Raw genomic sequence first — 231,172 nt, 5'->3', positions numbered from 1 at the left:
GCATGGCAGGAGGGAGTGGGTTTGAGCATTACTTGGGAAAATTGAAAACTTCCACAGAACTTTTAAGTACGATGAAACCGGCCTGCTTGGAGCTGGTCCGAATTCTTCACACATCCTTGCACCTTAGTCCAAACAGTTGGTCTTCCCTTCTCGCTGCTGGATGCAGGAGGCACTGTGACACTCATGTCTCAGCAATGGCCACATTGCCCATCCTACCCACCTCCAGTTACAGGTCCATCTCTTTGAGCATAGTCAAATCTGGCTGGAATTAACTAAAAGTCTAAATTCCAGGAGTTATTCATGTTAATGAGATTTGCCAAGTGTTTGAAGATGATGCATACCTATGCATCTCTGTTTCTGCATAGATGATCAAGATCCGAACTGAATTATGGCAGTCCGAGTCCACATTTATCCAAAATGATTTGCTGCCCATCTCAATTTGACTCTAAGCCTTCTACCCACTGCTCTGAATTTGACCCAAATTGGTTCGCCCTATTGGTAAGTGCAACTGTAGAGGACGCGGCAGAGATCAGGGGGCTGTGGGTAGGGGTGGCAGAGGTCTCGGTTGTCTCATTCTCTCCTCTTCCATTTGGCTCTCGCTTTGCTCTCATTTTTCCTTTCATTTGCACCGGTTTATAAATGGCAGTTCCTGTATTCCATCTGTGATAGACCATGAAATGAAAACAGGCCTCACCACAAGAGGCAGCAGAAGAGAAGACACTGAACCTGGAAGGCCTCACCACAAGAGGCAGCAGAAGAGAAGACACTGAACCTGGAACTTTAATGCCAATAAAACTGTAGCTTCAGAAAAGGATGAAAAAGGAATGTCATAGTGCCACCTAGTGGTCTTTGAAAGGAACGAACCAGGCAGAGAAGCCTGGGAAAAGATACCCAGAGCCATGGCCAGCAACTGTGGAAAGACCAAAGTAGTGGAATTATTGGGAAACCCAAGAAAGCACATGCACCTATCCCCTCCCAGTAACAGTACCAGCCTGGCATGCAAGGATAAGCTAGAGTGGTCAGAAACACATATCCACAAAGGGCCAGATTCTCAAAAGTCGCCAGTAAAATCCGGTGAGTAGATGTAGTGGTCGTAGTGGGAGCGGCTTTTATTGTATGGGCAATTCAGAGCACAACAGCATGCAAAACTATATGCACACTATTTGTGTGGAGAATTGCTGGTAAAGAGCGGGAGGAACTGTACCTGGCACTTGATTAGAAGAGCAATCGCTGAGCACAGATCCTCCCTTCTGTCAAAGCTACTCTCCCTGCCCGATAAACTGAGTTGCAGTTCTCCATGAGTCCTGCCGGCTCAGCTGATTGATGTCCACTCCCTCCTGCTGCCGGGGTCCCCATACCCCCCCCCCAACACACACCCTGACAATCCACCAACTCCGCACCCCCTGATAACCCTTGGACTCCCTCCCCCTGCACCTTTAATTTCAAGGAAGGCAGGAGGGATGCCCACTCCCTCCCACTGCAGGGATGCACGAGGAAGGAGCCCAAGGCCCCTCCTTAGAATAAAGTTTCACCAGCTGAATTAAAGAATGTAACTCCAGAGCAGTTGCTGGACAATACAGCATTCCAGGCCAAGCCTGTTTTCAGGACACACACATATCGCCCCTGTTAGGCTGACATACCCACAAGACTCACAGACTTGCAATGGCCCCTAATTTTTTGGATTAAGCTTCCTGTTGCCCATCCATTCTTATGCTGTTGATGTTGCATTTTTTTTCAGCAGGGAGGAAAACTCAGGATAAAGTAAGAGCAGTATGAAGGTGTACAGCAATCCAATTAGCGAACCTCCGAAATTTCTGGAGTTTAAGGCTTGTGTTCACTTACAGAGGGAGATTAGGCCTAAGGGCCTTCTCTTCATTGCCAGTTATGAAGCTTTTCAATTATGTCTCCAATTTATAGACTAAATATCTATGCAGTTTACATAAATTATACAAGCCCTAGTGTTTAAGCCCGTTACATTAACGGGTGCTAGAATAGATGTGTAAAGTTTTAGCACCATGGGGTGCTGAGGCCAGTCTTTCTTTCTTTGCTTCCTGGTCCCCCTGTCCAGCAGTAGCCCTTCTCCCTTCCTTTTACCTCCCCACTGTGCAACAGCAGAATTTCTCTTCCCCCCCCCCCCCTTCCCTAGTCTTCCTTCTCCCTCTTTCCCTCTCTCCCTCCAAAAGGATACTGCAGCAACATTCCCCCCTCCCCTCCCCCGCTGTCTCACACAGCCAGCGGCAGCATTTCTCATTCTCTCCTCCCCCTCCCGGGTCTCACGCAGCCGTCGCTATCCGCTATAATAATACCCTTAGCGCGCACTTCAAACTTGGAGGCTCCGTGATCCGTGGTGCCGTGCCCGCGCATGCGCAGTGCCTGCCTCAGGTGATTTCCTGTTCTCCGATGCCGGCTGACTTCTGACTACGCTGTGCTTGCCTGCTTCGCTTCTCCTCCCTCCCCCCCTCATGACTTAACTTTCGGTTTCAGAGGAACAGGGTCAGGAAGCCGGCATGCACAGCGTAGTCAGAAGTCAGCCGGTATCGGAGAATAGGAAATCACCTGAGGCAGGCACTGCACATGCGCGGGCTCGGCACCACGGATCACGGAGCCACCAAATTTGAAGTGCGCATGCACGCTAAGGGTATTATTATAGCGGATAAGTATCTACAGAACAAACATCAACAAGCCAATGATAAAAGCTGGTCAACAACACAAAAAAATAAAAATAAATACTGACATGTTATGTCAGGTTAAATTTCCAAGTTTAATTCGTTTTTTACTATTCCCACACCTAGGGCAGACCTTCTGGGGTGGCTTACAATCTAAAAATCACAAAGGGAAAAGGGTTAAGTGACACAAAGCGACGCGAGAGTGAGGTTAATGGGGGGGGGGGCAACTACAATTCTTGAAAGGAAATGGGAGGGTTAATACATTCGGTGGTACTCTGCATTTTAGCAGGACTCGCTCAGCGGAGTTAGGAAATAGTGTAAGTATCCATGAAAATCAGTTTCAGTACACGAGGGTTGTTCAGAAAGTATCAGACCTGCATTTTTCTTGCGTAAACAAATAAAGCTAGGGAGGAGTGGTTTGGTGCGCATATGTAGGCGACCCTAATGCACATGCTTGAATTTTTTTCCCACCTACAGAAGCTGTCAGTCACCGGCAGACCGCCGATGAGCGAGGAAGTGTATGTGAGCGCCGTCAAGATTTTCTTTTTTGAGAAAATGACAGAAAAAGTTGAACAACGCCTACTGCATTAAATTTTGTGTAAAGCTTGGTGATTTCCCCAAGTGGAAACGATCCGCAAGATTCAACAGGCCTCCGGGGACGAAGCAGTGGGCACCACACAGGTAAAGGAGTGGTAGAACCGCTTGAGAGATGACCGCACATCAGTGGAGAGTGAAGCACATTCTGGTAGGCCCTCAACATCCAGAAATGAGATCATCATGGACCAAGTGAGGACCCTGGTGATGCAGGAGCGTCGAATCACAATCAGAGAACTTGCAGACGAGGCGAGCATCAGCGTTGGATCCATTCATTCGGATTTGGGCTTCAGAAGAATTTCAGCGAAGTTCGTGCCAAAGCTGCTAATGCACCTGCCCGTTCTTCACATTTGATACGGAGTTTCCTGGCCAAACACAACACCCCTGTGATTCCTCAGGCTCCCGACTCTCCCGACATGGCTCTGTGTGACTTCTGGCTTTTCCCCAAGCTGAAAATGCCCCTGAAAGGGCTCAGATTTCAGTCAAGAGAAGACATCATACAGAATGTGACGGACCAGTTGCACACAATCTCATGCATTTAAATTTTACATGCAAGTCAAAAAAGGGGGGTGCAATCAGGGGTGGATTAGGGGCATTACTTTCAGGTACGGACATCCGCACCTAAATTTATATTTATTAAAATCTGATATACTGCCAAATCTTAGAGTTCTCAGCGGTTTACATAAACATCAAATGTGTAAATTAAAATTTAAAAAAAGAACGCCATTTAAAATAGAAAAGCACACAGAGGACAAACAAATCACATAACTCAAAATTAAATTCATTGTAAATTTTAAGAGAAATCTGTTGAAATCTTCAATAGATGTGATCTAATGTTAGCCCGTAGAAAAAATGTTTTTTTGAGAAGTGTTTTGAAAGTTTTCATATTCGTCTCCGCCATTTAATGTCGGAAGAACAAGTCTATTATCCTGTACTAGTCTTTAAGCCCGTTACATTAACGGGTGCTAGAATAGATGTGTGTGTCTGTCTTTCTTTCTTTCTCTCTCTCCCCTTGGCCGCTGTCTGTCTGTCTATGTTTATTTGTTTCTCTCTCCTTGGACACTGGCTGTCTCTCCTTGGATGCTGGCTGTTTGTCTTCTTTTCTGTCTGTCTCTCTGGCCTCTTGTGTGTCATTCTTCGTGTCTGTGTCCTTGTGTCATTCCCCCGCCCCCCCCCCCCCCCAGAGCAAAGCTGTCTGCCCCCAGCATACCCCTTCCCCTCTCCCTGTCTCTCCATGGCCCCCTTCTGTCTTCCCCCCCCCAGATAAAGCTGTCTGCCCCCCAGCACACCCCTCCCTCCAAAGCAGCTCCCTTTCCTTCTCCCTGTCTCTCCAAGGCCCCCTTCTGTCTTCCCCCACAGAGCAAAGCTGTCTGCCCTCCAGCACATCTCTCCGCCCAAAGTAGCTCCCTTTCCCTCTCTCTGACTGTCTTTCCATGGCCCCCTTCTGTCTTCCCCCCCCCTCCTCCGAGCAAAGCTGTCTGCCCCCCAGCACACCTCTCCAACAAAAGCAGCCCCCTGTATCTGCAGCACCTGCACGACACCCTTCAGCCAATCGTGAGTGCTCAGAGCGCGAGAGGGAGCAGGGCCTAGGTGTATTTGCCGCGGCGGGGGAGGCTTCGACTGCCCCAGCTGCAGCTTCTTCGGCGTCGGTGAGGAAGGAGAGGTTGGCCCGACTCTCCGCAGGGGCTTTGGGGACAGTCTTCTGCGGCTCAAAGCTCTCCTCCCGGCAGCCACTGCCAGCAGCGCTCCGCACTGCCTTCCTCCTGCCAGCCAGAGTAGATGTCTGTATGTCTGTTTTTTTTTATTTGTCTCTCTCTTCTTGGACGCTGTCTTCTGTCATTCTTTGTGTCTGTGTCTCTCCCTGGTCCCCTGTCTGTCCGTCTTTCTGTCTCCCTGTCCCCCCTGCTTGCCAAAGCAGCCCCCTTTCCCTCTCCCCCTGTTCTGCAATGCCTACCTGCTCCATGACCCCCTTCTGTTCCTCCCCAACCTGATTGCTGTCTGCCCCCAGCACACCTCTCCCCCCCAAAGCAGCCCCCTTTCCCTCTCCCCCTGTTCTGCAATGGCTACCTGCTCCATGGCCCCTTTCTGTCTGCACTCAGCACAACCCTCCCACCAAAACAGCCCCCTTTCCTGCCTGCTCCATGGCCCTTCTTTTTCCTCTTCCCCTCCCTCCATCCATGGTTCCTGCCACCGCTGCCGCTCCTGTTCAAAGCGGCCTGCTGAGGTTCGCGGCTGGCTGTAGCGAACTCGCAGGCCGCTATCCACCTCAGTAGCTTGTTCCCTCTGATGCGATTGCGTCAGAGGGAACGTGCTACCATGTGGAGAGGGGCCTGCGAGGTTCATTACGGCCGGCCGCGAACCTCAGCAGGCCGCTTTGAACAGGAGCAGTAGTGGTTGTTGCGGGAAGGGGGGGGGAGTCGGCGACATGCAGGCTGCTGTGAACAGGAGCGGCAGCGGGACCATGAGCCCTCCTCCCGCCATCCGCCGCCAGCGCTGCTCCTGTCGCCCGATGCACCTAACTGGCGCATACGCCTCAAGCCGCGGCCACAGACGGACACAGCACACATCAGGTCCCCACAGGAGATGAGGCGCCGCTGCTGACAGCCAAGGTAGGTGCTGGGAAGAAGGCTGGGGACTCACGCATGCGCACTCATGCGGCCACGGAACTACAGATCATGGAAGCACACAAATAGGAGTGCGCATGCGCGAGTTAGCCTTTTATTATATAGGATTGATCTCAATAAATGTCCTGGAGCATAGGGAATGTAGAGAGCTAAGATAATCAGGAACTAAAGAATGAAACGACTTGTATTAGTATTTTAAATTTGATGCCATATATAATTGGAAGCCAATGATATATAATTGAAAGCTAATGATTTAGGCGCAGGCATTTGCGCCATGTTTTTCTTATTGCAAATGGCCGTGTCAAAATTCACTCACGGTTCCCGGGTGTGCTATTCTATGATTGGCTACTAAGATCTAATGGTAAAAAATGCAGGCTGCAAAAATCCAGAACAGTATAGGATAAGAGGCAAAGTATGTACTTCTGTGTGCAAAAGAAGAGAGGGACTCGGGGAGTGATTGTGTTTGATGAAATTGCTTATTTTGGGATGCCATTTTTATGCTGTGTACAGCGCCGAATACGAACAGAGAAACCCAAAGTCTGGCAGTGCAACTGGCTCCATTTTCACTCCGATTTTTAGCAATAGTTTAAATGTTCCATATCGTCAACATCATCAACCTTTTGAAAAGCATTCATTATATCAGAATGCACTCAGTTAGGAGAATTTTACACACGACACATATAGGCCCATGTCACGTTTACCAGACTTCTCACCCACTTTCTATATGTTTAAAATGGCTGCATTGAGGTTAAGAGATTGTATTGCATCCAAAGCACCCGCATTTTTAGATAAATTTCTCATATCGCCCTCTTCATCTCGACCACTCAGATCAAATGAACAGCATCTTTATTCCGTCCCATCTTTGAAAGTGATTAATACTCGAGGAAATAGTATTTTTTCAGTTACAGCCCCTCAACTCTGGAACACCTTACAAGCTTATCTAAGGGAGAGATTTAAAGGATCTCTGAAAAAAAGCTCTCTCTTTAAAGACGCTTTTGAAATTTAAGGAATTTGGTGTAGGATTGGGCTGGGGAGGGCATCAATGAGAACTCCACTAACTTGGAACATGAGGATGTTACCGGCCAGACTTTACGGTAGATATCCTGCAAACAGGATGGCTGGATAGGCTGGAGAGAGCTTAGACGGCAACTTGACAATACCAGGTGGACTTTACAGTCTACGACCCAGAAATATCAAAGAAGAGACAACATCATTTAATCATGTATTTTGAATGGGTCTAACTAATGGGCAGACTGGATGGACCGTTCAGGTCTTTATCTGCCGTCATTTACTATGTTACCTGCCAGAAAGCCAAAGAGTAGCAACATTCCAGAGCTGAGATTGTGATGTCATAATGCCTCATTCTACCAATGCTTAAGAGCCAACCTTAGCAGTGATGTCACAAGGCTTGATTAGATGGCAACTTCCGCAGTTGGAACCTTGGACAATCCCAGGTGGACTTTACAGTTCATGACCGAGATATATCAGACAAGCTAATTTAATCGTATATTTTTAATGAGAATAATTAATGGCCAGACTGGATGGACCGTTCAGGTCTTTATCTGCCTTCATTTACTATGTTACTGACTGAAACTTCTCATCATACCTAAGACTATCTTTTCTTCTAGTCTCACAGTTCCAGTTTCAATCAATGCCCTTCCCTATTTGTTCTTCTTCCCTTAAATGGCTTCTGTACTTGTGAGCCCATCGGGACAGGGAAAAAATGCTTTTGAGTACCTGAATAAATTCATGTGAAAGTGTTTTGAGCTACCCTGGGAGAATGGTATAGAAAATTGAATAAATAAATAAATACTATATTTTATTCTAGTTCTTTCCCGATTGTGAAGTAAGTATAATATAGGCCTGATTGAATTTGTTCATGATTGTTAATTCCCCATTTTTAAAAATATTGTATATCACTTAGATAACCGATAAACGTTTATATTAAATTTTAATAAAACTTGGATTTGAGAAATTGGAATTTGTGAGAGATTTTAATGAGTTACACACACACACACACACGATTTGCTTTATAGCAAGTTCCTTTCCACTATTGGTTTTTGTTTGCTATCATTTTAGGGTGAGACATTCTAATCGTGCAAAGTTAAACAGACAGTACCAAACGCACGATGTAGAAAACAAATTCTTACCTTCAAAAAACTGCTGCAGAGCCTCGTTTTCCCCAACAACATCCATGGCGAGCCCGTTTAAGGCTTTACGCTTTTCTGTTCAACTACGCAGGCGGGCCAAGCACTCGAGGGGAACAATCTTGCTCAGATCATGCTTTCGAGAATTCATCCTGCCACACCATCCACGATCTCAGATAATAGCTTTCGGCCAAACTGCACTGTACAAACGATGGTTCACGGCAACTGTAGACATGAAGCTAACATGGTTTCCTGATTTTTTTTTTTTTTAGACCAAGGATAAATAACCTGAGAAGATGATCAGTTCAAAGAGCAAGTCCCTGACATTTCAGGACAGTGTAGATGTAAAATGGAGTTTTTCCGATCACACAGTACGCATGTCTTGTTTCTTCCTGGTTTAAAAGGACCTTTGTGCCCAATGATTTAATCAAAGCATGCACAGGCAATATAATCTCTTATTTTATCTCCAGTTTGTCCTTCTAAGACACTTAAGCAATGGTAGTATAATAGAATACAGTAAATTACTTTTTTTGTATTCATATACCTCTTATAGCCTAAGTCAGGGGTGTCCAATGTCGGTCCTCAAGGGCCACAATCCAGTCGGGTTTTCAGGATTTCCCCAATGAATCTGCATGAGATCTATGTGCATGCACTGCTTTCAATGCATATTCATTGGGGAAATCCTGAAAACCCGACTGGATTGCGGCCCTCGAGGACCGACATTGGACACCCCTGGCCTAAGTGGTTTACATTCAGTTACTCAAACATTTTCCCCTCTGTCCCAGTGGGCTAATACTCTACTTGTGGCAATGGGGGATTAAGTGACTTGTCCAGGGTCACAAGGAGCAGTGTGGGATTTGAACCCACAACCTCAGGGTACTGAGGCTATAGCTCTAACCACTGTGCCACACTCTCCTCCAATAGAAGCGAGCCAATACAGAACAATGAAGTCATTGTGACATCACTGATGAGGTTGGCTCTTAGGGATTGGTGGAATAAGGCATTATGATGTCACAGTACCAGCTCTGCTTATCAGAGGCTGAACCTTTTCACACTATTTATTTATTCAATTTTTCTCTACCATTCTCCCAGGGGAAGCTCAGAATGGTTTAGATGAATTTATTCAGGTACTCAAGCATTTTCCCCCATCTCTCCCAGCAGGCTCCCAATCTATCTAATGTACCTGGAGCAATGGGAGATTAAGTGACTTGTCCAGGGTCACAAGGAGCAGCGTGGGATTTGAACCCACAACCTGAAGGTGCTGAGGCTATAGCTCTACCTACTGTACCACATTCCTCCTCTTTCACTGCGAGACGGCCTGGCCATTAGAGTACCTGCTACTTTTGGTATTGTGAGCTGTTGCACTAATGCACTTCCCTGCTACTGTAGCTCTGGCCAAGTCTCCTCTGTCAGCTGCAGTGTATCGAAGTGGATGATGGCAAATAAAGACCTAGAAAGGCAGCTTGGGCTGCCTCACACCGGGTGCGCCTTTGAATTCTGTGTTCAATACTTGCAACACTGTAAGGTCAGCATTACAAGCTGCTGTGCTTCTTTAGAAAAATGGTTGCTTGCACTGGGAGAAAAAGTTACTTTTCATAGCAGCTCAGTCAGGATGACCCAGGATCTGCAAAGCTGTACTGCGATCCCCTCCCATCAGTTTCCTCAACTGGAGTGAAATGCTAATGGTAATTATAGAAACATGATGGCAGATAAAGGCCAAATGGTCCATCCGCAGCGTCCACTACCGCCCTCTCCCTATTGGCTAAGGCTCTTAACGTTTGCATCTCCTCTCCCTATACATAGAAACATAGAAATAGACGGCAGATAAGGGCCCAAGGCCCATCTAGTCTGCCCACCTTAATGTCCCTCCCCTACCTTTGCCCTGTGAATAGATCCCATGTGCCGATCCCATTTGGCCTTAAAATCAGGCACGCTGCTGGCCTCAATCACCTGTAGTGGAAGACTATTCCAGCGATCAACCACTCTTTCAGTGAGGCTAAGGCTCTTTACGCCTGCATTGTGAGGTCATAGAGCTTTATGCAATTGTAAGCAGGCTTTGAGATGAAATGCTGAGAAAAGATATTTTAAAAACCAATTCATCCCATCAGATCTTGCTATTCAAGGATCACCATTTATAAATTAGCATTCCCTTCTTTGAAAGGAGTTATATGTACTGATAAGCTTAATAAATCTATCATATTTAAATTGGTGGGAATTTGGAATGGACTTCCAGACTCCCTAAGGCTGTTAGGCCAATTAAATAAATTCTAAAAAAAGTTTAAAAGCCTTGTTTTCACAATAGTCAGCCAAGATTTTCAGCTGATAAACAGTAATGTTAAGTAATTTAGTACACTTCTTCCTCCGTATTCGCGGTTTCAGCAATTGTGCTTTTGATTATTCACAGTTTTTTAGCTTGCTGGCTCCTCCCCCCCAAATTATGTCATCTTGCATAGAGAAATCGCCGATTCCCAGCATTTACAGAGAAAATCACCAATTCCCAGCACTTTCTTCACCGTGTTTTGCCTCTCCTTCAGGAACAGACCAGGTCTCCTACCATGTTATTCACAGTTTCACCATATTCACAATGGTTTTTAATAGAAAACAGCAAATAACATGTGAAAAAGTTATTTGCGGCTTTTTTGTATTTGCGGTTCTGTTAATCCCCTATCACAGCAAATACAGAGGGAGAGATATACTCTTTCCTCTTAACCTGTGTACCATCCATCTAATCTTAACTAATAGCATTTTTATTTCATACTCTTAGTTTGTTTACTCTTCTTTTTAATGAATTGTAAACCGAGTCGAGCTCCTTAGGGAGATGATCCGGTATATAAATTGAAGATTAGATTACATCCTAACATGGGTTTTTTTGCCCCCTGCCAGCACCTTTTAAGATTTTTACCAAATCAACCTGTCAGGAACCAGTTCCATCCATCCAAATGACTTTCCTACTTATTCCACTCCCCGACTGCTGCATTTAAACATTTTTCTGTATAGTAAGTATAAAAATAGCCCTCTCACCCTAGACTCAAGTACACTGTACCTAAAGGTCACAACACAACATGGGAAAGAGGGAGATTTACAAGAAATGTGAAGAATAAGCAAATTTAGAAAAAGGTGCTACTTGTATGGTTATATCCGTGGCACAAAGAGATTAAGGTGTGTTCTGGGCAATCCTTCAAAGTAAATATGTATTTTTAAGAGTTTCCATATTGGATCAAGCCAAAAATCTATCTAGCCCAGTATCCTATTTTCAAAAGAAACCAATCCAGGTCACAAGTACCTGGCAGGATCCCAAGAAGCAGCAAGATTTTAATCCCAGGGAGAAGCAGCAGCTTCTCCTGGGATTACCATAATGGGTTATAGACTTTTCCTCTAGGAATCTGTCCAGACCTTTTTTTTTGAAAACACAGTGAGCTAAACACAGTGAACTGCTTATACTACAACTTCCTAAAATGATTTCTAAAGCTTAACTATGCATTGAATGAAAAAAAATATTTTCTCAGATTTATTTTACACATACTATTTTTAGTAACTCCATGGCACATCCCCTGTACTTTTAAAACAAAAGCCCGATGACATCAATCAATTTACATTTCCCTATTCCACTCTACTCAGGCAACAAACACATACCTCAGAAAATTTCCACAGAGGCATTCACATCTTTGAGTCATGCACAGCTGTCAGCTTCTGGATGGGCCACACTTGAAGGAGGAAGTGGAACTCTGCTTCAGCTCAGGGGTTCTAAAAACACCTCAAAATGCAAGAAGTTTGAGCTTCAGAGCTTTGCTCCTTAGCTCAAAAACCCCAAAGGCACATCAGCTTTACGAGATCCATTGCAAGCTTGCATATGTTTTAGATCTGATCCTTCGTGGCATGCAGGACTTGTGCGAAAGGTAACAGGTTTGGGGCTATTTGGTAGTGCTGCCCAATTCACGATTCGATTTGATTCACCAATTCAAAATCAGGTGAATCGATTCAAATCGATTCAATTAAAAAAAAAATAAAAATAATAATAATAATCGGCCTCCCGATTCAATGGCTGACTAGTGTGAGTTAACCGGAACTCTACCCTAGCATGGAGAAATTTAGCGCTGCCCCATTAATTACTTACTCTAAACTCACCACGGCTGGCTGGCTGGCTGGAGCGGAGAGCTTCTCCATGTAGCATTTCTGTTGCGAGCCCACATGTTCCGACACGGCCGAGAGGAGAGCAAAGGCAGAGAGCTGGTTGGAGTGTTGGGGGCTGCACCCGCTGTGAGTGCACGGACGGCAGATGAGAGTATCGCTCTGCTGGAGAATCCTTCCTCGGCGATTGCGAGGGGAGTGGCGTGGACTGAGCTTCGGGAGCCTTTCAGATGTGGCAGAACTTTGAGAAGATGGTGTGCCTCCTAGGAATCAATAGTCCGGTGGGAGCCAGCAGTAGCCCCGTGGAGTGGCAGGAGCTTTTTTGCTGATCCTGTTTTGCCGTGGAGATTGTTTGGCTGTGCCTCTGCTTCCTGACGAATCCTGCAAGAGCGGCTAATACAGTAGCCTGCAGGATCGCAGATGCTATAGCAATCCCTGCAGCTGCCCATCGTCCTCAGCGGCACGTTCTGCTGCGATCCTGCCCCTGACGTCAAAGGCAGGATCGCGACAGAGAGAACAGGCCACTGAGGACGACGGGCAGCTGAAGGGATCGCTATAGCATCTGCGATCCTGCAGGATACTGTATTAGCTTTAAGGTAAGAGCGGGGAAGCTGGGGGAAGATGCAGGTCTTTGCAGTGGGGAGTCAGGTCTGTGTAGAGGAAGCAGGAGGAAGAGTGCCTTCACGGTGGGGAGGCAGGCCTGTACAGAGGGAGGAGGAGGAAGGAGTAAGAGAGGGGAGGAGAGATGCCAGACCTGGGGTGAAGTGAAGAGAGAGACCAAACCAAAAAGAGGGGGAGGAAAGGAGAGGAGAGGTGCTAGACTGAGATAGGGAGAGGGAGAGAGAAATGTAAGACCACAAGGGGAAGGGTACAAGAGGGACAGATACTGCTCCAAAGTAGACGGGCAGGATGCAGGAGAGATAGTAGGAGAAAGCCTGTACCTGGGGAAGGGGATATAGGAGGTAAGGGAGAAAGAAGAAGCTGGATATGGAGAGAGATAAGATGCTGGGCATGGAGGGAGCATTGGAACAGGGACACAAGGGGGACAGTACTGGAGAGAAGAATAGGGACAGGGACACCGAAGAGAGATGCTGGATGAAAGAGTAGTTGAGAAAAAGAGAGATGGTGGATCTGGGGACGTTGGGGTCCATTGCTGCAGCTGTGGGGGGATGAAGATGAACAAAAGGAAAGATGCCAGACCTCCGGGGGAGGAAAGGGAAACAGAAGGGGAGGACAGAGATGGAAGATGGATGGCTAGAACAGAGAAAGAAGAAAGAAGGAGAGCCTGATCCAAAGACAACCAGTCCAACATGGGACCAACATGATTGGAAAAATGACCAGACAACAAAAGGTAGGAAAAATAATTTTATTTTCTGTTTTGTGATTACAATATGTCAGATTTTAAATGTGTATCTTTCTAGAGCTGGTGTTGGACCGCAAATGTGAGCTAGGATTTAACAGAGAGAGGAAAAGTATTTTTTGTTTATTTTGTTTACACCATAGGACCAGTGTGGGTAGGAGAGGGCAAAGGGGAAGAGGCTATAAAATAAACCCACCAGGATGTTTGGGAAAAAACCACCCAATTGGGCAGGAAAATTGAATCGAAAAATTGATTCAATAGGCTGAATCGAATCAAAATTTTTTTTCCTGAATCGGGCAGCACTACTATTTAGCAATAATGATCAAAATAGAGAAAATGGCCTCTAGTCTAGGGAACACGCCATGACGTCACATGGCACATTTAAAATGAATAGGAGCAAATATTTTCCCCATAGTTAAGCTCTGGAACTCATTGCTGGAGCAGTTAAAAGGATTGAGCAAATTCCTAGAGGAAAAGTCCATAAACCGTTAAGCTAGACCTGATGAAAGCCACATGGAATCCTTCTTTTTTTCTGACTCTTTCAGATACTTATCCATTACTTAGACAAGCTGCTTTTATCTGTACCCTTCTCCTCCACTGCCAATTCCAGACTTTGTTCCTTTCATCTAGCTGCCCCCTCTATGCCTGAAATACGAGGGTCATTTCATAAATAATGCACACTATTTTTTTATTTTTTTTAATTTACATGTTTTATTTTTTTTCAAGTATTTCTTTACAATCCTTCAATTTAGTCTCCCTGCTTTGCAATGACCAAATCCCAAAGTCCAGGAAGTTTCATTATTCTATCCAAGACATCATTTTTGTTCAGTTGCCGAATGGCTCGGGTACCAGCGGAAGAAAGCTCTTCCAGAGATGCAAAACGATGTCCACGCTTAGGTTGTTTCAACTTTGGAAAAGGTTAAAGTCTGGTGGACTCATGTCTGGACTGTAGGGAGCATGAGGGTAACACCTCCCAGCCATATTCGCGTAGTTTTTCAATGATGAGTGGAGAGCTCCATTTTCCCCACGACCAAAAATATTTCGACTAGAGAATGACACGGGAAAAAAATCTGTCCCCGTCACCAGACCACCGTCCCCTTCACCTCCCCGTCCCCACTGTCCCCTTCACTGAATCCGCCATCCCCTTCACCACCCCGTCCCCGCAGCATCTACCCTTCCCTCTCGCCACCTCATCATCCTTCAGCGGCCTAAGAATCTCCCTCCCTCCCCCTTACCTTCGCGGCGTAAAGAAACTTAAGGGAGGGAAGGAGTGCGGTCACCGACCGCGCGTGCGGCCCCTTCCCTTCTTCCGGCCAAATCCATCTCCCTCCCTGCCTCCTCCTTACCTTCGCAGCACTTTAGAAAAGAAACTGATGCTGGCGAAGCCTGCCTGTGCCGCCCTGCAGTCGCATGTGTGTGTGGGCGGAAGCTTCTCCTCTGACAATTGTCATTTTATAAACACAAATAAAACAGACAAAGGTTCAACAAAACCCATCTCCCCTCCCTTTCACAAATATCCCCTTCACTACTGTGAAAACTGAACAAACCAAATTACTACAGAATGCTACATAGAAAAATCAAGCTAACAGAATACTTCAGTCTCACATGGCAAGAATAGTATTAGGGGAGTGCAACTAGGGCAACTGCCCCCTGATCAGAGAGAGAGCCCTAAGCCAGCTGGAAGCCAAAGAAGCACAGCCTGGACTTTGCGGTTCCCAGTTATGTATAATTCCAGTTCTAGCAGGATACATATTTCAAATCTGAAATATTATAATCACAAAATATAAAATAATTTTTTTTTTTTTCTTTTTGTTGTCTAGTAATTTTATTCTTCAAATCACATTGGTCTCAGGCTTTGGTTTTAGGTTCCTCTGTCTTCATCGTGGCATGGCTGGCTCCTGAAGGTAAAATAGGTGCAAGAGGAGCTGGGGAGAAGATGCTGAGTCTGACACAGACGCAATTTTTTTTACCACAGAAGTAAGAATTTTCACCACTCCCACGGGGCAGTAAAAAATCTTGTCCCCATTCCCGTGGGGCAGTGAAAGGTCTTGTCCCCATTCCTGCGGTAAACCAGTTGCAAATGTCTCCATTCCTACGGATTTCTGCGGTGACCCGCAGTTTACTGCGGTAAACGGTCCCAGTGTCATTCTCTAATTTCGACAAGCTCAATCAAAAGTCAAAAAAATGATGATTTTTGCTTATGATCATGAAGGCATCATCATCACAAAGTTCCATGTGGAAGAAGTGTCACAGTAGTGTATTATCTTGATTCTTTTGCAAAAAAATGAACAAAACTCAACCTCAGTTGCTCTTGGCTGTGCCACTCATTTGTCACGACAACGCTCGTCTGCACATAGGAAATGCCACTGAAAAACTACATGAATATGGCTGGGAGATGTTGCCTCATGCTCCCTACAGTCCAGACATGAGTCCACCAGACTTCGACCTTTTTCCAAAGTTGAAACAACCTATGCGTGGACATCATTTTGTATCTCTGGAAGAGCTTTCTTCCGCCGGTATCCGAGCCATTGGGTAACTGAACTAAAATGGTGTCTTGGATGGAATAATGAAGCTTCCCGGATGTTGGGACTTGGTCATTGCAAAGCAGGGAGGCTATATTGAAGGATTGTAAAGAAATACTTGAAAATAAAAAAACGTAAATTAAAAAAATTAGTATGCATTATTATTATTTTTTTTTTTTAATTATAATTTTGAATACATTACAATATCCAATAATTCAAAAGGAAAAATCTCACAAAACAATACATAATCAATTCATACATACATAATTCCTTTTAAGCCCACATTATGGGGAAACATGTTACTATTTCTAATCAAATCAAAAAAAAAATTTACAAGGAAAGTTAAAGGGTAATAATTCTCCTCCATTCGTTCTAAACGGCCTTGAATCATTCCTTACTGATTGGGATACTAATTTCTCCTCTTTTTTCTCAGCAAGTGAAACAAACTTATTTCTGTTCTCTCGCAACTAAAAATTATTGTAATTGTATGGGGTCCCAAAAGACATACTCAATATCTTTCAACTTAACTAAACATTTACAAGGAAATTTTAGGTAAAAAGATGCCTCTAGGGCCAAAACTCTAACCTTCAACTTCAGAAATTTGTGCATTATTTATGAAATGACCCTCTTAAATTATCCGAGTTTGTCCACCAAGCCCCTTCCCTTCCCTTGTTTAAAAGCAGACTGAAAACCCACCTTTTTGAAATAGTTTTCAATCCATAACCCTACTCCTCGCTACTCAGCACCTTAGCCAGCAGATTAACCCCCCCCACTCTAACTTTATCCCCCCCACCGACATCCTGTTTGTCTGTCCGCTTTGTCTGCTTAGATTGTAAGCTCTTTCGAGCAGGGACCGTCTCCTTCATGACTCTGTACAGCGCTGTGTACATCTGGTGGCACTCTACAAATAATCGCAGTAGCAGTAGTTATGGCCTGGACTGGCTACGGTCGGAAATAGGACACTGGGCTAGAAGGACCCTTGTATCTGGCCCAGTTTAGCAACTCTTTATGTTAAGAAGTTTTAAGAAGTGTTAATCGCTCATGTTAAGATCGGGGCCAACAATGCTGTCTCTGTGGCTGGCGCCAAGCTCTGGAATGCGCTGCCTGGGACTTCGCGATTCCGTGATGGGAGAGTGAACGTTAAGAAAATGCTGAAAACGCAATTCTTTGTTAATGCCTTTTTGTGCCTGTTCATGTCTTTTTTCGGATTTTGCGATTCTACCCTGTAGGATGAATTTAAAGAATTTTGGAAAATGATACTGTCTGTTAATGTGTTCCTGCGTTTGTCCTGTTGAAATATGTATAGCAATTCGTTTAAGATCTATGTATGTAATTTTGTAAGCCGCATCGTTATTTTGCGGTCCATAAATTTTTAAATCAATCAATCTTTGTCCACGTTTGTAAGCAAGGCCCCGATACCATTCCTTATATCAAATGTTTTTGTATGAAAAATGGTTCCTTTTGATGTGAACCTTCTGTAGCAGCACTATAAGACTTTTTTTTAATACCAAGGGCTTTCTAAACATATGGACCCAAGGTCTATTTTACTACAGAAATGTTCCATACAAAGTTCTCCTCTATGTGTTGCTGAGACCCTGAAAATGACTGGCTGTTTCTCTTGTAAATGGATCAACCCCAACGAACAAATACAATTTTATTATAAGCAAAAATAAACATAAAATCAAATCATATATGTAAAACCTGTGGATTTAATGGACCAACACGGTCCGTGTTTCAGCTTCTGTAGAAATGTATCAATGTTTTATTTGCTTCACACGGTTTGTATATGTTTTTCAAACCACAGGCCGATCCCTGAGGAAGGCTTTATATTTATTCCTTGGGTTGATGTGTTCAGTCCCTTCCCTACTCCTTCTTTAGTTTGTCTTCTCTGTTCGTGGGGTGTTTTTTTTTTCTTTCCTTTTGGGTTGTTCTCTCTTATAAATGCCCAAAAAACATCCGTTTACCGAGACTGTACATTCCTATCAGAACTGAAAAATTACAGCTTATGGTTCGGCAAGTAAACAACAAAATGAATTACAGTCAAACCTCGGTTTGCGAGTAACGCGGTTTGCGAGTGTTTTGCAAGATGAGCAAAACACTCCAGCAGATTTTTAACTCTGAAAACAAGCGTTGTCTCGATAAACGAGCGCATCACTCCCCAAACTGAGCTGCTACCACCCCACCCCGGGAACCGACTTCTCTTCCCCCGTAGTTCACCTTCAAACCTTTACCTCTAGCGGACGCCGGCAAACAGCACCCACTAACCCACGCTGGCACCACCGCTTTTGCCTATACCGCATCCAGCTCCGCCGGAAACAGGAAATGGAATTGAAAGGGGGGCGGAGCTTGGCCGAGGGAATGCTGCGATGCTGGCGGGAGGTAGTTGTATGACTGCGGCTGTTCAGCTGATGGAAGGCTTGAAGGTGAACCATGGAGGAGAGATAGAAATAGGGAAGGGATGGTCTGTCGGGATGGAAAGAGAGGGGAGTATAAATGTTGGATCTAGTTGGAGAGGGGAGGGGAGAAGAGGAAGAAATGCCGAAACAGGGAGTGGGAGAACTGTTGGACCACAAGAAGACAGAGAGAAGAAGGGATAAGGGACGGGGGGGGGGGGGGAGAGGAAGAACGAATCGTCCAAGTTTCCATTACTTCCTATGGGGAAATTTGCTTTGAAATATGAGTGCTTTGGATTACGAGCATGCTTCTGGAACGAATTATGCTCGCAAACCAATGTATCACTGTATTTTGAAAAGGTAAATCTCTTTTTCAGCACTGAGCAGGAAGTGGACAGACCAGAAAGAGATGAAATGACTGCCGTGTCTCTGTTCAACATGCATGTCAGACTGAAACAAAAACTACCGCATATGATCATATTTACTAAATATATATATACCCTCCCAGAGAGTAAACTCAATCCATCATTTAACCAGATTTATTTCTTTATTTTGCAAACATAATGGACAATCGGCGCTTACATGTCTTGCTCAACTAAAGCTTTATGTCAGCACACAGCGAAGGTCAGTTTAAAAGAATCACAGTACTTGTTAGTGCAATTTGTCTAAAGGAGGAAATTAAAAATAAAATTTAAAAAAAGGAAGATTTTGGACCCAACTCCTTTGAAATAAATAATTAACAATAAAACCATTTGCCATTTCAGAATTATATATATTCTTCAATGAGAAGTCACACGTGCTCCAGCCAACAGAACTATTTAAATCTCTTCCTTGTAATATCCCAGCTTAGCAAACGACATTTCTTTCCTCAGCTGCATAATTTCCCAGAACATCTGATCAACTGTCAAAAAGAGAAGAAAACACACACATGCACATAAGTGAAATCATGCTTGTTTCAAAGTTAATACAGCATTTGATACTAATAAAGATCTGTGCCGAGATCGTTCATTTTGCATTTTTCAATCTGTGTAAGTACATTTCTAGCCAACAACCCCTGAAAAAACTGAATCAATGCCACAAATCTAATCCCTTCACTTAGTGTAAATTTGATCCTCTATTAAAATCCTGCTCTACCGAAGAGTTCATGCAGAAACGCTGAACGCATGGTTATAGATACAGACATGGGGCCGGGTGCTATGTGCTGCACATGGCCACAGAGATCATCCCTGGCTCCATCCTCCATCTGGCATTACATTCCCTAGGTTGGTTGGAGCTGGAGACGCTGCAGAGGCAGTGTTCGTAGCTCAGGCGTGGAAGGCCAACCAATTAAATATAAACAGCAAATCAATTACTAGCATCTGAGAACAATTATTTCATAACAGGGTTGTCATGGTTGTAAAGGAGAAATTAGGTTCTTACCTGCTAATTTACTTTCTTTTAGCTTCTCCAGACCAGTAGAGGTTAACTTTACGAATGGGTATATATCTAATCATGACCAGCAGGTGGAGACTGAAAACAAAACTTTGGGACAGTATATACTATCCTCCCTTCTCTATTTCCCTCAGTCTGCCGAATAGCCAAGCAGAACCAAGAACTGGAAAACAGGAAGAAAACAATACTCCGAACAGGAGTAACAAATAACATACCCAAATGCTGTTGGAAAATGCAGAGGAGAAATACCCGAAGGAAAATGTCCCCACAGCTCGCCAGCTAAGCCAGCCGAGCCACAGCCGCTGTTCTTTAATTCTCCCCGGCCCTAGAAAAATACTAGAACCCGCAGCAAAAAACAAAAACTGCCCGCGAAAACAGCCCCAACAACAACAACAACAACAGACAGGGTGGGGACCTCTACTGGTCTGGAGAAGCTAAAAGAAAGTAAATTAGCAGGTAAGAACCTAATTTCTCCTTCTTTAGCACTCTCCAGACCAGTAGAGGTTAACTTTACGAATGGGACGTACCAAAGCAGTCCCTCTCACGGGCGGGACCCCCGAAGGGCCGATACCAGAACACGCTCACCGAACACCGCGTCCCGACGCGCCTGAACATCTACCCGATAATGTCTAACAAAAGAATACAAGGAGGACCAAACCGCAGCCTTACAAATATCCACCGGAGGCACGAGCGACGACTCAGCCCAAGAAGCCGCCTGACCCCGAGTGGAATGAGCCTTGAGAAACTCCGGAACAGGCTGCTGTTTCAGAAGATAAGCGGAAGCAATCGTCTCCTTGATCCAGCGCGCAATAGTAGCCTTAGAAGCGCCAGCTCCCCGACGAGGACCAGCCAGGAGGACAAAGAGATGATCGGACTTCCGGAATTCCTGGGTCCGCTGCACATCAGAGCGAAGGACCCGACCGACATCCAACTTGCGCAGCTGCCGTTGCTCAGAAGAGCCCTCCCGACCACCCAAGACCGGGAGAACCACCGATTGATTGACATGAAAAGAGAAACAACCTTCGGCAGAAAGGAAGGAACAGGCCGCAAGACGACCCGCTCCCTAGACAACTCCAAGAAGGGAGCCCTACAAGAGAAAGCCTGCAGCTCAGAAATACTCCTAGCAGAAGTAATGGCCACCAAAAAGACCGCCTTCAAAGTAAGGTCCTTCAAAGAACAGTCGTCCAAGGGCTCGAAAGGCGGGCGCACCAAAACAGAGAGAACCAGATTAAGATCCCAAGAGGGAACCGAGGGCCGAAGGGGAGGCCTAAGCAACTTGGCCGCCCGCAGAAACCGAATCACATCAGGAAGAGCCGATAAACGCTGACCTGACACCAACCCTCGAAAGGTCGACAGGGCCGCAAGATGAACCCGGAGAGAAGACCAAGCCAGGCCTCTATCCAGGCCATCCTGCAAGAACTCTAGAATGTTAGGCAGAGAAGCGCGAAAAGAGGTCACTCCCCGCGCCCGACACCATTCCTCAAAGAGACGCCAAACCCGCACATAAGCCCGAGAGGTAGAAAGCCTCCGGGACCCCAACAGTGTAGCGATCACCTTGTCTGAATATCCCTTCTTGCTAAGGCGACCCCTTTCAAGAGCCACGCCGTAAGACAGAAGAGAGACGGGTCGAACAAGGGAATGGGACCCTGCATCAGAAGGTCGTCCGAGAGAGGCAGAGGAAGAGGAACCGCCACCAGGTGTCTCACCAGATCCGCATACCACGGACGTCGAGACCAATCCGGAGCCACCAGCACCACCAAACCAGGATGGTGAACAATGCGAAGAAGCACTCTGCCCACCAGCGGCTAAGGAGGGAACACATACAACAGCCCCTCCGTTGGCCACGGCTGGACCAGAGCATCCAGACCCTCGGCCAGCCCTTCCCTGCGACGACTGAAGAAGCGGGGCACTTTGGCGTTGCCACTCGTGGCCATCAGGTCCATCAGGGGCTGCCCCCAATCTTGCACTATCAACCGAAACGCTCCGGCGCCGAGAAACCACTCTCCTGGATCCAGGAAGTGACGACTGAGGAAGTCTGCCTGAACATTTTCTACCCCGGCTATATGAGAAGCCGAGAGGTCCAGAAGATGGGACTCCGCCCAAACCATGAGCCGAGCCGCCTCCTGCGCCACAGGAGTGCTCTTGGTGCCCCCCTGACGATTGACATAAGCCACCGCCGTGGCATTGTCCGACAGGACTCTGACCGACTTGCCCAGCAAAAGGGAGTGGAAAGCTAACAGCGCCAGCCTGACCGCTCTGGTCTCCAACTCGTTGATCGACCAGGAGGCCTCCTCCGCGGACCAGGTGCCCCGAGCTGAGTGGCCCATAAACTGAGCCCCCCAACCGAGGAGACTCGCATCCGTAAGGAGCACCGTCCACTGCGGGAGATCCAGACCCACCCCCTGAACCAGGTGAGGGGTCCGGAGCCACCAGCGCAGACTGCAGCGCGCCAAGCCTCGCAGGGGAACCGGAACATCCAAATCTTGCCTCCGGGGAGACCACCTCCGGAGCAGAGCCTACTGAAGAGGACGCATGTGGGCCCGCGCCCACCTCACCACGTCCAGGGACGCCGCCATTGACACCAGGACTTGGAGGAAATCTCGCGCCCGAGGACCCCGGGACGCCAAAAGCAGGCGAATCTGAGATTGCAATTTGCTCACCCGGGCCTCTGGAAGGAAGACCTTCCCCAAGGAGATGTCGAACATAACCCCAAGGCACTCCAGACGCTGAGCCGGGACCAACCGACTCTTGGAAAGGTTGACCACCCAGCCCAGCGACCGGAGAAACTCCACCACCCGAGCCGTAACCCGGGAGCTCTCCTGCAACGACTTTGCCCGAATCAACCAGTCGTCCAGGTAGGGGAGAACCAGGATGCCCACCGACCGCAAGGCTGCCGCGACGACCACCATTACCGTGGTGAACGTCCGAGGAGCCGTGGCCAGACCAAAGGGAAGCGCACAGAACTGAAAGTGCCGCCCCAAGATCGCAAAGCGAAGGAAGTGCTGATGAGAGGCCCGAATTGGAACCTGCAAGTAGGCCTCCGTCAGATCGAGAGACATCCAGGATGGGCCGAAAGGTCCCCTCCTTTATGGCCACCACAAAGTAAATGGAGTACCTGCCGGTGCCCCACTCCGTAGGGGACACCGGCACCACTGCCTCGAGATCTAGCAAACGCTGAAGGGTCTGACGAAAAGCCTGCGTCTTCCATGGAGTCTGACATGGAGAAGCGAGGAAAAGGTCCGGCAGAGAGCGGGTAAACTCCAGAGCGTAACCGTCCCGCACCACCTCAAGGACCCACTGATCGGACGCGATCTCGGCCCATTTGGGGAAAAATTTGCGCAGCCGGGCCCCCACCGGAACCAAAGGGGGCGCCGGCAAGGAGTCATTGCGCAGGACGGGAAGCGGGGGAACCGGCGGAGGGATTCCCTGCCCCCCGACGGGCCCCCCGAAAGGGCTGCATGCGCTGGAAGAACCGACCCCGGGAAAAACCCTGAGCCGGGAAAGAAGCAGCCCCACGCCCCGGGCGATACTTGCGAAATTCCCGCAAACGCCCCCGGGCAGCCCCACACCTAGACGCAGGGCGGGCACGGTCCTCAGGCAGACGGGGCACCTTCGAGTCCGTCAGAGTCTGAATCAACTCATCTAATTCCTCTCCAAACAAAAAGACCCCCTAAAGGGAACTTTAGTAAACTTAGCTTTGGACGCAGAATCCGCCGCCCAAGCGCGCAGCCACAAAATACGCCGCGCGGCCATGCCATAGACTTAGCCGAAATCCGCACCAAGTCATAAAGAGCATCTGAGAGGAACGAGGCAGCCATCGCAATCTTCGCTACCTCCTGATCCACTAGAGACCAGTCATCAGACTCCCGATCCAGGACACGCTCAGCCCACCGAAACACGGCGCGAGCGACTAGCTCCCCACAAACAGCCGCCTGGACCCCAAAGGCAGAGACATCAAAATCATACTTAAGAAGAGTCTCTAACGCACGCGCCTCCGAGACCCTAAGAGCAGAACCGTCCATAACAGGCACGGTATGCCGCTTAGGAAGTGCCGAGACCACCGCGTTCCCCATTGGCGAAATTAAGGTAGCCCTACCTCCCTCCGGGACGGGATACCCAAGAGCCAAGGCGCACACCAAACGAAACTGCGCCCATAGGCCACTGCGCCAACACAAAATCCCGCAAATCCTGACGCACAGGAAAAGAGCGGGAACCAGGACAGACCCCCTGAAGCAGAGGGGCCCCCATACGCGGGGTCTCCGGCGGCGCCACTGCAAAAATGCAGCACCAAGGAGACCTGCTACACAGGTCTAAAAGCTCATCCCTCTGAATAAAAAAGCGCACCACGGACGCATCTGCTCTGGAAGACGGGAAACCCGCCGCCCCGCTGCCAACAGGCGTCCCCTCTAGAGGATCCTGGAAGCCCGCCAAAGCAGCCAGGTCCTCAACCAGGCCAACACGCTCCTCCGCCCACCAATTCGCAATCCAAGCCCCCCCGCGGGCGCTTGGATGAGGGAGGAGGAAGAGGGGACGCCAAACGAAAAGAGGGAGGCAAAGCCATAGGGGGCGCGGAGGGAAACCCCCCCCGAAACCCCCCAGGCGCACGTGGGACCCCCAAAAGTCCGCACAAAGAAAGAAAATAAATTGGGGGCAAAAAACCCCTGGGGGTCCCCAGGGACTCCCTGCCCCAGCAGGGGTCCAAGCTGAAACCTGCCCCTGTGTTCGCCATACAGGGGGAAGGTCACCTGAGGTTGCAGACAAAATGGAGGGGCCAGACAAAGAAAATGGCGAAGTTCCCGCCAAAAATGCTCCCTCCATGGCCTGTAGCGGCTGAGAAGACTGAACAGTCCCAGCCGCTAAGACAGGCAAGTCGGCATCAGCTGTCAAAAAATCAGCTGAGAGGGAATCCTTCGGGGAATCCCTCCGTGGGCGGTTGTGGAAGACCGGGCTTCCCCACTGCTCCAAGCCGACTCGCGAGGCACCATCGGCGGGGAGCTCTGGGCGCCTGCAGCCGCTGCCGACGGAGCTCCACCACCTCACCGACCCAAACCGCCGAGTTCAGGCCGGCCGCGAGTGCCTCGCGGCTGGACTAAAATTGTGGCCTACTCCCCCGGAGAAGGGCACAATTGCTCCAGACGCGACCTAGCTATAAAAAAGTGCTGGTTACATGAAAAAATACAGTAAAATACAGTTTTCTTAAAGGGAAACAACCCTTCAGACCAGCACTACCTCAGGATTTTTTTTTTTTTTTTTTTTTTTTACAGAACAGACTCCACAGGCTCTCGAAGCAATATGCCTTGCTTGACTTAGGGGGCAAGGCTTACTGCTGAGGCTCCTCTAAAAAAATGTGGGGAGGTGGAGGAAGTGGGGGGAGGGACCCCGCTCGTGACCCGCCGGGTTTGACACCCCCGAGGTCGGACGGACCCCCAAACAGGGCCCGACCAAGCTCCGTCCGGCCAAAAACAGGGACAATAAACCCCTAAACAAATTCCAACAGCCCTACCAAGAGAGATGGGTACAGATCACTCAACACCTGCTGGAGACTGAAAGAAGACTGAGGGAAATAGAGAAGGGAGGATAGTATATACTGTCCCAAAGTTTTGTTTTCAGTCTCCACCTGCTGGTCATGATTAGATATATACCCATTCGTAAAGTTAACCTCTACTGGTCTGGAGAGTGCTAAAGAAGTCTTGCTTTCTCTGCTGACATGCACCCAGGGCTGTGGAGTCGGAGTCGGAGGAAATTTCGGGTACCTGGAGTCGGAGTCAGAAGTACAAAAAACTGAGGAGTCGGAGTCGGAACATTTATCTACCGACTCCATTTTTGAACTTGGAATACCAATCACAAGCGATTCTTTCAGCTATAGCACTCACTATATACACAGCACAAATGTTGCGTGCAGCTTCTGCGGCCTTAGAACCTTGATTAAAAGCAAAAAGAAGGTGGTGTCGAAAATGCTCATTTCTCTCAACTTGACATTCCATTTTAACGATCTGAAAATTAACCAGTGCTGTGGAGTCGGAGTCGAGGAGTTGGAGTCGGAGGAAATTTCGAGTACCTGGAGTCGGAGTCTGAAGTACAAAAAACTGAGGAGTCAGAGTCGGAACATTTATCTACCGACTCCACAGCCCTGCATTCACCAGAGAAAATCAAGTCCAAAGGCATTTCAAAATGTTAGTTATTTAATGCATGAAAAAAAAATCTTTTAAATAAAAAAAAAGAAGTTTAACACATACCATCCTGCTGCTTCACAAGCCCTTGTTGGATATACCGAACATATGTAAAGAAGTTACATACAGAAGTAATCTAAACACAAGGAAAATAATGCAATGTGAGTGACTTGTTACAAATTAAAGGTCAACATGGCTCTCCAACCTCCACATACAATATTACAATAAAGACATAAGAATGGCTCTCACCCTGTATCTGCAGAAAGGAGAAATGTAATAGTAGTTACTTGAGTCTCCCAGTTTGATTCGGTGTTTACATGCCTTGGTTTGACCAGTCAATGCACATTTCCTGTAAATGAAAGAAAAGAGTTCAGGTGCACCTTTGCAATTCTTCTGTGCACAGATGTGCTACTAGAATTAATATGTTTCCTGCATGTAAAGGCCCTTTTCATCCTCAAGTCATCAAAGCTAGACAATCTGGTCTTGTAGCACACATTTTGAACAAAGCAATTGCCGTAAAAGGTTACATATGTCTATGCCCAGCAGTGGCCTACCCAGATTTTATGCTGCTTATCCTAGGAATGAGCAGTGGATTTCCATCTTAATAACGGCTTAAGGACTTTTGTTTTAGGAAATTATTCAAACCTTTTTTAAACTCTAAGCTAACGGCTTTCATCACATTCTTTGGCAACAAATTCCAGAGTTTGTTTACATGATGAGTGAAGAAATATTTTCCAAATCTTCATCGCATGCCTCCTAGTATTAGTATTTTTGGAAAGAGTTTAAAAAAGCCTCATCTGCACTTCCCCCTTCACTCCGACAGCTTCGTTGTGATTTCAAGTCAAATTCTCATCTGGCTGTCCTGCAAAAACAGATCTCACCCAACGTGGTCCAACTTTGCAATTCTATAACCAAGCCAAATGTATCCACATAAACGCTAATTAACTCAAGTCTACAAACTTATTTTGTTTGCTCTTTCAGAATTAAGTCATTTGAAAACTTCTTTACGCAGGGTTTTTTGTTGTTTTTTTTCAATTTGCCTAAGGTGGTGAAGCTGGATCTGGATCTGCTTGGATTGCAAGTGAATCTGCACAGGCTGGATAGCACCATCCAAATAACGTAACATAAGAATTTATTTCTAGACCGCAATTACCGTAGAGCTCAATGCGGTTTACAAAAGACTAGCTACAATACAAATTCAGGTAGACAGATAAATTAGTCTTTAAGAACTGAAAAACTTCAAACACAAAAAAGTCTTAAGCTGTTTTCTATCATGAAATTAAGAAATAGATTTCGATAGCAGACACTTAAACTCTTTGTCCCATAGTGCCACCCTTTCAGTGTAGGTAATTTATCCCACAAATGAGAACTGAAACACCCCCAGCCAGTAGGCAGATGCCTACTGAGGCTAGTTGGCGGCAGCGATGGGAAAGACCTTCTTTCATGGAGGTTCTTGGATCTACAATTTTAAGCAGTAACGTTCAGTAGCGCAAAAGATTTGGAAGTAGGACAACAGGAAGCAAATACGTAAAACCCTTCCCAGGCTCTCAAGGGAGAGGAGAAGACCACCTTCTCAGCAGATTGCCCCCTGTCCATTCTGCAAGATAAATGTCTCCTCCAAAAGAACAGTAAGCATTGTTCACCAATATACATGGACATTACTGGCCACTGAAAAACCTGTAGTTTCTCACTGATAGCTGCAAATTCATCACCACCTGTGTAACACCTGCAGAAGTGGTGTAAGCGAGGGTAGGAGGACCTCCTCTCCTCCTCCCCCCAATGCCACACTAGCGCCCTCCCTTCCCCCATATCTCTTTATTTATTTATTTATGTTCAAATAATTTGTATTGAGCTCAACACAACATAGGTACAAAAAACACTTACAGATAAATGGAAGCTCAAATTTCAAAAAGAAAACAGAGCTCATCTCCAATAGAAAGTCCCACCCCACCCCTTTTATTCTCTATCCAGCAAATAAACCAACAGTAATGAATCTAATACAAGTCACCAGAAGGATTCGGAAAGCATCAAGAATTCAAAAGTCGACTCCGTGCCAAAGGAGTCATGTCAGTCCAGAAGGGCTCCCACACCTGTTGAAAGAACCTCCCCCGAGGCGAGGAGAAGTCCTCAATGTCTCTGCGCTCCCACATCAGGAAACTTATTTATTTAAAAAATGTTTTCCCTGCTTATTACCTAAGTGGGTTACAGTAGAAAACATACGCAACCAAAACATACTCAACATATTATAAAATACACATTCTATCCTATTCTTCCAGCTATATTCACTAAAACTAGCATAGCGCTAATAAAAAGTTCACACTATACAAACTATAAAGTACATTTGTCTTCAAAACTAATAAAAAATCTTTAGCAAATAAATATGTTTTCAGCTGCTTCTTTAAATCTTTGCCAGCGCGAGCAGCTTTCCCTCCGACGTCACTTCCTGGCCCTGCGACCTGGAAGTGATTTCAGAGGGGAGCCAGGCCGGCACAAGCAGCAGGCTGAAAAAGTTGCTCGTGCTGGCGAAGATTCAAAGAGGTGAGTATGGGGGTTGGGGAAGGGAAGACGAAAGTAAGGTGGGGGGAGCGGAGAGGTGTCGGCGCCCCCACCAAGACGGCACCTGGAGCAGACCACTGACCTGCAGATACCACCATCAGATGTCTCTCAGAGATGTTTACAGGGAAAGGGAAGGAAGGTACCAAGCCTCGAAGCAAAGCAGAACCAACAAAAAAGAGGCACTGAAGATGTCAAGTCCAACCTGTGGTCACAAATCCTTTATTTGCAGTTTGCATCAAAGTTTTACGAGTCTTTAAAAATCACTAAAACAGACAAAGTTCCAAATGACAAAGTCCCGACTAGGATCCAAGTTTCGGCAATACCATCACCTTCCTCAGGGGAGTTATGAACTTGCAACATACTGCTAACAGTGTGTGGTTCACAAATAAAGGATTTGTTACTAGAGAATGACACAGTGGCAGTTACCTGCGGCTAGCCACGGGTAACCCACCGAAATGGTATGGGGGGGAAGTGCTCACTGCGGGCACGGGGACAAGGCCATCCACCGCCCAGTGGAGCGGTGAATGGCCTTATCCTCGCAGTTAAGGGAGGGAAGGCACGCGGTCACTGATCGCACGTGGCTCCCTCCCTCCCTACCTACCTACCTATAGCCAAATCTATCTCCTTCCCCCCTTACCTTCACGGTGCTTTTGTAAAAAACTTACAAAAGCAGGTGAAGCCAGCCTGCCTGCCTACAGTCGTGTGTGTGGGCGGAAGCTTCTCCTCTGACGCAACCGGTGACGCGCGCCTTCCCTCCCTTAAGTTTCTTTACTAATGCGCCGCAAAGGTAAGGGGGAGGGAGGGAGATTCTCGGGCCGCTGAAGGGCGGTGAGGTGGTGAGAGGGAAGGGTGGATGCTGCAGAGAAGGGGACGGGGCGGTGAAGGGGATGGCAGGGACAGGGTTGGGGCAGTGAAGGGGACTGTGGTCCGGTGACGGGGACCGATTTTTTCCCCGTGTCATTCTCTATTTGTGACATCTCCAGTGCCTCTTTTTGTTTCTTCTTCTCAGAGATGTTCCACACGCACAAACAGGCAGCACCACACCAAGACATTAGAGATCAGAATGGTTCTATCATGGCATGGTACATTTAAGAAATCTGACCAATAGATTCTGGATGAAATAAACGTAGTCTTACAGCAGGTTAACCATCTTCTCCCAAACAGTAACCTATCCCCAACTTCTGTCTAGCACAGGCTTCTCACACGTGTAAGGATATAAAAGAACTCAGACCTTGGCAAATAATGTTCCTCCAAGGTAAGAATCCACTTTCTCTCATTTTATTGATGTGTTAGTTTTTGGTAACATTTTTTTTTTAAAATCTCGATCTCATGGATGTATCTCGGCTTACTTTGGTCCTCCACACTCTACTGCAGATGCCTTCACAAACCGAACAGGCTGCAAGCCGACAGGTTCAATGCACAAGGTGTTGTTTTCCACTGCTTCAAGGACTGCTGAAGCCAACTTGAAAATAAAGAAAAAGAAAGGGAGGGGTTTTAATGCCTAGTGGGAAAGGTGCTGGCCTTTGCAGTTGTCAGATCTGTTCCTCATCACTTTGAATACAACCACATAAACAGCACACTTACCATCCTGAGCAAGAGACAAGTAATGTCAGCACCACCTTGATGCATTCAACATAAAAAGGGTCACAATTTCTTTACTGCACTGGCTATGTATAGAAGGGTGAATGCTTTATAACTTCTATTGTATACTATTTAAAATACGTTTTGGAGAAACTCCAGAATATATGCTTCAACTCTTTTATTTTTCCAATAATCCATCTTTGAATCTGAGAAATAAGGTTCTTACCTGCTAATTTTCTTTCTTTTAGACTCTCCAGACCGGTATAGGCTTAGAATCATTTTAGTCTTTTCTCAGTCTCCACCTGTTGATCATGATGAGATATTACCCATCTGTAAAGATCTAGGCCTATACCGGTCTGGAGAATTTGCTAAAGAATGACTTTAAAAATATAAGATACAACAGATCTTTTAACTCCACATGGGCTTATATCAAGCAAACAACTTTGGAAAACTTTACTGACTAATATTAACAAGCAATCTAATTTTAAGATTTTCAAAAAAGACCTAAAGACCTATTTATTTCAAGAATTTGTTATTAATAATTCCTAAATATTTTAATACTATTTAATAATTTATCTTTATAATTATTTATGTAAACCGCTGTGAACTTCATGGAGGTATTGGCGGTATATAAATAAAAATGGTATTGTCCTGCTTCAGATGTCCATCAGTGAAAGCCAAAGTAGAGATTGCTCAGAGAAACGGACCAGGGCTCCGGTCCTCCGGCCATGCTGGAATTGTAGAGACAGCAGAGACAGAGGAAGCAGCTCATTGCACTGAAGTGGACACTGGAGGGTCCCTACTTGGCTGACACTGAAGATACTTAGATGGAATACTTAGAACAAGGTAATGGGCCCTCGTTTCCTTTTTAGCTTCAGCACAAAGGGAGGTCGTAGCAATTGTATTTCTAGTGCTACAAACTTAGAGCCGAGGGGTGGGACACTTGTTTTATTTTTCCTTTTTTTTTTGCCAGCAACGGGAGGTAGAACAGTTTGGGGCAGTTTGGAAACAGGTTTTAAAGCCACAAAAAGTGTGCATTAGTGGTATCAGTAGCTATCATAGCTACTGAGGAACTGTACGGGAGAACATCTGCAAGCTGATTAATCCAGATGAATATAGGTGCCTGAAAGGTCAAAATGACTACAACGCTAAAGGGAAAGCTCTGCTGGAGAGTGACAAGAGACATTTTAAAATTACAGTACCAAAGGGTCAGTTTGACTGAGCTGCATGTCAAACTCGTATCATTTTAAATAAAACTCTGTTATTTTTATTTATTCGTTCAATTTTCTTTACCGTTCTCCCAGGGGAGCTCAGAAAGATTTACATGAATTTATTCAGGTACTCAAAGCATTTTTTCCTGGGGCAATGGGGGGATTAAGTGACTTGGGGGATTAAGTGACTTGTCTATGGTCACAAGGAGCAGAGTGGGATTCGAACCCACAACCTTAGGGTGCTGAGGCTGTAGCTTTAACCACTGCACCACTCTAGAATCAAAATGAATTAGAAGTGAGCCAAGTAAAGGACAGTCAAGCCATTGTGACATCACTGATGAGGTTGGCTCTTATTGGTGGAATGAGGCATTGTGATATCACAGTATCAGCTCTGGTTACCAGGAGCTTTTCAGACTATTCAATTTCTATACCGTTCTCCCAGGGGAGCTCAGAACGGTTTACATGCATTTATTCAGGTACTCAAAGCATTTTTCTCTGTCTGTCCTGGTGGGCTCACAATCTATCTAATGTACCTGGGGCAATAGGGGGATTAAGTGACTTGCCCATGGTCAAAGTATGGGTTTGAACCTACAACCTCAGGGTGCTGAGGCTGTAGCTTTAACCACTGTACCACACTCTCCCCTGTTAAGAGTTTTTTTTGGTGTTTTTTTTTTGGGGGGGGTCATTTAGAGGGGCCAGCTTGTTGTTGGCAGACAGCAAATCACCATCAAGAGTGGAAGAAAGAGGAACAGAAGGGTGATTCTACACAAGCTCTCCTGGATGTTTGATGGCCCTTCTGTGGCAGTGAATAGCCCTTTAAACAATCACAAGCAGGGTTAATGAGTGCATGATGAGATTAAAAGGAGAGACATACTTTACCTCACATTTTAGGAAGGTCAAACATGGAAAAATATCTTCTTGATAAATTCGGTCTAAGAAAGGACATGTTCTCTCCATAGAGGGCTCATCTCTCCAGGATCTGAATTCATTATACAGAGATAAATCAGCCTAACAAACAAACCCAGAAAGACACTTTTTAAACAAACCCAAATCTACACATTTTGCAAGTAGATGATGGTCAGATTACAGTAACCATATTTCCAGAATATGACATAAACCAAACAATACGGTTACGGAATGGGCACGCGTTGAGAAAGCCGTGCAGTAAATACAGAATCTGTTTTATAATCAAAATTAAAAAATTTGTCTTCCAGTACATGTGATTCACAAATAATTAAAGCAGTCATTTTTTTTCTGCAAAAAGAACAACAAAAAAAAAATCATTTTATAGTTTCAAAACAACAAAAAGACTTGAGGTGCTTTAAAGACAGGATCTGAGAGCTTCTCTTAGCCATTCCCAAACAGTAATAATGATAACAGTGATAAAGAGTGATATAATTTGTTATTTATATGAAAGATTGATGTCCTGTAATGTAAATTTATTTTCTTATATTTGTAGTTTGTAAACCACTTAATACATCTGTACAAGCGATATATTAAGGGAATTAAATCCAATCCAATCCAATGCAATCACAACAATGTCATTTTATATACGGTTGCAAACTAGAAGTCAGGACGGTTTACAATCAATCAATCAAACACACACAACCATGGCAAGTTTCACGTTAATCAGTACAGTTCATGATAAGAATTAAAGGTATAACCATATCAAGTGACAAAAGTCAAAATAGCTGGCTTCATATAAATCACCAGATTTCAGATTCCTAAAATTGTTCAACACAGATACAGAAACAAGGATTTCACCAATGGCAGATACAAGGTTATGCGTGTACACAATGACTAATTCCCTTTCTTCATGATTTATTACCAAGAACATTCTCATCCAAAAAAAGCATTTCTGTTACTTTGGAGTCAGCTCTTCACAAGTATCTCAAGTTTTACCTAGGGATACAGACAAAAGAAATCTGTGGCTTTCATTGATGCACTAATTAAATACCAGCGGCACAAGGACGCACTGCTTACAAAACTCAGCTCAGTTACACTAAATAAACTGAAAAAAAAAAAAAAGGTTTATATTTATTTATATTTGTTCTACTGCAAATTCTGTGCTGGACAGGTCTAAATGGTTTTACAATCTAAGAAATAAATTCAACCGAGCAGGAAAAGAATCCCAGTTTATGTCCAGAAAAGTAGCACAGGAAAAGAACACCATTAGGTAGGTAGGAAAGAGGCATATCACTCACTCAGCATGAGATTTGGAGGACAGTCTAAAAAGGCGCTATGTAAAGCAGAATATCATTTGCTCAGCACATAAAGGGGATGAAAGGGGGCTCAATTTTGTGGAAGATGACTCTGCATGGGTGGGAAGGCTTGTGTGAACAGCCATGTCTCGAGGGCAACTTTATATTCCTTTAAGAGAAGGGACATTATGATAATATTTTATTCTTTTTTCTTTTAACCTATTGTAAACTGTCTACACACTTGGAATAGATGATATTAACAAGAAATACTGTAAATAAACTTGGAATAGAGAAGGGGAGCAAATTCCAAGCAGAAGGGCCTGTGAATTAAAATGCTCATGGACTCAAGTTATGCCTAACAAGGACCTGGGTAGGATTAGGCGAAAATCATTCTGGGAGCCTAAGAGACGGCCTGAACCACCAAAAGCACTGGCGAGTAGCTCATTAAAACAAAGCCCATCCCAAATTCAGCCCTTTCCTTTCTTACTTCCTTGCAGTCCTTTACTATGGGCTGTATGACACTGAGATCCTGCTGACTGCCGCTCATAGCACTGCTGGTACTTTTATTCCTTGCATGACCCTTTTTGAAAGGAGTCTTCCCGCCAGGCTGAAGCTCATTGGTTGGTGAGGTGGGGGAGGTGGAGAGCACCAGCGTCTTCAAAGCTGCTACTTCGGCTTGCAGGACGTCAATCTTGAAAACAGAGAATCAACAAAAGCAAACCATAGTTCAGTTTCTTGCAGATCATTTGCACATATATATACATACAGTATATAAAGTTCTTTAGTGTACAATAATCTACAATTTCACCAAAAACAAAAGAAAGAGAGGGAGCACTCTTTCAGAAACTGTTCTCTCGTAGAACCCTGAGCAGGATACAACTACATCTCCCAACCACAAAAAATCTCAAGTACAGGCGTATATTTCACTCCATGTTAACCTTCCTGGGAGTGAAAACTTGGAATGACCTGGCAGAAACAATCAGAAGAGAGCCTAGCTACACCTTGTTCCAGAAGAAACTGAAAACCCTTCTCTCTGACACCTGAATTTAAATGAATCTCTATCTATACCCTTCCTGCTAATTAGACTCTAGTAAAAGCGGATAGCGTAGCTCAGTGGTCTCAAACTCAAACCCTTTGCAGGGCCACATTTTGGATTTGTAAGTACTTGGAGGGCTGCAGAAAAAAATAGTTAATGTCTTATTAAAGAAATGACAATTTTGCATGAGGTAAAACTCTTTATAGTTTATAAAGCTTTCCTTATAGCTAAGTCTTATTAATAATATTGTAATTTATAGCTAAAGAGACATAAGATCAAGAAACTGTTTTATTTTACTTTTCTGATTATGATAAACATACTGAGGGCCTCAAAATAGTACTTGGCGGGCCACATGTGGCCCCTGGGCTACAAGTTTGAGACCACTGGCATAGCTGGAATTAAGAAAGTTTTGGACAAGTTCCTGGAAGAAAAAGTCCATAGTCTGTTATTGAGAAAGACATGGGGGAAGCCACTGCTTGCCCTGGATCGGTAGAATGGAATGTTGCTACTCTGGGGATTCTAGAATCTTGTTACTCTCTGGGATTCCAGAATCTTGCTATTCCTTGGGATTCTGTATGGAATGTTGCTACTCCTTGGGTTTTGGCCAGGTACTAGTGACCTGGATTGGCCACTGTGAGAACAGGCTACTGGGCTTGATGAACCCAGTAAGGCTATTCTTATGTTCTTACTCCTCCCTTTCCCCTGCTCTGCCCTCTTTCTACCTTCTTCTCTCTGTAAGTCGCCTTGGGCCTGAATAAGTATGCACAACGCACAAATAGAAGATTAGATTATGGTCAAATATATCTCTACCCTTCCAAGAGGACAGAGCAGGAGAGAATTCTACCTGAAATGTACCACAAAACCAAAAGCATAATCACCACAAATGATTTAAAGAAAAAAAAATAAAGCATTCAGAAAACGTTTGCACTTAAAATCTCAGAAGCCCAACAACATAATACAGAAGAAAGACCATATGACCCATCCACATCACCTGCACAACTCTATAATCCCTTCCCTTCCCTCTGAGCTTATCCCCCAGGCTTTCTTGAATACAGCCATTGTCTCTTTTCAGCAACTCCAAGGTGAGCCTGTTCCACATATCCACTACCCTTTCTGTAAAGAAACACAGAGCCCACAGCGGTCACTCAAGTAGAGAATGACACAGGGACAAATTTGTACCCGTCCCCGTGAGTTTTGTTGCTCTCCCTGTCCCTGCCCCATTCCTGTAAGCTTTGCCTTAACTGCACAAGCCTCGAATGCTTACAATTTTAAAGTGTTTGAGGCTTGTGCAGATGAGGACTGAGTTTGCAGGGATGGGACAGGGATAGGAAAAGAACTCGATGGGATGGGAAAATGAGTTCCCGGGGGTGGGGGACAGGGAAAAACTTGTCCCCGTGTCATGCTCTATTATAAAGCCAACAAACACTGCAAACATAAAACATAAACAAACATATTCAATGCTGGACCTAACTCAGGCCTTTGGCAGCCACTGTAAATTACCTGAGTGCCTGTCGATATTCAGACCACCGCTATCATAAACTTTATCCAGCAACTTACCTGGCTAGTAAACTGAAAATCACTGCTAACCTGGCTCTGCCTCGACACCAACCAGATAGCGTCAAAGCAACCTGTACAGAAATCCAGCAAAAGTTAACTGGATGGTGTTACTGAATATCAAGAGAAGCTGGGCAGGAGACTTCCTAACTGGTTAAATCCCACTGAATATCTCCCCTTTAAACTCCTTACCTTACCCGTTTTGGGTTAAGTCTTATTTTCAATCCTGTGACGCTCTCTCTACTATCATTTCTCTCAAAATTAATGTAGGCTAAAAGTGCTCCTAACATCTGGGACTTTTTACTTTTCCAAGCTCAAGAAAGATTATTTTGGGGAGGTGGGAGGGAGAAAAGACCTATGGGATAAAAACTTCTGTAAGATGTTTAACTGTTCTTCACGACGGCAATAATGCTAGGAAAATACTGACTAAATGTCTGTTCAAGAATAATTTGAGCAGTACAGTAGACTCTCAGTTAACCTGCACCCATGGGGATTGAAAAGATGCCGGATAGATGTGGTTTAACTAATATTACAGGTATACCATATCATCAACTATTTCAGACAAACTACTGGGCATTTGGTAGGCAAAACATGGGCAAACTCAGGTGTGGTGTGCCAAGTTTACACTTAAATTTACACCAGAAATTGATTTTATTTTCATTCTTAAAGTTATTACAGTATTTCTTTGATTTTTTTCTTATTTTTGCTGGTTGCTTGAGTTCCAGTTAACAAAGTCTACTGTATTTATATATATGATTCAAGAGAAGAGAGCAAGTTGGACAGAGTTTACCAGGGACTACAGTACTTGCCATCTATCTGACCATGAATACTGAAAACTCCTAATAAACATCCCCCCCCCCCCAAATACTCCATTTTAATTTAGAATTCAGTGGGGCAGAACAGCCACATGCATCTTCCTAATCAGATGACTCCTAGTACAAAGTGAAGCAGTCCTGGGTTTGCCCCCCATTCAATCTATGGGCTTACAGACTCTTTTTTTTTTTTTTTTTTTTTTAGAAAAGCAGAATTAGAAATCCATAGACACACTTGGAACAAAACCAGGACTGCCTTGGCCTATCCCCGCTGACCCAGAGTCAGTTTGAGTTACACAGTTAACAATTCCCAAGGACTCTCCTGCTTGGCTGGAGTGCTAACATTCGACACAGCTCCACAGTTACACTCAAAGCATTCAGGCCCTGGTCGTATAAAAGATACCTACAATTAGGTGCCTAGATGGGTGCGCATAATCGATCTTGCCCTCCCCCTTTTACAAAATTATAGCGCAGTTTTTAGCGCTGGCTGCGGCGGTTAACAGCTCTGACACTCATAAAATTCCTATGAGTGTCGGAGCTGTTATCACCGTGGCTGGGGCTAAAAACCATGCTACGGTTTTGTAAAAGTGTGGGGAGTTAATAACTCAAGTAGGTTTGCTCAGCGCCGTTAATGGAAAATTGCAATTAAAAAACAATTAACCAGACAGTAGTCACCTAATCTGGAAGGAGCCTAGACCGAGGTGCCTGCCAGAAAGTAGGCATGGTTCGTTGCGGATTGTGGGCAGATCTTGGGCATCTTTTGCGCGTAGGTGCCTAAATTAGACTTGGGCGCCAGTATTTAGGTCAAGAAAACCCTGGCAAAAATAGGGGGTGTCTAAGGTTTTGACGTCTACTGGCGACCAAGTCTAATTCTATACACATCCCCCTCCATATTTGCGGGTTTGGAACTTGCGACTTCGGTTATCTGCGGCTTGCGGCTTTCGTCTGGGTGACCCACCCCCAACTCCCTCTACTTACTTACTTTTTAAAACCTGGTGGTCTAGTGGTGAAACAGAGCAGGAGTGATCTTCCTACGCTCCTGCCCTGTGCAGAATTGGCAAGAAAAATGGCTGCCGTGGTCTTGCGGGAACTCACAGCAGCCATTTTTGTTCCTAGATCTGCACAGGGGCAGGAGCGTAGGAAGATCACTGCTGCCCTGCTTCACCGTTAAGAGCACCAGGCTTTAAAAGGTAAGTAAGGTGGAGAAGTCTGGGAGGCGAGAGGAAGGCGGAGGTGGGTCAGAGTCGACCCTAAAGTTATTCATGATTTTTTTTATATTTGCAGGCCGGCTTTGCCCCTAACCCCCGCGAATATGGAGGGGATGTGTAAACTGTACCTAATGCAAGATTCACAGCCACTATGCGCCCGCGCAAGTTTATAGAATCGGGGCCACAGTATTCATTGCAAAAGGAGTCTGGGACATGAACCCTGCACTCGAGAATTGGCAGATGATCCATAGATAGAGGAATGCCAGGTTGCAACACAATGTTGAGTTACACTTCTGACTTAAGGCTTTTTAGCCAACTAACTCTAATGGCACCTCCACCTGTAAAACCTGACGCCAGATACCAAGAAAGCATCGTTTTAAACACGCAAAACAAAAAAATAGTTACCGACCTTTCCTTGTGCTTCCTTCAACTGCTTTTCTGCAGTGGCTTGTTTCACATTTGCTTCCCGCACCATTTTGTGTGCTTCCTACAACATAAAGAATTAGCTGAGAACGTACACTTGAGTTTAAAGCACTGCACAGTTAAATTACCACAACTACTATTAATTATTTCTATAGCGCTGCCAGAAGTACACAGCACTGTACAATAAACATGTAAGAGACAATCCCTGCTTGATAGAGCTTACACTCCAATCAAAACAAAGGAAAAATAGAGGTTAGGGAACTTCTCACAGAGGGAATGATAAAATAGACATTGGTAAGAGGAGTTAAAAGTGGGCAAGAGCACATCAACCTTCACTGATTTAGGTAACTAAAAATGAGAATATATTTCCTTGTAATTGGTATATTGTTCATGAAGGCAAACAATTTAAATTCTTTGACCCGAAGCAGCTTGAGGAGTTCTCTTTTTGCAAGGCAATGCACCTGCTCACAAGGCTAGCAAAACGATGAATGTTTTGACGCATTTGAGGTTTCAGTGCAGAGACCATCCATCCTACTCACCAGACCTTGCCAAATCTGACTATTTTCCATTTCCAAACCTTAAAAAGAGTTTCAAAGGTGCAACAATTTTCAAGTGATTTGGAGACGATTGCAGCAGCGGACCAGACATCAGAGTTTATTTTGGAAGGGTTACAGAAACTTCAGTGTCTTGAACTAAGGAGTGACTATGTGAAATAACTTTGAGTTTCATAGCTGTACGTCATTCCCTTCTTGGTTGGGCTGAGAACCTTTCAGCACCCCCTCATATATACTCTAAAACTATACTTCCCTTATGTTTATTTGATTAATCTTTCGTGAACTGCATAGAACTTTTTGGTTATGTGGTCTATAAATCGATTTGTTTACATTTATTTAATCTTATCTAAATCAGCTGCAGCCATCTTCCTTCAAGTTCTTAGAAAATAACTGAGATCTTTTTTCCTGAAGTCACTCCCTTCCCGAAACTATTAATTGTACAATCATATCTGCATGAGAAAAGGAAGCTTAGCCAGATTGCCAGAAGCCGAGACATCGATTATACTACACAACATGCTTTCATAAACAGATTTTTATTTTAAAGTCATCAGCAGACCCTTAGCATGTACTGTTCAACAACAGAATTACAATAAATTATAATGCACTGTTTACCATGTACGTATATTGAGGGGATTTAGAAAATATATTTTAACAGATGACATGAGCAGATATGGCCTGTAAATCCCAGATCATCATTGCACCTATACACACCACAGCACTCACTTTTGTTTTTACGAAGTGAGTTACCATCAGAGCTTCCAGAAAACTGAACTTTTTGGCATCTCTATTAGTATTATTATTAAAAGTATTTCTTTCTTCTCAAAATCGGGGATTTGGGGGTGGGGGGAGAAGACAACTAACCTCAAACAGACTGGCTGTGAGCTCTTCTAGTTCCTGTCCAAGCTGGTCTCGCACCTTTGAAAGTCTTTCACACTCTTCATCTTTCAGCTTCAGTTCCTAAGGATCATCATTGTGTCAGCATAAGGAAAAGGTTTATTCTTAAATTCAACAACCTTTATAGAGAGAAGCACAACAACCTTGCCTGCTGGTTCTAAACTGAATCGGACCTATAAGTTCCTGCATACAATGGGGTAAAGCCAAAACCGAACCAATCTATAGCAGTGGTCTCAAACTCGCAGCTCGGGGGCCACATGCGGCCCGCCAGGTACTATTTTGAGGCCCTCGGTATGTTTATCATAATCACAAAAGTAAAATAAAACAGTTTCTTGATCATATGTTGCTTTAGCTATAAAATTACATTATTATTAAGACTTAGCCAAAAGGAAAGATTTATGAACTATAAAGAGTTTTACCTCATGCAAAATTGTCATTTCTTTAATAAGACATTAATTATTTTTTCTGAGTACCTAAAAATCCAAAATGTGGCCCTGCAACGGGTTTGAGTTTGAGACCACTGATCTACAGGGGAAGCTGGCAAAACCTGGAGATCAATGCTGAGATGGGAAGGAAACTAGAGAATGACATGGGGACACATTTGTCCCCGTCCCTGCCCCATTCCTGTAAGCTCTACCTTAACTACACAAGCCTCGAACACTCATTTTCCTGTCCCAGCAAGTTCTTTTCCTGATCGTTCCCCGTTCCTGCAAGCTCCGTCCTCATCTGCACAAGCCTCAAACACTTTAAAATCATAAGTGTTCAAGGCTTGCGTGGTTAAGGCAGAGCTTACAGGAATGGGACAGTAGCAGGAACAGCGACAAAAATCATGGGGATGGAATGGGGAAATCGAGTTCCTGCAGGAACGGGGACAAATTTGTCCCCGTGCCATTCTCTATTCCCAAGTTTAATTTTTTCCCAGATAATTTAGCCGTTAACAGAAAAAAAGGAGTGGGTGTGTGGGGATGAGGGTGGGGAAAGCGAGCCAACACTGTCTGCAGAGGTCTGTCCATTTCCTGTGTTCTGTCCTCCAGTCCACAGGTGCCGTTGAGCACAGTTGTCAATCATCCGCTAGGCACCATTTACACCATTAAAACCTTTAGGCACACTGCCATTTAGGCCAGGGTATTCTTGGCTTAAATAAGTGCACCTAAGGAGAACTCATCTAGCAATGCTCCTTTCCTACAGGTTCAACCTCTGCCGGTCTACCCCTAGAGCCAGAATAACAGAGAATCCTGTTTGTATTGTAATGTATCCATAGTATGACCTGGGGGTGGGGAGGCGCAATGCTCTTGTTTGCCTAGGTTCCACCAAAAGGTTAATATTGCCCTGGATGATGGACAAGCAAGCTCAGGATAAAATACCTGCCTCTGTTTTCAGATGTGTCCAGCTGTTACACAGAAATGAAAACTGTCCTGGGGTCTACAGAGGCAGTAAACGTATAGGGGCCTTCCACAAGACAGAAACCTGGGAAGTGCTGATGTGCCATTTTCACATCAGATAACTTACAAATTCTGCCACAGCTTCCTTACCATCTGAGCTTTGGCAAGTTCTTCCTTTAGCCGCTCATATCCCTTCTCTCGGACTTCCAGGACAGACGGGCTGCGCAGATGAGACAGACTGTCTGTACTCAGCTTAAGAAAATCATCCGAGCAGTCCAAGGCATCTGTCAACGTCGCACCCTGTAGGAACTCTCTCTCAGCACGATTACCGTTTCTTCTGCAGCTGGGTTTGGGTGAGCACTGTTGGGCTCCCGAGGTAGAACAAGGTACTGATTCTGTAGCATTGCTGCCAGAAAAAAACCAAAAATTAATTAAGCAGCAGCTTTTTTATCCTTATTTTAAATCTTTTTCTATAGGGAAGAAGCAAAACAACATAGGCTGAAGAAACAATTCACTAACATGGCCAACCAGTAACGAACATACGCCTAATGCATGTTGCAGATTTTTGGGTCTCGCTGCAAAGTCCAAAAGGGAAAAAGCACTTTGTAACTATGCAGGAAATATGAAAATTACACCCTTTGAGCTCCAGAATAACCTAGCAGAGAACTGCTCCAACATGATATGCTGATGACAGATTATTATCGGGACAGGGTTCTGAAAATTTCTGGGTGGCTTTGCATCTGCCTGTCTCTAAAAAAGCTGGCCTTTCAGCTCTACAGGTATGAAAGAGAAAGTAGCGATAAAAGAAAAAATACCTCCTTATTCTTAAGGCTTTGGTTAATAATCAGAACAATAACTTTAGAGATTATATATTTATATATATTCTGAAACCATTTAACTGGAAATTAGACTTTTCAGTGTTTACAAGACTGGCCTCTTCCGGAGCATACCTGATCCCTGAAGTTTCTCTACAGCGTAGGTGCCTGGGAGATGAATAAACAGGCTGCGTGGGAAGGTCAGATGCATTTAATGTGTTCGGCTGTATGGAACCGATAGGGGGATGAGTCCAGTAAATGACACCAGGTGAGGTAGGTAGCTCGTGGGTTTCTGACTCGCACACACCGAGCAGGTCTGGCGTAGAGGGCGAAGCTAGGTTCACTTCATGGAAGCCTTCCAAGGGGTCACTGGCCATATCAACAGCCTCATCATATGAAAGCCTGCACAAAAAAAAGCCATACAGTTATCATACAAGGATTGTGGTCCTAGTAACCTCTGCCCTAAGGCAGCTGTCATATCAGGTATTCAAAGTCTTACAAGAGGATTGAATTCTAATGCAGTTAATTCACATTACTACTCAGCCGCATATATGAAAACAATGCAACAGTGTCCCATTATAAAAGCACTCTAGTTTGGCTCAATTTCTTTTTACCAAGGTACAGGAGTGAAGGTCAGACATTGTTGTCAAGCTAGAACCTCAGATTTGAGATCCAAGCCCAGCTACAGACCAGACTGTACTATAATTGCTCACAGTATTTTTTATTGGGGGGGGGGAGAAGGAGGCCCACATGCTAGAAGCAGATTATTGGATTTAGACTTTAACTCTGTCATCCAGACAAGAAAAAAAAGATTAACTGCATTTCAGACTAGGAGCTTTCATGCTGGCTGCATCAGCTCTTCATAATGAGTTTTGAGAGCCAGACACTTAAAATCTGCTTTTGCCAAAGCCATTTCTGATCATAACTGGCATCATGAAAACTTCATTTGCGACTACTTAGTTCCCCTATTTTTCCCCTTCCATCACAGCTCCCTTGGCAATGCAGCTCACCCTTCCTGATACATTATTTCAAGATTCACCAAGGTTTCTGCGCTGCCCGTCATGTTATACCCACAAACACAGAAACCAAAGACAAGAAAACACATTCAGAGGAGCTGCCAGGAGAGGAATTAGGATCTTGAGCTCAGCAAGGGCAAAACTCCCAGCTGTATTCATCTTTCATCAAGTGAGCTGCCAACATTTTCGATCTGATTAGCGAATAACCAGCAAACGAAACTAGTATCACAGTAGCAGACGATTCTTTGCTGAACATTGCTCACTTGGGAACATCATTGGACTAGAGAATGACATGGGGTGAAATTTATCCCTGTCCCCACAGGAACTCAATTTCCCCGTCCTGTCCCCGTGAGTTTTGTCGCTGTCCTTGTCCCTGCCCCATTCCTGTAAGCTCTGCATTAACCACACAAGCCTTGAACACTTATGATTTTGTAGTGTTTGAGGCTTGTGCAGATGAGGAGCTTGTAGGAATGGGGCAGAGACAGAAAAAGAACTCACTGGGATGGGAAGGTGAATTCCCGTAAGGATGGGGAAAAATTTGTCTCCGTGTCATTCTCTACATTGGACCTTAATACTGTCCTTACATCTCTCATCAAACTGTCGTTTGAGTCTATGGAAACACTCTAGGGAATTTTTTTTTCCCCCCAACAAACTATTGAGAACCTGGCCTCAGTGTACCTGCAGGGATACCGCCATGCCTTCGGGGGGGAGGGGGGGCTAACTCTCTGCAAGGGCATCAGAATCCCAATTGCTTGTATCACAACAATGTTAGAATCAATTTCAAATACCAGGTTAAAGTTTTTTTTATAAGTGCCAGTCCCAAAATCCCAGTCTCTTGGTATTTGATTACAGTTTGCAGTAACATTGTTAAAATACATAGCTGTCACTCTTTAAAACTCTGTTAACAAACAAACTGTCATAACCTTAGTAAATATTCTCTTGTGAATTTAAAGAAGTAGAGGCTGATTCTGTAAACAGACGTCCCGATTGTAGGCAGTGGCAAGTGTCCTACCACCATTGGGCACCAATTGGAACGCATGTTAAAAAAAATAATAAACTGAAGATAAGTTGAAAGTTTCTTTCTTCTATCACCTTGCATAGACAGCCCTGCTTAAGTTTTTTACATTTTGGGAGTGCAATGGAGGTTTTTTGCCAGTGAGGTTATCACCCAACCACCTTGGACCACCATTGTGGTGGTGGGAGGGCTCCAGTCTGAGGCTTTTCCTCCATTTTTTTGAAATACTTCCTATTTAAACCAAAGCAGCACTGTTCACTGTTCACTTTGCATATGACATTTCTTGCATCTTTTTTGTGAAAGTGTATTTTGGAACTGAAAAAAAATAATAAAACCACCCAGAAGCGAGCCACCTACACTGTAGATGTTTGTCACGGGAGCAAAGCTCACCCAAGAGCTGAAACAGACACCTGAAATGTAGGCCCAGACACCCTGACAAAAATCAAGACACCCCCCCAAATATCCAGACACCCACCCTGCACCCTCCCACCCCCTGTACCTTTGACAAAGGAAGGCCAGCTGAAGGATGTCCAGTTTCCGAATAGCAGGCACGCATCTTCAAAATGGTGGGCCTTCCCCTTCTCGGTGCACCCTGGGATGCACTGGGGAGGAGCCCCATAGGAGGGGCCTTAGGCACATGGGTCAATCAGGGCCTTAGGCCTTCTTCCCAGTGAACCTTGGGAAGAAATGGGCATGGCTTAAGATTCAATTGGTCCCTCATGTGGAAGGGGCCTTAGGCATCTGCGCCAATCAAGGCCTTAGGCCTCTCCTTGGTGCATCCCAGGATGCACTGGGAAGGGGAAGGCCTGACATTTTGAAGATATGGGCCTGCTGGCCGGAGGGAATAGAGCATCCCTCTGGCCGGCTTTCCTTTGTCAAAGGCATGGGGGTGGGAGTGTCTGGATGTTTGGAGGAGTGTTGCCATTGGGGAGTGTCTGGGGGACCTCTGCCGCAGCCATTCAGCTGATCGCAGCAGGGGTATCTTCTGGCTCAGCTAATTGGGGATTTCCTTGCCCCAATCACCTGATGGCAAGGAATCCCTCGATCAGGCAGGCATGATTCTGTAGCCGGCACCTGTGACATGGGTGCCAGTTAGAGTAGCAGGGGGGGTGGCTAGGCGCCTGTCCGTTTGGACAGACACTATTCTGTATAGGACACCGGTTTGTGAAACAAGCTAGAAAGGAAAGAAAAAGGTAACAATCTCTTTTGGTTCTTTGGCCAAATATGATTTATATATATATGGCAATATTACGCTAAAGCACGCTGTGTATATGACAAATCCATCCCTCACATCTTTGTGCTGCTGAATTGCAATTTAGGAATTCTGACATCAAACAAACTGAAGAAGGTTTTGTATGCCTACAAGCACTGCAATCAACTTACAGACACAGCTAGGCCACTGGAGGTCTTTTCATAGACAAAGATAACAATCTGGTGATTTTTTTTTTTTTTTAATATATAATTAGCTTAGTTTTGGCAATAACTGTTTTGTCAGTGACTTATTGCTGTGGCTCTGCTCAAGGTGGGGGAGGGGAATAATCTGCAGCGAATTGTTTCCTTCTTGCAAAGTTAGGCGGTTAGATAAGAGCAGAGAGAGAGTAGGAAGTCCATGCCTAGTTCAATCAGGAGGAGAGAAAAAGAGAGCGAGAGCTAGCATCACTGCCTGACAAATGCTTTACGGGTATCAGCTAATTACGCATATATTTCTCTAAGTTATTTCGAGACAGACAGGCCTCTAATATTTAGATCATTTGAGGTGTTTCTGCCCAAGAAGGTGATGGTCATTTATAACATTTTGTGTTCTATGGCAAAGACTCACACAAATCTTTAATAAAAAATAAAAATTGTGCAAACCTTTTTTTTCAGTATTTTTATGTTATTTACTGATTGTTCTTCAGATGCTGCTGTTCTTTGTTCAAAAGTCAGACATCTGTGCAGGGAGAGAATAATAAAAGATCCAGAGCAGGTCAGTGTTTTCACATAGTTCCAAGGAATTCAGGAAGAATCACAGAGCTTCACTTCTTACCTTGCAATTGCTTTCTCTGACTTGATCCCACCATCACAGACCAACGAGTCGTTCTCTTTTTCTGTAAGTCAGCAGAGAAAACTCAACAGGCGGTACAATCCTCTGACTGGTCGATGCATCGGGGGTACCAATTCTTTTCCAGTGAACACTTCCACGGTTTCTACGAGACAACAAACACACCCCACTCATAAGGCAGGAGAACAGGAACTTTCATGGGTGATGCAAGAGGAATCGATGATGAGATTAAAATGTAGCACAAACAAATTACCAAGTAAGACATTATCATCAACCACAGGCAATGGGTTAAAAAAAAAACAAAAACCCAAAAAACCACAACAAAACAAAAACCAGCCACCCAACGGAAAGGAAGGGCAGGCACCAGAACTTTTAAGCACTAATATGGGGCTGCACCGTCATACCGTTGAAACTTTTTGTTGAATTAAGTTCCACCCATGCAACGTACAAGTATGTTATTCCCAACAGAATTTGTTGGTTATGTCATCTAAACTAAACTAAAACTTAAATTTATAGACCAGGTTATCTCCATAAAAAATGGAGCTCGACTCGGTTAACAATCATGCATTGACTTTTTATATTTTATGTATGTAAACCGTTTTAGAAACAATTGTATAAAACATTTTAAAAATAAATAAATAAAATGAACTAAGCCAACAGTAATAAAATTAAAAATTAAAATAAGAGAGGAAAAAAGCCACTTTAGCCATTCCTCGTAAAGAAGTTGCCCAGCCCCCTTTATCATTTTGCTCATCCTTCTCAGTACCTTTTCTAATTCCAGGTGCAGTCGCACCATGGAGCAATACAAAGGCATTATAATATTCTCGGTTTTGCTTTCCAATCCTAATAATTCATAGGATTCTATTTGCTTTTGTAGCCATCGTTGCACACTGAGCACAGGGTTTCAACGTTATCATCGACGGGATACCTAGATCCTTTTCCTGGGCGGTGACTGCTAATGTGGAACCTTGAATCACCTAGCTATAATTTGGGTTCCTCTTCCGTGTGATTTTTGCTTTCGTTACTTATATACTGTACCTAATTGCCTAATTATAAGGCTTACACCTGTTATAACTCTTCAGTGTAATAACTGCAAAAGTACGTTGCATTGAAGTGATAAATATTAATGCAACATTTTATTTGCATTAGTAAGAAACTATGTTTACATTGTTACAAAGGAGCTTCTGCCAATATCTTTTCTTGTACTAAATACATTTTGCTGCTCAAAATAAAAGCCCTCCCCAATACAGTACCGCAACCGACAAATACTGAGTTTTGCACAAAGAACAAAAGAGGTACTGGAACAGGTAGTCTCATGCTTGGAAACTCAAGATCTTTAAAATGATATATAAAGCCCCTGACCCCCGGGAATTATCAGTTTACCATCCAGGGCTGTGTATGTGTCTAGAAAGAAATTCTGCTGAACACCACAACATATGATGTTCCCAAGGGCAAGATTTTTCCTAAAGCAGCAGCCATTACCCCAAGAAAAGAGCACATTGCAAAGTCCATCTACTGATGTATTTTAGAAGATAAAATCATGTAAACCATGCTTAGAGGACTCCAGTTTGCAATACTTATGTAGAGGTTATTTTAAAAAAAAAAAATAAATAGCAAATCACGCTGAACCATGCAAATCTTTTCTGAAGATAATCTCCAGCTCAGCACACTATGAATCTATCAGGTAAACACCTTTCTAAAAATGTATCGGTATTCCCCTGCCTATTAACAGGACACATCTATATTATGAGTGCTGCGCTACCATCTGGATTAAAAGTATGACGGGTGAAATAAATTATTCATTCTTCCTTTGCTTACAGATAATGGATTAGTTAACAGCAGTACAAATTGAAACTGGGCTCAAAACCATATGAAAGCAGTGCTTTAAAATTCAGCCTCATCCAAAACACAAAGTATGCAGCAGTAAGATTGTGAATAAAACCTCTGTTAATATGTCACTGAATAGCATGAGTTATCTGTGTGAATGCACCATAGCCATCATTTGTATTCTTTAAAAACCATTAGACCAGGACATACCCAGCCAGTCAGGCTATCTACCATGAATATGCATGAGATCATGCACTACCTCAACTGTATGCAAATTTCTTTCATGTGTATTCATTGTAGATATCCACTGCACTACACCTGCGGTTCTTAAACCTAGTCCTGCCAGTTGGGTTTTCAAAATACCCCTAATGAATATGCATGAGGTAGATTCGCATGTCTATCATCTCTATTATATGCAAATCTGCCTCATGCATACTCATTAGGAATACCTTGAAAACCCGACTGGCTGGGGGTCCCCCAGAACAAGTTTAAGAACATAAGAAATGCCATACTGGGACAGACCAAAGGTCTATCAATGGCCAACCCAGGTCCCAAATATCTAGCTAGATCCACCTACACTAGACCACTAGACCAAAGAAAATGCAGAGGTATGAAAAAAAAACCTGGATGTGCATGCTTACAGCTCATAACTCCTTCCTCAATCCATATACATCTGTGTTTGAGGCTCAGCACTGAGTTGCATGGTTAAGAATGGCATGATGATGGGGGAATATGGAGTGTATACCTATATCTGAAAGGATATTTACGTCTGAGTGAGTATCACTTAATCCCACCCCCCTCACACACACACCCTCTACCTTAGCTCCCTTTCTGCCACAAATTCCTATATTCCATTTTCCCTTTATTCTCACTCCCACCCTCTTTATTTTCCTTCTGCAAGCAAGAAAGGTCACCCTAGTCTTCTCTCCATGGGTCACTTCCGTCTGCTGGCAGGGACTAGAAACATCAACAGCATCTTGGCTTTCTCCACACCAGTCATTTCCATCTATCAGAGAGTTTGAGGACTGTGCTGGCAATCTGACTTTGCACATCAGATTGGCACTGGGACCTCCATGGACAAGGTACATAGCTACTTCATTAATAAATCTGTGCCCACACAGACAGAACCTTAACAGCAGGAATAAATCTTTGAAGGATACAGCTGACCAGTATATCTAAAAAAAAGTTGGAGACCGAAGAATCACCTGACACTTGCCACTGACAGGGCTCAAGAGGTTTATGCAATATAGGCCAACAGGCCTGAACCAAACTCAGGTGCCAGTGTCAGGGCTTTATCTGCCAGGGTGGGCCCAACCTAACTGGTTATGACTCTTTCATTTATAAAGAACTTTTAACAATATATATTAAATCAACATGCTTTACAATAATAAATCTCAAAAATGGTGCAATACCTGTGAAAAAAAAGCCATTTGCAAAGGAGTTAGTGCGAGAGGGCATGGGTTACAACAAATATCTAAAATGAAGCTCAACCATATAAAAATACATGTGACACATTCCTTGCGAGTCCAGTTTCCAAAACATCAGCTCATTTTTGTTTGAACCAAGGACCTTCCCACAGGTACAGACTGTGATGAAGTGCAACTTAAAATGCAAATGGAATCAATCTGTCAGCTAATTACTAGTTTCAGTTCCTTAAAATGTCCCAACCTCTTTTCTGCAAATAGCAAGTAGGTATCCTGGCTCCTGTGATACTATGTTATTGTAATTAAGACGTTCTATTTCACAATGCATACTATTATATGTATAAACAAGCACATTTCAAAACTACTCTAAATCTCTTCCCAGGTCATTTTCAATGTGGTTCTAACAGCCCGTAGACACAGGATGGAAGAAGAGAACTTGCAGTAAGGTTAGCAGCTGTCTGGGAAAACCTGGGCATGTCCTCTTTTTAGAGGACTGTCCGGGGGTCCAGACGGATTTCCAAAACCCGGCCGTCTGTCCGGGTTCTGGAGGGCCTCCGATCACGCATGGATGTAATTTGATGACATCACATGCATGCGTACATGCATGCTCAGAGGCCAGGACTCAAGGAAGAAGAGGCGAAGCTTGCGTATTGGTGGGACTGGGAGCAGAATGAGGCGAGGCTGCAACAGGGCAGGGCACATTCCCTTTTTTTTCATTAAGAAATCTGGTAACCCTAACCTGTAGTAAATATGCTTGTAAAGACAGAGCGTTCCAAATTGTGGGCCGAGATCCCAAATGAGGTCACAATCTGGGCGGGCTCTCCATAGGTGCATCATTATTTTGCACTAGAGAATGACACATAGTAACATAGTAGATGATGGCAGATAAAGACCCGAATGGTCCAGCCAGTCTGCCCAACCTGATTCAATTTAAATTTTTAAATTTTTTCTTCTTATCTATTTCTGGGCAAGAATCCAAAGCTTTACCCGGTACTGTGCTTGGGTTCCAACTGCCGAAATCTCTGTTAAGACTTACCCCAGCCCATCTATACCCTCCCAGCCATTGAAGCCCTCCCCAGCCCATCCTCCACCAAACGGCCATATACAGACACAGACCGTGCAAGTCTGCCCAGTACTGGCCTTAGTTCAATATTTAATATTATTTTCTGATTCTAGATCCTCTGTGTTCATCCCACACTTCTTTGAACTCAGTCACAGTTTTACTCTCCACCACCTCTCTTGGGAGCACATTCCAGGCATCCACTCCCTGATCCCACAGGAACTCATTTTCCCCGTCCCGGCAAGTTATTTTGCTGCCCATGCCCCACTGCTGCAAGCTCTGTCCTCATCTGCACAGGCCTCAAACACTTTAAAATACCCCTTGCTGGTATAAAGCATGAATTGAACAATAGATGCCAAGAATGCAGGACATGGAGGCATCACAAACCTTTAATGCCCAAAAAACGCATAAATAAAATTCGAGAGAAAATTTACTTTTAGCACAAGAATATAATCTTATTTGCAGGAAAAAACAAACAAACAAATAAAAGGCAGCTTGGAACCAAACCAGAGAAAGAAGCAATAAAGGCTGAAGGATCTGTTACTTTAAAGCATTGGTCAAGGGGGGGTATAGAAAGGAATGGATTAGGTATATAGAAATATATTTTGGAGGAATGATAAAATATGTATGGAAATATTATTATTGTGAATTTAATTGTAATGAATATCTCGTTGTATCTCATTATTGTATATTTATTTGATTCCTTCAATAAAATGCTGTAAATTAAAGCAGTGGTCTCAAACTCGCAGCCCACCAGGTACTATTTTGAGACCCTCGGTATGTTTATCCTAATCACAAAAGTAAAATAAAACAGTTTCTTGATCATATGTCTCTTTAGCTATAAATGACAACATTATTATTAAGACTTAGCCAAAAGGAAAGATTTATAAACCATAAAGAGTTTTACCTCATGCAAAATTGACATTTATTTAATAATATATAATCAAATTCAATAGAAAACAAAAATTATTTTTCATTAAAAACTGAATTAAGGTTTTGGAGGTTCATAAATTTCCTAGAAGAAGACGTTTATTTTTAAACATCTGGGACCCTTATATACAAAAATTATCCTCGAAAGCAAGAAGTATGATTCTTAATACTTTATATTAAATTTAATTTATACCATTTTATTGAAGGAATCAAATAAATATACAATAATATTAAGGGGATTAAAAAAAGAGATTGGACAAGTTCCTGAAGGATATGGGGATTGAGGGATATAGACAGAGATAGAGATAGGATCATGAAAGGGTATAGATAGAAGAAAAATGGTGATTAAAGGGTTACAGACAAAATATCACTTACAGGTCATGGACCTGATGGGCCGCCGCGGGAGCGGACTGCTGGACGCGATGGACCCCTGGTCTGACCCGGCAGAGGCAACTTCTTATGTTCTTATGTTCATTACAATTAAATTCATAATAAAACATTTGCATACATATTTTTTCATTCCTCCAAAATATATTTCTATATACCTAATATATTTTTTCCTATATCCCCCCTTAACTCCTTCCCCCTTACCCTTCTCCTCCCCCTTCATTCTATTTATTTCATTTATATTAAATTTAAGTAAATGTTTTTTGTATCTTTATTTATTTGGTATTTCATGTCACCTTTCATTCTAGGGTAGGGGGGAAATACGAATGATGATTTTAATATATGTTAAATTACTTGAAATGTATTTCTGTTTAATTCATCTAATATAATAAAACGCTAGGCCGTGCATGCGCACTTCCTATGTGTGCGCCAGTTTTCCGTGAGCTGTAGCGACACATAGCAAGTGCGCATGCGCGGCTTACAGTGCTCCATTACAGTAATTTTGCCGTTGCCGCCTCTCCGCTCTCTCTCTTCCTCCCCCCCCCCCGAGACGGATGTCGACTGCGGCGACCCGAGTCAGATGTCGGCTGTGGCGGCACAAGAATGCAGGGTGGCAGAGGCGCTTGCGCTGGATAGAAGAGGTGCTCGCGCCAGCGGAGCGGCGGCTGGGTCGCCGCCTCTCCGCAAACCCGGAAAACATTTTAAGGCCCAAGCAACTGTGCCGCTCACATCAAAAGCCAACCCTTCCGGCTTTTAAGTTGGGCACTGCTTCTCCTGCGGCGCGGCGGCCCAAGTCGGATGTTGGCCGCCTCCTTCCCTCCCCCTCAACCCGGGCAGAGGCGCAGCCGACAAACCTACCCGGAGCGGAAACAAAATGCCGTGGTCATCTTGCTGTGGGAGGGGCGGATGGGAGGGTCAATGGGGTCAGATGCACGGTGGCGGGGGTGGAAACAGGCTGATCATCGGTTCTACTGCACAGGGGGGATGGGAGGGGGGTACAAATTTAAAGATGCTGCTCATTGGGTCTACTACACAGGGGGATGGGAGGGATGCAGGCAGGCTGGCTTCGGGGGTGGGGTTGGGTCAAAGTCTGGAAGGCAGTGAGGGGGACATAGGAAGGAGGCACTGGGGCCACTAAGGACATAGGAAGGGGCACTGAGGGCACTAAGGACACAGGACAGAGGCACTGGGGGCACTAAGGACACGGGAAGGAGGCACTGGGGGGCACTAAGGACATGGGAAGGAAGAACTGGGGTACTAAGGACATAGGAGGCACTGAGGGCACTAAGAACATAGGATGGGACAGTATGGACATAGGAAGGGGGCCACTGAGAGACAGGCAGGCATGGCACAACAGAGAAATACAGAGACAGAAAGAAAGATAGACAGGGGGCTAGGGAGAGACACAGACAGAAAGAATGACAGACAGACAGCATCCAAGGAGAAAGAGACAAAGAAAAAAAAACAACCCCAAAATAGATGTCTACTCTAGCACCTGTTAATGTAACGGGCTAAAATACTAGTTTATTATAATATAATAATATTAAAATATATTTTGGAGGAATGATAAAACGTTTATGCAAATGTTTTATTGTGAATTTGATTGTAAAGAATGTCTTTTTGTATCATATTATTGTATATTTGTTTGATTCCTTCAATAAAATGTTATAACATAAAAAAACAATCTAAAGTAATTGTTATAAATGAAATAAATAGAATGAAGGGGGAGAAGGGTAAGGGGAAAAGGAAGGGGTTAAGGGGGGATATAGGAAAAAATAGATTAGGTATATAGAAATATATTTTGGAGGAATGAAAAAATATGTATGCAAATGTTTTATTATGAATTAGAGAATTTCCAAGTACCTATCTTATTTATCTATTGTATCTTTTAATGCATTCATTTTTGTAAACCGCTTAGAAACCTCACGGTTATTAGCGGTATATAAGAATTAAATTAAATAAAAATTTATTGTAATGAATAGCTCTTTGTATCATATTATTGTATATTTATTTGATTCCTTCAATAAAATGTTATAAATTAAAAACTAAATTAATTTAGGGCTCCTTTTACAAAGGTGCGCTAGCGTTTTTAGTGCACGCACCGGATTACCACACACTATAGTGCGTGCTAGTCAAAAAACTACCATCTGCTCAAGAGGAGGCGGTAGCGGCTAGCGCGTGCGGCATTTTAGCGTGCGCTATTCCACGCATTAAGGCCCTAATGCACCTTCGTAAAAGGAGCCCTTCGTTTTTAATGAAAAATAACTTTTGTTTTTTAATGAATTTGACTATATATTATTAGTTTTCTGTGAATTCAATATAATATTTGTACTTTCTCCCAATATTTTTCTTTTCTGTTTTTCTTTAATAAGACATTAACTATTTTTTCTGAGGCCCTCCGAGTACCTCCAAATCCGAAATGTGGCCCTGCAAAGGGTGTGAGTTGGAGACCACCGCTTTGAAGCGAGCGTGCAGAGAAAAAGCTGACTGGCCGGATGAAGCGTTCTCCCCGGTTTTCGCGAGACCTCTCCAGGCATTTGAGTTGCACCTGGAAGCTTCCTCGCCCCCGCCCTACACTGCAAAGCGCCAAAGAGCTCCACACGGGCACCTGGTGAAGGGCGCGCCCGCTGCAGCGCGAGCAAAGGCGAGAGCAGCGCGAGCGCACAGCCCCATTACCTGCAGGAACGTCAACACCACCAGCACGGCCGCACCTGTACGCACGCGCCGACCCCGCCCCCCCTCACTCTCCGGAGCGCCAAATGCGCGCGTGCGCGCGCAGATTACAGGAGCTCCGGCCAGGCGCGCGAGCTGCACAGACTAACGCGCGCCCCGCCCCATCTCCTTGGAGGGAGGCGAGCGCGCGCGCGCGCTCTGTCCTAAGTCGATCCCGTCACCTCGCAACAAGGACGCTGCGCTCGCGCCACAGCTGACGGTCACCTGATAACCGCCGCGGAGGAACAGGGAAGCGCTGCCCGCGAGGATTCCTTCTTAGCTGCGCCTTGCAGCCGGCATCGCCTGTCAGGAATGTCAGGAATCCACTTCACACGTCAGCGGCTACCGGGGCCCGGGCTAAGCGACGCAGCCAATCAGCCTGCGCCATACGCGCATGCGCTCGGTGCTGTGCGGGCGTTGTCTCCGACTGAGGGAGGTGGTCGGGCGCCGGGTTACCATTGGCTGCCATGAAACCTGAACTCTTGTCCTCCGAACGCAAGAGGACGCTAAGAAGCAAACGTTAAAAGAAAAGAAGTCCATCCCGGAAGAGTGAGAGCAATGGAGTGTGTTTGTGGAAGTATGCAATAGTTTCTGTTATTGGGACTATTATTAATATTTACTCGTTGCTTTATAACCTTTATTAGGAATGAAAATTTCAATAAACTTATAGTTTAAAAAAAAAAAAAAAAACGTTTTGCCGGTCTGACATCCACCCCCGAAACATCACGGTCTGTAAAGCGCATGTCCGGAAGTGCGACAGTAAAGGAGCTTTTTTTCCTGCGTGATGCGCATGTCCGGAAGTGCGAACGGAGAGCGGGAGTTGGATGTTTGTGTGAGAGACTGGGCGAGCGGGACGTGTTTTGTGTGATTCGGTGCGAGCAAGACGTGTTTTGCGTGATTATGTGCGTGACGTTTATTGTGTGCATGGGAGAGCGAGCGGGCCGTGTTTTGCGTGATTGTGTGCGTGACGTGTTTTGCGTGCGTGGTTCGCCTCTTCTTGGCCTTTCTTTACTACAAGTTGATCTTATTTGATCGGGCGCGGCCTGCAGCCGCCGCCGCCCGGCGTGAGAAGACTTCCTCCCGCTAGCTGGGTCGCTCCTGGCCGTGTGCGCGGAGCCTTCGGTGCCGCCGGCTGCTCCCCCTCCCTCCCGCAGGGGCTTTCGGGCGTGATGAAACGATCAGATAGACGAGGCCGGGGCGCGGGCGAGCGGACTCTCGGGTCTGCCGCCGAGGCCCCGGCGCTGAGTTATCCAGAATACTCTGATCCGAAGCCCCGCGGCGAGGTGGGGGAGACGCGCCGGGGCCCAGCAGGAAGAGAAGCGACGCTGCATTGTGGGACCTCGCAAAAGGGGAGGGGGAGGGGGGTCTGGAAATGTTGGCAAACTTATTTAAATGATCAAGAGGTGGAATTTTTATGTTTGCTATTTCATGTCATCTTTCATTCTAGGGTAGGGGAGGAAATAGGAGGGTTGATATTAATATATGTAAAATTACTAGAAATGTATTTATGTTTAATTCATTTATTATAATGTAACAAAAATAAAATAATGGGGGGGAGAGGTTAAAGGGGGTTGGGAATTGAGAGATTTAATAGGTATTTGAAAATTTATTTTGAAGGAATGATAGATATATATTAGAAGTTAATATGGTAAATTTAAATGTTATGACTATTTTAATATATCATTTTTGGTAATTCTTTAAAAATATTATAAATGAAATAAAAAGAAGGGGGAAAGGGAAGGGATCGGGGGGTATAGAAAGGAATGGATTAGGTAAATAGAAATATATTTTGGAGGAATGATAAAATATGTATGGAAATATTATTGTGAATTTAATTGTAATGAACATCTCTTTGGATATTTTTTGATTCCTTCAATAAAATGTTTATAAATTAAAGACAAAAAAAGGTGGAATCGCTTCCATCTGTACTTTCAAAATGGCTTCATACCTAATGAATTTAGGTAATATTTTAAAAAAGAATCATATTAATAAAATGAGCCAAATTACTAATTTTGTTAGCATATACAGTAAAACCTTGGTTTGCGAGCATAATTCGTTCCAGAAGCATGCTTGTAATCCGAAGCACTTGTATATCAAAGCAAATTTCCCCATAGGAAATATTGGAAACTCAGACGATTCATTCCACAACCCAAAAACTTTAATGTACTCGTATTGCAAGACCTCGCTCATTTAGAACAGTCACTACACTTGCAGCATCAAAAAGAGAAGAACCATCGGCTCAGTTGTGATGTGTGTATACTGTATGTACTTGTATTGCAAAACATTGCTTATATATCAAGTTAAAATTTAATCAAATGTTTTGCCTGTCTTGCAAAACACTTGCAAATCAAGTTACTTGCAATCCAAGGTTTTACTGTATATAAAAATGTACACTAAAGTTATTTTCAAAATTCCATTTACATAGTTTCTAGGGTATATGATTTGGTGTAACTTAACAAGGGGCCACCAAGCTTTATATAGCTTAGGGCAGGGGTCCTCAAACTTCTTAAACAAGAGGTCAGTTTACCTCAGACTGTTTTGGAGGCTGGACTATAGTTTGGAAAAAAAAAAAAATTTCCCATGCACACTGCTCATATCTTTGTAGTGCAACAAACAAAAAAAAAAACCAAACATAAACAATACAATATTTAAAATGAAGAACAATTTTTACCTCGGCCCCAGCACGTCATGTCACTGTGTCTCTCCAACTGACGCTAATGACACTGGAGCAGCAAAAAAATAACAGATGGTCATGGAGGATTACAACAAAGAACTCTAAAACACCTGCAGATCGAAGTAGATGGTAACGCTAGAATGAGTCTTGGAACGCACAGAGAGAAGAAATTGGAGCACCAGCATGAGGCTTGAAATATAGTATACTGAGTAAAGCTATTGGAATACCAGAATGAGGTTTGGAATTCACAATAAGAGCTAAAACAGCATTGTGAAGTATTACCAAGCCCCTGCAATAAAGTAACCCAAATATCCAGCAACTCACTAATGTCAAAAGTTTCCCACCAGCCATACTGAACTTCCAAGAAACTCAGCGGTAGCAAGGCTATGCGCACCAGCCCATGCGCTCAGTGGATGGGTCACACAGTATGGAAGCATGACTTCAGCGCTGGACGTCTGGCTGTCCAGCTCACATGAGGGGGTTACTGGTGGCGCGCAGTGAGGAGCGGTGAGAATTGCAGAGCAATATTAGGAGACTCCAGGACTTGAGGAGAGCCGCTAGTTTATCAGCTGGGCTAAAACTGAAACAAATGCAGATAGATTGTAGAAAATATACTGGAAGTTGTTTTTTGGGTTTTTTTTTTTTTCAAAAATGTTCTGACGGTTAAAGGAGATTGTGGAAGGGATGACCTGATAATCTACTTCCACCAAAATATAAATTCTGAACCTTAGTAACATTTTTTTCTGTACCGCATTTGGAACTAATTATTCAAATGAGAGCAGATAAAAATGATGGAGTGCTGGACAGAAACAGCTCCTGGTTGGTTAAATAGCTTGTTTGGAGCTAACTAGTCGTGTTCAGTGACTCTTAATGGAATAATGCTGCTGAAAATGTCCATCTAGGCCCGGATTCCTTAAACGGTGCTATTGTCAGCAGCCACCTATCATGTGAAGGCACCATTTAGAGAACTATGCCTCCAGCAAAGGGTTTTCAAGGCCTACATTTCTGGCACCTAGCTTTGACGTGAAACACGCTTCTGGGGGCGCTTACCAGTGCTTAATGTCATTTCCAGTGTTATTTCAGCATTTATTTATAAACCACGCTTACTGTGGCAGGCACAATTCTGGCACTATTTTTTAGGCGCTTGTGCCTAGAAGTCTCTTTTTTTAAAAAAAACCTTGATGTTTCCTTCTTAATTTAGGCACTGGTAGGGCATTCGCCAGCGCCTAAATTAAGGTGCTGTTTATAGAATATGGGCCTTAGCATCCAATGCAAAATGGCTATTTTGTTGGCATTCTGGGAGCAGAGTCAAGACTTGACTGGTTAGGCGCCAACGTGCAGCATTTAACGGGCCAAGGTAACTGCATAAATAGGACTGACTTATGTGGTCAGTTAAGTGCTAAATCTTGCACTTAGGCTAGGTTTTTGCTGGTTCTGTATAGCTGGAAATTCAATGCTGGAGCCCAAACATGGCATGACATTGAATTTCCAGGGTTAGTTACCAATGGTGGTCAGCAAAATGCTGATTGCCACTGGCTGAATATCAGTCCCCATAAGGCTTATCTAGTATGCCCATCCATACCGTCGCTTATCCCTTCCTCTTAGAAATCCTATGTTCTTGACCCATGTTTTCTTGAATTCTGATATAGTCTCCCCCAGATTCTGTAAAAGGTTGCCTAAATTTGGATGTGGATTCTAGATTGGTGCCCAAAATAATTAATGGGCTTCAGCGATTTAATTATTGCAGCTAGCAAGTCCTTAATTGGTACTAATGATTTGGTCACTGATGTGGGCACCTGAATTGGATCATGCACAGCTCAGTGGGGCGTGTGACCATGAGAGGGGAGAGGAATGGACGAGTTAGGGGCATTCTTAAAAGATATACATTGGGCTCCTTTTATCAAGGTGCGCTAAGGGGGTTAGTGCGTCGGACATTTCATCACGCGCTAACCCCTGCGGCAAACCAAAAAACTAACACCTCGTCAATGGAGGCGTTAGCAACTAGCGCGGCAGGCAGTTGAACGTGCAGTATTCTGCGCATTAACCGCCTACCGCAGCTTGATAAAAGGAGCCCATAGTGTTACAGTATAGTGGGAATATGCTCTTAATTTGAATTCTAGAATTTACACCAGGTTTCATGTGGTATGAACATTCGCACCCAAAGTTGAGCACCAAATTTGGCACTGAGCACTATTCTATAAAGCATTGTCTCAAACAGTGTGCTCTGAAGAGATTACAAGTGTGCCATGAGAGATTCCAGAATTTTACTTTATTTTTAAAGATTCCTTTCATAAGTATACACTAGAATAGATGACGTATGTCGTGTACACAAGAGTGTGTCAATGTTATGAGCATCTGTGTGCGTAAGGATACAACTGGCCAGCCAAGCATCATTCTTTGATGTGATTGCTTTGTTTCTCAATAAAAATAAAATTGCTTGCCTTTAGTTTTCAAGGACCCATAAAGGCTTTGTTACTGTTTGGATCTTCTTATCTTTACGAACCTGGATTTTCAGCTTTGACAGAAATTAAATTGAAAAAAGAGAATAACTAGATGGTGGATGATAAAATGCGTGTTTGCTTGTCAACTATCGAGCTGTGTTTTGAGTTAATTTCCATTAAAAAAACAAGTGCATCCATCACATTGGTTAGCAGTCTATCTCATTTCACCGTTGTTACAATTGCCTATACATAGCTTAATGAACTGTAAATAAATAACTCAGATTTAATTTTTTATTTTTTTGCGCTTTTATAGTTTCAATTATAATGTGCTGCGAAAAACATTTCCTCTTTTTAGTGTGCTGGAGCTAAAAAAGTTTGTGAAACACTGCTATAAAGAGTATTCATCATGAAGTGCCCTTTATAAAATAGTGTTGTGCCGAATTTTATCAACACTGGATTTTCAGTACTATTTATAGATAATGGAGCTCCTGGAAAAAAAAAAAAAAGAAGACATTAAAAAAACCCAGCATAAAGTGGCACTTGGATGTTTTTCTACCCTAGAGATCCAAGTGCCAATTGTCTTGCAGTGATAATCGAACATGTCCCAAGATGTCCAGGACAGAACTTAGACGGCTGGAGCTAGACCTGTTTTAAAAGTGTCTTAAATGCCAAAGTGGTACACAAACTGAACAGATGACTACTGGAGGGATTAATGACACTCCTCATACTTCCCCAGTGGTCACTGATCTCTTCCCACTCCACAAAGATCTGAATGAAAACTTGTATACTTGTCTCTAACACAGCAGCACACAGGTGTCAAGTAGCTTGGTGGGTGGACTAGTGAACCATAGTGAGATGAACCCAGGCCCATAAGCCAGTCTGAACACTTAGGTGCCACCATCAGCCATAAGGGCTGTTGGGGTAATAGTTGGGTATATGGTAGGTTTTGGAGGGATCACCATAAACAATGGAGGTTATGGTAAAATGTATATCTGGCACCCTTTATGTGAAGTTGAGAACTGTGCCCTAAGGTACCCCACTGCTCTATTGGAATGTCTATGTGACCAGTCCATTACAATGCTGGTTCTTCCTGTGTCCAAATGGTCTAGATTTGGATGTTTTTGTTGTAAAAAATGGCGAACAAAGACCAAGTCATTTTAAAAAAAAAAAAAATTGGACTTCTAGCAGTTTTGAAAATGGACATTTCAACACCCCCCCCCCCCCCCAACTTTTGGACATCTTGCACTAACCATCCAAAGTTGAACTTAGGCATCCTATCGAAAATGCCCCTCCGCAGCTCTAATGTCTCCATCACTTCCAGTGATTTATATTGTTATTTGAACAAACGGGGGGGAAATGAACATTTTTTAAGTCTTTCTATTTTTATTGAGATTTTTTTTATTTTACAAAAACAGTGTAATCATCAAAATTTGCATAGCAAGTATAAGATATAAGATTGATCAATTTGTAACCATCTTTGTGAAGATACGGAATTTGTGGATGTTAACCATACTGTTCCATGACATAATAAGCTTTATAATACAGAAGATCAGGAAAGTTACGTCTCCCCTTGGATTTTTTTTTTGTTTTTATAAGGATACGTGCAGAATTATATAATCTTTAGAATTCACAAAATGCAACATAATGTAAATGTCATCAGTTTAAAATTGGTTTCTAAGTAACTTATTATCCCAAATTTACAGACTTAAATACACTCAAAACTGTTGTATCAAATGCATTTGTTTGGAACACTTAATTACCATATAAACTACTCTGTAAGAATATCTGATATGGATTCTTCACAATGTGTGCATTTACAGACTTTGGAACCGTTTTGGTAATCTTAGTGACCTATGGTACTTTATGTATCTAAATGATTTGAAAATGAGTCCCTTTGTCTCATGGCCAGAAGTTATTTGTTAAATCTGTAAAATATGTCTTTAGAAGTCTATATCACAGAATGTATATCCCCTCCCGTTTTTATTTTGAGGGAGGGATGGGAGGTAAAATTCAAATACTGTAGTTACAGTAAGTGGAAGTTATGGAGCTTTTCACTGTATTTGTGTACTTTGTTAGTATGACTGACAATTCTATCTTGAATCAATAAAACATATTTTGAATAAAATAATCTGTAAGATAATAACCACATCTAGCAATCACATTACACATGAAAATGTTCAGATACCAATACTGCCTCACACACATTCTCTGTCGTCTCTGGTACTGATGCATCGGGGGAGGGGTGGATCTCATTAGAAAGAAAAGAACACACATGCAGTTGTATGGCCAAAGAAATGTCCCCTTTATTCAGAATACTGACATATTTATAGCATTTCACATGGGTCTGTTTTTTCAGCATATGACTGTAGGAAAGACCATATTTGGTAACAGGATACATAAAAGCAACTAGAAAGAGGTAGCAAACATAAGGGGGGGGAATAGTGGGAAGTTTCCATTATAGCAGGGGTGCCCACACTTTTTGGGCTTGCGAGCTACTTTTAAAATGACCAAGTCAAAATGATCTACCAACAATAAAATTTAAAAAAAAAAAAAACAACAACAAAGCACACTGTACGCTGAGAAAATGTTAATTATCATTCCTATTCCGGGGTTTTTTCAAAGAAGTCAAGGCAGATGACTCTATGCACTGTCACCTCAGTACCAACCATACAAAAATAGACAAATATACCCCCCTTCCCTTTTTACTAAACCACAATAGCAGTTTTTAGCACAGGGAGCTGCGCTGAATGCCCAGCGCTGCTCTCGACGCTCATTGACTCCCTGCGCTAAAATCCGCTATTGTGGTTTAGTAAAAGGGGGGCCATAGTGCAAAATATAGACAGCAGATATAAATTCAGACACATTTTGATCACTAAATTTAAAAATCATTTTTCCTACCTTGTCTGGTGATTTCATGAGTCTCTGGTTACACTTTCTTCTTCTGACTGCATCCAATATTTCTTCCCTTCTTTCAGCCTGTATGTTTCCTCTCCTCCAGACCTCATTTCCTCCCTAAACTTTTTCTTGCTCTCTCCCTGCCCTTTCTTTCTCTTTCTCTTCATGCCTCCTTTCCTTCCTACTCAACCCCATGGCCTGGCATCTCTCTTCTTTCCTTCTATCTCTTCCTCCCCTGCCATGCTCTGGCATCTCCTCTCCTTCCTTTCTCTCTGGTCTGGCATCTGTCTTCTTAATTTCCCTTCCCTCCCCCCATGCCCTGGCATCTTTCTCCTCTCCTTCTATCTCTCTCTCCCCCTCCATTATCTGGCATTTTCTCTCCTTCCTTGCCTCTGGTCTGGCATCTGTCTCCTTCCCTTCTCTCTCCTTCCATGGTCTGGTTTCTCTTTTCCTTCCCTTCTCTTGGAAGCCTGTGGCATTTACTGTGCGTCTGCTGCCGCCTCCGTGTTTGGTAGACAGGCTGGAGGTAAAGGGCGGCATCACCCCACACGTTATAATGTCCGGTTTGGGCCTCTCAGATTTGCCGGCTAGTGGCTAAGCAATATAGATGCATTATAATATTTTTTGTTTTATTTTTAATCCCTACTTGCCCTGCCTTCTGGAGAAGCCCCAGTAAAGGAACGGACGCAGCCACTTGCCTTCTCTGGCTCTGGGAATGCTGGAGCGGGAGAGGGTGACAGAAAAATATGTGAGGAGAACGGCACTCACCCATTTATGTTCGGCGGTGCTCTCCTCAGGGGCGGACACGAACAGAAACGTTCCACGGGGAGGGAAGGCGATGCTCAGAGCATGGCTGCCGCATCCTGTCTCTTCAGCAGTCCAAATACTTGCCGCTGTGGCCGTGCGGGATGCGTCTGTGGCTGCAGCCAGCTACCAAGAGTGTTGCACCCCAAGGCCGGAGTTTGCAGGGTGTGTCATTCCTGTTTTGGAGCACGCATTGTTAGAGGAACTGAGCCCAGGCAGGGAGGGCGGGCTCTAACACTGCGCGCGCCGGCTTCCCTTCTGAAACAGGAATGACATAACTTCCTGTTTCGAATAAGGGAAGCCAGCGCACGCAGTGTTAAAGCCCCGCAGCCTGAGTTCAATTCGCTTGTGGGCAAGAAGGCAGTGAGTGAGTGGAAGGGAGGGAAGCTGTCTTCCCCAGGCAATCGGGGAGAGGAAGGCTGATCGGCCGGTAGATTTTGAAGGCAACGCGAGTCTATCACGGAGCCCGGGATGGGCTCTGCAATCGACTCACGTTGCCTTCCTGAGCTACCGGTCGATCGCGATCGACGTATTGGGCACCCCTGCATTATAGCATATAATACTGTCTTGTCTAAGGTCTAGCAATGGTTTTTTTTTTAACAAATGTTTCTTATCAAAACAAGTCAACTACAGAACAAAATGGGGACACAGAGCTCAGAACACAAAAAGAAAAGACCTTGTGGTTTCTTGGCAAAATGAAAACTGTTTCAGCAGTTCCTTTTACACAAGAAGGAATAGAAAAACTTACAAAGAATATATATGCCCCTTCAACACACATACACAAAAACAGAGTAGCCCTCCCACTCCCACAGAACTGTTGCAGTAGCCTTTTGGTCAAAACCAGGCAGAAAACATTTTTGGCTTGTTTTCGCACCGTAATCCAAAACGAAAATTTAAATTTGGTCAACCTCTAAGGCAGAGGAGAGCTATGGCTGGGCAGAGAGCGAGGAGGGACACAGTTGGGGAAGGAAAGAGGCAGGTTGCTGCTGGAGGAAGAGAATGCAAGGCAAGCAGGGGAGAGAGCAGAATGCAAGGTAAGATGTTTGAGAGGAGGAAGAGGGGGCCACAGTGTAAGGAATAGGGGAAAAGAAAGAAAGAATCTGGGGCAAGGAGCAGAGTGGATGAGAAAGGGGGTTGCTGAGCAGAAGGGAAGAGAGAGTGCTGGAACCACTGCCTCCAGAGAGAGCTATGCCTCTTCCACCCAAAGAGGTTATGCTGTGCTAGGGTGGCCTCTGATAACATCAAAGAGGGAGGAAATATCTAGCCCCAGTACAGAAAAGGCTGCCCCTGTCACACCATGATTAACCAACCTCACAAATGTTTTAAGGCAACAATATAATCCCATGAAATTGTGGAACAGCACTCTTGCTGCATGAAATATGGGAAGGGAGGGGGGAGACGCAGGCTTTGCTCATCACCTGTTGCAAATCATCAGGACACCTAAACCTTCAGCTCCCATTAATCTCTGTAACCCTTTTAGGAGAGAAGGGAGCAAAACTTAAAGAGCTCAAATCTGACTGCTCGCGACTCCAACAGGGACGGTTTGTCTGATCAGCAGGTGGATTTATAATTATAGACTATATAAGTCTGATGGGCAGCTGCTGTTTGTTTTTGCCCTCTGTGGGACTAACAGGATATCTTAGCACAAACAGCCGACTGATAGTGGAGCCATTTTTAACCACAGCTTTTGCCAGTCCATTCAGCAGGGGGCTTCTGTACTATACAAAAGAGCCCTGAGGTGAACCCCAGAGCAGAACAAGTCCTAGATCTTCCTACCTGGGCTGGGAAGTTGGCAAGAAAGAGAATAAAGAAACTAACATTTTCTTTTTTGGATCTATAAATAAGACCAACAGGTTAGTAAACAGAGAAATAGTGATAGTACATTTTTGGATGTGTGTAAAGTTTGAAAAGAAATATGCAGTGCTACCTGTTTAAGGCTGAATTTGACTGATGTAACCAACATAAGTATTACCATATTTGGATACTGTGGTTTGGAAATAATGTTCAGGGCAGCAACTGTAACAGGAGTAATAAACATTCAGGAAATGTGTAGATAGTAGTAGTGTAGGTGAATATTTTCTCCGACTTGTTTAATAATTGCCTAGAGAAGCATTTTAATAATTAAAGCCCTTTTAAATTTAAACAAAAATGGGGAAAAAAAACATTGGATAAGACAGCTTTTATACCACTAGGTCAGCATTTTCCAAATGCATGGTGGCTATGTCATCATTCCAGAGTTTTGTTCTCTCCTAGTTTTCATCTGGTCTCTCCCATTGCAATTTCAGTGTATGCAATGGGGGATCTCAGGTTTCAGACTTGGGACCTCTCCTTTTTCCCATATATAACTGCTCCCTTTGTGCACTGATCTCCTATGACTTACAATATTACCTGTATGCTCATGACTCCCAGATCTACCCCTCCATACCAGATATCTCTATAAGAATCCAGGCCCAAGTCTCAGCCTGCCTATCCGACATTGCTACCTGGATATCTCACTGCCATCTAAAACTGAATATGGCAAAGACCGAGCTTATCTTTCCACGTAATCCCACTTCCCTCCTCCCAATTCGCTGTTTCTGTGGACAACACTCTCCCTGTCTCAGCTTGCAACCTCAGGGTCATCTTTGACTCCTCCAGTTAGATCCAACAAACTTCTAAAGCTGTTGCTTCTTCCTCTATATTACCAAATCTGACCAAAACCCTTATTCAAACTCTTGTCATCTGTCACTTAGATTACTGCAACTCAGGTCTTCCGCTAAACCAGCTCTCTCCAATCTGTGCAAAATTCTGCTGCACCCCTTTTATTCCGCAAGAGCCACCATATATTATCCCTCATCTAAAGTCACTTCACTGGCTCCCTATCCATTTCCAAATAAAGTTCAGACTCTTCTTACTGACCTACAAGTTCACTCACTCTCTACAGCCACTCAGTATCTAGCCACACTTATACATAGTAACATAGTAGATGACGGCAGATAAAGACCCGAATGGTCCATCCAGTCTGCCCAACCTGATTCAATTTAAATTTTTAAATTTTTTCTTCTTAGCTATTTCTGGGCAAGAATCCAAAGCTTTACCCGGTACTGTGCTTGGGTTCCAACTGCCGAAATCTCTGTTAAGACTTACTCCAGCCCATCTACACCCTCCCAGCCATTGAAGCCCTCCCCAGCCCATCCTCCACCAAACGGCCATATACAGATACAGACCGTGCCTATGTTCCCCCCTGTGCTTAATAGGTAAGTCGCTCCTATCGGTACCTGTTTCCTCTGTTGTCACTCTACAGCCCCTCAATATCTCTCCACACTTATTCCCCCATATGCTCCTCCCTGTGAACTCTGTGAGCCAATAGATACATCAGAGGAGGGGTTATGGGTTGCTATTCTCCTTTACCCTAACTACAATTTTTGTAGGGCTCCTTTTATTAAAGTGTACTAATGGATTTAGCGCATGGTAATTGCTAAGTAGCCCGTTTTATTCCTATGGGTTTCTTAGCAATTATTTATTTAAAACATTTATAGACCACTTAATATCTAAGCGTTTTCCAGCAACAAACATACATAAAATTTCTAATAAAACATATTAGTGTGCTCTAAATTAGTAAAAAGAGCCCGCAGTCAACATATCAGTCGTACAACTTAACCCTTCTATCTTCAGGCTCCGGTCTGTTAAATATCCTTCTGATTGTCCTTTCCCACCATTGCAGACGAAGCAGTCCAGGAGATGACGGTCACTTACTCCAGTAAAGTTGCAAATGCCACTTTTTTTGGATTTCACAGACTGCTCCTTAAGTGGAAAGGTAGCATCTATAAACTGCTGTACCGTGAGTTCCTTCTCTTCGGTACTCTATACACTCTGTTAAGCGTGATGTACAGGTACTGTGTTTTTCCATTGCAAGCATCAGACTTCTATCACTAAAGCAACGGTAATGCATTTTAGTTTCAGGCTTTTTGGGGTGGCTGTTGACTTTGTAACAGCCTGATCTGATGATCATGTGTTCTCATTGTCAGCGCTGAGGATATTTTACCCTTGATACAATGAAGACCCTGTGGAGCACTTATATCATCAGTAGTGCTGATCCTGAAGACACATCATCACATGATCACACCTGAAGTGCCCTGTGTGTTGTGCTATTGGATTAGTTTGTCATCAGTAATCGCCCCAGGGATTACAGTATTATTATCTGCATTCTCCCTGGCCTGTTTGCTTTGAATTCACTACTTGACTTTCACGCTGCAAACGTCATATGCCAATAACCAAGCTGACAGCATCCACGTCATCTGTTAATTGTTAAGAGGGCAAAGAGTTGTAGGGGACACTCGACGAAGTTACAGGCAAATACTTTTAAAACCAATAGGAGGAAATATTTTTTTGCTCACAGAATAGTTAAGCTCTGGAACGCATTGCCGGAAGTTGTGGTAAGAGTGCATAGCGTAGTTGGTTTTAAGACAGGTTTGGACAAGTTCCTGGAGGAAAAGTCCATAGTCTGCTATTGAGACAGACAGGGGGGAAGCCACTGCTTGCCCTAGATTGGTAGAATGGAATGTTGCTACTCCTTGGATTTTGGCCAGGTACTAGGGACCTGGATTGGCCACCATGAGAACGGGCTACTGGGCTTGATGGACCATTGGTCTGACCCAGTAAGACTATTCTTTTGTTCTCCATAGATGCAGCTTCCTAAAAGAAAGGTTTTATGGTGAGTCCTGAGACCAGTTTATGGGAAATTCCATTGGCTGAACCTGTTCCTCTTATCAGGTCATTACTGGTATACTTTGAGCTTTTTGAAAATAGGATGATTCACACATTTAACTATGAAACTGTAATTACAGCATGCTTACAAGACCAGCCCTATTAATGGGCCAGAGATATTTGAATTGACCCCACTTTGTGGTTCTGCTTTTCAACCTTCTGGATTTCTGCAAATGAAAACCCTTAGTGGCGCTCTACATTTCTTTCAGGCCGTCCTTGCAGGTTTAGGTTTGTGGCAGCGTGGTTTGTGGCTGTCTGCAGGACTTCACACAAATGTGGCAGACTCGCAGGTTTTAGGAAATAGTCAAAAGTGCTTAATTGCATACACAAAGGAAGTTATAGTCAGCTCTGTTCACTTCACAGCCAGACAGAACAATGAGACTATGGTTAAAAAAAAAAAAAAAGTCTATGTGCCCCCTGCCCCCCCCAGTCACATCAATAAAAATAAATGCAAATCACAGAAATATATTGAATTAACTTGGAGGATTTAGTGCAATGTATCTCTGCAACTACTTTGTCTTATTTCTGGGTCTCAGGTCAGTAATATTTATTTTATTTTTTTTTATTGACATCATTCATAAGCCGTTTGAACCAAAGCGACTTGCAAATTAATATGACATGCAAAATAAGAATTAACATACCCTCGGATCTATCTCCCATAATATTGTTTATTGAAAGTTTCTGTACTGCTACTAATGACTGCTGAGTCGATTCTGAGCAATTTACATGAGCTTCTGTAATGGTGTTACAATACAGTTAGCGTTTTCTGAAATGCTTTTCAATACAGACACATTTCTACCATAGTAATCATCCTATGTATATACATATATAATACTAGTATCATGTACTATATTCATACTAAATCCTACGTATTTGTACACATAAGACCTGTATCGTGTTCTATATTGTGTTCCTAATGGGGACTAGCCAGCTCTTTCCTCTGCGTTGCATTTTAAAGTAGTTGGTGAAGAGGATGGTCTTTATCCCTTTCTTGAACTTTCCGATGTCCTTTTCTAGTTGTAATTCCTTCGGAAGGGAGTTCCACCACCTTGAATCCATCACTGAGAACATTCTTATAAAATATACTGATAAAGCCTACCAAACTCACATACTTGAGAAGGTTTCAATAAACAACTAAATCCGAGGCCTTCTTGAATTGTTGTAAAGTGGTACAAAACCGAGTGTTTCTTGGTAAGCTATTCCACAATCGTGGACTTGCAGAAGAGAAGGCACAGAAAATGGATACTGAGGTCCGGAACTGCTAACTGTCTGATTGTTGCAGATCTTAACGGCCAAACTGGCTCATGCCATTGAGAAGGAATGTAATGGACTTCCTTCAGCAGTATGGTTCAAGGGTGTTACACCATCAGCATTTGGTTCCAATTGCATACAAGACTATTGATATTATAGGGAAGGGGATTCGATATGGACAGGCTTGACAAATACGAAAAACGGCTTGACAAATTACAGCTATACTCGCTCGAGGAGCGCAGAGAGAGGGGGGACATGATCGAGACGTTCAAGTATCTTACGGGCCGCATCGAGGCGGAGGAAGATATCTTCTTTTTCAAGGGTCCCACGACAACAAGAGGGCATCCGTTGAAAATCAGGGGCGGGAAACTACGAGGTGACACCAGGAAATTCTTTTTCACTGAAAGAGTGGTTGATCGCTGGAATAGTCTTCCACTACAGGTGATTGAGGCCAGCAGCGTGCCTGATTTTAAGGCCAAATGGGATCGGCACATGGGATCTCTTCACAGGGCAAAGGTAGGGGAGGGACATTAAGGTGGGCAGACTAGATGGGCCGTGGGCCCTTATCTGCCGTCGATTTCTATGTTTCTATGTGGGTGGAAGAGTGTAAAGTATTTGCTTCAGTCTGACTCTTATTGAGAAATCTAGTGTACGAAGAGACTGAGAAGTATCAGGAAATTGAGATATCCAGCAACTGTAGCTCGTTGTGAACACTGAAGGCTTGACAAGTTTTGATCATTTTGATGTCCCTTAAGAACAGCCTTAGTGGGTCAGACCAATGGTCGATCATGCCGTTCTCACGGTGGCCAATCCAGGTCCCTAGTACCTGGCTAAAACCCAAGGAGTAGCAATAATCCATACAGAATCCCAAGGAATAGCAAGATTATGGAATCCCAAAGAGTATCAACATTCCATACAGAATCTCAAAGAAAAGCAAAATTCCAGAATCCCAAAGAGTAACAAGATTCTAGAATCTCAAGGAGTAGCAACATTCCATTCAGAATCCCAAAGAGTAGCAACATTCCATGCTACCGATCCAGGGCAAGTAGCGGCTTCCCCCATGTCTTTCTCAATAACAGACTATGGACTTTTCCTCCAGGAAATTGCCCAAACCTTTCTTAAAACCAGCTACGCTATCCGCTCTTACCACAACCTCTGGCAACACGTTCCAGAGCTTAACTATTCTCTGAGTGAAAAAAAAAATTTCCTCCTATTGGTTTTAAAAGTATTTCCCTGTAACTTCATTGAGTGTCCCCTAGTTTTTGTCATTTCTGACGGCGTGAAAACTTAATCCACTTGTACCTGTTCTACTCCACTCAGGGATTTTGTAGACATCACTGGCTGCTTCTTGTAATATCATTAAATCAATGCTTGTTTTGACAATTCTTCTCGCACTGGTGACACCCTGCGTGGAGTAATGTTTTTGTACCTTCTGTTATTCATAAAAGAGTTTCACGGGGGGAAAAATGACAATAGGCTGTGCCTTTTATTTCTCTGCTGCAGATTCTTTCTTACAGAAAGCCAAAAACGTTACTTTGAAAAATTATCACTTTACTGTGACAAATACGCTGAGCAAATCCCAGTAACCTTTGTGCTTGGTGAGTACTGAACTGGGTGGAATGAATCCATGCAGCTATTTCAACCTTGATGGAGAAGTTCCCTTTGCATGGAGTTGCTTCAGCGCTAAGAGATGCCGAACCGGGAAATGAGGGTCGGGAGATAAGTCAAACCCCAGGCCCAATCTAGATCCCAAGTCATATAACTGGTAACTGGAACAGTGCTGGAATGCAGAACTCCCATCCACTAACAGCCCACCTGCTGAGAATATGACAAGCATGATGTGAGATCAACAAAGTCATTTCTTGTTTTGTCAATCAAATTTTTATGGGGGTTTGGTTTTCTTTAATCAAAAAGCACATGAGCAGGAAAGAATTAAATCACTGCATCTTCTCGTTTCAAGGAGAATATCACAAAGCATACATTGCTAGAGAATTGCCTCAGTGTCCACAGGGAAATGATAGATACGTGTGTTAGCTTCTCCATGGGACTGAAGCCAATGAAAGGGATTATCCAGCTTTGGCCACTGTGGGTGAATTTCCCTGTTAATTGAGATTGCCAAATCCAAACCTACTTGTGTCTTTTCCAAAGGTTTATAGGAGTGCATATTGCCACTCTGCAGCTGTCCGTCAGCTGCCTCTCCTGTGTGTCCATCGCTCTGCTGGTAAAGGCTTCCCAGGTTCAGGATCACACAGAGTGAAAACACTGGGAATTCCTGAGGTATTACGTGGAAATTATACGTTCTGAGTGCTTGTATTTTATCCACTACTTGTGGAACTTTTACTTAAGAGACTTGATACCATATTCCTCATCATGTCGTCTTTGATCCCATGATCAAAATCTATTAGCAATCCTATCCCTGAACTATATAAATACTAGAAGAAATGCAATCTTTTCTGTAGTCACCCCAACCCTTTGGAACTTGGCACCAAACGCAGTAAGAGAGATAACGAACCTCGAGAAATTCAAGTCATCTCTTAAGACATTTCTTTTGAAAGACGCTTTCCAAGTTTGAGTGTCCTTTTAAGGAATTTAAAACTTTTTTTTAGTCCATTTGCATTGGACTAAAAAAGTCTCATTGTTCTGTCTCATTGTCATAACCCCGCCCTCTCGTTCTTTAACATTATTGGAGTTACTCCCTCTTTTCCATTTGTACCTGTTTGTCCAGTTGTATTGTTTTTTGTTTGTTTATGTTAATGGGTTTTTATGATGTATTATCTGTATTACCCTTATATCAAATCAATAATAAACTTGGAAACTAGAAAGGACGTGGAGAGGGGAATTCACTTCAATCCGACTTCAAACGTCAATTGGCAAATTTAAAACAGATTTTTAAAACTTTTCTCTTTCAGGACATCTACCAAACCTGAACTAATAGATATTTAACTTCTAAATACACTGGATGAGTCATGCTAAAAATGCAGTTATTTCACGATTTGTTCACTCTACCCTCTTTTCTCTCATAAATTGCAGTTTGCCCTCTTGCCCTCACTTTCTTGTCGTCATTTGTGTCTTTCACATACCCCAGTTCCTTGAATATTGCAGACTATAAACCGCCCGGAAGGTACGCCCTTGGGGGCAGGATAGGAAAAAATGAAATAAACTTGGAATTCAGACGTCAGGTCAGTATTGTACAAGTGGAAAACCAATCACAGAGCCACCTGTTCAGTAGGAACAGCAATTTCAAGAAACTCTACATGGAAAAAGCAAGCATGTAAAACTGTATGTTGCCCTGCTTCTACAGCCCCTGTGTCCTCTGATGTCTTCCCCTTGTAAGGCATCACACTTTGCATTGCCTCATTCTCCCCTTACCAAGTAGACCTCCCAGCTGACCCATTTTGGCACTTCCAACCCCCTCCTAGCAGGACCTCCACTCCCCCTGATCCCCATCCCTGGCCTTACTGGAGAGTATCCAGTATCTGTCAGAAACAGGATCGATCACCTGCTGTTATGGTCCCAGGTGTAAGAATGGCCACTGTGACTCCCTAGTAGTAATCTCACAGTTTGACCACTAGGGGTCAAACTGCCAAATAAGCCAACACTTCTGGCTACAATTGTCCCAGCCTTTTGAGTGTGCTGAGCTCTCATGTGCTAATTGTTTTATTTTCTGCACAAAAACACTTTATTGGGGGGGGGGGGGGAAGAGAAGTAGTGAGCTCCATGACATCATTGCTATCTGACCAAGCATTTAAGCCAACATTTCTGCAGCAAGCTGCTGCCAACGCACTCACAAAGGGACATGTCCTTTTGTGCACTCCTCCTGTACCCTAAGGCAGTGGTTCCCAACCCTGTCCTGGAGGAACACCAGGCCAATTGGGTTTTCAGGCTAGCCCTAATGAATATGCATGGAGCAGATTTGCAAGCCTGTCACTTCCATTATATGCAAATCTCTCTCATGCAAATCTCTTTCATTCATTATGGCTAGCCTGAAAACCTGATTGGCCTGGTGGACCTCCAGGACAGGGTTGGGAACCACTGCCCTAAGGGCATTGTGGCATTGTTGTCTGCTTTGTCCTGTTGGCTGGGGAATTTGTAGTCGCTGCCTTGTTTCTTTTTAAGGTGTGTAAATCAACAGGGATGAGGGTTGGGTTGTTGAACAGAGATATGTTTTTGGTACGGGGTGGGAATTGTTTCATATTTGTTTCTGTTGTTTAGTTATGTGGGTGGTGAATAGGGAGGGGGATGTCAATAACTGGTTGAGGAAATACAATATATACAAGAGAGAAGAAATGTAATGGACTTTCTTCAACAGTATGGTTCAAGGGTGCTACACCATTGGCATTTAGTTCCAGTTGCATGCAACAAACTATTGATATTATAGGGAAGGGGATTCGATATGGACGGGGGGTGGGAAGAGTATAAAATATTTGCTTCAGTCTAGAAACATGACGGTAGATAAAGGCTAAATGGCCCATCTAGTCTGCCCATCTGCAGTAACCATTATCTCTTTCTCCGAGAGATCCCACGTGCCTATCCCAGGCCCTCTTGAAATCAGACACAATCTCTGGTTCAACCACCTCTTCCGGGAGACTGTTCCACGCATTTACCACCCTTTCTGTGTACAGAGAGATTGGGAAGCATCAGGAAATTGAGAGATCCAGCACCTGTAGCTCGTTGTGAACTTTCAGCATGGTTGATTGAAAGCTTGGCAAGTTTTCATCATTTTGATGTCCCTTTACTGGCTGCTTCTTCCATTTCAGACCTTTCATAAGGTCCTGATGTTGCGTTTTAAGGTTTGGATGTGTAGTGCTTCAGTCTATCTTCAGACACAGTCCAGGACAGTGTTCCATCACAAAGGTTTGTGGTCATAGGGGGAACAATTGTTATCCATTCCATGCATCAAGGAGGTGAGATTTGGCAAGGCATCTTGATGAGGCATTTGCAGTGAAGGGTTCACAGCTATGGAAACTGGGGTGGTAATGTGTAAGGAAGTGTTAAAAATTTATTTTGTTTCTGTGTGAGTGCTAAGGGTGGAGACTGTGGTGCCCTGAACCAAGCTTTTCATTGGCACCCCTACCACATGTTATCTGGTATCTCCTGCTCTCTCTCTCAAGTCTCTCCTTCCTGCTGGACCAGTCGAGGCACCAGCTCAGGACATTTAAGATAAAGAGTGCCAAAATCTTAGTCCAGCATCTATCCCTCTAGTTTGAAGGTAGACTGGGATTTATCACTAGCACCCCAGGCCAGAACCTCACCTGGTCCAAAGGTTGAGCCGGCCCTGAGTGGAGACAGAGAATTAGGTTGGTAGAGTGTATTTGATCCTCTTGTCAAACTTTATTTTTTGTATTTTTCCCTTACTTCTGCACCACAGGAAGCCGCTCTCAAAAACTGTGATATAAATAAATCCACCTTAATATCTCCCCCTTTTACAAAAACAGAATAGCGGTTTTTAGCACAGGCAGGTGCGCTGAATGCTCTGCGCTGCTCCCGACGTTCATAGGAACTCTATGAGTGTCGGGAGCAGCGCATTCAGCGTACTGGCCTGCGCTAAAAACCACTAGCACGGTTTTGTAAAAGGGGGAGGTGGTATGTTAGGCTTGCCCAAACCACTCTCTCTCTGTGCTCCTACCACACCTCCTGGCACTATAAACATGGCAAGCATAACCACGTGTACATGGCCCCTTTCCAAAATGGCTGATAGATATGGATGACACCACAAAGAAAGGGATCAACAAGTGCACAACAAGTGTGCAAATCCAATAAACAGTATACATGCCTGCAGAACTGGGACGCCCGACACTGCTAGGGTCTTGAACAAAACAGTGGCAGTGTCGAGTCGACAAGCTGGAGTGGGCTGTTTTCAAGGTAAATAGCTATTTACACAACAAATTTTGAAATTCACCCTCCAGTTAGAGGATGTAAACTCAAAAGACATCATCAACACCCTTTCTCACATCAGGCAGGATTATGGGGTAAAGATCTAGAACAATTGCTTACACCCACTACTTATGGGGAATTCAGGAAACAAAGATTTGTAACTTTTCCCTCCTACCCGCCCGACTCATGTCTGTTCTAGATTCGTAAGTCTGAAGTCACTTTGTTAGTCTTCGCATCTGTTTTTTGAAGTTGTACATCGCTTAGCAAACTGAATAAGCGATTCATCAAATATTAATAAAAACTTGAAACTTGATATCTGTTCCTGAAGTATCTAGACAGCTGACCCGTACAACTCTTTCTCCACAATAACTGATCCCTAGAGCTGTAAATCACTAGCTTTTAACTCTGCTAAGCTCACTCAATTTGTACCATCTTTTAATCATTGTAAACCGCATAGAACCTAATGGTCCTGCGGTTTATAAACTGTTATTATTATTATTAAATATACTTAAGGACAATGAACTTGAAACAGGAAGTGAAGAGATGTGTGACACGAGTTGTGTTGGAGTGAGTTTTCCAGAATGAATCAACAAATGATAACGTCCTTGAATCTAAAAGGACCCATTCGATCTCCAAAGCCCAGACGCCACGCCGAAACATAAATGTTGACAGCAGAAAAGAATCCAAAAGGTTCATCTACTTTCTGTTGTAATTCCAGAGATCCCAGTCAATTTCTAGCATTTCTTTGTAATATCATATTTGAATTATTCTTCCACTTGCAATTATTATCACCTTCTTTTCCTAAATTAATGAAATGATTTTGTTGATCCCGGTGATCTAATGTTTTGCCGTACTGTGTGACGTACATTTTCCAGCACCTAAATTTTGGCATTTAGGTTAAAGCTTATAACCTGGATAACAATTTCCAAACTAAGGACTGATGACGTGATGTTACAAATGCCTTTGACCTCGTAGGACAAACGTCAATGTACTGTGCTTTTTCCTAGGGTTTTATGTAACTTTAGTAGTAAATCGATGGTGGAACCAATTTGTGAACCTCCCGTGGCCGGACCGGCTCATGATATTGATCTCCAGCAGCGTTCATGGAAGAGATGAATATGGACGCTTACTCCGAAGGACATTAATGCGCTATGTGAACCTCACCGCCCTGCTCATCTTCCGCTCTGTTAGTGTAGCGGTCTACAAAAGATTTCCAACCATGGACCATGTGGTAGAAGCAGGTATTACCATCACCTGAAAAATATTACCCCTTGTATGGATCTCTTTTAATTTGATACACGGCTGAAAACGGGAAATCTGGTATCACTTATCTTGTAGAACCTCCCAAGCATCACTTGTGACAAAGGACTTTATGCCTTTCTTTCTCTCTTCCTCTGCCCCCCCACCCCACTTTCTTTCTCTCTCCCCCTGGCCCCCCTCTTTATTTCTGCCTTTCTTTCTCTCTCCCCCTGCCCCGTCAAGCCATCGTGCTGATTTCTCCACTTCCCGATTCTTTCCCTACCCCCCACCAACAAGCCACCAATGCAATTTCTCCCTGCTGCTTCCCCAAGCCAGGCCTGGCGCGTACAAGCGCCAGACTCACAAAACTTCACCTCCTGCATAAATTCTAACTTCCTCTCCGACGTCAGAATTGGCGTCGGAGGTGAAGTTTTATGAGTCCGGCGCTTGTATGCATCAGGCCTGGCTTGGGGAAGCAGCAGGGAGAAAAAGATCGCAAAGGCAACATGATCGACTCGCATTGCCTTTGCGATCGACCATTTGGGCACCCCTGTACTAGAGAATGACACGGGGACAAATTTTCCCCGCCCCCACGGGAACATATTTTCCCATCCCCACAAATTATTTTCCTGTCCCTACCCCATTCCTGCAAGCTCCATCCTCGTCCACACAAGCCTCACCACTTTAAAATCCTAAGTAGCAACATTCTAGAGCTCAGATTGTGATGTCATAATGCCTCATTCCACCAATGCCTAAGCTCCGTCCTCATCTGCACAAGCCTCAAACACTTTAAAATCCTAAGTAGCAACATTCTAGAGCTCAGATTGTGATGTCATAATACCTCATTCCACCAATGCCTAAGCTCCATCCTCATCCGCACAAGCCTCAAACAATTTAAAATCCTAAGTAGCAACATTCTAGAGCTCAGATTGTGATGTCATAATGCCTCTTTCCACCAATACCTAAGCTCCGTCCTCATCCGCACAAGCCTCAAACACTTTAAAATCCTAAGTAGCAACATTCTAGAGCTCAGATTGTGATGTCATAATGCCTCATTCCACCAATACCTAAGCTCTGTCCTCATCCACACAAGCCTCAAACACTTTAAAATCCTAAGTAGCAACATTCTAGAGCTCAGATTGTGATGTCATAATACCTCATTCCACCAATGCCTAAGCTCCATCCTCATCCGCACAAGCCTCAAACAATTTAAAATCCTAAGTAGCAACATTCTAGAGCTCAGATTGTGATGTCATAATGCCTCATTCCACCAATACCTAAGCTCCATCCTCATCCGCACAAGCCTCAAACACTTTAAAATCCTAAGTAGCAACATTCTAGAGCTCAGATTGTGATGTCATAATGCCTCATTCCACCAATACCTAAGCTCCATCCTCATCCGCACAAGCCTCAAACACTTTAAAATCCTAAGTAGCAACATTCTAGAGCTCAGATTGTGATGTCATAATGCCTCATTCCACCAATACCTAAGCTCTGTCCTCATCCGCACAAGCCTCAAACACTTTAAAATCCTAAGTAGCAACATTCTAGAGCTCAGATTGTGATGTCATAATACCTCATTCCACCAATGCCTAAGCTCCATCCTCATCCACACAAGCCTCAAACAATTTAAAATCCTAAGTAGCAACATTCTAGAGCTCAGATTGTGATGTCATAATGCCTCATTCCACCAATACCTAAGCTCCGTCCTCATCCGCACAAGCCTCAAACACTTTAAAATCCTAAGTAGCAACATTCTAGAGCTCAGATTGTGATGTCATAATGCCTCATTCCACCAATACCTAAGCTCTGTCCTCATCCGCACAAGCCTCAAACCCTTTAAAATCCTAAGTAGCAACATTCTAGAGCTCAGATTGTGATGTCATAATGCCTCATTCCACCAATGCCTAAGCTCCGTCCTCATCCACACAAGCCTCAAACACTTTAAAATCATAAGTGTTCGAGGCTTGTGTGGTTAAGGCAGAGCTCACAGGAATGGGGACAGGGACAGCGACAAAACTCACGTAAACAGAACGGGGAAATTGAGTTCCTGCAGGGACGGGGACAAATTTGTCCCCGTGTCATTCTCTAATATGTACTGTGCAATGAGAATACATATAGGAGCCATAGACCTTTTAAAATGTTACATAAAAAAAGATCACTGGCTTAGAGACCAACACAAAAATATCCCGATATGATGGTGATGTGATAAACAATATGGGGGACATACCTTTGTCTGTTGACAAATTAGAACGATAGCTTGGTAACACTGGAGCATTATTGGTTGGGTAGCATGACCTCTATGGACAAGAATTTTAGGAGGTGGGGTGTTATCACAGTCATCAGTCAATATTAGGAGAATATATTTTGGGTTCAGGCAGAAACTTTGCCAGGCACTTCTTGTGCCAGAAAAGAACAAATGGACCAATCAGATGACCCGGTCATTATTTCTCCTCCTCCAAAGTTCAGATGAAATTCCACTACTAACAGATGTCTTCCATGTAGCTCTCGATGAACTGTCTGCAAACTGAGTTAATTCAGCTTCATCTATAGAGCACGGCCTGTGCAAATCCACTGCCCTGAGTCATCCTAAGCACCGCATCTTTTTACCCACAGGATTCATGACAGCGGAGGAGAGGAAGCTCTTTGACAGCCTGAAATCTCCACATCTTAAATACTGGGTCCCCTTTGTCTGGTTTGGAAATTTAGCATCTAAAGCCCGAAAAGAAGGCCGAATCCGGGACAGCATTGACCTTCAGATCATAATGAAGGTAAATATAAGAAGCAATAAGGAAGGACAAACGGGGGAAGGGAAACTGATACCGGGCTGGGGAGGGTGGCGGGGACAAGCAACAGAAGGGGAGATTAAGAGTAGAGGCAAATAGCAGAAGGTGCTGTGGGCTAGCAGGAAAAGAGGACCTTTTGGGAATGGAAGCAAGCAAGCAGTGGGAGTTGATGGGGGAATGGCCAGCAGTGGGAAAGAAGCAAAAGGGAGAACCTTGGTGGGGGGGGGGGGGGGGAGAGCTGGTATAAATGTCTGCACTAATATAGTAGATTATAGGGATAGATATCCATGGATATTCAATGCCAGGTCATGTCCAGGCACTTACATTGAGTATCTCTGGACATCAGTTAACACATATGGGGTTAAGTGCAATATTCAGCATAAAGTGAACCTAGGGTTACCAGATTTTCTAGTTACAAAAAGAGGCACACACTCAAAATACAGAAAGGGTGGTAGATGCATGGAGAAGGGGAGAGTGTGGCGCAGTGGTTAATGCTACAGCCTCTGCACCCTGAGGTTGTGGGTGACCCTGGACAAGTCACTTAATCCCCCCTATTGCCCCAGGTACATTAGATAGATTGTAAGACCACCAGGACAGACAGGGAAAAATGATTGAGTTCCTGAATAAATTCATGTGTAAACCACTCTGAGCTCCCCTGGGAGAACAGTATAGAAAATTGAATAAATAAATAAATAGTCTCCCAGTAGAGGTGTGGAGACAAAGACTGAGTCTGAATTCAAGAAAGCAGGGGACAGGCACCTGAGATTTCATAGGGAGAGGAAGAGGTAGTGGATGCTGCGGAAGGGCAGACTGGGTGGGCCATTTGGCCTTTTATCTGCCGTCATGTTTCTATGTTTCTATAACCATAAAGCTCTATGATCTCACAATGCAAGTGTTAAGAGCCTTAACCAATAGGGAGAGGAGATGCAAATGTGAAAAGCCTTAGCCAATAGGGAGAGGAGGAGATAGTGGATGCTGTGGATGGGCCATTTGGCTTTTATCTGCCATCATGTTTCTATAACCATAAAGCTCTATGACCTCACAATGCAGGTGTAAAGAGCCTTAGTCAATAGAAAGAGAAGATGCAAATGTTAAGAGCCTTAGCCAATAGGGAGAGGAGGATGTACTGGATGCTCAGGATGGGCCATTTGGCCTTTATCTGCCATCATGTTTCTATAACCATAAAGCTCAATGAGATCATAATGCAGGTGTTAAGAGCCTTAGCCTATAGGAAGAGGAGATGCAAATGTTAAGAGCCTTAGCCAATAGGGAAAGGAGGAGAGTGGATGCTGTGGGTGGGCAGACTGGATGGGCCATTTGGCCTTTATCTGCTGTCATGTTTCTATAACCACAAAGCTCTATGACCTCACAATGCAGCTGTAAAGAGCTTTAGCCAATAGGGAAAGGAGGAGAGAGTGGTTGCTGTGGATGGGCAGACTAGATGGGCCATTTGGCCTTTATTTGCTGTCATGTTTCTATAATCACAAAGCAGGTGTAAAGAGCCTTAGCCTATAGGAAGAAGAGATGCAAATGTTAAGAGCCTTAGCCAATAGGGAGAGGAGGAGATAGTGGATGCTGCGGATGGGCAGACTGGATGGGCCATTTTCCCTTTATCTACCGTCATGTTTCTATAGTTTTGCAAATGATATATGTAAGTTGAAAAGGCACAGAAATGAAAGTTGGAAAATGCATGAAACATTCTCTAATGCCCCTTGTAAAGGACCTGAAAAGCTGCAAATGTCCATATTTTCCCTGTGATCCTATACATGTGAAGATAAGCAATACTACTACTACTTATCTCTATAGCGCTACCAGAAGCACACAGCGCTGTACAGAGTCACAAAGAAGAAGAAGACAGTCCCTGCTCAGAAGAGCTTACAATCTAAACAGCCAAGACAGACAAACAGGATGCCATGGATTCAGTTAAGGGGAACGGTTAATCTTCTGGCTGGGTTGGTGGGCTGTGGGGAGCAGGGTTATGGATTGAAGGCTATATCAAAAAGGTGGGTTTTCAGTCTGCTTTTAAACAAGGGAAGGGGCTTGGCGGACAAACTCGGGTAATTTATTTCAGGTATAGGGGGAAGCTAGATGAAAGGAGCGAAGTCTGGAATTGGCAGTGGAGGAGAAGGGTAAAGCTAAGAGCGACTTATACACCATAAGGAGAGAGAAGTGAGGAGAGATATTGAGATTCACAAGACTTGACAGATGCAATAGAATCCGCAGTCTTCCAAAGGTCAAGACCCACTGCATGAGATAAACAAGATAGGAAGAATAGGGAATCTGTGAAAGCACTTGGCCTCCGTAGGTGTCAATTCCTGGTTGTCTCAGCCATGTCCCGGGCTTCTGTTTCATCTCTGTATTAAAGCCAGACTCCCTGTACAAAGCTACTGTAAAAAAAAAAAAAAAAAAAATCCTCTCAAAAAACATGTTGTGCCAAACTAAACCTTAAGTTTATATACCGCATTCTCTCCATAATTATAGAGCTCGGCACGGTTTACAAGATCTTACTGTAAGGAAGGAACAGCAAAATGGGGTTGGAGGTTGAGTATAGGGGAAAGAGAGCATTACATTTTTATGAATAGCCTAGTTTTCAGATGCTTTCGGAATAGTTGGAAGGAGCCTAGATTCCGTAGTAGGGCAATAAGGTTATTCCAAAGCTCAGTGATTCTGAAGAAGAGAGATTTCCCTAATTTTCCCACATAGAGGATACCTTTTAGCGAGGGGAAGGATAGTTTAAGTTTATGGGTGGATCTGGTGGTATCAGGACTCAAGGAATTCCAAGATGGTGGAATTAGGGGAGGGAGGATGCCGTGTAGGATCTTAAAAGCTAGGCAGGCGCATTTAAAATGGACCCTGGAAATTACTGGAAGCCAGTGAAGTTTGGACAGAAGCGGGGAAACATGATCAAATTTGCTTTTTGCGAAGATCAGCTTGGCCGCAGTGTTCTGAATCCGCTGAAGTCTTTGAAGACTCTTTTTGGTTAGACTTAAATAGATGGAGTTACAATAGTCTAGTCTGGAGAGGATGCTCGATTGTACAAGGAAGGCAAAATGTTGTTGGTGGAAGCAGGATTGTACCGAATTGGATTTCCTTACAAGACAAACGATGATGTAATCAAAACATAACAGAAAGCACCATTATTTTTTGTTTGTGAAAATGGGTTATTTCTTTGGTTTTGGTAATAAATAAAAAAAAAAATTAAAAGAAAAAATGATATCTTCTTTATTGGACTAAATACATTTTAAATTAGTTTTTGAAGGCAATACCTTCTTCTTCAGATAATTTTTAAAATTATAAACATGTTTTTCAGCCCGATGGTACGATAGGTAGTTAGTAGTACATTAGAAGAAGTACTTACAGAAAGAGAGAAAAATGCAGGCAGATAAAGACCATATGGCCTAGACCAGTGGTTTTCAACTCAATCCTCAGGGACCACCTAGGCCAGGGGTAGATAATTCCAGTCCTCGAGAGCCGCAGCCAGGTCAGGTTTTCAGGATATCAACAATGAATATATATGAGATGGATTTGCATGCACTGCCTCTTTGAGATCTATCTCATGCATATTTATTGTAGATATCCTGAAAACCTGAACTGACCTATGGTTCTTGAGGACCGGAATTGCCTACCCCTGGCCTATCCAGTCTGGCCATCCGTACTGTTCATCTACATCTGTCATGTATACCTGTATGTTGACAGTTAATGACTTTTGACTCTATTCTATATAAAATAGGGTTACCAGACATCTGGATTTCCCCAGACAGGTTCTCCTTTTCGAGGACATGGGGTCCGGATGGCTTTTCAAAACCCAGCACTTTGTCCGCGTTTTGAAAAGCTTCCAGCTCGCAGCGACATCCAGACGGCATCTGTGATGCAACGCAGTGATGTCACGTGCATCATCGCATCACACCAGCGTAAGCGCAGATGCCCTCCTGACAAGCGAACAGATTGAGGGGGCAGAGCTGTGGGTGGGGGTGGGGCAGGACGGGCCAAACTGGATGGGCCTGGGGGCAGGGCCATGGGTCCGAATTTTTGTTCCGGAAATCTGGTAACCCTAATATAAAATATACCATCAACATTCTGTATTAGTACATTTCATTAACACAGGGTTCCCACCCCACCCAGCTCAACCCCCAAGGTGTTGATTCAGTCCAGTTCTTCACTGTGCTTGCACAGCTGTTTTTCCTAGGAAATTAGAGAATGACACAGTGACAAAATTCATCACCGTTCCCGTCCCCGTGGATAACTGTGGGAAACCATCTTCATGTCATTTTTTAAGGAGAGAGGGAAGAATCAGAGTATGAATGGCCCCAACCACTGACCCGCAAGCTTTGCTTTGAAGAATGCTGGTGTAGAAGGACTGAGGTTGAAACAGACACTACAGAATGACAGTCTCTGGTATCCAGAGCAGATATTGTGATGTCATAATGCCTCATTCCACCAGTGCCTAAGAGCCAATCACATCAGTGATGTCACAATGGCTTCATTATCCTTGGCTCACATAAGAATCAGAGTATGAATGGCCAAAACCACTGACCCAAAGGCTTTGCTTTGAAGAATGCTGGTGTAGAAGGACCGAGGTTGAAACAGACACTAGAAAATGACATGGGATTATTTCCCGCGGTTATCCGCGGGCACAGGGACGGTGATGAATTTTGTCACCATGTCATTCTCTAAACTTCATCACTGTGCTGGAAATGGGGTAAAAATCAGGATGAATCAGCTCTTTAGACTGATTGGGGGAAGATGGCAAAAACCTAGTGATAAATCTGATCTATTCATCTGGTTTTACTTTCTCTCCAGGAAATGAATCGATTCCGCTCATGGTGCAGCCTGCTCTTTGGCTATGATTGGGTTGGCATCCCTCTTGTGTACACGCAGGTAAAATAAATACGCCTTCCACTTTAAGAATACAAGTCTGTTCCTTCCTCTCCCTTTGAGATCCTATGAGTTTGTCCCATGCTTCCTTGAATTCAGATACTGTCTTGGTCTCCACCACTTCCACTGAGAGGCCATTCAATGAATTAATCACCCTTTCCTTAATTGACTCCTGAGTCACCCTTATCCTATGCTACTCATTTGAGAGCTTTTTTTTTCATTTGAAAGAGACCCACCTCTTCTGTATTTATGCCACAGAGATATTTTTCTATCATAAGAGCATAACATCAGAATTGCCATAGTGGGTCAGACCAAAGGACCATCAAGCCCTGTATCTTGTTTCCAACAGTGGCCAACCCAGGTCCCAAGTACCTGGTAGAAACCCAAAGAGCAGCAACATTCCAGAGCTGAGATTGTGATGTCATAATGCCTCATTTCACCAATGCCTAAGAGCCAACCTCATCAGTGATGTCACAATGGCTTGACTGTCTTATACTCAGCTCATATAAGAACATAAGAATTGCTATACTGGGACAGACCAAAGGTCCATCAAGCCCAGTATCCTGTTTCCAACAGTGGCCAACCCAGGTCCCAAGTACCTGGCAGAAACCCAAAGAGCAGCAACATTCCAGAGCTGAGATTGTGATGCCATAACGCCTCATTCCACCAATGCCTAAGAGCCAACCTCATCAGTGATGTCACAATGGCTTGACTGTCCTAGACTTGGCTCACATAAGAACTGCCATACTGGGACAGACTGAAGGTCCATCAAGCCCAGTATCCTGTTTCCAATAGTGGCCAACCCAGGTCATAAGCAATGTTCCCTCTAAGGATTGATGAGGTGTGTGCAAAAAAAAAATACGCATGAGCAACAAGTTACATACTCCTCAAATTTATGAGCAGGCGCGGAGGACGAGTGCCCGTGAGATTGTGGGAGGGTTAAATACTCAAAACGTAGAAGAATAACAATTTACTTAAAGTTTTTGCTTCGCCAGCTTTCTGGTATCTTTACATACAGTGGCGTACCAAGCATATGTAACACCCGGGGCCCATCATTTTTTGGCACCCCCCCTATCTGTACGAAAAACATGACTTTTAGTAACAAGCCACACGTCACACATGAGTATCTAGGAAAAGGCAGCATCTTACATATTGCATTGAGCAGTACATCAATACACCCATTGTAAAACTAAACAAGCCAGACCAGCATAGATCAATCCTACACCATCAATCCTAACAGAAAACCATGTCTTTCGAACACACAGAAAACACCTTCGCCTAGTATGGAATATGTCATCACAAACTAACCCCTCCCCCTTTTACAAAACTGTAGTGTGGATTTTAGCCACGGTGGTAACAGCTCTGACGTTCATAGAATTCTGAGCATCAGAGCTGCTACCACCACGGCTGGCACTAAAAAACGCTCCACAGTTTTGTAAAAGGGGGGATAAAATAGAAATACACAGCTTCAACGCTCTAGATCAGGGGTGCCCAAACTTTTTGGGCTTGCGAGCTACTTTAAAATGACCAACTCAAAATGATCTACCAACAATAAAATTAAAAAACACAAAGCACACTATACTCTGAGAAAATGTTAATTGTCATTCCTATTCTGGGTTTTTTTCAAAGAGGTCAAGGCAGATGACTCTATGCATTGTCACCTCAGAAACAACCATACAAAAATAGACAAATATACCCCCCTTCCTTTTTATTAAAACACAATAGCACTTTTTAGCGCAGGGAACTGCGCTAAATGCCCAGCGCTGCTCTCGACGCTCATAGGCTCCCTGCGCTAAAAAACACTATTGCGGTTTAGTAAAAGGGGGCCATAGTGCAAAATATAGATAGCATATATAAATTCAGACACATTTTGATCACTAAATTTAAAATAAAATCATTTTTCCTACCTTGTCTGGTGATTTCATGAGTCTCTGGTTGTACTTTCATCTTCTGACTGTGCATCCAATCTTTCTTCCCTTCTTTCAGCCTGTATGCTTCCTCTCCTCCAGACCTCATTCCCTCCCCTAACTTTTTCTTCCTCTCTCCCTGCTCTTTCTTTCTTTTTTTTCTCTCTTGATGCCCCCTTTTTTATGTTTCCCTTCTGTCTCCCTGCTTGTCCCCTTTCTTTCTTTCTTTCTCCCTACCCTCCACAAAGCCACTGCTGCCACCATCGGGGGAAACAGGCCCCAAAGCCACTGCTGCAGCTGCCCCAAGCTCTCTCTGCTTCCCACCGTCAGCCGACCAGCATTCCCCCGACGTCAATTCTGCCGTCGGAGAGGAAGTTCCGCCCAGCCAGGCAGTGATTGACTGGCCCGAACTTCCTCTCCGACAGCAGCCTTAGGGGGGGTGCACAGCCGGCCAGATCCGGACCTGGCTGGCTGTGCACCCCCCTAAGGCTGCACCCGGGGCAGACTTCCCCCCCCTTGGTACACCACTGAAGACGTGGCAGCGGCTCCTCTCACGAATCCCCACCTGCGTCGGAAGTCCGATGCAGTCGGGATCTTGAGAGGAGCCGCTGCATCTTTCAAATTAAAATATACTAAGGCAAGCAGGGCAGACCGCCGCTGCCGTTTCCTATCACCTCCGTCCGCCCTCGATTGAGCGACACGAGAAAACGTATGAGCGACGCCACTGAAAATAGTGAGCAATCGCTCATGCGCTCAGCTTAGAGGGAACATTGGAAGTACCTGGCAGAAACCCAGTACCTGTCTTTCTTCCAAAGTATGTATATGGAGATCTTTAAGTTTATGACGAAGACCATTAAATATTTTAGTAGCTGCTCTCTGAACAGACTCCATCCTGTTTATTTCTTTTTGAATGTGCCGTCTCTGGTCCAGACTTACACAGAAGCATCATTGTCTCAGTTTTCTCTGTGCTTCCTATGTATATTAGACAGCTTAACTTCATCTACCATAACTTCCAAGCTTGATTGCAAATTGAGTGAAAAAGTAATTTATTCAATTCAAGTTTCAAGTTTATTAGGTTTTTATATACCGCCTATCAAGGTTATCTAAGCGGTTTAACAATCAGGTACTCAAGCATTTTCCCTTAAAATCTTCTTTCTGTTTCTTGGATTGTCCTGAAGTAGTCAACCTTCTCAGTGGGTACATTTGTTTCAACACTAGGCTCGGGATCAGACTATAAACATTGGTTTAAGAGTTCAGTCAATGGCGTTTGACAGTGAGCCGTTTCTTTTTGCTATTCTTATTTTCAGGTTGTCACCCTTGCCGTTTACACCTTTTTCTTTGCATGTCTAATCGGCCGGCAGTTCTTGGACCCTGCGCAGGCGTACGCCGGACACGATTTGGATCTGTACATTCCCATCTTCACGCTCCTGCAGTTCTTCTTCTACGCAGGCTGGCTCAAGGTGAGCAGGTGTGAGGCTTGATTTTAGGTTATCAGAACCTTTATTACTGCAAGAAGAGTGGGTGACAGCCACCCTCCACCACATGGGCATAACCCCGAGGTATTAGCGTCAGCGGTAGAAGCTTGCGCCAGAAACATTTCCATTTGGTTTCAACGCATTTTGTTTCATTTTATTGTTTGCAAACAAAAGAAAACCAACATTTTAAAAAAATATGAAAATTAAAACTGTCAGGCTGCATTACACTGTACCGGGCTTCCTTCCAAGGACTGCGTTACACCACACCTAGGGTTACCGGATTTTCCCTCTAGTAAAAGAGGACGTATGACTCTTCCCTGTTCCACCCCCAGACAAAGTGCTGGGTTTTGAAAAGCCATCCGGACACCTGGACATGTCCGTGGAAGTCCTAACCATACCAGGCTTGCTTCTTTACATTGCATTATACAGAACCAGACTTGCTTTCATAGATTGCAATGCACAGTACCAGGCAAGAGTAAGTGAGGATAGATGAACCAAGTCCTACCTGGGTTAGGGAATCCCTTAAAGCTGCCAGATTTTACTTATGTAAAATCTGGACCCCCTAGACCTGCCCCTAGGCTCGCCTAGTTCCACACATCTCCAACCTGTTATGCCCACACCACACCACGCCCCTGCCTCCCCCCTCCCCCCCACCACACACATACACACTTAGCCTGCTCATCAGGAGGGAGGGCATCTGTGCAATCTGCTTTTCAAAACCCGGACAAAGTGCCGGATTTTGAAAAGCTGTCTGGACATGGGGGAAATCCGGATGTCTGGTAACCCTATAACTCAATTCCCCTATAAAATTATACATTTGATATTCCTCCTAGTGCTCCTGCCACATAAGGGTACACAGCGTCCTGACAGCTAGAGAAAAACTGTACTCTTATCCAGGTAGGGCGGATTGAGACATCCAGGTTTTTCTTCCATTACTTTCTTTTTTGGTAATCATTTTTATTAGAAAGGGTACAACCAGATAACAGGAACAACAAGAATATCAAAAGCACAGATACAAAGAGGCATCATATACACAAGAAAATGCACTCTCCACAAGTGGACACATAAATGGCACAGGTATAACATGGCAAACAAAGAGAAACCCAAAGGGAAGCCAACCCCACCCAGCAAACAGAAACATAGAAATAGAAGTAAACCCCGGATGTCTCAATCCGTCCTCCTTTTTCTGGAGCCATATGGTAACCCTAACCACTATTTTATTTGTGGCAGACAGAAATCAGAAAAAGCATAGCTCTACTTATTTTGAATAAAACATTTTTTTTTTGACCCTCTGCTGATTTGTTCTAGCTCTGATTTAAGGGGAAATAAAGGCTTTCTTATTGCAACTAAGTGCCTCAGATCCATGATCAGATCCGGTGAATGCATGTCAACTTTTGGCTAAGAGACAACAGGTTCTCAGCTATGAGCCAAGCAGGGTCTCTTCTTGGTTGGGACTGAAAACAGATAGAATTCAGGGAAAAGGGACTAATACCCTGCTACCTGACCCCCAAAGGGCATTGGATCCCATTACTAAAAAGCAGGAAAATTCAAACTGAAATATTTTTGTGATCGGATAATTAATAACGACCAATGAACATGTATGATCACTTCTAAATGTATATACAATGTGTAAACAAAGGTAAACCTTTATAATGCTCAGAAAGTAAAGAGTCTGGGCCCTGCCATATGTTAGTGGTTGATATATAGGACCTGAAGTGCATCCAGTATAGGGAACACCTGTGTGAAGGAAGGAAGGTGGGAGAGGTGTCGATTTAGAGTGAGTTACTTGGTTAACTCTTGTGTAATGTTTTGTGTTGGGTGCTGTGACCGCCAGGTGGCAGAGCAGCTCATCAATCCCTTTGGGGAAGACGACGATGATTTTGAAACCAACTGGTGCATCGATAGAAACCTGCAGGTTAGTGCAGCTATCCAGTAATTACAACCAGTAAAAGTGCAAGCACAATGTAAAGTACAATGCGATCAGCTCTGTTCTGGATCGATACATGTTTATAGGAAGTGCAGGCTGAAAAAGAGGTATCCAAGTTAGGACATGCCAAACTTCTAACCTATCATACAAAATGCTCAGTGAACACAGAGCCTTTTGTAAAATACATATAAGCCAGATGGAAAAATGCATTTGGCAACATGGACAATGAGAACTGCTATTGTACAACAAAACACAGAGAAATAAGAGCCGCATCACTCATGCAAGTGATACTAGTGCAAGTTAAGTGGTGGATTTTACAAAATAGCACATATAAGGGGAACCAATTAAAATCATCATTTTTTTGAGCAATCACATTGGCACGCAATAGCAGATAAATGGGCACAGTTCACCCCCTCAAGCTCTTTTCCCAAGTCCCAACCCAACAGAGGCCATCGTTTCACATAATTACAAGCCGGTGCAAATGCAGATGGGAAAATATTTTGGATATATATGTATTGCTGTAGGTAACTGGGACCTGGGTTGGCCACTTTTAGAAGCAGGATGCTGGACTTGATGGACCTTCGGTCTGTCCCAGTACGGCAATTCTTATGTTCTTATGTGAATCTAGTATAGGACAATCAAGCCATTGTGACATCACTGATGAAGTTAGCTCTTAGGCATTGGTGGAATGAGGCATTATGACATCACAATCTCAGCTCTGGAATGTTGCTGCTCTTTGGGTTTCTGTCTGGTACTTGGCAGCTGGGTTGGCCACTGTTGGAAACAGGATACTGGGCTTGATGGACCTTTGAACTGTCCCACTATATCAGTTTTTATGTGAGCCAAGTATAGGAGTTGGCTCTTAGGCATTGGTGGAATGAGGCATCACAATGTCAACTCTGGAATGTTGCTACTATTTGAGTTTTCACCAGGTACTTGGGACCTGGGTTGGCACTGTTGGAAACAGGATACTGGGCTTAATGGATCTTCAGTTTGTCCCAATATGGCAATTCTTATGATCTTATCCTCAAGGACTGCTTCAGTTCCTCCTCCTCTAGGTTGGCATCACTTGCATGTTAAAAAAGCAGTCATGGGCACATGCTAGTTTATGTGTGGTGAGATTGGCATCATGTAGAAGCAGGTCCTATGACCATGTATGTTGAACATACTCACTATGCTGGCCTTAAGGAGAACGAAAACAAAGGGAAAGGATTTAACTCACAACTTTTCAGTAGAAGCCCAAGTGTCATGCTCCTTGCACCGCCTACCGGAAGGGTTAGGCCAAGTGTTAGCTCATTGCCTATCAGGAAATAGTGTCTGTTCCACTGAAGCTCTTATGCTCACGAGGGTTTTGGGCTTACTGAGGGTTAGGCATTAGGCCTGCATTCATCCCCTCAAGGGTCACCCAGGAGCTCTTGTTTCCAAAAACTCCCCCTATGCTACTTCCTGCTGGGTGACCATTAGGGTGAGGTCCCTCTTGACCCCCCCCCTCAAAATTTCTCCCCAAGGATTAAGGGGTCCAACCCAGCGCTCCTCTCCCCATTAGGAGTCCAGTTTAAGGTTCTAGGAATCTCTTTTCTTTAACGATCACCACTTTCAGTCTGCTACTTGGTTCTGATGCAAATTAGTTATTCAAGTCCAATGGCAAGGTCATTCAGTCTTTACTATTGGACAGCAGTGTACTCTGGAGTAATAGGGGTAGTTGGTTCCTAACACCATACACCTAGTCTTCCACTATGAGTAGTACTACCCCAATTAGGAACTAGCTGTACCCTCTTTACCCCCAGGTTGTCTCTTGCCCCTGGCCACTCTGGGTAGGGGTCTTTCTGAGGTAGGCCTGCCCTCGGGACGGTACTCTCGCACATGATGGGACATACACCCCATCACACCCAGGCATGTTACATTCCACTACAGTAGATATTTTCCTGTGCCCAGAAGACCTACAGTCTAAGTTTGCAGCTCAGGCAATAGAGGATTAAGTGATTGCTCAAAATCACAAAGAGTTGTAGTGGGATCTGACTTGGGCTTCCCTGTCTCGTAGGCTACTCCTACACCGTGGAGCCATGGTCTGTGGTTTTGTTTTAAGACTTCATATTTATTAACATTGTATTCCACTTTGTCATTTCATTCTGATTGGAAAGGCAGATTATAAATGCTGGAACTAAATTCAGTTAAATTAAATTGATAGAATGGCAGGGTGGTTAATTCAGTGTACCAGGGAATTGTTCAAAAGAATCTCTTGTAATAATCCCAATATCAGTGTTACACTGTCTGATTGCCACTAGAGAATGACACGGTGGCGGTTTACCCGCGGCCACCGCATTTTAGCCGCGGGTCACCCGCCGAAAACGGGGAAGAAAACTAGCAGTCGCTGTGGCGACGGGGACAAGGCCATTCACCGCCCGCGGGGCGGTGAATGGTCTTGTCCCCCGCAGTGAGGCATGAAGGATCGCGCGGTCCCCGCAGCTCACACCCGCCCGCCCAATCGATTCCAGTGTCCAGCCAGCTCTCTCCCCTCTCCTCACCCCAGTCCGCAGATCCTCCTCCTCGGCGACCCGCACGCTACCAGAGAGCCGCGCACACCCGCCGCTGCTCAGCCTCGATCTTCTGCTCTGACGCAACCGGAAACAGGAAGTTGCAGCAGAGCAGAAGATCGAACACTGAGCAGCCGCGCGTGTGTGGCTCCCTGGGAAAGCGCGCAGGTTGCCGAAAAAGAAAACCCACAAACCAAGGTGAGGAGAAGGGAGAGAGCCGGCCAAACACCAGGATCGACCGGGCAGGCAGGTAGTGGCCGCGGGGACCGTGCGATCGCTAGTGTTCCCGGCTCAAATTGGAAGGAGGGAGTGAAAGGAAAAAGGCTTATATGGATGAGCGGGGACGGTGACGGGGCGTGACGGGGCGGTGAAAGGGATGGCGGTGACGGTGACGGGGCGGTGAAGAGATCGGCGGTGACGGGGCGGTGCAGAGGATGGTGGGCCGGTGACGGGGCGGTGACGGGGACAGATTTTTTCCCCGTGTCATTCTCTAATTGCCACTACTTCTATTCCCAGGTCTCCCTGTTGGCTGTGGATGAAATGCACATGAATTTGCCAAAACTGAATAAAGACATCTATTGGAATGATTCTGACGTCCGACCACCCTACACATTGGCCGCAGCTGACTACTGTATTCCTTCCTTCCTGGGATCCACTGTGGACATGGGGTAAATATTGTCTATCTGAAAAAGCTTTGCTAGTGATTTAGAGGCCTGTTGTTAACACACGGTAGCTGTTATGGACCCGCACAAATGGCTCTGAATGCTAAAACTAGCCGGGGTGGTAAGAATACTGTGCTAGTTGCTTAGAGAGGGTAGGAGTGGAGTCCGGGCAGAGAAGGGGCATGGTCAAGACACTACCTCAGCTTAACTGTCCAGGTTGTCAGTACCACTTGAGGTGGCATTAACTGCAAGTGTGGTACCAAATGCATGTACCATGACACCATACGGAAGAAAAATCTCACCTGATTCCCAGACACTACCCCTTTCTTTTCCTCTATACTTTTCCTGAAGCACTGTATCCGTAACCCCACTTCTCAACAGCCGAAACCCTTCATTGGGATCTCCTGATACCTATTGGGGGGTGGGAGTTCCCTGGTGTCCACTATCTTAAGGGCAGAAACAATCCCCACTCATTCCTTCCCTCTCGAGCACTAGGTTCAAAATGGCAGCTTCTTATTTGGCAGGGTTTTCCCTAGCAATAATAACATGAGACTACCACTAGGGGTTATAGCTGCAAAAGTTCAAGGTGGATAAGGCTGAAGGTTCACCTAGGGCACCCATCACTCATGCACCAGCTCTGACCATGTGGGAGTACTACCAGGGAGTTTCATCATTTGGGAAAAGGACAAGGGATGCTAGTGTTAACATTTTTCCAGCCCCTTGATAAGAGAGCAGGCTCAAGCTGGGTCTGCTGTTGAGGATTGATATGAGCAGAATTGTTCCCAGCTACAGACATGCAAAACTATTTACCACAGGATTCATTTTTCCATGGATGAGTTAGTGAATTTCATAGTAATTGTGGTCAAATAGGAAACAAACAGAATATTTATCACTTTAGTAAAGATAATGCCTTAGGAGTTGGAATGAGTATGAGAACTTATGAGACAATAGAAAGGTTCAAAGATTATTAATTGTGGTAGTGGATATCTTTTGCCCATGTAGAACTGAGCCGAGACCACCAATTCACTTTATGTAAGCCACCAACTGACCTTTAGATGTTAATGATGGTCATTTTCTGCTATCTTGGGACTTGCACTTCTCCAGCCCAACAGAGTTGATGATGGGTCCAACTTTGATCACTTGTGCCAGGGTCCCCTGCATTCAGCTTCTTCTTGCTTCCATCTCCACTATCCTTGGACCTCCGCCTTCTGCATAAGGTCTTCTCTCTAGCAATCAGATAGTACAAGGGTGCAGTGAAAATCTGTGTTAAATTTTAGCAGCGGATAATTTCTTATTTATTTTTGTTCTATTGGTTTTATATACCGCCTTCCTAAAAACCACAAGGCAAACCTTGCCATAAGTCAGACTGCAGAAATGAATAATAATAAATAATAATAATAATTTATTGTTTATATACCGCCAAAGCCAAGGTAGTTCGAGGCGGTTTACAATAAAGAAGAGCTGGACATACAGCGAAAAAGAAATAATGAAGTCTTTGAGTACATGGCTGTTTGTATAAAGTAAGGTAACCTTGTAGGGACGGGTTTACAATAAGAGTAAGTCAAAGGGGAGCAGGTCGTTCAGAGGGGTAAGCAGTGAAGGTTTTGGGAGAACTTGGTCAATGGGAAGTAGATCAAGGTGATTTACAAAGAAGGATAGGTCATACAGTGAGGGGAAGTAGTGAAGACTTTAGGAAACCCAAATGTGGGAAACACTCCAGAATCATTTTTTAAATGGCTTGAATTAGAAATATATACTGTAGCTGCCAAAACATCTCTGTTAAAGCTAACTCATATGGTGATCGAGTGACATGATGGGAACTTCTTCTCTTACAGACTGGCACATTCGGTCTTTCTGCGAGATGAAAACTTGTTCTGGGATGAGGTTCATGACAGACCCAGGCGCCAGCACTCGGTGCTAAGGAGAGTAAAGCGCTTCCTGAGTGTTCATGAACACCCTGAACTTCCTCGAAGGACAACCAGCAGACATGACAGCGACACCTCCGAAGTCTTTTTCCCAACTAGTGACACAAGTGGTATCGGTACCTTTCACAACACGCCTCCGAGAGGTAGGCCACTAGTTATAAATGCCAAAAGGCATCAACAAGCTGAGAGGAATGCAAAAATGCCTTCCGCTACGGGAGAGCTGTCAACTATTCGAGAGGCCAGCCAATCTGAAAGGCCGCCTAGTCCACCATCCGATATGAATGACGCACCGGTCAGCCAGTCTTTGCAAGTCCCTCAGGTAAGGATCACTGCAGCGGACAGAACAGGGTCCATCACCCACATCGATGAAACCTCACAAACAGATGCCCCTGAGGTTTCGCAGATAGTGACTGGCGCATCTCAGAGCCAATCTGATTCAAGCGTGGATGCTTCCGACCCACAGCCACTTCTCCCTACTCAAGTGATGTCTGGGCAAGAGCATATGGAAGAAACGACATCTGACGTAGACAAAGGCAATATAAAAGTCAGTAAGGAAGGCCAGCGCAGGAGTCCTCAGTGGATTAGGACCCCCGTTTTATGCAGACACAGTAAGAGATCAACTTCAAGACCAAACCAAAGCTCTACAGACACTGCACCACTTTTAAGTACTTCAGAAAGAAATTCTTCCAGCAGCGTGAAAGATGTGTCCTTCACTCCTGCTCCTAAAGATACGGAAGGCTCGCGCCACTTAGTCGAACACCTGGACGCTAAGGAAACAGACATTGTAGAATTTAGCGAAGAGAAGAAGGAAGGAAATAAATCAGTAGATTACTAAAAATTTGGCACTTAAGATTGTGGAACTAAACCAATGTCAGAGTCCAAGTGAATGACAATCAGCATTTCCTGCATAAGTAGGATTTCGTTTGAACAGATTCTGTAGCAATAATTCTATAATTAGTAGTAATAACGGGGTTGACATGCGGCTGATGATGCTCAGTGTTGGACTGACTGCCGCCAGCGTTATGGCTGGAAATTTAATGCCAGGCCATGCCCAGGCAACAGCATTGAATTTCCAGGTTTATGGAGCCAGCTAAAGGGTGACTGGACTAAATCGCGCGAGACAATGGCGCGCCGACAACTGAGCGCAGACAACTGAGCGCAAGGTTGACGGCGCGCCGAAGAAAAGCACTATTTTAAAGGGCTCCGACGGGGGGTGTGGGGGGGTACCCCCCACTTTACTTAACAGACATTGCGCTGCCATTGTGGGGGGTTAGGGGGTTTTGCCTAAAAAACAGGCAAAAAGTTCGGTTTCAAGTATAATGAGGGGGGTTACAACCCCCCAAAACCCCTACAACGCCAGCGCGATGTCTGTTAAGTAAAGTAGGGGGGTTCCTCACCAACACCCCCTGTCGGAACCCTTTAAAATAGTGCTTTTCTTCGGCGCGTCGTCAACCTTGCGCTCAGTTGTCTGTGCGCCGTTGTCTCGCGCGATTTTGTCTATGAACCCAGCTAAAGCATAGCCTATTAAGTTTGACATTCAGCACTTAACCGTCTATGGGTTACCGCATAAACCCCCTCTTTTACTAAAACTGGCAGCGGCTTTGGACTGATTTTTGTGCTGTCCAATGTAAGTGGTTGCCTTGACCAGTTAAGTGCTGACTCCGCCTCTGGTACCCCCTCAAACTAGCTGTTTTTTTTGTTAGGCGCTAATCAGGCATTTTTAACAGCATTAACCAGTTAAGTGTCGCTGAAAATGACCAGTTAGCCCCATGCAGGCGATTTAACTGGCCAGGAGTCATTGCTTTGAATATTAATCTGAACGTTCCCTGAGTATTCATGAATATAATTTTTTAAGAGCACTGGGTAGAGCCAAGGGTTACGAGGGCAGGCTGGGAATAGGCCTCCTTCTATTACAGACCTCCCTCTTCAGTCCTGAGATTCTAACACTGGGTTGTACTAAACCATGAAAGAGCTAGAATGACATGGCAACAAATCTCCACAGGAGCTAATTATCTCGTCCCGTTCCCGATGGTTCTTCTGTCTCTGCCCCTGCCCCATTCCTGCAAGCTCCGTCCCTCATCTGCACAAGCCTCAAACGCTTTAAAATCCTAAGTAGCAACATTCTAGAGCTCAGATTGTTATGTCATAATGCCTCATTCCACCAATGCCTAAGCTCCGTCCTCATCTGCGCAAGCCTCAAACCCTTGAAAATCCTAAGCAGCAACATTCTAGAGCTCAGATTGTGATGTCATAATGCCTCATTCCACCAATGCCTAAGCTCCGTCCTCATCTGCACAAGCCTCAAACGCTTTAAAATCATAAGTGTTTGAGGCTCGTGCGGTTAAGGCAGAGCAAACAGAAATGGGACGGGATGGAGAAAATTTGTCTGTGCCATTCTCTAGAGCTTCTTATCATGGACCGGCGAGGTGAATGCTCTGACGCTTATTGGAATTCCACAATTTAGTAAAAGGAGCCCAAAATAAAGATGACAGGACAAGTAGTATTGTGGGGTGGGAAAAGATTTGCTTGTTTGGACTTCTTTTATTTTTTTATGATATCTAAAGGGACTAGATCAAATTATTGACCCCCTCCCTCTAGTAAGAGTAGTGAAGTCAGGAGAAACCAAGGCAGCAGCAGAGGAAATATAACATTTTAGTTTTTAGGTCAGTTTTGTTTGTTTTTAATCATCTTTCCTTGTGGACAGCAAAGCAGTTTATAATAGTGATAATAACATGCAGCAAAAGAGGGACAATTCATAAACTGAACCCGAAATAAGCCACGGGCAATTACAGGACTATATAGGAAATGCTTTGCTGTGCCTTGACTGTTGGATTTTTTTGATGTGTGATTCCTAAGGAAAGCAGGATCCCCAGGGACAGTTCTCAGAAAGCCCCTGGATCTTCAAAGTCTGTATGAACTGAAACATAGAAACATAGAATATGACGGCAGAAAAGGGCTGTCGACCCAACAAGTCTGCCCACTCAAGACCCCTCCCTCAGCTAATTTGCCTACTCTAGAGTCCCCTCTCCCATGAGTCCGTCCTTTGAGCATGACTGTCCTTTGAGCATGAGTCCGTCCTTTGAGCATACTGAGAGAAGTATCCAGGAAATAAGTACAGAAACCCGACCAGGTCATGCATATGCAAGACCGGAGGGTTAGGACTTCGATGGGAAGAGAGGACTTCAATGGGAAAGGTGCACCAAGGTGGCAAGGGGGCCCCTTCTGATGATTCAGACAGGTTTGGGCCGCCGCGGGAGCGGACTGCTGGGCATGATGGACCTATGGTCTGACCCGGCGGAGGCACTGCTTATGTTCTTATGTTCTTATGACTCTGTAGCGACCCCACTTGTCTGTCCCAACGTCTTTTGAAGTCGAGCACGCCGCTGGCCTCGACCACTTGGCATGGAAGGCCATTCCATCGATTAATCACCCTTTCGGTGAAGAAGTATTTCGTGGTGTCCCCATGAAATCTTCCCCCTTTAAGTTTTAGTGGATGCCTTCTTGTCGCTGTGGGACCCTCAAGAAAAAAGATAGAAGCAGAAGTAGGTTATAGAAGTAGAGGTAGATTATAAAGGTTGAAAATATACAGATAGAAGCAGAAGTAGGTTATAGAAGTAGAGGTAGATTGTGAAGGTCAAAAATTCACTCCACAGGTCAAGGACCTGGTGGGCCGCCGCGGGAGCGGGCCGCTGGGCGAGATGGACCTACGGTCTGACCCAGTGGAGGCAACTTCTTATGTTCTTATGTTCCACATCGATGCGGCCTGTGATGTATTTAAATGTTTCAATCATGTCCCCCCTTTCTCTGCGCTCCTCGAGAGAGTATAGGCACAGTCTGGTCAGACGTTCCTCATAAGGGAGATCCCTAAGTCCCGAGACCATCCTAGTGGCCATTCTCTGGATCGACTCCAGTCTCTTCACATCTTTCCGATAATGTGGCCTCCAGAACTGGACACAGTACTCCAGGTGAGGTCTCACCATGGATCTGTACAATGGTAGTATGACTTCAGGCTTTCGGCTGATAAAGCTCCTTCTGTGTGCCATTGGACCTTGTTGTAGCTCATTTCAAAGGGATACAATGTGCAGGCCTGGATTTTATATTTCTGTGCCCATGGACAGGACCCTTAGAAATGCCCTCTGTGTAGGATTACCAGACGGCCAGATTTCCCCGGACGGCTTTTCAAAGCCTGGCACTTTTGTCTGGGTTTTGAAAAGCTTCTATCAAATCGTCGTTGGGCAGGAGGGCATCTGCGACAGAACTGGGCAAAACATCATATACAGCAGTGTCTCTCAAACTTTCTTGAGCCGGGGCACACTAAAGGTCGACGTCCGTGCATGTGCAGAGACCCTCCAGATGGGCCCTGAGACGCCAGTAGGGAAGAGGGCCGGAGAGAAGGAGAAGCACTGGTACCAGCTGATTGCCTACAGCAGTGTTTCTCAACTACTTCAAGCTAAGTACCTCCTAAGTCTAACAAATATCAACTGAATACCCCAACCACAGACCTTCCATTCATTTTTCATATACATCACAATATACACAGCAGATATAAATTTTCAAACCTGACACATTTCAGTCATTTTACCTATCGGCGATCCTCTGCAGGCTGCTGTAATTAGCTTTAAAGGTGAGATCGGGAGGCCAGGGGGGAAGCCGGAGGACGCTAAAGAGAAGGAGGAAACATGCAGGCTTTTGGTGAATCGGGCAGCGCTGGCGCCGTACCGCGTAGGGAAGTCAGCTGGCAGGCACCTCTCTTCCTCCTCGGTGTGCCGTGGCACACTTGGAATCTCAGGAGGCCTGTATACACTGATATACAGGCTTGAAACACATGTTCTTGTTCTCTCCTTTTTGAGGACATATCTGGGGTCCGGATGGCTTTTCAAAACCTGGCACTTTGTCCGTGTTTTGAAAAGCTTCCTCGAAATTGCATCGGGCAGGAGGGCATCTGCGCATGCCCTGACGAGAGCATGCAGCGAGGGGCGGGGCTGGGCTAGTGTGGGATTGGGGATGGAACTGGGAAATAATGGGGCGGGGATGGGTGGAACTGGGCAGGCCTGGGGGCGGGTCTAGTTAAGAACGATGCATTGTGAAAGCCGATGAACTCTTCTACCCAGACTGTGAAGGGCAAACTTCGCTGCTGTTATTTGTAGAAGCAAAATTGAAATGACTTCCAAAGTATCTTGGCGGCAAACGCAACTGTTCACTGTGTATTTTGGACCAAAGATCATTATACAGAAAGAAAAGGTGTTCTCTAATCTCTGTGTACTACCCGAAAATTCAAGGCAACCTACTTGCCAAGATGTACTGGACACCAGGGCAGGGATATTTGCCCGACATATTTATTGGTGGTTTCAGAGTTCGTTGTCCATTTTTCCTACAGTCCATAGGGGCCCCTTTTACTAAGCTGTGTTAGGTGCTGATAACCGCCTGCGCAGGAAAAATGGCCTAACACAGGACATGGTACAGCATTTGGAATCAGTTCCATGCCAAATGCGCAGTATGGGTTTTCTTTTTCAGAGGAGACTCGTCAGAGGCAGAGAATGCATTAACTGATTAGCAAGTCCATAACGCGGGAGCCCGTAGCACAGGGGTGTCAAAGTCCCTCCGCGAGGGCCACCATCCAGTCGGGTTTTCAGGATTTCCCCAATGAACATGCATGAGATCTATTAACATACAATGAAAGCAGTGCATGCACATAGATCTCATGCATATTCATTGGGGAAATCCTGAGGCTCCTGAGGAGGGACTTTGACACTCCTGCCACTCTTCCTCTGCTGCCTCCCACGCAGTCTTGTACTCTGCTGCCCCCTACAGTTCTGTTGCACTTTTACAGTTGTTGCATTTGTGACGGACATGGGGGAGGCTGCTGCTTACCCTGGATCGGTAGCATGGAATGTTGCTACTCCTTGGGTTTTGGCCAGATACTAGTGACCTGGATTGGCCACCGTGAGAACAGGCTACTGGGCTTGATGGACCTTTGGTCTGACCCAGTAAAACTGTTCTTATGTGTAATGTAATGCAACCTAGCAGTAACTTCCTTGTAATCTCTCATGTGACCCATTTCCTCCAATGAAAAATGTGCTGGATTCAGACTTCAATCCAAAGTTCATGCTCTGACACACACACAACTAGGGTTACCAGATTTTGCCTCGGGGGGGGGGGGGGGGATAAAAGTGTGGCCCTGCCCCATTCTGCCCACAGCCCTGTCTTGTTCCATCCCCCAACCCTGGTCCCACATAAACCTCATCTCTTCAAGGCCGCATCTGGAGGGCATGAGCAAAATTCTTCATTTTGGGCTGCAGAGCAAGCTGTCACATCGGGAGGGCATCCACGTGTGCCCGACTGAGATGAGCAGGCTGAGGAGGCGGGGCGGGGGTGTGGTGTGGGTGGAACTGGACTGGCCTGGGGGCGGGTCTAGGGGGGTCTGGATTTTACATACATAAAATCTAGTAACCCTACTCCAAATGATCTGGGCCACTGCCCAAGTCCCAGTTTGGGCCATGAGGAGCAGTTGCCTTATAAGTTCTCTGACTGAGCCCAACACAGTATCGCAGTCCAATAATGTGGGCAGCAGGTGTCAGCTCAGTTTATCTTTTCTTTACCACCCCCTAATGGCAGCTGATTGCATTAGAGAAAACCAAAAAAAACTCTGTGGAGTGATGATGTTCCTAAATGGACTTTATTTGAAAGTGTCAAAGTTCCAAAGGTACACCGAAATCATCCACATAAAAGTAAATCATCCACATAAGAGCCTTAAAGGACCTAGTCCGCTAGGGATACAGGACCCAACACGGTCCGTGTTTCGACAAAAAGTCTTCTTCAGGGGTCCCTGGGTTGAGTACATGGGAAACAATTGTGTGGTGAGCCGGAAGTGAGACACTGCTTGCATTTGCTCACCACACAATTGTTTCCCACGTACTCACCTTTATAGGACCCCCAGGGACCCCTGAAGAAGACTTTTTGTTGAAACGCGGACCATGTTGGGTCCTGTATCCCTAGCGGATTAGGTCCTTTAAGGCTCTTATGTGGATGGAATTATTTTATGTGGATGATTTCGGTGTTCCTTTGGAACTTTGACACTTTCAAATAAAGTCCATTTAGGAACATCATCACTCCACAGTTTTTTTGGTTTTCTCTGGATTTTCTTCTTTGTGGATATTTTGGGGTCAATTCCTTTTGTTTTTAGCTGGTTGCATTACACAGTAGGGTTATTTTAATTGTATTTCTGAGTTATTGTATTAATTTTGATATTCAAAACAAAATTTAAATCCCCACGGTCAGCAATTAAAAAAAAAATACATTGCATATATTAAACGCCACCATTCATATACAGTAGAATCTCAGATAACCAGTATTCAACTAACCGGCACTGTCTCCCAACCAGAAAAAATTAAAATCACTGGGAAAAGAAATATCCCCCAAAACACCAGCAGCAGCGGTCCTGAGCCACGAATCCCCCTCTCTCCCTCAAGCCCTGAAGCAGCATAGGTGGCGGCAGCAGCAGTGGTCCTGAGCCATGTCCCCCCCCTCCCTCCAGCCCCGAAGAAGTGGCAGTCCTGAACCATGAACCACTCTCTCCCTCAAGCCCTGAAGCAGTAGAAGCAGCAGCAGTCCTGAGCGGCAAACCACCACCCCCCCTGCCCTGAAGCACTAATGCAGCAGCTGTCCTGAGCCACAAACCCCCCTCCCTCAAGCCCTGAACCAGCAGAGGTGGCGGTGGCAGCAGCGGTCCTGAGCCTTGACCCCCCCCCTCCAGTCCTGAAGCAGTGGCAGTCCTGAGCGGCAAACCACCACCCCAGCCCTGAACCAGCAGAGGTGGCGGTGGCAGCAGCGGTCCTGAGCCTTGACCCCCCCTCCCTCCAGCCCCGAAGAAGTGGCAGTCCTGAACCATGAACCACTCTCTCCCTCAAGCCCTGAAGCACTAGAAGCAGCAGCAGTCCTGAGCGGCAAACCACCACCCCCCCCTGCTCTGAAGCACTAATGCAGCAGCTGTCCTGAGCCACAAACCCCCCTCCCTCAAGCCCTGAACCAGCAGAGGTGGCGGTGGCAGCAGCGGTCGTGAGCCTTGACCCCCCCCCCTCCAGTCCTGAAGCAGTGGCAGTCCTGAGCGGCAAACCACCACCCCAGCCCTGAACCAGCAGAGGTGGCGGTGGCAGCAGCGGTCCTGAGCCTTGACCCCCCCTCCCTCCAGCCCTGAAGCAGTGGCAGTCCTGAGCCACGAACCACTCCCCCCACCTGTCCCGAAATACCAGCATGGCAGTGGTCCCAAGCCGCAACCCCCACTCCTCCCCTCCCTCAAGCCCCAGAGCAGCAGAAGCAATATCAGTCCTGAGCCACGAACCCCCTTTCCCACCCTTACCCAAAGCAGCAGCAGCTGGGCAGCAGGAGGCAGTGCTCAAAACAGGCTGCTCCCAGCTAGGCCCGGTAGGGCCTTTCCTCTGATGCATCATGCATGTTTCTCAAGCAACCAGAAAAACAGTTATCCAGCATCCACAAATCCCCATGGATGCCAGATAACTGAGGCCCTCTTTCACTAAGGTGCGCTAAGTGTTTTAACATGCGCTAATCGCTAATGCATCCATAGGATAACATGCACGTGTTAGCTTTTAGCGCATGTTTAGCATATGCTAATATTTACTGCGGGCTAAAAACCATAGCGCACCTTGGTAAAAGAGGGGGGTAAGATTCCACTGTAGCAAGCAAAGTATGATATAGGAGGTGAGGAGGGGCTTAGTGGTAGAGCTGTTGCCTCAGCACTCTAAGGTTGTGGGATCAAATCCTATCACTGCTCATTGTGACCCTGGGCAAATCACTTCATCCTCTATTTTCCCAAGTACAAAATAAGTACCTGTATATATGTAAACACCTTTTTTTTCCCAAAAACTGCATTGGTTACCGTTGGAGGTGCGGGTGAGGTTTAAGTTCGGTTGTTTGGTCTTGCCCCTGAATATTTAATCCATCTCTTCCCTTTTGCAACTAATAAACATACAAGACGTTTGCATTTGAATTTTGTCTTTCTGCCCGTAAAAGGTTGTAAACGTGAAAAAAATCATCAACATCTTTTATCGTAGAAGGCGGCTTCATGGGGCAAGGATTTGGAACATTTGATTATGTCCTCCAATTCTTATTTGGAATTTAGGAAGCATTTAAAAACGTGATATTTGTTCTCTAACTATCTGAGTAATTTTCCAAACTCTTTGTACTTCTTACTTTTATAAACCGCATAGAACTTCACGGTCCTGCGGTATATAAGTTGATTGTTATCTTATGTAAACCACTTTGAATGTAGAAAAAGTGGTATACAAGTCCCCCTTTCCCTAGTCACTTCTGATGGGCACCAACTCCACAGATTGGAGCAGCAAAATTCAGCCTTTTCTCCTAAAGTAACATGTGTAGCTCTGTGCCGCTATCTGTAGAGTTAGGCAGAATGTCCGCACACGGCCCTCGCTCTGTCCTAACACTCTCTGGATAGTGGATGACAGACTCTACAAATTTTCAGTGGAGCTGGAAATTTGTGAATAGAATATTTATCTGTATACACTCATAAGAACATAAGCAGTGCCTCCGCCGGGTCAGACCATAGGTCCATCCTGCCCGGCAGTCCGCTCCCGCGGCGGCCCAAACAGGTCACGACCTGTCTGAATCACCAGAAGGGGCCCCCTTGCCACCTTGGTTTCTCATTGAAGTCCTATCTTCCCATCAAAGTCCTAACCCTCCGGTCTTGCACATGCACGACCTGGTTGGGTTTCTATACTTATTACCTGGTTAGCTTTCTATACTTGTGTTACATCCCAGCTCCTCCCTCAGTATCCCACGATCCCTTTATCCCTCAGGAATCCGTCCAATCCCTGTTTGAATCCCTGTACCGTACTCTGCCTGATCACTTCCTCCGGTAGCGCATTCCTCCGGTAGCGCATTCCTCCCTCGGTATTCGCGGGGGTTAGGTGCAGAGCCGGACCGCGAAGTGTGAAAAATCGCAAATAACTTCTTGGCCGGCTCTGACCCACCCTGCGTCCCCAGAACCTTACCTTCGGATGACGGCTCTGCATGGGGAAGGAGCATAGGAAGATTGCTCCTGCCCCCTTCACCACTAGACACCAGGTAAGGTTCCGGGGAGGCTTGGACGGCTTAAAAATAGTCAAAAAACTGAAATGGTTTTTTTGTTAAAAAATCGCGAATAACCATAAGAACATAAGAAATGCCTTCACCGGATCAGACCGAGGTCCATCAAGTCCGGAGCTCTGCTCACGCGGCGGCCCATTTAGGTTCTCTATTATGAAAACCTGAAATTACCGTATCTCTCAATATGATTTGCAAGAAGGTGTATATCCAACTTGTGCTTGAAACCCCGAAGAGTTGTCACCGCCACAACATCTTCTGGTAGAGAATTCCAGGCGCCCACCACTCGTTGTGAGAAACAGAACTTCCTGGATACTGAAACCACGGATTTGGAGGGAGAAGTGTACCATATAAGTGCATTTGAACCTTAGGTCTACTGTATTTGTTTCACTGTAAACCACTTTGGAACTCTAAATGTTAGGTATGGAAGGTCATTTGATTTTACATCTGAACACGGACCAACATGGCCTCAGCTTCATGTCTAGTAAAATTCTTCTGTTGGTATGATAAAAGGCCTCAGTCGACAGGGACTCCACAGGAGTTCAGATGGAATCAAATACAGGAAAAACAGATGGCTCCAACATTATACGTTTAAGAGACAGGATGTATTTTCACCAGAACAAGGTAAACACATGATTGAAATGGTGGCAAGTCAAATGCGTGCAAGACAAAAGCGCACGGACAATTGCGCAAAGACAACTGAGCGCAAGACAATTGAGCGCAGGACATTAAAGTTATAACAAGACAAGAAAGGGTTAAACTGGGCACAGAAAGGAGCAATTTGCTTGCCTCTACTATTACTGCTTATCACTTTTACAGCGCTGAAAGGTGTACATTTTGACATTTATATATGGTCCCTGCTCGGAAGAGCTTACAAGCTAACTTGGACAGACAGACATGATATATATAGGGTTGGGGATGCAGAACCCAAGTTGAAAGGAGTCAAAAGCACTCTCAAAGTTCCACATGAAAGACTTCTCAGGAAACTACAAAGCCATGGAATAGAGGGAGATATACAAAGGTGGATAGGCAAATGGCTGGAAAACAGAAAGCAGAGAGTGGGCATAAATGGGAAGTTCTCAGACTGGGAGAAAGTGACTAGTGGTGTGCCCCAGGGCTCGGTACTTGGGCCGATCCTATTTAATATTTATATCAATGACCTGGAAGACGGAATATCCAGTGAGATCATTAAGTTTGCAGACGACACAAAGCTATGCCGGGCAATCAGATCGCAGGAGGATAGCGAGGAACTCCAGAGCGACTTGTATCAGTTAGAGAAATGGGCAGAGCAATGGCAGATGAAGTTCAACGTGGCCTTGAACACTGCTAGAGATGGAGCCCGCCATAGGGATTCAGGCAACTTGTTCCAAGCATATGGTGCAGCAAGGCAGAAAGGACAGAGCCTGCAGTTGGCAGTTGAAGAGAAGGGAACAGATAGGAGGGACTTAGCAGTTGAGTGGAGCTTATGGGAGGGGGGGATCATAGTGAAGAGAGATAGTGAGGGGCAGCTGAGTGAGGCCATTTGTAGGTCCGTAAGAGGAGTTTGAATTATAGTCTGAAACAGATGGGAAGCCAATGAAGTGACTTTAGGAGAGGGGTAACATGAGTATAGTGGCTCTCCCAGAATCTGAGTCGTGCAGCTGAATTTTGGATGGCTTGGAGGGGAGCGAGATGGCTAAGTGGAAGGCCTGAGAGTAGCGAGTTGCAGTAATCTAAGTGTGAGGTGATGGCGGCATGGATAAGTGTTTTGGTAGTGTGCTCAGAGAGGAAGGGTCAGATTTTGGTAATATTATAGAGGAAGAAGTGGCAGGTTTTAGTGATATGTTGTATCTGGGCGGTGAAGGAGAAAGAGTCAGATGACCCCCAAGATTCCGAGCACACAAAACAGAAAGGATGAGAATGTTGTCCACAGAGACGGAGAATGAGGGAAGCAGAGAGGTGGGTGTGTTTAGGCAAGAAGATGAGCAGCTCTGTTTTAGCCATATTCAATTTTAGATGACAGCAAGACACCCAATGTCATCCAGGTGACAATGTTGGACAGGCAGGCTGAGACTCTGGTCTGGGTTTCAGTAGAGATATTTGGTGCAGACAGGTAGATCTGGGAGTCATCAAAATAGATGTGATACTGGAAGCCATAGGATATCAGCACTCCAAGTGAGCAAGTGTAAATTGAGAAAAGAAGTGGTCCCAGGACAGAGCCTTGAGATATACTAATCAATAGTGGGAAGGCTGTGGAAGAGGAACCACCATTGCATACACTGTAGGTGTGATGGGAGAGAGAGGAAGTAAACCAGGAGAGGGCAGAACTCTGGAATCCCAACAAGGATAGCGTATCAAGGAGTAGGCGATGATCAACAGTATCAAAGGTGGCAGACAGATCGAGAAGGATGAGGACAGAGTAGAGGCCTTTGGATCTGGCCAAGAACAGGTCATTGGAAACCTTAGTACACTTATGCTAGTCTTCCCCCCACGCTACCACCCCTGCAGAGGAAAGAACTGCGGCAGTAACCACATCTATGAAGTAATAGCAGTAGCAGGAAGGAAGAAAAGCAGCTGCCACTGTAGAAACCCTGGAACCATGTGGACGTGGCAGTTGCACCAAGCTGAGAAAAAAAATAAACCGCCACCGCATTCCATCACATCCACTGCTGGAGGTGGGACTGTGCTCCAACAGCCCCCCCCCCCCCCCCCCCCCCCCCGCATCCATAGGAGGACAGAAGCAACATAGAACTGCAGGCCACGGCCTCCCCTCTTTACTTACTGATCCAGGGTATTCCACACAATTCAATGTGTTGCACTGTCTTTAGGAAGCAAAGGCAGTGGATGCAACTTAAGGCCACCTTCTCATTTTGCTCCATATCCTAACATAGGAACACTGGAATGAAGGAAAGGATCTAAAGGGTTTTGGAAGAGGAAGAGGTGATAAGAACTTTTGTGGGGAGGGGGAGATGAGCAAAAGCTCCAAACCATGTCTTTGGCCCTCCTCGCTCCTCTCTGCCCAAGAATAAGCTCTTGCTCTGTCTCTTCCCAGCTTGGTGGCAGCTATTAAGGGCTTATTTTGTAAGACATTTTGATTGTAATGCCACAGTGCGATGGGTTCCCCCTCCCCCATCAGGGTCATATCATAGCTATAGCAGGTCCTTGAGCCTAAAAAAGTACAGGAACACTCCTTAGACCACATTTTACATGTTGTGAATGAATCTAAGGACTCTGCTGAATAAGTGATTTTGTCCGAAACACAAATGAAAGGAAACAATAACTGAACTAGCGATAACTTAGAAGGCACATGTGAGGGCCACAGGAGTGGGGAACAAGAAACAGAGAAAATATTTCACAAAAATAGGAATCTGTGGATTTTCATCTCTTAAATTACAGTCGTACGCCCCCTATCTTCTCTCTTATGACTTATACCCTTGCTTGGACACCTCCAAGAGGCTTTCCTTGGTGTAATTTCGCTATTCCAATGCGATCATTCCCACGATCAAAAATGCTGTAGTATTTGGACATGAAAATGTCTCCTAAGATCCACATTGGTCTTACGTGGTTTGTTAAGTCCATTGATTGGAAGCCACTGATGCACACTGTCGCGTCTCCTATTCTTTCCTGGAATTAAACATGACATGATTATGTATCATTATATACTTTTCCATCTAGGGTTACCAGATTTTCTCTATAAAAAAAAAAAAGAGAACACATGGCCCCCCCACCCGTTCTGCCTCAGCCCCGCCCCGACATAAATCTTCCCTCTTCTTCCCCGGGCTCGGGGCCGCGTGATGAAGTCATGTCACATCCAGATATGCTCAGAGGCCCTCCAGACACAACCCAGAACTCGGGGCCTTCCAAAACCCAGACAAACTGCCAGGTTCTAGAAATCCCTCCGGGCACTCAGACAGTCCTCTAAAATGAGGATATGTCTGGGTTTTCACCCCTATTTCCATCACATATAGATTTTTTAATCATAGAACAAGATGGCACGCAGCCTACCCGCTCTGCCTAGTTACATCAACTATAATTCCCCTTCCTCTCCTTCAGAGATCCTCTGTGCTTGTCCCGTACGCTTTTGAATTGAGATACTATTCTTGCCTCTGCCACCTGCACTCGAGGCTAATCAGTGCATCCATTAAATTTTCTATAAAGAAATATTCCCTTAAAATGTCTCCCAAGTCTCTCCCCATTCCACTCTCATCCCATGACTCCTTATTCCTGATCCTCCTTCCCGTTGAAAGAGGCCCATCTCCTGTGCATTTCTACCACTGAGGTATTTAAATGTTACTATCATATTTCCCTTTCCCAGGGGTAGGCAATTCTGGTCCTCGAGAGCCGGAGCCAGGTCAGGTTTTCAGGATCTCCACCATGAATATGTATGAGATGGATTTGCATGCACTGCCTCCCTGAGATGCAAATCTATCTCATGCATATTTATTGTGGATATTCTGAAAACCTGACCTGGCTCTGGCTCTCGAGGACCAGAATTGCCTACCCCTGCCCTATCCCATCTCTCTTCCAAACCATGAATATTGAGATCCTTAAGTGTAGTCTCCAGAACTTCGTGCAGTTCTCCAAACCAGGTCTTACCAGAGACTTTTACTGAGACACTATCATACCCCTCCCCCTCTTCCTGTTGGCCATTTCTCTCATTATGCACCCAGATATCTTACCTTAACTATCTATTTGACCTCTGTAAGATCATTAGATACAATCAAACCCGAGACCCACTCTTTTAGTGTGCACAGAATGCAGTCCAAATACATGATTCTGCATATTTTAGCTTTAATGCTTAACTGCCAAACTCAGTATCATTCATTGAGCTTCATTAAATCCCTACACTTTTCAGGCTATCTACTCTACTGCAGAAAAAAAATAAAATATATATATAAGGGTAAATCAAAAATGTAAAGGCAAAATACATTTAACGGCTTTAATAGAAGTAATTGTGAGCAATTGAGCATATCACTTTTCCATGTAGTCTCCATGCAAGACAATGCAATTGTTGTATCGTTCAACTAGCTTCTGCATTCCTGCAGAGAAATTTTTTGGCTGCTCCCAAAGCCAGGTGAGCACCGCTTCCTTTACTTCATCATGCTTTGACTTTTGCTCTCTGGGTCACAGTGGGGCACCCATGTCTTATCACCCTTGACGGTTCTTTCCAGAATACTCAGATCTTCTTCATACCGTCTCAGGAACTGGGTCACTGTTGCTATTTGGGAACTCATCATGAGCAGACTTTCCTGTATCCCAAGTCATCAAGCTTCATGGCAAATACAGATCCATAGCTGATATCCAAATCTGCAGCCAACTGAGACACTGTTATCCATCGGCCTTCTCTAATCAAGGCATCTGCCCTGTCAATGTGCTCTTGTGTGCGCAGTGTTGATGGGCAACCAGAATGACCTTCATCTGTTATACCTGTTATTCCCGCTTTAAACCTTTTAATAACTTTATTTTTATATACCGCAATACCACAAACAGTTCAGAGCTGTTCACAGAGGAAGAGACTGTATACAGACAGCGATATTACATAAAACTTTCAAAATTACATTAGCATGTTAAGAGTGATCAAATCTATCTGGCAGTGTTTAAAAAATATATCAAGGCAGAAGTGGAGTCAGAGAAATTTATCAAAGAGGTAAGTTTTGATTGACTTCCTAAAAGTTTGATAGAAAAGTGCGTTTGAAATAAAGTTGGTTAAGCATTTACAGTACTCCCCTGATATTCGCTGGGGTTCCGTTCCAGGAACCCCCACGAGTATCGAAAAACCGCAAATATGGTTTTTCGCCTGGGGAGGCAGGAGAGGGCAGCTGGTGCCCCCTTCCCTTTCCCCGTACCTTTTTAACTTTTCCGGCGTGAGCAGCATACCCATGTTGGTGTCAGCTAGCCCTTTCATGTCGCTTTCTAGGCGCGGGTCCTGGAAGTGACATCAGAGAGCGCCGATGCGGGCCGCAACCTCGCGCCAGGGAAGTTAAAAAGGTTCAGGGAAGGCAAGGGGCACTTGGCAAGGAGAGGAGCAGGTGGGCAGAGAGGAGGAAAGGTGTCACGCCCTTAGGAAGACCACCCCCTCCTCTCGTGGACTCGTGTTTGGGAGCATGAGGTAACCCAGCTATATTTGCGTAGTTTTTCAATGACGACATACCCTATGTGCGGACGAGCGTTGTCGTGAAGAATGAGTGGCCCAGCCAAGAGCAACTGAGGTCGGGTTTTGTGCCTTTTTTTGCAAAGAAATATCATGATAATACACTGCTGTGACACTTCTTCCACATGGCACTTTGTCTGTGATGATATTGCCTTCATGATCATAAGCAAAAATCATCATTTCTTTGACTTTTTTTTTTGTTCAAAGTGTTTTATTGATTTTATAAGTAGAGTAAAAATACAAAGCCAACAATGTGAGTGCTCCAACAAGGAGCACATTATAACAATATCATTAACAAGTGTGAAGTGCATCCACAAAGGAATAATGATCACAGATTATTAAATGCATAACAAAATAAAGATGTGATGACATTAGTTCAAGAAAGGGGTATTAAAGAAAAGAAAAACAAAAACAGTAGGTGAAATGCTCAAATAATGTACCAGAAAAATCAGAAGGACATGTCCAATCTAAAATAAAAGAATATGATATATATAAAATGTATTAGAACATGGTTAATTCTGATAAGTGCCTGAATTCAGAAGACTAAGGGTGAGGCAAAAACATATAATAGAAAAATGAATATTAAAGTCAAGAATCTGAGTAACAATATTCAGTATTCATGAGACTGATTTGCAATATTCAAGCAGAGGGGACCAAGTTTTTGTATAAGAGATCATGGAGTTATTGCGTTCAGCAAAATGACATTCATATTTCACAAGGAGACATATCGAGTTCCACCATATATTGACATGTAGTTTAGTGGTATCCTTCCAATTGTGCAGGATGGTGGAGAGAGCAGTGAATAAAAGTATAATTAACAGGCGTTCATGAGTGATGGATAAAGGGGAGGATAGGATCGAAGAGCCATTAAACAATAAGTCAAAGGAAAAAGTATCGGTGATATGAAAGATGCGGGCAATTGTAGACCACACATTAGACCAAAAAGATGAGACATGTGTACATGTGTAAAGCATATGGAGTAAAGAGCTATCAGGGGATTTACAGGTCCAGCAACAACCATCATAAGACCGATTTATTTTGGCTGACTTATCCGGGGTCCAAAAGGCCCTGTGGTATAAGAATATCGCTGTTTGTATGTGTGAGGCTGAACGAAGTGACTTCAGAAGTTTGGGCCACATGAGTAGCCACGAATGTTCAGTGAATGGAGTGTGTAATGAAACATTCCATTTCGCTATGGTATCATGGGGAGGTGTGGTGGTGTGAGATTGGATATATTTATACCATTTAGATGTCTGACCTTTCATGGTAGGATAGGAAAGAAATAAGTTAGGTAAGTCAGGAGGAACAGCAAGGGAGATAGGAGATGGAAAGGCAGATTTGAGACTATGATGAAGTTGTATCCAGAGAAAGTATTGAGATTGAGGAATGTGGAATTTGACCATAAGATCGGAAAAGGAAAGCCAGTGGTCATTCTGGAGGAGATGATGAACATACCAAATCCCCTGTTGTTGCCACCTCTTCCACGCCACCATCTCCTTATTGATTGTGATACGAGGATTATTCCAGACGGGAGCTAACGAAGATTCTGCCCATTTATGAGAAGAGATGGAGTCCACATAACAAATCGCTGACCATGTACTCTTGATAATGGGGTTAGCTTTAATAGAAGCAGTGAGAGACATACAAGGGGCATGCTTAAGAGAAGATGGATCCGTCAAAGTCATTTCGAGTTGCAACCAATTAGGATTGACTGAGATCGGATTAGAATCTTGCCAAAGAGAGCCCTGAGTCATCAAGAAGGCCATGTGATAACCTCTAAAGCAGGGAAAATTAACACCTCCCCATTCACGGGGAGATTTCAATTTTTTAAGCGCAATTCTAGGTTGTTTTCCCTGCCAGAGAAAGTCCACAAGGAGTTTCTCAATGCGGGCGTAAACAGCATGAGGAAGGAGTATGTGGAGCATGCTGAGAACATAATTGATTTTAGGAACGATCATCATCTTAATAGTAGAAAGACGACCAAACCATGTCAGATTGAGCGGAGACCACTTGCGAGTACAGGTGAGGGTGGTTGAAATAAGATGTTCGGTATTAAATTGTATAGTGGAGTCTAGGGAAGGACCAAAGAAGATTCCGAGATATTTTATTTTTTGGGGAGACCAAAGAAATCCCTGTCCTGTGACCACTGTCTGCACGTCAATACAGTTTAGTGGCATAATTTCAGACTTAGAAATATTTAGCTTGTAACCGGAGATAGCGGAGTAGCGGTGGATTTGGGATAGGACCGAGGGCAAAGATTCCGGCGTGACATAGAGTAGGATATCATCTGCATAAGCAGAAAGTTTAACAGAGAAAGAGTCATGATGGAATCCCTTAATAGAAGAATCATTCCGGATGGCAATAAGAAGAGGTTCAAGTACGAGATTAAAAAGGAGAGGTGAAAGTGGGCATCCCTGTCTGGTACCCCTCGAAGGCGAAAAGGAAGAAGTTAAATGTCCATTAATCAAAATTTTGGTTTGAGGGTGGGAGTATAGGGTTTTGATCATGCGAATGAATGTTTCGGGAAAGCCGAACCATGAAAGCGTGTGAAAAAGGAAGGGCCATTCAACACGGTCGAAGGCTTTTTCAGCATCTAATGCCATAATCAGAAGTCTATCTGGATTGGAGTCTGTATGGTGAAGAATATGAGAAAATAAACGAGTGTTATTAGATGAGTAGCGATTGTGTAAGAATCCGGATTGGTCCGGACTAATTAAATAGGAAAGAACAGATTGCATACGAGAGGCCAGGATTTTGGCAAAAATCTTGGCATCGACATTGATGAGGGAGATAGGACGGTAGTTCTTAACGTCCTGTGGGTCCTTTCCCGGTTTCGGGAAAACAATCAGCGTGGCTTCAGTGAAGGAGCCCGTAGCAGTCCCTTGAGCACAGAGATGGTGAAAGAAAGCAAGCATGTGGGGTAATAATGTCTGATGAAAAGCTTTATAGAATTCGGCAGTCAGTCCATCCGGTCCTGGGGATTTCTTGGGAGCTAGAGAAGTAATTGCTTCCAAGAGTTCCTGTGCTGTGAATGTTTTATCAAGAAGAGGTAAGTCAGATAAGGAGACCGTCGGATGTTGCAATGCTAGAAAAGAGTCCGTAGAGGTAGCCGAATAAGAGGAGTCAGAAGAATATAGTGTTTGGTAAAATGAGAGAAACTGAGACGATACAGCAGATGTCCCAGTAAGAAGAGCACCGGAGGGGTCTTTGATCGAAGGGATAGAAGTTTGGTTAGAAGATTTATTTAGAAGATTCGCAAGCAAATGGCCGGTCTTGTTATTTTCCGCATGATATGTAGATGCTTGAACAAATACTGATCTAGCTGCTGCAGTACTGAGTAAGGAATTATATTCGAAATGAAGTTTTCGGAGATCCGTTAGGGCAGTGATATTAGATAAATCAGATGTATATGTAGATTCTGCAACGTGAATACGTTGTTCCAGATCTTTGATTCGTTTTTTCCTGACAGAATGGAGATGAGAGGAATATTGGATGATGACTCCCCGTATGTAAGCCTTAAAGGTGTCCCATGTATTAGGCCAAGAGGTTTGGTCAGGTGAATTGAAGACAAAGAATTCATTTATGGCATCATTGACAGTGGTGACAAAGTCAGGTTCCATAAGTAGAGAGGAATTGAATCTCCATTGTCTGGATTTGGGCGAGAGAGAAAAATGATTGCAAGTCAAGGAGATGGCAGCGTGGTCCGAAATGGCAATATCTCCAATGGTAGAGGAGGAGAGATGGTCAACCAGGGAGGAACTAGCAAGAAAGTAGTCAATGCGAGAATAGGTGGAGTGGGGAGCAGAGAAAAAGGTATAACGGTCAGCATCAGGATGGTGGAGTCTCCACGGATCAATGAGTTGTAACTGTGAAATGATATCATGTAGAGTGAACCAGGATCGGGTCTTTTTATATGTTGCATGGGACTTCCTATCCTTATCTACATCTAGGATGAGATTAAAGTCCCCCCCTAAAATAATAGGAGTATTAGGGCTTTGAAGGATGTGGGTAGCCAAATTGGTAAAGAAATCTGGTTGGTCCGTGTTAGGAGCATATATATTAATGATGCGAACTGGTTGTTGCGAGATGGTAAGCAGAGTACTAACCCAACGACCATTCATGTCATGAGAGCTAAAATCAATGGAAATGGCTGGGTTTTGACGTATGAAAGTTATGACTCCATTTTTCCCATTGAGTGCAGGTGAGCATAATGGTGGTGAATAACCTTTCAGGGTAAGTTTGTGGGAATCAGATTCTGAAAGATGCGTTTCCTGTAAAAAAACAATGTCCGAATTAACGTCCTGTAAATAAGAAATAATTTTGCGTTTTTTAATGCAATTGTTTAGACCCTTGACATTGAGAGAAGTAAAGGTTAAAGGCATGGATAAATATGAGCTGGATTCATGACATATTCAGTCAGGCAACAATAATCAGATAGTGAGGGATGTAAGGCATTATACACTGAGAAGGTACACCTTGATAAAAGAAAAAAGGACAAAAACCAATCAGGTGAATAGTGCATTCACAGCAAACAGGTAAAATGGAGGCACTTAAAACAAATGTCAATGAGATAGGCTACAAACGCAGCCAACAAGTTGGGGTAACTAGAAAGTCAAGCCAGGCGGCCGAGGTCAGATAGCAAACACAGCAGCCTAATTCAGAACTGTTAGCAACCATCATCTGAGAACAGGAAAAAGAGTAATGAATCAAATTAGCATTGTAAGAGTATGAATAAGCATATGTAAAAAAAAAAAAAAAAAATTCTCAGCAGAAAAAGAGAAGGGAGAGATATTATATGGGTAGTCATAATAAAATTCCATTAGCCAAGAAAAGGACTAGAAAGAGGCAATTGGAAATAAGAATTTAAAAGAGAGAGGGCTATGAGTCATGGAGGTTAATTGATACTGAAGAGGCAATCAGTAAAGGAAACATGAGAGCCTAATTGAAGCTCGGTGGACCGTGAAGGGAGAGATAAGCTGAGTAAACACAGCAGTTAAAGGCCAGTAGCAAGGAAAGATCAGTTATATAAAGCAGTGAGTCATCTAGCAAGGAGAGGAAAGCAGCGGTAATGCGTCTGAAAGAAAAGTCAGAGGAACCGGGTAGGAAACAAGTTGTGCAGCTGGTTCCACGTGTGCAGAAAGAAAGAGGAGCACAGAAGGCAAAATGGTGGCGAGGAAGAAAGATAAAGGGGGTGGGAGAAGAGAGAGAAAGGCATTAAAGTAGAAAGACAGATCGGGTGTATCGGAGAGAACAGAGAACAGAATTATATGAGTCACAACAAACATTTCATGCAGGCAAGCAAGTAAGCAGGAAGTACAGGCTGAAATGTCCAACGGAAGGAAAATGGAGTCCTGGGAGCCCACGAGGGATGAGCAGGCAAGGCTGGTAAGTCAGTGCATGAATGATTTAGAGCAGTCACAGTCACACTGCATCTATTGAGGTTGGAGATTTTTCTTCAATGAAAGACGCCAGTAGTTCCGGATCGGTGAAGTCGCGTGTTTGATTAAGGTATGTGACTCTCATTCTGGCAGGGTAGTAAATTCCAAAACGAGCACCCATCTTCTTTAGTTGAGGACGAAGAGCCAGAAGTTGTTGTCTTGATTTCACTGTGTTCTTGTGAAGGTCTGGCAGGAAAAGTATCTTGTGTCCCTCGAAGGTAATAGGAGCGAGTGTGTGGGCTTTTTGCATGATTTCCAGCACCTGCTGGTACCGGAGAATTTTGAGTATAATCGGTCGAGGGCGCTGATCACGCTGCTGCCGAGTTGAAGGTGTGCGGTGGGCTCTCTCGATCTCAAAGTCTTTGGTAAAATTAATGTTTAGGAGAGAAGGGATGAATGTTTCAAGGAAAGCCAGTATATTAGTGCCCTCCCGATTTTCCGGCACTCCAAGCAGCCGCACATTGTTCCGGCGCGAGCGGTTGCTCGCGTCTTCAAGTTCCCGCTCGATGAGGAGAGAGCGCTTTACATGTGTCTGCAGGGCCTTGATATTGGCATCGGCAGTGGCAGACTTGATTTCCAAATCAGCAAGCTTAGTTTTGAAGCCTGAAATATCAGAGTGTATAGTGCTGAGTTCGTCTTTCATCTCAGTTAAGGCATCTTTCGTGTCAGTCATAATATCTTGTAGTGAGCGAATTGCCTCCCATAAGTCAAGCATGGAGGGAGCCTCTGCCTTGTCAGATTTGTCCTGGGTAGATTTGGCAGGTGACAAGGGCTCAGGCTTGTGACGTTTTCCAACCTTTGCTGAAGCCATCATATAAAGAATAAATTCTGCTGAAAATAATAATTGAAAAAGCAGTAATATAGCTCAGAAGAGGAAAATAGTAGGTAGGGCTGCTGGAGCTGATCTAACCCACGACCATCCTAGTCGGGCTCCACAGCGCCCCCGCATTTCTTTGACTTTTAATTGAGCTCGTCAAAAATTTTTTGGTCGTGGGGAAAATGGAGCTCTCCACTCATCACTGAAAAGCTAAGCGAATACGGCTGGGAGGTGTTACCTCCTGCTCCCTACAGTTCAGAGAAGAGTCCACCAGACTTTGACATTTTTCCAAAGTTGAAACAACCTAAGCGTGGACATCGTTTTGCATCTCTGGAAGAGCTTTCTTCCGCCGGTATCTGAGCCATTCGGCAACTGAACAAAAACGGTGTCTTGGATGGAATAATGAAGCTTCCTGGACATTGGAACTCAGTCATTGCAAAGCAGGGAGACTATATTGAAGGATTGTAAAGAAATACTTGAAAAAAAAAAAATAAATAAAACATGTAAATTTAAAAAAAAAAAAAAAAAAAATAGTGTGCATTATTTATGAAATGACCCTCGTATATATATTTTTACTATTTTACCTACAAAAAGGCAAAGCTTTCACAGTAACCCTTCCCCAAAGACCGATCCATGCAGTACACCACCCTTATTCTCACTATCCTTTCCCACCTCCCACTCAACCAGTTTCTAACACAATCAGTCCTTTTAGAGCCCAAACCAAATGAAAATGCCCCACATCGTACCTTTCTTACAAACTGTTTGGCGGTTAATGTATAGTCTTTAGATCCAATGGTGAAGGTGATACTGGGTATACTGGACAGTCTTCTGCAGTCTAAAATATACTGTACAAGATACACCGTTATGTTTTATTACCACCAAAGTGAGTTCTATAAACAGCTTATATAACCTGGCTGTACCTTCTTCCAAAATCAAGAAAAATAACTCCCCCACTATGCATAGAGTGCTGAGGGGGGGGGGCAAATTGCTCCACAATAACCAGACGATAAAACACCTCCTCTATAAAACCAAAAATGTATATATAGAAGGTATCAGTGAAACTTTCTTCCTCCTTTACAAAGGTGTGCTAGCTTTTTTTAGCGCCAGCTGCCGCGGTAACATCGACACTCGTAAAATCCCTGTGAGCGTCCGGGCTGTTACCACTGCAGCTGGCTCTAAAAGCCATTTAAGAAGAAACATATTAAATGAACCAGCGTTTTTCAATCTTTATGTGACTTCACCTCCAGCTTTAAATCTAGCTGTATTTGTCGGTTCCCTGACGCAGCAACGAAACGTGGCACGTCGGAACCAGTCACTATTTTCAAAGCTAAGTTATATTTTTCAAATACTAAATTATTGAAGTAATGACGGTGTCAGCATAGCTTTTTGCTAGCACTTAATCTATGGAAATTTACATCTTCAGAGCCAATTCAATTTCTAGACACTGCGATGATTGGGTGGTGAGGCGGAGTAATCAGTCTTCATGTCTCTGAGCAGAGTTCTAAGAATAAGAATTGTGAATGAGTAAAGTTTGGAATTTTGTGTGATAACACTGTAGTGACTTTTTCAGGTCTCATTGATATCCCTTCAGTCACTCCACAAATATCTATGGTATTTGAGTTATTTACCCCTGATATATTTTTGGCTCTAAAAGCCTGGCTTTGTAAAGGAGAGGGTTTGTGTCATGCTTGTATTCTATGTCTGTTAACCTGTCATGACTACATTCTGTGTACGTTAATCTGTAACCCGCTCTGGGCTTGGTGGGGAGAACGTGATATAAAACGAAATCAATCAATCAGGCACTATAAACACTGCCAAATTTGAGTCGAGAACGGCCCCACTGTCAGTGTTTCTTCACATCACTTCGCTCCTCAGCCATAACGTGAAATAAATAGGAATAAATAATAATGTGGGGAAAATTGTCTCCCTCGTGTAAAAAAAAAAAAGGGGCAAATGAGATGTCACGTTTGTCATCAAATAGTCTTTTGTTTTTATCAGAATCAGTCTTTAGAGTGTAAATCCTGTACTGGTCCCAAGTTTCCAAGTTTATTATATAATTTGATTAATCGCCTATTGCAATTTCTAGGCGATGTACAATTTCTTAAATAATCAAATACGGGTAACAAATCAAGCAAACAAAAGTCATGTCAAATTAAAATAACAAATACAAACATTCCTATACAAAGTTTAACCTATACATATAATATCAAAACAAAAGGGAAAATTATTAATGGATTACAATCAATATTTAGTTTAAATATGTTTAAGGAAAAAACAGTAGGAGGGGAAACAAATATAGTTTGTAATAAAATATAAGATAAAAGGAGACAAAATCTTTAAATTTATTCATTAAAAGCATCTATAAAAAGGAAACTCTTAAGTTTGGTCTTGAATTTGTCCAAATTCTTTTCCTCTCTAATAAATAATGGGAGGTCATTCCAGGACTGGGGAGCGGTTATTGAGAAAATAGTGTGACGCCTCGTATTGATAACTTTTAATGAAGGAATGGCCAATAAGTGTTGGTCTTGTGATCTCAACTGTCTTGAGGTAAAATAAGGAATTAGGACTCTAAAAATAAAAGCAGGGGTTTTAAATAATAATGATTTGAAAGTAAGCAAGCATAGTTTAAATAAAATACGGTGTGCAACTGGGAGCCAATGTTTCGTAACTAGCATTGCCTTCATCAGGGGACAATATAATAGAAATCTTTTTTTAAAAAAACAACCATATAAAATAGTATAAATTCAATATAATGAATCCATATCTAAATGAGAAACAGTAAAAACTAAAAATGACTTAGAAAGCCACATTAATATACGATAGCCTATATAAAATATAATGAATACATATCAATAAAACATACATAGAGGAACGTATTCATGTATGCCAATCATAATTGTGTAAATTAACACATTCTGTCAACGGCGCCATAAGTTAGGCAGGGTAATTGGCCACGCCATTGAAAACCAGTTAAAAAGTCATTTTTAAAAAATAGGCATCGTCATTGTGTCTACAGATACACTTACGGTGCCTAAGGTCAAAGGAAGCGTGGATAGGGGTAGAAATAACCTTAGGCGCTGTTAGACGTGATTCTCAAAAGACCTTGGGCGAATGCCGAAATTTAGTGGTAGGTGCTGTGATTGACATGTGGCCAGTGACATTTCTGTAGGCGGCTGCCGATTTAGGCCCTAAGGTTTAAGTTATACATAGCTAATGTAATATATTTATAATCTATTATTAACACAAATCATTCAGGTGATGGCTGATCTCTTTATATGCAAAACTCATGAGCTTCCTTAGAGCTAGCCTTGTGCTGTAGGGATAAGATACAGCGTCTCCTGTTCCAGCCTTGCATATTGTCCTGTCTACCATTTAAGGTTTGGTCAGGTCCTATCTTGTTTCCTTATATTTTTTTTCAAATCATATTCAACAATTCCAATAAGAGAAATTTGAGGAAATCCACTCAAGTATGCAGTAAATACATATGTATAATATGTAGATAGACATAAGTACAGGCAGTCCCCGGGTTAAGAACGAGTTACGTTTTTAAAACTTTTCGTAAGTCGGGTTTGTATGTAACTCAGAACTTGTAGATTTTAGGATTCTGCTTCCAGCTGACAAAAGGGCCATCTGTCCCTCGCCAGTGTTCCCTCTAAGGTACAGCAAGCACAACCACACACTGTTCTTAATGTGGCCATGCGTCATTCCTGAATCTGTGTAGGAGTCTCTGCCACTGGAAATACGGTTCATAGACAATGGCGCGAAAGACAAAAGCGCGCGCCGACAATTGAGCGCAGCGCGCGCCACCGCGCCGCTCTAAATTACAGTTTTTAGGGGCTCCGACGGGGGTTTTTGTTGGGGAACCCCCCAGTTTACTTAATAGACATCGCGCCGGCATTAGGGGGGGGTTTGGGGGGTTGTAACCCTCCACATTTTACTGTAAACTGAACTTTTTCCCTAAAAACAGGGAAAAAGTGAAGTTTTCAGTAAAATATGGGGGGTTACAACCCCCCACACCCCCCACAACGCCCCCACAACGCGGCGCGATGTCTATTAAGTAAAGTGTGGGGGGGTTCCCCTCCACACACCCCCGTTGGAGCACTAAAAACAGTCATTTAGAGTGGCGTGGCGGTGCGCGCTGCGCTCAATTGTCTGGGCGCGCCTTTGTCCCGGCGCGCTTTTGACCTGACACCAGAAATACTGCTCAGTGAAATCAAATGAAGCCGCAAGACTTTCTTAAGTAGCAACATTCCAGAGCTCATATTGTGATGTCATAATGCTTCATTCCACCAATGCCTAAGAGCCAACTTCATCAGTGATGTCACAATGGCTTGATTATTCCTATACAGGCAGTTCCCGGGTTAAGAACAAGTTACGTTTTTAAAGCTGTTCTTAAGTCGGGTTTGTATGTAACTCGGAACTTGTAGATTTTAAGATTCTTGCTGCTGAAGCTGTTAAAAGGGCCAACTGTCACTCCCAATGTTCCCTCTAAGGTACAGCAAGCACAACCACACACTGTTCTTAATGTGGCCATGCGTCATTCCTGAATCTGCTGCAGAAGTGCAGGAGTCTAGGCAACTGGACAGACGTCTCAGTGAAATCAAATGAAGCCGCGACTGCGGTCTTAAGTATGAGTCGTACTTAAGTTGGGCATCTTTAACTCGGGGACTGTCTGTACAGTATAATCATATTAAAGCACTAAGCTCTCATCACAGAAGCACTGCAAGCATAAAAAGACACATAAATAAAACATCACACCTTCTAAAAAAAAAAAAAAAAGCTGCAACAACTTTTCTAGCTTGTCTACTAAACTCCAATAAAGCCACCCAGATAGAAGCTACAAATTGCTCCAGCTTTACAAGGTAGTTACCGTTTCGTTGTTCAATGGCGTTGCCTCAATAGCCTCGTGCAGTTTCGTTATCTGTGCAATAGGTCCGATAATGAGGGACGTGCCAGAATCCACAATGGCCTGACAACCGTTGGCACATAATAGGTTCCTCCCTTGAATATTGACACTGGAAAGGCACAAGGACAGACATGGGACAGGCAAACTCCACGCTATGAAAAGGCCCTAGTCAGTAATGCATGAGATTTACTCCAGTACTTAAACTCCAGTACATTGGTTGCCTATCGAGTATAAGATCTTGGCAGTCTTACCTCGTCTACTCTATGGCGAAGCACCACAATACTTGATTGAGGCCTCGAAAAAATATGTTCCATCCCGTACGTTGTGTTCACAATCGCAATGAAATGGTCACTCGAATGTGTCCGGGATATGCATTATAAAAAGACTTGGATGTCAGCTATTTCTTCGGCTGGCCCAAATTTGTGGACCATTAAGATTATGTTCGAGCTTTGTATCATTCAAAAAACTATTGAAAACTCGCTTATTTGTAAAAGCCTTCTATGAGTAAGGAATTCCTGCTTTGAAGTACTTTTTCAAGGATCTTTTGATTTGCTCAATTTATTTTTTACTGCGTTTGTAGTTCGGTATGTTTTTAGTTGAATTTGTAGTTTTGTAGGTCTCATTTTATGTACGATCGTTTATGTTTAAATCATCTTTATTGAACTCAGCAGAAATAAGAAGTTGCCACCAACACCGGCAAAACAAGCAACATCGAGACTTCAAAGATCAACAGGAGCTCAAACAATTTTGTTATAAAGGAAAACAGTCCACCCACCCCACCCAACCCCACCAACAAGAAACAGAAACAACACACACAAGAAAACAAACAACCAACCCACAGAAGGAAAACTCAGTTAAAAGTTCAACAGTCGACTCCGGGCCACAGCAGAACAGGAGTTCCAAAATATGTACGTTCATTTATAATCCGCCTAGTTGATAGGCGGAATATAAAATTGAAAATAAATAAATGAATAATTTTACATGACTAGATGAGCTCAAAAACTGGTCCTGGTGGTTTCTCATCATGGAATAACCGAAGCTTGTCCTGCCCCTTGACTTTTCCTATGGTTCGGTGGATAATATCATCCTCTCAACCCCGTAATCTTGAGGTTCCTCTCTTCCTTTCACGCGTCTGACACATTCCCAAAACCTGCTGTTTCTTTCTTTATAACCACAACGATTCATCCCTTCTTTTTTGAACACAAAAACCTTGTCCTCACTCATCTCCTCCTGCTTAGACCACTGCAATTTGCTCCTCACAGGTCTCCCACTGAACTCTTTCTCTCCCCTTCAATCTGCTCAAAATTATGGCGGCTGACATTTTCCGCCATCGCCTCTACACTCACGTAAACCCTCTTCTGGCGTGATTTCATTGGCTTCTTATCCATTTCCACAGTTCAAATTGCTCTTACTTAGGGTTGCCAGATTTTCCAATCGGAAAATACAGACCCCCTAGACCAGAGGTCTCAAAGTCCTTCCTTGAGGGCCACAATCCAGTCGGGTTTTCAGGATTTCCCCAATGAATATGCATTGAAAGCAGTGCATGCACATAGATCTCATGCATATTCATTGGGGAAATCCAGAAAACCCGACAGGATTCCGGCCCTCGAGGACCGAAGTTGCCCATCCCTGACATAGACACTCTAATCCAGGGGTGTCAAAGTCTCTCCTTGAGGGCCGGAATCCAGTCGGGTTTTCAGGATTTCCCCCATGAATATGCATTGAAAGCAGTGCATGCAAATAGATCTCATGCATATTCATGGGGGAAATCCTGAAAACCCGACTGGATTGCGGCCCTCAAGGAGGGACTTTGACACCCCTGATTTACAGGATGGTCACAATGAAAACCCGACAGGATTCCAGCCCTCGAAGACCGGAGTTGCCCATCCCTGACATAGACACTCTAATCCAGGGGTGTCAAAGTCCCTCCTTGAGGGCCGGAATCCTGTCGGGTTTTCAGGATTTCCCCCATGAATATGCATTGAAAGCAGTGCTTGCAAATAGATCTCATGCATATTCATGGCGGAAATCCTGAAAACCCAACTGGATTGCAGACCTCAAGGAGGGACTTTGACACCCCTGGCCCTAGACCCACCCCCAGGCCCGACAAGTTCCACCCAGCCCCCCCCCCCCCTCTTCTGCCTGTTCATGTCGGACAGGGAGGAAGTCTGCGAATGCATGGATGCCATGCACACATGATGATGTCATGCACACATGTGGACTTCCTGCCTGACGCAATTTGAGGAGGCTTTTCAAAACCCAAAGTGCCAGGTTATGAAAAGTTGTCTGGGGAAATTCGGACGTTTGGTAACCCTTCTCTTACTGACTTACAAGTGCCTTCATTCTCCACCCCTCCTGGGGAACTCTGCTTGTCACTGAAATCACTCCAATCTATGCCCTTCTCTGTCACATATTGTAGCCTCTGTTCTTTTCACTTTCCTGTGCCCTTTATGCCTGGAACAGACGTCCTGATGGTAATATCGAGTGGTCTTGCTCAGCACTTTAATTTAATCAGCAGCACAGTACATAAATTAATCCCCATATACAATAGTGGAGCGAGGGAAGGAGGCACCTGGGGTGGTGACATCCAGCATCATTGTGCCGTGCGCCCCTCTCCGCCTAACCTGCTGCTCCCACTGGCTTCAGCCTTCCCTCTGACATCACTTCCTGGGGGTTTTATATACCATTTGGGACAAGGTGTATTAAGTTACAGAGTAATACTTTTAAAACCAATAGGAATTAAGCTCTGGAACATTTTGCCAGAGGATATGGTAAGAGCAGTTAATGTAGCTGGTTTTAAAAAAAGGTTTGGACAAGTTCCTGGAGGAAAAGTCCATAAACTGCTGTTGAGACAGACATAGGAGAAGGCACTGCTTGCACTGCTGCTACTATTGGGGGTTTTGCCAGGTACTTGTGACTTGGATTGGCCTCTGCGAAGACAGGCTATTGGGCTACATGGACCATAGGTCTGACCCAGTAAGGCTATTCTTATGGCAAATTGTTGGTTTTAGACCCCTACTATGTATAGAATTAGAACACAACCTTGTATCGTAAACTTGTACTGCAATCAGGTCATATTGTAACCTGTTCTGAGCTCTTTGGGGAAAACAGGTTCGAAAACAAATCATACAAATAAATCTAGGACAGCAAATGCTGACTGGTGACTCCAGTAGCAGCCAGGAGAGGGAGAATAAATGCTCTATTATAGCGTCAATTTCTTACATGCTACAAAGTAGCTCTTCCATAATACAACGCGACCTGTCCCTCGATGAACTTATCTGCTGCAAACTTGGCATTGAGTTTCTAACACTCACAGACTTCCAGGGCAGGGTACAAAGAGTAGATCTCTACCAAGCCAACATGCATGGTTTTCAAGATTGCAGCATCTTCTAAAAGGAATTGGGGGAAGGGAAGACAGAATCCCTACAACAGAAGCACTATGGCCGCTATTGGTGATTTGGTGTAGGATAGGCTGGGGTGGGCTTTATGGTAGTTATCCTGCAAACAACGGGATGGTTGGATAGGCTGCAGTGAGCTTGGACGGCAACTTCAGCGTTTGGAACCTAGGACAATACCAGACGGATTTTACAGTCTACGACCCAGAAATATTAGAGAAGAGACGTTAATTTAATCATGTATTTTTAATAGGTATAACTAACGGGCAAGTCTTTATCTGCCATCATGTACTATGAAACTATGTTACCTCAAAGAGTGGCAACATTCCAGAGCTGAGATTGTGATGTCATAATGCCTCATTCCACCAATGCTTAAGAGCCAAACTCATCAGTGATGTCACAATGGCTTGATTAGATGGAACTTCAGCATTTGGAACCTTGGACAATCCCAGGTGGACTTTACAGTCTACGACCCAGAAATATCAAAGAAGAGACAAGTTAATCTAATCATGTATTTTTTTACATGGGTTTAACTTATGGGCAGACTGGATGGACCTTTCAGGTCTTTATCTGCCATCATCTATCTGTCAGCTTCAGGAAGTACGTCACATTCTCTTGGCCTTTAATTGTCTGCCCTATTTTTATGGTTGTGGTGGATACCGAGTGACACTCACTCGGCATTTCCCAGTCTGTGAGGTTTTTCCATCTATCTGTAAAGGGGCTGTGAAAACAAAGCAGCAGAGCTTGGAAGAGCGTCCACACACCTGTCCATCTTTATTTTCCAGTAACCCTTCTCAATGACCGGAATCCAATGAATGGAACCTTTGTAGAGAGAATGGTCGATCCCTCCAATCAGCAGCTCCCCACCATCATCACTGTTTCCACTATTAGAAATTCATAAACGAGGAAAGAAGAAATAAAAATCAATTTCAGTTAAGACTCAGAGTGTCAATAGCAGTAAATCTGAGTTATTTGCATCTGCCTATACACTGCTCCAGCTCTGCTGGTCACTTTTCTTTGTTTTCCCCCAGCACGCGCACATACACACACACATACACGGAGAGGCCATGCTGGCATTTACCTACTCTTTCACACACTTAACCTTTCCCCTTAACTGTATCCATGGCATCCTGTTTAGATTGTAAGCTCTTTGAAGCAGGGACTGTTTTCTTACTCTTTGTGACTCTGTACACTGCTGCGTGCGTCTGGTAGCACTTTAGAAATAATTCATAGTATAGTAGTCCTCTCCTTGCTCCTTGTGTTATGGCAAGCATATATTTTTGCATTTCTGTGCTAATATCCAGCCCCTTCTCCATCAGCTCTACCTGCTGGTCAACCTTCACCATCATTTCTGAATTCTTGCAATAGGATCAAAACCAAATCTATTTTTTAATTTCAAATGGACTTCTTTGTACAACTCATGAACTAGCAAACTACAGATTAGAGAATGACACGGGGAGAAAATTTTCACAATCCCCGCAGGTACTCATTTTCTCGTCCCATCCCCGTAAGTTCTTTTCCTGTCCCTGCCCCATTCCTTCAAGCTCCGTCCCTCATCTGCACAAGCCTCAAACCCTTTAAAATCCTAAGTAGCAACATTCTAGAGCTCAGATTGTGATGTCATAATGCCTCATTCCACCAATGCCTAAGCTCCGTCCTCATCTGCGCAAGCCTCAAACACTTTAAAATCCTAAGTAGCAACATTCTAGAGCTCAGATTGTGATGTCATAATGCCTCATTCAACCAATGCCTGAGCTCCGTCCTCATCTGCACAAGCCTCAGACACTTTAACATCATAAGTAGCAACATTCTAGAGCTCAGATTGTGATGTCATAATGCCTCATTCCACCAATGCCTAAGCTCCGTCCTCATCTGCACAAGCCTCAAACCCTTTAAAATCCTAAGTAGCAACATTCTAGAGCTCAGATTGTGATGTCATAATGCCTCATTCCACCAATGCCTAAGCTCCGTCCTCATCTGCACAAGCCTCAAACCCTTTAAAATCCTAAGTAGCAACATTCTAGAGCTCAGATTGTGATGTCATAATGCCTCATTCAACCAATGCCTGAGCTCCGTCCTCATCTGCACAAGCCTCAGACACTTTAACATCATAAGTAGCAACATTCTAGAGCTCAGATTGTGATGTCATAATGCCTCATTCCACCAGTGCCTGAGCTCCGTCTTAGGGAAATTGAATTCCTGCGGGGACGGGGAAAAATCTGTTCCCGTGTCATTTCCTACTGCAGATATCATCTATAACTTGTTTGCTGACTTATTTTTAACATTCGATAGGGTAAATGGAAAGTTGTAGATGGACAATGTTGGAAGATAATGTTTGTTTTCCAAAGAGCGCTACATTCACCAGAAAACCTTCAAATCAGACTAACCTTTTTAAATGGAAGGAAAACATGGGTTCTTCTACCAGATTCTGACTTGTTAAGCTGTCAAATACTGGAACAGCACCAGCTACAGCTATGGATGGGTACCCCAGGCCAAGAACCCCATCAAAGTGTGCGGGAATGAACGCTCTAGACTCAATCACAGACTCTGCAAAGACCTGATCTATGATGGAGAGGTTGCCGATCTGTTCAACCAGGGAAAGCAAAAATATCACATTTACACATACGAACTACCAGTAGGTTTCACTACAATTGAATCATTTTAATGTTTAACATGACATAACGTTTCCATATAATATAATGCTTTCTAGAACAGAGAATTGAGATGCCTTTTTTAGTCCACTTGGATATGTGGAAATAAGTCAGCCACCAAGACGTTGTGATTCATTTTCTCTGGACTAACTTAATGTCTCTAAGACAAAGTATCATCCATAACCTGGTGATTTGCCCTTATTTCTACATTCTAGAACAGATAAGTTTGGTTCATAAAATAAAATAGAGCAGGAAAATAAATTATTTACATTGTCCAACGCGACACGGACAAGAGGACATGGTTTGAAGCTAAGGGGGGACAAGTCCAGGACAAATGCCAGGAAGTTCTGCTTCACACAGCGAGTGGTAGACGCCTGGAATGCTCTCCCAAAGGAGGTTATTAAGGAATCCACTGTGCTAGGATTCAAAGGCAAATTAGATGCACATCTCCTTACGAGAGGCATAGAGGGATATGGGTGACTAAAAATACATCAGGTGTATACCTGACTGGGCCTCCGCGTGTGCGGATCGCCGGACTCGATGGACCATGGGTCTGATCCGGAGATGGCAGTTCTTATGTTCTTATGTTATCTCCCCCCCCCCTTACATCTTTCATAAAGGCTCCAACTGTGCTCTTCCAAATCACTGAGAAATTTTGGAAAGAAGGGAAAAAAGTTGCCTCACTAGAAAGTTTGGTTCAGGGACATACACTTACTGCAACACAGATTGACATTCATCACCGTTTTGTGAGCCTAAAAAATGAACTTGATTGTAGTGAATCTAATTCTGCATTTAATCGGCAAAGCAAAATCAACTAGTGAGACCCAACCTTTTCTACTTCATGTCAACACCAAAACCTTCCCCCAGCACCATCATCTTCTCCCCTTGGCATGCCCCAACGTACCTTCCCTCTCTGCCCCTGGTATCAGCATTACGTCATCCTCCCTACCCCCCCCCCCAATATCAACACCATCTTCCCTCCCCCTCCAGCATCCCCTTCTCATCCGCCTTCTGAATGGCCTCAAGCTTGGAAGAGGAATTATTTGTAGGGACGACATATCCCATATAGAGCTCTCTTTGTAAACAGTGGGCGTTCCTTACAACATTTCTTCCCCCCCCCCCCACCAAATGAAAATGAAGGCTAGTCAAACAACCAATGCTGCAATGGCATCTAATATTTAACAACAAAATAATGATATATTATATATCAGTATCTATATATACATTTATAATATAATGTTCTCTTTGACATATACTCTTATTATGTCCCTATTCTGATACTTCTACTTATCGATTTTTTCTGCAACTATCGGGAAGGAAAAGACCTCAAGTGCTCTAGGGAGACATGCTTTACACAAACTGTGCCTCTTGAGATTTCAGGTGTGCCATGGCACACTGGGGAGGAGGAGAAGCACCAGGCCGGCTGCCTATAGGACGTGCCTCTCGCAAAGAGAAGCACGTCCTGTAGGCAACCGGTGCTGGCACCTCTCCTTCTCTCCGGCCCTTTTCCTTGCAGGCACCCCCTGCCACACACACACTGCCGGTGCAGGGCCTGATTGAAGGGCCTTTGCGCATGTGCTGACATCAACGCGATGACGTCACGTACTTCCGGGTGTCTCGAGCCGCGGTCACTAGGTTTAGTGTGCCCCGGCTCGAAAAAGATTGCGAGACACTGCTTTAGAACTTGCTTTGCCTTGTTTCGCAACCATAGAGCTATCATTCATCAAAAACCTTCCCATATATTCAGTTACTTATTTTGAAGTGAAGAGATGCTTTTCTTTAAATGTATAAATAAAATCTTTCTTGCGAATTAGATAGATCCACAATCATTCAATACCATTTGCGTCTTTCCGTATGCTCACCCTTAATTAGCCTCTCCGGCACAATTAGGTGGAAGAGAAAACTTCGTGTCAGCTGGAAGACGTCAGGAATACCGTTGTAAAAGTTACACGTTGAAAATCCTTGATGAGGCTATAAATCATCAGCAATAAGTTCCGTTTATCTGTGCTAAGTTCAGAACAGTTTTTAAATGTCCGAATTTCTATCTCTTAGGCAGAGAATCACACGAGGTAACTTACAGGTCTAATTATTGAAAGAAAAAGTTTACAATTAGAACATCTGTGAGCAGATCTGAGCTTCCCCGGACCTTATCACAGACTAACTAATTATTAATTAATTAGCACCTTTCTTTTCTTGAATCTCATCAGATGACTTCCTCGGACCAATCCAGAAACAGAACTTGATGAATAGCCTTTCTGTAGAAAAGTATCATATAGGCTGGAAGACCCAGGGCCGTTAGACAGATAAGAACAGAATAATTTCTTCAAGATTCACACTGTCCCATTATTAAAGCACAGATGAATGCCCTTGAATAGCAACATTCGGGTACATCCCCATAATGCATCAGGCAGAAACAGCAAAGCTGTGTACTTCTTACTTCTTGCAAAATTCATGCTGGAAAGTTGCTTGCAGAGAGATTCTTGAAACAATGGTTCAGGCTTGATGACATCATAGAGGCCTAACCTTCAGGTGTGAATACGGAAATATCCCTACAGGCTACAAATTGTTTTTGTACAATATTGGCTTCACTTCACATCAGATGAATTTATTAGTTTCCACCATCTTCAGTTGACCCCTGATGCAGGCCGGTTAGCCGAAACACAGGCCGTGTTGGGTCCATCAGTAAATCAAGTTTGACTGCTCTTTGTGCTTTTTTCTTTGCTCCTTGTGTGTTTTGTACTTTGTTAAGAACATAAGAATAGCCTTACTGGGTCAGACCAATGGTCCATCAAGCCAAGCAGCCCGTTCTCACCTGGCCAAAACCTTATATTTAGGGATAAGGCTTGACCATGTCTGAGCAGTTATTTCAGAGATACATAGCATGTGTTCCATGCAATAAGTTCTCCTACAGAAGAACTGTCCATGACACAAGCTTGATGTGCTACGTTAGTGCCAAACCAATGATAAGTCTTTCTTGGAAAACAATGGTCCCAACAAGAGTCCCAGTTTAGGCGTGCAAAGAATGCCTTCTTCAGGGGTGGTAACGCCAGAGGACTCTATCACCGACGCCTGTGTCCCCTGAAGAAGGCGTTTCTTGCATGCCGAAAACTGGGGACCTTGTTGGGACCATTGTTTTATAATAAAGACTTTTCACTGGTTGGAGAGACTCCTTCCTTGCCTCTTGGACTACATATATCCCAAAGCGAGGTGCTCTACCTTTTGCCCGTCAATAGGAAGTTGCACCAATAGAAACTATTTTTTAGCCAACATAAAAAAACCAAACTGCATAGAGTATTAATTCAGCTGTCTAACAGTAAGGTGGGCCATTCACGTTCACAGAGCAGGAACCACATTGAGGCTTACCTTCAGTGTGTCTCTGCCAATAACACCATGAAGCTCTCCTGTGCCATACTTCAAGGTAAAGTGACTTCCTTCATACTGATAGGACTCAGAGAGAAACGATTTGAATTTCCTATGTAATCCTTTATCTAGGAAACAAAAATCCAAGCTATTTGGTAGGAAAGCACGCAATGATATTTCTTGTAAAGCTAAGCAAAACCTCCTCCTGTCCTTAAGAACATACTGAAAACCAAGCAGCAAAAGCTAAACAATGTATAAGAGGCAGTCATTGCATGAGTGCATTCTGAGATATGTGGGATGTATCAAATGCCAGATTAATGGGGTTGAAAGGATGTACACTCAATGAAGTTACGGGGAAATACTTTATTTGTTTAAAACATTTTTAATCCGCCTTTATCCAAGGCGGCTTACAAGTTTCCATACACAGTAAAATTGCAAAATAAAAAAAGTTTTCATGCAGAATAAAATCGCAAAATAAAAAGACATACAACAAGGAAAATACAGAAAGAGGAAAATACAGAATTACAAAAACCAATAGGAGGAAATATTTTTCAGTCACAGAATAGTTAAGCTCTGCAATGCATTGCCAGAGGATGTGGTTAACGTGGCTGGTTTAAAAAAAAAAAAGTTTGGACAAGTTCCTGGAGGAAAAGTTCATAAAAACGTTACGTGGTTTGATTGCGGCGTCTAATTCCTACCAAACTTTTAGGAAAAAACGTTAAAATTGATCTTTTTGATGTTATTACAAATTTTAATGCTATCGCTGTGGGCTGTCCAGCTTTTCATTATTGTAAACCGCATAGAACTGGGAGGTACTGCGGTATAAAATTAAAATGTATTATTATTATGGTGGACCACAAAAACAACTTTATGTTGCACCCGAAATACAACTGGTAACCAATGTAATTGTTTCAGAATTGGCGTAATATGTGCCATCCTGTCGACTCCCATTACTAACCTAGCTGGGGCATTTTGTACCAATTGTAAATGCCGCAAGGGCGTGGGTAGCTTAGAGTATTCTATAAGTTACGCATGTAAGTGGAAGCCATGCTCCACCCATGTGCACGCTCCCCTTTAGAAGTGCGTGCTAATCCACTTTCATGCGTCCTTACAGACTAGCGCGTAAGCACTCTGCTAGCACTAATCTAATCTAATCTAAGGCTTGGCTTTATATACCGAGTCATCATTCTAAGAAAGCTCGACTCGGTTTACAATAATTAACTTAACAAATAGAAAACTTAAAAAATAAGACTAAATTTCGGGAGATTACTTTTCAAAGTGTTTAGCAAATAAAGTCGTTTTTAAAGCACTCACTCCTAATTTTACGAGCTTTAATGCAGACGCCCTGTTATAGAATTTCCTTTTGCAAATGCAAAGGAGTGGAAAAGCCCAGAGAAGACTGGTGAACTCAATGTATTTTACGAACACCCTTTATTTCTTCAATAAAACATTCAATGACTCGACATGTACATGTTTCGGCCCTAGAGGGCCTGCCTCAGGATTCTCGCAAGTCTGTGTTGGAATAAAAGAGTTCACATAAGATAATCCAGTCAAACTTGCATTTGTAAATGGTGGCGTGTTATTTTTCTTACAGCGCATTCAATGCAAGATTGACTAGATTATCTTATGTGAACTCTTTTATTCCAACACAGACTTGCGAGAATCCTGAGGCAGGCCCTCTTGGGCCGAAACATGTACATGTCGAGTCGTTGAATGCTTTATTGAAGAAATAAAGGGTGTTCATGAAATACATTGAGTTCACCAGTCTTCTTTGGGCTTTTCCACTCCTTTGCGTTTTGGGATTGTGGATTTGATCTCCTGTGCTATACTAACTATAGAATTTCCATTCCCATTTGGATGACCAAGTCCTCTGGCCTCCCATGGTCTTCCTCCAGATTCATGGGATGCATGGGAGGAATTTTTGCCAACCAGGCAGCCAGTGCCGGTGGCCTGTTAGTATGTGCATTCCATGGCCATAAGACAGCCTCACTTTGGGCAACAAGACTGAAAAGTAAAAAAGACAGATCGTTGCTTTGCCAAACGAGTCTTCGAGTTCCTCTGCCGACAGAACATTAGAAAAACTAAAGGCAGAAGGAGCACAGATCAAAAGGGGGAATCACAGAACCAGGAATTTGGATTATCTGCATCATCCCATCTATGTCATTTCGGATTCATTTACACCTCCTGCTGTTTCTGTTTCATCTTCCTCTATTCCCTCTTGTAACAAATGTGGGGTATCTTACCGCATGCCGTACTGACACAATATGCAGATGGGATCCAGAAGTTGGAAGATCCTGTGTCAAACACCACGGTGAAGTTCTGAGGTGGTGTCCCAATACTAACCACTCCGAAGTACTGAGCCTAGGAAACACAGGGTGCCAAATTTAATGTTCAAGGCACAACATTTCTAATCAACTAATATAAATCCATTGCACACGGCCACACAGCTTTCAGATGCAGTATTTGGGAGTGAAATAGAGTCTTCAGCAGGTTACACAAATACATGTGAGTGTTGAGGAGTCTTCTTACTTAAGAAAGAAGAGTGGGTTTCCTAAAACTGAAAGCCCTCTTCTTCTTCTTCCTCTTGTTACATTCTACTTGTTCAATGTCTGGGTCAGTGCCACATCCACCACTCTTACCAATCATCTCTACTTAAATTTTGTCCTCTCTTGATGTGCCCTTTCACCTACACAACTCTCCTATTAGATGGCCTGGACCATTCATAAGAACCTAACAAAAGCCTTACTGGATCAGACCGAAACTGGTCCATCAAGCCCAGTAGCCCGTTCTCACGGTGGCCAATCCAGGTCACTAGTATCTGGCAAAAAAACAAACAAGCAGAGAGTAACAACATTCCATGCTACCGATCCAGGACAACCAGTGGCTTCCCCCATGTCTTTCTCAATAACAGACTATGGACTTTTACTCCAGGAAATTGTCCAAACCTTTCTTAAAACCATCCGCTCTTACCACAACTTCTGGCAACGCGTTCCAGAGCTTAACTATTCTATGAGTGGAGAAAAAAAAAAAGTTCCCTGTAACTTCATCAAGTGTCCCCTAGTCTTTGTAATTTTTGATGGAGTGAAAAAATTGATCCACTTGCACCTGTTCTGCTCCAATCAGGATTTTGTAGACTTCAATCCTATCTCCTCTCAGCTGTCTCTTTTCCAAGCTGAAGAGCCCCAACCTTTTTATTCTTTCCTCATACACATACAAGAGGATTTCCATCCCCTTTATCATCTTGGTTGTTTTTCTTTGAACCTGAAAGGCCCTGCTACTCCCCTCCCCTTCCCTCATACGATTTCCTATTTTCATGGATGCCAGGGCCTGCCAGAGCAAGAGGGCTCACAGCATAGGAATCCATTTTTTTAAGGAAACCCTGGACACATGACTCCACCCCATTCCATCCCCAGGCCTGTCTAGTCCCACCCCCACAGAGCCTCATCTCTTCTTCCGGACCAGCTCCAGCTGCGTCTGGAGGGCCTAGAGCATGCGCGGATGACATCACACCCCCCCCGCACATGTACAAGTTCGCTGTCCTTCTTCAATTCGACCTCTCTGCTGCTTTCGACATTGTCCACCACGACATTCTAATCCTCCAACTTTCCGATATTGGCATAAACTCCACAGTCCTAGATTGGTTCTCAAAATTCTTGCGCTCCCGCTCCTACTTCGTCAACATGAATGGCACCTCATCCTCTCCTTGGAAACCGCTCTGCGGAGTCCCCCAGGGTTCACCTCTATCCCCGATTCTTTTCAATGTCTATATGTCCTCCCTGAAACTCCTCCAACTTTCTACCACTGCGACACTCTACACCTACGCCGACGACATCCTTGTCCTTCTCGAAACTGACTCGAATCTCACCAACCTCTCTGAAAACATCTCAACCTGCATAACTAATCTCCAATCCTGGGCTCTCTCCGTTCAGATGAAACTAAATGAGACCAAAACAAAACTTCTCTGGCTCGGCCCAAAATTGGATCACCTACCCTCCTCCATCCCTCTTTCCTCGGGCTCCAATCTACAGCTTGAGCACTCTAGCAAAGTTCTGGGAATCACCATTGACTCTACATTGTCCTTTAACGACCACATCAACTCCCTAGTAAAAAAATGCTTTTTCAATCTTCATATGTTAAGGAAAATCAGATCCTGCTTTCACCAGCATCATTTTGCTGTCCTTGTCCAATCCATCATTCTCTCCAGACTTGACTACTGCAATTCCATCTACCTAAGCCTAACAAAGAAAAATCTTATCAGACTCCAACGGATTCAGAACACCGCAGCTAAACTAATCTTCACAAAAGGCAAATTCGACCATGTCTCCCCGCTTCTATCTAAGCTTCACTGGCTCCCAGTCTTCCTCAGGGTTCGTTACAAATGTGCCTGTCTTACCTTCAAATCTCTTCACGGCATCCTTCCCCCCCTCTTTCCTTTATCTTGGCTCTCGAACACTCATTCCACCAGATCCACTCAGAAATTCAAACTATCCTTCCCTTCTCTAAATGGCATCTCTCATACAGGAAAGCTCGGAACATCCCTCCTCTTTAGGATCACCGAGCTATGGAACAGCTTTACTGCCCACCTCCGGTGTACGACCTCCCTCCAACACTTCAGAAAACATCTGAAAACCTGGCTTTTCGCCAAAATGTAACTCCCCCCTCCCTTCCCCCCTCACCTTCCTACTTACCAAACCCTCCTCCCTTCCATTGGAGTTCCTTTCTTTGTTTTTAATTCCTGTAAACCGTGTCGAGCTCCACTTCTGTGGAGATGACGCGGTATATAAACTTAAGGCTTAGTTTAGTTTAGTTTAGTTTAGTTTAGTTCCAGGCCCTCCAGACGCAGCTGGGGCTTGTCGGGGCTTTCCAAAACCTTGACAAATGCTGGAATTTGAAAAGTCCATCCGAGAGTCCGGACAGTCTTCTAAAAAGAGGACATGTCCGGGTTTTCCCGGACGTCTGGTAACCCCTAAATACAAGTGGATGCTTCCTGGTCAGAATAATAGAGTTTACTCAGTATTAGAGGTGCTGACTTCTGTTATCAGAGTTGCTGTACATCAGGAGTGCTAGAATCTAGGCACTAAGAATTGCCGCTGCTGGGTCAGACCAGTGGTCCATCGTGCCCAGCAGTCCGCTCACGCAGCGGCCCCCAGGTCAAAGACCAGTGCTCTAAATGAGTCCAGCCTCACCTGCGTATGTCCCAGTTTAGCAGGAACTTGTCCAGCTTAGTCATGAAACCCTGGAGGGTGTTTTCCCCTACAACAGATTCCGGAAGAGCATTCCAGTTCTCCACCACTCTCTGGGTGAAGAAGAACTTCCTTAAGTTTGTACGGAATCTATCCCCTTTCAACTTTAGAGAGTGCCCTCTTGTTCTCTCTACCTTGGAGAGTGTGAACAGTCTGTTTTTATCTACTAAGTCTATTCCCTTCAGTCTTTTGAATGTTTTGATCGTGTCTCCTCTCTGTCTCCTCTTTTCAAGGGAGAAGAGGCCCAGTTTCTCTAATCTCTCACTGTACGGTAACTCCTCCAGCCCCTTAACCATTTTAGTCTCTCTTCTCTGGACCCTTTCAAGTAGTACCATGTCCTTATTCATGTACGGTGCCCCGTGCTGGACGCAGTATTCCAGGTGGGGTCACACCATAGCCCGGTACAGCGGCATGATAACCTTCTCCAATCTGTTTGTGATCCCCTTATTTATCATTCCTAGCATTCTGTTCGCTCTTTCCGTCGCTGCCGTGCAATACGTGGACAGATTCATCGACCAAGTCTCTTTCCCAGGAGGTCTCTGGTAGTAATAAGCCAGACATAGGCAATAGACAATTATAGCACATGAATGTCAAAACATAAAAATTGCCACACTGGATCTACCTGAAAGTCTCATGGCAATAAGTCCATGCTGAGGCTTAGCAGTAGAGGCAATGCCCAAATTCTACCAAATTCAGCACTGCAAATGGTCGTCTATGAATGAATCTGTGTGTAGTGCTCACAAGGGAGGAAAGTCAGAAGGCCACATTATCCATGCCTCCAAGACTGAAGTGTGTTAGACCTCAACCCCTCCCTAGGGTTACCAGACATCCGGGGGTGCGGATGGCTTTTCAAAACCCAGCACTTTGTCCGGGTTTTGAAAAGCTTTGTCGGGCAGGGAGGAAGTCAGCACATGGGCTTAGGGGCGGGGATCGGCGTAACTAGGCGGGCTAGGGGGGTCCGGATTTTCCAAACGGAAAATCTGGCAACCGCCCCCCCCTTCCCGGGAGACCAGAGTGGCGGAGAGCACAGTGCCAAGGAGCACTCCTCTGAAGAAGTGCTGGCACTGGGCCCTAGTCAGAGGGGGAGCTGATTCTTCATCAACCCTGGGTGACACCCTAGGCGTTTGCCTCTGCCAGGTAACCAAAATACATAATTAAGCCAGTCCTTCAACCACATATATAGGAACTAGCTTTTCCTGCAAATCCTGAGGAGTGGGGAAGGGGAGGCATCTTTAAGGTCCGCATTTAATAACTATTTTCTGGGACCCTGATTCAGTGGCGTAGCGAGAGGCAGCCGGGACGGAGGCGCCCCACACCTGCCCTCTTCTCCACCCCCCACCTCCACATGCTCTTTCCCTGCCCTCTCCTGCTGCGTGCACACCGCTTCCCTTCCCCCATACCGCCGTAACATTTGGGGCATAAGCAGTAATTCCCAAGCTACTGTTGCACCAGCATCAGCCCTTCCTCTGATGTCATTTCCTAGGCAGGAGTCCAGGAAAGGGGAGAACCCTGGAATCCCAACAAGGACAGCGTATCAAGGAGTAGGTGATGATCAACAGTATCAAAAGCAGCAGACAGATCAAGAAGGATGAGGATAGAGTAGAGGCCTTTGGATCTGGCCAAGAACAGGTCATTGAAAACTTTAGGAAAGGCAGTTTCCGTGGAATGCAGTGGGTGAAGGCCTGACTGAAGCAGATCAAGAATAGCTTGGAATGAGAGAAGTCCAAGCAACGGTGGTGAACAGCACATTCAAGTACCTTGGATAAGAAGGGGAGGAGGGAGATGGGATGATAGTTGGAGGGACATGTGGGGTCCAGTGAGGGTTTCTTGAGGAGGGGTGTGACAGCGGCATGTTTGAAGGCATCAGAGACAGTTGCAGTGGAGAGCGATAGGTTGAGGATGTGACAGATTGGAGGGATGACAGAAGGCGAGATAGCACCGAGTAGGTGAGTGGAAATTGGATCGGAGGAGCAGGTAGTGGGTTTGGAGGATGAGAGATGTGTGATTTCCTCCTCAGTGATCTCAGAGAAAGAGGAGAAGGTGGCAGGTGTTGAGGGGAGGTTAGTAGAAGGGGCAGATGGAGGGAGGGGAGGGGGAAGCAGCCTGGTTGAGAGTTCAAGGTGACTCGTCTGAATATTATTGTAGAACAACTCTGTCATTGTCCAGGGAGAAATTGAAGCGGGGGATAGCCGGTGAGGGTGCTTTGAGTAGGGAGTGCAGTGTGGTAAAGAGACGACGAGGACTGGATCTAAGAGAAGTGGTTTGAAGCCATTTGGACATAAGAGGGGCCAGCATTTTTAGTAGACTGGCCACATGGACATCCCAGCAGTGACCATAACATGATCAGATTTGATATAATCCCTGGAATAAGTTTACACAGGAAATCCTATACAACAAAGGAGACTACGATAACATGAGGAGAATGGTCAAAAAAAAGAAACTGGAGCCACGCCTAGGAAGTGACATCAGAGCTTGGGAGTTGCTGCTCGCACCAGGAATGTTACAGAGGTACAGGGGAAGGGAAGCGGTGTGCATGTGGCAGGAGGGGGCAGGGAAGGGATTACCATATTTCTCAGCTCCCTGCTCTAAATATCAGGCTCCTCGTCCATGCCCATAATGAAGAAATCCTTAACTAAAAAAAGATGAAAACCAATTTTTAAAAAGCCACGCAGCTGGTGAAACCTTATGAAGATCTGAATGAATGTATCAGCCCTTAGAAACTGGCAATCTTTAGCCCCAAAGTGCAGGTGGTCCTAGGGGAAGTTGTCACTAGCAGGGGAAGTGCATTTTTAATATCTGTCCGAGGAGAAATACCAAAACGAAAAGCAAATCCCATGGGCTCGTGTGATACAAGCTTGCAAATAACGATTGGAAAATGGGATATGTCACTGTTGTATAATACAAAGATTAATAGACTAATATAGTCTCTACTAAGGTCATTCAATACATTATATCAGTAAAACCTTAGAATAGTCGGTTCTAACAATTCATAGACCTCAGTGATGTATCCGTGTGAACAGGAGATTTCAACACACACGGTTACTTGTATACACCGAAATCGACATTGGTCCAAATTTTTGGTACAGTGGTAAAGTGCAATCTTTATAAATATGTTAAATATCGAGTAGTATTCATCTTTGTGCAAAGAAACGCGACTCGGGGGGGTAACTCCGACATAGAGCTATGTTTTGCCGAACGGCTGCATCAAGGAATCCCCCATTAAGTCCGTCAGAGCGATGTCTCCCCCGTTTCACTCTGACGGACTTAATGGGGGATTCCTTGATACAGCTGAGATAAAAAGGCTGCTTTGCTGACCTCATTGGAATGACTACAAGACGGCATTGTATTTTCCAAAACAGACAATATTTTTATTATTAGTAAAATGGTAACACAAGTTTATAGCAGCGGAGTCATAACAGCAAGAAATATATATATTGTCAGTTCAGAATATGCAATGGAGAGTAACACTTACACTCATATGCCGAGCAGGGGGCTAGCACACCCTTCAGGCATAAGCAGGTAAATCTCTCTGACCCTACTTGTGATGCATGGTCTTTTATACAGATAAATTCTTGCTTTGTTTCAAAAGGCTCATCCCCGAACTCTGGTCATATGACTCCCTAATGATACAAAGAATGTATACCTAACTATTCCCCCCCCCCAGTCCACGCCTCTCACTTCCCCCTCCACGAGAGGGGCCCTAGCAGTCCAGAAACAGAGGGCACTTCGGGAACTTCTTTTGTCCATATCTTGAATCCTTATCACCTTGCTGAGGCTGATTTATTCGTTATACAACACTGTATGTCTTCAGGATGGTGTCCTTGTAAGCAGTCTTATGCCGCAAATGGAAACAAAGATGCAAGGGTGACATTCCAGCATCCTGGCCATGCCTGGATCCCATGGCTTGCTTTAGAGACAGGCACCAGGCCCCCACATCCCTGCTCCCCCTTCATCCTTCAGGGGTTGTTACTTGTTATGGGTGTTTTATGTGGCTTCTCAGGGTGCCTTGCATATGTCACACGGCACTGATAACAGCTCAGAACAAATGAACAATGGCCACCGAACCTTGGAGAAGTATCCTTCTTAGGAAGGCCAGCAAGAGTATCATTTTCATAGATTAGCGAAGTATATGCTGTTCCATCTGGTTAGCTTGTAAAGAAAGGCTGCTTAGACTGTGAGAAAATATGTATTAAAATGGCTGTAGTGTCCAACATACACAAGGTATTTCTCCACCAGGTAATTCAGGTTATCCAACTCACAGCCATTTGGTGAAACATAGCTCTATGTCAGAGTTACCCCCCCCCCGAGTCGCGTTTCTTTGCACAAAGATGAGTACTACTCGATATTTAACATATTTATAGAGATTGCACTTATTATGCATTTTACTAAAAATTTGGACCAATGTCGATTTTGATGTATACAAGTAACCGTGTGTGTTGAAATCTACTGTTCACACGGATACACCACTGAGGTCTATGAATTGTTAGAACCGACTATTCTAAGGTTTTACTGTTGTATAATGCCTTAATGCACATCCCAAAGTCAGGATAGATCTGGTGAAAACCCCACATGCTGCTTTCCTCTTTGTACTTACAGAAGAACAACTTACATTCTTGTAGTCATATAATTTTTCAAAAGTCGGTCCTGCACTGTTCAATATGTATCCTGGGAAGCAGTGCAGATACTTCCGAGTCAAAATGTCTGGCTGGTGGTCCTGCCATAACTCTTCCAGCTCGTCCGCTTCTCGAGGCTGCCTCTGGATCATGGGCTTAACGCGGACTAACGGGATCCTGGGGAACAGAAGCAAAATTGCACTGTCATTTCACCCCCAGGCTTTTGCAGTACGAGAAACAGATCGCCCTTAACTCGAGACCTCTTGAATGGAACAGCACCGTGCCTTACCTTTCGATGGACATGACTAAATGACTGTAGAAGAGGATGACGAGCAGCTGCTTCATTGCTTCAGAAATGAACGGTTTCATCAAACAACGGGTGCTTTCCTATTCTAATACTGCCCAGGGTCACAGGGTGCCTTCATTTGGGTCAATCAATCATAGATAGCAGGTCATCGGTTTGGCAAAGTCTACATCAGCCAGTTGCTCTCTGTGTAAACAGCAAAAGTATGACAGAGCACAAGCACATACCAGGGAGAAAGAGGGAATTATATTTCTTCATGTATTAAAAACACACCTGGTGCATTCTGTAGATTTTTGTACTTTCTTCTTGCATTTCAACCTCAAGCGAAATATAAAAGCATAGTACACTCAAATTATAACAACTGATTCTAGCTACTGACACACGCAAGGACTAACACAAGCTGTAGCAGGACTTGCTTTACTTACGTAAAATCTGGACCCATAGACCTGTCCACCCATCCCTACCCCATTACACTCACATCTCTGCCCCTGCTATTCAATCTATGATATTTTCTTGAGGATTGGATGACTATTTTACTATGTATTTGTTTTTATATTATCATAATTTTAACACTGTTTATGTAATTTATGTAAACCATAGAAACATAGAAGATGACGGCAGATAAGGGCCATAGCCCATCAGGTCTGCCCACTCTACTGACCCACCCCCAAGTCTACTATCCTAGGGATCCCACTCCTGGTGACAGGTTCCCTTGGCTTAACCCTCTAAGGGATCCCACATGGGCATCCCATTTGCTCTTAAATTCTTGCACGCTGTTTGCCTCGATCACCTGCACCAGGAACTCGTTCCAAGGATCAACCACTCTCTCGGTGAAGAAATATTTCCTGGTGTCGCCATGAAATTTCCCGCCCCTGAGTTTGAGCGGATGCCCTCTTGTGGCTGAGGGTCCTTTGAGAAAGAGAATCTCTTCTTCCATCTCGATACGGCCGGTAATATACTTAAACGTCTCATTTAGTTTTAGACGGTTTATACATTTTTAAAATCAAATTAATAAATCAAATTAATCCATGCATGCGCAGATGCTGCCTCCCAATGCAATCTGCTTTTCACAATCCAGACAAAGAGAATATGTCCTGGCAAATCCAGACGTCTAGTAACCCTATGTCCATACCTACCCTAGCTGAGATAATTTTCCTATAGATTTTCTGACTCCATGTGCAATTTTTCCTCAAGTGAAATCACCCTTATTTCTATCTAATTCTGTTACTCTATCTATGCGTCCAAAAGACAGCATAAAGTGGCACTTGGACAACTTACTAGTCAAAACGGCCAAGTGGGCATTTTCAAAACTGACTTTCTGGACATCTGGCAGGACTTCTTACTCGCTGTGCGTCCACAGTAGAAACGGGTGTGTTAGTAGGTGTGCTATGGGCAGGGAATGGGCGGCCTTAGACTTGGACGTCCTGCAGCGATGAGCGAACCTTTCCCAGGATGTTTGAGAAAGAAGGTAGACGTTTTCAACTAGACCTGTTTGAGAAGCGTCTAAGTGCCAAAAGGGTACCCATACTTACTAGATGACAACTGGAGGGATTAAGTAATGAGCCCTACACACTCCTCCAGTAGTCACTGACCCCCCTCCCACCCAAAAAAAATAAATAATAAATAAAACTTTGAAAGAAACAGTACATACCTGTCTGTAGAACAGTATGGAAAAGCCTAGTAAAGCATCACACATGTATCTTAAGTAGTCAGGTGGGTGAGCTAGTGAACCATGGAGCGGAGGAGCCAGGCCCATAAGCCACTCTAACCACTACATTTATGATGGAAAGTATGAACCCACCAAACTCCTATTATAATGCCGAATAGGTGGCACCTGCAGCCATAAGGGTTATTGGGGTGGGTATAGTAGGTTTTGGGGGGAGTTTTGGAGGGCTCACCATACATTATAAAGGAGGTTATGGTGAGATGTACGTCTGGCACTATTTATGTGAAGTTCACAGCAGTGCCTTCTAATGTGCCCCAATCTTCAGTTGGCATGTCTGTGCGACCAATCCATTAGAAAGCTGGCCCCGCCTACATCCAAATAGGCTTCACCTTTTTTCCTCCTTTATGAACAATTTACGCATATTTAGGTAGAATTCAATATGACAATCACACTCAGCGTTTATAGCTGGAGGTAACATTGTATTTATGGTTTGATTGATTACGCCAAGTTCCTCCATTTGTTTGAATTGTTGTGATTTCTACCATTATTACACAGGCTGCGAGGTTCCTTCGGTACTACAGCAATTAGTAACATAGTAGATGACGGCAGATAAAGACCCGAATGGTCCATCCAGTCTGCCCTTCCTGATTCAATTTAAATTTTTTATTCTAAGCTATTTCTGGGCAAGTATCCAAACCTCTACCCAGTACTGTGATTGGGTTCCAACTGCCAAAATTTTCATCAAAGCTCACTCCAGCCCATCTCCACCCTCCCAGCCATTGAAGCCCTCCCCAGCCCATCCTCCTCCAAACGGCCATATACAGACACAGACTATGCAAGTCTGCCCAGTACTGGCCTTAGTTCAATATTTAATATTATTTTCTGATTCTAGATCCTCTGTGTTCATCCCACACTTCTTTGAACTCAGTCAGTTTTACTCTCCACCACCTCTCTCAGGAGCATATTCCAGACATCCACCACCCTCTCCGTAAAGTAGAATTTCCTAACATTGCTCTTGAATCTACTACCCCTCAACCTCAAATTATGGCCTCTGGTTTTACCATTTTCCTTTCTCTGGAAAAGATTTTGTTCTACGTTAATCCCCTTCAAGTATTTGAACGTCTGAATCATATCTCCCCTCTCCCTCCTTTCCTCTAGGGTATACATATTCAGGGCTTCCAGTCTCTCCTCATATGTCTTCTGGCGCAAGCCGATCATTTTCGTAACCCTCCTCTGGACCACTGCAAGTCTGCTTATGTCCTTCGCCAGATATGGTCTCCAAAACTGAACACAATACTCCAAGTGGGGCCTTACCAACAACCTGTACAGGGGCATCAACACCTTCTTCCTTATACTTCTTCCACTAATCCACAGGGTTTATCACACAAAACAGAGGTTCTTACACCACAGTGCAGGAAACGTAGAAGTAATGAGGAGAAAACTTTCAAGCTTGCGCTGTCACCCAGGAGATAAATACCGCTTTGGAATACTGACTTTTCATAATAGTCTTTTGGACGTTCTAGACCCTCAGTTTAATTTTCACTGTGCTTTCCTCCCCATGTCTCCATCCTTTAGCTTTGAGGAGGACAGCAGAGGAGGAGCAGAGAAAGGAATACCGACTTAAGAGAAAGAAAAGAGAAGATTAAAAAGGCAATTTGATAAAGGTATCTAAATAGAATACCACAAATTAGTATCCAGATGTGCTAGGTGCTCACTTTTCAATTTATCCACATTTTGTCTAGGCTTAATATCCATCCTTAGGACTCCTGAGGCAGACAATAGAGTTGGGTCCTTACCCTTCTACACTCTGTGGATACAGTTGATTATATAGAGTATAAATTGTTGTGTGATACAATAAATTCAGCATCACGACCATCTTTTTTTATTTCTTCCTAGCTGCTCTGCTATACATTTGCATGCTAGTCACATGGCATTTAACAGCAAATGGGCTGTACCCGTGTGTGGGGCATGGGCGTGTCATGCACCTTATAGAATGTCAGATATTCATGGGGGTTAGGGGCAGAGCCAGCCTGTGAATATGGAAAAATCATGAACAACTTTTAGAGCCGACTCTGACCCACACCCGCCACCTGGAGGTCCCGCCGTGAAGCAGGGCAGGAGCGATCTTCCTACACTCCTGCCCCATGCAGAGCCATCAACAAAAATGGCTGCCGTGAGTTCCCATGGCCTCATGAAACTACAGCGGGAACTCCTGGCAACATAGGAAGATCGCTCCTGCCCTGCTTCACCGCTAGGCCACCGGGTACAGTGTGGAGAGGTACAGGAGGCGGGGGGGTAGGTCAGGGTTTAGAAACTCGCGAATAACCAAAGTCGTGAGTTCTAAACCTGCAAAGTTAGAGGGAGAAGTGTACAGGGAATACTCAGGCACACATCCTTGAAAATCATTAGCACGCGTCGGGCCACCTCATTCGCAACTATGGCCCCTACGATATGGAATTCTTTACCACTTTATATCAGAGCGGAAAAAAATGTAGACAAATTTAAGGGAAATCTAAAGTGTTACCTCTTTCAAGATGCAGATGACTGTTAAACAGACTTGGATACAGCTAGAGTTGTTCAATAATCCTATTGTGGTTTACCTTTTATGTATTCTTTACTTTTAATTTTGTAGTTCTCCCAACTTTCCTATTGTTTTACGTTGGTCAAGTATTGTATAGGGGGTATTTATTTGTTTATTGTCTCACCCCTCTTTTTTTAATCTTTATTCATTTTTAAAACTCCCAATAAGTGTAACATAAAATACAATCATTTTATACTTTAATATCACTTAATATATCATCAAATTATAGATCTCATCAAATAACCCCCCTCCCTTATACCCAAACATTATTTATAAGCATTAGAAATCATAAAATATTCCCATCCCACCCTGGACGTATATAAACAAAAGGAAAAAAAACCTCATATTTATTCTATGCAGTAATTTCAATATTTACAGTATCTTGTTAACGGGTCCCAAATAACCTGAAATTTCTTAAAATTTCCCTTTCCATTTTAAATATATGACACAGAGTTCCACCAAAAGCTATAATTCAGCCTATCCCAATTTTTCCAATTATTCGTAATCTGTCTCCCTCCTTTTTAATAGAAACTGTAAAACGCTTAGAAGTCTTGATTTGCGTTTTATCAAAATTTTAATAAACTTGATTGCAGAAGCTGTCATGCCTAAGTTTTGGCATGTCATAATAGTTTTTCAAAAAAAATCAATAACCCCCCTCCCCCCCATTTTATAAAGCCATGGTAGTGGCTGCCACGCAGCAAACCCTCCGATACCCATTAAATCCCTACAGGCATCAGAGCGATTACCGCGACTTTGTAAAAGGAGCCCTAAATTTTTTGAGAGAACTTTTTATATTTTTACAGAATACCAAAAACAATACAGGAATGCGGCATAATAAACAGAGTGTCAACAAACAGCTTAAGAAATGCCCTCTGCCCACCTTTAATCTCCCTTTCCCTCCCCCCATCCCATAACATTGCCAGAATACCAAACCATAGTCTACTCCACTGTGAAACCATTCATTCAGGCTGATACTAATGCACATTCCCTCCTCTGCCAACCGGCAAGATCAACTCAAGTTGAATCATAATGACCATGATATTTATCGGTTAACTTTTCACATTCCCCACGGAGCTGTAGTCGATTAATCCAGTCCTGAAGCGTAGGCTCTTAGCAGCAGCCAAATGTCATAACATCTTTGGGATATTATTCTATAATGGAATAGGCACACCTTAATGCCATTATTGGGTGGGCAATAAGCATGCTTCTTTGTCACACCTACACAAAGGTGCCACTTTAACAATTACTTCCTTACAATTAACATTAAGAACATAAGAACATAAGAATTGCCGCTGCTGGGTCAGACCAGTGGTCCATCATGCACAGCAGTCTGCTCACGCGGTGGCCCTCTGGTCTAAGACCAGCACCCTAACTGAGACTAGCCCCCTAACTGAGACTAGCCCTACCAACGCACGTTCTTGTTCAGCAGAAACTTGTCTAACTTTGTCTTGAATCCTTGGAAGGTGTTTTTCCCTATAACAGCCTCTGGAAGGGCGTTCCAGCTTTCTACCACTCTCTGGGTGAAGAAGAACTTCCTTACGTTTGTACGGAATCTATCCCCTTTCAACTTTAGAGTGCCCTCTTGTTCTCCCTACCTTAGAGAGGGTGAACAACCTGTCCTTATCTACTAAGTCTATCCCCTTCAGTACCTTGAATGTTTCGATCATGTCCCCTCTCAATCTCCTCTGTTCGAGAGAGAAGAGGCCCAGTTTCTCTAATCTTTCACTGTACGGCAGCTCCTCCAGCCCCTTAACCATCTTAGTCGCTCTTCTCTGGACCCTTTCGAGTAGTACCGTGTCCTTCTTCAAGTACGGCGACCAGTGCTGGATGCAGTACTCCAGGTGAGGGCGTACTATGGCCCGGTACAGCGGCATGATAACCTTCTCCGATCTGTTTGTGATCCCCTTCTTTATCATTCCTAGCATTCTGTTTGCCCTTTTTGCTGCGGCCGCACATTGTGTGGACAGCTTCATCGACTTGTCGATCAGAACTCCCAAGTCCCTTTCCTGGGAGGTCTCTCCAAGTATCGCCCCGGACATCCTGTATTCGTGCATGAGATTTTTGTTACCGACATGCATCACTTTACACTTATCCACGTTGAACCTCATCTGCCATGTCGATGCCCATTCCTCGAGCTTGATTATGTCACGTTGCAGACATAATCAAACATTCTCCAGTTTGTATCTGACGAGCCAGCAGATGTACTAATACACCAGCATTCATTTACTGGAAGAGATGCACATAAAAATCAAACAAAATCTATGATCCAAAGTTTGGAGGTAATTTGGCAAAGAGGGATTTGGAATAAAATAAAAATGGAATTGCGTGTTTAGAAGCTTTTATTTGCTAAGAGGATTTGTTCTCACCTTCATGCCCCTAAGATGCGATGCAAACATTTTGGTGGGGGAAATAATCTCATGCTTACAAATTCTCCCCAACAGAGATGCAGTTGGACTACAGGTCTGAACTCACCCTTAAATGTGTTTAATGCAAGGAAAAAAACACCAAAAAGTTATCAGAAAAAGTTCAAATTACCCTCCAGTTCTAAAGTGTCTTAACATTGGTCCTGTTTCTTAAGCCTTATAACCCCCCCAGCACCAGGACTTTCAAACCAAACATAGTACTAATGAAAAAAAGAATGACTAAATCCAGCTGCAAAGGGCAGGTTGACCTTCTGTGACAGTCAACATATGATAATGATTAATCAGTGACAGAGCTGCCTTTTCTTTAAACTCTCTCTACAGCTCACTCAATATTCATCCTGTTTCAGTAACCCATACAATTTAGACTCACTTAATGACAACTCATCATTTGTACATGTAAGCTCTCTTGAGCAAGGACTATCCAATTGTGAGAAACAGGACAAAAAGAGTGAATCTATACCACCTTCTAATGGAGAAACACTGTCTCCACACATAAATAAGACCAGGGCAGACTGTATGAGTTTATCATCTTGACTCACAAATTCATGAAAGGTGTCATTTGCAAAGATATCTTAGAAGTGATGAAAAAAATGACCTAAATCCTTGGGCCTCAATGGTTTTCTTCCCTAAACACTACTGTAGCAGGTTAGATATGGGTAATAGCTGTTCCAGTGCTTCAAGATCCTAGGAGTTTTTAAAATATTAAACTCACATTCCCACTCCTCAAAGAAGCCCATCACAAATGCATTTTGCTTACACAAAAAACGTCTTTGCTTTTGAATAGGGATCTGGCTCTTAGCCTGCTTTATGAACAAGAAGGAAGATGTTTGGTGGACAGCAAGGGTAAATTTCAGCAGCAGACCCCCCCCCCCCCCCCCATCACACGGACCAATGAAGCTTAAAAGAGAGAGAGAAAACCCTTTTAGCCTTCACCTGATAAATATGTTTCAGCAGCTTTCTCTTGGCTTAGCTAAGAAGATCCCTTTTCCAAAAGCCCAGAAAATGAAGCTCCTCATTTACTTGCCCAGGATTATTCAAGCTGACTTTCAGGGTAAACACAAATCAGCTACCATATCACATCTGTAACAGTGAAAAATGTACCCAGCACAGAAACACTTCACATTATCAACAAGCAAAAAAAAGATATGCATAGTAGGCGGAATGAGTTGGCCTTAAAGGATTTGCCCTGGGCCCACCATATTACAAGGGGCTATGATTGCCTCAAACTGAAGGAAGCACAGCCCGCAAACGGGATGGGGAAGCTTTGGGACCCCTGCATGTCTAACATGGTCCCTGTAGACTGAAAACATATTAAACCAAACTAATGCTATACATGATTCATGGAGGACGGAGTTCACCTGTCAACCGCAGCTTGGATGACAGCGAGTTGCTTGTGGTTTGCCGATTAAATTATTAGAAGTTTAGGGGCATAAAGCCAATTGCTTTCAAAAAGATTGTGTTCTGGAGGAAATCTCTGTGAAATCAGAGCACACAAAATCTTTTTTGAGGTACCAGTGCCAGAATTTTTAGAGTGATCCTTCCCCAAACAATTTTCACTACCAGATCACCATCCCGCATGTGTGTGGCTCCCTCCCCCTCCCCCAATAAGAGCCAACGTACTGGAAATGATTTAGAACTTTGTAAGCCATTGGCGATCATTGATTAAACGTCCCAAGTCCCGTCTAGAAAAGAGAAAGGCAGACAAGGCCAATTAATATTCTCTGCAAGAAAGCAATGTTTACAATTCAAGGAACATAAGCAAATTCTAGGGCAATAAAGTATACACCGATCCTTTAAAGGGCTGACTGTTATGAAGCCAAAAAAGTAAACAGAGCAAGGGGAGAGAGAAATCAAGTTTTTGTAAAAGTCTGAGATCAGCACAAGATAGTACAATTTGCATCTGGCACAGAACAAAGTAACTCAAAACTACATTAGCTTGAAAAGTTGTACTCAAGAACTGACAGGTATTTTTACACAACATCAGATTATATCTGATGTATCCATTCAGTCTGCTAGAAACTAAAAGTGTTTAGTTAAAATTAATCCCATCTCCACAAACTCTTGTCTTTCCAAAGCTGGCTTTAGCTAATCTGCGCACTGCAACCTGCATACCTCAGTGTTTCAAAAATAGATTTAGGTTGAGGAGAGGAATTTTACAACTTCTGAAATCTGAGATAACAGCTCAAAATTGCTGCAAGGGTCAGGGAGCGGGAGAGGCAGACATGGCCTTCCCATCAGCAAACACTCATTCAGGTATCAAGACTATTTCAGGGCTCTCGAGATTAATGGCAGGCAGCGTGTAAACAATGTGTTCTAATGGAATGGAGGAAATGCCAGAGCGACGGTCGGAAACAAGAGAGCAAGGAGGAGTCGAAGGCTTCACGCCATGGAAGCTGCTTCAGCCCAAGCCTTGACTGACTGAGATGGGAAACACCGTAAGATCCATCATAGCTTTCGTACCCTCTAACAAGTGTCAAAGATACCTGCTGGGCGACCTTGAGGAAATGCCTGTTGACAAAATGGTGGACTTGAGTGGCAAACAATTAAGGAGGTTTCCCCTCAAAGTGTGCGCTTTCACGGAGCTTGTCAAGCTCTATCTCAGCGACAATAACCTGACAAACCTGCCACCTGAGCTCCAACTTTTGCAGAATCTGCAGATCTTAGCTCTGGATTTCAACAATTTTAAGTCCCTCCCATTGGCTGTCTGCAGCTTAAAGCAACTTTCTATCCTCTACCTCGGCAACAACAGGCTTCATGACCTTCCTTCTGAGCTGAGCCTTCTCCAGAACCTGAAAACCTTGTGGATTGAATTCAATTATTTAACACATTTGCCTGAAGTCATCTGTGAATTGAGTCTCCTCAAAACTCTTCATGCCGGTTCCAATGCCATCCACCAGCTCCCTGGAGAGCTCAAACATCTCGAGGAGCTTCGTAGTATCTGGCTTTCAGGGAACCTGCTCACTGATTTTCCCCAGGTCCTGCTGGAGATGCCTTTGCTGGAGATAATTGATGTGGACAGAAACAGCATTAGATCCTTTCCCCAACTGGTTCATCTCTCAGGTTTGAAGTTGGTGATCTATGATCATAACCCCTGTAGAAACGCCCCCAAGGTAGCCAAGGGGGTAAGAAGAGTGGGCAGGTGGTCTGAAGAAAGCCCAGAGCCAAAAAAGAGATCAGAGATTGAAGAAGAGATAGAAAAAGTAATAGAAATCAAGGATTCAGAATCTCCCGCTGTTACCAAGACAGAAAAGCAACAGAACCAATGAAAAAAAAGAGGGGAAAGCATGGCTAGCCAGAACTCTTGTGCACTCTTGTCTAATTTAAAGGTAGCCTTTGTACAAAATGCTTACACTGCCATTCAGACAGCAGGTACTAGGAATGTTATCACTTAACTTTATTTAAGGATTCTAAATGAAATTTACACCAAGCATAAAATTATGACAAATAAATTGAGAAAATGTTGAGTTTGATGTAAACAAGTGTCTTTCGTACTTCTAATTTGCAGGTGTTAAATGTTATATTAATCAGGTTTTCTATTCTGCCTTCATCTATTCAGTTCAAGGTGGGATTACGTTACAAGAGGTTGGGTCAGTTACCCAGGGAGTTCCAATGGACAGTTTGACACAGACAGTTCAATACAGTTGCTAATACAGGTAGATCAGTACATTTACTAAGACCAGTGTATTGTAAACTGTGCGTCGTGCGAGATTGCAGGGGAGAGGCGCTAGTGCTGGCTGGCTGACTGCCTACAGGACGTACCTATCGTGGTGAGACACACATACTGTAGGCAGTCAGCCAGCACCTCTCCTCCTTTCTGGTGTCTGTCTCTCCTCTCCGCAATCTCAGGGCCCCATCTTAAGGGCCTCCACGCATGCAAAGATGTTGACGTGATGTCATCGCTTCAATGGCCACACACTTCTGGACGCCCACTTTAGTGGGCCGCTGGTTTACAAAGTTTGTGGAACACTAACACAATTGGGTCATAATTACAAGCTCAAGTAAGTTATTGTTATTGCAGAAAACATCGAGTGTGATGTAAACAAGTGGTTTTAATAGAGAATGACACGGTGACAAAATTCATCACCGTTCCCGTCCCCGCGGATAACTGCGGGAAACCATCTTCATGTCATTCTTTAAGGAGAGAGGGAAGAATCAGAGTATGAATGGCCACAACCACTGACCCTCAAGCTTTGCTTTGAAGAATGCTGGTGTAGAAGGACCGAGGTTGAAACAGACACTACAGAATGACAGTCTCTGGTATCCAGAGCAGATCTTGTGATGTCATAATGCCTCATTCCACCAGTGCCTAAGAGCCAATCACATCAGTGATGTCACAATGGCTTTATTATCCTTGGCTCACATAAGAATCAGAGTATGAATGGCCACAACCACTGACCCGCAAGCTTTGCTTTGAAGAAGGACTGAAGTTGAAATAGACACTAGAAAATGACATGGGATTATTTCCCGCGGTTATCCGCGGGGACGGGAACGGTGATGAATTTTGTCACCATGTCATTCTCTAGGTTTTAACACTTATAATTTGCAGGTATTAAATGGTACAAGTTGTTTTTAAGACAAGTTGTTGAAGTTTCATAAACTCAGATTCTATCTAAACAATTTGCAATAGGCAGCCTACTTTTGAGAAATTGTCATTAGTTTAATGTTATCTAGTGTCTCTGCATTGTTGCACCATTTTCATTAGAACTTTTCAAACTGGATCTAAATGGATTATAATTTTGAACATGTTCTCATTAAGAAAATGACGTTTATAAAGAGAAAAGCAAAAATTGGATATATTTTAGATGTTATGAATCCATGCCACAAAATGCAGTTCTTTGCAAAGTAGCTCTGGCATGATATACTGCAGAAGTCCACATTTTCACAAGTGCCAGCTGAAAAGGCTCAGCCAGGTTTCAGTAAGTTTCTCAGTTTTCTAGATATAATTCCCTTAATATTCAGTAGCTCTCTCATGAACTGTAATTGCACCATGAAGATACACTTGTGCTTTATTGGTGCAGAGACAAATAGAGATACCTTAGCTTGCCAAAAAATGCTCTTTTTTTGCATATTCAAAGTGTATGTGAATGCGTGTATCATCTTCTCTGTTCAGTTTTAATGTTTTATTTACACATCTAGCAATGCTTTATTAATCACCTCCAGAATTACCTTCTTGCGAGAATTAGGTAGATATTTGTCTGATTTACGTGTGACATTTTACACCAGAGCTTTGACGTCATAAACTTTGCTGGGTTAGTGAAAGGTTTTCACGTCAAATGCACACCTCCGAGATTTACATCCAAAGTCAGAATCAAGAGCAGAGACTAATGCCTTTGTGCCTCTGCAGAACTAGTACCCAATGACTTCAGCAAACATGGTCAGATCACCTATGGTCAGCTGCAGCCACGGCCTTCACCTCCTCACATCTGCACAATTGACCAGAGACAGGAAGGGGGGAGGGAATTTTGGATTTAGCATCTAGGATCATGCCTTCAATCGTAGCAGGGCATTTTCCTGTCCCCAGAAGGCTCACAGGTTGTCAGCCCACTATGCTAACCAATAGCCTACTCTACTACGGTCTGCAGTCCTCAAACACAAGTTCACCCCATTCATGACTGCCGCATCTCCTCCCATGTGCTCATTTGCTTTCAGTCCTTCATTTTCAGTAGATGCCTTTGGTTTAAGAATTAGACTTATTTGCATGGTCTAATTATTTAGAAACTCCGATCCGGTTATACTGTATCCACCATTATAGTAAAAGTCACCTTGGAAATGAAATAAAGCCAGAGATATGTTTTTAACTGTCATATAAATGGGATTCATCTTGCCTTTAAGGCCAACTGGACATGAAGAAGTAAACAGCAAACACTGTAAAAATGGCATTCTGCTGGGACACCTAAAAGTTGATACCACACACGGTAACTCTTTAGGCCAGAAGCTTATTGGCAGGAGGTCCAGAGTCTATGAAAAGTCTTTTCCTTTTAATAAGAGTAGGAAAGTCAGTAAAGTCAAACAGGTTTAATTTCTGATGCTCTGTCTCAAAACCACACCAAATATCTAACTTCCTCGAGTTATGAATCAGCAGCTTATCAGCACAACATTCCGAGACCCGTTCCATAGTACAGCAAAATCCTGGCCTCATTCCAGGAGGCTTGTTAAGTAATCTGTAAGATAAAATGTCCTCAGATCTGTTCAAGGGGCTTTATTAACTAGTTATACAAACGATGGCATATAGTGAACACTGCAAAAGAAAAAGTGGGAAAGGAACTGAGTGCATGTACTTACCGTGGGTTAATTTGCCTTGTTCTGTGGACTATTCAGTGAACACTATCAGGACTGTCACCCACTATGGCATACGATATAATTAAGGACACCCAAATGACAACTTTTGGAAAGGAAGGCAGCTTCAAGAGATCCAGGAGCAGCTGCAAATGGGCTCCCTTGCACTAGGGCTGCCCATGTGGCTTCTGAATTTCCACTATGGTAAAAACAGGGACTGTTTTACTATGGGTATTGCCAAGGGCTGTGTAGAAAGAAGCTGGAGCAGTGCGACTTAACCTTTCATAGAAAAGTATTGATCTCCAAAGCTGATTTATGACATAACTGAAAGCTCTTTTCCACTGAATTCCAACACATTTCATCCCAGTCCATTCACTGTTATGACTCTAGGTTAGAAATCAGACCACAGAAGGTATAGACCATCTAAATCTGTCCAATTCCCGCTTCATATCGGACCTAAGCACCTCAAGCTTCACTGACGCTTTTTCTTTAAACAGGAGATGATCTATGCTTAGTCTAAGCTTTCTTATTTGTTCCTATTTTAACTCCATGAGCCACATGGTATAAATTCTACAGAAAATGTGTATTTATAGAGAATAAAACAGACTCAAAAGTATACAGTTACAGATGGAAGTTTATTTCAGGGCATAAAGTAACAGCAAAAAAATAAAAAAAAATCCAGAAAAAGATATTTCCTACACCTGAACACTGAATTTTCCCCCCCACAATACCAATAAGTTAATTGGCAAGCCCCCGACTAAAAGGCTGCTTTCCTCTTCAGCTTCTACTTTTCCCTTACTATAAGTATGAAATGTCAGGGCTGGTCCACTTGGGCTGAGCTGGGTTTAACAAGGATGGTGGTCTGGGACACGTTTCCTGGAAAAAGAATCAAGATGTATGCATTAAAGCTATTAAATATGGCATCAGTAGTCACTAAATCTATAGCAAGAACAATCTCTAAAGATAAAGCTCAGTTAATCCTTGATGCATCCAAATTAAACTAATTCACCAGCCCATTCCAACTTTCAAATCTTGAACCATGTAGAGCTAAGCATGAAAGAGCACTCTCTTGCTATCTTCCTCAGATACAGGTTTTGTAATCTGGAAAGCAGCCTCCCCTCCTCCCCTGGGAAAGTGAGAACAGGGGCTGTTATTTTCAGCATCTTTCTTCCCTGGCCCAGCATAATTAATAAGTTCCAAAAAAAATGACACAAAAGCAAAATACCTAATTAAAATCTGATATCAGTTCAAATGCATTTATGAAAATCTAAAAAGCGCCCTAGGAGTAATGCAGAGTCCAACTACCTTCCGCGGTAGGAAAAACACACCATTCTTAAGAGTGCACATCTTCTTCTTCTCTATGCACACCCTCCCACCACCAACATGGCATTTATCAGGGATGAGTTTACAACAGTCAAGAGTGAGCAGCTACCTGAGAACTGCCTCCCAGCTACTGAAAGTACAGCACTAGCTCCAGCACTGAGAAGGTACTCTTCAAGCTGACTACAACTCATGACATCCAGGGAGACCTACCCCCTTGTTGGAAATCTGCTGCTGCGTGCATTGAATTCAATCAATCAGACAAACTGAGGTGCATCTCCAGAATATAAAAATGTACCTTGGTGCTGCTTTAATGATGTCATCCACACGGAGAATCACTTCTGCTGCTTCAGCAGCGCTCAAGAGAACCTGCCTCTTCACCTGGAAGCTCTCGGTTATCCCCAGACTGGCCATGTCTCCAATTATGCCGTTCTGCATATCTGAAGAGAATATTCATGCTCAGGTACAACCTCAAAGCTACGTTTCTCGGCCAATTTAATATGCAATACAACACAGCAAGCTATTTATGGACATTAGCACACATTTGAGGAGTGCAATTGCAAGCTTTCAGGTCTAGGAAAGGAGAAAGGTTGAAAGGCCACTTTTGCAATGCATGTCTGGCAAGCTGAGGCAAACGTATGCCACCTCTGCAATTCCTAGGAGTTCCAAAACAAAATGCTGCTCACCGAGTCCATATGTTGATTTTCCTTCGCTGTGGGCCGCTCGCAGCTGAGAAATCAGATCTGCACTGTCATAGCCAGCATTATCCGCTATGATAATTGGCAACTATGAAAAGGAACAGTTATGACAGCATCAGGACCAAGAAGAAAGCAGGAAACTCAACTTAAGAGAACTTTCCTAAGGCGGCACACAGTAAGGCCTGGAAGAAATATCTACTACTCCTGTAAATGAGGAAGCCATCATGCTAGCTATAAACAGAAAACAGCAGCTAATAATGTTCCTATCTGTTCCAGTTTGTCAAGAACACTTCTTATTGACTGTGCTTACACCTAAAATATTTGATAATAATTGAAATAGTTTAAAGTGAAATTTAGCTTCAGAATATTACTGAATTAGTGCAAATTAAACTATTTCAATTATTATCAAATTATTTTAGGTGTAAGCACTATCACTTTAAAACCAAGAAAAAAAGTTAAAAATAATACACGCCGATATAAAAGGGTTCCAGTGAGGAGTACATTCTCCAAATGCTCTAGTGTGGCGTTCTGAGGACCTTCGGTGTGAGAAAATTGCTATACGAGGTGAGATAATTTGATTCTAAAGAAGTATTATTCTGAGTTGTTTGCTTTTTGATATTAAAATTATTTGTGCCCTACATTATTCAACTGTGTTTAGACACAGCCAAGTAACAAAAGCTGCAACACATCAGGAGCAAGAGGAAGAAACTCTCAGAAAGAAACTATACCTGTACAGACAGGAATTTGAGGTGATTTTAGGTACAAACGATCATAAAATCCCATGATTTTTTTTTTTTTTAAAAAAAAGGTCATTTCCAGAGGGCTCCTCAACTCCCAAAGACCCGAAATAACTCTGCCTTGTCCCTACATCACTAAAAACTTCTAGTCTTTCAGAAGTACCAACACCATCAGAAAAAAAACCTATGTAGCTTTATCCAAAGATGTAGTATATTAAATCAAATAAACCATAATACATATATTCCATATGGTGCCATATCACTTCTTCCAGACTTAAAAAAAGAGAAACTTACCGTTCGCAGTGCTTTAGCAAAAGAATCCATTGCAACAGATTCTTTTCCTGGGGTTCTGTTAGCCAGCTCTGTGACAGCATGAGCCATCAGCATCTCGGAGCACCCTGCAGAGATCATATACATAAGTTATTTAACTAAAAACAAACAGTGTCAAAGTGGACAGGCCACATGAAGAACTAAATGCAGGACTCCTGCTCCTTTTCCACACTTCAAAATGGAAGAAAGAGTCCAGAGGTAAGCAAGAAAAACAGAAGTTTATGGAGTATAATATATGAAGAACAACTGAAGGAGTGGCTTATTTTCTTTTATTATCTTTTATTCTATTGTTCATTTATATTGATATTTTGGAAATCGATATGGACCCAAATAAATAGGTTGTTAGAAAATCCAGTGGCCTTGACATATGATACTATTTTATTTGGCATGTCAATGAGAGCGAAAAGTCCGATTTCTTAAAAAAAACCAAACCAAGCTGTTATTCACTGTATGTCATATATATAAATGGAAAGAACATTAGCAATACAGAGAGGATATTTTGGTAAATTTCAAGAGGTTTGGGGACCATTAATGAGCAATAAACATTTTCCCATAATAAGATAATTGAAATGGGGGGATGGGAGTGGGTGGGTGGGATGGTATTTAATATAATGTATAATATAATATATGAATATTTTTGATGTATTAGAGATGGAAAGGGTGGTTAAATTTTATGATTTTCAGATGATATTATAGCAAATCAAGTGATGTTTCCCAATTCAAATGTTATTTCCTGTTACACTTGATGTAAGTTATAAAACGAATAAAAATTTTAAATTAAAAAAAAAAAAAAAATCTAATGAAAAAAAGTCCAAAGCCTGTTGCTTCTGTGCTACAACAGGGAGACTTGGGTCAGATGTTAAGCATTACAAGTTATCTGGCAAGGAATAGGAATCTACGCTGCTGGAGGATTTACGAAGAGAAGTTAGTTATCTACCATGGAAGGAGATGGGGTAACAATGTCTCTTCCAGCTTCATTATTCTGTCATTGGTCTGTGCTATGGCAAAACAAGAAAAGCACAGTTACTTACCGTAACAGGTGTTATCCAGGGACAGCAGGCAGATATTCTTGACTGATGGGTGACGGCACCGACGGAGCCCCGGTACGGACAATTTTAGAGTGATCTCACTCTAAGAACTTTTAGAAAGTTCTAGCTCGGCCGCACCGCGCACGCGCGAGTGCCTTCCCGCCCGACAGAGGCGCGCGGTCCCTCAGTTAGTATAAGCCAGCTAAGAAGCCAACCCGGGGAGGTGGGTGGGACGCAAGAATATCTGCCTGCTGTCCCTGGATAACACCTGTTACGGTAAGTAACTGTGCTTTATCCCAGGACAAGCAGGCAGCTATTCTTGACTGATGGGTGACCTCCAAGCTAACAAAAAGAGGGATGGAGGGAAGGTTGGCCATTAGGAAAACAAATTTTGCAAAACAGATTGGCCGAAGTGACCATCCCTTCTGGAGAATGTATCCAGACAATAATGAGATGTAAAAGTGTGAACTGAGGACCAAGTAGCAGCCTTGCAGATTTCCTCAATAGGAGTGGAACGGAGGAAAGCTACAGATGCTGCCATTGCTCTGACTTTATGGGCTGTGACAGAACCTTCCAGTGTCAGTCCGGTCTGAGCATAACAGAATGAAATGCACGCTGCAAGCCAATTAGACAACGTACGTTTAGAAACAGGACGTCCCAATTTATTCGGATCAAAGGACAGAAAGAGTTGGGGAACTGATCTGTGGGGTTTCGTACGCTCCAGATAGTAAGCAAGAGCCCTTTTACAATCCAAAGTATGCAGAGCTTGTTCCCCAGAATGAGAATGAGGTTTTGGAAAGAAAACAGGTAAAACAATGGATTGGTTGAGATGAAATTCAGAAACAACCTTGGGGAGAAACTTTGGATGTGTACGCAGAACCACCTTGTCATGGTGAAAAACCGTAAAAGGTGGATCTGCAACCAGTGCATGAAGCTCACTGACCCTCCTGGCAGAGGTAATGGCAATAAGAAAAAGTACCTTCCAAGTGAGAAATTTGAAAGGAGAGGTAGCTAAAGGTTCAAATGGAGGTTTCATTAAAGCGGAAAGAACCACATTGAGATCCCAGATAACCGGAGGGGCTTTAAGAGGTGGTTTCACATTGAAAAGCCCACGCATGAACCTGGATACCAGGGGATGAGCTGAAAGAAGTTTTCCATGGACTGGCTCATGAAAAGCTGCAATGGCACTGAGGTGGACCCTGATGGAAGAGGACTTCAGGCCAGAATCAGACAAAGAAAGAAGATAATCCAACAACGTCTCCACCGCTAGGGAAGTGGGATCAAGATGATGAAGAAGACACCAGGAAGAAAACCTCGTCCACTTTTGATGGTAACATTGTAGAGTGGCTGGTTTCCTGGAGGCATCCAGAATGGAACGAACGGGCTGAGACAAAAGAGTATCAGTCGAGTTCAGCCCGAGAGATACCAAGCCATCAGGTGTAGAGACTGGAGGTTGGGATGCAGAAGGGTTCCCTGCTGTTGCGTAAGCAGAGAAGGAAACAGAGGAAGAAGAAAAGGTTCCCTGGAACTGAGTTGAAGTAGAAGGGAGAACCAATGTTGCCTGGGCCACCTCGGAGCAATCAGAATCATGGTGGCTCGTTCCCTCTTGAGCTTGAACAAGGTTCTCAACATGAGAGGTAGAGGAGGGAAGGCGTACAGGAACAGATTCGACCAGTCGAGGAGAAAAGCATCTGCTGTGAGACGGTGTGGAGAGTAAAGTCTTGAGCAGAAACGGGGCAGCTGGTGATTGTGAGGAGCTGCAAAGAGGTCTATCTGAGGAGTGCCCCATTGAGTGAAGATAGACTGTAGAGTTACAGGGTCGAGTGTCCACTCGTGAGGCTGGAGAATTCTGCTGAGTTTGTCCGCTAATGAATTCTGTTTCCCCTGAATGTAAATAGCTTTCAGGAAGAGATGATGATCTATGGCCCAATTCCAGATCTTCTGGGCTTCCTGGCATAACAGGCGAGAGCCTGTCCCACCCTGTTTGTTGATGTAGTACATCGCAACCTGATTGTCTGTGCACAACAGAAGGACCTGAGGAAAGAGAAGGTGTTGAAAGGCCTTGAGGGCGTAAAACATCGCTCTGAGTTCCAGGAAATTGATTTGATGCTTCTTTTCCTGGGCTGACCAAAGACCCTGAGTCTGGAACTCGTTCAAGTGAGCTCCCCATGCGTACAGAGAGGCGTCGGTGGTGATGACTAGTTGATGAGGAGGCTGATGGAACAGAAGACCTCTGGATAGATTTGAGGATACCAACCACCATTGCAGAGACTGACGAAGAGATGATGTCACAGATATGTGTCGTGAGCAAGAGTCCGACGCTTGGGACCACTGGGTCGCAAGGGTCCATTGAGGAGTGCGCAGGTGAAGACGGGCATGAGGTGTGACATGAACTGTGGATGCCATGTGTCCCAAGAGCACCATCATTTGTCTTGCTGAGATGGACGGCAGAGGAAGTACCTGGTGACATAGAGACTGAAGGGTCTGAAGCCGATTGGATGGCAGGAAAGCTCTCATGAGGAGTGTGTCCAGGATCGCTCCAATGAATTGAAGTCTCTGAGTGGGAATGATATGAGATTTGGGTAGATTGATCTCGAATCCCAGAAGTTGCAGAAACTGGATGGTTTGGTTGGTGGCCAGAAGGACCGCTTGGGCAGAAGTGTCTTTGATCAACCAATCGTCCAGGTAAGGAAATACCTGCAGGTGGTGAGAGCGCAGAAAAGCCGCCACCACAATGAGACATTTGGTGAATACCCTTGGAGATGAGGCAAGACCGAAGGGCAGCACCTTGTACTGGTAATGACAATGATTGATCATGAATCGGAGATATGGTCTTGAGGTTACATTGATCGGTATGTGAGTGTAAGCCTCTTTGAGATCGAGGGAGCATAGCCAGTCGTTTTGATTTAGAAGGGGATAAAGTATGGCTAAAGAAAGCATCTTGAATTTTTCTTTTACTAGATGAATGTTGAGATCGCGAAGGTCCAGGATGGGTCTGAGATCTCCTGTCTTTTTGGGAACTAGAAAGTAACGGGAGTAGAATCCCTGCCCCTTTTGATCTAGAGGAACTTCCTCTATAGCGTTCAGAAGGAGGAGGGATTGGACCTCCTGAATAAGGAGGGCTGATTGAGGACTGTTCAAAGCAGACTCTTTTGGCAGGCTTTGAGGTGGGAGAGTCTGAAAGTTGAGAGAGTAGCCGTGGCGGATGATGTTGAGGACCCATTGGTCCGAAGTGATTACTTCCCACCGGCTGAAGAACAGAGAAAGTCGACCTCCTATTGGTTGAGGCAGGAGAACAGGAACAGGGATACTGGCTATACTGCGGAGAATGAAGTCAAAAGGGCTGTGACTTCTGCTGAGGAGGTTGTTTCGCAGGTTGCTGCTGTTGCTGCTGTCGGGGAGGCTGACGTTGCTGTTGCCTCTGACGTCGAGGTTGTTGAGCAGTGGTAGGCAATGGACGGGCTGTGAAACGGCGTTGATAAGCCGATTGCTGCCTGTATGGTCTCGGTGGAGGAGGCTTCTTTTTATTCTTGAGCAGGGTATCCCAGCGCGTCTCATGAGCCGAGAGCTTTTGGGTGGTAGAGTCCATGGAATCCCCAAAGAGCTCATCCCCTAGGCATGGGGCGTTGGCTAACCGATCTTGATGGTTAACATCAAGCTCGGATACCCGAAGCCAGGCCAAACGGCGCATAGCCACCGACATAGCTGTCGCTCTGGATGTAAGTTCAAAGGTGTCATATATGGACCTAACCATAAACTTACGAAGTTGGAATAGAGACGACAAGCAGGAGTGAAAAGATGGATGTTTTCTTGAAGGAAGATACTTCTCGAAGGAAGCCATGGTGGTAAGGAGATGCTTTAAATAAAAAGAAAAATGAAAAGCATAATTACTAGCTCTATTTGCTAACATAGCGTTTTGGTAGAGCCTCTTACCGAATTTATCCATGGCCCTTCCTTCTCTGCCAGGAGGGACAGATGCATATACACTGGCTCCTGAAGTCTTTTTAAGGGTGGATTCGACAAATAAGGATTCGTGTGGAAGTTGAGGCTTGTCGAACCCAGGAATGGGAATTACCTTGTATAGAGAATCCAGTTTACGTGGGGCCCCTGGAACAGTTAAAGGAGTCTCTAAATTTTTATAGAAAGTTTCCCTCAAGATATCATGAAGGGGAAGCTTCAAAAATTCCTTTGGAGGCTGATCAAAATCAAGGGCATCCAAAAAAGCTTTAGACTTTTTGGATTCAGCCTCCAAAGGAATGGACAAAGACTCACACATCTCTTTCAAGAAATTGGAGAAAGAGGAAGTGGTCTGCTTGGAGGATGGGTCAGGGAGAGCCGAATCCTCCTCCTCTGAGGAACATTCTCCTTCAGAAAGAAAGGGTTCCTCTGAGTCCCCCCACAGATCAGGGTCTCTGACATGGGAAGAATGGTCCCGAGACTCAGGTGTCGATGTTTGCATGTGTCGGGTTTTGCGTACCGACTTACCCGACCTCATCGATACCGAGTCAGGCGAAGTTATCGGTCGCACCGGTGCCGAAGTCTGTACCGATTGATGGTGAGCTGTCGGCTCCGGTGCAAGGACTGGCATCGATACCGATGAAGTTAGGTGAAGCGGTACCGAGACAGTAGAAGCAGGTAAGACAGGTTCGACAACCGGTACCGACACGGGTTGATGTACAACCGGTACCGATGGCTCGGTGCGGACTGGCACCGGAAGGTTCGGTGTCATTATAGCAGGAAGGAGTCGTTCTAATTGCTCCTTAAGCTGCACATGAAGGATGGCCGTAATGCGGTCATCGAGGGATGGCACCGGTACCGCTTTTTTCTTCTGCGGTACCTGCGGTGCCGCTCTACGCCCCGGAGATGAGGAGCCCGATGTCGAGGGACTCACCTCAATAGGGGCGGAGCGCTTCCGCTGGCGTCTAACCGGCGGCAGGACTGGGCTCACTGCACTCGAGGCCGGAAGACGTTCCAGCGGGGAAGGCTTCTTAGCCGGCTTACCTGACTGTTGGGATGCCGGTGTGGAATCACGCGGCGTCGAAGACGAGGGTGCCGACTGAAGCGGTGCCGAAGCCGGAGTCGAAGGAACGGGGTCGGACATCTCGGCACCGAATAACAAACGCTGTTGAATTAAGCGATTTTTTAATGTTCTTTTCTTTAAAGTAGCACAGCGGGTGCAAGAAGAGGCCTGATGCTCAGGACCCAAACACTGCAAGCACCAGTTGTGTGGGTCCGTGAGAGATATAGGCCTAGCACACCGCTGGCACTTTTTAAAACCCGGTTGAGGGGGCATGAAAGGGAAAACGGCTTCCGCCAAATCGAAGGCCGAGGCTTCGATGGTGGCAGAAGGCCCCGCCGGGGAAAAACCGAAATTGAAGAAAAAAGAAGTTTTTTTTTTTTTTTTTTTACCAAAATAAAAGTAAAGTAATAAAAGAAAGTAATAAAGTCAAAAGTTTACGCGAGCGGGAAGGCAAGTTATAAAAAAATTTCAACAGCCGTTGAAAACGCGTCTTCTTAGCTCCGCGGAAACTAAGAAACTGAGGGACCGCGCGCCTCTGTCGGGCGGGAAGGCACTCGCGCGTGCGCGGTGCGGCCGAGCTAGAACTTTCTAAAAGTTCTTAGAGTGAGATCACTCTAAAATTGTCCGTACCGGGGCTCCGTCGGTGCCGTCACCCATCAGTCAAGAATAGCTGCCTGCTTGTCCTGGGATAAAACCTGTACTGAAATGCCTCAAGAATTACCTCCACCGTAGACTGTTCTGGTGTCCTTCACGGTCTGAGCAAGTACGCACAGAGCATCATGCAGGGATCTCTCTGCTTCATCGAGAATTTGCTGAGTTGCCCCACGCAAGACAATTGTACAGGCCTCACCTAACAAAGGCAGAGAGAGAGAGAAAAAAAAAAAAAAATCAGAACTGCTCCGAGGATGGAAAACATTCCTTCCCACATTTACATCGTCATCGTTCAGGTGCTTGAAACAATCTGAATCTAAGCTCTCTCTTTCCTGCATACCAAGTCACTGTCATCGTCAGTAGTCGCAGTTAAATAGTCAGAACCCACTGAGAAGCGAGTATTAAATACTCACTGTTTCCCCCTCTCTAAAACCAGCTTCCAGGGTTCTTGTTCACCCACTGCTCTTCTGTCTCTTTGTTCCAGCTTCACTTCCAGCTCTTTGATCTTCTCTTACTCAACACTATAAGGCTCATATTCGGACCATAGGAGATCGCTGGCAATCTCCCATGGCAATACAGGAAATTCAATGCAGGTGCCGTATCCGGCCACTGGCATTGAATTTCCTGTCACCAGCCAATTTGCTAAGCCAGATATTCAGCATGATATAGCGAGCTATCCCCCCCCCCCAAAAAAAAAAAAAATATCAGCAGATAGCTGACTACGTGCTGTTTAGACAGTCGGGAGTTGAATATCAGGTCCTAGGTATTTAAGACACAAGGATTATATTGCTCCAGCATCTGGTTTATGGGTTTAAGAATATGTTAAATTGAATAGTGCAGTTAAAAGTTCCCTGTAGAAGGAACATTGGTTTCTGCATCCCCAACCCTATATGTCATGTCTGTCTCTCCAAAGTTAGATTGTAAGCTCTTCCGAGCAGGGACTGTCTATAAATGTTAAAATGTACAGCGCTGCATATGCCTTTCAGTGCTATATATATGATAAGTAGGAGTCGTAGGGCACCTACCCATTGCTACTCCAGAGAAGTGAATGAGTTTGTCTTCCCCAATCATAACTTCTTCAATGAGTTTGCAGCTTCCTAGTTTCACCATCTCAGGATGCTCAAAGGTGGAGGCTATTTCACCGCCTGCAAATGAATTACCAGGCTGTTCAGTTAACTGTAAGCACAAACCTCAGGTTTTCTTCAAAGTAACTGAGATAACATTGTGATTTTGTTTCAATGCTTGCTCTATTAAACTGAATAAATCTGGAAGGTCTGAGAAAACCCTTTAGTGTAGAACTGTACCTAAGGAAGTGATCTTGTCTTTCTTTTTTGCAATTGTTTATTTATAACAAAAAAAAAAAACCCTCAGACCACCACAGCAGTAAAATACAAAATTGCTGGTCCTGGATTGGGTTGGGGCACGGAGGGTTTGTCATATTCTGGTTATGTGATCTTATTTGTTCGATTCTCTTCTTTTTTTCCTTCCTTTTCTTTGGGTGCTTGCGGCCCATTGGGGGGATCTTTGGATTAAGGGGGATGTAGGGTGTTGTTTGTTGTTACCAGGGGGGTGGGGGGGATGACCTCAATGGGTTTTGCTGTTTTGTAATTTGACTGATCTTGTCTTTCTTAAGACTAAAGTGGGATCAGCAGCCTTTACGTTCACGGCTATAACATGGAGCTGCTCTGTTCTCCTGTAGCTGAAAAGATGTCTCCCCTAGGTTTTTTTTTGGGGGGGGGGTTTGGAGGAGGGAGAAACAGAGAGATCAAACGATGGGTTCTGGGGGTGGGTACCACAGAGCAAAGCATGCAGAAACCTAACCCCCACCCCCACCCCGCTCTACTAAAACAGGAGCATGCTGTAGATGAACCAGGAGCTCAGAGAGAGACCATCCTTCTGCCTGCAGAGATAGAGAATACTGAATCACCAGTGAGCATACCATCGCATATACCCGAGCTCATCTTTGTGCTATCTCTGCCTGCTGGTGGATGGACTTAACACACTCGTCTGGATTCATCTGCTGCCGACGACAAGGCAGGCATAATTGACAGGTTTGCCAGAAAAGGGAAACATGGATGCCCTGCAAGTTTGATGGCAATATGGGCAGGGGGACTAGTTGCCATTGCAACCCAATATGCTATATATTGAAAGGCTGATCCCTATTAGGTACAGAGTTAAAATGGACTCACCGAGAGAAAGAACACACAATAGTTACTTTACACAAAAAACATAGGGGACCAAAACTAATCAGTTCGTTTACAAAAGTTAAATAGTTCTAAATCTAATAGATGCTGGCATTATCATCTTTATATAGGGACACTGGATCATCTGCTGTTCTACTGTCCTTTGATACTCAATTTTTGGAAGTCGATATGGGGACAGATTAATGCTATATTTGAGGCATCAATTCCATTGACATATGAGGTACATATGTGGGATGATATTACATCTGAAGCCCTCATTGGACAGATATAAAGGTCGACTTTTCCTTATTATGACCGGGATACTCGCAATTGGAAGAACTGGGATCGCCTTAACTTTTTGGTGGGCAAATTTATATTTAAATTATAGGTTTGATAAGATGAATGCGGATATGTCGGGGCATACTAATAGATTCAAATTAATTTGGGGCCCATTGACGTCTTTTATGGATTCATTATAGTTGTCTTTTTCCTTTATTTCTGTTGGTATAATACACACACACTCAGGGGGAGGGAGGGCGGTATTTCTTTTGTATGGTTCTATTCCCTTATGAAAATGTTGGGTGGGTGGTTTTTTTTTTTTAATGTTGTATGGATTTTGATTGATTATAAATGCATATATGATTAATATTATTTGTATTGCAATTTTGTTAGCTTTAGAAACTCAAAGATTTTTTTTTTTTTAATCCAAAAACAAATCAGTGCTCCTGTCAATCAAGAATTCAAATGAGAACAAAACAAAGGAGAAAGTCCAACTTTGTCTGCAGAAAAAACCAAGCAGGAGAAACAAACATAACTGCAGACTGTGTACAAGATGCAGGCAAAAATTTATTGTACCAAAATTAAAATGCAAATAAGTAAAATAAAACCCTTTTACCAATCAAGGGACCCAACACGGTCTGTGTTTCGGACAAACCTTCGTCAGGGGTCCATGGTGAAAAAGGTTGGGACATACCATAAAAAATGAAGATAAGTAACAAAGTGTCTGTATATTGTGTTCGCTGAGGATTGCTGCAAAAAGTAAAGTGTCTCAAGGAAGCGATCCTCGGCGAACACAATATACAGGCACTTTGTTACTTATCTTCATTTTTTATGGTATGTCCCAACCTTTTTCACCATGGACCTTTAAGAATTCAAATGAACCATGAGGAAGAAATGGAAATTTTCCCTACTGGTGGTTAGTGGTAAAAGACAGACCAAGGTGACCTAAAGGCTTGAGAGAACATATGTACAGTGTCATTTTACGGCTGTACCTGTAACAAGAGCCAAACGCTCAACACCAACAAAGTCGGCATGCTCAATAGCCATAATACCAGCAGCTGCAAACATCTGCTCAGGATAGTTGTAGATCAGTTGCCTAAAATCAAAGCAAACACACAATTACCAGAGGGTGCCTATGTTTCTACCACTACAAACACACTCTATTAATTCCTACTACTAACCATTTTTATAGCGCCATTAGATGTACGCAGCGCTGTATGCATTCAATGCAGGAACTTTCCCTGTCCCTGTTTTTGTACCTGGGGCAATGGAGGGTTAAGTGACTAGCCCAGGCTCACAAGGAGCTGCAGTGGGAATTGAACCCAGTTCCCCAGGATCTCTGCTCATTATACTAACCCCATTAGACTACCCCTCTTGGCTAACAGTGGCTGTTGAAAGGGATTTTAAAGAGAGAAAAAAAAAGCTCCAGAACTTAACTAGGACACATTTTTATACAGAACAAATTTATAAGAAGGATTTAAGAAATGTACAGCTTTGAATACGTTTATGCAAAGAAACAAAAATTTCCAAAACACAATATGGCACAGTGGTTAAAAGCTAAATGGAAATTATAAAAACTTCATTAAAATTTGGGAACCATTAACGTCCTTTTGTCATGATTGATGCCATTTTCCTAATATTTCTATATTTAATATGTAAGATAAGGGTGGGGTGGGGGGAGGGTTTCTATTACATGTAAAATAAAAATTACTAAAAGGATTTCAGGATGGGAGAGGGAGGGTTATATTTACAACTATAAGTTATAATGATAAGATGTACAAGTGGTTAAATCTATGTTATTGTGTTGCAATTTTTGTACACTTGATGAAAGTTTTAAAATGAATAAAGAATTATAAAAAAAAAAAAAAAAGCTACAGCCTCGGCACCCTGAGGTTGTGGGTTCAAACCCACTCTGCTTCTTGTGACCATGGGCAAGTCACTTAATCCCCCCATTACCCCAGGTACATTAGAGGGACAGACAGGGAAAAATGCTCGAGTACCTGAATAAATTCATGTAAACCGTTCTGAGCTCCCCTGGGAGAACAGTAGAAAAAATTGATCAAATAAATGTGAAAAGTTTCAGCCTCTGATAACCAGAGCTGCCAGTATTGTGACATCATAATGCTTCATTCCACCAATAAAGAGCCAAGCTCATCAGTGATGTCACAATGGCTTGATTGTCCTATACTTAGCTCACTTTTGCTACATTTTCATTTCTAGAGTGGTGCAGTGGTTAAAGCTACAGCCTCAGCACCCTGAGGTTCTGGGTTCAAATCCACACTGCTCCTTGTGACCCTGGGCAAGTCACCTAATCCCCCCATTAGGGACAGACGGGGAAAATGCTTGAGTACCTGAATAAATTCATGTAAACCGTTCTGAGCTCCCCTGGGAGAACGGTAGAGAAAATTGAATGAATGAATAATCTATTGTTGGAACACATGCAGGGGAATCTGTTGAACGTAGAAGACCCGCATAACTTTAACTTCTATCACTACGCAGCAACTTCTCATTGAAACAGCAAACAAATTCTACTTGAAGCAGCAAGAAATGCTAGAGTCAGCCTGGTTCTGTCTCTTTGAACCCGCTCCCACCTGTTGATAAAGCAGTTAATCCCATGCTTTAGGATACGCTCCACCTTCTCCTTCATCTTTTCTTTTTCAGCTTGCTCTATTTCTGCAACTTTTGCTGTTGAGTCCACCCTTACACGGGAGCCAAATATCTACAATGAGAAGGGAATTATAAATGGATGCATTCTTGTTAATTATTGCTGTGCACAAGACTGTCATCAATACAAAAAAATACTGGACAGAAGTTCATACATAAAGGGCTCCTTTTATCAAACAGTGGTAGAGAATTTTACCGGAGGCTGGTGAGGTAAACGCTCCGACACTCATAGGAATTGAAGGAGTGTTGGAGCATTTACCTTGTTCTCTACTGCTGCTTAATAAACTGGTGCTATGCATCTCTGGTTCCGTTATAATGGTAGTATTCCAATCACCAGCAATGCAACCAAGTGCACAAAATATTACTAAAAATGTTCCTTTTAAAGAGAAACATGCACAAGCTTTCTAAATACACACCTTAATTTTATCTGTGTCCATACCAGTATTTGCAATAAGGATCTTAGCATTCTCAATTCTTTTGGGCTGGTTGACTCCAATCTTCTTATCTAGTAAGAAACCTACACAGAAAAATAACTTTACAAGAAGCTACATCTGATGCAACCCTAGGAAACTAGAACCAGGTTAAGAATTTAGAAATCTGCATTTATTCATGCTGAATAAAATGAATAGAGGAAAAAAAAAAAAGTTACCTTCATCTAAATAGGATTCTGTAAGACTTCCTCCTAACTTCTTGATAACATGAATGGCATCTAAATTCCCAGAGCCCTTCAGTCTCAGCACAGCATCTACTGCAAGTTTGGCAAAATAGTCTTTATGATGGGTAAGAAGCTTTGATGACAGTGTCGTCCTAGCAATGTTCAGAAGGTCAGTACAGAATGTTTCTTCTTCGTTCCTTTACGGAGAAAACAAAATGCATGCTCTTGGTTTTAACAGAGAGAAGATAAGCACAAAAAAACAACAACTAACTCTCACCAAATGTATAAAGACTGTGAATAACACCCCCCCCCAAAAAAAAAAAAAAATCTTTCCAAACTTAAAACCAAAGTAACAGAAAAGGAAGAACAGTATTAGCTTTATCTATTAGAAAAGAAAAGCATGAATCTAACATCTTGCAGCACAACATTCTAACTGCGGTGTCACTTGTCCTCCCACAACACCTTACAGTCCCCATACCCTCGTATCTTACCTATTTTCTCTTTTCAAGATTTCCTACACCAGTGCCAGTTTTCCTGCCTTCTCTTGTTCATTGCTCCTAGCCAAGATGAACAAATGTTTGGCTTGGGGTCACAAAGAATGGATTGGGAGAGGAGCACAGGTCCAAAAAATGCAAGGTCATGCACCTTGGCAACAAAAATCCATGTAAGACTTACAGTCTTAATGGTGAGATCCTAGAGAGAACTGTAGCGGAACGAGACTTAAGGGTAATCATCAGTGAGGACATGAAGACTGCTACTCAAGTGGAGAAAGCTTCATCTAAGGCCAGACAAATCATGGGTTGCATACGCAGGAGTTTCGTTAGCCGCAAGCCCGAAGTCATAATGCCATTATATAGGTCCATGGTGAGACCCCATCTGGAATATTGTGTGCAATTCTGGAGACCACATTACCGCAAAGATGTGCTGAGACTTGAGTCGGTCCAGCGACTGGCCACACGGATGGTCACAGGGCTCAGGGAGCTCCTGTATGAGGAACAGCTGAATAAATTGCAGTTCTACTCCCTAGAGGAACGCAGGGAGAGGGGGGACATGATCGAAACATTCAAATACCTCATGCGCCGTATCGAGGTAGGGGAGGATATCTTCTTCTTCAAGGAACCCACGTCAACACGAGGGCATCCGTGGAAAATCAGGGGAGGGACATTGCATGGCGACACCAGGAAATACTTCTTCACCGAGAGGGTGGTAGATCGATGGAAGTCTTCCGATACAGGTAATTGAGGCCAGCAGTGTGCCTGATTTTAAAGCTAAATGGGATCAAAAGGTGGGATCTCTTCACAAAGGGAGGTAGGGGAGGGTCATTGGTGTGGGCAGACTTGATGGGCCTTGGCCCTTATCTGCCGTCACTTTCTATGTTTCTAATGAGCCTGTAGGCACCTCCTTTCTCCTCTCCTTCCTTATTAGACTTCCATGATTTCCCTTTTCTATGAGGCAAAAACTCCCCATGTCCTTTCCCCTTCCCAATCCATGATATCCCATGCTCCCTCCCATCTTTCAGAACTTGCTCCTTCCCCCCATGTGTCCCCGCAGCAACAGTTAATGCGCCTCTATAGTATGTCTGGCTAACAATGCTGCTCCTGTCCTTTCCACATGGGTTACTTATCTTTTGTCTGTAATGTTCTGCACCTGTCAGCATAAAAAATGGAATTGGAAAGGTAGAGCACCACTAGCAGCTAAAAATGCTGCTCAGAGGTGAGAGGGAGGGAACGCAGGATGTGCAAAAGTAACCAGGGCATATGCCAAGAGGACTAAATAAATGGCGTAACGGGGAAAAAAGGCAGTAGAACGTTGGGGGAAGGGGAACAACAAAACAAGCACTGGGGGCTGCTGTTTAGGCTGCAGTTAACTTAAAGGCAATAGTTTGGATACCTCGATTCTACTCTGCATCTTCTCCTGCTAAATAAATGGCAGCACTAACACAAACTTGGCAGTGAGGGGCTCTGAAATTCCACACTGATATACAATATAGATGGTGAGTATGGAAATACTCCAAACAAACAAACAAAATGATCCCACTGCTCTACGCAGAAACCTGCTTGGTGATATGGAATAAACCTCCGCCAAGTCTGACAAGGTTCTACGTTCATTCATTGAGCCTAGAAAAACCTCCCCTTTCCTATTTTCTTCTTTTTAATTAGATTCTTTATTATGGCAGTCAATTTGGGATCAAATAAATTGTATGCTAGAAAATCATGTAGCATTGTCATGACACAATTTTATTTGGCATGTCTATGAGAGCTAAAAGCCAATTATTTGCTAATAATAATAAACTTTTAATGATTTTAACAGGAGTTGCCATTCAGCAAATAACATATAACTAGAAAGATTGCACAAGATTAAATTACTGTTTTTGGTGGAACTCGGTGTGTCACATGTATAGGATGGAAAGAGCGCTTGCAGTTCAAAAGGGATATTTTAATAAATTTAAGGATGTGTGGGGGCCATTAATAAGGTATTATAATGCATAATCAGCATTTTCCCCTACTTATTTAATATATATTGGTTTGTGGGTGGGTTTTGTGGTTTTCATTATCAAATTGTAAAACAAATGATCTAAATTATTATATAATATATATTATATTTGAATATAATTTTTGGGAGGGTGGGGTGGGATATAATCTTTTTCTTGAGAAAAATGTGGAGCTTCAAGTGTTGTATATTAAATGATGATTTTATTGTACACTAGTTGAAAGATTTAAAATGAATAAAGATTTATTTAAAAAAAAAAAAAAAAAGATTCTTTATTATTCTTGATTCACTCTTCTTAAAACTTTCTTCATTCAAGGAGCGACGGTTAAAAAATAATGCAGCAGCTTACGTGAACCCTTGATAAAGCCATTAATTTTGGCGAAACGGGTCCCACCGGGCTTTGGCTGCCTGCAACATTGAAGAAAAGTAAAGTTGATGATATTTGGGATATTGTTCCAATTTTAAAGAAAAGATTGAATGAAGAAAGTTTTTGCCACAGTTGCCAGAAACAACATAGTACAGCCTCTATAATCTGTTTAACAGACAAAAAGGCTTACATCTGTCCTTGAAAAGAAATGACTTTTACAAACTGTCAACTGAGAAAACCATGATCAGTCCATGTTAAAAATACACTGTCCTCCTTTGTATTCCCAAAAAAGCATGTCTTGCTGTCTTATGACTCGCATCAGAACAGACATATACATACAATATAACTATTTCATTGTGAGCCTACTAAAGACTAGCATGTATGCTACTAATACAAAGAGACTGTCTTTCAATCACACCAACCCATGATCCACAGCGGCTTTAAAGAGGGCTTCTCTGGCTGTTTGCGTAGCTTTTCTCCAACCTGCAATTATAGTTTGAGGATGAATCTTCCTTGAAACCAGCACTTCTGCCTCCTGTCAGAAAACACATGAAGTAGGTTGGTAAACAAAATTTAAAGATCTGGAATCACCTGACAATTTAAAGATTCTTCCATGTAGAAATGCTATTCCATACAAGAAAATACAGCAGAAGTCTGTTCCTGATAGTTTTCCTTGAATTTTCTCTTTAGTGTTAATGGGTTGACAGAGAAATAATACTTTTCCTTCCACTTAGATCAAATAAGCCCTGGAAGGGTGAAGAATGCTGTCCTTGAGCACCACCTAGCTGGTCTGGTTTTCAGGATACCAACAATGAATATGGAAAAGGATAGCATTTACAGAAGGGTTGTTCAGCACAATATATACTAATGTAAAATTATGTCCTACCTGTTAATTTTCTTTCCTTTAGAAGCAGCAGATGAATCCAGAGACAAGTGGGATATAGCTCACATCGACCAGCAGGTGGAGATAGAGAAACTGATTTACAGTTGGCCTTATAGCCTGGTGTTCCTCCTGTTGAATCAGTTATGCATTTTGCCCCAGCATCCCTAGAAAGGAGCATGAGCATTCAAACAAAAGGAAAAACTTCATTCAAGTGTTAAACCTTCCAATCAGAAATGTAAGAAAAAACAATCACCAATGATATCCTAACCGAACCTAGAATCCAATAGATCAATAGAGAGACCATCTGGGTGGGGCTCTGGATTCATCTGCTGCTTCTAAAGGAAAGAAAATTAACAGGTAGGACATAATTTTACATTCCTTAGCAAAGCAGCAGATGAATCCAGAGACAAGTGGGATGTAGCAAAGCAAACTCAAACTGGGTGGGAAGCCAAAGTCGCCTCTGCAATCACCGAAGCGCCAAAATTTGCCTCCGCACAGGCCGCCACGTCCAGATGGTAATGCTTTGAAAAGGTGTTCCCCAAATACCAAGTAGCCGCTCGGCAAATTTCCTCCAAAAACATACCACCGGACTCCGCCCAAGACGTTGCCAATGCACGAGTTGAATGAGCACGAAGTTGTTCCGGCACGAGCTTCCCTGCCAACAAATAAGCCGACGCAATAGCCTCTTTTACCCAACGAGCGATCGAAGCTTTTGACGCAGCCATACCCTTGTGTGCACCTGCAAATAACACGAAGAGATGATCTGACCGGCGAAAGTCGTTAGTCACTCCTAAGTAATGAGGAATCATACGACGTACATCCAGTAGCCGTAACAACGAGAAACGCGTCCCCCAATCCTCCTTCCAAAAGGCCAGGAGGAATAAACTCTGGTTTACGTGGAACGAAGAGACCACCTTCGGAAGGAAGGACGGCACCGTCCGCACAGACACTCCAGCATCTGAAATGCGCAAAAAAGGTTCCCTGCAAGAAAGCGCCTGCAGCTCCGACACCCGTCTTGCAGACGCCATAGCTACCAAAAACACTGTTTTCAGCGTGACATCCTTCAGAGTCGCCGCAGACAGAGGCTCAAACGGAGCCGCCTGCAACCTATTAAGGACCAGCTTCAAATTCCACGCTGGACAGGTGCGCTTTACCGGCGGACGGATATGGTGAACCCCCTTAAGGAATCGCACCACGTCCGGGTGTGAAGCGATCGACGAGCGAGACACCCGGCCCCTATAACAAGCAATGGCCGCCACCTGAACCTTTAGCGAGTTATAGGCTAATCCTTTAGCTACACCCTCCTGCAGAAAAGACAGAATAGCCGACAGAGACGCCTGGAAGGGCGCAATACCCTGCTTCCCGCACCATGTCTCAAAAACTTTCCAAACTCTAGCATAAGAGGTAGAAGTAGAAATCTTCTTAGCTTGAAGGAGAGTGGCAATTACCTGATCCGAATAGCCCCTCTTTTTCAACCGCGACCGTTCAATAGCCAGGCCGTAAGACCAAATTGGGCCGGATTGTCCATGGAGATTGGACCCTGAGTCAGCAAGTCCGGAGTTACCTGGAACGTCAACCGATCGCCCGTCGAGAGTTGAATTAGATCCGCGTACCAAGGCCGACGCGGCCAATCCGGAGCCACCAGGATCACCCTGCCCTGAAAGAGAGCGATGCGTTGTAACACTCGACCTATCATCGGCCAAGGGGGAAATACATACAGAAGGGAATTCGGAGGCCATGGGAGAGCTAACGCGTCCACCCCCTCCGAGCCCCTCTCTTTCCGTCTGCTGAAGAACCGAGGCAGCTTTGCACTGCGGAATGAGGCCATGAGATCCATGTCTGGAAGCCCCCACCGAAGGACCAGCAGCTCGAACGCCCGCGGAGACAGCTCCCATTCGCCGGGATCGAGAAGATTCCTGCTGAGGAAGTCCGCTTGAATGTTTTCGTGACCCGCAATGTGTGCTGCTGACAGAAGCGGAACATGCACCTCCGCCCACCGAAACAGCCGCATCGCCTCTTCGGCCAATTGAGGACTCCGAGTCCCCCCTTGACGATTGATATATGACACCGCCGTGACACTGTCCGAAAAGATCCTGGTCGGATGGTCCTGAATCATGGACTGAAACTCCCATAGCGCAAGCCTTATAGCCCTCAGCTCTAGCAAATTGATTGAACACTGGGTCTCCTCCGAGAACCACACCCCCTGCACGGAAGCTTGCAGGCACTGAGCCCCCCATCCTCGAAGACTGGCATCTGTCGTAATCACGACCCAATCCGGCGTCGCTAGCGGCATGCCCCGGAAAAGATGGAACTCGTTTAGCCACCAGTGCATGCCGCGAGCCACCCGAGGACTCCATTGGAGCCGGCGACTGTAGTCCAGAGATGCCAGGGACCACCGAGAAAGAAGCGACTTCTGCAAGGGCCTCATATGGAACCGAGCCCAGGGAACCACTTCCAGAGTCGCCACCATCGAGCCCAGAACCTGAACATAATCCCAAACCCGAGGTCTGGGCGACCCGAGAAGACCCCGAATCTGAGACTGTAATTTCTCTCCCCGTTCTCGGGGTAGATACACCATCCCCAGACCAGTGTCGAACCTGACCCCCAGGTGCACCAAAGACTGAGATGGGGACAGAGAACTCTTGGGAAAGTTGACGATCCACCCTAGCGACTGAAGGAGAGAGATTACTCGTTGAGTTACCGACAAACTCTCCTGCCTGGAAGAAGCGCGGATCAACCAGTCGTCTAAGTACGGGTGTACCCGAATCCCTTCCTTGCACAGAAAAGCAGCCACCACCACCATTACTTTTGGGGAGCCGTTGCAAGGCCAAAGGGCATAGCCCGAAATTGATAATGCTGGCCGAGGATCGCAAACCGCAGAAACCTCTGATGCGGAGGCCAGATCGGAATATGGAGGTACGCCTCCTTGAGATCGAGGGACGTGAGGAACTCTCCCGGCCGTACGGCCGCAATCACCGAGCGAACCGTCTCCATCCTGAAATGGCGAACACTGAGAAATTTGTTGACCCCTTTGAGATCCAATACCGGCCTGAAGGACCCCCCCCCTTTTTTGGTACAATAAAGTAAAGGGAATATATGCCGCGGCCCACCTCTTCCGGTGGTACCGGCACCACCGCCCCTAAATCCAGGAGTACCTGAAGAGTTAAGCGGACCGAGTCTCCCTTGGCCGCCCCATTGCACGGGGATACCAAGAAAGAATCGGCGACGGGAGAGGCAAATTCTAACTTGTACCCTTCTTGAATAATGTCCAACACCCATCGATCTGACGTGATTTTGGCCCACTCCGCCCAAAACGCCGACAGGCGTCCCCCTAATGGAAAAGCAGAGGGAGCCAAGACCCCGTCATTGTGGAGCGCGACTTGCTGGGGTACGTGCTGGCTGACCTGAAGGGGGTTTCGTCGTATGAAAGGAACTCTTCTGCTGACCCCTAGGTCTTGAAGAAGAGAAAGAACCATATGCGGAACCGAAGAATGGTTTACCGGACCTGTATCTCCTCACTTCCCTGAAACGAGGCCTAGATGACGAGGACTTCAAAGGGGGCCTAGGCCTATCTTCCGGTAATCGCTGAGTTTTGGTATCCCCAAAATCCTTTACCAATCTATCTAAATCTTCCCCAAACAATAAACCCCCTTTAAAAGGGAGTTTCACAAGTCGAAGCTTAGAAGCCGCATCTGCCGCCCAATGACGAAGCCATAAAGACCTGCGAGAAACAACCGAAAGCGACATCTGCTTAGCCGAAGCGCGAATAATATCATATAAGGAATCCGCCAAATAAGCCAAACCCGACTCCAAATCAGCCAGTTCCGAAGGGACAGAACCCCCGGACTCCATCATATTATCCACCATCACTTGAGACCACTGCAGACAGGCTCTCGCCGCATAAGAGCTGCAAATTGTGGCCTGTAAGGTAACCGCAGCTACTTCAAAGGATAACTTCAGGGAAGATTCAATCTTCCTATCCTGGGCATCCTTCAACGTAACACCCCCTTCCACTGGCAAGGTCGTCCGTTTGGTAACTGCGGCCACCAGTGCATCCACCTTAGGCAATTTAAATTTCTCAAGTTCGGTCGGGTCCACCGGATACAAAAGCCGCATGGCCTTCGCTACCCGTAACCCGGCCTCCGGCGTATCCCATTGTGCCGAAATCAGCTCCTGCATGGCTTCATGCACCGGAAAAGACTTAGGCGGCCTATGAGTACCTGCCATAAGAGGGTTACCCGACACTTTAGAATCTACTTGAGAGATGTTCAAACCCAGCAACGCTTTTGAAATTAAGGAAGAAAGTTCTTCCCTATGGAAAAGACGGAGCGCGGAAGGGTCATCCACTTCCCTACTCGGGGGATCCTCCGCTTCCCAATCCCCTACCTCACCTTCCTCTAAAGACTCCGGAAGGGAAAAAGGGGAAACTACCATAGGTTCGTCCGCGGACGCGAGTCTGCGCTTTTTAAGTACCGGCGACTTTACTGGAGAACTAGCTCCACCCGCCGTCTCCCCAGCATCAACTTTCAGGAGAACAGCAGAGGAAGAGGGCACAGGCAGAACCGGCAAGTTCACAGAGACCGGTTGAGCAGGCTGACAGCTCTGCAGCATGAAAGCCCTATGCATCAGCATAATGAACTCCGGTGTGAACTAGTCCAGGCCAACCGCCGCTGAATTAACCTGTTCGGCGCCGGAGAGCGGACCCGCCGCTCCCTCTAGCGCTTCCGACTCCCCGCCCGCTGCCGACCCCCCCTCAGCCGCAGAAGAACCCCGCCGCGAGGCCGAGCCGACCGCGAGGGGCGGGGACGTCGAGCGCGACTCCCGAACGCGGGAAATGGCCACCTCACAAGCCTGCAAAAAAGAATCCTAGGCCGGTGCATCTAAGCAACCGGCTGAGCACAATCCCGCCGGTGTTCGACGCTTTCCACAGCGTAAACACCGCTGACGAGATTCCTCTGCCATCACGACGCCGCCCCCCCAACCAGACCGGCACTCGAGGCGGAAGCAAGCACAATGAAAGAAAGAAAGCAGCAATTTACTCACCACACTCTCAGCCCGCCCCCCTGCAGTAAGAATAAAGCTGGTAATTGATCCTGAAAGCCGACTGAAAGGGCACAGCTCAGCACAGGAAGGAGCGTTTTTTGTTTGTTTTTTTTTAACTGGAATGAAGAAATCAACGCCGCTGAGAGCAAGGAAATCCCTCAATCAATCGGAGGGGAGGGTGGAGAAGGGACCTGGGAGGGCCCAGGTGTAGCTCCTAAAGCCGGCACCACTCAGCCAGGCACCCCGGTCCTACTGAAGAGTCAAAGGCTCAACAGAGGAGAAGAAATGATCACCCATACACCAGGCACCGCCAGAAAGCACAGTTACTTACCGTAACAGGTGTTATCCAGGGACAGCAGGCAGATATTCTCACATGTGGGTGACGTCATCCACGGAGCCCCAGCGCGGACAGCTTTTCAAGCAAACTTGATTGAAGTTTCAAGTTTGCACACTGCACCACGCATGTGTGTGCCTTCCTGATCCACTAGAGGGCGCATACCCTCCTCATGGTCCTCAGTTCAGATAGCTAGCAAAGAAGCCAACCTCGGGGAGGCGGGCGGGTTGTGAGAATATCTGCCTGCTGTCCCTGGATAACACCTGTTACGGTAAGTAACTGTGCTTTATCCCAGGACAAGCAGGCAGCATATTCTCACATGTGGGTGACCTCCAAGCTAACCAAAAAGGGACGGAGGGAAGTTGGCAATACAAGAAAACAGATTACGCAAAACCGACTGGCCAAACCGGCCGTCGCTCCTGGACAGAGTATCCAGGCAGTAGTGGGAGGTGAAAGTATGAACCGAAGACCAAGTGGCAGCCTTGCAAATCTCCTCGATAGGCGTTGACCTGAGGAAAGCTACAGAAGCCGCCATCGCTCGGACTTTATGTCCCGTGACTCGACATTGCAGCGCGAGACCAGCCTGAGCGTAGCAAAAGGAAAAACAAGCAGCCAACCAGTTGGACAAGGTGCGCTTGGAAACTGGGCGTCCCAACCAATTAGGGTCGAAGGACAAAAAGAATTGAGGAACCGTCCAAGGAGACTGAGTGCGTTGAAGACAAAAAGCCAACGCCCTCTGACAGTCAATTGTGTGAAGCGCCACCTCGCTAGGAGGCGAGTGGGGCTTCGGAAAAAAGACCGGAAGAACAATGGAAAGATCGAAAGGAAAGTCCGAAACCACCCTGGACAAGAACTGGGGTTGAGTACGCAGGACCACCGTGTCATGATGAAATACAGGAAAAGACGGGTCCGCAACCAGAGCTTGCAGCTCACTGACTCTGCGAGCAGACGTGAGAGCAACCAGGAAACCCACCTGCCAGGTGAAGTAATTCAAAAGAGCTTCATCAATGGAATCAAATGGAGGTATCACCAATTGAGCCAGGAACACACAAAGATCCCAAACCACCGGAGGGGCTTTGAGCGGAGGATGTACAATGAAGAGATCCCTCATAAAACGGGAAACCATCTGGTGGACGGAGAGCAGCGTCCCATTTAGCGGCCGAAGAAAGGCAGCAAAAGCACAGAGGTGGACTCGAATAGATGTAGATTTGAGACCAGACCGAGACAAGTGCAACAGAAAATCCAGCACTGAAGGCAAGGAGGCAGAGAGCGAATCCATGCGGTGCTCAGCACACCACTCAGCAAATCAGGACCATATCTGGGAAAAGCATTGCCGAGTGGAGATCTTTCGAGAGGCCTCGAGAACACTCCCACCGACTGAGAGAAACAGAAGGAGGGAGGCACGTTGCGAGGAACCAAGCTGATAAGTGTAGAGACTGCAGATTGGAATGCAACAGAAACCGCAACACTGAGACAGCGGAGACGGGAACATAGGTAGAAGCTGAGTCTCCCTGACACGCTGGAGGAGCAGGGAGAACCATGGCCGCCAGGGCCACAGAGGAGCCATCAAGATCCTGGTGGCGCAGACCGACAGGAGGTGTATCAAAGACCCGAGAATCAGAGTAAAGGGAGGGAACGCATAGAGGAACCTGCCCAATCCATCGAGAAGGAAAGCATCCTCCTCGATGCGAACCCAGGAGAACATCCCCGAGCAATATCGAGGCAACCAGTGAGTGAGGGGCGAAGCGAACAGAACTACCTGTTGGGTTCCCCACCGAACAACCACATGCCGCAGAGTCCGAGAATGGAGCAACCATTCATGCGGTCGAAAAGGGCGACTCAACGTGTCCAACAGACAATGCTGCACGCCCTGGAAAAACACCGCCCGAAGAAAGAAGCAGTGGTGTAACGTCCCCTGCCAATGACGAAGGGCTTCCCTGCAAAGTAACGGGGAACCTGTACACCCTGGCTTGGTCACAGAAACATCGCCACCGAGATGTCGGGACGCACCAGGACCCCGCAATCTTGCAACCCATAACGAAAATCCACCACGGCATTGTAAATGGCCCGGAGCTCCATCAGATTGATGCGGCTGCGACAGCCTGCACCCGACCAAGGACCCTGAGTCCGAAGGCCGTCGAGGTACACCCCTAAGCCCATGCCGAGGAGTCCATCGGCAGAACCTTCTGATGCGGGGATACGAAGTGGTGGCCCACCAACGAAACGAGCGTGTCCAGGAGGGAGGCACCACAATGTGCTGGGAAGCGGGATCCCGATCCTGCCATCACTGAGATGCTCGGGTTTAGCGGGGAACACGAAGATGAAACCAGGCGAACAGCGGGACATCACCGTGGAGACCCCTGATCCAAAAAGGATCAGCAACAGCTCAGCCGAGGCCGAAGACCGCTGAGACACCAGCTGACTCAAGCGCCGACAGGCAGCCTGCCGAGGCAGAGGCAGAAAAGACCGGAGGCGGACCGAGGACAGAGGGGCCACCTTCCGGCATAAACAAACAAGGGCCTCCCCCTGAGGCCGAGACAAGAAGGAGCGCAGACAAACTGGGTCCAGGTCCGCCCCGACGGACTCCCGAGACCGGGGTGGGCAGAGTCTGACCCACTCCCGTACTAGAAACTAGTGCAGGTCACGAAGGGCCAGGACCAGACGCAGAAGGGAGGATGGGAATGCCCAACCGACAGAAGAGAGGCAATACTCCCGGTGCGTAGACACAGAGACACCCCTCCCGAAGGGAGGGGAGGAATCCCCAGAAGGGGAGCAGCCCAGAGGCTATGCGAGAATAGTCAAAAGGACGGCCAGGAGTCGCCGAAGCCGGCGGCTGAACCCTAACCCGGCGCTGCTGCAGCTATTGCGGCTGCTGCGAAGGAGGCCGAGATAACACAAGAAAGGTATCCAGAGGGCCCCTCCGGAGAAGGAGACCAACCCACCAAGGCAGACGGGATTTAGCTGAAGGCGTCCCGAGGGGCGAAGGACCGGTCGCGGTCTGAGAGGCGGTTAGTGGCCACCGCAAGAGAGGCCTGAAGAAGCGCAGAACTCACGCAAGTAAAAGCGGCGATACGACCCTGGAGGTTCGGATCCTCAGCCACACTCTGCGCCAAGCGAGATGACGCATGGCGGGAGCAATAGAGCCGGAGCAGGGAGAGAGTCTCCTCCAGGAAACCAAACTCCGCACTACAAGATTCCGTCACGGCTGCCCGGAATGAACCGAAGAGAAAGCGGGGAAGCCTCTCGAACCGGAGCTGGAGACGCCGAGGCGCAAACCCGCAGTCGACGCCGAGGCCCAATACCTCAGCCGCTGCCGAGGTAAAACGGCCCAAGTGACGTCAAGGCACAAAGCTTCTGTCGACGGCACGAAGCCTCGGCAATGACGAGGCACCGAGCTCCAGCCGACGATGAGGCCCCCAGCCTCAGTCGACGTCGAGGCACAAGCCTCAGGCGACGTCAAAGCACCAGCGTCAAATGACGCGGAGCACACGGCCGCAGCCGACGTTGAAGGTACAAAGACACACAGCCACAGTCGACATCGAGACCCCAAGCCCCAGTCGACATTGAGTCAGAAAATCAAAGCACAAAGCCTTAGACGACGTCGAGGCACCCAGCCGCATACTACGTCGAGGCACAAGGCCCCAGGCGGTGGTGAGGCACCAAGCCGCAGTCGACGTCGAGGCACAAAGCCTCAGTCGAGGCACCAAGCCCCAGTCGACGTCGAGGCACCAAGCCCCCAGTCGACGTCGAGGCACGAAACCTTCGTCGACGTCGAGGTATGAAGCCTCCGTTGAGGCACGAAGCCTCCGTCGACGTCGAGGCACGAAACCTCCGTCGACGTCGAGGCACGAAACCTCCGTCGACGTCGAGGCACGAAACCTCCGTCGACGTCGAGGCACGAAACCTCCGTCGACGTACGACGCCTCAGTCGACGTCGAGGCACGAAGCCTCCGTCGAGGTCGAGGCACGAAGCCTCCGTCGAGGCACGAAACCTTCGTCGACGTCGAGGTACGAAGCCTCCGTTGAGGCACGAAACCTCCGTCGACGTCGAGGCACCAAGCCTCCGTCGGGGCACCAAGCCTCCGTCGGGGCACCAAGCCTCCGTCGGGGCACCAAGCCTCCGTCGGGGCACCAAGCCTCCGTCGGGGCACCAAGCCTCCGTCGGGGCACCAAGCCTCCGTCGGGGCACGAAGCCTCCGTCGGGGCACGAAGCCTCCGTCGGGGCACCAAGCCTCCGTCGGGGCACCAAGCCTCCGTCGGGGCACCAAGCCTCCGTCGGGGCACCAAGCCTCCGTCGGGGCACCAAGCCTCCGTCGAGGCACCAAGCCTCCGTCGAGGCACCAAGCCTCCGTCGAGGCACCAAGCCTCCGTCGAGGCACGCAGCCTCCGTCGACGCCGAGGCACGAAGCCTCAGTCGACGTCGAGGCACGAAGCCTCAGTCGACGTCGAGGCACGAAACCCCCGTCGACGTCGAGGCACACAGCCTCCGTCGAGGCACGAAGCCTCCGTCAAGGCACCAAACCTCCGTCAAGGCACCAAACCTCCGTCGAGGCACCAAGCCTCCGTCGAGGCACCAAGCCTCAGTCGACGGCGAGGCACGAAGCCTCCGTCGGGGCACGAAGCCTCCGTCGGGGCCCCAAGCCTCCGTCGAGGCCCCAAGCCTCCGTCGAGGCCCCAAGCCTCCGTCGAGGCACGCAGCCTCCGTCGAGGCACGCAGCCTCAGTCGACGCCGAGGCACGAAGCCTCAGTCGACGTCGAGGCACGAAACCCCCGTCGACGTCGAGGCACACAGCCTCCGTCGAGGCACGAAGCCTCCGTCGAGGCACCAAACCTCCGTCGAGGCACCAAACCTCCGTCGAGGCACCAAGCCTCAGTCGACGGCGAGGCACAAAGCCTCCGTCGAGGCACGAAGCCTCCGTCGAGGCACGAAACCCCCGTCGACGTCGAGGCACACAGCCTCCGTCGAGGCACGAAGCCTCCGTCGAGGCACCAAACCTACGTCGAGGCACCAAGCCTCCGTCGAGGCACCAAGCCTCCGTCGAGGCACCAAGCCTCCGTCGAGGCACCAAGCCTCAGTCGACAGCGAGGCATGAAGCCTCCGTCGAGGGACGAAGCTCCAGTCGACGTCGAGGCACGAAGCTCCAGTCGACGTCGAGGCACATCGAGTTTCAGAAGTCGGCACCGTACCAATGAAACTGGTAATAAAGGTGCAGCAGTGCACTCCATAAGGGCAACCTCGATATGAGTATTCCCATGAAAGGAGGCACGCTTTGAAGGTCTCGTAGAGGCGGGCACGATCGCACTCGATGCCTGGAATGCCTGAGACTCAGCCGGTGGCGTTACCGAGGTAACGCACCTAGAAGAAAGAAAGAAAGAAAAACTTACCGGGGATCGAAGCTGCACAGTCCGATTCCAACGAAGGGAAGAGAGTCCCGGCCATTCTGCTCACACGAGGTGAGCCCAGAGAGAGGCCAGGGAAGAAGAAAATACAGCTGCAGGCAAATGAGGCCTAGCCGCATGGCTGAGGCCCAAGAAGGGCCTGCCGGAGGAAAAACACAATAAAAAGTCCTCTTTTTTTTTTTTTTTTTTTTTGAAACAAAGAAATACACAATCAATTAACAAACGCACAGCGACTCCCTAACAAAATAAAGAAGCCGCGGTGCCAGAAAGGCACTTAGAAGAACGCAGAGAAGAGAGACAAGGTCTTTCTGGCTCAGCGGAAAACTAAGAACTGAGGACCATGAGGAGGGTATGCGCCCTCTAGTGGATCAGGAAGGCACACACATGCGTGGTGCAGTGTGCAAACTTGAAACTTCAATCAAGTTTGCTTGAAAAGCTGTCCGCGCTGGGGCTCCGTGGATGACGTCACCCACATGTGAGAATATGCTGCCTGCTTGTCCTGGGATAATCCAGGAGCTAGAGAGATAGCTCCACCCCTGCTGGGAGATAGAGCAAAACTGATTCAACAGGAGGAACACCAGTCTATAAGGCCAACTGTAAATCAGTTTCTCTATCTTCACCTGCTGGTCGATGTGAGCTATATCCCACTTGTCTCTGGATTCATCTGCTGCTTTGCTAAGGAAAATAGAGTTTCTCAACTCAGTCCTGGAGTATCCCCTTGCCAGTCAGGTTTTCAGGATATCCAGAATGAATCTACATGAAATAAATTGGCATATAATAAAGACAGTGTATGCAAATCAAGTTTATGCATATTCATTGTGGATATCCTGAAAACCTGACTGGCAAGGGGGGACTCCAGGACCGAGTTGAGAAATACTATATTAAAATACCAGATGCAAAATTAATATAAAGACAAAAGTGATGATGACAATGTGAAACATAGAAACATGATGGCAGATAAAGGCCAAATGGCCCATCCACTCTCTCCTCCTCTCCCTAAAAGATCCTATGTGCCTGTCCCATTTAGAAAGCTGGAAAGCAAAATCAATAGAGGGAACCAAAATCACAGTGGCGATGTGAAGGAACAAGTTTATTAAAAGAAAGAACATGAAATCTATAAACTCAAAAATCAATATAATCAGCAAAGCAGGTAAAACACTAGGTGCCTTGAGCTTACTCCACTTTTCCACAGTTTACAGATTTAACCTACTCCCCCTTTTACAAAACCATAGCACAGTTTTTAGCAACGGCTGCGGCGGTACCATTGGAGCTAATACCGCCACGTCTGGTGCTTAAAAAAAAACAACAAAAAAAAATTACACTACAGTTTTGTAGAAGGTGGGGGCTAGTGTTTTATAAGTTACATCAATTGAACATTTAACTTATACGAATCTGAACATCTACTGAAACGACCTCTGATGCAGGCAAATTGCCAAAACATAGACCGTATCAAGTCTCTTAATAAATTTGTTCCTCTACATCAATTCTTAAGACCCATGGTGCAAAATCAAGCACGTGAAAAATCATCCAAAAGAACTAGCTAAGATGGTGAAGGAATTATTACATTCAAGATGGTTTAATATTGAATGATGTTGGTTTCATAAGAAAGGCTGTGGAGTCTGAGTCATAAGCAATTCTGAGTAGAATTGGAGTTGGTAAAAATGTACTGAATGACATAATATACAGTAAATGTAAAATTTTTATTTTGATGTATTATTAAATCCAGGACAAAGATATAAGAGATCCAGAACAAAAAATAATTTAGGCTCCCTTTTATGAAGCTGTGTTAGGCTTTTTTTTAAATCGCCAGCTGTGGCAGTATTAGGAATTCTATGGGCATTGAAGCTTTTACCACCGTGGCCAGTGATAAAAAAAAGCCTAACACGGCTTCATAAAAGGATGGGGGTGAGTTAAAGCCTAATATTAGTAAAAGTCAGAGTCTTTACAAATCTCAAAATGCTTTTTACCCTTAAAAGTTCAGCTGCCAACACAGTTACAGAAGTTGTTCCATCACCAACCTCATCATCTTGGACTTTTGACATATCTAAAATCAGAAAAAATATTTTAATTTTTTCCTTGCTTAAAAAATTCCTCTGAAATCAAAACAGGTGTCAAATTAAGAAAGCAGCTCATATGCCAACTGCTTTTTAACTGGGGGCTGTTTTCACTACATTAGCTAACATTTTAATATGTATTAAAGTGTATATCACTATGTAGTAACAATATAAAAAAAAATAAAGGGATGTAATCATCTCAATCCAACAATGGGCTTCAGCACATCCACTACTACATTTGTTGCACTGGTTACTTGTAAAAGCCTAATCACAATGCAAGATACCATGCATAACATTTACAGCTATTCATGATGTTTTTCCAAGATATATCTGGCCCAGAAATTAGTACCCTACACTCTGAATGCAATCTGCACTCTTTCCAGAAAGGCTTGCAATGATAATAACAACAACAATTTTATTATTCTGTACCACAGTCGATTGACTTCTAGGGGGTTCACAGCAAAGAAGGCTGGACAATCAGCGAATTACAGAATGCAGGAAGTGAGGGTACAACCTATTACATAAGAAATAGATAAAAGGAAAATATGAATCTTAAGTATGTAGTAGGTTAGAGAATGACACGGTGACAAAATTCATCACCGTTCCCTTCCCCGCGGATAACCGCGGGAAATAATCCCATGTCATTTTCTAGTGTCTATTTCAACCTCGGTCCTTCTACACCAGCATTCTTCAAAGCAAAGCTTGCGGGTCAGTGGTTGTGCCCAATTATATTCTGATTCTTTCCTCTCTCCTTAAAGAATGACATGAAGATGGTTTCCCGCGGTTATCCACGGGGACGGGAACGGTGATGAATTTTGTCACCGTGTCATTCTCTAGTATAGGTCTCTTGTATGCAACCCAAGGAATAAAGCGAGTTACAGAATAAAACTGGACAGTCAGCGAATTACAGAATGCAAGTAGTGAGGATATAACTTATTAACAAGGAATAGTTAAAAGGAAAATATGAAATTTAAGTAAGTAATTTAGGTCTTATGTATGCAACCCAAGGAATAATGCTGGACAATCAGCAGATTGCAAAATGCAGAAAGTGAGGGAACAACATATTACACAGGAATTGACAGAGGGAAAAAATAACTTTGTAAGTAGTGAGTCTTCTGTTTAGGAGATGAATTTGTCAAACTGTATGGTTTTAATTGCTCTCCGGAAGGCGCCATAGGTCAACCTGGCTCCATTGATGTAATTACCCAGCCAGGACTGTTGTTTACTTGCTTGGAACATGAAGGACCTGTCCAAAAAGGATTTGTATTTGCAGCCTGTGATCTTTGGGTATGTAAATACGTTACCGTGGTTGACCGTGTGGGTTTATGTAGTATGAAATGTGGTAGTAGGTAAGAAGGTGCTAGTCCCCAGACCTGCTTGAAACAAGTACAGGCAAACTTGAACATTATTCACACCTCCATTGGCAACCAGTGTAACCTTCTGTAGTAAGGGCTAATGTGGTCGTTTTTCCTCAATCTGAAGATCAAGCGAACTGCAGTGTTTTGCATTATTCTTAAGTTTTGTACTGTTTTCTTTGGGATACCTAGATAAACGATATTACAGTAGTCCAGAATTGATAGGATCAGAGATTGCACCAGTAATCTAAAGGATGTAGCGTCAAAGTATTTTTTAATGGTCCTTAGTTCCCACAGTGTACAAAAGCATTTCTTCACCACTAAGTTCGTGTGGTCAGTCATATGTTAGATGTGTGTCTAGTGTGATTCCCAGTATTTTTATAGTTGGGTATTCGTGGCCGTTTAGTTGTAACGATGTTCTGGTAATTTTTTCATTGGAGCTTGCCAAGAAGACTGTATTTAGTTTGATTGTCCATTTTTCAATTTCGGTCATTATATGAGAGATGTGATCTAGAACAGTGTTTTTCAACCTTTTTTGGGCAAAGGCACACTTGTTTCATGAAATAAATCACGAGGCACACCACCATTAGAAAATGTTAAAAAATTTAACTCTGTGCCTATATTGACTATATATAAAGTAATTCTCTTGAATAGGAATCAAATAAACACAAAGAAAGTATTTTATAATTACTATATTAAGTAAACAGAATAGTGAAAAATTATAAAATACTTTATTCAGTGCGAAACCTAGGCCTGTTTGGCTGAACACAAAGCTGATATTCTGGCTGGAATCTAAGAAAGACACACGTAGCTCTTCGTCAACAGCTCTCAGTCTCTCTCTGTATTTGGTTTTTATAGCATACAAAAATAGACAAATATACCCTCCATCCTTTTTATTAAACCACAATAGCAGTTTTTAGCGCAGGGAGCTGCGCTGAATGCCCAGCGCTGCTCTTGACGCTCATAGGCTCCCTGCGCTAAAAACCACTATTGCGGTTTAGTAAAAGGTGACCATATTGTAAAATATAGACAGCAGATATAAATTCAGAACTGTGCATAGTAAGTGAAGGGAAGTTTTCATCTCTGGAAATTTACCCAGTTAACTATTAAGTTATTTGGGCAAATTCCTTTGAAAACTGTGGTAATACTGCCTCCACTTTGCTAAATTTAAAATAAAATCATTTTTCCTACCTTGTCTGGTGATTTCTGGTTGCACTTTCTTCTTCTGACTGTGCATCCAATCTTTCTTCCCTTCTATCAGCCTGTATGCTTTCTCTCCTCCACACCTCATTCCTTCCCCCAACTTTTTCTTCCTCTCTCCCTGACCTTTCTTTCTTTTTTTCTGTTTCTCTTCTTTCCTTCTGTTTCCCTGCCTGCCCCCTTTCTTTCTTTCTCCCTGCCGTTCCCCAAGCCACTGCCACTGCCGCTGCCATCGGGGAACAGGACCCACCAATGGATAACAGGCCCCAAAGCCGACGCCGACGCATGCTCTCCCTGACGTCAATTCTGCAATCGGAGAGGAAGTTCCGCCCAGCCAGGCAGCGATTGGCTGGCCTGAACTTCCTCTCCGACTGCAGAATTGACGTCGGGGAGAAGAAGACTTATCGGCTCGATAGATTAGATCGCCAAGACAAAGTGAGTCCTGGGTGATCGACTCACTTTGCCTTGGCGAGCTACTGGCGCCCCTGCCTCGGGCCCCCTGTCAGCTCCGGGCCCCTGAATGCAGGACTGGTAGTACTGCCCTGATGGCGGCCCTGCGGCACACCAGGCAACATCTCGCGGCACACTAGTGTGCCGCGGAACAGCGGTTGAAAAACACTGATCTAGAATTTCGTTTGTTATGTTATTTAAGGGAATTAAGATAGAAATATCATCTGCATATATATAATAGTTTAAGTTTAACTTTTGTAATAGATGTCCTAAGGATGAGATGTAAATGTTGAATGGTGTGGGTGATAGTGGGGAGCCTTGGGGAACCCCCGAGGGGTTTTTCCATGGGCTAGAGTAATTCCCATTGCTGGCCACTCAGTATGATCTGTTTGTTAGGAATTCCTGGAACCATTTCTTAACTTTTCCCTGAGAGCCCCATTGCATCTAGACATAGTAGCATTATTTCGTGGTCTACTAAGATCGAGAGGGGACTTCCAGTAAATCTTGCAGGGTGCTCAATGGAGGTCTAAACCATTCTCAGCAGCACTCACACTATGGAATTAAAAATACTTCCAGAGTCAAACCTGTTGGACCATTAAATGCCTTTTCATAAAGTACTAGGTTTCACCCATAATGTCAGAATGATGTATAAATTGGGATAGTTTTTATTTGATAGTAATAATGGGTTAGGTTAAGAAAGGTCAAGAATTAAGGAAAATGTTTGTAACCAGAAAATGTTAAAAAGCTGTATTGAAGATGGTGGTGATTTTCATTTGTGAATTACTTTGATTGTTTTCAATAATATGTAGCTGGTGCATACAAAACTTGTATAAATAAATTAATGCATCAAAAATATTCAGCTCATTTGGACTGCTATTTTAGCATACAAATGTATCACATGATCTAATACCCAGGAGGATTGCGAAGACCTGCAACAGGACATAAACACGCTCGAGAAATGGTCTGCGACATGGCAAATGAAGTTTAAGGTGGATAAGTGTAAGGTGATGCATGTTGGTAACAAAAATCTTGTACATGAAAACAGGATGTCTGGTGCAGTACTCGGAGAGACAACTCAGGAAAAAGACTTGGGAGTATTGGTCGACAAGTCGATGAAGCAGTCCGCGCAATATGCGGCAGCAGCGAAAAGGGTAAACAGAATGCTTGGAATGATTAAGAAGGGGATCACAAACAGATCGGAGAAGGTTATCATGCCGCTGTACCGGGACATGGTACGCCCCCCAATTGGAATACTGCATCCAGCACTGTTCGCCATACTTGAAGGACACAGTACTACTCAAAAGGGTCCAGAGAAGAGCGACTAAAATGGTTAAGGGGCTGGAGGAGTTGTCATACAGTAAGAGATTAGAGGAACTGGGCATCTTCTCCCTTGAAAAGAGGAGACCGAGAGGGGACATGATCGAAACATTCAAGATAATGAAGGGAATAGACTTAGTAGATAAAGACAGGTTGTTCACCCTCTCCAAGGTAGATAGAACGAGAGGGCACTCTCTAAAGTTAAAAGGGGATAGATTCCGTACAAACGTAAGGAAGTTCTTTTGCACCCAGAGAATGGTGGAAAACTGAAACGCTCTTCCAGAGGCTGTCGTAGGGGAAAACACCATCCAGGGATTCAAGACAAAGTTAAACAAGTTCCTGTGGAACTAGAACGTACGCAGGTAGGGCTGGTCTCGGTTAGGGCGCTGGTCTTTGACCTGGGGGCCACCACGGGAGCAGACTGCTGGGTACGATGGACCACTGGTCTGACCCAGCAGCGGCAATTTTTATGTTCTTATTCCAAACAGTATCACATAATATAAAACTTATGCAATAAAATAGATTTTTGAATATATATGTAAAAACATTGGAGCACAATCTCTACTAGAAAGCAAATATCAAGAATTCTCAACCACCACTGTGAAAAGCATCAAGAAACTGATAACACAATAGCAAAGTACTAAGTTTCAAAGAGCTCCTCATACTTACCAACCAAAATTTTGGCAGCAGGATTGTCAACTCCAATAGATTTCAGAATTGTTGCACCATCATTGGTTACTGTGACAGAGCTATCCCTCCCACTGCTCATCAGAATCTTGTCCTATCACATACAAATGTATTATACTCTGAGCTATGCATTGACAAAATCACAACTGTATATGTAAAAGGCAGAGCTAGTTTCTTACCATGCCTTTGGGGCCAAGAGTGCTTTTAATCAGATCACCAATGGCAATGGCTCCAACGAAAGAAGACTGAAAAAGAATATGTTGGTATTATGAAGTTATTCATAATTCCAGTATTAAAGAAAACTATAAACTTGAAAATCACTAAATGCTTACAAGGCGAGCTGTCTCTGCCTTTTCTTCATCAGCTCCAGTTTTGAAAATATTCACAGGTGCAAGTGAAATGGAAGCCTAGAATAAAAAGAAAAAAAAAAAAAACAACAACAACCACCAACTTTCAACATTTTAAAGTTTTTCAGAAAGTGTGTATTACAATGGAGCCAATTTGGCCCCTCGGAGTACTATCGTGTTACATACATAAATGTCAAAAATCCTTGAGAACATGCTCTCTTCATTAACAGGGCAAGGAATCAATGCAGAAAGCTGCTCAGCAAATGGTTCTATCACAAAATTAACAATCCAAAAATACCATAAACTGATGTGGCAGTAATTTGCATCTGCATTTCTTAAAGTTGAAGCAGTAATCTGCAGCTCATCGTTAAATGTCACCCTTCCCGTCACAAGCTGCGGGCACAAAAGTATGCTAGTGGCATTTTGCATTGCCCTGCTACCACCCTGCATAATATCCCTGGTATCCAATGCATCCATCCCTGAGCCATTTAACTTGAAGAATAAATACACATTATCTCTGGTGACTAGTGGGGGCTGCCCAACCTTTACCAGGGCTCCCCAGATCTTAAATGAGGAAGAAGCAATATCCACTCGCTTCTGCTCCCAGTGCCATCATCTTCAGAAAATATCTTATTTTTTGTCACATTATCAGTTCAGGAGGGAGGGGTGTTGTTAAAGACACTTGGGATGTTTTTCAGGAAGAGAGAGGACCATTAAACTACCAGTATTTGTTTTCTAAACTAAACTAAACCTTAGGTTTGTATACCGCGCCATCTCCGCAAGCGTAGAGCTCGGCATGGCTTACAGAGTTAGGATGGAAAGGAACTCCAATGAAGGGTTATAGGATAGGAACTAAGAGGGTAAGGAGGGGCCAGGGTACCAGAGAAGGGGGAGGTGTTACATTTTAGAAAAGAGCCAAGTTTTCAGGTGTTTGCGGAAAAGTTGGAGGGAGCTTGAATTTCGAAGTTTTTCAAGTTTATTAGGATTTTATATACCGCCTATCAAGGTTATCTAAGCGTTTTTTTACAATCAGGTACTCAAGAATTTTCCCTCTCTGTCCCGGTGGGCTCACAATCTATCTAACGTACCTGGGGCTATGGAGGATTAAGTGACTTGCCCAGGGTCACAAGGAGCAGCGCGGGGTTTGAACCCACAACCCCAGGGTGCTGAGGCTGTAGATCCAACCACTGCGCCACACACTCCTCTTTTAAGCGGGGATGTAAGGTTGTTACAGAGTTCTGTGGTTCTAAAGGGGAGGGATGTTCCTAGTTTTCCTGCACGGGATATACCTTTTGTAGAAGGGAATGATAGTTTTAATTTTTGGGAGGATCTGGTGGAATTAAGGTTTGAGGAATTCCAAAAGAGTGGGATAACGGGAGGAAGGATGCCTTGTAGGATCTTGAAGGCTAAGCAGGCATATTTAAAGAGGATCCTGGAGGGTACAGGAAGCCAGTGAAGCTTGGACAGGAGTGGTGAAACATGGTCGAATTTGCTTTTTGCAAAAATAAGCTTAGCTGCAGCATTCTGAATATGCTGAAGTCTATGGAGGTTTTTCTTAGTTAGGCTTAAGTAGATGGAGTTGCAATAATCCAATCTGGAGAGGATGATGGATTGTACAAGGACGGCGAAGTGATTTTGATGAAAGCAGGATCTAACTTTTCTCAGCATATGAAGGCTAAAAAAGCATTTTTTTTTTACCAAGGAGTTGAGGTGGTCAACGAAGGAAAGAGAAGAATCTATGATGATGCCCAGGACTTTACTTGAAAACTCGAGCTGAAGAGTGGGGCCGGAAGGCAATGGGATGGAGGTGGGTAAATGGTCTAATATTGGGCCGAGCCAAAGTAATTTTGTTTTGGACTCATTCAGTTTCATTTGTACAGAGTGGGCCCAGGATTGGAGGTTCATTATACATGCGGGATATGTTCTCAGCGAGGTTAGTGAGGTTCGAGTCGAACTCGAGGAGGATAAGGATGTCGTCAGCATAGGTGTAGAGTTTCTAGGGGGGATAGATGGAGGAGTTTTCTAATTTGGGAGTAGGTCAGTGAAAGAAGGGGGGGGGGGGCACTAGTCTTCCAAAGAATGTTGTGGAAAACTATCCAGGGCAGGATGGTCAATTGTGCTGAACCCAGTCCCCAAAAAACTTTTTCTGCCTGGTTTCAGCCAAAAGGTTATTTTAATTTTCAGTCCAAATCAGTAAATAGTATAGCTACTCAAAATCCTAAAAAGAGGCCAACAGTAGAACAAAAAGATCCCAGCTGCTCATAAATAGAGACAGACTCTATATCTCAAGTGCCCAAAGCCTGCAACCAGAGCATATCAGTTACTAGGCTTATAGCTGGGCTATCATTGATAACCGTCTTATTTTCTCTGTGAGCAATATTTAAATTACAATAGTATATAGCATAAGTTAATACGTAAATAATTTTGTAATTTAAATATTGCTCACAGAGAAAATAAGACGGTTATCAATGATAGCCCAGCTATAAGCCTAGTAACTATGATATGCTCTGGTTGCAGGCTTTGGGCACTTGAGATATAGAGTCTGTCTCTATTTATGAGCAGCTGGGATCTTTTTATTTTAATTTTCAACCATTTTCAGTGTATTTTCAGTGGAAGCCAAAATTTTGTGCTTTGTTCCATTTGTTTGCCTCCCTCTCCACTTGTAGCATCCCCTGGGTCTATCTCACAAGCACTGCCCATTCCAGTTCTATTCTCAAAATTACTGCCATCACTAGACCACCAGAGATTGTATGGAGTCCTGGCAGGAGGGGAAGGCTACTCTTGTGTTTTTCATTTTTTTTCTGTACTGTGACTACAAGTGATGTAGTTTTGGCCTTGCAGAATAATTTATGTTACAGTGCTCCAAATCAATGCTTTTGATACAAAATTTTTGCAGAAATTTAAATTTGTAAGTTTGGGATAATAAGCTCCTTAAGACTCTCTAAAGAGTTATATCAGTTGTCACATCAAATGCAGCATCAAGTCAAACACTGTGAAAGAACAGTGGCTTTTAGCTGCTGTTTCCATTAAATAAATAAATTAGCTGCAGTCTATAGTGTGGAGGCTATAGTAAAATACAGTCTTTAAATTATATTCTGGCTTGGATACTGTTTAGCAAAAGGATGCAGAGTGCAGACTACAAGCTCTGACAATCTTCAATGGCCCTCACTAATTTACGTACCGAACTTGAGATTTTGGATCAAAACTTTCAGTCTCAGTGGCAGTTTTGGTTGGCCTCCCAACCTTTTTATGGCTGTACCAGCATAATTGTGGCCAAATAAAACTGCATGACCCCCTAAAGATGCAGAATGATGATACACAAATGGAAAGCCCATCCAAGTAATGACCCCACTTGGGAGTCCTCCCAACCCATACCTTGGAAAGCTCTGCTCTATTGTGTTAAAACACAGAATCACTTCCATTGTTTGAGAGGTCTGACAATATTTAGCAGTAGTTATTTTAGAAGTATTAGAAGAATGCAGGAAAGCCAATATTAAATACATCTTGCTAACTCTAAGTCCAAAGATGTCTGTTGGAGCACAATCTCCAGGAGGAGTAGGCCTAGGCTTAGATGCACTAAAGTCAGCAATCTTCAAACGAATTGTCACTAAACCGGTTTTGAGTGGTTTAGCGATGATTTGATTTGTTGACCTGATGCAGAAAACGGCTCACTGCATAGTTTTCTACAGGATCGCTCATTCTCAGATCCAGCCATGAAAATAAGGTATTTAATATTGAAATATCATGTAAACTAGCAGTGATTTATGCTGTAACATGGCTTCATGATGCACATAAAAAAGCGATCACTTTTAGCAATCAGAAAAGTGATTGGTCAAAACCAGTTGCTCTACCCTTCCCAGTGATTAAAAAAAAAAAAAAAGAAAAAGTTTGCTGCCCCAAACAGCTGAGTGGCAGGAGGCTGCTTTGGGGCTTCCCCTGCCTCTCAGCAGTTCAGGTTTCCCCTACTGGCTCTACGTACATGTGCGAGTCACTCTCATAACAATCAATCGAACGGGAGAAAGAGAGATTACGATGAGCCTCTGCGCAAATGATTTGCATGCAAAATGTTTTGTGCATCAACAGCTCTTTTATAATCGGCCAAAAATCAGATTGGAGCGGATCCTGTTTGGTGCATCTAGGCCCTAGTGGTTAGAGCAGCTGCCTCATCACCCTGAGGTTGTGACTCCGAATGTACACCACTTAGGTTATAAGTGGTCTATAAATGCTAAAAATAAATAAAAATGTGGATTGTCACTGCAGCTGTATGTGAATCTGGGCAAGTCACTTAACACTTCATTGCCCAGGTATAAAATAAGAACCTGTCTAAAAAATATGTATATCAAACATGTAATGGGAACCACAAATTTCATACTAGGCATTCAAATTCAAAACTATCCCAAATGCTAATTTTATTTATTTATTCAATTTTCTATACCGTTCTCCCAAGGGAGCTCAGAACGGTTTACATTAATTTATTCAGGTACTCAAGCATTTTTCTGTCTGTCTGTCCTAGCAGATTCACAATCTATCTAATGTACCTGGGGCGATGGAGGGATTAGGTGACTTGCCCAGGGTCACAAAGAGTAGCGTGGCTTTGAACCCAGAACCTCAGGGTGCTGAGGCTGTAGCTTTAACCACTGCACTACTCTAGAAATCAAAATGTAGCAAAAGTGAGCCAAGTCTAGGACAGTCAAGCCATAGTGACATCACTGAGGTTGGCTCTTATTGGTGGAATGAGGCATTATGATGTCACAATACCAGCTCTGGTTATCAGAGGCTGAAACTTTTCACACTATTCATTCAATTTTTTATATGCTCTCCCAGGGGAGCTCAGAACATTTACATGAATTTATTCAGGTACTCAAGCATTTTTCCTTGTCTGTCCTAGTGGACTCACAATCTATCTAATGTACCTGGGGCAATGGGGGGATTAAGTGACTTGCCCAGGGTCACAAGGAGCAGAGTGGGATTCAGACCCACAACCTTAGGGTGCTGAGGCTGTAGCTTTAACCACTGAGCCACACTCCCCCTTTAATGCCACTTAAAATTTTATTTCGTTTTTATATCACTTTTACCTTGTGATAAACGCTCAAATAGTCAATAAATAAATAACTATAAGTGTCAAGGTAACTGAGCACTTTATACTTATTTATTTATTGAATATTTGAGCGTTTATCACAGGGTAAAAGTGATAAAAAAACGAAATAAAAATGTAAGCAGACGAGAAAGCAGCATATCAAGCCCCCGCTCCCACCCGCCCACCGCCCAGGGTCTTGGCCCAGCCCCTCAAAGAGACCAGAGGTGCGACAGGCGATATCGAGCATCCTCCGGGCCGTGCAAAAATCTGGCGCCCCGGCCGTAGACACTCACCATGACACCGCCGGGCTGAGCCACAGAAAGCGAGCGCGTGCCACAGCCCAACTGTCAGAGCCGGAACCAGGGCCAGAGGCAGGAAGTGACCTCACGAGGCGCAGGCGCACCGCGAACGGAATCACGCTTCGGGGTAGGGTTTTTTGTTTCCTAGATTCCGCCCCACCCCCATTTTATAAGCGTTTCTGTTATTATGTGTGGTTGGGACTATTATTGATATTTACTCGTTGCTTTATAACCTTTGTTAGGAGTGAAAATTTCAATAAACTTATAGTTTAAAAAAAAAAAAGTTTTGCCGGTCTGACATCCACCCACGAATCCTCCAGAGGTGGCGGAGGTGACGCCCAGCAGCACGGTCTGTAAAGCGCATGTCCGGAAGTGCGACAGTAAAGGAGCTTTTTTTTTTTTTTTTCCTGCGTGAAGCGCATGTCCGGAAGTGCGAACGGAGAGCGGGAGTTGGGTGTTTGTGTGAGAGACTGCGCGAGCGGGCCGTGTTTTGTGTGATTCGGTGCGTGACTGCGCGAGCGGGTCGTGTTTTGCGTGATTGTGTGCGTGAGGCGCGAGCGGTACGTGTTTTGTGTGATTCGGTGCGAGCAAGACGTGTTTTGCATGATTGTGTGCGTGGGAGAGCGAGCGCGTGTGGGTGGTTCGCCTTTCTTTACTACAAGTTGATCTTATTTGATCGGGCGCGGCCTGCAGCCGCCGCCGCCCGGCGTGAGAAGACTTCCTCCCGCTAGCTGGGTCGCTCCTGGCCGTGTGCGCGGAGCCTTCGGTGCCGCCGGCTGCTCCCCCTCCCTCCCTCCCTCCCACCCTCCCTCCCGCAGGGGCTTTCGGGCGTGATGAAACGATCAGATAGACGAGGCCGGGGCGCGGGCGAGCGGACTCTCGGGTCTGCCGCCGAGGCCCCGGCGCTGAGTTGCCCAGATACTCTGATCCGAAGCCCCGCGGCGAGGTGGGGGAGACGCGCCAGAGAACCGCGGCCTAAGCGCCCCGGCCGTTCTGCGCCTGCGCCCGGGTCTCCGGCATCTCTCTCCTTCCCGCGCTTATTTCTGCTGAGCTCAAACAAAAACTACGGGTTTGCTCTTGAGCGCGCGCATGCGTCCTCTCCCTGCTCTAATGAGCTTACAAACTGGCCAAAAGGTGCTCAGGTGGGAGAATAATAAGGCGGGTCCGTTGGAGTTTGGAATTGAAACCAGCTTCAAAGGAGTGGGACCTTAGAGTCTGCATTTAAATACAGCACTACCGTGTTTCCCCGAAAATAAGACTGCCTTATATTAAGTTTGGGCCCAAAAAGGCACTAGGTCTTATTTTGGGGGTAGCTTTTCTTTTTTTCATGTACAATGACTCCCCCCCAATTCTTCCTATGTCATTTCTCTCCCCTACATGTGCAGCATCTTTCCTCCCCTCTCACCCATTCCTTCTGCAGTGGCTTTCTATCCTTCCCTTTGCAGTTTGTATTCTCCCTGCCCTCCGTGAGACCGAAATACAGTACCTTGTAACAAGCGGCAGCGTCACAGCAATGTCCTGCCCGGGCGCGTGTGCCGCATTGCTGAAGATATTATCAGTGATGCAGCAGTGGAACACCCGGGCAGAGGGCCGCGAAGCAGCCTGTCTACATTACTGCGATGCTTCTGTTTGTTACAAGGTACAGTATTTTGGTCTCACGGAGAAGCGCTGCTGCCGGCAACTAGGGCTTATTTTCAGGGAAAAGAAGCTCCAACCTCTTTCAGCCACCTACTGAAAATTTGCTGGCCTATAGGACATGGCAGCATAACGCACCCCCTTTTTAATACATTTTTTTAAGAAAAAAATTTCTACATTTTTCATTAATTTCCATAATGATTTACTGTACTAATTTCATAGTTGTGTCTCCAAAAAAATGTAACTAGGGAACACTAGTTAGACACCTTTTAGGTCTGAGAGACAGCAGAAACAACTCAACAGTATATTAATATAAACCAGAAGTTTTAGACTGACTGAAATTTAAACTCATAATTTTAATTACCAGCATATGTCACCCCATATTTTAATAATATCCTTTAACCACTTATATTATGATGAAGTTGAGTCTGTACAGACAGAGCATCTCAACTGTCTTAAGCACACCTGGCCAACTGGGATTTTAGGATTACCTCCATAAATGTGTATTTTAGAGATCAGGTGCATGGAAATGTTTCTCATACATATTCATTATTGTAATCCTGAAATTTTTGATTTGACTTTTAATGAATTATAGGACAAAGTGGTGGTTAAGGCGATGGACTACAAAACCATTGGTGCCTCCATGCAGATTCAAATCCTGGTGACTCTGGTGCAGTTTGTTTCTTTAAAAAAATATAGTGGAATTAAAAAAGGTTCAAAGAAGAGCAACCAAAATGATAAAAGGGGATAGATCTCATATGAAGGAAAATCTAAAGGCCCCTCCTACAAAGCAACAGTAGTGATTCTCCTACAGCAATTGCACTGAAACCCATAAGAATTGATTGGGCTCTAGCGCATTTGCCATGGCAGATAGCTGAGGAACGATAGGACTAAGGTTAACAAAATCCTGAGTGGTGTATAACAGGTAAAAGTGAGTTGATTTTCAAAGACCATGGGGACACAAATGACATGGAAATATTTTAACAAAACCAAAATTGAACTGCAGGAAATGTACAAGGTACAGGGATTTTTATTCAAATCAATAAAGTTTTGTATCCAAAATTAGTCCTTGACATTAAATTATGTGCTCAGCTCTCTTCCCTTCTGGAGCAGCCAGCTCCTTCGGCATGGGATTATCTTCAGGTTCTGGGATCAATGGTTGCCATGTTGGATGTGCTTCCTTGGGTGAGGGTGCACATGCATCCTCTACAACATGCTTTGCTATGTTGCTGGGTTCTGCACAGGGCTGCCTTGCAGACCCATCTATCTTGGACTCTGGAGCCGAGCAAGCATGGCCAGGTAAGCCACCACTACCATCACCTTAGTGAAATCTTGGGAGCCACAGTCACGCGCTGAACATCCAAAAAAGGCCTCCACTTTTCAGAGCCTTTCTTTGGCATGAGAAAGTATATGGAGTATCTGAGCCCTAGAGGTCAGGCGATACTGGGACCATAGTTTGAAATTCCAGCAAACATTGAACAGTGGTTGGAAATCCGAGCACTTTGTCCGGGCAATCTGAGCAAGCCCATTTACCAATCTGTCAGAGGTCGAGCAAATTCCAGTTTGTAATCTGACCAAATAAACTCCAAGATCCACTGAGCGGGTGTAACGCAGCACTAAAGTCGGGAGGCTAGGAACATCTGTAGCCATTACACCAGCATTGGTAGCCCTAAGAAAACACCTGCGACGTGTCACTTGCACATGGCTGGAAGCGCTGGGTGCCAAGAAATCAGAATGACCAGAACCCCAGTTGGGCTGGATCTGCTATCAGGCCGAGTCATAGGATGATGGTCCAATCTAGAATCCATGAAATCTTCCAGACCTCTGCCAAACAATCACAGCTCCTAAAAAGGCAGCCCAGCCAAAGGAGCCTTGAAGGTGGAAGCAGCAGCCCACTGCGGGCAGACATGGATTACTCCGACACCTGAGTCAGACACGCATAAGGGCATAACAATGCATCCAGCATATAAACTGTGCTCGTCAAAAGAAAATTGATAAGAGGGAACCACCGCCTCACTTTCCAGAGTGCGCTTTTGAGCGTGACTCATGAGCAACACAAAACTTTGCCAAAGCAGCTTTAATGCCTAAGGCAGCTACGTCAAAGAGCTTCCTGAGGACCACCTCCACACAGCAAACCTGTATATCTTCCAATACAAAACCACCCACATTGGGGGGAGAGGTGCATTTTGTCGCTACCAAATATCCATCCTGGGCTGAACCAAAGTTGCTGACATTCCCTTGCCGTAAAATCCCAGCATGGTATAGCTTTAGCAAAAGTCAGAGCACCCTCTGGAGAATTAAACTGCACCAAGACCAAAAAGCACATATCAGGGCACCAGGGGAAGGTAGTAAGTGTACACAAAGCCAGGTGGAAGAACTGGCCGGAGCTGGCTGAGAGACCAAAAGATTTGTAAAGATTCAGAAAGGTCTGGCAAAGCCGCAAATTCAAATAGGTGCAGGCTCGTGAGAGCATTTCCAGACTCCCCAAACCCCAAGAGGATCCACAGATCTAGCACAATCCCTTATCTCCCATCCCAGGAAGTGCTGCACCTGCAAATAAGGGGTCAGCAAGCAAATCATCCGCATCCCCCAGATCAGGGTCAGGCAGCGCAAGCATAGTGGCAGGATGAGTCTAGAACATATCCAAAGGAGTAATGCCACTGAGAGACGCCATGTAGGCAGATTGGAACTGCGCAGGGGGGGGGGGTCATGTGATGCACTCAACCTAAGCAGACGTGTCTCAGCACCTCTCCTGACCCCAGAACTCTTTATTCGGCTTTTTTTATTTTATATTTTGTCCTGCTGGACTGTGCAGGGGAAAAGCACAGTGGTCTGAAATCCAGAGCATTACAATTTCAAAAATGTTGCAAAGGTGTCCTTACCATCACACTCTTCAGGATTTCTACTTAAACATACGTTCAATTAGGAATAAGTCACAGCTGGTCAAAGACTGACTGGAAGAAGCCAACCCTGATTTTGTTCTAACGGAAACTTGATTGGTCGCAGACAATGACATTATTATACGCGACTGTCTGCCCCTGGGATTAAAAATTTTATCTCTACCCAGAAGCAGAGGCAAAGGAGGAGGATTAGCCATCATCCTAAAAGAATCTTTCAAGTCCACAATCCTAGCCTCAAACTCCTCAGCGAACCTCGAAATCATATCCTGTAAACTCTGGACAGATCAGTTAGAAGACACTCTAATAATCACCTTATTCTACATTCCTCCTAAGAAATGGCCAGCAGCCAAAGACATTTTCCATGAATTTCTCCTCACAAATTCTACACTAGGCCCACACAACCTACTGGCAGGTGATCTAAACATTCATCTTGAGCAGACAGAGCAGGGTGGCTCCAAAGATCTAATTTCCTTCATTTCTTCACTTGATTTCTTTGTTTTCCTGCACGGGATATACCTTTTGTAGAAGGGAATGATAGTTTTAATTTTTGGGAGGATCTGGTGGAATTAGGGTTTGAGGAATTCCAAAAGAGTGGGATAACGGGAGGAAGGATGCCGTGTAGGATCTTGAAGGCTAAGCAGGCATATTTAAAGAGGATCCTGGAGGGTTCAGGAAGCCAGTGAAGCTTGGACAGGAGTGGTGAAACATGGTCGAATTTACTTTTTCTTAGTTAGGCTTAAGTAGATGGAGTTGCAATAATCCAATCTGGAGAGGATGATGGATTGTACAAGGACGGCGAAGTGATTTTGATGAAAGCAGGATCTAACTTTTCTCAGCATATGAAGGCTAAAAAAGCATTTTTTTTTACCAAGGAGTTGAGGTGGTCATTGAAGGAAAGAGAAGAATCTATGATGATGCCCAGGACTTTACTTGAAAACTCGAGCTGAAGAGTGGTGCCGGAAGGCAATAGGATGGAGGTGGTAAATGGTCTAATATTGGGCCGAGCCAAAGTAATTTTGTTTTGGACTCATTCAGTTTCATTTGTACAGAGTGGGCCCAGGATTGGAGGTTCATTATACATGCGGGATAAGTTCTCAGCGAGGTTAGTGAGGTTCGAGTCGGTCTCGAGGAGGATAAGGATGTCGTCGGCATAGGTGTAGAGTTTCTAGGGGGGATAGATGAATGAGTTTTCTAATTTGGGAGTAGGTCAGCGAAAGAAGGGGGGGCCACTAGTCTATCAAAGAATGTTGTGGAAAACTATCCAGGGCAGAACTATCAATTGTGCTGAACCCAGTCCCCAAAAACCTTTTTCTGCCTGGTTTCAGCCAAAAGGTTATTTTAATTTTCAGTCCAAATCAGTAAATAGTATAGCTACTCAAAATCCTAAAAAGAGGCCAACAGTATAACAAAAAGATCCCAGCTGCTCATAAATAGAGACAGACTCTATATCTCAACCTGCAACCAGAGAATATCAGTTACTAGGCTTATAGCTGGGCTATCATTGATAACCGTCTTATTTTCTCTGTGAGCAATATTTAAATTACAATAGTATACAGCATAAGTTAATATGTAAAAAATTTTGTAATTTAAATATTGCTCACAGAGAAAATAAGACGGTTATCAATGATAGCCCAGCTATGATATGCTCTGGTTGCAGGCTTTGGGCACTTGAGATATAGAGTCTGTCTCTATTTATGAGCAGCTGGGATCTTTTTATTTTAATTTTCAACCACGTATTTTCAGTGGAAGCCAAAATTTTGTGCTTTGTTCCATTTGTTTGCCTCCCTCTCCACTTGTAGCATCCCCTGGGTCTATCTCACAAGCACTGCCCATTCCAGTTCTATTCTCAAAATTACTGCCATCACTAGACCACCAGAGATTGTATGGAGTCCTGGCAGGAGGGGAAGGCTACTCTTGTGTTTTTCATTTTTTTTTCTGTACTGTGACTACAAGTGATGTAGTTTTGACCTTGCAGAATAATTTATGTTACAGTGCTCCAAATAAATGCTTTTGATACAAAATTTTTGCAGAAATTTAAATTTGTAAGTTTGGGATAATAAGCTCCTTAAGATCTCTATAGAGTTATATCAGTTGTCACACCAAATGCAGCATCAAGTCAAACACTGTGAAAGAACAGTGGCTTTTAGCTGCTGTTTCCATTAAATAAATAAATTAGCTGCAGTCTATAGTGTGGAGGCTATAGTAAAATACAGTCTTTAAATTATATTCTGACTTGGATACTGTTTAGCAAAGGGATGCAGAGTGCAGACTGCAAGCTCTGACAATCTTCAATGGCCCTCACTAATTTACTTACCGGCTCAAAACTTTCAGTCTCAGTGGCAGTTTTGGTTGGTCTCCCAACCTTTTTATGGCTGTACCAGCATAATTGTGGCCAAATAAAACTGCGTGACCCCCTAAAGATGCAGAATGATGATACACAAATGGAAAGCCCATCCAAGTAATGACCCCACTTGGGAGTCCTCCCAACCCATACCTTGGAAAGCTCTGCTCTATTGTGTTAAAACACAGAATCACTTCCATTGTTTGAGAGGTCTGACAATATTTAGCAGTAGTTATTTTAGAAGTATTAGAAGAATGCAGGATAGCCAATATTAAATACATCTTGCTAACTCTAAGTCCAAAGATGTCTGTTGGAGCACAATCTCCAGGAGGAGTAGGCCTAGGCTTAGATGCACTAAAGTCAGCAATCTTCAAACGAATTGTCACTAAACCGGTTTTGAGTGGTTTAGCGATGATTGGATTTGTTGACCTGATGCAGAAAACGGCTCACTGCATGGTTTTCTGCAGGATCGCTCATTCTCAGATCCAGCCATGAAAATAAAGTATTTAATATTGAAATACCATCTAAACTAGCAGAGTGACTGATGCTCTAACATGGCTTCCCGATGCACATAAAAAAGCGATCACTTTTAGCAATCAGAAAAGTGATTGGTCAAAACCAGTTGCTCTACCTTACCCAGTGATTAAAAAAAAAAAAGAAAAAGCTTGCTGCCCCAAACAGCTGAGTGGCAGGAGGCTGCTTTGGGGCTTCCCCTTCCTCTCAGGTGTTCAGGCTTCCCCTGCCTCTCAGCTGTTCAGGTTTCCCCTACTGGCTCTACGTACGTGTGCGAATCACTCTCATAGCGATCAATCGAATGGGAGAAAGAGAGATTACGACGAGCCTCTGTGCAAATGATTTGCATGCAAAAATTTTTTGTGCATCAACAGCTCTTTTATAATCGGCCAAAAATCAGATTGGAGCGGATCCTGTTTGGTGCATCTAGGCCCTAGTGGTTAGAGCAGCTGCCTCATCACCCTGAGGTTGTGACTCCGAATGTACACCACTTAGGTTATAAGTGGTCTATAAATGCTAAAAATAAATAAAAATGTGGATTGTCACTACAGCTGTGTGTGAATCTGGGCAAGTCACTTAACACTTCATTGCCCAGGTATAAAATAAGAACCTGTCTAAAAAATATGTATATCAAACATGTAATGGGAGCCATAAATTATATACTAGGCATTCAAATTCAAAATTATCCCAAATGCTAATTTTATTTATTTATTCAATTTTCTATACCGTTCTCCCAAGGGAGCTCAGAACGGTTTACATTAATTTATTCAGGTACTCAAGATTCACAATCTATCTAATGTACCTGGGGCGATGGGGGGATTAGGTGACTTGCCCAGGGTCACAAGGAGCAGCGTGGCTTTGAACCCAGAACCTCAGGGTGCTGAGGCTGTAGCATTAACCACTGCACTACTCTAGAAATCAAAATGTAGCAAAAGTGAGCCAAGTCTAGGACAGTCAAGCCACTGTGACATCACCGATGAGGTTGGCTCTTATTGGTGGAATGAGGCATTATGATGTCACAATACCAGCTCTGGTTATCAGAGGCTGAAACTCTTCCCACTTTATTTATTCAATTTTCTCTACTGTTCTCCCAAAGGAGCTCAGAACAGTTTACATGAATTTATTCAGGTACTCAAGCATGTTTCCTTGTCTGTCCTAGTGGACTCACAATCTATCTAACGTACCTGGGGCAATGGGAGGATTAAGTGACTTTCTCAGGATCACAAGGAGCACCCTGGGTTTGAACCCACAACCTCAGGGTGCTGAGGCTGTAGCTTTAACCACTGAGCCACACTCCCCCTTTAATGCCACTTAAAATTTTATTTCATTGATAAACGCTCAAATATTCAATAAATAACTATAATGTAATGTAATTTATTTCTTATATACCGCTACATCCGTTAGGTTCTAAGCGGTTTACAGAAAATATACATTAAGATTAGAAATAAGAAAGGTACTTGGAAAATTCCCTTACTGTCCCGAAGGCTCACAATCTAACTAAAGTACCTGGAGGGTAATAGTGAAGTGAAAAGTAGAGTTAGAGGAAAAATAAAAATAAAATAAACATTTTAAAAAGACAGCATTGATCTAAATACTTTGGAAGGTTGAAGAGAGGAGAGAAAGGAATAGAAGCAGAATGGGTCAGCGTCAGTGATGAAGTGGAGCAAGTAAGTTTAGGAGGAGCGATTGACGTATCCAGAAAGGGCTTCTTCTGGCCGACAGTCCCAGGATGCCTATGTCTCCTCCCCTGCGATGTTCTCCCATCCATGCATTCCCTCCCAGACACACTGCCCGTGCCCCAGCCGCTCCAAGGAGGCTGCCCCAGATGAGGTCCACGGTGAATGCAGGATTCTCTCCTCTGCGGGAAAGCCGCCCGGAACCGACAGTCGATCTTCTTAGCGGATTGCAGGGGGGCAAGAGTTCACACTCTTGGTAGGATCGGGTCTGAGTGCTCTCGGTGGTTGTGGCTGGTCTCATTGCTGCTTAGATGTAACCATAGGTAACTGAGCACTTGATACTTATTTATTTATTGAATATTTGAGCGTTTATCACAGGGTAAAAGTGATATAAAAACGAAATAAAAATGAAAGCAGACGAGAAAGCCCCCACTCCCACCCGCCCAGGGTCTTGGCCCAGCCCCTCAAAGAGACCAGAGGTGCGATAGGCGACATCGAGCATCCTCCAGGCCGTGGAAAAACCTGGCGTCCCACCATGACACCGCCAGGCTGAGCCACAGAAAGCGAGCGCGTGCCACAACCCAACTGTCAGAGCCCGGAACCAGGGCCAGAGGCAGGAAGTGACCTCACGAGGCGCAGGCGCACCGTGAACGAAATCACGCTTCAGGGGTAGGGTTTTTTGTTTCCTAGATTCCGCCCCACCCCCATTTTATAAGCGTTTCTGTTATTATGTGTGGTTGGGACTATTATTGATATTTACTCGTTGCTTTATAACCTTTGTTAGGAGTGAAAATTTCAATAAACTTATAGTTTAAAAAAAAAAAAAGTTTTGCCGGTCTGATATCCACCCCCGAATCCTCCAGGTGGCGGAGGTGACGCCCAGCAGCACAGTCTGTAAAGCGCATGTCCGGAAGTGCGACAGTAAAGGAGCTTTTTTTTTCCCTGCGTGATGCGCATGTCCGGAAGTGTGAACGGAGAGCGGGAGTTGGGTGTTTGTGTGAGAGACTGCGCGAGCGGGTCGTGTTTTGCGTGATTGTGTGCGTGAGGCGCGAGCGGGCCGTGTTTTGTGTGATTCGGTGCGAGCAAGACGTGTTTTGCGAGGCGTTGTGCGTAGGCGGGGCTTCCGTAAACATGGCGAATCGCACGGTGAAAGATGCCCACAGTATCCATGGCACTAATCCTCAGTACCTGGTGGAGAAGATCATCCGTACGCGGATCTACGAGTCGAAATATTGGAAGGAAGAATGCTTCGGGCTGACGGCTGAACTTGTCGTGGACAAAGCCATGGAGCTGAAATACGTTGGTGGTGTTTATGGAGGAAACATAAAACCTACTCCTTTCCTATGCTTGACCCTGAAAATGCTCCAGATTCAACCAGAGAAAGATATCATTGTTGAGTTTATAAAGAATGAAGATTTCAAGTATGTCAGAATGTTGGGGGCCTTATATATGAGACTAACAGGCATAGCCACTGATTGCTACAAATACCTTGAACCACTGTACAATGATTATCGGAAAATAAAGAGCCAAAACAGGAATGGAGAATTTGAATTGATGCACGTAGATGAATTCATAGACGAACTCCTGCATAGTGAGCGTGTTTGTGATATCATTTTACCTCGGCTGCAGAAACGTTATGTGCTAGAAGAAGCTGAGCAGCTGGAGACTCGTATTAGTAGATGATGACGGCAGATAAAGACCCGAATGGTCCATCCAGTCTGCCCAATCTGATTCAATTTAAATTTTTTTTTTTTTTTCTTCTTAGCTATTTCTGGGCGAGAATCCAAAGCTTTACCCGGTACTGTGCTTGGGTTCCAACTGCCGAAATCTCTGTTAAGACTTACTCCAGCCCATCTACACCCTCCCAGCCATTGAAGCCCTCCCCTGCCCATCCTCCTCCAAACGGCCATGCACAGACACAGACCGTACAAGTCTGCCCAGTAACTGGCCTAGTTCAATCTTTAATATTATTTTCTGATTCTAAATCCTCTGTGTTCATCCCACGCTTCTTTGAACTCGGTCACAGTTTTACTCTCCACCACCTCTCTCGGGAGCGCATTCCAGGCATCCACCACCCTCTCCGTAAAGTAGAATTTCCTAACATTGCCCCTGAATCTACCACCCCTCAACCTCAAATTATGTCCTCTGGTTTTACCATTTTCCTTTCTCTGGAAAAGATTTTGTTCTACGTTAATACCCTTTAAGTATTTGAACGTCTGAATCATATCTCCCCTGTCTCTCCTTACCTCTAGGGTATACATATTCAGGGCTTCCAGTCTCTCCTCATTCGTCTTCTGGCGCAAGCCTCCTATCATTTTCGTCGCCCTCCTCTGGACCGCCTCAAGTCTTCTTACGTCTTTCGCCAGATACGGTCTCCAAAACTGAACACAATACTCCAAGTGGGGCCTCACCAATGACCTGTACAGGGGCATCAACACCTTCTTCCTTCTACTGACTACACCTCTCTTTATACAGTCCAGAATCCTTCTGGTAGCAGCCACTGCCTTGTCACACTGTTTTTTCGCCTTTAGATCTTCGGACACTATCACCCCAAGGTCCCTCTCCCCGTCCGTGCATATCAGCTTCTCTCCTCCCAGCATATACGGTTCCTTCCTATTATTAATCCCCAAATGCATTACTCTGCATTTCTTTGCATTGAATTTTAGTTGCCAGGCATTAGACCATTCCTCTAACTTTTGCAGATCCTTTTTCATATTTTCCACTCCCTCTTCGGTGTCTACTCTGTTACAAATCTTGGTATCATCTGCAAAAAGGCACACTTTTCCTTCTAACCCTTCAGCAATGTCACTTACATACATATTGAACAGGATTGGCCCCAGCACCGAACCCTGAGGGACTCCACTAGTCACCTTTCCTTCTTTCGAGCGACTTCCATTAACCACCACCCTCTGGCGTCTGTCCGACAGCTAGTTTCTGACCCAGTTCACCACTTTGGGTCCTAACTTCAGCCCTTCAAGTTTGTTCAACAGCCTCCTATGAGGAACTGTATCAAAGGCTTTGCTGAAATCCAAGTAAATTACATCTAGCATATGTCCTCGATCCAGCTCTCTGGTCACCCAATCAAAAAATTCAATCAGGTTCGTTTGGCACGATTTACCTTTTGTAAAGCCATGTTGCCTCGGATCCTGTAACCCATTAGATTCAAGGAAATACACTATCCTTTCTTTCAGCAACACTTCCATTATTTTTCCAACAACTGAAGTGAGGCTCACCGGCCTGTAGTTTCCTGCTTCATCCCTGTGACCACTTTTATGAATAGGGACCACATCCGCTCTCCTCCAATCCCCAGGAATCACTCCCGTCTCCAGAGATTTGTTGAACAAGTCTTTAATAGGACTCGCCAGAACCTCTCTGAGCTCCCTTAGTATCCTGGGATGGATCCCGTCTGGTCCCATCGCTTTGTCCACCTTCAGTTTTTCAAGTTGCTCATAAACACCCTCCTCCGTGAACGGCGCAGAATCTACTCCATTTTCTCGTGTAACTTTGCCAGACAATCTCGGTCCTTCTCCAGGATTTTCTTCTGTGAACACAGAACAGAAGTATTTGTTTAGCACATTTGCTTTCTCCTCATCACTCTCCACATATTTGTTCCCAGCATCTTTTAGCCTAGCAATTCCATTTTTTATCTTCCTCCTTTCACTAATATATCTGAAAAAATTTTTATCTCCCTTTTTTACATTTTTAGCCATTTGTTCTTCCGCCTGTGCCTTCGCCAAACGTATCTCTCTCTTGGCTTCTTTCAGTTTCACCCTGTAGTCCTTTCTGCTCTCCTCTTCTTGGGTTTTTTTATATTTCATGAACGCCAACTCTTTTGCCTTTATTTTCTCAGCCACTAGGTTGGAGAACCATATCGGCTTCCTTTTTCTCTTGTTTTTATTGATTTTCTTCACATAAAGGTCTGTAGCCATTTTTATCGCTCCTTTCAGCTTAGACCACTGTCTTTCCACTTCTCTTATGTCCTCCCATCCTAACAGCTCTTTCTTCAGGTACTTTCCCATTGCATTAAAGTCCGTACGTTTGAAATCTAGGACTTTAAGTATCGAGCGGCCGCTCTCCACTTTAGCCGTTATATCAAACCAAACCGTTTGATGATCGCTACTACCCAGGTGAGCACCCACTCGAACATTAGAGATACTCTCTCCATTTGTGAGGACCAGATCCAATATCGCTTTTTCCCTTGTGGGTTCCGTCACCATTTGTCTGAGCAGAGCCTCTTGAAAGGCATCCACAATCTCCCTACTTCTTTCCGATTCCGCAGACGGAACATTCCAGTCCGCATCCGGCAGGTTGAAATCTCCCAACAGCAGAACTTCCTCTTTCCTTCCAAACTTTTGGATATCCACAATCAGATCCTTATCAATTTGCTGCGATTGAGTCGGAGGTCTGTAGACCACACCCACATAGATAGAAGTTCCATCTTCTCTTTTCAGAGCAATCCATATCGCTTCTTCCTCTCCCCAGGTCCCTTGCATTTCGGTCGCTTGGATATTGATCTTTACATAGAGAGCTACTCCTCCACCTTTATGACCATCTCTGTCCTTCCTAAAAAGATTATATCCCGGTATGTTTGCATCCCATCCATGTGATTCACTGAACCATGTCTCTGTGATAGCAACAATATCTAGATCTGCCTCTAATATCAGGGCTTGCAGATCATGAACTTTGTTGCTTAGACTGCGAGCATTTGTGGTCATCGTTTTCCAGCTATTTTTCAGCGATAATCTCCTTTTTCGTATGGATTTTTGTGTCGTTTCACTTTCCGTTGCAATACTAAGAAATGAGTTGCTGATATTGCTTATGTTGCAGCCTTTACTACTATCACATCTTTTCTTTTGCCGGGGGTGGTCTCTATAATTGTCCTTTAGAATTAGCGCTTTAGAAGAAGATATGGATGACGTGGAGTCCAGTGAAGATGATGATGATGACGATGAAAAGATGGACAGAGTCCCATCACCTGATCACCACAGAAGAAGTTATCGAGACTTAGACAGACCACGCAGATCTCCTTCACCACGCTATCGGAGGAGTCGAAGCAGATCTCCAAGAAGGCGAAGCCGCTCTCCAAAGCGGAGGAGCCCCTCACCACGCCGGGAACGACATCGTAGTAAAAGTCCAAGGCGCCACAGAAGCAGATCCAGAGAAAGGCGCCATCGATCAAGATCCAAATCTCCAGGGCACCATCGAAGCCACAGACACAGAAGCCATTCTAAATCACCTGAAAGGTCAAAGAAAAGTCACAAGAGGAGTCGGCGTGCTAATGAATAGCAGAATAAGTGGAGCCAAGCTTCAGGATCCACTTTGGAACGGCTCAACTGGTTTATTTCTAAAAACTTTTCTTTTACCCTACGACACTTTTTTTTTTCTTTTAATTCTATTTTGGGAACAAAATCTGAAACTAAATATTAAAGACACGTGCTGTGTTGCCGGTGGGATTTTTTTCCCTTAAATAAGTGAAGTGACCCTTAAGTGCTCCTCCTTTCGGGGGCAGAAGAGGAGTGCGAATAGCTCTCGTGGGTCTGGGGCTGAGGATAATGGGCCATTAAAATCTACACCCAGTTTTGGAAAAAAAAAAGTTGATCTTATTTGATCGGGCGCGGCCTGCAGCCGCCGCCGCCCAGCATGAGAAGACTTCCTCCCGCTAGCTGGGTCGCTCCTGGCTGTGTGCGTGGAGCCTTCGGTGCCGCCGGCTGCTCCCCCTCCCTCCCTCCCGCAGGGGCTTTCGGGCGTGATGAAACGATCAGATAGACGAGGCCGGGGCGCGGGCGAGCGGACTCTCGGGTCTGCCGCCGAGGCCCCGGCGCTGAGTTGCCCAGATACTCTAATCCGAAGCCCCACGGCGAGGTGGGGGGAGACGCGCCAGAGAACCGCGGCCTAAGCGCACCGGCCGTTCTGCGCCCGGGTCTCCAGCATCTCTCTCCTTCCCGCGCTTATTTCTGCTGAGCTCAAACAAAAACTACGGGTTTGCTCTTGAGCGCGCGCGTGCGTCCTCTCCCTGCTCTAATGAGCTTACAAACTGGCCAAAAGGTGCTCAGGTGGGAGAATAATAAGGCGGGTCCGTTGGAGTTTGGAATTGAAACCAGCTTCAAAGGAGTGGGACCTTAGAGTCTGCATTTAAATACAGCACTACCGTGTTTCCTCGAAAATAAGACTGCCTTATGTTAAGTTTGGGCCCAAAAAGGCACTAGGTCTTATTTTGGGGGTAGCTTTTCTTTTTTTCATGTACAATGACTCCCCCCCTCCCCCCAATTCTTCCTATGTCATTTCTCTCCCCTACATGTGCAGCATCTTTCCTCCCCTCTCACCCATTCCCTTCTGCAGTGGCTTTCTATCCTTCCCTTTGCAGTTTGTATTCTCCCTGCCCTCCGTGAGACCAAAATACAGTACCTTGTAACAAGCGGCAGCGTCGCAGCAATGTAGACAGGCTGCTTCGTGGCTTTCTCCTTTTTAATACATTTTTTAAGAAAAAAATTTCTACATTTTTAATTAATTTCCATAATGATTTACTGTACTAATTTTATAGTTGTGTCTCCAAAAAAATGTAACTAGGGAACACTAGTTAGACACCTTTTAGGTCTGAGAGACAGCAGAAACAACTCAACAGTATATTAATATAAACCAGAAGTTTTAGACTGACTGAAATTTAAACTCATAATTTTAATTACCAGCATATAAGAGTCACCCCATATTTTAATAATATCCTTTTACCACTTATATTATGATGAAGTTTAATCTGTACAGACAGAGCATCTCAACTGTCTTAAGCACACCTGGCCAACTGGGATTTTAGGATTACCTCCATAAATGTGTATTTTAGAGATCAGGTGCATGGAAATGTTTCTCATACCTTTTCATTATGGTAATCCTGAAATTTTTGATTTGACTTTTAATGAATTATAGGACAAAGTGGTGGTTAAGGCGATGGACTACACAACCATTGGTGCCTCCATGCAGATTCAAATCCTGGTGACTCTGGTGCAGCTTGTTTCTTTAAAAAAATATAGTGGAATTAGAAAAGGTTCAAAGAAGAGCAACCAAAATGATAAAAGGGGATAGATCTCATATGAAGGAAAAACTAAAGGCTCCTCCTACAAAGCAACAGTAGTGATTCTCCTACAGCAAATGCACTGAAACCCATAAGAATTGATTGAGCTCTAGCGCATTTGCCATGGCAGATAGCTGAGGAAACGATAGGACTAAGGTTAACAAAATCCTGAGTGGTGTATAACAGGTAAAAGTGAGTTGATTTTCAAAGACCATGGGGACACAATGAAATGACATGGAAATATTTTAACAAAACCAAAATCGAACTGCAGGAAATGTACAAGGTACAGGGATTTTTATTCAAATCAATAAAGTTTTGTATCCAAAATTAGTCCTTGACATTAAATTATGTGCTCAGCTCTCTTCCCTTCTGGAGCAGCCAGCTCCTTCGGCATGGGATTATCTTCGGGTTCTGGGATCAATGGTTGCCATGTTGGATGTGCTTCCTTGAGTGAGGGTGCACATGCATCCTTTACAACATGCTTTGCTCTGTCGCTGGTTTCTACACAGGGCTGCCTTGCAGACCCATCTATCTTGGACTCTGGAGCCGAGCAAGCATGGCCAGGTAAGCCACCACTACCATCACCTTAGTGAAATCTTGGGAGCCACAGTCACGCGCTGAACATCCAAAAAAGGCCTCCACTTTTCAGAGCCTTTCTTTGGCATGAGAAAGTATATGGAGTATCTGAGCGCGAGAGGTCAGGCGATACTGGGACCATAGTTTGAAATTCCAGCAAACATTGAATGGTGGTTGGAATTCCGAGCACTTTGTCCGGGCAATCTGAGCAAGCCCATTTACCAATCTGTCAGAGGTCGAGCAAATTCCAGTTTGTAATCTGACCAAATAAACTCCAAGATCCACTGAGCGGGTGTAACGCAGCACTAAAGTCGGGAGGCTAGGAACATCTGTAGCCATTACACCAGCATTGGTAGCCCTAAGAAAACACCTGCGATGTGTCACTTGCACATGGCTGGAAGTGCTGGGTGCCAAGAAATCAGAATGACCAGAACCCCAGTTGGGCTGGATCTGCTATCAGGCCGAGTCATAGGATGATGGTCCAATCTAGAATCCATGAAATCTTCCAGACCTCTGCCAAACAATCACAGCTCCTGAAAAGGCAGCCCAGCCAAAGGAGCCTTGAAAGTGGAAGCAGCAGCCCACTGCGGGCAGACATGGATTACTCCGACACCTGAGTCAGACTCACATAAGGGCATAACAATGCATCCAGCATATAAACTATGCTCGTCAAAAGAAAATTGATAAGAGGGAACCACCGCCTCACTTTCCAGAGTGCGCTTTTGAGCGTGACTCATGAGCAACACAAAACTTTGCCAAAGCAGCTTTAATGCCTAAGGCAGCTACGTCAAAGAGCTTCCTGAGGACCACCTCCACACGGCAAACCTGTATATCTTCCAATACAAAACCACCCACATTGGGGGGAGAGGTGCATTTTGTCGCTACCAAATATCCATCCTGGGCTGAACCAAAGTTGCTGACATTCCCTTGCCGTAAAATCCCAGCATGGTATAGCTTTAGCAAAAGTCAGAGCACCCTCTGGAGAATTAAACTGCACCAAGACCAAAAAGCACATATCAGGGCACCAGGGGAAGGTAGTAAGTGTACACAAAGCCAGGTGGAAGAACTGGCCGGAGCTGGCTGAGAGACCAAAAGATTTGTAAAGATTCAGAAAGGTCTGGCAAAGCCGCAAATTCAAATAGGTGCAGGCTCGTGAGAGCATTTCCAGACTCCCCAAACCCCAAGAGGATCCACAGATCTAGCACAATCCCTTATCTCCCATCCCAGGAAGTGCTGCACCTGCAAATAAGGGGTCAGCAAGCAAATCATCCGCATCCCCCAGATCAGGGTCAGGCAGCGCAAGCATAGCGGCAGGATAAGTCTAGAACATATCCAAAGGAGTAATGCCACTGAGAGATGCCATGTAGGCAGATTGGAACTGCGCAGGGGGGGGGGTCACGTGATGCACTCAACCTAAGCAGACGTGTCTCAGCACATCTCCTGACCCCAGAACTCTTTATTCGGCTTTTTTTTATTTTATATTTTGTCCTGCGGGACTGTGCAGGGGAAAAGCACAGTGGTCTGAAATCCAGAGCATTACAATTTCAAAAATGTTGCAAAGGTGTCCTTACCATCACACTCTTCAGGATTTCTACTTAAACATACGTTCAATTAGGAATAAGTCACAGCTGGTCAAAGACTGACTGGAAGAAGCCAACCCTGATTTTGTTCTAACGGAAACTTGATTGGTCGCAGACAACGACATTATTATACGCGACTGTCTGCCCCCGGGATTAAAAATTTTATCTCTACCCAGAAGCAGAGGCAAAGGAGGAGGATTAGCCATCATCCTAAAAGAATCTTTCAAGTCACAATCCTAGCCTCAAACTCCTCAGCGAACCTCAAAATCATATCCTGTAAACTCTGGACAGATCAGTTAGAAGACACTCTAATAATCACCTTATTCTACATTCCTCCTAAGAAATGGCCAGCAGCCAAAGACATTTTCCATGAATTTCTCCTCACAAATTCTACACTAGGCCCACACAACCTACTGGCAGGTGATCTAAACATTCATCTTGAGCAGACAGAGCAGGGTGACTCCAAAGATCTAATTTCCTTCATTTCTTCACTTGATTTCTTTGTTTTCCTGCACGGGATATACCTTTTGTAGAAGGGAATGATAGTTTTAATTTTTGGGAGGATCTGGTGGAATTAGGGTTTGAGGAATTCCAAAAGAGTGGGATAACGGGAGGAAGGATGCCGTGTAGGATCTTGAAGGCTAAGCAGGCATATTTAAAGAGGGTACAGGAAGCCAGTGAAGCTTGGACAGGAGTGGTGAAACATGGTCGAATTTACTTTTTGCGAAAATAAGCTTAGCTGCGGCATTCTGAATCTGCTGAAGTCTATGGAGGTTTTTCTTAGTTAGGCTTAAGTAGATGGAGTTGCAATAATCCAATCTGGAGAGGATGATGGATTGTACAAGGACGGCGAAGTGATTTTGATGAAAGCAGGATCTAACTTTTCTCAGCATATGAAGGCTAAAAAAGCATTTTTTTTTACCAAGGAGTTGAGGTGGTCATTGAAGGAAAGAGAAGAATCTATGATGATGCCCAGGACTTTACTTGAAAACTCGAGCTGAAGAGTGGGGCCGGAAGGCAATAGGATGGAGGTGGTAAATGGTCTAATATTGGGCCGAGCCAAAGTAATTTTGTTTTGGACTCATTCAGTTTCATTTGTACAGAGTGGGCCCAGGATTGGAGGTTCATTATACATGTGGGATAAGTTCTCAGCGAGGTTAGTGAGGTTCGAGTCGGTCTCGAGGAGGATAAGGATGTCGTCGGCATAGGTGTAGAGTTTCTAGGGGGGGATAGATGAATGAGTTTTCTAATTTGGGAGTAGGTCAGCGAAAGAAGGGGGGGCCACTAGTCTATCAAAGAATGTTGTGGAAAACTATCCAGGGCAGGATGGTCAATTGTGCTGAACCCAGTCCCCAAAAACCTTTTTCTGCCTGGTTTCAGCCAAAAGGTTATTTTAATTTTCAGTCCAAATCAGTAAATAGTATAGCTACTCAAAATCCTAAAAAGAGGCCAACAGTATAACAAAAAGATCCCAGCTGCTCATAAATAGAGACAGACTCTATATCTCAACCTGCAACCAGAGAATATCAGTTACTAGGCTTATAGCTGGGCTATCATTGATAACCGTCTTATTTTCTCTGTGAGCAATATTTAAATTACAATAGTATACAGCATAAGTTAATATGTAAAAAATTTTGTAATTTAAATATTGCTCACAGAGAAAATAAGACGGTTATCAATGATAGCCCAGCTATGATATGCTCTGGTTGCAGGCTTTGGGCACTTGAGATATAGAGTCTGTCTCTATTTATGAGCAGCTGGGATCTTTTTATTTTAATTTTCAACCATGTATTTTCAGTGGAAGCCAAAATTTTGTGCTTTGTTCCATTTGTTTGCCTCCCTCTCCACTTGTAGCATCCCCTGGGTCTATCTCACAAGCACTGCCCATTCCAGTTCTATTCTCAAAATTACTGCCATCACTAGACCACCAGAGATTGTATGGAGTCCTGGCAGGAGGGGAAGGCTACTCTTGTGTTTTTCATTTTTTTTTTCTGTACTGTGACTACAAGTGATGTAGTTTTGACCTTGCAGAATAATTTATGTTACAGTGCTCCAAATAAATGCTTTTGATACAAAATTTTTGCAGAAATTTAAATTTGTAAGTTTGGGATAATAAGCTCCTTAAGATCTCTATAGAGTTATATCAGTTGTCACACCAAATGCAGCATCAAGTCAAACACTGTGAAAGAACAGTGGCTTTTAGCTGCTGTTTCCATTAAATAAATAAATTAGCTGCAGTCTATAGTGTGGAGGCTATAGTAAAATACAGTCTTTAAATTATATTCTGACTTGGATACTGTTTAGCAAAGGGATGCAGAGTGCAGACTGCAAGCTCTGACAATCTTCAATGGCCCTCACTAATTTACTTACCGGCTCAAAACTTTCAGTCTCAGTGGCAGTTTTGGTTGGTCTCCCAACCTTTTTATGGCTGTACCAGCATAATTGTGGCCAAATAAAACTGCGTGACCCCCTAAAGATGCAGAATGATGATACACAAATGGAAAGCCCATCCAAGTAATGACCCCACTTGGGAGTCCTCCCAACCCATACCTTGGAAAGCTCTGCTCTATTGTGTTAAAACACAGAATCACTTCCATTGTTTGAGAGGTCTGACAATATTTAGCAGTAGTTATTTTAGAAGTATTAGAAGAATGCAGGATAGCCAATATTAAATACATCTTGCTAACTCTAAGTCCAAAGATGTCTGTTGGAGCACAATCTCCAGGAGGAGTAGGCCTAGGCTTAGATGCACTAAAGTCAGCAATCTTCAAACGAATTGTCACTAAACCGGTTTTGAGTGGTTTAGCGATGATTGGATTTGTTGACCTGATGCAGAAAACGGCTCACTGCATGGTTTTCTGCAGGATCGCTCATTCTCAGATCCAGCCATGAAAATAAAGTATTTAATATTGAAATACCATCTAAACTAGCAGAGTGACTGATGCTCTAACATGGCTTCCCGATGCACATAAAAAAGCGATCACTTTTAGCAATCAGAAAAGTGATTGGTCAAAACCAGTTGCTCTACCTTACCCAGTGATTAAAAAAAAAAAAGAAAAAGCTTGCTGCCCCAAACAGCTGAGTGGCAGGAGGCTGCTTTGGGGCTTCCCCTTCCTCTCAGGTGTTCAGGCTTCCCCTGCCTCTCAGCTGTTCAGGTTTCCCCTACTGGCTCTACGTACGTGTGCGAGTCACTCTCATAGCGATCAATCGAATGGGAGAAAGAGATTACGACGAGCCTCTGTGCAAATGATTTGCATGCAAAAATTTTTTGTGCATCAACAGCTCTTTTATAATCGGCCAAAAATCAGATTGGAGCGGATCCTGTTTGGTGCATCTAGGCCCTAGTGGTTAGAGCAGCTGCCTCATCACCCTGAGGTTGTGACTCCGAATGTACACCACTTAGGTTATAAGTGGTCTATAAATGCTAAAAATAAATAAAAATGTGGATTGTCACTACAGCTGTGTGTGAATCTGGGCAAGTCACTTAACACTTCATTGCCCAGGTATAAAATAAGAACCTGTCTAAAAAATATGTATATCAAACATGTAATGGGAGCCATAAATTATATACTAGGCATTCAAATTCAAAATTATCCCAAATGCTAATTTTATTTATTTATTCAATTTTCTATACCGTTCTCCCAAGGGAGCTCAGAACGGTTTACATTAATTTATTCAGGTACTCAAGATTCACAATCTATCTAATGTACCTGGGGCGATGGGGGGATTAGGTGACTTGCCCAGGGTCACAAGGAGCAGCGTGGCTTTGAACCCAGAACCTCAGGGTGCTGAGGCTGTAGCATTAACCACTGCACTACTCTAGAAATCAAAATGTAGCAAAAGTGAGCCAAGTCTAGGACAGTCAAGCCACTGTGACATCACCGATGAGGTTGGCTCTTATTGGTGGAATGAGGCATTATGATGTCACAATACCAGCTCTGGTTATCAGAGGCTGAAACTCTTCCCACTTTATTTATTCAATTTTCTCTACTGTTCTCCCAAAGGAGCTCAGAACAGTTTACATGAATTTATTCAGGTACTCAAGCATGTTTCCTTGTCTGTCCTAGTGGACTCACAATCTATCTAACGTACCTGGGGCAATGGGAGGATTAAGTGACTTTCTCAGGATCACAAGGAGCACCCTGGGTTTGAACCCACAACCTCAGGGTGCTGAGGCTGTAGCTTTAACCACTGAGCCACACTCCCCCTTTAATGCCACTTAAAATTTTATTTCATTGATAAACGCTCAAATATTCAATAAATAACTATAATGTAATGTAATGTAATGTAATTTATTTCTTATATACCGCTACATCCGTTAGGTTCTAAGCGGTTTACAGAAAATATACATTAAGATTAGAAATAAGAAAGGTACTTGGAAAATTCCCTTACTGTCCCGAAGGCTCACAATCTAACTAAAGTACCTGGAGGGTAATAGTGAAGTGAAAAGTAGAGTTAGAGGAAAAATAAAAATAAAATAAACATTTTAAAAAGACAGCATTGATCTAAATACTTTGGAAGGTTGAAGAGAGGAGAGAAAGGAATAGAAGCAGAATGGGTCAGCGTCAGTGATGAAGTGGAGCAAGTAAGTTTAGGAGGAGCGATTGACGTATCCAGAAAGGGCTTCTTCTGGCCGACAGTCCCAGGATGCCTATGTCTCCTCCCCTGCGATGTTCTCCCATCCATGCATTCCCTCCCAGACACACTGCCCGTGCCCCAGCCGCTCCAAGGAGGCTGCCCCAGATGAGGTCCACGGTGAATGCAGGATTCTCTCCTCTGCGGGAAAGCCGCCCGGAACCGACAGTCGATCTTCTTAGCGGATTGCAGGGGGGAAGAGTTCACACTCTTGGTAGGATCGGGTCTGAGTGCTCTCGGTGGTTGTGGCTGGTCTCATTGCTGCTTAGATGTAACCATAGGTAACTGAGCACTTGATACTTATTTATTTATTGAATATTTGAGCGTTTATCACAGGGTAAAAGTGATATAAAAACGAAATAAAAATGAAAGCAGACGAGAAAGCCCCCACTCCCACCCGCCCAGGGTCTTGGCCCAGCCCCTCAAAGAGACCAGAGGTGCGATAGGCGACATCGAGCATCCTCCAGGCCGTGGAAAAACCTGGCGTCCCACCATGACACCGCCAGGCTGAGCCACAGAAAGCGAGCGCGTGCCACAACCCAACTGTCAGAGCCCGGAACCAGGGCCAGAGGCAGGAAGTGACCTCACGAGGCGCAGGCGCACCGTGAACGAAATCACGCTTCAGGGGTAGGGTTTTTTTGTTTCCTAGATTCCGCCCCACCCCCATTTTATAAGCGTTTCTGTTATTATGTGTGGTTGGGACTATTATTGATATTTACTCGTTGCTTTATAACCTTTGTTAGGAGTGAAAATTTCAATAAACTTATAGTTTAAAAAAAAAAAAAGTTTTGCCGGTCTGATATCCACCCCCGAATCCTCCAGGTGGCGGAGGTGACGCCCAGCAGCACAGTCTGTAAAGCGCATGTCCGGAAGTGCGACAGTAAAGGAGCTTTTTTTTTCCCTGCGTGATGCGCATGTCCGGAAGTGTGAACGGAGAGCGGGAGTTGGGTGTTTGTGTGAGAGACTGCGCGAGCGGGTCGTGTTTTGCGTGATTGTGTGCGTGAGGCGCGAGCGGGCCGTGTTTTGTGTGATTCGGTGCGAGCAAGACGTGTTTTGCGAGGCGTTGTGCGTAGGCGGGGCTTCCGTAAACATGGCGAATCGCACGGTGAAAGATGCCCACAGTATCCATGGCACTAATCCTCAGTACCTGGTGGAGAAGATCATCCGTACGCGGATCTACGAGTCGAAATATTGGAAGGAAGAATGCTTCGGGCTGACGGCTGAACTTGTCGTGGACAAAGCCATGGAGCTGAAATACGTTGGTGGTGTTTATGGAGGAAACATAAAACCTACTCCTTTCCTATGCTTGACCCTGAAAATGCTCCAGATTCAACCAGAGAAAGATATCATTGTTGAGTTTATAAAGAATGAAGATTTCAAGTATGTCAGAATGTTGGGGGCCTTATATATGAGACTAACAGGCATAGCCACTGATTGCTACAAATACCTTGAACCACTGTACAATGATTATCGGAAAATAAAGAGCCAAAACAGGAATGGAGAATTTGAATTGATGCACGTAGATGAATTCATAGACGAACTCCTGCATAGTGAGCGTGTTTGTGATATCATTTTACCTCGGCTGCAGAAACGTTATGTGCTAGAAGAAGCTGAGCAACTGGAGACTCGTATTAGCGCTTTAGAAGAAGATATGGATGACGTGGAGTCCAGTGAAGATGATGATGATGACGATGAAAAGATGGACAGAGTCCCATCACCTGATCACCACAGAAGAAGTTATCGAGACTTAGACAGACCACGCAGATCTCCTTCACCACGCTATCGGAGGAGTCGAAGCAGATCTCCAAGAAGGCGAAGCCGCTCTCCAAAGCGGAGGAGCCCCTCACCACGCCGGGAACGACATCGTAGTAAAAGTCCAAGGCGCCACAGAAGCAGATCCAGAGAAAGGCGCCACCGATCAAGATCCAAATCTCCAGGGCACCATCGAAGCCACAGACACAGAAGCCATTCTAAATCACCTGAAAGGTCAAAGAAAAGTCACAAGAGGAGTCGGCGTGCTAATGAATAGCAGAATAAGTGGAGCCAAGCTTCAGGATCCACTTTGGAACGGCTCAACTGGTTTATTTCTAAAAACTTTTCTTTTACCCTACGACACTTTTTTTTTTCTTTTAATTCTATTTTGGGAACAAAATCTGAAACTAAATATTAAAGACACGTGCTGTGTTGCCGGTGGGATTTTTTTCCCTTAAATAAGTGAAGTGACCCTTAAGTGCTCCTCCTTTCGGGGGCAGAAGAGGAGTGCGAATAGCTCTCGTGGGTCTGGGGCTGAGGATAATGGGCCATTAAAATCTACACCCAGTTTTGGAAAAAAAAAAGTTGATCTTATTTGATCGGGCGCGGCCTGCAGCCGCCGCCGCCCAGCATGAGAAGACTTCCTCCCGCTAGCTGGGTCGCTCCTGGCTGTGTGCGTGGAGCCTTCGGTGCCGCCGGCTGCTCCCCCTCCCTCCCTCCCGCAGGGGCTTTCGGGCGTGATGAAACGATCAGATAGACGAGGCCGGGGCGCGGGCGAGCGGACTCTCGGGTCTGCCGCCGAGGCCCCGGCGCTGAGTTGCCCAGATACTCTAATCCGAAGCCCCACGGCGAGGTGGGGGGAGACGCGCCAGAGAACCGCGGCCTAAGCGCACCGGCCGTTCTGCGCCCGGGTCTCCAGCATCTCTCTCCTTCCCGCGCTTATTTCTGCTGAGCTCAAACAAAAACTACGGGTTTGCTCTTGAGCGCGCGCGTGCGTCCTCTCCCTGCTCTAATGAGCTTACAAACTGGCCAAAAGGTGCTCAGGTGGGAGAATAATAAGGCGGGTCCGTTGGAGTTTGGAATTGAAACCAGCTTCAAAGGAGTGGGACCTTAGAGTCTGCATTTAAATACAGCACTACCGTGTTTCCTCGAAAATAAGACTGCCTTATGTTAAGTTTGGGCCCAAAAAGGCACTAGGTCTTATTTTGGGGGTAGCTTTTCTTTTTTTCATGTACAATGACTCCCCCCCTCCCCCCAATTCTTCCTATGTCATTTCTCTCCCCTACATGTGCAGCATCTTTCCTCCCCTCTCACCCATTCCCTTCTGCAGTGGCTTTCTATCCTTCCCTTTGCAGTTTGTATTCTCCCTGCCCTCCGTGAGACCAAAATACAGTACCTTGTAACAAGCGGCAGCGTCGCAGCAATGTAGACAGGCTGCTTCGTGGCTTTCTCCTTTTTAATACATTTTTTAAGAAAAAAATTTCTACATTTTTAATTAATTTCCATAATGATTTACTGTACTAATTTTATAGTTGTGTCTCCAAAAAAATGTAACTAGGGAACACTAGTTAGACACCTTTTAGGTCTGAGAGACAGCAGAAACAACTCAACAGTATATTAATATAAACCAGAAGTTTTAGACTGACTGAAATTTAAACTCATAATTTTAATTACCAGCATATAAGAGTCACCCCATATTTTAATAATATCCTTTTACCACTTATATTATGATGAAGTTTAATCTGTACAGACAGAGCATCTCAACTGTCTTAAGCACACCTGGCCAACTGGGATTTTAGGATTACCTCCATAAATGTGTATTTTAGAGATCAGGTGCATGGAAATGTTTCTCATACCTTTTCATTATGGTAATCCTGAAATTTTTGATTTGACTTTTAATGAATTATAGGACAAAGTGGTGGTTAAGGCGATGGACTACACAACCATTGGTGCCTCCATGCAGATTCAAATCCTGGTGACTCTGGTGCAGCTTGTTTCTTTAAAAAAATATAGTGGAATTAGAAAAGGTTCAAAGAAGAGCAACCAAAATGATAAAAGGGGATAGATCTCATATGAAGGAAAAACTAAAGGCTCCTCCTACAAAGCAACAGTAGTGATTCTCCTACAGCAAATGCACTGAAACCCATAAGAATTGATTGAGCTCTAGCGCATTTGCCATGGCAGATAGCTGAGGAAACGATAGGACTAAGGTTAACAAAATCCTGAGTGGTGTATAACAGGTAAAAGTGAGTTGATTTTCAAAGACCATGGGGACACAATGAAATGACATGGAAATATTTTAACAAAACCAAAATCGAACTGCAGGAAATGTACAAGGTACAGGGATTTTTATTCAAATCAATAAAGTTTTGTATCCAAAATTAGTCCTTGACATTAAATTATGTGCTCAGCTCTCTTCCCTTCTGGAGCAGCCAGCTCCTTCGGCATGGGATTATCTTCGGGTTCTGGGATCAATGGTTGCCATGTTGGATGTGCTTCCTTGAGTGAGGGTGCACATGCATCCTTTACAACATGCTTTGCTCTGTCGCTGGTTTCTACACAGGGCTGCCTTGCAGACCCATCTATCTTGGACTCTGGAGCCGAGCAAGCATGGCCAGGTAAGCCACCACTACCATCACCTTAGTGAAATCTTGGGAGCCACAGTCACGCGCTGAACATCCAAAAAAGGCCTCCACTTTTCAGAGCCTTTCTTTGGCATGAGAAAGTATATGGAGTATCTGAGCACGAGAGGTCAGGCGATACTGGGACCATAGTTTGAAATTCCAGCAAACATTGAATGGTGGTTGGAATTCCGAGCACTTTGTCCGGGCAATCTGAGCAAGCCCATTTACCAATCTGTCAGAGGTCGAGCAAATTCCAGTTTGTAATCTGACCAAATAAACTCCAAGATCCACTGAGCGGGTGTAACGCAGCACTAAAGTCGGGAGGCTAGGAACATCTGTAGCCATTACACCAGCATTGGTAGCCCTAAGAAAACACCTGCGATGTGTCACTTGCACATGGCTGGAAGTGCTGGGTGCCAAGAAATCAGAATGACCAGAACCCCAGTTGGGCTGGATCTGCTATCAGGCCGAGTCATAGGATGATGGTCCAATCTAGAATCCATGAAATCTTCCAGACCTCTGCCAAACAATCACAGCTCCTGAAAAGGCAGCCCAGCCAAAGGAGCCTTGAAAGTGGAAGCAGCAGCCCACTGCGGGCAGACATGGATTACTCCGACACCTGAGTCAGACTCACATAAGGGCATAACAATGCATCCAGCATATAAACTGTGCTCGTCAAAAGAAAATTGATAAGAGGGAACCACCGCCTCACTTTCCAGAGTGCGCTTTTGAGCGTGACTCATGAGCAACACAAAACTTTGCCAAAGCAGCTTTAATGCCTAAGGCAGCTACGTCAAAGAGCTTCCTGAGGACCACCTCCACACGGCAAACCTGTATATCTTCCAATACAAAACCACCCACATTGGGGGGAGAGGTGCATTTTGTCGCTACCAAATATCCATCCTGGGCTGAACCAAAGTTGCTGACATTCCCTTGCCGTAAAATCCCAGCATGGTATAGCTTTAGCAAAAGTCAGAGCACCCTCTGGAGAATTAAACTGCACCAAGACCAAAAAGCACATATCAGGGCACCAGGGGAAGGTAGTAAGTGTACACAAAGCCAGGTGGAAGAACTGGCCGGAGCTGGCTGAGAGACCAAAAGATTTGTAAAGATTCAGAAAGGTCTGGCAAAGCCGCAAATTCAAATAGGTGCAGGCTCGTGAGAGCATTTCCAGACTCCCCAAACCCCAAGAGGATCCACAGATCTAGCACAATCCCTTATCTCCCATCCCAGGAAGTGCTGCACCTGCAAATAAGGGGTCAGCAAGCAAATCATCCGCATCCCCCAGATCAGGGTCAGGCAGCGCAAGCATAGCGGCAGGATAAGTCTAGAACATATCCAAAGGAGTAATGCCACTGAGAGATGCCATGTAGGCAGATTGGAACTGCGCAGGGGGGGGGGGTCACGTGATGCACTCAACCTAAGCAGACGTGTCTCAGCACATCTCCTGACCCCAGAACTCTTTATTCGGCTTTTTTTTATTTTATATTTTGTCCTGCGGGACTGTGCAGGGGAAAAGCACAGTGGTCTGAAATCCAGAGCATTACAATTTCAAAAATGTTGCAAAGGTGTCCTTACCATCACACTCTTCAGGATTTCTACTTAAACATACGTTCAATTAGGAATAAGTCACAGCTGGTCAAAGACTGACTGGAAGAAGCCAACCCTGATTTTGTTCTAACGGAAACTTGATTGGTCGCAGACAACGACATTATTATACGCGACTGTCTGCCCCCGGGATTAAAAATTTTATCTCTACCCAGAAGCAGAGGCAAAGGAGGAGGATTAGCCATCATCCTAAAAGAATCTTTCAAGTCACAATCCTAGCCTCAAACTCCTCAGCGAACCTCAAAATCATATCCTGTAAACTCTGGACAGATCAGTTAGAAGACACTCTAATAATCACCTTATTCTACATTCCTCCTAAGAAATGGCCAGCAGCCAAAGACATTTTCCATGAATTTCTCCTCACAAATTCTACACTAGGCCCACACAACCTACTGGCAGGTGATCTAAACATTCATCTTGAGCAGACAGAGCAGGGTGACTCCAAAGATCTAATTTCCTTCATTTCTTCACTTGATTTCTTTGTTTTCCTGCACGGGATATACCTTTTGTAGAAGGGAATGATAGTTTTAATTTTTGGGAGGATCTGGTGGAATTAGGGTTTGAGGAATTCCAAAAGAGTGGGATAACGGGAGGAAGGATGCCGTGTAGGATCTTGAAGGCTAAGCAGGCATATTTAAAGAGGGTACAGGAAGCCAGTGAAGCTTGGACAGGAGTGGTGAAACATGGTCGAATTTACTTTTTGCGAAAATAAGCTTAGCTGCGGCATTCTGAATCTGCTGAAGTCTATGGAGGTTTTTCTTAGTTAGGCTTAAGTAGATGGAGTTGCAATAATCCAATCTGGAGAGGATGATGGATTGTACAAGGACGGCGAAGTGATTTTGATGAAAGCAGGATCTAACTTTTCTCAGCATATGAAGGCTAAAAAAGCATTTTTTTTTACCAAGGAGTTGAGGTGGTCATTGAAGGAAAGAGAAGAATCTATGATGATGCCCAGGACTTTACTTGAAAACTCGAGCTGAAGAGTGGGGCCGGAAGGCAATAGGATGGAGGTGGTAAATGGTCTAATATTGGGCCGAGCCAAAGTAATTTTGTTTTGGACTCATTCAGTTTCATTTGTACAGAGTGGGCCCAGGATTGGAGGTTCATTATACATGCGGGATAAGTTCTCAGCGAGGTTAGTGAGGTTCGAGTCGGTCTCGAGGAGGATAAGGATGTCGTCGGCATAGGTGTAGAGTTTCTAGGGGGGGATAGATGAATGAGTTTTCTAATTTGGGAGTAGGTCAGCGAAAGAAGGGGGGGCCACTAGTCTATCAAAGAATGTTGTGGAAAACTATCCAGGGCAGGATGGTCAATTGTGCTGAACCCAGTCCCCAAAAACCTTTTTCTGCCTGGTTTCAGCCAAAAGGTTATTTTAATTTTCAGTCCAAATCAGTAAATAGTATAGCTACTCAAAATCCTAAAAAGAGGCCAACAGTATAACAAAAAGATCCCAGCTGCTCATAAATAGAGACAGACTCTATATCTCAACCTGCAACCAGAGAATATCAGTTACTAGGCTTATAGCTGGGCTATCATTGATAACCGTCTTATTTTCTCTGTGAGCAATATTTAAATTACAATAGTATACAGCATAAGTTAATATGTAAAAAATTTTGTAATTTAAATATTGCTCACAGAGAAAATAAGACGGTTATCAATGATAGCCCAGCTATGATATGCTCTGGTTGCAGGCTTTGGGCACTTGAGATATAGAGTCTGTCTCTATTTATGAGCAGCTGGGATCTTTTTATTTTAATTTTCAACCACGTATTTTCAGTGGAAGCCAAAATTTTGTGCTTTGTTCCATTTGTTTGCCTCCCTCTCCACTTGTAGCATCCCCTGGGTCTATCTCACAAGCACTGCCCATTCCAGTTCTATTCTCAAAATTACTGCCATCACTAGACCACCAGAGATTGTATGGAGTCCTGGCAGGAGGGGAAGGCTACTCTTGTGTTTTTCATTTTTTTTTCTGTACTGTGACTACAAGTGATGTAGTTTTGACCTTGCAGAATAATTTATGTTACAGTGCTCCAAATAAATGCTTTTGATACAAAATTTTTGCAGAAATTTAAATTTGTAAGTTTGGGATAATAAGCTCCTTAAGATCTCTATAGAGTTATATCAGTTGTCACACCAAATGCAGCATCAAGTCAAACACTGTGAAAGAACAGTGGCTTTTAGCTGCTGTTTCCATTAAATAAATAAATTAGCTGCAGTCTATAGTGTGGAGGCTATAGTAAAATACAGTCTTTAAATTATATTCTGACTTGGATACTGTTTAGCAAAGGGATGCAGAGTGCAGACTGCAAGCTCTGACAATCTTCAATGGCCCTCACTAATTTACTTACCGGCTCAAAACTTTCAGTCTCAGTGGCAGTTTTGGTTGGTCTCCCAACCTTTTTATGGCTGTACCAGCATAATTGTGGCCAAATAAAACTGCGTGACCCCCTAAAGATGCAGAATGATGATACACAAATGGAAAGCCCATCCAAGTAATGACCCCACTTGGGAGTCCTCCCAACCCATACCTTGGAAAGCTCTGCTCTATTGTGTTAAAACACAGAATCACTTCCATTGTTTGAGAGGTCTGACAATATTTAGCAGTAGTTATTTTAGAAGTATTAGAAGAATGCAGGATAGCCAATATTAAATACATCTTGCTAACTCTAAGTCCAAAGATGTCTGTTGGAGCACAATCTCCAGGAGGAGTAGGCCTAGGCTTAGATGCACTAAAGTCAGCAATCTTCAAACGAATTGTCACTAAACCGGTTTTGAGTGGTTTAGCGATGATTGGATTTGTTGACCTGATGCAGAAAACGGCTCACTGCATGGTTTTCTGCAGGATCGCTCATTCTCAGATCCAGCCATGAAAATAAAGTATTTAATATTGAAATACCATCTAAACTAGCAGAGTGACTGATGCTCTAACATGGCTTCCCGATGCACATAAAAAAGCGATCACTTTTAGCAATCAGAAAAGTGATTGGTCAAAACCAGTTGCTCTACCTTACCCAGTGATTAAAAAAAAAAAAGAAAAAGCTTGCTGCCCCAAACAGCTGAGTGGCAGGAGGCTGCTTTGGGGCTTCCCCTTCCTCTCAGGTGTTCAGGCTTCCCCTGCCTCTCAGCTGTTCAGGTTTCCCCTACTGGCTCTACGTACGTGTGCGAGTCACTCTCATAGCGATCAATCGAATGGGAGAAAGAGATTACGACGAGCCTCTGTGCAAATGATTTGCATGCAAAAATTTTTTGTGCATCAACAGCTCTTTTATAATCGGCCAAAAATCAGATTGGAGCGGATCCTGTTTGGTGCATCTAGGCCCTAGTGGTTAGAGCAGCTGCCTCATCACCCTGAGGTTGTGACTCCGAATGTACACCACTTAGGTTATAAGTGGTCTATAAATGCTAAAAATAAATAAAAATGTGGATTGTCACTACAGCTGTGTGTGAATCTGGGCAAGTCACTTAACACTTCATTGCCCAGGTATAAAATAAGAACCTGTCTAAAAAATATGTATATCAAACATGTAATGGGAGCCATAAATTATATACTAGGCATTCAAATTCAAAATTATCCCAAATGCTAATTTTATTTATTTATTCAATTTTCTATACCGTTCTCCCAAGGGAGCTCAGAACGGTTTACATTAATTTATTCAGGTACTCAAGATTCACAATCTATCTAATGTACCTGGGGCGATGGGGGGATTAGGTGACTTGCCCAGGGTCACAAGGAGCAGCGTGGCTTTGAACCCAGAACCTCAGGGTGCTGAGGCTGTAGCATTAACCACTGCACTACTCTAGAAATCAAAATGTAGCAAAAGTGAGCCAAGTCTAGGACAGTCAAGCCACTGTGACATCACCGATGAGGTTGGCTCTTATTGGTGGAATGAGGCATTATGATGTCACAATACCAGCTCTGGTTATCAGAGGCTGAAACTCTTCCCACTTTATTTATTCAATTTTCTCTACTGTTCTCCCAAAGGAGCTCAGAACAGTTTACATGAATTTATTCAGGTACTCAAGCATGTTTCCTTGTCTGTCCTAGTGGACTCACAATCTATCTAACGTACCTGGGGCAATGGGAGGATTAAGTGACTTTCTCAGGATCACAAGGAGCACCCTGGGTTTGAACCCACAACCTCAGGGTGCTGAGGCTGTAGCTTTAACCACTGAGCCACACTCCCCCTTTAATGCCACTTAAAATTTTATTTCATTGATAAACGCTCAAATATTCAATAAATAACTATAATGTAATGTAATGTAATGTAATTTATTTCTTATATACCGCTACATCCGTTAGGTTCTAAGCGGTTTACAGAAAATATACATTAAGATTAGAAATAAGAAAGGTACTTGGAAAATTCCCTTACTGTCCCGAAGGCTCACAATCTAACTAAAGTACCTGGAGGGTAATAGTGAAGTGAAAAGTAGAGTTAGAGGAAAAATAAAAATAAAATAAACATTTTAAAAAGACAGCATTGATCTAAATACTTTGGAAGGTTGAAGAGAGGAGAGAAAGGAATAGAAGCAGAATGGGTCAGCGTCAGTGATGAAGTGGAGCAAGTAAGTTTAGGAGGAGCGATTGACGTATCCAGAAAGGGCTTCTTCTGGCCGACAGTCCCAGGATGCCTATGTCTCCTCCCCTGCGATGTTCTCCCATCCATGCATTCCCTCCCAGACACACTGCCCGTGCCCCAGCCGCTCCAAGGAGGCTGCCCCAGATGAGGTCCACGGTGAATGCAGGATTCTCTCCTCTGCGGGAAAGCCACCCGGAACCGACAGTCGATCTTCTT

The 231,172-nt window shown here is 44.4% G+C and overlaps 6 protein-coding genes, 2 non-coding genes and 1 pseudogene across 16 annotated transcripts; 6 read left to right on the top strand and 3 right to left on the bottom strand.

The window, feature by feature from the left end:
* Window positions 1-18,957: 18,957 nt before the first annotated feature.
* On the bottom strand, window positions 18,958-55,203 carry RAB3IP (RAB3A interacting protein). 4 transcript variants are annotated; one of them, XM_033951922.1, is made up of 13 exons: window positions 54,900-55,203; window positions 46,320-46,479; window positions 46,148-46,223; window positions 42,398-42,664; window positions 41,598-41,853; window positions 40,033-40,128; window positions 38,604-38,681; window positions 34,072-34,275; window positions 32,263-32,391; window positions 29,941-30,053; window positions 26,285-26,384; window positions 26,102-26,171; window positions 18,958-19,335 (listed from the first exon to the last, which is right to left on the bottom strand). In XM_033951922.1, exons 4-13 carry the CDS (start codon window positions 42,637-42,639, stop codon window positions 19,253-19,255), a joined length of 1,371 nt encoding a protein of 456 aa, XP_033807813.1. In that variant the 5' UTR covers window positions 42,640-42,664; window positions 46,148-46,223; window positions 46,320-46,479; window positions 54,900-55,203; the 3' UTR covers window positions 18,958-19,252. The 4 variants fall into 4 exon arrangements, with proteins under 4 accessions (XP_033807813.1, XP_033807814.1, XP_033807812.1 ...); XM_033951923.1 differs by lacking the exon at window positions 54,900-55,203 and adding an exon at window positions 54,639-54,807; XM_033951921.1 differs by lacking the exon at window positions 54,900-55,203 and adding an exon at window positions 54,369-54,631.
* A 295-nt stretch (window positions 55,204-55,498) lies between these two features.
* On the top strand, window positions 55,499-55,943 carry LOC117364393. The gene has a single exon (XR_004540240.1).
* An 8,525-nt stretch (window positions 55,944-64,468) lies between these two features.
* BEST3 (bestrophin 3) lies at window positions 64,469-95,737 on the top strand. 5 transcript variants are annotated; one of them, XM_033952859.1, is made up of 10 exons: window positions 64,469-64,522; window positions 67,192-67,360; window positions 70,989-71,083; window positions 76,367-76,600; window positions 79,215-79,369; window positions 84,185-84,262; window positions 87,474-87,626; window positions 89,476-89,556; window positions 92,619-92,770; window positions 94,600-95,737. In XM_033952859.1, the coding sequence occupies exons 1-10, from the start codon at window positions 64,516-64,518 to the stop codon at window positions 95,522-95,524; spliced, it is 2,049 nt and encodes a 682-aa protein (XP_033808750.1). In that variant the 5' UTR covers window positions 64,469-64,515; the 3' UTR covers window positions 95,525-95,737. The 5 variants fall into 5 exon arrangements, with proteins under 5 accessions (XP_033808750.1, XP_033808752.1, XP_033808751.1 ...); XM_033952860.1 differs by lacking the exon at window positions 64,469-64,522 and adding an exon at window positions 65,019-65,341; XM_033952861.1 differs by lacking the exon at window positions 70,989-71,083 and having other exon boundaries at window positions 67,192-67,308.
* LOC117364069 (cathepsin E-B-like) lies at window positions 93,895-149,383 on the bottom strand. Of its 2 annotated transcripts, XM_033952865.1 has the most exons (11): window positions 149,266-149,383; window positions 141,648-141,848; window positions 141,355-141,535; window positions 133,746-133,863; window positions 131,506-131,630; window positions 127,879-128,075; window positions 126,256-126,375; window positions 122,061-122,205; window positions 117,937-118,035; window positions 108,346-108,408; window positions 93,895-93,990 (listed from the first exon to the last, which is right to left on the bottom strand). In XM_033952865.1, the coding sequence occupies exons 2-11, from the start codon at window positions 141,725-141,727 to the stop codon at window positions 93,952-93,954; spliced, it is 1,167 nt and encodes a 388-aa protein (XP_033808756.1). In that variant the 5' UTR covers window positions 141,728-141,848; window positions 149,266-149,383; the 3' UTR covers window positions 93,895-93,951. The 2 variants fall into 2 exon arrangements, with proteins under 2 accessions (XP_033808756.1, XP_033808755.1); XM_033952864.1 differs by lacking the exon at window positions 93,895-93,990 and having other exon boundaries at window positions 107,520-108,408.
* A 1,140-nt stretch (window positions 149,384-150,523) lies between these two features.
* Window positions 150,524-151,797, top strand: LRRC10 (leucine rich repeat containing 10). Its single transcript, XM_033952845.1, has one exon. It carries the CDS (start codon window positions 150,756-150,758, stop codon window positions 151,596-151,598), a length of 843 nt encoding a protein of 280 aa, XP_033808736.1. The 5' UTR covers window positions 150,524-150,755; the 3' UTR covers window positions 151,599-151,797.
* A 3,427-nt stretch (window positions 151,798-155,224) lies between these two features.
* On the bottom strand, window positions 155,225-197,626 carry CCT2 (chaperonin containing TCP1 subunit 2). Its single transcript, XM_033951731.1, has 16 exons — window positions 197,471-197,626; window positions 192,086-192,160; window positions 191,933-191,998; window positions 191,736-191,847; window positions 186,658-186,734; window positions 173,453-173,565; window positions 170,168-170,370; window positions 169,935-170,035; window positions 169,446-169,573; window positions 167,847-167,950; window positions 165,418-165,537; window positions 164,463-164,591; window positions 157,658-157,761; window positions 156,615-156,714; window positions 156,227-156,368; window positions 155,225-155,484 (listed from the first exon to the last, which is right to left on the bottom strand). The coding sequence occupies exons 1-16, from the start codon at window positions 197,471-197,473 to the stop codon at window positions 155,454-155,456; spliced, it is 1,608 nt and encodes a 535-aa protein (XP_033807622.1). The 5' UTR covers window positions 197,474-197,626; the 3' UTR covers window positions 155,225-155,453.
* A 382-nt stretch (window positions 197,627-198,008) lies between these two features.
* Window positions 198,009-198,408, top strand: LOC117364394. The gene has a single exon (XR_004540241.1).
* Window positions 198,409-207,506: 9,098 nt separating this feature from the next.
* LOC117363636 lies at window positions 207,507-211,984 on the top strand (annotated as a pseudogene).
* A 9,335-nt stretch (window positions 211,985-221,319) lies between these two features.
* Window positions 221,320-222,581, top strand: LOC117363829 (pre-mRNA-splicing factor 38A). The gene has a single exon (XM_033952231.1). The coding sequence runs from the start codon at window positions 221,486-221,488 to the stop codon at window positions 222,422-222,424; it is 939 nt and encodes a 312-aa protein (XP_033808122.1). The 5' UTR covers window positions 221,320-221,485; the 3' UTR covers window positions 222,425-222,581.
* Window positions 222,582-231,172: the final 8,591 nt, after the last annotated feature.

Source organism: Geotrypetes seraphini, chromosome 7, assembly GCF_902459505.1.
Source record: "Geotrypetes seraphini chromosome 7, aGeoSer1.1, whole genome shotgun sequence".
Taxonomy (NCBI): Eukaryota; Metazoa; Chordata; class Amphibia; order Gymnophiona; family Dermophiidae; genus Geotrypetes; species Geotrypetes seraphini.
This window is presented reverse-complemented; position numbering and strand designations above follow the sequence as displayed.

What these genes read in the sequence shown, in the direction of transcription:
- RAB3IP (XM_033951922.1), bottom strand. Translation starts at nt 42,639, where the DNA reads ATGGCCAGTGACCCCTTGGAAGGCTTCCATGAAGTGAACCTAGCTTCG. An exon ending in TCACAGCCAGTCTGTTTGAG is followed by an intron (nt 38,682 to 40,032) that starts GTTAGTTGTCTT and finishes TTTATGTTGTAG; the next exon opens with GAAGCACACAAAATGGTGCG. An exon ending in TAGTAAAGGACTGCAAGGAA is followed by an intron (nt 32,392 to 34,071) that starts GTAAGAAAGGAA and finishes TTTGTTTGTTAG; the next exon opens with GCTGATTTATCTCTGTATAA.
- BEST3 (XM_033952859.1), top strand. An exon ending in ACCTTCAGATCATAATGAAG is followed by an intron (nt 79,370 to 84,184) that starts GTAAATATAAGA and finishes CTTTCTCTCCAG; the next exon opens with GAAATGAATCGATTCCGCTC. An exon ending in TCTACGCAGGCTGGCTCAAG is followed by an intron (nt 87,627 to 89,475) that starts GTGAGCAGGTGT and finishes TGTGACCGCCAG; the next exon opens with GTGGCAGAGCAGCTCATCAA.
- LOC117364069 (XM_033952864.1), bottom strand. Translation starts at nt 141,727, where the DNA reads ATGAAACCGTTCATTTCTGAAGCAATGAAGCAGCTGCTCGTCATCCTC. An exon ending in CGCCATTGAACAACGAAACG is followed by an intron (nt 118,036 to 122,060) that starts GTAACTACCTTG and finishes TATCTTGTACAG; the next exon opens with TATATTTTAGACTGCAGAAG. An exon ending in CCAAACAGTTTGTAAGAAAG is followed by an intron (nt 108,409 to 117,936) that starts GTACGATGTGGG and finishes GTTTAATTCCAG; the next exon opens with GAAAGAATAGGAGACGCGAC.
- LRRC10 (XM_033952845.1), top strand. Translation starts at nt 150,756, where the DNA reads ATGGGAAACACCGTAAGATCCATCATAGCTTTCGTACCCTCTAACAAG.
- CCT2 (XM_033951731.1), bottom strand. An exon ending in AAAGCCGCTGTGGATCATGG is followed by an intron (nt 170,371 to 173,452) that starts GTTGGTGTGATT and finishes TTCTCCGTAAAG; the next exon opens with GAACGAAGAAGAAACATTCT. An exon ending in GCGTTTGGCTCTTGTTACAG is followed by an intron (nt 165,538 to 167,846) that starts GTACAGCCGTAA and finishes ATTCATTTGCAG; the next exon opens with GCGGTGAAATAGCCTCCACC.
- LOC117363829 (XM_033952231.1), top strand. Translation starts at nt 221,486, where the DNA reads ATGGCGAATCGCACGGTGAAAGATGCCCACAGTATCCATGGCACTAAT.